A 260,361-nucleotide genomic window follows, 5' to 3' on the forward strand; every position below is an offset into this window, starting at 1 on the left:
AATGAGCTCTGTAATTTTTCTCGCTAATCTATAAAAAATTGTGTTACTTATTTTTAAATCCATCATCCCCCTCTTTTTTCTGCAGCACTTGGTCCTCTAATCATCTTCCTATAGGTCACCACAGGTCTGGTTTTCTCTTTATTCTTTGGCCACTCCTTTTGTCTTCTTTGACTCAGATTCCTCTTCCCTTCTAATCCCTCCTGAGATTGCCACCCTCCCCAAGTTTTAAGCCACAGGCTTTCTATCTCTATTCTGTCTCTCCCAGCCTTCATTCGTTCACTCCTTCTAGGTGACTCACAAATCCAGAGTTTATACTCTGGACCTCAGTCCTGACTTCCACCAATACATTCTCAATGGTCTGTACATAATGATGTCCAGTAACCTGCCTTTAGTTCATCATGTCTCAAACCAGCTCCCCCTCCTAACTTTCCCATTTTTGAATTCTTCTCTTATTCACATAAGTTGAACAACTATATTCTCCTTTATCATCACCGCCTGTAATCCCCACATCTTCGTCAAATCATTTTAATGCCATGTTCTCTAGTCCACTTCTCTCACTTCTATAAAACCCTCATTCACATCAGAGAGAACCTCTGAACTGCTCTGTTCAGTTTTTGATTCCCCTAATTTACCTTACACAACTTTAGCAGATTAATCTTCTAATGTATAACTACTTCACAACTCTCCTTTGTTCAAAAACCTTTAATAGAGTCCCCATATCCCCTCCCGCCCCCCCCCCCCCATTCTCTAATCAGGCCATGAGCTCTTTCCTACCCCATTTTCCTGTTTCACCTGTTTAACTCCTATTTCCAGCCAATGGGGCTCACTTTCTCCAGAACATTTTTCAAATCCCTGCTTTCTGGCCTTTGTTCTTGGAGCCTTCTGCCCAAAGTGACTTCCTCTATCCTAACTTATTCAGTAATACCTTCCTTCCAAGGCCCATTTAGGGTCTACCTCCTCCACGAAGCCTGTTTTTTGTGTCTCCCAGAAGGCCTGTCCTCTTAACCTCTCCAGGGGCTGCCAAGTTTGTCACTTAGCCTTTAATGAAGACTAGGTATGATTTATTGCAAATTTGTTTCTTCAATCTGATGTACACTTTTAGCGGCAGGGACTTTATTTTCCATTTCTTTACATGGTGTTCATGAGGTCTGGAACCATTAGTTATTTTTGTGCTCATGGGGTACAGATGTCTCTGATGACATCACGTGCATTGCCTGCACTCTGAATCTATCCTTCAGCTTGCGGCAGTGCCTCACACATAGTGGGCATTTATGTGGGTTAAAGGTAATTCCTCATTGCCAAACTTTGTTAGGTGTTGGCCTACGAATGAATGAAACAAAGTATGCAATGACAGAATTTGAAGAAAGACGCCAGAATGCAATAAAAAGGAAGCATTAGATCTATTCTCCCAGCAAATTCCTGTTTTGTTTCTCTAACAATATTCCGGCCACCACCCCTGCTCTGTTTCCAACCACTTTTCCACTCTGAGCTCTAGACCAGGGGTCCTCAAATTGCGGCCCACGGGCCACATGAAGCGGTGTGAATTGTATTTGTTCCCGTTTTGTTTTTTATTTCAAAATAAGATATGTGCAGTGTGCATAGGAATTTGTTCATAGTTTTTTTAAAAAAACTGTAGTCCGGCCCTCCAACGGTCTGAGAGACAGTGAATTGGCCCCCCATTTAAAAAGTTTGAGGACGCCTGCTCTAGACCTTCACTTCCCTGGAAAGTTTTTCTTGACCTACTTTGGCAGTTAGATGTAACTTTAGCACTTATTACACCACCGTTGTTTCTGTTTTGTCTTGATTCCACCTCTGCTAATGAACTTCAGGAGAAAGAACTGTGTCTTGTTCATGTACCACAACACGCCTGACCCAGTAAGTATTTAACAGATACCGGTGAATGAATGAAAACCAGTAGCAATAGCCAGCAACATCTGAACTGCATGCTACTAATCATGGTACTTAGCACCTTTCCTGCACTCTTACTTCAATCTTAGGACAACCTTATTAAATAGTTACATCATTACTTCCAGTTTACAGGTGAGGAAACCGAGACTCCGAGAGGCTAATTAATTTGCCCAAAGTCACAACTTAAGTGATAGCTTTGCTCCAGGCCTGTGTTTGTAGCCCCTTGAACAAATGAACAGCAGCCATCTTGCTACCACCTTTATGGAAAGGGGTTCTCCAGGTCCTTGTGTTACCTGAAATGACTTCATTGTGTTAAATCACCTGTGGGGCTTTTTAAAATGGGTGTCCAGACCAATAAAAATAGTTTTTCACAGGTAACTGGCATCAATATTTTTAAGAAAGCAGCCAGGTCATTTTAAAGTGAAGCTGAATTGAGAGTCACCAGCCTAGACTGACGTTAAAAGCCTTTGAAGTGCAAACCGTTCTATAATGGAACCTTCTGTAACGGAACTACCTTTTTCTGTGCCTGAAACACAAAATTCTGGGAAAGACTAATGGAGCAGTCCTGGGAATTTATTAATATTATGAACCATATATGGATAGAGGAACATCTGTTCACACAGATAGGGTAGGAGAAGATCTCAAGGAAGGACTGTATCATTGAAGAGTTGGCTGAAGATGCATAGTTTGAACCTTTATATAGTCAAAATGAAGCATTTTTTTTTTTAATGTGGTGGCCTAGGAATGAATGAAACAAAGTATACAATGACAGAATTTGGAGAAAGAGATCAAAATGCAGTTAAAAGGAAACACCAGAATATTGGAACTGGGTTTCAGTATGAGTCAAATGACATCACTGAATTCACACCTCACTTCCCTTCAAATTTCTAACGAGGATGTAAAAGTCAACCATCTGTCCTCCAAATTAGGATGTGTAAAAAGATACATCTATGCTGTTGCTGCAAATACCAAATAGAAAATATTAGTGAGAATGTTTTACATATTCCAATGCAACATAAAATATATGGTACCTTGATTTTCACACTGAAATAAAGATGACTTCTGTTTTAGCCACGACTGTTATATATGCATCTCATCATGATATACGAACAGCTCTGTGTTATTTCTATCCTGCCTAATAAACAAGTTCTTCTGTATTTAAGCAATTGGTTTATTTCATTCCTCCATGTAGGAGCTTTAGGCTTCATCCTCTTAATGTGGGCAGGCTTATAAAAATTCAGTATTCATCTTAAAATAAAAATATTTCCTCCAAATATGGGAACTGAAATTAAGGAGATACAAAATTCAGTGTTCAGTGTCCGCTCTTTGCAGACCCCTTAAGAAACATAATAGTTTTTTGAGAGAACTATTGGGGCCTTGACAAAATTACACTGGCTTTCCTTTATTCTCTTTTTTCTTCACACGCTTTCTTAAACCTCTGTTACCCCAAGGAACAACTTGGATGTCAGCTGTTCTGTGATCCCTTGAGTAGAAGACAAATCCTCCTTATAGCTGAAGAAATCTAGAAATCTAATCCAGAAATGTATCTAGTTTGTCAATACAAAATAAGAATTCTTTAGAATTTATCAAAACAGGGCAGCGCCTGTGGCTCAGTGAGTAGGGCGCCAGCCCCATATGCCGAGGGTGGCGGGTTCAAGCCCAGCCCCGGCCAAACTGCAACAACAACAACAACAAAAAAATAGCCGGGCGTTGTGGCGGGCGCCTGTAGTCCCAGCTGCTCGGGAGGCTGAGGCAAGAGAATCGCGTAAGCCCAAGAGTTAGAGGTTGCTGTGAGCCGTGTGACGCCATGGCACTCTACCGAGGGCGGTACAGTGAGACTCTGTCTCTACAAAAAAAAAAAAAGAATTTATCAAAACAGTCTGTTGAGAGTCTTTTTTAATTTTTAGAGTAAATATGACACAATAGATAGCTTTAGAACAAGCTAACATTACTATGATTCAGGCATGTGCAACTGGTACAGTTCAGTAGTACATAAACGACTCAAACAAATGTACTGGAGGCCAGAAACTTAAGTTACAAAATAGAGACAATATTACAATTAATACAGATAAGTAAAAACCATTGCTCTCAGATTCTGCACACTTAAAAAAAAAAACAATCTTTTTACAATAGTTAAAATTATGCATTTCTACTCAGATGATTACAGCATATTACAGATAAACATAAGCCTGTATGGTCACATTTTGGTTTTGTTCCAGTGGTACACAATCACGTGAAATGTTCTATCTGTTGTGTGTGAAATAAACATTTGGCTGAAGTGCAATAGCTGCTGAGTTAAAAATATTTCCGTAAAAACGTTTAGGTTAAAATAATCCTCAGCATCCTAAGGCTGAGGATTATTTTGAGAGTCCTTATGAATCATAGAAATAGAAGCAGTTAGGAAATTTCAGTGTGTTCTGATGTTTGTTTGTTTTTTTTTTTAACATGAGTAAACAAATACTGGATTTAAAGTGCAGCTCCTTTCTCCTCTCCCTGCGATTCTCCCTCCCCCAAGAAGATCAGTTCTGTATTAATTTTTAGAATCTCCACCGAAGATTAAATTAAGCGACAGTCAAGTCTTTTTCTCTCGAAAGTCAATGATGGCCTTCCACAGCATGCACAGCATCCCTCCCCTGTTTAAAGACACAAGAACATTGTGAAGAGAACATTTCATTTGAAAACTTGCCCTTGAAATATAGAAGTGACTTCTTAGCTTTCAGCTGCTCTGGTCAGAACACGAAGATCCCGAAGTCTTATCAGTCATTATGTTTTCTTTTTGTATATATTTTCTCATCATCCCTCCATTCCTACCCTTTGCACTCCCACAAACTGCCAGGTCCCAAAACATCAGTTTTCATTATTTTCAGCATTTTTGAAATGTGTTTCTTTATAGAGGTAGGGTTGATAGTTATGTACATGCTAGCCCTTAGTAATTATAAGAAATTTTATGAGATGATATCAAGTCTTGGGATGGCAAATCAATACCTCATCCTAATACTTCTAAATACGGCACAATCGTGAACTAAAGTAAAGCATTTGTTTAAGGCAGCTCTGGAGTATCTGCCGTGCAGTCTTAACCTGCATGTTATTTAAGAGAATTCTTCCAGTTGATTTTCATTTACTAATGTAGAAATATTGTTATAGTGCCCCCAAATTGCCTGGTCCAGCTAACTCAGTTTACTCAGAGAGCTCTGCCCAGAATTGCAGGGCTAGTTAGAGACCCAGCCTGGGCAGGGACCCAGACTTGTTGATCTTAGCCCAGTGCTCTTTCCATCATCACAGCTTAACAGAAAGTGGTACCTTAGTCTCAGGCATTTTAAATCATCACGTGTAACACAGTAGAGAACATCCGCTAGTGTGTAATCCTCAGCCAGAAACTGTAGAGAAAGTAAAACAGGCATGAAAGTGAAATGTTTTATGTACATTTAATTATAAATAACAAACTCTATCCACAATGTAGACATTGGCAATAATTAAAAATGAATCTAACAGGAAATCTACTAAAAATGTAATTTCCCAGAATTACTAGGGGAAAGGCTTCCTTATTACAAAATAATTATGAAGAAACATGCCGGGCTCGGTGGCTCACGTCTATAATCCTAGTACTGTGGGTCTCTTGAGCTCAGAAATTCAAGACCAGCCTGAGAAAGAGCAAGACCCCTGTCTCTCCTAAAAATAGAAAAAATTGCTGGGTATTGTGGTGGGCGCCTATAGTCTCAGCTACTCAGGAGGCTGAAGCAGGAAGATTGCTTGAACCTAAGAGTCTGAGGTTGCTGTGAGCTAGGCTGACTCCATGGCACTCTAGCCTGGGGAACACAGTGAGAACTCTGTCTCAAAACAAAAAAAAAAGAAAAAGAAAAAATGATACACATCTATATGGCTTCCAAATACATAAAGATTACAAATGACACAGAACTTCTGAATGGTCTTTGAAGGAACAAATAAGACTCACTTATAATTACATCTGCTGCTCATAAGCAAATGTTTGTATTTAAGAGATTTGGTCCCATGTAGTTTTGTTTTTCTCAAGTGGATAAAAAGCGTTCCTAGAAAGGTTGTTGCTTATACTTAATCTCTGAATTTATTTTTCCTGTAGCTAATAAAAGCTACTTTTCTGCAATTCACTGCAAAATCAGCATCCTGAATTTAAACTAAAGCTTTTATTTATATCATCAATCACTACTTAACTGAGATTTGAGTCGAAATTAGAAGAATGACTGTTTTGGATGGCTTCATCATCTTCTCTGAGAACCTTCACATCCTCTACTTTCCTCTTACAACACCTGATCCTTTTTCTTCACAGAATTTACCAGTATAGAATTATATTTTTATTTGCAGGATATCTGGTTATAGTCTTGTCAGCTTCAAGAAGACAAGGCTGGTTCTGATTGCTCATCAGCGTAACTCCCTATGCATATAATGTGCCCGGCACAGAGCAGGCCCTGGGCATTATGAAATAAAGTGAAAGAATAATTGTCCCACAGGTAGTTCTCTTTACCTGGCTTATAGTGTCTTCATCAGCTCCATTTTCTCTCAGCCAATCAGTAAGTTCGGAATCCTCAGTATTTGTTCCAGGAGAATTTAGGGGACACACAGGCAACCCACTGATTTCTAGAAGAGAATTATGGAGGGGATATTCTTAGCTTCAGCTAACAGAGGTCATCTGAGACCCTCAGACTCAACAGACATTTATTAACATATCCAAAGATTTTGCTCTATTAGAGAACAAACACATCCTGCTTATGTGTTTCTGCCCATGGAAACAATTGAGATTGGCAGTAGAAGTGATAATATAAATACAACTGAAGACAATTTACTAGTAAATGCAGAGGCAGAGCAATAATGTACTCCCATTTTACACTTTCATCTCCAGTTCATAGTTTCTTAGAATAAGCTCTGTGCGACAAAATTATACTTTGTGTTTGCCATTCAACAAAGATGAACACAATTAGCAGAGAATCATTTAACTATAATAATTTCTTTTTCCACTATGGGAGAGCCATATACCTGAACCAATAATTATGAATTCTATTTTCTTCTAAGTTGGCTGATACAAGATTCTCTAAAGATTTTCTCCCACTCCCAGTTTCTCATAGAATAGATTTCTTGGAAGTTCTATCCTTTTATTATGCCATCTTTATTTTATTTAAGCCTCTTCAAGTTACATACATCTAAGGGGAAAAAAGCTAGAATACATTGACTATGTAGCCCTATATATTTTTTTTTATTGCATTCATAAGAAATGGTAGTTCACTACAGTTAAGAATTTGATTTGTTTCCCCATTATGATCTGCCCCCCAAAACCCAAACAAACAAAAAAATCCAAATTTGATTTTCTAAGCAACCCTTGCTTCTAGCCATGGTCTGAGCGACAAATTCTGACTAAGCCATGAATAAAACTGCCTGTTGGCTTTCTTAGCTTTTTGTGGCAGCCTGATTTAAACAGAATAACTTTAAAATTTTCTGCTGTTCGGCGGCGCCTGTGGCTCAGTGAGTAGGGCGCCGGCCCCATATGCCAAGGGTGGCAGGTTCAAACCCAGCCCCGGCCAAACTGCAACAACAAAAAAAAATAGCCGGGCGTTGTGGTGGGCGCCTGTAGTCCCAGCTGCTCAGGAGGCTGAGGCAAGAGAATCGCGTAAGCCCAAGAGTTAGAGGTTGCTGTGAGCCGTGTGACGCCACGGCACTCTACCCGAGGGTGGTACAGTGAGACTCTGTCTCCACAAAAAAAAAAAAAAAAATTTCTGCTGTTCACCTATGGGTTGGGACTTAAGCTTCAGGTGTTTAATTTCTTGGTCTTTTTCTTCAATAGCTCGATGAAGGAGTGCTTGTAATTCTTTCTCTTTCCGAACCAATTCTTCCAGCAATCTGCAGAAGAAAAGTATGTGAGTTGGCAGGATAATAAAGCCGGAGCTGACACAGGTGATCTTCTGGACATGGGCTTTACAAGGCATCGTAAGCACAGACACTCCTGGGATTTTACTGAAATAAAGATTCTGGTCCAGAAGGTCTGGGGTGATGTCTGAGATCACATTTTTTCTTTTTTGGTTCCCTTTTTTTCTTTTTGTAACAGTTTAAAGCTGGAAATATTTTATTCCATTCATAATTTGGTATCCCCCCTTTCATAACCTCAGTCACTCACAGATGTCAATAGTTTCCTCTTGTGCTTTCAGTACGATTTCAAACTGCTCTGGTCTCCCGGTTCAGTGGCATCTGAGAGAACAACACTACACTCAAACCCAGTTTCTCACGGGCAGTGTGTGGCTCCTGATGCCGGAGCCAGACCCACCAGCTGACATTCACCCTTCTGAGGCTGCATTTCTAGTGAGCTCCCCAGGGACACTGACCAGGCACATCTGCAGACCCCTAGGTCCAGTAGCAAAGCTCTGGAAGACTCTGTGCTTTGAGATAGGAATTTAAAATATCTGTTCCAGATTGTCTGCTAACAGCGTCAGAGACATTGTTTTATTGTTTCTTTTTATGACCCTAAGTGTCTAAAATATCAATATGGGATAGCAATAGACCTATAGTTTATATGAATGGCCACTCATCCAAAAAAAAAAAGTCGGCAAACATGGATAATCAATGCAAAGCAGAAAGGCAATCACTTTTCTTAAACTTAGGAAATTTGAATATTTGAAAAATAGCTGTAGGTGAGGTGGCCTAGAATATGTGGTACATAAAAAGTGCTCAGTAAATGTGAACGGTTATCACTGCCACTGTGGTTATCACTATTATTTGTCTCATTTCTAAGGGGGCAATACCAACTGTATTAAAACACAGCTGTGTTGCTGATACACTCAGTTCCTAGTTGGTATCTGATGTCATCTCCCAAGAAACCAGAAGAAACTGTGATGGTCATACGATAGTTTTTACCCATGGAAAGGTCACCATGAACCTGAGAGCCAACTGGTAACCCACTCACTATTTCCCACACTGTTTCTCAGAGAAAAAATTCCAAGTCATGAAAAGACATGCTGTAATTTTTTAGAAAAGTATCTGAGTCATTTGGATTTGGAACTGTAATCATTTAAAATATACAATTATTAAATAAGATCAAGATAACTGTTGCATACCCTGCAGTTCTTAACAACCTGTGTTTGTTTCATTTTCTGAGTATTGATAGATTGAACTCAGGACCAGGTCCTATCCTAAAGCTTGTTTCTGCTGCAGCTGACATGCCCTGAAGACAGCATGGTGCAACTGACAGATGGACCTGGAGTTGTGTCCTGGTTCAGCCACATACTTCCTGTGTTAACCTTAGACAAATTACCTAATGCCTGTGGGTTTCAGTTTTCTCATTTGTAAAAAAGAATGAGAAAAGAAAAGTAAAGGCCTGGCATGGTGGGTCAGGCCTGCAATCCTAGCACTCTGGGAGCCTGAGGCAGAAGGCCTCAGAATTTCCAGACCGACCTTGAGCTTAGAATTTCTAGACCAATCTAAGTAAAAGTGAGATCCCATCTCTACAAAAATAGAAAAAAATTAGCCAGGGGGTTGGGAGCCCTTGTGGCAGGTGCCTGTAGTCCCAGCTACTCATGAGGCTGAGGCAGGAAAGATTGCTTGAACTCAGGAGTTTGAGGTTGCTCTGAGTGAGGCTGACTCCATGGCACTCTAGCCTGGGCAGCAGAGTGAGACTCTATCTCAAAAATAAAATAAAGTGAGGTAAAGCTTCTGGAAAGGATTATTAAAAGAGATGGCATAGGTAAGGTGCCAGGCGCAGTGCCTGGCCTTTAATAAGGGGTATTCTGTTCCCTGGTGCAGCTTCAGGCTCTGAAAAAGAGCCCTCTGAGGGCCAGAAGGAGTTCCCTCCTGGATCCCCAGGCTCTACTCCATTCCCACAGGACATGAAGATGAGGCCTGAGGTAGGAGAAGGGATTCCCAATAGAGTAGGAAGCACAGGTGGGATAAAAGCAAACACGATGACAGGCTGAGAAAGTGGTCTGAGGAAGGCAGGTAAACAGAGACAGCGGCAGAGTAAGCGTGGCACACCATCAGGTTGATGATGCGCCAGCGCTGAAAGCAACAAGGGGAAGCAGAGGGTTGCAGGGGATTTTTTATCTACTCCAACATGAACAATATTCAAAGAAGTAGATAGCAAGCTCTGTATGAATTTTTAAGTTGGTAATTTTTTGTCTGGTCTCTACATGTATGGAACAGTGATGGCTTATCTTACTGGTGACATTTCCTAGAATTTATCCCATCTTAGTCTAGACCAGGGGTCCTCAAACTGCAGCCCATGGGCCACATGCAGCGGTGTGATTGTATTTGTTCCCGTTTTGTTTTTTTACTTCAAAATAAGATATGTGCAGTGTGCATAGGAATTTGTTCATAGTTTTTTGTTTTTTTTTTAAACTATAGTCTGGCTTTCCAATGGTCTAAGGAACAGTGAATTGGCCCCCTGTTTAAAAAGTTTGAGGACGCCTGGCTAGAGTATGTAGTTCTTTCTTTTCTTTAAAAGCCAGACCTTTGGAGGCACCTGTGGCTCAGTGGGTAGGGTGCTGGCCCCATATACCGAGGGTGGCAGGTTCGAACCTGGCCCCAGCCAAACTGCACCACCACCAACAACAACAAAAAAGCCGGGCATTGTGGCAGGCACCTGTAGTCCCAGCTACTCAGGAGGCTGAGGCAAGAGAATCGCCTAAGCGCATGAGCTGGAGGTTGCTGTGAAATGTGACACCATGGCACTCTACAGAGGGCGACAAAAGTGAGACTCTGTCTCTATTTAAAAAAAGCCAGAGCTTTATGTTAAATCACAGTATTGATGGTCATCTCATTTGTCCCAAATCAGCTTTTAGAAGAATTTATCTTAAGGACATTTCTAGTCCATCAACTTTACTTTTCTGTTGTGTTCAGCTAGTAGAGAAATACAAGCTGGCCTAAAAGCCACCCACAAAGTCACCATACATAGCGAAGTCGAAAATCATAACTAAATTTACCTTTATTTACAAAATATTCATTACAAAATTTTACGAAATGTTTACAAAATATTCTCTCCATATTGGCCATCTTTTTGTTAAATTTTGTAATGAATATTTTGTAAAATAAAGGTACATTTAGCTAAAATTTCCCGTTTCCACTATATATGCAGTATGGTGACTTCATGGTGACTGACTTAGGACACACTGTACTTTGAAATCAAGGCAATTTTCTGCCTCTTGTTCCCAAAGGCTCTGCCATGGGGTCAATGGTTAACTCGGATGAGTGGGCATGCTGAGGTGGGTTGGTAATTCCAGAATTCCAGAATTGCAGGATAAGGAAACCAGATATCCAGTCAGCTCCTTTGCCATTAGATTTTAATAATGTCCCTGCATCTCCTTGTGTGAAGTGAATTTTCAGAACATTTTAAGGTAAGCATATACTTAAATAGAAGTAAAACATATTCTAAAGCTATTTTGTTACTTCTGCCATTCAGTTCTATTGATGTTCAAATAATCAAGAAGAACTGGATAAACCCAATTTACTTTCATCTGTGATTATCCCAAATAGTATAAGCTTAAGATTTTTAACACCAGAGTTACAGACTTTCCTAAAAACAACACATTAACATTGCCTTTGGATTTATTTTGCAATACATATACTTTTATATTTCAAGTAATGTTCAACTGAAAATCACAAGGACCAATGTACACAAGAGCAGCCCCTTATTTTAGCCACTTGGTGCTTGCCCTAAAGTAGATGCCTTTTCTGAAGCTCATGTGTGAGGGTGATAGAGGGTGATCGAGCATCTGTGGGAGATATGACTGAAAAAGAAAAAGGAGGCCACTTACCCCATAGATTTCACAGATTCAAATGCAAATATGTACAGAAAAAAACATAAACATGTGGGGTGTTGTGAAAAATGCAGCTATGTATCAAAATAAGAAATGTGCAAATCTTAGTCTTTTCCGCAGAAATGGGCAGATTTAAGGAGAAGCCTTCAGCTAACGACTGGGAGATCCTCAGGAGAGAAGGGTGAAGCTCTGAAGAAAGCGCCCGGTGGGAGCACAGCAGCCCTTGGGGACTGGAGATGGTGGTGCCAAGGTGGAAGGGAGCACAGGGCCAACCCAACAAGTAAAGGAGAGAGGGAAGGAGTGCATATCCAGGCTGCACTGCAGAGGCAGATCCTATTGACACAGCCAGGGTGTGTAGGCAGGAGGTTCCAGGGCCAGAAAAGCAGATATACCAGCTCTTTGGTAAACAAAGTAGCTTTACTGTGGGTGTAACTCTGACCAGAAGCCGTGGGTGGGGAGCGCTGGAGCAAAACAGTAATGAGTGAATTTCCTCTTCCAGAGATAAGGGCAGGGGTCCAAAAAACTCCACTAAGGACTACAGGATATATAGTTGATATATATATAGTTGAGTTGATATAGTTACTCAAAGAGAAATAGCTGCCATTAACACCTGCAATGGACATGAAGGACACTAGATTTTTTTTTTCTTTTTGGGACAGAGTCTTACTTTGTGCCCTGGGTTGAGTGCCATGGCATCATCATAGCTCACAGCAACCTCAAACTCCAGGGCTCAAGCAATCCTTCTGCCTTAGCCTCCGAAGTAACTAGGACTACAGGCGCTGGCCATAATGCCCCGCTAGTTACTTACTTACTTTCTTTTTTTTTTAGTAGAGATGGTGGTGGGGGGGGGGTGTCACTCTTGTTCAGGCTGGTCTTGAACTTGTGAGCTCAAACAATCCACCCACCTCGGCCTCCCAAAGTGCTAGGATTACAGGCGTGAGCCACTGCACCCTGCCTGTGACACCAGATTTAGATTAAGTCTCAGGAAAAAAAAAAGACCCAAGTTCTTTTCCACTAAGCAGGGGTCCTCAAACTGCGGCCCATGGGCCACATGAGGCAGTGTGATTGTATTTGTTCCCATTTTGTTTTTTTACTTCAAAGTAAGATATGTGCAGTGTGCATAGGAATTTGTTCATGTTCATAGTTTTGTTTTGTTTTTGTTTTTTTTTTTGTAGAGACAGAGTCTCACTGTACTGCCCTGATGTCACACGGCTCACAGCAACCTCTAACTCTTGGGCTTACGTGATTCTCTTGCCTCAGCCTCCCAAGCAGCTGGGACTACAGGCGCCTGCCACAACACCTGGCTGTTTTTTTGTTGCAGTTTGGCCGGGGCTGAGTTTGAACCTGCCACCCTCGGCATATGGGGCCGGTGCCCTACTCACTGAGCCACAGGCGCTGCCCCATAGTTGTTTTTTTTTTTTAACTATAGTCCGGCCCTCCAACGGTCTGAGGGACAGTGAATTGGCCCCCTGTTTAAAAAGTTTGAGGACCCCTGCAACAGTAGAGATGGCAAGTAAAGAGCTGAGTTTCAGTGGATGAGACTGGGATATGAAAGTCCACCAATTTTCCTCTGTAAAAACAGATTTCTCTATGCACATCATAGAGGACATGTGTATACAGATTTAGTTAATTATGCAAAAAAAAATGTGTTTCTGAAGATAGGAGGAGTTTTGTACTACTTGTACTAAGTTTGCTATTCCAGCTTACCTTTAAAAACCTCTACTTTATGACTAGAAACAAAATATGTTTTGTCTCCCTAGTGAATAACTAGAATTTTCAACTGAAGTTTCTAAATGTTTGAACAACTTTCATTGATACACTAAAAAAAAAAAAAAAAAAAAAAAAAACTGTTTTCACTGCAGAACCAAAGTAATAAAGTCAGTTTGCCACACATGTCAACTGTAGCCAGTACAGGAAGCCATAAATCACAAAGATTTAGATACTAAACTGTGCTGACAGCTGTGAAGAACAGGAAATATGTACTGTTCACTTAAGAACCTGATCTTCTGGGGGCTAGGCTACCTAATTCTCAATGACAAGTTAAGGCCCAGATCCGTCACAGCATATTGAAAATAAAATAGGATGTTGAATGTGGTCAATTATCCTCCTTTAAAGGTTTTAAAAGTCAAAGCTTTAGCACCATTAATTAGTTTCGTCCCCTCAAGCACAGAGATCGCCTTCTCCTATCAGAACTTGATACTCCAAATCTTGGGCTTTCATGACCGTGGGCTTTCTGTTCTGTCTTTCAGTTATCTTTCGGAAGGTACAGGCTGCTCTAAGTCTGTTTCCAAGATAGTCTTTGAGGTTACAGCTAAGTTGCTCTAAAAATCTCAGTGTAGTTGGAGATAAAACAGCAGTCAAAGAAATGATGCTGCAGAAGGCTTGAGTTGGGAAAGACAGAAAGTGGTATTTCACGGAAGAGATTAAAATAAACCTCTCTTGGCTAGGCGCAGTGGCGTATGCCTATGTCCTCGCACTCTGGCAGACCGAGGCTGGTGGATCCCCTGACCTCAAGAGATCCAGAGCAGCCTGAGCAAGAGGGAGGCCCCGTCTCTACTAAAAATAGAAAAAAACTAGCTGGGCATTGTGGCCGGTGCTTGTAGTCCCAGCTACTTTGGAGGCTGAGGCAAGACAATTGCTTGAGCCCAAGAGACTGAGGTTGCTGTGAGCTACAATGCCATAGCATTCTACTCGGGGTAACAATGAAACCCTATCTCAAAAAACCCAACCAAATAGAAAACCTCTCGTTTTTATAAAGAAAGGATTCAATCAAGTTTACATGAATGAGATAAAGGAATCATATTTTGTATTTCCTTCGGACCAACTAACTTATAAAGTAGACCAAAAACACATGCACTTTTATAAAAATAAAAAGAAACCAATGCTGTCAGTGTAGGACTTACCTGTTAGTTTCTATTTTCATCCTTCCAAGCTGTACGCTCAGTGATCGGTGAGCACTCTGGGAATCATGGGACACAGTAGAACTGAGAGTGCTCACCCCTGAGGTAGCCACAGCATCTTCAATGAGGGCCTGAGGTCTTCGGACAGTTTGATTAGAAGGCTGTTCCTCATGGTCGTCATCCAAGTCTTCTTGATCAGCGGTATCACTTTCAGATGCAAGGCTGAAATGTGGCCTCAGTTCTGTTTGGCATATCAACAGTAGTGTTAATTAGATGGGACTGATTACCTTGACTTCTTGAGCTATGAACGCCAAGCCCCCTACTATCAATAAGAGAATATTCTCATATCTGCTTTTCCAGAAGTGAAAATGGATTTCTACATGTTAATTCAGACTTGTTCTTCCACTGAATTTGCAAAATTCACAAGATATATTAACTCAGAATGATGTATTTTTTTTTTTTTTTGAGACAGAGCCTCAAGCTGTCATCCTGGGTTGAATGCCGTGGACTCACAGTTCATAGCAACCTCAAACTCCTAGGATTAAGTGATTCTCTTGCCTCAGCCTCCCAAGTAGGTGGGACTACAGGTGCCCACCACAATACCTGGTTATTTTTTGGTTGCAGTTGTCATTGTTGTTTGGCGGGTCCGGGCTGGATTCAAACCCGCCAGCTCAGGTGTATGTGGCTGGTGCCTTAGCCGCTTGAGCTACAGGCGCCACCCCAGAATGATCTAATTTAAACAGAAGGAAAATGTTCACATTGCACATTAAAGTATGTGGGGAAAAAAGCTAAAAATCTGAAAGAAAGGTAATGATGTAAAAACCTGTTAAGAATATAAAGAATTGTTTATACAAGTACATTTTTAGACTGTATAATATCTGGCAACTACTAACTTTCTTAGAGGTAAGGAAACTGAGATAAACAGATTATAGAAACAAAGGTGAGTGTGCAGAAGGTAAGAGGATGCAGGGCAGGTGCTGAAAATGCCCCCCGCAGGCTTATGTTCACTTTAGAAAGACTCCAATGACTGGGTTGATTTCTAGGTGCGTCCTCTTCTAATCTGTTCACTAACCATTGAAATTTAAAGTACCAACGTGACAAGCCTATACTGTATACCATGAGTTCATCTGCATGTCACTTCCGTACTTAGATGACATCTTCCCATAGGAAAAAATATAAATTGCGATGTGTTCCACAGAACTGGCCCACAAAAAGAATCGCACTCATAGTTTAGGTGAAATCGGGGCATAAGAAATGTTGGATCTTGACTCCATATGCCTTGGCATATGGAACTTCTTTTAACTGGATCACAGAACCCACAAGAATCTGATGAAAGCCACGGAAATGCTCCCCAGAAGAAAAACATATTCATACAACATCTTGGCTAGCTTTCCTGATTTTGCCTAGATTTCTTATGTTTGCAAAGACTCCCTGAAGCCTCTTCCAAGTGGAAGGTTAAGAGCCTCTGTGTGGAGAGTGGGTAGGGGGTCCAGTGGGAACAACAGAAGACCCCATCCCACCACTCTGATATGGCCACTACAGTAAAGTCACCAAAGGCCTGCCAGCCAATCCTCTGGGTAACTGTTCTGTTTTTACCTTATTTGACCCACATAGAGTATTTCCCTCTAAATCTTTGGCTTCTGTTTCTCTTCTTTAAAAAGCCTTTTTCTCCACTACTAGCCCCTTAAGAGCTGGTAGGTGGGACGCTATCCTTGACTGTCTTAAGTTTCTACTCATTCTCCACAGATGGGCTCATTCATCTCTATGAAGGTTAGGTCCTTCTACTGCGTGGATGGCAAACTCCAGCCCCAATCCTAGGACCTCCAGAACCTCCTGGGTATTCCTGCTGGGGAAGCACCTCAAATTCAACAATGTAAGGAGACCTTACCACTTTTGCTCATTAAAAAAAACCAAGAATGTCCTTCTTCAGGGCCAGGTTTACATAGCCTTGGCTCCCTTTATGTCTCTTTTAAAAATTTTTCATTGTGGGACCGCGCCTGTGGCTCAGTCGGTAAGGCGCCGGCCCCATATACTGAGGGTGACGGGTTCAAACCCAGCCCTGGCCAAACTGCAACAAAAAATAGCCGGGCGTTGTGGCGGGCGCCTGTAGTCCCAGCTACTCGGGAGGCTGAGGCAAGAGAATCACTTAAGCCCAGGAGTTGGAGGTTGCTGTGAGCTGTGTGAGGCCACAGCACTCTACCGAGGGCCATAAAGTGAGACTGTCTCTACAAAAAAAAAAAAAATTTTTCATTGTGGTTTAAAAAACATATGACATAAAATTTACCATCTTTAAGTGTACGGTTCAGTAGCAGTAAGTATATTCACATTCCTATGCCACCAATTTCCAGAACTTTTTCATCTTCAAAACTGGGACGATGTCCCTCAAACAACTCCCTGTTTCCTCCTCCTGCAGCTTCCAGAAGAACCATTCTGTTTCTGCCACATAGGGAATCACACAGCATTTGTCTTTTTGTGCCTGGCTCACTTCACTTAGCAGGGTGTCCTCAAGGTTCATCTAGTTGTAGCACGTGTCAGAATTTCTTTTCTTTTAAAGGCTGAATAGTATTTCACTGTATATGTAGGACAGATTTCCTATATCCCTTCATCTACTGATGGATAGCCGGGTTGCTTCCATCTCTTGGCAATTGTGAATAGTGCTGCTATGCACATGGATATATAAAGATCTCTTTGGGATCCTTCTTTTAGTTATTTTAATATATACCCAAAGAGAAACTGCTGGATCATATGGACTTCTAGTTTTAATTTTTGAAAAACCACCAAATTGCTCTCCATAGCAGCTAAACCATTTTATATACCATACCCACCGACCAGGCACAAGGGTTCCAATTTTTCCACATTTTCACCCTTTATCTCTTAAGACTAACTAAATGTCATCTCTGCTCTGCTTTCTGACCTATCTCTTCTCTTTTTCCAAAACCCATTCCTTCATTTCCTAATTTATCTATAAAAGGGTGACTCAAAATCAGGTGTTTCCACTTTTTTTTTTCTTGTGACAGTCTCACTTAGTTGCCCTGGGTAGAGTGTCATGGCGTCATAGCTCATGCAATCTCAAACTCCTGGCCTCAAGCAATCCTCTTGCCTCAGCCTCCCGAGTAGCTGTGACTACAGGTGCTCGCCACCCTGCCCAGCTAGTTTTTCTATTTTAGTACAGATGGGGTCTTGGTCTTGCTCAGGCTGGTCTTGAACTCCTGAGCTCAAGTGATCAACCAGCCTCAGCCTCCCACAGTGCTAGGATTAGAGGCGTGAGCCATTGTGCCTGGTAAGGTATTTTAGTTTTGTAAACCTAACATCTGGTATAGGGGCTAAACATTAGGCTCTCAAAAAATGTTGGCAGAATAGAAGACTTATGTTACTAGGATTATTTGTATTTAGAAGGGAATAAAACAATGAAAAATACCTTACTTTAAAAATAATTTAAGAAAGTGAAATTCTAGATTAAATTAGAGAATAAACAGACCTTTTAAAAACTTCTAAAATTAGTCTTCAATTTCTATTAGAAATTGCTAAATTTCTGATTTAGACTTTTGATCTCTAAGCTGAAAATTTTAAAACAATTTGAAGTTTTGTAGTCCTCTTGAGTATAAATCTCACTTTTCAAGAGGGAAAATTTTCACTTATTTACTATTATCCTTATGTATCCTCTGAACTCTGTACACTCTGAATGATCATATTACGTATATATAGATGCCAAAAACAATTCTCTCAAATAATGTGAAGGAAGTAGAAAGTTCCTTCAGTCAGGTAACCTGCTGTGCAGGTCTATATCGTAGGAGCAATGGGGTACACGATAGAGCCCATGTGTGTGATAGGCTGTACCACCTAGGTCTGTGTGAGCACTCCATGATGCTTACACAATGACAGAACCACGTAATGACGCATTTCTCAGAACTTATCCCTGGTGTTAAATGACACAAGACTGGACTAATGATGGTATATTTTTAAATCTGTCATCTTTTTGTCATGTCTTTTGAAATTTGCAAAGGTTCGTGTAGTAGTTTCTCATCTAAAGCTCCCTCTCTCTGCAGCACCCTCAGTGGGGTAGGGCACCAGCCAGATACGCCAAAGCTGGCGGGTTCAAACCCAGCCCCAGCCAGCTAAACAACAATGACAATTACAACAGAAAAATAGCCGGGCATTGTGGTGGCACCTGTAGTCCCAGCTACTTGGGAGGCTGAGGCAAGAGAATGGCTTGAGCCCTAGAGTTTGAGGTTGCTGTGAGCTATGATGCTACGGCACTCTACTGAGGGTGACAAAGTGAGACTCCGTCTCCAAAAAGAATAAAATAAATAAATAAAAAGGCTACCATAGTCTTATAAGCACTAAGGAGACATTAGAAATAATAGGTGAACAGTAATATTAAATATTCAAGCACCAGATATTTGTAGAGTAATTAAATATTTCTGACCTGGGACCAGAATGGTAATAGCTGTCTGTACTGCCTTTCGGATGATACTGTCTAAGGCAAACATCCAGTGTGGCTTGATGTTATGATTCCGAAGAACTTTATTAACCTGGAGAAAAAGAGTGACATTTAGCTTACTTTAATTTTTAATTGCAAATAACCTAGCTGATACAAGCACTTGGACAAAAACAGCTAAAAGGTTTCTTCCCATTGAATTACAAGAAATTTCTTTATGTCACTGGAAAACAAATTAAAATCTGCCACTTCAAATGAAAGTTTAGCAATCTCTATATAAACAAATACATTACTTAAGTGAAAGGTGTTCAGTTCAATGCGAATGTCACTTCTTTCAGACTCAAGAGGATGTGGCTTCCAGCTTTTATAACATCTGCAGAATGGGTGGGGGATGGGGAAAAGAGGAAGGGGGAGTCCAAAGAGCTTTTAAATAAAAATTCCTCATATTCTGGTGATCTGGAAGAATAGGTAAAGCAAAACATGAGCCTTTGCTGCTACCTATAGTTTGCGACGGCACAGGCCTAGTTTCCTTCACATGGCTGTTTGTGTTTGTCAAGAGGGGAGTGATATGCTAAAATACTCAGGAAGCCTGCTCACCTTTATTTGTTTATTTTATGCACAATGAAGACATGAGACCTGTTCACATTACATCTTTGTTCTAAGGATGTCTTTTTGTAGTGACTAGTAATGTTTCACATGTTTAAATAGACACTGAAATATTTATACCTATACAGATTTTTTTGTCTTTGTTTCTTCTTAAAAAATTGTAGTAAAATACACACAATTTACATCTTAAGTATACAGTTCAGTGGCACTAAGTACATTCGCCACTATCCAATTCCAGAACTCTTTCCATCTTGCAAAACTGAACTTCTACACCTTTCCTACCCCCAGTCCCTGCAAACACCTTCCTACTTTCTGTCTCTATAAATTTGACTACTCTAGGTACCTCTTATAAAAGAAATCACAGTATTTGGCCTTTTGTGATTGGCTTGTTTCACTCAGCACATCCCCATGGTTCATCCACATTGCAGCATGTGTCAGAATTTCCTTCCTTTTCAAGGCTGAATAATATTCCAATGTGCATGTATATGTGTGTGTGCGTGTGTGTGTATACACACATAAATCATGTGCATTACCTTTCTAAGACAACCTTTTATTATAAGGCTAACATAGGCTCATTTAAAGTTTGGATAAACTCCGCTACTTGCTGGTTAACACAGCTCTCTAAGAAAAGAGACTATTTTCCTAACAGGGCTCTGGTTAGAGATCTCAGAGGAAGCTGGAGAGATAAGCTACTGAGGACCCAGGCCAAGAGCTGGAGCTCCAGTTGCTCATTCCTGTGCCTGGTCCCTCCTCATCTAACTTCCTAGTTTAGAAGGGAGTCAGTTCGAGGACTTCCTCCTACTAGCTGCTCAGGAAATGAACCTGCTGGGTTCCTGCTTATTCTAGGAAATCCATTCAGACTGAGTTTGTCCTGGTACCTTAATTTCTTGAAAGGATTTACTTGCTTATTTGACTAATGAGCATAACAAACTAGAATATTTCTCTCAAAAGTCACACATAAGAGGTAGAAAAGGAATCTTTATAACCATGACCTGCTCCTCTTAGCCCTTCACTACAGTAAAGTATAAAGACGTTCCTAATGTGGACTTTGAGTGAGCAAGAGCAGGTGTATATGTGTGTGTGTGTGTGTACATGGGTGGGTATCCGACCTGGCCTGAGGCCCTGGATTACAACCAAATAGCTCTCAATCTTAATTCTACGCAAATTTGCTTTCCAGATCTAGGCTAGAAACCAGGTATGTGGGCAAGTACAAATTAGCTAAATTATTTCACTCTATTTACAGATGGCTGGGCCTCCCTAGCTGTAATGTAACCAACCATCCCTTCAGCATTTAATATTAGTGATAGGCTTTGCCAGTTGTTTTCATTTCCTATGACCTCAGTCAAGTTAGATGGGTTACACAGTATCTCAGAGAAAACCAGTGGCCATGGAAGGATTATATTGGATTTCTTTGGTTTTAAGGATTATATTTGCTTTTATTTTGACTTTCTTTTTTTTTTTTTTTTTTGAGATGGGGTCTTGCTATGTTGCCCAGGCTGGTCTTGAACTCCTGGGCTGAAAGGATGATCCTCCCACCTAAGCCTCCCAAGTAGTTGAGACTATATGACACCACGTCCAGCTAACCTGGTTTTAAATTGGGGATCTTTGATGCTCCAAATTTGCAATGCTAAGACACCTTCTGCACAGGAGCAATAAATACATTAGGGTTGAATTAACTTTTGCAATGTAAGTAAAATTATACTTCCATATTCACACCACCATCAGGCGCACTCTTATTTCAGTCTTCCATACCTTGTAAGGGTCTTTTGGAAGTGGCTTGAGGCTTTTTTGGTACAAAGTTCCACAGATAAGTCTTACCCAGGAATAAAACAGACACTTCTGAATCCGAATTTCAGAAGACTGGCTTTTAGGTATGTTGCATAGCAACTCAGTTTTAGAGAGAATTCTCAGCACTCTCTCATTAGATCATGTTGCTTAATTTTCAGTCAGTGATGCTCTGTACTCTTAACTATATTTCTGGCTAGAACATAGTGTATACTTATGAAACAAATACATTTAAAATGTTCTGTATGGAAACCAGAGAAAAACTAGGGAAAAAATATACTGGTTTTATTCAGCAATGACCATTCCGATCTGTACCGTTAAATTTCTTGCAGTGACCGCTAGATGGCATTTTTCATACAGCATTAGAAAATGCATGACTTAAGTGTGTTATGTTGCTAAAGTCATCAAAATAAATAGTGACCCAACATAATTTCATAAGAACAAAGTTCAGGCCATGGGAGATGTTTATAAATTTTGCAATTTTCCATGGTGATTCAGTTTTATGTGTATCTAAACTTTGGGGAAGGCAAATGCACCAAACAAATCTGATACTTATAAGCACCTACACAGGCAAATATCCCAATTTATCATCCAAAGAGAAGAGAGTTCATTGCAATTATCGAAGAAAGAAAAGATAAGAAGAATTATGTTTTATCCTATTTTTCTAACTAAATTTAGCTTGAGTTTGTGAGAAAACCTTGAGAAAATATCATACTTACAGCATCTTGAAAACCAAAGAGTACCACCTGGACTTGGCTAATGCCGTGGCTGTCGAAGTCTAGCTCCAGTTTCAGCTTTGACAACGTGGTGGCTATGATTTTTCGGTCCGTGGATCTCACGAACTCTCTGAGGCTTGCAATGAGGGTTGTGATGTGTTCCCACTTTAGTTTAGGTTCTTCAGCACCCTGTGAATAAAAGCCCACAATGCCTCAGTCAATGCAAGCTGGAAACCCCAGCCATGGGCATACACTCCCCACAGCCCTTTCTGAGAAGAGCTGGGTTTCCAAATGCCTCCTGCTAAGGGAAAACATCATATTTTGAACCATATGGCTACTCTTCACACACACACATACCCAACAAGAGATAATCAGACTTTGAGAGAAAGGGCACCTACCCCACACCCTTGTCCATAGTCATGATATAGTCAGACATGCCAAGCTTTGCCCAAACAGACTGAGGCGTAAGATTCTTAGTCTCAGACATTTTAATTGAAAACTTTTTTTTTTTTTTTTTTTTTTTTTGAGACAGAGCCTCAGGCTGTCACCCTGGGCAGAGTGCTATGGCATCACAGCTCACAGCAACCTGCAACTCCTGGGCTCAAGTGATTCTCCTGCTTCCGCCTCCCAAGTAGTTGGGACTACAGGCATCTGCCACAATGCCCGGCTATTTTTTGGTTGCAGCCGTCATTGTTGTTTGGAGGACCCGGGCTGGATTTGAACCCACCAGCTCAGGTGCATGTGGCTGGCGTCTTAGCCACTTGAGCCATAGGCACCAAGCCTTAATTGAAAACTTTTAAAGAGAGATTTGGGCAATAGTCACAGGATTCTCAATATCAAAGTCTGTACAGAGAGAGAACTCATAAAATATGGTCTTAAGTATGTCCAATTATGAGGAAGGAAGCAGAAGTGATGGAGTTGAGAAGCATCATAGTGGGGAGAGGAGAAGTGGAAAAAGCAGACGTGCACACCAAGACAGCCAACAGCACCAGATCCAGAAAAAAAGAGGGGCCATCTCCTGGAACTTGATGTCCCTGGGACTCACACTCTAGTTTTGGTCTCTGTGAAGCTCAGCTAGGCACCAGGGGGGCAATTCTGAGGCCACTTCCCTCACTACTGTCTGTGTGTACCTATAACATGTCCTTGGTGCTTCAAGTGCTCTTAGAGTGCACAGTTGCTGGCAACCAAAAGGGCCAAAGTCCATTCCTTACCCATCAATGACACAATTAGTTATAAGAATGGACCAGTGCATTATTTTACATGTTAAACAGAAGATGCAATATTTAAACAAATGGCCACTCTCAAATTGGATTTTTTTTTTTTTTGCTTATTTAAAGGAAACACAGTAGGAGGTTATTTATCCTCATTTAACTTTAAGAAACAACAGGATTTTTATTATTCTCATTTCTACCGCATTCTGTATGTTTTCTCACTGCATTGTTAAAATTAAAATTCCTCAACTGGGCTGTGAAAATTATCATTTCTAGGATTCCATTAAAAGAGAAAAGCACCAGCAAGTTGCTTCTGTCAATACATTTGCATTTGGAACTCAGTCTCACTCATATTTATGTTTTCATGAGAAAAGATTATATTAAAAAGTTTGAAAGCTGTTATTAAGGGAATATTTTAAAATCAGCCTTGGAACCATTATAAACTTTGTTGTTATTTGTTTTCTTTCTTACCACAAACCAAATTACACCCAAAGTAAAGATTCACAGGCAAATCATACCACCATATAAATATGTTCAGGAAGAAAAATGTGAGTTAATTCAGAAATTGGAAGCTTCTCTTAGTGAAAAATCAGTTCCGTGCTTGCCAACAGTTCAAATAGCAAACTTTTTTTTTTTTTTAACATTAGCTTTGTTTTCACAACAGAAAAACATGTTGCCTCTGGTTTTCTGATATGTATCACTGTCCTACAAAGGAACGATCCCTACTCTGGGAAATGTTTCCTGTGCAGGCTGTTTTATCCGCTTACATCATCATTTATTTCTGTTCTAATCCCTGTCTCTCCGTGTTAACTCATTCACGTGCCTTCACAAGCAGGCACTGTACATAGTACTGGGTGAGCCTGCCTCAGTACCAGAGGTAGCATCTGACAGTGTGCCCATTATCCTGAGCACTCCTCGTACCACTCACAGAGTCTTCTGGAAAGGTGCTCTCTAGTCATTATCCTTTCAACTTCCTTAAAAAACCAGGAATAGATTTTGGAAGGATGTTTTACAGATTAAAAGCCTTGTCATAATGTAGTGGTTTGAGGACCTGACCAACACCTACATTTTGATTTTGTTATAAAGTGTAGGCATAAATGTAAAGATGTATCTAGAAATATTAAATCAAATGTAAAACATCATTTTTCTCTGGTTGTAGAAAAATTAGAGATATTATGTAACTATCATTAGCCTGCTTGTCAGTGACAACAATAACGGTTAGCAGTGATGAAACTTTCTGATGGTCTAAATCACTCATGACCCCAGTGACTCCTCATAGCAACCTGATGAGGTACCTTCCTCTCTTTTCTAGATGAGAAAGCTAAGGCTCTGAGAAGTTAAATAACTTGCCCGAATCATACAGCCTTTGAGTGATGGAACCAGGCCCCAAACAATGATCCAAGCTGAGCCCAAGCTCCTAACCATTATATTCTGTTGCCCCAGTAGCTGAAGAGCCAACTGTGAGACTTGTTCAGGACCTGCTCTGCCACTGAATCACCATGTGATATCACAGTGTCCTTCATAGAGGGACTCTGTCACCTGACCATCTGGCTGAGCATGTGATTCTGCTCAGCAGTTTCTGGTACTCACTGATGGCTTCATGCCAATGCACCAAGGCATGCCTTCTGATAGTTGTTTTTAAAGTGTTCTTTGATTTCACCTTTTATAGAGAACATTCCAGCATGCTTTAAAAACTAGGAGGTGCCAAACAATTGAAAATGATTAACCAGCTCCAAAATTTAAGAATTTTAGCACAGTCGCGAAAGTGATCCCTTTGCCAGGCTCTGTGCTGAGGGTTGGGGCTACAGCAATGGCCAGCACATCCCTGCCCTGATGGAGGGAAGCAGGGAGGCAAAAAGAAAGCCCAAACAAGCTGACACTTTCTGTACTGAAAAAGCACACCCTTTGGGGATAATTATGAGATTTAGGCAATTCCTGGGCTCTAAGCATTTCTGACCTAAAATCAAACATCTTCAACTGGTGGCCATAGGAGAGGCCTTCACTCCACGGTGGTGAATGGCCACTTCCTTTTTCTCTCCCCTCCTCGGCACTTCCAAACCCTCCCCTACTATGTTCCTCTCAATACTTTCACCAGCTGGCATACCAGAGAGGCAGAACAGTGGCGGTGAAGAGCACAGACTCTGGAGCCAGACTTCCTGGGTCCAAATCCTGACGCCATCACGTAGGGCAGCGTGACCTTGGCATGCCACTCAAGTCCTCCGGGCCTTAGTTTCCTCATCTATTAAATGAGGACACTAATCATACAATTACTGTAGGATGACTGAGTATTAAATGAGCAAATACACATGAAATACTACGAACAGCATCTGGCCCATAGAGAACATTTGCTATTATTACTATATATTTAATTACACATTTACTAACTTTTTAAAATTCTGTCTCTTCCTCCATTAGAATATCAACTTCAGTGGGATGTGCACATTTGTGTTTTGCTCACTGTATATCCCCAGCACACAGAACAGCGCCTGGCATTAGTAGATGTTCAATAAGTATTTGCTAAATAAATGAATGAACTTCACATGCCACCCAGCAGCTCCCTCCGTCTAACTCCATTCCTCCTTCTAGGTCAATCCCGTCTCGTCTCAGTCCTTGAATGACCACAGAGAGTGTAAGAAAAGGCCACTGCTCCAGTCTCCTCCACGTCTCCCACCACCGCACACTGAATCCTTACCACTCACCCTCCCCGACATCAGAAGGTCCCCTCGCCCTCAGAGTAACTGCCTGAGACAACTTTCCTTTAGGACCTGAGTCAGGGTTTCCTTAGAAAGTGTAGAAAGTGCTCATTCCCACTCTCCTCAGACACGGAGAGGCCCTATTGTGTACATAAAACCTTTCAGCTCTTCTGGCAACAGGGGCTCAAGGAGAGTGGACATCAGAGAATTCTTAAAACAACAAGATGTTCAGGCTGGAAAGACAGGAGGGAGGCCACAGTGAGGGTCTCAAGACAAAAACAGGCTGAGGCTGTTCAGTAAGAACTAAGAAGGAGACAGCCCTGCTACATTTGCACCTCATAAAAGATGAGGTCGGGTAAACTGTTGAGCATAGAGATTAAGAACTTGGCCTGGACAACACCTCCAGGCCCATCCTCTGTGCAGCTGTTGCCAGGGGACACAGGGAAGGTGGAAGCATTGTGCAGTCTACAGTGATCCTGAAGGACAGGAGGTGGCCACTGGCCCGGGGCAGGGGAGCAGGTAGATGAGTCCCTGATGCCCACAGAACTAAAAAAGGGTGACCAATGTCAGGTCTGGGAGGGAGCATGTCTGTGGGAGGGTTGTATCCACAAGAGTCCTGACCTGCTTTTGCCCCCAGGTATTTGGGGCTACGGGAAATCTTGTTTCCCCGGTGCAGATTTGGGGAGGGAATTCTTCCTCCTATCTGTAAGCAGAATCTCCGCGAACACATTTTCCGAGCTATACCGACTGAATTGCACCTCCCAAATCCATGTGTTGAAGACCTAACTCCCAATGTGACTATTATTTGGAGACAGGGCTTTTAAGGGGATACTTAAGGTTTAGTGAGGTCCCTAATCCAGCTGTACTGGCATCCTCCGGTGTCCTCGTGAGACGAGGAGACCTCAGGGTGCTAGTGCACAGAGACAAGACCACATGAGGACAGAGAGACCGCCGCTATATGCAAGCCAACAAGAGAGTCCTCAGAAGAAACCAAACATGCCAACACCTTGATCATGGACTTCCAGCCTTCACGACTGTGGGGAGTAAGTTTCTGTTGCTGGAGCCACCAGTTTGTGGTATTGTGTTCTGGCAGTCTGCTATGATTTGGATGTGCTTTGTCCTGCCAAAACTCATGCTGAAATTTAACTGCCAGTGCAACAATGCTGAGAGGTGATGGGGCCTGTGAGAGGTACCTGGGTCCGGCAAGCCCTGCCCTCATGAATGGATGAAGGCAGTTCTCCTGGACTGGGTTAGCTCTCAAGAGAACAGGTTGTCACAAAGGTGGTTGGCTCCCTTTGTTCCTCTCTTTTTCCTTATGAGCCCCCTAGTTCTTCCAGTTTCCATGAGTTAAAGCAGCATGAGGCGTTTGCTGCCTGGGCTGCCCGATCTTAGACTTCCCAGGCTCCAGAACTGTGTGCCAAAGTAAACCTCTTTTCTTTAATTTTTTTCATGGTGATTGCCAAGAAACCTCTTTTCTTTGTGCGTCAGGTATTCCACTAGAGCAACAGAAAAGGACTAAGATGCAGACCTAGCAAACTAACAACACCAGGGAATAAGAGGCACTACAAGCTTTGTTTTTTCAAAATATACATTGCCTTCTAATATACACCTTCACACACACACACACACACACACACACACACACACACACACATATATACACACAAATATATTTAATTTTTTTTTTTTTTTTTGGCCAGGGCTGGGTTTGAACCCACCACCTCAGGCATATGGGACCGGCGCCCTACTCCTTCAACCACAGGCGCCGCCCCCCCACAAATATATATATATGACAGATCCTCGAATAACATTCCGTTCAATGTCTTTTCATTATAATGTTGATGAGAAAAAATATCATTGATTTCTAGCCAGCGCCACCGTCTGTGTGAAGTTTGCACATTCTCCCCATATCTGTGTGTGTCTCCAGTTTCCTCCTACATCCCCAAAGACATGCATGTTCGGTTCACTAGTGTATCTACATTCTTTCAGACTGAGTATGAGCGTACATGTGCCTGCGCCCTGTGATGGGCTTGGGCCCTGGCCAGGGTTGGTGCCTTTCTGGTGCCCTGAACTGCCAGGATGAGCTCCAGCCACCCACAAACATGAACTAGGACAAGGAGGTAAATAATCATCTTATTTATTTTCATTAATCTTTCATAAACATATGTAGAATTCATATTTATTTCATGTGTGTAAAGCTGTTAAGTGTTTTGGCCTTTATGTAGTAGTTTGGTGATGGTTTTATGACCAGAAATAGGCCATAGGAACTTAACTCTGGTATCAATTAGTCCATGGCGAAATTCATTCCATTATACATCCTTTTGCTTAAAGCCACAGTTTCCAAGAACCTATTGTTCCTGCTAAGTGAGGACTTACTGCAATATTCGTACCATTGCCTGTCACCCTCCGTCTAAACGTAGCCTCGCAGCTTGGGGTCTCTGTTGCATTTGCTGATGTTTCCCATATGCTCAGAGGGGCAACTGGCAGGTGGCTGCAGAATTTAGTGGTTCACGTGGCTCAACTCTGGTTTATTGACCAAATGGATAAACGAGTGAATGATAGGTGAAAGAGGCCTGTGTGGACCAGCTGGAACCTCATCAATGTGAAAAATTGGCTTCTTTTATTTGTTGTTGAGACAGAGTCTCAATTTGTCACCTACAGTAGAGTGCCGTAGGGTCACAGCTCACAGCAACCTCAAACTCTTGGGCTCAAGCGATTCTCTTGCCTCAGCCTCCCAAGTAGCTGGGACTGCAGGCACCTGCCACAACACCCGGCTATTTTTATTTTTAGAGGTGGGGTCTCACTCTTGCTCAGGTTGGTCTTGAACTCCTGAGCTCAAGCAATCCACCTGCCTCAGCCTCCCACAGTGCTAGGATTATAGGCGTGAGACAGCATGTCTGGCCCTAAAAATCGGCTTCTGAATTTAAAAAGTAGCTTATTTTCAAAATCACAGTTTCTACGTGAGGGATTTGCTTCCGTTTCCCCCAGGGGTAGGCCTGTTTTGCCATCGTGAGCATGACAGCTTCCTCGTGCCTCACATCACACCCCCATTCCAGATGGTTATGACACAGGTAAACACATTGATTCTGGTAAATAAAGTACCCGTGACAGGTTTTACCTGAGCTAAGGATTCCATTAAATTTCTCACGACTTTGTCTTGGTCTTCCGTCAGGATCCTGTGAAGCGTGGCCCGCCTCTCACTGTCCTTCCTCAACATAAAGAATCCGGAATCTTTTTCTTCAGGGGAAGGGGGTGCACTGTGATCTTCAAAATTTTCATCTGGAATGCTGAAATAATTTATGCAGCATAAATCACAATCTCCTTTATAAAGCGGCACATGTAACAACATACGTCTTTCACGTAAAGTCAGTCTGTTGTTTTACCCCAAAAAGAGCGTCCGGATTCCTTTCACGTCTTTTTCTCCACAGGACTTGGCTCTGGTTTTGAAGGAGAAGGGGTCCACCTTTAACTCTGTGTCAGGCGACACAGAGCCGTACTCACTGCTGCTGCTGGTGTCCTCCACCAGCACGGGCACCGGCAGGGATATGCTCCTGAGATACTCTGTGGTGACAAAGCAAGGGAACGAAACTTCATGCTTCTAAACACTTACGCATACTGAAATGCTGGTGGAAAGAGGCTTATATTCTTTATACAGTGTGTCACTGCAATCAGCAGCATAATGACACCACAATAAGGGGCTGGTCGTGTGACTGTGACTATCTCCCTTCTTCAATATAACCTGTGAAGGAGGTAACCCAGGAAGGGGCCTCCGGCACCCCAACAAGAATATCTCAGGGGGTGTAAAACAGCTGAGGAAGCACCAGGCTCATTGGGTTCTGAGTACCAACCTCCTCTAGTCAATTTCTATTGACTAATTATTTTTATTTTCAGATCTTAGTTTTCACATCTATAAAATACAGGACCAGGTTCATAATTTTTAAGTCATGTGCCTTAGATGCTTAAGGGTCCACTTTAGCATTTTGGAGATGCCTCAGACGGGATGAATGAACCATAGCTTCCAACTCTGTTTTATCTGGAACAAACATGCTCTGACCAGCACACATAATAATTCTGCTTAAGGACACATATATTTTTTTTTTTTTTTTTTTTTGGCCGGGGCTGGGTTTGAACCCACCACCTCCGGCATATGGGACCAGCGCCCTACTCCTTGAGCCACAGGCGCCACCCAAGGACACATATTTAAAAGATTTTTTGCTAAAAAAAAATTTTGGAAACCAATAGGCTTGATGATTGATCTCTTAGGCCTTTCCCGGTTCTCAGATATTAATGATTCTATAGCAAACATGGGCTTCTACTTTATTTGAATAGCAACTAAGGTGACATAATAGGAGTTGCCTACATGTCATCAAACACCAGTTTTAAAAATAGTAAATTTTTGCCAGGAATATTTTTACCAAACACATGTCCCAATGCTACAAAAGTCTTTTATTAAAGAGGCCAGTGTAGAATTAAAAGAAAGGAAATCCATTGTTGCCTGGAATCCCCTTGTTACTTAATTCCACTTAAGCTGGGCTGAATCAGCAACCGCCTCAAAAGACGTGGGATGACGCTCAGCAGGGGACTTCTGACTCTGTTCACTGTGACTGCAGATCAATGATCACTAATGGGGTGGGGGCTGTGGCAATGTGGCACTCAGACTCTGATCAGACAAGTGGACAGGTTTTTGTTTTTTTTTGTAGAGACAGAGTCTCACTTTACTGCCCTCGGTAGACTGCCGTGGCGTCACACGGCTCACAGCAACCTCCAGCTCTTGGGCTTACGTGATTCTCTTGCCTCAGCCTCTGGAGCAGCTGGGACTACAGGTGCCTGCCACAACGCCCGGCTATTTTTTTTGTTGTTGTTGCAGTTTGGCCGGGGCTGGGTTTGAACCCGCCACCCTCGGCATATGGGGCCGGCACCCTACTCACTGAGCCACAGGCACCGCCCAAGTGGACAGGTTTGAAAGACTCATCCCCTAACTCTGGTTTATGAAAATCTACAGCCAGATAGGCCTTCCTTTTTTCCTTTCCTTCCTCCAACTATTTTCAGACTCTGTACCTTAAGTTTTCAAGTATGCGTGCATGTTTTGTACACAACTGGAAGAAAATACTGTGACTAATATATGCCATAAAGCCTGAGCATCCATAATCTAAAAATCTGAAACCTGAAATGCTCCAAAACCTCAAACTATTTTTTTTTTTTTTGAGACAGCGTCTCATTCTGTTGCTCCTAGCTAGAGGACCGTGGCGTCAGCCTAGCTCCCAGCAATGTCACACTCCTAGGTTCAAGCAATCCTCCTATCTCCGCCTCCTGAGTAGCTGGGACTACAGGCACCTGCCATGATACCTGGCTAATTTTTTCTATTTTTAGTGGAAATGATGTATGCCTCTTGCTTAGGCTGATCTTGAACTCTTGAGCACAGGCTACCCTCCTGCCTCAACCTCCTAGAGTATTAAAACTATAGGCGTAGCCGGGCGCGGTGGCTCACGCCTGTAATCCCAGCACTGTGGGAGGCTGAGGAGGGAGGATTGCTTGAGCTCAGGAGTTCGAGGCTTGTCTGAGCAAGAGTGAGACCCCGACTCATGGAAAAAAATGGAAAAACCCAGCTGGGCGCCGCAGCGAGCGCCTGTAATCCCAGCGGCTTCGGAGGCTGAGGGAGCAGGATGCCCACAGCCGGAGTCTGAGGTTGCAGTGAGCTACGATGCCATTGCCCTCTGCTCAGGGCATAGGGTAGAACTCTGTCTCGACAAAAAAAAAAAAAAAACTATAGGCGTGAGTCACTATGCCTGGTGGGAAAATCTGAAACTTTCTGAGAACCACCATGAAATGCTCATTGGAGCAAGAGCCAACTTTAGAAAAGAAAAGTGCGATCACTTCTAACCAACTAAAAATAGAATGTCTGACCCCAAAGAGGGCAGAGGAAGGTATCTGGCATTGAAATCTTCCTTAAGTAATCCATCAGGTAGTCACTGGCTCCCAGATAAGACAGTACAGACTGCACTCAAATTGAAGATTTCAAAAATCCAGTCACCATCTTGCAGTGAGAGAGGAACAATTTAACCCTCCCTCATGACAAAGAAAGGTAAGGAGCTTCCTAAAGAATGAGCCCAACCAGGCTTGCAGCTGAGCACATCCTTAGTACAGGTAGTCCCCAGGTTGCAAAGAGACAGGTTCTGCAGATTTATTCTTATGTTGACTATGTATGTACGTTGGGACAGGTACATTTACCTGTTACCTGTAATAGCCTCTATTTGTAAATGCGAGTTGTATGCCAGCTGGATGTTTGTGTCTTGGGGACTTAACTCTAATTGCCTCTGTTCGTAAGTGTGAGTTGTACATAAGTCGGATATATGTAACTCGGAGACTCCTCTACCCAGAAGCTCCCCATGTAAGCAGGGATCAGAGGATGAGGACACATCAGGGGAATGCAAGAGTTCATGGCATGAGACTCCAGGCCTCAGCCCAGTGGGCAAAGGTAGAAACAAACTCACCATTTGATCCAACTGAAAGAGCTGTGGGAAGAAAAGCAAATAGCAATAAATAAGCACATGCTGGGTTTGCTGTTAAACTGAGAAATCACAGAAAGTGAATGCTTGAAATGGGATCAGTGTCCTTCCCAAACATTCAATCTGCCCATCTTCATCCAATATAAACACCAAAAAAAATGCCAGGAACCACTGAATCATTTACTTATTTTTCTTTCTAAAATGAGATACGGAAATTATTGCAAAAAGATTATTTATTTAGATTTTCACATTGCTGTTTTATTTACAGCTGGCAATCTTTTCCTTTCTTTTTTTGGGGGGAGTGATGATTATTCAGAAAAGCAATCTCTACAAGGAAGCAAGTACTTTCTACTGCCTAAAATTAAAAGAACATAAATGTATTATCTAGATGGCTTGGAAGTTCACAGCTGTGTAACAACCCGGTAGCCCTGTAGCAGTAATTGGTGGCTTCAGCTCTAAAAGGCAACATTTTCTCCCCCTTTTCACTTTATTTTTATTTATTTATTTTTTTTGAGACAGAGTCTCATTATGTCGCCCTCGGGAGAGTGCTGTGGTGTCACAGCTCACAGCAGCCTCAAACTCTTGGGCTTAAGCTACTTGCCTCAGCCTCCCAAGTAGCTGGGACTACAGGTGCCTGCCACAGCGCCGGGTTACTTTTTTTGTTGGTGACGTTGTCATTGTTGTTTAGTAGGCCCGAGCCAGGTTCCAACCCACCAGCCCTGGTGTATGTGGCTGGCACTCTAGCCGCTGAGCTACGAGCGCTGAGTCCCCCCTTTCCACTTTAACTTTAGTATTGGCAATGCTAGAATGAGATATATTAACTACTTACAAACTATATGATAGAAAACTATTATTGCAGTATTACTCAAAATAGTTAAGATATGGAGTCAACCTAAGTGTCTATCAAGATGAGTGGATAAAGAAAATGTGCTACATCCATACAACAGAGTATTATTCAGCCATAAAAAAGAATGAAATCTTGTCATTGGCAAAAACATGGATGAAACAGGAGCATGCATAATACATATTAAGCGAAATAAGCCAGGCACAGAAAGGCAAGTATCACATTTTCACTCATGTGGAAGCTAAAAGTAAAACATTGAACTTATGAAGAGAGATAGTGGAAAGATGGTCACCAGAGGCTGGGAAGGGTAGTGGAGGGGGTGGTTAATGGTGCAAAATTACAGTTAGAATGAATGAGATCTAGAGTTTGGTAGCACAATAGGATAACTATAGTTAATAATAATTTACTATTTATTTTTAAATAACTGAAAGATTAGAATTGGAATGTTCCTTCAAAGAGAAATGATAAATGTTTGAGATGATAGAAACTTCAAACTCCCTGCTATGATCATTACACATTGTATACTTATATCAAAATATCACATGCACCCCCATAAACATGTAAAACTATTATTATGCACAATAAAAAATAAAAAGAATTTCTTAAAAAGCTACTATGTATAAGGTCCCAGCATTTGTGTAATTGATGGTTACAGAGCTACCTGGTACCAGAACTGAATGCCGAGGGCACTGTGCTAATGTTTATACCAATTTCCAGCGATATTTGTATATAGATGAGTTTACTTCCGGAAAATGATACCATCTTAAAAGCTTCAGATTTAGTGACTCTGGCCTGTATCCTCTTCACTGCAACCACATACCTGAAAGCTTAGGTTGTATCTTTTTCTTTTTGCTTGAAACTTTCAAGAACTCATCAACAAGCAAGTCATTAGCACCGGCTCTCTTGTCAGGGTCTGGTTCAAAACATTTCAGTATGAATGCTTTGGCCTCTGCAGACATGGACTCTGGGATCTCAGGGTGGACTTTAAACATTCCCACCTAAGATATAAATATAAAAATACAGTGTGTCTTCTGAGTGACCATCCCATTACCTGAGCTCCAGGTCTCAAAACTTGGTCGCCTAGTGCAACAAGCTCCTTTCTCATATACCACAAAATCATGGTTTTTCTCAAAGTGAGATAAGATGCGTTTTCTGTGGGTTAGGGAAGGTCTGCAGAGTGCTTTCACAATTTTACTGGTGGCACACGCGGTGCCATTAGTTCAAGACAGCAGATAGCACTACGAAGTAATAATTGCGTCCTTCAAAGCCTTAGAGCACACTAGGACGCCAGCACTTAAAACGGGTCGTTTTAATTGAGACCACAGAGTTGTTCACAGTAGCTTTGTGCCAGGCACTGGACTGGGGTTTTTCCATCTATGAATCTCCTTGAATTCTTCCAACCCCTCTAGATTAAATATTATCCTCATTACATCAATGACGGAAATGAGGCTCAGGAGAGGTGAGGTTACATGGTTATGAAAAGACAGATCTGGGATTTGAAGCTTTGTTTGGATTAAAGCCTCTCTTTTTTCCTCTAATCCACGAATATTTTCCCTGTCTTAAATCACCTACATTAAAAGAGATATTTAAAGTTGCCTTAGAATTAAACAGTATTTTTGTAACAATCAGAATTTACTTCTTATTGCTGCTATTCCAAAATATTTCTCATTATTTTTACGTATTTAGCACTGAGAAAATTTCTAAGGAAATCTTTTTGTTATATAGCTTATATAAATTTGCTATGTAAGTAATAACACATAAGTATTTTTAGAAATTATATAACCTTTACTATGTGTGAGACACAGTTTTAAGGGCTTTGTATATATTAACTCATAGTCTCCTAAAAAACCTCCCATTACATAGGTAGGTACCACTTTTATAGGTAAGAAAACCAACATTCAAAGTGGTTAAAAAATTTGCCCAAAGTCTCAAATATCTTGACCATGTTGGCACCTGGATACAAACAGTGGCCAAGTTTATGTTATGTCATGTCTCTAACACAGTATCACTTCCTGGGCTGGCCTAACAGTGACAAGGGCAGGTGGCTTAATAGTTACTGTACTTGTGAGCAATACAGCAGCATTTTAGAATAAGTCCTCGATACCAGTGAAAACTTGAAAGACTGGCCAAGAAGAACATCCATCACAGCAAAAGAGGGAGCTCCCTCGGCACCTGTCATCACTCCTTCAGGCTTGGTCACACTACTTGTTTTTATACCAGCAGGGTCCTATCAAATCAACTTCAAGCTTAAAACAAGCCATATACCAGCAGGGTCCTATCAGATCAACTTCAAGCTTAAAACAAGCCGAGCTTTATACATAAGCAGAAAGTATGTATCACAGGCCTATTTGTATACCAGCTGCCTCCTACTTCGAGTGGTGGGGCTGCTTCCCACTCCCAAAAAGAGTTTCGAATAGCCAAATTCACGGGGTAGAAGAGCAGATGCATGAGAATAAGACTGATTTACTTAAAATGGAAATTATGCCCCTTTTAAATGGGCATAATGGAGACTTCAAAGTATATGGTAAAGGAAAATATTGATTTGATTTAATTCCTAACTGGGTAAAAAAAAAAGTTCTTCTACCTCTCTCCATGGAAAATGTTCAGACTGTTTCCCCAAGAGCTTAACTCATTTTCTATATAGTGATGTGTTATTTATTCTGCATTGTTAAAAAGAGGACCAAGGGAGTCACACAGAATCTCACTTTATCAATGAGCAAAACTAAAACTAAAGCAGAGAGAGACCCAGATGTGAGGCACAGACATGATGAGAGAGAACCTTGTTGAACTTCAAAGTCCTCTCGGTTCCTGCTCACTTTAGGCTCCTTTCCTTTTACCTAAGAAGATAAGACATACACACATAGAACATCCAGGAGCTATGAAAAGCCTTCTCCACTTGTTTATAAGATAAATGAAGTGTGACCTTGAACATAGCTGCTTGTGGTTCTCCCAGTTCGTAAAATGGTGGTTTTCCTGTGGCCATCTCAATGATGGTGCAGCCCAAAGACCAGATGTCGGCTGCTTTCCCGTAGCCTCTTGGTCCTTTATCTATTATTTCTGGTGCCATATATTGAAGGGTACCTGGAAATAATTCAAGCACATTTCCACTTTAAGAAAACAGGTATCTAAATGACATCTTCAACTTTTCCACATAAATAATAGACAACTTCACAAACACGATTCCAGTCTATCTCATCTCTTTTGAGTTTCAGTTTTCTCTGCTGTTAATAAAAATGGAAACAGCAGCTTTTATAATGGATTTTACTGGGGACATAAAAATAATTTATCACTACTATCTGGCTGTGAAGAGGTACGTTCTCATTCCCTAGACAGCAGGGTATGATCGAGGCACCATTCCAATGGCACCTCTTAGAAACTTCTAACAATTAGTCTTTTGAGAACAATGGAGAATACACAAACACACATTTTCTGTGTTCAATTCTCCAAATGCACGAAGACTGTTATAAAGCATACTTCTAACCTTCTGCAGGAAAAATATAGCTCATTCATCCATTTCTTTGGTTCTATCTATATGTCTCAATTCCTGGACTGAAAGCTTAGTTTTTCTCTTTTCCTTTCTATTTCTTAATCATGACAGCATGAAGATTCTGAAGCCATTGTGAAGAATAATGCAAGTAAGTTTCTGGTGTATCCTATTCTGTAAATTGAACATACCTGACCCGAGCTGTGGCTGGGGTCCTTGGAATAAACAGGTATAACAGATTGAAGGCAAGTCATGAGCCATCAAGACAGAAAAATCATCAGTATAGAAAAATCACACAGTGAACAAGAAAAAAATAGAAAAGAGCTGATTTAAGGTTTCATGAAATTAGAAAGCTGAAGAGGGTGCTACAACTGAAAGCTCTTAGCCTCTGGTTTTGCTTCTGACCTGGCACACCCCTGGCCATTGAAAATACCCCAGTGGCCCAAACGAGAGGCTGGATTTGGATTCCCAATACCCCTTAGAGTGGTTTCCCAAAGTCTAGCAATAGGTGAGGAGTGTGATCAGGAACGTATTATCACCATGGCTTCTGTTTCTGAGAGAGGAATGATATAATCAGCAAACAGGAACCCATCCAAGATGCCATGTTGAATAACTTCAAATCCTGAAGTGTTTGCCAAAAAAGCTGCTGTAGTATTTTCTGATTCATAACCAAAGTGACAATTTGATAAATACAGATTACACCTTTTGTGAATGGCTCATGCATGATTTACAGGTGAAAACTGTAAAATTCCTCCAAAACTGTTTCTACGAAAACCACTATCACAGGCTGGAAACTGTTGTTCATCACAATAAATAAAGGTACGTCATTTTTGTTGAGTATTGTCATTTTGCAGGTTCATCCTCCAGACCTCATCACTGCATGGCAGTAATTCAAGTTCATATTCACATACAATTGCACATGTCTGTTCTCAGAAAGCCTCTCAACCGGCCAAGGATAGGGCAACCATGCTCCCCAAAGACTCACCTATCCTTAGTACAAAATTGTTACCATTTATCTTCATTTGTAGCTCTCCTCCAAGTGACATTTTTATGATTTAAATAAAATCAAGCACTCTTTTAGAGAATATGTGCTGAAGTCTACCACCCTTCTCCTTTGTCACCTCTGGGTCGAGAACAGAATTAATAAAAGAATTTAAGTTGTACTAATATCTAAGTGGGGAATGATGACTAATTAAAAATATAATAAATTTTAAAAACTGGGTGATTCAAGTAACATCAACAATACAATTATGCAATATTTTACTCATCAGATAATTCAAAGAGGTCTATCTGCCAATTGTGTTTAATTATCCCCCACTGAGCAAGTGCCAAAAACCAAGTTGAGTCATGCATTCATATTTGCTCTTCTTTTTATTCCACAAACACATGACACACGATATGTTATAAAAAGAAATTTATAGAGCTGGATAATGAAGATGCAAGGCCAATCTGAACATCAGCTGAAGGAAAACAAGTGAGAGTATTAACTATAAAATCTATACTTCATGTATCTACATGCCAAAAAATTCTTAAATTATTTTGAAATATTTTAGGATTTCTTTGCCACTGCAACTACCCAAGGAAGTGGCATGAGTGGAAATCTCTATTCCTTAGTCGAGGTTCACTTATCCATTCATTCAACAGATCTATATTGATAGGGCCAGACACTATTCCAGGAATAAAGAGACAGAAATCCCTGGGCTTGTGGAGCTTAGATTTTTGCAATGGAAGGCAGATAATGAGCTATCGGCATGGTAAGTAAATTATATAGTTTGTTAGAAAGTGATGGGTTACGACAGAAAAAAAAAAAAAAAATAGACCAGAGTAAAGGGAATCAGAGTGCCCAGGGAGGCTGCTATGGTAAATAGGGTGTCTATGGTGGGTCTCACTGAGGAGGGGACATCTGAGTTAAGACTTGAAGGTGTTAGCTGTGCAGGTGGCTGGGAGAAGGGAGTGACTGGCAGAAGGAAAAGCATGTGTGATGGCCCTGCGCTAGGACCCTACCTGTGTCCCAGAGGAAAGGCAGGAAGGTCCGTGTTTCTGGTGCAGAGTAGGCAGGGGAGGAGAGCAGGACACGAGGTCTGCAAGGTAAGGGACTCCACATCCACTCAGAGCCTTGTCCACAATTTCTTTACTCTCAGAAACAGCCTTGGGGCTCTGAGAGACAGGACTTGGTTTAGGTTTTAAAAGGATCACTCCGGCTGCTGTGTTGCAAATAGACACGAGGTGGCAAAAGCGACTCAGGAGAACAGCTTGGAAGCAATAAAAGCAATGCAGGTGAATGATGGGGGTGGCAGCAGGGGAGGTGGGGAGAACAGGTCCAATTTCAGGCATATTTTGAAGGCGGAGCCAATAGACTTCCTTGGTGAACTGGGTTGCAGTGTGGGAATAGAAAGGTGCCCCAGGAAGTCTGGAGTGGCCACCAACTAAGACAGAAGAGTGTGGGTGGGACTGGGTTTGGGGGCAAGACAATTAATGTCATTTGGCCTGTGAAGTCTAGTTTGAAATCTCTATTCCTAACAAGCAGTTGCGACTGTGGGCAAGCTATTTAACCTCTTTGAACCTTGATTTTCTCATCATAAACTGGGATAATGACACCCAACAATCAGTGTTGATATATGAATTTCAGTGAAACCAGGCATGGAGAGAAAGATTCAGCCAGGTAGACTGTGAGCACTCCACTAACGGGTCGCTACCACCTTTCCCCTCACTACAATCACCAACAGAGGGAACAGGGCAATATCCTTTCCTCAAAAGCTGGGTAAACACCTGGGACTTGGCCGTGGTGTGGAGGCACCCAGACCTGCACACCCAGGCCTCAGGACGGGCGCTGGGGACAGACTCAAGCATGTTAGTCACACACATCACTTTCACGTGAGGCCAGTGGAAGAAGTACAAGCAAAGGGCCATGTAGGGACTGCTTTTCTACAACTCCTTTGGGGATTTTCCAAAAAATGCTTTCAAGATTTATCAAAACATATTGTATTAACATCCTGTCCCAAAACATGAGCAAAAAGTAGGGATTTTCCTTTTGGAAGTTACTGAGTCTTGGAAGCATCTAAAACGTCTCTTGCCCAGATGAAAAGTATCAGGAAAGAAATGTGAAGACATTCAAAGTTACTAACAGGTGGAAAATTATTTCATTCAAAAAGATGCACTTGAAATGTTGTGTCCTACTTATACTACACTCGGCCTTCTGGCTAAGGTCAAGTGTAGTATATGAAATGCATTTAATTCTGTGCCCTGTAATACCCATTGCCTTGAAGGTGGGACCCAAGCCTGATGTGTCACTGACTGAATATTCTGAGGAGAAATCTTATGACATTTCCCTCCTTCCTTCCCACCTCTCAGGCTACCAGAATAGGTACTACAGGAAGGCGGGGCCAAAGTGAAAGCAAAGCTTGAAGGAGAGATTAAAAGCAAGCTCTATCCTGTACTCACTGCCGGGACTTCTGACAGTTCATTTCCTCATCTGCAAACGGAAGTGCTACCACCTACCCTGCAGAATTCAGAAATGCGATGTCTCAGCCTTTTGTTTTATATGAGACCAAAGATTATTCGTTATCTTTTTTCTCTTTTTTTGCTAAATGTATCTTTCTCTAAATACTCCTAACAGAAGAACTTTACACTTCATGAGAATCAGTATCACCGAGTGATAAGAACTGGGACCAGAGACTAGGTTGAAGTCCCAGATAACTCTGACTGCTGAGCCGTCATTAATCTCCTGAGCCTCAGTTTCCTCTTGGCTGCTGTTACCTTTCGTTTTTTTCTCCTCCCTCCCAGGACTGCACCAGAGGCAGCTCAGTCACCCCATTGCCTAATTCCTCAGGAAAGCTCTTTCCCCACCCCTCTTCTGAGTCGCTGAGTCATTTCCTCTTTCTGAATTGAAATCCTACAGTTATTTATATTGTGGAATAGGGGAATAGACCACAGGGAGTAAACAGAGGAGGAGGGAAAATTCATAGTCCAAGGGGAAGTGATTAGGGTATGAGTAAGAATCACAGAAAGGTTCCGCTAAAGAAATGTTTCAAAAAAAAATAATCTTGCCAAATTGTAGGTCAACCAGGAGAGAAATTATGACCTAAAAAGAACAACAAACACCTACTTGAGAATTAAAAAAAAAAATCTTCAGTGGCATTAAACAAGCGTCTAAGCAAGTCATATAAATACAAGAAGAGAAAAGGGCCATTAAAATTTTGTACAAAATTTTTCAACGAGTGTCAAAAAATACCAACATTAATGTATATGAGAACACTGACTAAATTTCTCTCTCACGCTATGCTCAAACTCAGCAATTATTTTTTTAATTATACAAGATCTGTATCATCACTCTAAAAACATACCAGTAAATGTTTCAGTACATGGGTTTATGCCAGCAAGTCTCTTTGATGTCCCAAAGTCAGAGATCTTGAGAACGCCACTGTAGGTATTAATCAACACATTGTCACCCTAGAGAATAGAGGACTTTAATCACAAATGTTATCTTGCTTCAGATTCTCTGCTGTTGACCTAGTAAGTCCAACAAAATAAGGGGTCCTTAGAGTAAATAAAGACATTCTTTATTCTTCATTAATAGTTTCTCTCAATGGTGAATTCCTGATACCATTTTTTGTTTATATATTATCAGTTATTCGAAATCTGCTCCTAAGGTCACCAGGTCAAACATGATTCCTAATCAATTAAAGCTTGCTGCTGTTTACAGGTATGTAATGATACATGTACGTGAGTTAAATTGCGATATTCTTAACTTTCCAATCACTTTCCTTTTTTTTCTATGTTGCTTGATTCTTTTTGTGGGATATTTAAGGACATCACAGATCAATAGCCTCTTGGGTTGATTTTCGGGTAGTAATATTAATTCACTTTCAATAGCTTTCTGAAATTTATTATTTCTGAATCTTCTCTCTTTAAAGAGGATCTAAAGTTGTTATTCTAGTTATCTTAGAGAATCTGGGCAATAATTTTCATTCAATCCCTAAGTATGTGATACTTAAGAAAAAGGGGGACCTTTTTTCTAACCATTCACCCATTGATTCAGTAAGTATAAGAGTAGCCCTTACAGGTAAGGACACAAAAATTTACCAACTGGTAAACTCCTAAGGAGGAGGAGTTTTTCTTTCTTTTCTTTTCTTTTTTGCTTTCTTTTCTTTTCTTTTCTTTTTTTTTTTTTTTGTGAGACAGGGTCTACATTAGAAACTGGGCTGTGTTACCCAGGCTGTTCTGAAACTCCTAGCCTCAGCCATCCTCCCACCTCAGCCTCCTGAGCAGCTGGGACTCACAGAAGCACATCACCACGCCTGGCTCCCTGTTTAAACTTGATACTGCTGAACCCCCACCCAAGCTCCTCATAAACATCACAACCTTGTTGGCCGAACACAGTTAAGGAGTTCATTCCTTGAACAGAAGAGTTAAGACATGAACATAAATAACAAAGTCAGCATAGCAAGATATATTTCTGCTGTTTCTAAGATTTACTTTTTATTTTTCAAGGACTATTTATTTATTTAGTGACTGAGTCTAGCTCTGTTGCCCAGGCCAGAGTGCCATGGTGTCAGCCCAGCTCACAGCAACCTCAGCCTCCTGAGATCAAGTGATCCTATTGCCTCAGCCTCCCAAGTAGCTGAGACCTCTGGCACCCACCACAACACCCTCCTAGTTTTTCTATGTAGAGACAGGGTCTCACTCTTGCTAAGGGTGGTCTCTCACTCCTGAGCTCAAGGGATCCTCCTGCCTCGGCCTCTCAGAGTGCTGTGATTACAGGTATGAGCCACCACGCGCCGTGCTCTTGTTTCTAAGATTTACTTACTCCCCGTTCTAAATTAATACTTACAATACATCATGACTTTCAAAAACAAAATAATAATCCAGTAAGGAACTTATAAAAATCAGTCCTGGTGGAGCCTACCTTTATGTCCCGGTGAACAATCTGATTGTCATGGAGGTATTTTAGTCCTTCCAGTATTTGCTTTGTATAAAAGCCAATCGTTTGCTCATTGTCTTTTAATGGACCCCATTTGGAACGAAGGAGAGCAGAAAGACTTCCTGTAAAGCAAGGAGAAAGAAGGAATACAATCTTATCCAAATGAACTCCTTAAAGCATATTAATAATGTAACACTAATTTAAGCCAACATTCATTAGCTGTTCACAGCAGCCCTGGAACTGTATTAGATACCAGGCTAACACATGAATATAAAAATATCACTATCTGAAGACATTTGTTATCAAATACTGTCTAAGTAAAAGGCCAATGTCAAATCATCATGACTAATACTAAAATAGTTCTAGTATTTACTGTCTCTATGAAATTAAATAATTCAAATTGACAGCTGTTGGAACTTTAAATTATTTAAGATTTTTGCAGCTACAACCTCTGCTTCTTTGATTATAGATTAAATTTCCTTCTTATTTTTGTCCCATAGATGATTAGAAAAGACCAAATAGTCCCAGAGATAAGACCCCTTGAGACCATTATCTTTTCTTTTTGAGACAGAGTTTCATCGTGTCGCCCTCCCTAGAGTGCTGTGGCATCACAGGTCACGGCAACCTCAAACTCTTGGGCTTAAGTGATTCTCTTGCCTGGGACCATTATCTTTTCTTATAAGATGTTACAGTAGTCTTCCTTAGAATGTAACAAGCAATAACCAATCAAATTGCTGCAGGGTACCAAACTCACACTTTGCTTTTGAATAAACTCCATACTTAATCATGTTTTCTGAATCTCATTAAGGATGACATCCCCTAACAAACTGAAGGTAATGTCATATGTCTAATTTTTCTTTCAGCTTAGACAGAGGAAGGTCTGTACTCTAGTAAAGCTCATTCAATTTTACTCTTCTTCAAGGCCCTAAAAATTCTACTTTTTAACAAAAGAAAAACATCTCTTACCTCCAGGGACCTGTTCCATGAAGATTTTAATGAAACCATTCTCACTGAAGGAGCCCAGATACTGGACAATATTTTTGTGCTTCAAGTGCTTATGTAAGGCTATTTCTTCATGTAAGGGCTGAGAGTATCTAAAAGACATGCAAACATTAATGAGCTAATTATGGAGCCAGACTTTAGTGCATAATTTTTAGCAATACAAATTGAAAATGTCAGCTAAATAAATGCTATATATAAAATGAAAATGACCACCTAAGGCCTTTGTTTCTCATAAGATAAATTCTGTCAGGTTGAACGTGTGGTTAAGAGCTGAGGGAAAATATGTCAGGCACTGTACTAAGCCCTTTGTGCACATTAACTCATTTCTCATAACCAGTACTATGAAAATGCCCATTTTATAGATGAGAAAATTGATTCACAGAGAGTGAAACTGCCATAGGTAAAATTAATAAAGGGCCACAAGGTGAGGGCTGCGGCAGAGGCCTGAACTCTCCAAAGATATAGGCATAGTTTCGTACACACATTTTCATACAACCAGCCATTGTTCCCAAGTTTTCTTTCCTATAATTGCTACTCAAGAATCAGATAGCTGATGGTCATGAAGATTCTTAATTTTCTTAATTACTCCCACAGATAACATCATGCTTCCAAAACCCAAGGTTAACTTTTGTGATTATCTTCAGCCCCTGCATTCAGTGGATTGACTGACCCACTGAGGCCAATGGTCCACAGTACCAAGGAACTGGTTCTACTGGTCTCGCAGGACCCACATCCGAAAGCTGACTCAGCAGAAAAACACAATTTCTATACCCCTATGGCTCTATCCTCAACCTAGCCATTCGGCAGACCCAACTGATTAGCCCTTTGCCCACCAAACTATCTTTAAAAATCCTTCCTCGGCTCAGCACCCATAGCATAGTGGTTATGGTGCATATACCAAGCCTGGCGGGTTCGAACCTGGCATGGGCCAGCTAAACAACAACGACTGCAACAAAAAATAGCCAGGCATTGTGGTGGGCGCCTATAGTTCCAGCTACTTGGGAGGCTGAAGCAAGAGAATCACTTAAGCCCATAAGGTTGCTGTGAGCTGTGACACCACGGCCCTCTACCGAGGGTGACATAGTGAAACTCTGTCTCAAAAATAATAATAATAATAAAATAAAATAAAAATCCTTTCTCCAAAATCCTCGAGGAAATGGAATTAAGAACTTCTCATCTCTTCTCATGCTACTGCAATAATAAACTCTTTCTCTGGTAAAAACTAGTAAGTGACAGAGTTAAGATATAAAACCAGGAGATTATTCAGATCATCCACACAGTTTACTGTCTATATTAACATGACCTCCTGTTTCGGCCTCATCAACATAATTTTATTACCCAGGAGACACAAGCCCAGGAAGACCAAAATTGTAAATAATTTTAATGTTTATTCCAGAATTTCCTAAAAGCACTATTAACCTTTAATAAAAAACATAAAATCATATATATCCCAAGACTCTTTAAACTCCTTCCCTCAAAATCCTCACCTTACCATGTGTACCAATTCTGTTATGATTTCTACTAAATCCTAATCAAGCCTCCACATGGAAAGTGTGAGTTCAAAATCATATACTTGGTATATGCTGCCATATTAAATTATAAAAGTTACTTTGTATTTCTGGAACAGAATAACACTTTGATGGTTACTGGAAGTACTGGAAAGCTTACAGACTTAACAATCCTGATAATAATAATTATTATTATACACTGAAATCAGGATTTTTATATTATTGTATAATAATATTTAATTATTATAGCGTGTTAAAGAAAAAAGTTCAACAAATTGAGTTTTGAAGATCTAATTGGCTTTTCTAAAAATTTCAGAACATGACAGGGATGCAGAAGTTTTGCTTACATGGATTGCTTTTGTACTGCTTAAGACAAAGTTCTAAGTGTGCCCATCACCCAGACAGTGTATATTGAATGATTTACCCATCCTCTCTTCCTCCCGCCCATCTGCTTGATTGCCATGGAGTTTACTTCCATCTGTGCACATCAGTGCTGTTCACTTAGTTCCAATATCATAGTGAGTACATGCGGTGTGTTTTTCTATTAAATGCTAAGGAGAATGGTCTCTGATTCCATCTACATTGTTAGAAAAGGAATTAATCCATCTTTTTATGGCTAAGTAGAACTCCATGATATACATACATCACATTTTATTATCCACTCACAAATTGATGGGCACTTGTGTTGATCCCACATCTTTGCAATCATGAATTGTGCTACAAAAAACATTTGAGTGTAAGTGTCCCAGCAGTGGGATTGCTGGATCAAATGGCTGGTCTGTCTACTTTTATTTTCCACAGCGGGTGTATTAGTTTGCACCACCACAACAGTGTGTGTAAGCATCCTTTCTCTCTGCATTCATACCAGCATCTATTGTTTCAGGACTTTGTTTTGTTTTGTTTTATTGTTTGGGATTAACAAGCTGTAGTATACGTTTGGGGACTTTTGGATAAAAGCCATTCTCACTGGGGTTAGGTGGTATCTCAAGGTGGTTTTGCTTTGCATTTTCTTGATGATTAGCAAGGTTGAGCATTGTTTCCTGTGTTTGTTGGTCATTAGTTTTTCTTCTTTTGAAAAGCTTCTGTTCATGTTTTTTGCCCACTTTTTAATGGGGTTGTTTAATTTTTTCTTGCTGATTTGCTTGAATTCTTCGTAGATTCTGGTTTAAGCCCTTTATTGGATGGATAGCATGTGAACATTTTCTCCCATTTTGTAGGTTGTCTATTCTCTTGATTGGTTTTTGGCAGTGATTTGTGAACCAGGCAGCGTGCGATTTAAACCGCCAGGAGCTCCTCTGGGCTTGGCGGAATGGTTGGTTTTGTAAGGAAGCTTGAGCAGCAACAAGGAAACATAGCACACAAGTGGTTGGTTAACATTGGGTTACTCCCCTCATATGGGGTAAAGCAGAAGGGACTTGCTTATTTTTCCAGCTTTAGGTTGACTGGGGGCCTTTTGAATGGTTGCTGTGAGCTTTTTTTTTTCTTTTCTTTCTTTCTTTTTTTTTGTGTGTGTGGTTTTTGGCCGGGGCTAGGTTTGAACCTGCCACCTCCGGCATATGGGACTGGCGCCCTACTCCTTGAGCTGCCGCCCTTTTTTTTTTTCTTTGTTGTTTTCCTTTTTGGGAAATTGTTCTGTTTGAGAAGTTAGCTATCATCTCACTCCTAATTTCTCAGAAGGTCAGCTCTTACAAGTAAACGGCTTAGGTTTTGGTTTGGTGATGTGACACCTTAGCATGAGTGTCTCCATGTTGGGCTGGCATGTTGGGGCCTCCTGCAAGAGCTCACCAGCCATATGTTCTACTTAACAAGCTACATAGAGTAGGGTGTTAGCAATCGCAAACACAGACTCAAAGCCATTCCCTAACATTTTTCCTTTCTTTTTGCTTTTGTGTAATGGAGGTCACAGGTGTAAAAGGCATTAACTACTAAGCCATAGTAAATGAAAACCCGATGTCTCATACTTGCTTCAGTCCTACGTGCAGGAAATGTACAAATCTTACAATGACAAATCCATATAAGCAGAATAGATTTTTCTTGAAAGCCAACAACAAATATTAGGATTGGTTAGAATTGAATAATACCATTTTCAATAAGCTTTTAAGATAAGTACTAAAGCTAAAGCAATTGGCAGTTTATAAAAGTAAATTCCTTTAAAAAATGTTTTATAATCGGTGTAATATTACTCAGAAATCAGCCTATAACAACAACAACAAAAAAGACTTAGATCTACTGCTCTGTTTTTCCTTAGAATTGCTTTAGGAACTATGAAGAGCAGGCTTTAAAATGAACCCCTTATCAGTGCCTCAATTAGAGAAATCAACATTTTGCTTGGGGTTTTTTTTTTTGTGTGTGTGTGTGTGTGTGTGTGTGGTTTTTGGCCGGGGCTGGGTTTGAACCCGCCACCTCCGGCATATGGTACTGGTGCCCTACTCCTTGAGCCACAGGCACCGCCCAAGAAATCAACATTTTGATACTTGCTTGAAAGAGTTAATACAAGAATTCAAACACACAGTGTTATCAATCAGATGCCTAGGTAAAGACTCCCAACTATGAATACATTTACAAGTTATTTCTTCCCTGGGGGCTAAAAACACTTGCAACACTAGCTCGTAATTGCTCTAGCTTTGCATTAGTGGCAAATACTGTGCCTGTTTAGGAGATCAAGATAATTAAATAACCTCAAACAAGAAACTAACTCAGTTTATTATGAATTAAAGGGCTCCCACCTCCTGATCCTTTAATGAGAATCAACCCATGAACACTTAGATTTAAGATTTTAGAGAAGTAAATATTCCCACTTCATTATTTAAACCAAGGATAGTTCAACATTTGCAATACTAGTCACAATCTAACCTAGCTAAGAATAAGTATTTTTCTCCAATATGGAAAAAATGACAAACTGCCAGCAATTTTCACTAAGTGTAAGTGCCACACATTAAATAAGGAAGGAATCACAAATTGCTCACATCAATCAATTATGCTTATTTATGAGAATTACAAGAGCATCATTATTTTCTCTCAATTAGCTTTAACAATGGAAAGAAGACATGGCATCCAATAATCAGATACTCATACATATACATATATATATTTAGCTTTGAAAAAAATGATTCACCCACAGGTATTTCCAGAACTCTCCCTCTGAGTCAAATCCCCCCTGATAACCATCTAGAGTAGTGGTTCCCAGCCTTGACCCACATTTACATCTTCTGGACGGCTTCTTATCCTGTGTTCAGGACCTTCCCAGAATTTCTGGAGGGGGAACCTGAACGTCAGTATTTTAAAAAGCTCCTCTGTTGACTCTAATGTACAATTGGGGGAGAATAACTGATAGAAATAAACAGTTTAAGGGTGTGCAGACTATCAGAAAAGAAAACCAACCTGACATGAATAACCAGTTGGGGGTAGATTATAAGAGCATACTAAATCCACCACCCCTCTTTCACAACCACTCTGATTCTCTAACAGAGTTGCCTTGGAACATAAAGGAAGCAAAGGAGAAAGACGTGCTGCTATGCTCCTCCTTTGCAGATGGTATTTTAGTGTACCCTGGATCCTGCATCACTCACATCCCTCATCCTACTTTAGCAATTATCCTTTGTAACCGCTATCGTTTTTAATGGAATAGCCACAGCTCTCCAGGGAACACAGATGTATCTTCTCAATAACAATGATAGGCTTCTCTGTACTCTCTTTATTAACAAGAAGACGCCCCACACACCAGCTGTTCCTTGTCATGTACGATCCACATACATCCACCGCACTGTTACAAAACAGGAGCTGAAAACATTTCGTTGGTGTGGGTGTGCTTTGTGAGTGTATAGTGCCATTTGAATAAACTTAAGCTACAAGCTGATTTTAAAAGTGATTTTCTTCCAAGAGCCTACTTACATCCCTTGGAGGAGGAAGGAGATTGGTGGCGAAAAGTTAGTGAATTTATCTACAGCAATTGGATAGTGACGACCTCTTTAAATTTTATATTGTTTCACAGTCTACTTGTGCACAGCCTCCCCCATTACCAACACCTCCCACCAGCATGGTCCGTCTGTTCCAAATGATGAACCTGCATCGGTCATTATCACCATGTGATGTGATTTTAACTTCCGAAAGAACTGTATGGCTTCTCTGAGGAAAAATGGACGAGGAGTGAAGGGAACAGTGAAAGCAGAGAATAGTTAGAAGGTGGTTGCAGAGACCAAGTAGGAGCCGGGTAAGAGGCCTAAAGCCTTAGATTAGAGTTGGAGGGCGCCAGGGTGATGGGCAAGAGCAGATTGAGGACACAGAGGCTGAGAAGACACAAACTGGTGGGGTGGATGTCGTGTGCGAGAGAAAGAGAAGAATCCCAGTGAGTCCTGGGGGTCGGCCTAACAGCTGGATGGACAGGACAGCAGGAACCGACACAGAGAACACTCCAGGGAAAGTACATCTGGGAGTAAAAATCCAGGTTCAGTTGGGTCATGTTAACCCTGAGATGCCTTTTAGACTCAGAAGTGGAGATGTTTGGTAGACAAAGAGCTCAGGGGAGTGTCCTTGTTGACAAAACTCGAGTGTGGGACCCTACCACCATGGTCACAGGGAAGGGACTTGAGGGTGGTCACAACAAGCTCATGATGTAGCCCGGCATTACAGTCTGACCAAATAAGGATAATAATAATAAATTAAGTAATCCAATCCTCTTTCAGACTTTGAATATATGACACATAGAAAATGTACATGGATGATTTAAAACAACTCCACACCATCTTACAGAGACAAGACGTAAGGGAAGCCCAAGTCAGCAGAAACCATGAGGTGGAGAGAAGAGAGAATTATTAGTTGGGAAAACAAACCTTAAGGCAGAGCACCTGGGCAGGGAGACACAGACAATCCTATCCCCAGAGCTTTTCAGATCCCTGAAGAACATTTTTGTTCCTAAAAACTGTTTCCATTTCCCACAATGCCCCCATAATTTGTGGTTCAAACAAATTCTTCAAATATTTCTTCTTTTTTCTTTCTTTACTATGTTTTTTTTTTTTTTTTTTTGGTATTCCCTAAAGCATATGTCATACTTTTTGCAGTTGTGCCGTAGTTCTTGGATATTTTGCTCCATTTTTTTTTTCAGTCTTTTTTTTCTCTTTGCTTTTTCAATTCTGGAAGTTTCTGTTGATCTGTCATCAAACTCAGAGATTCTTTCTTTCACTGTGTCCAGGCTGCTAATGAATCTATCAAAGGCATTTTTCATTTCTATCAGTGTTTTTGATCCCCAGCTTTTCTTTTTGATTCTTTCTTAGAATTTCCATCTCTGAGTTCTTATTACCATCTGTTCTTTCATGGTGTCTACTTTTTCCATGAAAGCCTTCAGCATATTACTCATAGTTGTCTTAAATTCCTGGTCTGCTAACTCCAACATCCCTGCCATATGACACAGTTTCTTACTAAGGTGCTTGCTAAGTGCTTGCACAGGTGCTTGCTAAGTTTCTTTAGATTGTATTTTTTTTTTTGTAGAGACAGAGTCTCACTTTATGGCCCTCGGTAGAGTGCCATGGCCTCACACAGCTCATAGCAACCTCCAACTCCTGGGCTTAAGCGATTCTCCTGCCTCAGCCTCCCGAGTAGCTGGGACTACAGACGCCCGCCACAACGCCCGGCTATATTTTGGTTGCAGTTTGGCCAGGGCTGGGTTTGAACCCACCACCCTCGGTATATGGCGCCTTTCCACGGAGCCACAGGCGCCGCCCTAGATTGTGTTTTTTAACTTTTAGTATGCCTTGTAAGTTTCTATCGAAAGGCAGACATGATGCACTGGGTAAAAGGAGCTGTAGTAATAGGCCTTTACTGACGTGGTGGTAAGGCTGGTGGGGTGGGAGGAGAGTTCTGCAGTCCTGTGAGGAGTTCTCAGTCTTCAGTGAGCCTCTACTCCTGTGCTTCACAAGTTCTTCTTAGTTTTACCTTCTTAGGTGGAGCAGGATGGGTGCAGTGGGATGGAATTTGGTATTTTCCTTCCCCCAGTTTGGTTGGGCTCTGGTAGAAGAGATTCTGAGGGCCTTGCTAAGAACAGAATGCTCTGGCATGTTTCAAAGTGGTTCTTTTTCTTTCCCTCTCTGCCAGAAGCACAAGGGGATTTTTCATTGATATTCAGGATCTAGTAGAGCTCCATGAAGTATAAAATTCACAAAAGGGTGGGGGCCCCCAGTGGCTGGAGCTCCCTAAAGTTTTTGACTCAGATTTGTCCACACTAGCCCACAGCACTTTGTCAGCTACAGTTCAGGGTCTCCTACCCCAGACTGGTTCCTGGAGATTTCTGCTCCTGGGTCTCAGCTTTGGCAAATTTCTTTTCTTTCTGTTTCTTTTGTTGTTGTTGTTGTTGCAGTTTGGCTGGGACTGGGTTCGAACCTGCCACCCTCGGTATATGGGGCCGGTGTACTACCCACTGAGCCACAGGCACCGCCCAGCTTTGGCAAATTTCAACTCTCTGTATTTACCTATCTCTCCAATTCTGGAAGCAGCTGTCTCTCTTGTGACTTCATTTCATCAGAGGCTCCAAGAAGAGCCACTGATTTCTCAGTTTGTTCAGCTCCCTGCTTGTTAAGATGCAATGACATCCTCCAAGCTCCTGACATGCCAAAGGAACTGGAACTTCTGGTTCAAACCATTTCTTTTTTTTTGTTTTTTGAGACAGTCTCACCTAGTCAGCCTGGGGTTGAGTGCCGTGCATAGCTTACAGCAACCTCGAACTGTTGGGCTCCTCTTGTCTCAGCCTCCTGAGTAGATGGGACTACAGGTGCCTATCACAATGCCTGGCTAGCTTTTTCTATTTTTAGGAGACAGACTCTCACTTTGTTCAGGCTGGTCTCAAATTCCTGAGCTCAAGTGAACCAGCTGCCTCAGTCAGCCTTCCAGAGTACTAGGATCACAAGAGTGAATCACCACGCCTGGCCCAAACCATTTCTGATAATGCTTATTCCCTATCTAACCAAATAAACCCATCTTTATCCAACATAACCCAGCACACACAGGCCCATTCTCTTCTCTAGTATTTGAAAGTCCTGTGTCCTTCTTTACTGGAGTATTGCACTTGAACCAGTGAATAGTGCAGCAGCTATATGTCAAAGGGAGCTAATTAACATAATGGAGTTTTCAGAGTTTCATTAATTAGAGTACCACCAAGTATTCTCTAAAATGCTATGAACAACCCAAAGTATTTTGAGGAAAGCCTTTATTAGCCACATTACTGTACCTGCTATCTCTCTCTGGTATTTCCTTAATAGCAATTCTGACTTGGTTGCTCAAGTCCCGACCTGCGTAGACTATCCCATAAGTACCTTTTCCTAAAACCACTCTGTCACCATTTTCATCATATTCGTAGTCATACTATAAAAGGAGAAAAGGGGGAGAGAAGATTGAAACATTAATTGCATTCTACATTTCAAACATCAGTTTTTTTCAAGAGCATTTTTCCTTATTTTACTAGATGGCTTTAACAAGTGAAATAATAGCTAAATTTCTAAAAATCAGTTTAAAGAACCAAAAAATAGATACTCTCAACCGAAAGTAGATACTGTGCTCATGTTTTTACAACTGTTATGATACAGTGAAGACTATGCAGTTAAATCCATAAAAAATACTCTTCCAAAAGCCCCCTTGGATTTTTTTACCCACTCAGTCCCATTTTTCATCAATTCTGAAGATCAGTGAAACAATGTACAATCTATCATCATCTACCAATAATTGGTCACAGACAACTAATCTTTTTTTGGTTTTTTTGAGACACAGTCTCATTCCTTGGCCCTGGGTAGAGTGCCGTGGCATCATCATAGCTCACAGCAACCCCAAACTTTTAGGCACAGGTGATCCTCTTACCTCAACCTCTTATCTTAGGCAATTAATCTTTTGTTATTCAGCTTTTGATACCATTAAAGCATTTCACACTTCCAGGAGAATAAAACTACTGAAAGGATTGGGGTAAGAAGGAAATTTTGAGGTCTTATTAGTTGACAATGATCAAGACAAAGTCATTTTACCATAAGGACATTTGCACTGGAATGTTTATAGCAGCACCATTCACAATTGCAAAGTTGCAGAAACAACTCAGATGCCCTTCAACACATGAATGGATGATAAACCTCTGGCAAATGGGGCGGCGCCTGTGGCTCAAGGTGTAGGGCGCCGGTCCCATATGCCAGAGGTGGTGGGTTCAAACCCAGCCCCGGCCAAAAAAAAAAAAAAAAAATAATAATAATAATGGATAAACTGTGGTATGTGTATACCATGAAATACTATAACAGCCATTAAAATGATGGAGATTTCATGTCTTTTGTAACAACTTGGATGGATTTGGAAAACATTCTCCTAAGCAAAGTATCATAAGAATAGAAAAACAAGCACCACATATATCCAGTACTTAGTTAGAACCAGATTATCAACTACATGCTCACCTGAGAGAAAAACTCAGTTAAATTCAAGTAAGGGGGCGAGGAGGCAGGGTTTGGGTTAATTCTCACCCAACAGGTACATGCACACTTTCTGGGGGAAGGACACAACTACACCTGGGCTTTAACCTTATAAAAGCATACTATGTGACCTGATCACACGCACCCCCATATGAATCTAAGAAAAAGAAAGGATTATTTTTATTTCATCCCCAGTTCCCCCAAATCCAATAAAATTTAAGAAATTCAAAGTAGAGGAAAAATGTGATCTTAGCTGTAAAATGGAAATATCTATAACCTTAAACTCCAAATTGCCAGCCTTGTCACTCAAATAGAGAAAACTGGATCTACGCAAAGAATTTGGTAGAGACTGTCTCAGCTCTGGCTTCATCATCGAGAAAGGCTCACCTTTGTTTTGGACTCGAACTACAAGATGCAGGACCATCTAATAATCCAACCATGTCCCTGTGGAAACCCAGTGTGAAACTACAGACCAGCAGGAGAGAACATAAGATCAAGTTCTTTCTATATTTCACATTTTGTGGAGTATAAACCTGTCAGCTCATAGTAGGATTCGACCTACAGAAGGGTTTCAGTTGTCCATTTAAAAAATTGATTTCTAACCTTTATTAGATAATAAATTTAACATTAATACTGATGAGTATTCACAAAGAAGACAATTATCATGGATTTTAATGCCCGTGAACAACATAGCCTTGAAATATATAAAGCAGAGCTGATAAAAAAATTTTATAAAGAAAAATATAAACCACAGTAGGTTTTAACAGAAACCTTTTAGAAACAAATATATCTAGCAGATAAATTTAAAATAGAGACTCTGATAGTACAATGAACAACCTTGATATAACATAGAAGAAAACCCTGCACCCAGACAGAAATTTCTGTTTTTTTCTTTTTCTTTTTTTTTTTTAAGGAGACAGAGTCTCACTTTGTCACCCTCGGTAGAGTGCCGTGACGTCACAGATCACAGCAACCTCCAACTCCTGGGCTCAGGCAATTCTCTTGCCTCAGTCTTCCGAGTAGCTGGGACTACAGGTGCCCACCACAATGCCTGGCTACTTTTTTGTTGCAGTTTGGCTGGGCCAGGTTTGAACCTGCCACCCTCAGTATATGGGGCCAGTGCCCTACCACTGAGCTACAGGTGCCACCCCAGATATAAATTTCTTTCATGCATATATGACAAGTATAATTGATTGCATATTAGGCCACAAAGAAAATTTCAACAAATTCCAAAGAACTGATATCATAAATACCATGATCTGTGAACACAGGATATTAATAACAAGATAGCTAAAAAGTGTATTTACTTAAAAATTATCAATGGATTACAAAAAAATTTGTAAAACATTGTATATATCAAATACCACAGACATAGAGACGAAAAACTTCAGTCTTAAAAAAAATCCATTGGAAAATTTTAAAAATGTAAATGAATAAGTTTAATGTTCAAATCAGAGAACTATAAAAAACACATTATAACTCTCTGAAGATGGCAGAAGGCAGGCTCTGGTTTGGGCAATATGATGGGACTAGGTACCTGAAAACTTTCCTGCTAACAATACTTAGATACAATAAAATAGACATATTTTTAAATGTTTAGCTGAGCTTATAAAAAGAAGACTGCCAGGAACTAGAAATGAAAAGGAAAGGAACACCAAACAGCAATCAGAAGGACGGATGCTCCTGCAGCTCAAAGGGAGATGAAGGCAGGGTTTTCAAGTCCATGAAATCTAGGGCAAGAGTCTGCACATGTTCTTCGGAAAGGGCCAGAGAGTGAATATTTTCAGTTTTGCAGGCCACGTGGTCTTTGTAGCAAGTACTCAATTTTGCTACTGTGATGTGAAAACAGCCAGTCAATATAGAAACAAATGGATGTGGTTGTGTTCCAGTAAAACTTCATTTACCATGATAAGTGGTGAACTGGATTTGGCCCTTGGGCCATTGTTTACTGACCTCTTGTCTTAGGGTTTGGGTCTTACAGCCGGTAAAAGGTTAGGAAATGTGACTTACTGTCTACAAGGGGGGAAGAGCTGGAACACACAAAATCAGGGCCTTGTCAAGGACTATAACTTGGTGAAAGGGTAGATTAGAAAAGTCAGCCCCTACACTGGGAAACAAAAAGAAAGCTAGTCTGTTTTAGATTGAGCTCTGAATGTACAAAAACAAGTCTTCCCTGAATATGTTTAACCATAGCTGATCCTCATGTTGTTTAGAGTTCAAATTTATACTTATTCAAGTAACTGCTCCTGAGCCTTGGACATCACTGGAGCACCTGGCAGAAACAAAGCAAAACATTTTAAAGAGAGACCTCCTCCCTACTGCCTATGTAGGATTCTCACTGACAATGTGTTATTGAAATTGAGCTCATGATCCACAATATTTAAAATATATATGGAAACAATTTAACAGCAGTAAAAGATATGACAAACATCAATCCTCAAAACTTCCTAAAATAGAAACTGTAAAATAAGTTTACTCTAAAAAAAGAAGGGATTGTTTTTATTTCATTCCCAGTTCCCCCCAATCCAATAAAATCTAAGAAATTAAAAGTAGAAGAAAAATGTGATCTTAGAAAGATAGAAAATAACAGATTTTAATAATAGAAAGATAGAAAATAACAAATTTGTTAAATGAGAAAAGGATAAGACATTCTAAGAAAGACCTGCTGGGTACGGTGGTTCATGCCTCTACTCCCAACACCATGAGAGGCTGAGGCAGGAGGATTGCTTGAGGCCAGGAGTTTCAGACCAGTCTGGGAAATGCAGCGAGACCTTGTATCTACACAAAAAATTTTAAAAATTAGCCAGGTATGGTGGCCATGCCCATAGGTCTAGCCATTCAGGAAGCTGAAGTGAGAGGATTACTTGGGTTAGGAGTTTAAGGTTATAGTGAGCTGATTGTGTCACTATACTCAAACCTGTACAACAGAATGAGACCTTGTCTCTAAAAAAAAAAAAAGAAAAATTAAAAAAATATTAAGAAGTAAAAAAAGATAGACCAGGCAGCACAGTGGCTCATGCCTGTGACTCCAGAACATTGGGAGGCCAAGGTAGGAAGACTTCTTAAGGACAAGAATTTCACATTAGCCTGGGCAACATAGCAAGATACCCTATCTTTACAAAAAATAAAAAAATCATCCAGGCATGGTGGAGTCCACCCGTAGTCCCATCTACCTTGGAGGCTGAGGCAGGAGGATCGCTTGAGCCCAGGAGTGTAAGGTTGCAGTGAGCTATGATCTCGCAAGGGCACTATAGCCTGGGTGAAGAGTGAGAACCTGTCTCAAAAAAAAATTTTTTTTTAATTTAATTTAAAATTTTTTAAAATTAATTATATAGGCGGAGCAAGATGCCGGCCGAGTAACAGCTTCCTTGAATCTGGGCACCGTGAATCTGGGGAGATAGGACTCCAGGCATCTCTGGCGGGTGGGATCTGCCTATCATCACCCCTGTGAGGATACAGGGAGTCAGCGAGAGACTTCTGGACCCCAAGAGGAGGACTAAAACAGTGGAAAAACGGCAACTGGTGGCATGTGTTCAATCTGTCTAAACCCGCCCGCAACTGTAAGTTCAGTAGCAGCGAGACTGCAAACCAGAAAGGCCTTACCTGTGAACTGTTTTGGTGTCTTTGGACTTGGCACTCAGTTGAACTGCCTTGGGGAGAGCCTGAGCGGGAGTGAGGAGAACTGTGGCCGTTGTTTAGGGCCCAGTCTGAGCCGCTGAGCCAGACGGAGCTAATAGTGTTTGGCTGTGGGTCACAGGGAGTCATTGTGAGCGATCTGCCCCGGCAAGCTCCGCCCTCAGGGTCGCAGAGCTACAATCAGGTGGGAGCTGGTAACCCAGCGACGGAGTAGCCTAAAGGTGGGGTCTGAGCCACCTTGCAGCCCTAACCCTCAGGGGCAGAGTGAGACCGGTTTTGGCAAACTGGGTAAGTGGATAGCCACTCCAGCAGTGATTCCAGAGACAAGCGCTTTCCTGGGAAAGCTTCTGCTCAGCAAGTTTACAAGTTCAAAGTGCCTTTTAAATGGGCTGAAGAGAGATTTAGGGTGTCTACCTGCTGGGGTTTGAGAAATCAGCAGCCTCCAGTCGTATCAGAACTGTGATTAACATCTCATACCCCAGAAGACCACGTGTTGCCCAGACAATATTCAATAACAAATACATACTGCTTTGTTTTTGGTTGTGTTTTTTTGTTTGTTTTTTGTTGTTGTTTGTTTTTTTTTTTGTTTATTTTGACATTGTTGACGTTTTCTTTTTTAATTTCAACCTTTTCCACACAGATCCTTTTTCTTTCTCAATTTTTCTAGTTTAATTATAATTTCCCATTGCTGCCTTTTTCAATAACTGGAACTTCATTTTTGCTAGTGTTTCTACTGCTATTATTTGGTTTTTCACCCAATTTTATCCCGTAAAGTTTTCTGTTTGCTTGTTTTGGTTTGATTTATAGCATTTTTGTCTTTCTTCTCTACTTGGTGGAGGTGGGGTACTGTGTCTGATCAGGTTAGCAAAGAGCTGTGGACCTCAAGGGAACCACCCAACTGGGCACCCCCAGAAGGTGGGGTTTTTTTAAGGTTGTGTCAAAGTACCCTATTGTACACCTATATTGCTCTGTCTCCCTCTTTCTGTGCCTCTGTTCTTTTTGTCAATATTCCTTTTACCCACCCCCTCTCCTTTCTCTATTTTTCTTTTTTTTTTCTTATCACTCAGTCCTCCTTTCTTTCATCCCTTTTTTGCTCTTCAACATTCTCACCCTTCTGTCCTGTAAACCTTAGTCCACAGGCACAAGAACTTAAAGAGCAAGAGGAAGTGAAAGGAAAATTAGGGCAAGGGAACAGATAAAAGAAATCACTCATGAGGAAGAGTCAGCAGAAAACTCCAGGCAACATGAAGAACCAGTCCAGAACAACCCCGCCAAGGGACCATGAGATAGCTACTGCAGAGGATTCCACCTATACAGAAATGTTAGGAATGACAGAAAGGGAATTTAAAATACGCATGTTGAAAACAATGAAAGAAATGATGGAAACAATGAAGGAAACTGCTAATAAAGTGGAAAATAACCAAAAGGAAATCCAAAAACAGAATCAAATAACAGATGAACAATATGAAGAATATAAAAAGGATATAGCAGAACTGAAGGAACTGAAACAGTCAATTAGGGAACTTAAAGATGCAATGGAAAGTATCAGCAACAGGTTACACCATGCAGAAGAAAGAATTTCAGAGGTAGAAGACAAAGTTCTTGAGATAACACAGATAGTAAAAGAGGCAGAAAAGAAGAGAGAGAGAGCAGAAGGTTCACTGTCAGAATTATGGGACTTTAAGAAGCGTTTCAACATATGAGTTAAAGGAATTCCACAAAGGGAAGAAGAATGCCCCAGAGGAATGGAAGCCATACTAAAGAATATTATAAAAGAAAATTTCCCAAATATCACCAAAGATTCTGACACACTGCTTTCAGAGGGATATCGGACCCCAGGTCACCTCAACTCAAACCGAGCTTCTCCAAGACACATTGTGATGAACCTGTCCAAAGTTAAGACCAAAGAAAAGATTCTGCAAGTTGCCAGGAGTAAGCACCAATTGACCTACAGGGGCAAATCCATCAGAGTGACCGCAGACTTCTCTAATGAAACTTTCCAAGCAAGAAGACAATGGTCATCTACCTTTAATCTACTTAAACAGAACAATTTCCAGCCCAGAATTCTGTACCCTGCTAAGCTAAGCTTCAAAATTGACGGAGAAATCAAATCATTTACGGATATACAAACATTGAGGAAATTCGCCACAACAAGACCAGCTCTACAGGAAATATTTCAACCTGTTCTGCACACTGACCACCAAAATGGATCAGCTGCAAAGTAAGAACTCAGAAATCAAAGGACAGAACCTAACCTCCACACTGATGTAAAAGACAAAACTAAGCAATGGACTCTCACAAAATAAGATGAATAGAATACTACCACACTTATCAATTATCTCAATAAATGTTAATGGCTTGAATTCCCCACTGAAGAGACATAGATTGGCTGACTGGATTAAAAAACACAAGCCATCCATTCGCTGTCTGCAAGAAACAGACCTAGCTTCAAAAGACAAACTAGAGCTCCGAGTCAAGGGTTGGAAGACAATTTTACAGGCAAATGGAATTCAGAAGAAAAGAGGAGTTGCAATCTTACTGTCAGATACATGTGGATTTAAAGCAACTAAAGTCAAAAAAGACAAAGATGGTCACTTTATATTGGTCAAGGGAAAACTACAACAAGAAGACATTTCAATTCTAAATATTTATGCACCCAATTTAAATGCTCCCAGATTCTTGAAACAGACCATATGATATCTGATAATACCATCATAACAGGGGACTTTAACACTCCTCTTACAGAGCTGGACAGATCCTCTAAACAGAAATTAAACAAAGATATAAGAGATTTAAATGAGACCCTAGAACAACTGTGCTTGATAGCCGCATATAGAACACTCCACCCCAAAGATAAAGAATATACATTCTTCTCATCACCCCATGGAACATTCTCCTAAATTGATCATATCCTGGGACACAAAACAAATATCAACAGAATCAAAAGAATTGAAATTTTATCTTGTATCTTCTCAGTGCATAAGGCATTAAAGGTGGAACTCAACTCTAACAAAAACGCTCGACCCCACCCAAAGGCATGGAAATTAAACAATCTTCTGTTGAATAACAGATGGGTGGAAAGAAGAAATAAAACAGGAAATCATTAACTTCCTTGAGCATAACAACAATGAAGACACAAGCTACCAAAACCTGTGGGATACTGCAAAAGCAGTTTTGAGAGGAAAATTCATCGCTTTAGATGCCTACATTCGAAAAACAGAAAGAGAGCGCATCAACAATCTCACAAGAGATTTTATGGAATTGGAAAAAGAAGAACAATCTAAGCCTAAACTCAGTAGAAGAAAAGAAATATCCAAAATCAAATCAGAGATCAATGAAATTGAAAACAAAAGAATCATTCAGAAAATTAATGAAACAAGGAGTTGGTTTTTTGAAAAAATAAATAAAATAGATAAACCATTGGCCAGACTAACGAGGAATAGAAAAGTAAAATCTCTAGTAACCTCAATCAGAAATGATAAAGGGGAAATAACAACTGATCCCACAGAGATACAAGAGATCATCTCTGAATACTACCAGAAACTCTATGCCCAGAAATTTGACAATGTGAAGGAAATGGATCAATATTTGGAATCACACCATCTCCCTAGACTCAGCCAGGAAGACATAGAGCTCCTGAACAGATCAATTTCAAGCACTGAGATCAAAGAAACAATAAAAAATCTTCTAACCGGGCGGCGCCTGTGGCTCAGTGAGTAGGGCGCCGGCTCCATATGCCGAGGGTGGCGGGTTCAAACCTGGCCCCGGCCAAACTGCAACAAAAAAATAGCCGGGCGTTGTGGCGGGCACCTGTAGTCCCAGCTACTCGGGAGGCTGAGGCAAGAGAATCGCGTAAGCCTGAGAGTTAGAGCTTGCTGTGAGCCGTGTGACGCCACAGCACTCTACTGGAGGGCGGTACAGTGAGACTCTGTCTCTACAAAAAAAAAAAAATCTTCTAACCAAAAAATGCCCTGGTCCAGATGGCTTCACTCCAGAATTCTATCAAACCTTCAAGGAAGAGCTTATTCCTGTACTGCAGAAATTATTCCAAAAAAATGAGGAAGAAGGAATCTTCCCCAACACATTCTATGAAGCAAACATCAACCTGATATCAAAACCAGGAAAAGACCCAAACAAAAAGGAGAATTTCAGACCAATCTCACTCATGAATATAGATGCAAAAATTCTCAACAAAATCCTAGCCAATAGATTACAGCTTATCATCAAAAAAGTCATTCATCATGATCGAATAGGCTTCATCCCAGGGATGCAAGGCTGGTTTAACATACGCAAGTCCATAAACGTTATCCACCATATTAACAGAGGCAAAAATAAAGATCACATGATCCTCTCAATAGATGCAGAAAAAGCATTTGATAAAATCCAGCATCCTTTTCTAATTAGAACACTGAAGAGTATAGGCATAGGTGGCACATTTCTAAAACTGAGTGAAGCTATCTATGACAAACCCACAGCCAATATTTTACTGAATGGAGTAAAACTGAAAGCTTTTCCTCTTAGAACTGGAACCAGACAAGGTTGTCCTCTGTCACCTTTACTATTCAACATAGTGCTGGAAGTTCTAGCTAATACCATTAGGCAAGACAAGGAAATAAAGGGAATCCAAATGGGAGCAGAGGAGGTCAAACTCTCCCTCTTGGCTGATGACATGATTTTATACTTAGAGAACCCCAAAGACTCAACCACAAGACTCCTAGAAGTCATCAAAAAATACAGTAATGTTTCAGGATATAAAATCAATGTCCACAAGTCAGTAGCCTTTGTATACACCAATAACAGTCAAGATGAGAAGCTAATTAAGGACACAACTCCCTTCACCATAGTTTCAAAGAAAATGAAATACCTAGGAATATACCTAACGAAGGAGGTGAAGGACCTCTATCAAGAAAACTATGAAATCCTCAGAAAGGAAATAGCAGAGGATATTAACAAATGGAAGAACATACCATGCTCATGGATGGGAAGAATCAACATTGTTAAAATGTCTATACTTCCCTTAGGCGGTGCCTGTGGCTCAGTGAGTAGGGCGCCGGCCCCATATGCCGAGGGTGGCGGGTTCAAACCCAGCCCAGGCCAAACTGCAACAAAAACATAGCCAGGCGTTGTGGCGGGCGCCTGTAGTCCCAGCTGCTCCGGAGGCTGAGGCAAGAGAATCGCTGAAGCCCAAGAGCTAGAGGTCGCTGTGAGCCGTGTGATGCCATGGCACTCTACCCAAGGGCGGTACAGTGAGACTCTGTCTCTATAAAAAACAAACAAACAAAAACAAACAAACAAAAAAAAAATGTCTATACTTCCCAAAGCAATCTACCTATTCAATGCCATTCCTATCAAAATACCAACATCATACTTTCAAGATTTGGAAAAAATGATTCTGCGTTTTGAATGGAACCGGAAAAAACCCCGTATAGCTAAGGCAGGTCTTAGTAACAAAAATAAAGCTGGGGGCATCAGCATACCAGATTTTAGTCTGTACTACAAAGCCATAGTGGTCAAGACAGCATGGTTCTGGCACAAAAACAGAGACATAGACACTTAGAATCGAATTGAAAACCAAGAAATGAAACTAACATCTTACAACCACCTAATCTTCGATAAACCAAACAAGAACATACCTTGGGGGAAAGACTCCCTATTCAATAAATGATGTTGGGAGAACTGGATGTCTACATGTAAAAGACTGAAACTGGACCCACACCTTTCCCCACTCACAAAAATTGATTCAAGATGGATAAAAGACTTAAATTTAAGGCATGAAACAATAAAAATCCTCCAAGAAAGCATAGGAAAAACACTGGAAGATATTGGCCTGGGGAAAGACTTCATGAAGAAGACTGCCATGGCAATTGCAACAACAACAAAAATAAGCAAATGGGACTTCATTAAACTGAAAAGCTTCTGTACAGCTAAGGAGACAATAACCAAAGCAAAGAGACAACCTACACAATGGGAAAGGATATTTGCATATTTTCAATCAGACAAAAGCTTGATAACTAGGATCTATAGAGAACTCAAACTAATCCACATGAAAAAAAGCCAATAATCACATATATCAATGGGCAAGAGACATGAATAGAACGTTCTCTAAAGATGACAGATGAATGGCTAACAAACACATGAAAAAATGTTCATCATCTCTATATATTAGAGAAATGCAAATCAAAACAACCCTGAGATATCATCTAACCCCAGTGAGAATGGCCCACATCACAAACTCTCAAAACTGCACATGCTGGCGTGGATGTGGAGAGAAGGGAACACTTTTACACTGCTGGTGGGACTGCAAACTAGTACAACCTTTCTGGAAGGAAGTATGGAGAAACCTCAAAGCACTCAAGCTAGACCTCCCATTTGATCCTGCAATCCCATTACTGGGCATCTACCCAGAAGGAAAGAAATCCTTTTATCATAAGGACACTTGTACTAGACTGTTTATTGCAGCTCAATTTACAATCGCCAAAATGTGGAAACAGCCTAAATGCCCACCAACCCAGGAATGGATTAACAAGTTGTGGTGGAATACTATTCAGCTATTAAAAAAAATGGAGACTTTACATCCTTCGTATTAACCTGGATGGACGTGGAAGACATTATTCTTAGTAAAGCATCACAAGAATGGAGAAGCATGAATCCTATGTACTCAATTTTGATATGAGGACAATTAAGGTTATGGGGGGGAAGCAGAAAGAGGTACGGAGGGAGCGGCGTGGGGCCTTGGTGTGTGTCACACTTTATGGGGGCAAGACATGATTGCAAGAGGGACTTTACCTAACAATTGCAATCAGTGTAACCTGGCTTATTGTACCCTCAATGAATCCCCAACAATAAAAATAAAAAAATAAAAAAATAAATTATAGGCTTGACACCCATAGCTCAGTGATTACAGCCCCAGGCACATACACTCGGACTGGCGGGTTTGAGCCTGGCCATGGCCTGTTAAACAAGAATGACAACTGCAACAAAAAAAGAAAAAAAATAGCCAGGTTTAGTGGCAGGCACCTATAGTCCCAGTTACTTGGGACTGACAAGAGAATCGCTTAAGCCCTAGAGTTTGAGGTTGCTGTGAGCTGTGACGCCAAGGCACTCAACCCAGGGCAACATAGTGAGACTCTGTCTCAAAAAAAAAAAAAAAAAAAATTAATTATAAAAGAAAAAGACCAGACAGACTCGGTGCCTGTAGCTCAGCAGCTAGGGCACCAGCCATATACACTGGAGCTGGCGGTTCGAACCTAGCCTGGGCCTGCCAAACAACAATGACAACTACAACAAAAAAACAGCTGAGCATTGTGGTGGGCGCCTGTACTCCCCGCTGCTTGGGAGGCTGAGACGAGAGAATTGCTGAAGCCCAAGAGTTTGAGTTTGCTGTGAGCTGTGACTCCATGGTACTCTACCAAAGGCGACATAGTGAGACTCTGTCTCAAAATAAATAAATAAATAAATAATAATAATAACAAAACAGATTTGGGGACAAATACAACTTCCAGAAAGCAGGCCCTAAATAGGAAAAATAAAAAGAAATTCACACTCAGATATGATCTTGGGAAACTACAAATACAAAAGGCAAAGAGAAAAGGATAGAAGGAAGCAGTTTGCTATAAAGGTCGCTCATCAGATCACTCTGCAAACTCTCTAGGATAGGAGTGCTAGACTCGACTGGATGGGGGTAGCGTGGGGCATGATGTCCTTAGAGCTCCAGGTTATTGGTTTCCAACAGGTTTCCAACCCCAAATAGAAGGCAGTCAGGTGGTACTGCCCAGGGGAAATTATGCCCAGTACCAGGCCAGATCTGAGATGAGCATGCCCTCGCTGCCTTGCAGCCTTCTCTGGGTCAGGACAGAGGCCACATTCTCTCTGAAAGAAGGTACCTGCTTGCCTGGTACCAACAGTGGGTACCCACTGCCGGGGACCCAGTGGTACATCAGAGAATACTCCTATGCAGGTTGCTTAACAGAAGGCTGAACACTGACCTAGACCAGACTAGAGCACTGACACAGACGTTTACTGTGAAGGAACAGGCAGCAGGGATCATTTAGCAATTTGCTCTGACTCAGAAATAAAACCAGGCTACTGCAAGGAGGCAGGAAGCATAGTGCAAACGATGGCCCAGATTTCTGTAGTGCTGTGCCATGCACCTGAACTCTGCCAGCAAGGACCAGGCCAGCTGGAGGCAGAGCAGGGACCATCACTAAAGCCCAACGTGGTTCTCAAAGGAACCTAGTACCATCACCACCTTAGATTTGAACGCTTTTTCATTTAAAAGAAAAAACCCAACTTTCAACAATCTACCCCATTTGACTGTCATATTAAGCCTGTGTCATAGTAGAGAAGATCTCTGATTCCCTCCAATTCACAAATGATTAGAAATATTTTTTCCACCAAGAATATGTCAGAATTGTAGTTTAAAAGTAGGTCATAAGATTCCAGATTCTGTGTCTTTTCCACTACCAATGTTCAATATCCACTAAACATCCATTCACTTTTTCAAGCGGACATCTGGTAGCCATTGCCCTCTTAGAATTCACTTTTTACTTTCCCTTGCTTTCTTTATCAAATTGATTGCCAACTGCTACAGGTTTTCCTTCTTAAAATCTCACAAATCCTTTATCCCTCCTCACCCTCACTGCTATTGCTTCAGGTCAGGCTTTTCTTCTATACTAATTCTAAAGTCTTCCTTCCCAATCCCCTCCTCTCTTGTTGCCCCATTCCCTGATTTACTCTCCATTAAATTGGCAGCGAACTTTCTAAAGTCCAAAGTTACAAGTGAGCTTTTCATGTCTGTGCCACTGCCTCTGTTTCATTGGCTGCTCATGACTTTCAGGAGAAAATCCAAATTCCTCGGTACAGCATAAATGCCTACTAGGGTCTCAGGGACCCCCACCCCAAAAAACTTACATTGGAACCTAATCCTCAATGCAATAGTTTCAAGAGGTGGGGCCTTGGGGAGGTGATCAGGCCACAGAGACAGACTCAATGGGATTAGTGCCCTTGTAAAAGAGGCCTGAAGAGCCTGATCACCCCTTCCGCTCTCATGTGAACACATGAGAAAGGTGCCATCTAGGGGAATGAGTCCTCACCAGACACCGGATCTGCTGGCGCCTTGATCTTGGACTTCCCAGCCTCCAGGACTGTGAGCCTGGAATGCATTCTTACCATTTACACACTACCTGCTCTAAGGTGTTTTAGAGCAGCCTGAATTGACTGACACAATATACACCTCAAGATCTTATCACTGCTCTGTATCCAGCAACCTCTCATCAAACTCCACCTTCTGGGGACTCTCAGAGACGTTCCCAGACTTTGTGCTTTTACATATTCTGCTTTTTCTGCCTCAGTGATTCTGCCTCATGTTTTGAAACCAAGCTGCAGGAAGCTTTCCCGAACTGTTCACCTGGCCCTCAAAAACTGAGCGAGGCTCTGGTCTGATGGGCTTCCGAGGCCTCTCCTCACCATTATACATCTTCACTGCCATGAAGATGCCAGGCGTGCCCACTTTTCTGCATCCCCGTCTGGACACTGAACTCTTTGAGAATTGAAATGTCTTCCTTAATTGCTCTACCTCCAGTCTTAGCAACATCTGGGTATAGTAGATGCTCAGGAATTATTTGCTTAACTATTTAATTGGGTTATGGAGAAAATGTGATGAGAACTTTTTAAAAATCAGGTGCCAAAACAAAACATTTAAAGTCATTATCAGTTTATTTTTGGTTGAAAGCATTTTTACAATTGGTATGTTTATACAGCATAGTGAAGAATACAGAACCCTCCATGAGGCTGCTTAAGTTTCAGGATCTAAAGCGTCAAAAACAGTGGGGTTTTTTTGTTGTTTTTTTTTGTTTTTTTGAGACAGAGTCTCAAGCTGTCGCCTTGGGTAGAGTACTGTGGCGTCACAGCTCACAGCAACCTCCAACTCTTAGGCTTAAGCGATTCTCTTGCCTCAGCCTCCCAAGTAGCTGGGACTACTCCCACACACACCTACTCCCACCACAACTCCCGGCTATTTGTTGTTGTTGTTGTTGTTGCCATTGTTGCTTTAGCTGGCCCCGGCCGGGTTCGAACCCACCAGCTTCGGTGTATGAGGCCGAAGCCCTATCCATTGAGCTATGGGCACCACCCAAAAACAGTTTTTAAATAAAGATTGTTTATTAATGGCTTGGTGCCCATAGCACAGTGGTTACAGCACCAGCCAGGTACACCGAGGCTGGCAGGTTTGAACCCGGCCCGGGCCAGCTAAACAACAATGACAACTACAACAAAAAATAGCCAGGCATTGTGGTGGGTGCCTATAGTCCCAGCTACTCGGGAGGCTGAGGCAAGATAATCACTTAAGCCCAAGAGTATGAGGTTGCTGTGAGCTGTGACCTCACGGCACTCTACCAAGGGTGACATAGTGAAACTGTCTCAAAATAAATAAATAAATAAATAGATTGTTTATTAAGTATAGAAGTTGACGCGGGTTGAACAAAATGGTTATGGTAAAAACTGAAGGAACTTGTAATAAGACCGATGGGATTTAAGTAAAACCATCTCAATGAATAATTACTGTTTTTATCTCCTCTTTTATCTCCTCTTTCTATTCTTAAACAATGTAAAGATGTAAATTGAAAAGGCAGTTTTAAAGGGAAGTTGGAAGAGAGGGGTAGACTGATCCAGCCTGTAAGGACAGAGAATTATCTATGTGATGGCCAGAAATAGCAAAGCAGAGCTGGGACCACAGACCCAGGAAGGCAGGGTCTGTTATATGACAAATATGAAAAAAAAGAGGGAAGAAATAGGAAGGCTTTAAAAAATAAAAGGTAAATTTACATCGCTTATATATTTTGCATTCTATTTCTATGGCAATAGGTTAGCAACTCAGGTGGTTGCTAAGGGACACAACAATTTCATTTCACAGGGAAGATGGGAATATTTCTAGAACCATTCCTTTATGGTTGCCTGCCCAGACCAATCTAAACTGGTGCTGGGAAGAGAATTAGTATAGGAAGACAATATTGACAAAGCCAAAAAACAAAGTCGTCACTCGCTTAGTCTTATATTGTCAGGGAACCTAAAGCAAAACACTCAGCTTATAAACAGCTGTGCACTTCCTTCTGCTGGGGCTCAATTACATTAGGTGAGTAGTCACCTAAACGGCAGGGCAGCTGTTAATTCTCAGTTTGCACTGCCTTCTTAATATATAAATGCCAAAATATTAGTAACATTAATAAATGCCAAAAACACTGCAGGCACAAATACCTAGTGTCACAGACATCTCCTCCCTGAGATCTTTACTCAAATATCACCTTCTTACTGACACCCGCCCCACTTTCCTGTCTAAAATTGCACTTCCTGCTACACTGTAACTTCCTAAACTCGCCCCTGCTTTATTTTCTCCTTAATACTGATCACTGTACAACATACCATATATTTCACTTGTGCATGTTGATTATTGTCTGTCTTTCATTAAAATGTGACCTCAATAAGGGCAGAGACTTTTCTCTATTTCGTCCTCTGTTGTGTCCCCAGTGCCTAGAACAATGCCTACCACACAGTAGGTGTCCAGTAAATATTTGCTGAATGAATTAATGAGATCCACTTGGACCCACCAATGTGAATGAAGATTATTTCAGGCTAAAAACATCTGAACAAACAGCAGCAGCAGATAAAACCTTACCTAAACTTCTCTTGCAGACTTATGTAAAGTCTGAAGAGCCATAAATCCCCTCTTCCAGGAGGTTTACAGCCTAAAATGAGAAGCGCCACTTTGCACCTAGGTAAGAAAGTCCATAAACAAAACCTTACCTAAACTTTCTAAATCTTACTCTTCTATTTAGTTTCCTACCATCTGCTTCCCCTTGAAACTAATCCTCCTTCTTATTAAGATTATAAATAAACACTTAACTCTGCTGTTTAAGGAGCCACATCATTGTGTGCTAAGTCTCTTTCATTGACTTAACACTGATTAAATGAATAAATTATTCTCCTGTTATCTTGTCTTTTGCCAATTTGCAGGTCCCCGGCACTGAACGAAAGTTGGTAGAGGAAAAAGGCTTTCTCCCTCCCAACACAACGAATGAATGGATAACAAATCGATACACATATTATACAACACTGTAAGTAATATATTTTCTCAGACAGTTTGGTAACTGTGGGTGTTCAACTTCAGATCTATACAAAAATAGAAATAAGATGTTAAAACAAAGCAAACCAGTTTGCTACGCGATGATTCCAAATTCATTTAAATGAATTCTAAACCATAAATTGCTGCTTGCTAATGTGTGTGAGGCAAATAATCAGAAAAGGTAATAGTAAGGCCTTTCATCATCCCACAGATGTTTGAGTCAAATGAAAATGTGCCGTTCGGGTGGCGCCTGTGGCTCAAAGGGGTAGGGCGCTGGCCTCATATGCCGGACGTAGCAGGTTCAAACCCAGCCCTGGCCAAAAAAAAAAAAAGAAAATGTCCCTTTAATCACTCACAGAGGGTGGACTTTTTCCTTATGCACATTAGAAACTGTGAATAAACAGCCTCACAGAGCCAGCTGCTCTGACTGCTTCAGGCTTATGTCAGTCCACGCCCATCTTGATAAAAATATGAGGTACAGGTGCATATAAAAAGAGGAGGGACGGAAGGGAAAAAAGGAAGAAGGATGAACAGACAGAGAGGAGGGAAAATGCATACATGTTTGGGAGAGGGGTAAAAGAGACACAACATAGTTTATACTAAAAGAATCTCTGTAGTTTGTATCTCTTTTTTTTTTTCTACTGAGATAAAGAATGAGATGCCAAGAGGAAGGGTCACTACTGGCTTTGTTGTGACTTAAGCTTGATCATGGTTATTGACTTGACATTGATGAAACAACTTGCAAGTTAGTTTCCCCAGCTCATACTCTGCCCCCTCCAATCCATACCCATCTCTCCCACTTGGAGATATTGTTTAAACAACTCCAGTCTTTGTCATTCCCCAGTTTCAAATCCTTCAAAGCCTCTCAACTAAATTTCCTCTGCTTGGACACCTGCATCGTGTGGGCTTTCATGATTAAGTGGGGTCCTGGCTTAGGAAGTTAACAGTGCAGTGCAGGCCACTGAGTTACAATGCCGTAAGAAGAGCTCGGGCAAGGGAATGGAAGAAAATGGTATGAAAGTAGAGAAAAGTGAGATGGGGAGTTGAGAAATTATTCAAAGAGAAAATGACTTTTGATCTGGATCTCGAAAAATAAGGCTTCAGTCACCAAGCAGGACTAAGCAGAAAAGCTTGCGAGGTTGGGTATCCACATGTCAAGCCCAGAGGCAGGACGTCCTTGGCCATCTGGAAAGGAAAGCAGTTTGGCATTGCTGGATCATAGAGTTAAAAGGCCGGGGCAAGTTACAGGCAGAGAGTTAAGAACATTGGATGGTACAGAAACCTTGTACGAAGAGAGAGCATCAAAGGTTTTTAATTTGGGGCAGAGGGGGTTGGGGGGTCATAGGATAAATGTTGTGTGAGAAATTTCTCTGATGACATAGACAGAACAAGGGAAGCATCAAGCCACAGGAAAGATGGCAAAGACTTGAGATCAGGTGAGCAGCCAAGAGGACGAGAGAAGGGACTGGAGGAAAGACTGGGCCAGAGGGACTTTTAGTAACAGGCTTGGGCAGAGGGTTTTCTGAAGTGTCTTGTTGTGTTACGGGGAAATGCCCTTACTTACCAAGATATGGAAGGCTGAAAGAACAACAGAGTGTTAAAAACCTTAATGCTCAACTGTAATGAACTGTTCTATGATTTCAGTATAAATTTATCAACACTAAATTACTTATGAGTTCATAACCCTTCCATGACAGAATACATCCTTGAGTCAAAAAACATGGCCTTGAATCAAAAGAAATTGTTTTTTCTGTTTAAAAACAGAAATGCCCTTCGCTGAGAAGCAGGATTGAGATATATTTGAAATAACCTTGTACAATTTGTACTAATCTTGAAAATGATAAAAAAAAATAAATAAAAAATTAGAGGTAGGAAAGGACATTAAAAATCTTCTTGTTCAAGTCTAATTTTAGGAATGAACTCATCTTAGTCCAGCAGGAGCATGAACTTTGTCCAGAGTTATATAAAACTGACTGTTGGCAAAGTTACAAGAAGAACTCAGAGCTCCTGATCCCAGCACGGAGATCTCAGAGATGCAGATTTGCTCAATTGAAGGAAGGGTCTGATCATGATCAGAAGGAGGCTGAATCCTTTCTATCATCGTGCTGCTTCAAAGAAGGCTGATTGTTCAAATCAGAAAGGAAAGCAGATCTTTACTTCAGCTTCTAAGAAGCTTTTCAAATTCCAGGAAATTGAGGGATTAATTTCAAATTTGTGGTTTATAAAACTACATTAATAGATAATGTAGTTGTTGACTTTTGACACCACCCTAAGTGCAGTTAAAAAGATTAAAGAGCATTTCCTGATCATCTGACCTTTCCAACATTTTTATTTTGTTTGGGGTCAAGGTACCGAAAGGCATCAGGAAAATCCACACCTGTAAGGAAACAATTTGAGTTCTATAGCCAATGGAGGTAAAGATCAGAAAATAATTATTTTACATACAAATCACCATCACTGTGTATGGATGATTTTTAATGCGAGTCTTGTTTACAGTGTAATGAATGGGAAGTGGAGAAATTATTTTTGGCCCATCATTCATGGGCTAAAGTTTGAGCTCAGTATGTCAAGGTGCAATTAAAGAATTCATTTTAATCAAATATTTAGAATACTGATAAAATAATCTTACTGGGGAATGTTGAAAATATGAAATGTAATCAAATATATAATATAATGGGGCATTATAAATTATGCAAGAATGGAACTTAAGGCTTAATAATTTATATTGTAAAGTTGGTCTTGCTATGAAAGGTCATTCAGTGAGTGGGGAGAGCCAAGGAAGATCTCACCATCCTCCAGCCCAGAACATGTATTAACGTTATGTTAACATGACACTCATCTCTAGCTCTGGTGTAAATGGCAAACAAAGCCAAAACTCTTAAAACAAGTATGTTTGAATTCTTCATACAGGCTATAAAGTCCATTAGGAATACTGCAGGAGCCCTTCGTGTTAGAGATTTTAAATTATTCGAATGAAATGCAAAGGCTAAAAGTGTAAGAATGTTTTCTAATGTTAAAACAATACTTTCCCTGTACTTCCTGGAGAAGGGCAAATTAGGAGCACTTTGATGAATCAAAGCAATATTGCATGAGCTGGGTTTTGTGAGGTCAGCTGATCTATTAAAACCCTCTGGATATTACTAGAAGGAAACTTTATCATTTCCCTCCTTATTTAGTTGGAGACTGTTCACAGAGCTTGCCATAAGAATTTCCTAATCAGAAAAGGGTCTCTCACAAAGCCCACCCCACACACTACTGCATACAGGTTAGGGAATCTGGATGTGGGCCTCTTGGTAGTTCTTTGGAAAGCCAGCTACCTGCCTTCTCTTTACACCAAAGGAAGCTGAGACTTACAAAAATCAGCTGACCAAATTCATCACAAATTCTAATGCAGTTAAAGCTGTGGTAGGCTAGTCTTATGGTTAAAGCAGTGACCAGAGTAGGGGCCCCAAATGTTTGATTCAATCAATTATGAAGACCAATCTTGTCAAATAAGGCAACCATACCCTGGCTCACCTATACATATTTTTGGTGCACTGCATTTAGTTCCTTAAAAGAGAGTATGAAACAAAAGATAGATAAAAAAAAAGCCAGAGATTTACCACATTGCAGAAGACTTTATGGATTTTCCAGTCTATCCCATATGATTTTAGATTACTGAAAGAACTATTTTGTTCTCTTTAACTTTCACTCTAAAAATTGTTATGTATCAAATGATACTAAATCTAACACAAATAATGAGGTATAAACAAAAGAGCATAAATAGTAGGATTCAGAGATCTAATTCCTAACACAATCATTTGAGTAAGAAAATACAAAACAATTTTCTCTTTTATCCCTCTTACCTGACGTTCTACCCTCATACATGTGAACTTTATAATCTAATAACTATTTTTTTATTTGCCTTGTAGGATCCAGTGTTATTAATTATATTTCTAAAAGCTTAAAGGAGAATACTTCCACTAATCCAAATCACAAATCCATGAGTATTATGCTTGTGTATATAAGATTTTCTGGAACAGAATACATTTCATATCTTTTTAACCTTTTCTTAAAATTAAAGTTAAATAGTACTCTAGGAGGCCAAGGCAGGTAGATTGCAGGAGCTCACAGGTTCGAGACCAGCCTGAGCCAGAGCGAGACCACCATCTCTAAAAATAGCTAGACATTGTGGCAGTTGCCTGTATTCCCAGCTACTCGGGAGGGTGAGGCAAGAGAATCACTTGAGCCCAGGAGTTTGAGGTTGCTGTGAGCTGTGATGCCACAGCACTCTACTGGGGGCCATAAAGTGAGACTCTATTTCAGAAAAAAAAGTTAAATAAATGTATAATTGAATATTAAAAAAAGAAAGTACAAAACATATACAAAGAAGTATGTGTATTATCTACTAAATTGATAGACAGCAAGTTAGAGCATGGGAAAAAAACTTTTTTTTCCGCAGAAAGAGGGATGGAGGGAGGGGGGTGGGGCCTTGGTGTGTGTCACACTTTATGGGGGCAAGACATGATTGCAAGAGGGACTTTACCTAACAATTGCAATCAGTGTAACCTGGCTTATTGTACCCTCAATGAATCCCTAACAATAAAAAATTAAAAACAACTTTTTTTTCCAAATTAAGTCTATCCTCTTTTTATAACTTTAATGAAAAAGCCTTAGGCTTACCTAAGAATATACAAAGCTATATAACTGCTAAATAATTATAGAACTTACCTATAGACAGAGTTAACAATGGGTTATTAAATTTATTTTTCTCCTCAACTGTTAGCTGACTAATTCAATGATTTAACAAAAATTTGAGTGTATGAGATAACATTCCCAAAGTGATCTAATAAATAAGTATACCAGTTAGACTAGCAAGATACAATTTCTTCCATTGCACTTTAACACTGAAAACGTAATTTCCAGTATTTGCCTGGTTCCATGCATTCCTGAATATTTTATGAATTCCTATGTTGAAATCATAACCCCTGAGAGGATGATATTCGGAGGTGAGGCCTTTGGGAGGTGATGAGATCATGAGTATATGTAAACGAGACCACAAAGGACTAGCTGGCTGCTTCTCCCGGGTGAGGATGCAGCCAGAAGGCACCATCTACGAGGAACAGGCCCTCACCAAACTCTTCAGGTGCCTTGATCTTGGACTTCCCAGCCTCCAGAACTGTGAGAAATTTCTATTGTTTAGAAGACACTCAGTTTATGGTATTTTGTTATAGCAGCCCAATGGATGATGACACTCAGATTCAAAGTTCTGTTCCAAGTCAAACACTGGGAAGAACTTGGAGGAAACAGTGGCCCTCTCCTCTCTCTGCCTGGAGTCGTGTCATCCTTCAGACACTGAGAATGCTGGTGTGCCAGAGTCAGGGCTCTTGAAACACTCTAGCATCTGTCCTTGCAGTGGTGGAAGGGGCTTCTTCACACAGTAGACATGGCAGAGAAAATGCAAACGGAGAGGAAGTACCTATGGTGCACGGTGTCTGGGAGGCCTGAGTAAAAGGATACTGGCTGAGAGGAACAACAGTCAGGGTGACTGTTATTCTTTCCTCTATTTCATTAATCTTCCATGGTTTCAGGTTCTCTATGGAGCATATTAACGTGTAGACCACAAAGAGCTTTCTCATCCAGAATCTTCACTGAAATTTGGTTCATATGAATTGCACTTATCTCAGAGGAGAACAGAAAAGGCGTAAGGGCACTGAGGCCTATCCATTGAGAATAATCAAGAGTCACAGATAAAGTGTAGTCACTTGCTATCAGCTAAGTAAAATACCAAACCTTAGTACTGCTGAATGAGAGCGCTCAGAGGTTTGCTTTTTAGCCCTTTTTTTTTTTTAACCAAAGAAACTCCAGAAGTTGCTTTTAATGTTAAAGGAAAGCATATAGACCCCATTCCCCTACCACTCACACACCCATGAACCCACCCACTGCCTTCTTTTGGGTAAGGTTTTAAATTGTTTTAAAATGAACCCCAAACTTAAGTCATTACCTCCAGGGAGTCACCTTCACAATCTCCTTCCTCTGTGCCTCTCCCCTTCTCTTCGGTAATGGTGTTCACCATTTCAAAAAACCTACAAGGCAAGTTGACATGTGGGCATTCATAACACATACAATATTGAATACACTCAAGTATACACCAAAGGGATTTTGCAACAAAAAACTGAGAAGTACAAGAATCTCTAGAATCAGGCAATAAACAAACTATCAGGAACAGTGTGAAAAATATGATTCCTCAAAAATAAAACATAGGGGGCGGCGCCTGTGGCTCAGTCGGTAAGGCGCCGGCCCCATATACCGAGGGTGGCGGGTTCAAACCCAACCCCAGCCAAACTGCAACCAAAAAATAGCCGGGCGTTGTGGCGGGTGCCTGTAGTCCCAGCTACTCGGGAGGCTGAGGCAAGAGAATCACTTAAGCCCAGGAGTTGGAGGTTGCTGTGAGCTGTGTGAGGCCACGGCACTCTACAGAGGGCCATAAAGTGAGACTCTGTTTCTAGAAAAAAAAAAATAAATAAATAAAACATAGGTTGGTAGGATTTTCTAGAAATTTCAGATCTAATGCCCCACTTGAATGAATGAACTGGACCACGTCATAAAAATGGTAAGAATGTGGACCTAGATACAAGACCAAGATTGTCGCTATCCGTATGATGGTAGGCAAGCCCCTCCACTCCTCTGAGCCTCCTCCCTTCATTATACAAGTATCTATCTCATAGATAATTGGGAAGATAACTTCAGATAATAACTTGTAAAGTTAGCACAGAACACTCATTATTACTTAGTACTATTTTGCTGCTGTTAACATTATTATTTAAAGTGGAATATAAAAATATCCCACTATATTCTGGAATAGTGTCTCTAAATTCTGAAGTGACTGTTTGATACAGTGTTGGCCACTACAACATTTGATCTCAGTTATTGCATCTTGCCTGAGCACCTGGATATCATATGTGTAGGGTCCCATAAATACAGTCTGTGAAAGGTTTAAACAGCTGTACATCAGAATCCATGGGAGACTTTTTTTTTTTTTTTGAGACAGAGCCTCAAGCTGTTGCCCTGGGTAGAGTGCCGCGGCATCATAGCTCACAGCAACCTCAAACTCCTGGGCTCAAGCAAGTCTCCTGTCTCCGCCTCCCAAGTAGCTGGGACTATAGGCACCCGCCACAACGCCCGGCTATTTTTTTGTTGCAGCTGTCATTGTTGTTTGGCGGGCCCGGGCTGGATTCGAACATGCCAGCTCAGGTGTATGTGGCTGGCGCCTTAGCTGCTTGAGCCACAGGTGCTGAGCCGAGAGACTGATTCCACGGTCCACCCAGACACCAAAATCTGAGGATGCTCAAGTCCCATACATTAAATGACATCAAATTTGCATGTAACTTACACATGTCTTCTAGATTGATTACAATACCCAATAAGACGTATATGCTATGTATTTTTCAGTTGTTTATACTGTACAGTTTTTTATTTGTATTATTTTTATTGTTATATTTTGTTTTTATTTTCTGAATATTTGCGATCCATGGTTGGTTGAATCTCTGGATTTGGAACTCATGGATACAGAGAGCTGACTATATATATATATGTGTGTGTGTGTGTGTGTGTGTGTGTGTGTATATATATATATATAGGTGACGGAAGTTACTTCTCTTTATATGACAAAAGAGACATTTTTTCCAGAAACTCTTCTAGCAATATTATTTTCTGGAGACCACTTCAGAACTAAGCAAAATAATTACAATGAGAAGCAGATTTTCCCTTTCCCCACTGTGGCTAGTCCATTCAGAGGGGACATTGTTGGGCACAGACATAAAGTAGAAATACTATGAACGAGGGTTCACGATCTCACAGGCAGGTTGTGTTATACAATGGCACCCCAAGAAAGAGCAGGTTATGGTGTCACAAGAAAAGTAACATAATTCAGGTTCTTTCTTCCTGTTTTTGTACCTCATTTGTACCTTGTTATATCCAACCATCAATCCAGCCATCATTCCTCTATTCATCATTTATCCATCTAGTCATGCCTCTATCCACCCGTCCATCTATCTGTCCATCCAGTTATCCATCATCCGTCCATTCATCCATCTAGTCATGCCTCTATCCACCCATCCATCTGTCTGTCCATCCAGTTATCCATCATCCGTCCATTCATCCATCTAGTCATGCCTCTATCCACCCATCCATCTGTCTGTCCATCCAGTTATCCATCATCCGTCCATTCATCCATCTAGTCATGCCTCTATCCACCCATCCATCTGTCTGTCCATCCAGTTATCCATCATCCGTCCATTCATCCATCTAGTCATGCCTCTGTCCACCCGTCCATCTGTCTGTCCATCCAGTTATCCATCATCCGTCCATTCATCCCTCTAGTCATGCCTCTATCCACCCATCCGTCTGTCCATCCAGTTATCCATCTAGTCATGCCTCTATCCACCCATCCATCTGTCCGTCCATCCAGTTATCCATCATCCGTCCTTTCATCCATCTAGTCATGCCTCTATCCACCCGTCCATCTGTCTGTCCATCCAGTTATCCATCATCTGTCCAGTCATCCCTCTAGTCATGCCTCTATCCACCCATCCATCTGTCTGTCCATCCAGTTATCCATCATCCGTCCATTCATCCATCTAGTCATGCCTCTGTCCACCCGTCCATCTGTCTGTCCATCCAGTTATCCATCATCCGTCCATTCATCCCTCTAGTCATGCCTCTATCCACCCATCCGTCTGTCCATCCAGTTATCCATCTAGTCATGCCTCTATCCACCCATCCATCTGTCCGTCCATCCAGTTATCCATCATCCGTCCTTTCATCCATCTAGTCATGCCTCTATCCACCCGTCCATCTGTCTGTCCATCCAGTTATCCATCATCTGTCCAGTCATCCCTCTATCCACCCATCCATCTGTCTGTCCATCCAGTTATCCATCATCCGTCCATTCATCCATCTAGTCATGCCTCTATCCACCCATCCATCTGTCTGTCCATCCAGTTATCCATCATCCGTCCATTCATCCACCTAGTCATGCCTCTATCCACCCGTCCATCTGTCTGTCCATCCAGTTATCCATCATCCGTCCATTCATCCATCTAGTCATGCCTCTATCCACCCGTCCATCGTCTGTCCATCCAGTTATCCATCATCTGTCCAGTCATCCCTCTAGTCATGCCTCTATCCACCCATCCATCTATCTGTCCATCAGTTATCCATCATCCGTCCATTCATCCATCTATCTATCCACTCATCATCTATCCAGTTATCCATCCATCCATTCAACAAATACTCACTGAGTGGCCACTAAGGTCAAGAACTGTCTGGCCACTGGGCACAGGGGAATGAGCAAAGTCTATTTTGGAGTTTGGAGCCTATTTATGCAGTTCACTCACTGTGCCTGCTTCCTGTCTCTCTACACATTTCTTGGAGGTCCATTATAAGAAAAAAAAAATCCCGAGCCTGATTGGAATAGCAGTATGCTTTACTGAAGATTAAATAGCATTATGAGTTAGAGACAAAAGCAAGTTTAATCAAGAAAAAGGAAAAAGTAAAAGAGCTAAAAAAAAAAAAATACAGCTTTAAAGACAAGCTTTTAAGATTTGAGAGAAAGACTTACATCACCCATCCACGCAAAAATTTTCCATATGGACATTTTTTTTTTGTTTTTTGAGACAGAGTTTTATTATGTTGCCCTCGATAGAGTATCGTGGCGTCACAGCTCACAGCAACCTCCAACTCTTGGGCTTAAGCGATTCTCTTGCCTCAGCCTCCCAAGTAGCTAGGACTATAGGCACCCACCACAACACCTATTGTTTTGTTGTAGTTGTCATTATTGTTTTGGCAGGCCGGGCTGTGTTGGAACCCACCAGCTCTGGTGTATATGGCTGGCACCCTAGCGCAAGCCTCCATATGAACATTTCTAAACAGAATATAAAACTTACAGTAGAATGGGGGCACACTGTAATTTTTAGGAACTTGGATTCTGAAGTCACGTGTGCCTGGTTCAAATGCCAGAATTTTTTTTTTTTTTTTTGCAGTTTTTTTGGCCAGGGCTGGGTTTGAATCCGCCACCTTCAGTACATGGGACCGGTGCCCTACTCCCTGAGCCACAAGTGCTGCCCCCAAATGCCAGAATTTTATAGTTATTGACTATATGATTTAGTCTCTCCAAGACTATTTTTTACTCTTTTCAATGAAGATATTAATACTACTCATATAATATGGTTTCTCTGAAGATTAAAATAAATAATAGATCCAAGGGTGAGCATTTCATAAATCTTAGTTATAGTTATCATAGAAACAAATCAATAGTGATGAGAATTGAAGGGTAAGTAAAAAATTAGACCAAACATGAGCCAGGAATTCGTTCTTATTTCCAAGTTTTTTTTTTTAACCATATGTTTTGTGACAAGAAAGATAAAACTTCAGCAAAGTGGTTTCAACAAACACATCTATTTGCACAAAGATATGAATGAATGAATATATACTGTAGCTAGCATATCAGTCATTTATTGTGGGGTCAAATAGTAATCTTTTTTTTCAGAGACAGGGTCTTGCTCTTTCACCCAGGTCGGAGTGCAGTGGTGTGGTCACAGCTCACTACATCCTTGAATTGAGTAAGCACAACCCCTAGCAAAATTGTGAATCCAAACTGCCTTTCATCTACACTTTGATTTCTAGATTGTCACTCACTCCTCTACTTCCACAGTCAGTCAGAGTGTTTTAAAAATATATTAAATATTAAATTATTGGCTCAGTGCCTGTAGCTCAAGCGGCTAAGGTGCCAACCACATACACCAGAGCTGGCGGGTTCAAATCTGGCCAAACAACGACAACTACAGTCAAAAAACAGCCGGGCGTTGTGGCCGGTGCCTGTAGTCTTAGCTACTTGGGAGGCTGAGGCAAGAGTATCTTTTTTTTTTTTCTTTTTTTTTTTTTTGTAGAGACAGAGTCTCACTTTACCACCTTCAGTAGAGTGCCATGATGTCACAGGACTCACAGCAACCTCTAGCTCTTGGGCTTCAGTGGTTCTCCTGCCTCAGCCTCCTGAGCAGCTGGGACTACAGGCGCACACCACAACACCCAGCTATTTTTTGGTTGCAGTTCAGCCGGGGCTGGGTTTGAACCCGCCACCCTCAGTATATGGGGCCGGCGCCCTACTCACTGCGCCACAGGCGCCACCCCAACAAGAGTATCTTTTAAGTCCAGGATCTGGAGGGTGCTGTGAGCTGTGATGCTACGGCACTCTAGCCAGGGCAATAGCTTGAGTCTCTGTCTAAAACACACACACACACACACACACACGCCGGGCCCATATGCTGGAGGTGGTGGGTTCAAACCCAGCCTCAGCCAAAAACTGCACCAAAAAAAAAAAAAAATCTATCTATCTATCTATCTATCTCTACACACACATACACATTAAATTATTAACCCAAGAGAAACATAACTAGGAAAGTTAACACAAACATACAATGCAGTCCATGGATTTTTGGATTATCTTTTATAGATCAGATCGCTGGCTCTTAAACTCAGGCTTGCCCCAACCAGAATATCCAATATAATTACTCCAGCATGGAGCCCAGGTACTTTTTGAAAGCTCATCAAGGGTGTGGTGGGGGTCGGAGAGGATTGCTTGAGTTCAGGAGTTCAAGACCAGTCTGAGCAAGACTCCATCTCTAGAAAATAGCCAGATATTGTGGCACCTGCCTCCTACCTGGGAGGCAGCTACCTGGTAGGCTGAGGCAAGAGGACAGCTCAAGCCCAAGAGTTTGAGGTTGCTGTGAGCCATGATGCCAAGGCACCTTACCCAGGGTGACTGACACTCGGTCTCAAAAAACAAAAACAAACTAACGAAAACAGCTCATCAAGTAATTCCAGGGTTAACATGATCCAGGGCTAAGTGCCATTGTTGTAGGCAATTGTGAGGTTATTCAAAAGCAGGAGAATAAAGCGAGCACTTTTAAAATGAGGCATAATACTTAACAATTCACCACTAAGTCTTGGTTAACATTTTCTCTGCAAGAAATTATGACTACGAAAAGCCTTTATTTAAAGAAAATCCCCAAAATTCTGACTGTTGAACACACTACATAATTATAAAATATTAGCTCAAATAAAATATTTATATAACCAAATAGCCCTGAATTTTTCACAGGAGCTACCTGTTCCCTCATTAGTTGAAAATAACGATCATGTAAGAACAATCTTTTTCACACATAAATGACTAATACGTACTTTTTACAATGAAGTTCTGTACAGAAATAGATTTGGAAATCATCAGAATTGTGAAGCACATAAAGAAAACAGCATCGTTCTTCAAATTTAGAAATACTGGAATAAACCAAAAAAGCATTAGTCAGGGAAATATCAATTCTTCTATGGTTCTATTATGAAAATTAAATACTTTTTAAATTATCTTACTTATGGTGTAACTGTGGTTTATAAATAAGACTTTAAAAAGTAATATTCCCTATATATCACAAAACTAAAATTATTTACTTTTTTGAGAATTTTCTCTCTTGCTCATATCTGCAGAGTGGGGCTGCTCTGAGTGTTAGAGCCACAGATAAGCCACACGTCTCTTCAGCTCAGCATGGAAAGGCATCCTGCCCACGATAGCTGGGAGGGAAAGTAAAAATATCAACTAGCTGGCTTACCTTGGTGATTCTTGTTTTAGGGGATGTGGAGAAAAATGAAATGCTTCCAAAGCTAGGAAGGCAATTTGTGGAGGCAGTAAAAGCATGTCATTAGTTACAGAGATTTTAAAGGAGCAAAGAAATGGGGAATAGCACTTGGTTTAGACTCAGCAAATGGTTTACTTCAGAGCAATCTGAAACAATTTTGAGTTGATCAGCTAGATTGTGCTGTTTTATGCCAGGAGTCGGTAAACATTTTCAGTAATGGGCCAGATAGTAAAATATCTTAAGTTTTTTGGGCCAAATTACACAACTCTGCCATGGAACATGAAAGCAGCCTTCAATAACAAATAACTGAGTGAACATGGCTGTGTTCCAATAAAGCTTTATTTAAAAGAACAGGAAGTGGGTGGCTGGGCATCTGTACTCAGTGGTTAGGGTACTGGCCACATGCTCCAGGGCCGGTAGGTTCAAACCCAGCCTGGGCCTGCTAAACAAACAAACAAGAAAATAGCCAGGCGTTGTGGTGGGCGCCTATAGTCCCAGCTACTAGAGGGGCTGAGGCAAGAAAATGGCTTAAGCCCAGGAGTTTGAGGTTGCTGTGAGCTGTGATGTCATAGCACTCCATGGAGGGTGACAAAGTGAGACTCTGCCTCAATTAAAAAAAAAAAAAAAAAAGAACAAGCAGTGGGCCAGATTTGTTCCATGGATCATAGTTTGCTAACCCCAATTTTAAGCCTTTGTGGCTCCTATTCCTTCAATTTGGAATAAATGCCATTATTTTACTTAAAAAAAAATTCTTTTTCATCATTAAGACCCAGCTTAGACCTTATCCTTTCCCTCGCTACCCTACTCCTACCCTAAACAGAAAGCCTTCCTCCTGCACTTCTGTTGTCTGAATATACTTCTGTCATCACTCATCTTACTCTGCAGCATCACTCCTTGTTAAATGTCTGTTCTCCTACTGCGGTATGAGTACTTCAAGAGAGGAGTTCACGTCTTAGTCATTTTTACATATTTAGTAGAACAGGACTCAACATTTGACACATAGCTGTGCTCAACAAATGCCCACTGACTTGAGCTGAGCACGTTCTGAGGTGATGCAAGACAAACTGCTAACCTAGTTGGATTGTATCCCATAGTCTGTCATCTCTCCTTTATGGAGGGGGAAGCCAGGAAAAATGAGCTCTTTTTGAAGTCACAGACTAGAACTCAAGTTTCCTAACATACAAACCAGCCACCGCCAGATGGAGGCATTCTCTGTATACGCTATAAATCCCAACACCTGGTATGCAGGCCTAATCAAAGAAAATGAATTCATTGGAAAACAGATGTGACAAAGGAAAATTTACATTTACCACACTTTCCTGAATTGATTGCTTAGCAATGCAGCAGTAATTAATGAGTGCTTTGCTAATGACTGGTTTTAAAATTTAAATATTTAGAGAGCAAAACCTTTTGAGAAAGCATCGATGGGAAAGACACATAATGAGTCAGTCACTACCCCTGCTGTTTCTGTTCAGCTCACTGCTGAGGTCACAGGTAGTTTTACCAGGCAAACTCTAATTATTAGTGACTCAGACGGCACTACCAGCCATGCTCCAACACAACCAATTACTACTATTCCAAAAGCAACAGGATATTGCATAACCGGCCTGCAGAAGTTTATTGTCTCTCCTTCCTATTATGTGGGGACAAATAGTAGTAAACACAACTAATTTGGTTTGAAATTTGTGAGAATTGGTGTAGCATGAGCTTTTTTTCCCCCTCACTCTTATATACCAGAGCACAAGTTTCCACAGAGCAAGTACTTAAACACTTAATCACTGACTCAATTCTGAAAAATCATCTTATTTCTGAATTCCAAGAAATGGCATTTTCTGAGCCACTGGCATTATGACACCCATTGAACTGAATGGAAGTTTAATACTGTAATCTCAAGAACACTCTAAGAAAAGTGACCTTAGGAAAAGTTTTTAAAAATGGGCTGTTTATAACCTCACGTGATTACTATTAGCTGCAGGACATAAGCTGGTAGGTGTAGCACATGTGCCTTGGATCCTTTCAAGGGGTAAAAGATTAGTTCCTGGTATATTAAAAGGACCGAAAACCATTTAAATAAAACAACAGCTCAGACAGCAAGGGTGGATCTCCACATAGCTAGGTTTTATCTACATTCTGATTCCAGTCCACAGTACACAGTCACCCCATTCTTTTAAGTAGGTGACAAGTACAGATCATAGGTGACAAGTACAGATCAGTTGGACCAACAGTGAACACCTGCTGCAAACCTTTTCATAATGGAAAAAGACTGAACCAACTGAAGAAAGTTGCATGTTTACATCAATAGGTACATTCTTCAACTTCTTTGCATTTTAAAAGATAATCATTAAAAGTCGATCCAGGTCATGAATATTCCTGAAAAATGCCTTTCAAGTAAACAAAACATACCGAAGAAACTTACCTCACTCCCCTGATAGAAGCAGCACTAAAATTCCACTCATGGATGCCTTTCTAGAACACAGGAGAACAGCGACAACAAAAAAATATTGAGTCATCCAAATGAAAAATAATGTAATAATAATTTTCTTTTATTATTTTTAAAATAATACGCAGAGTCGTTTTTCCTAGGGTATTGTTCTTCATGAAAAAATTATCTGGATGGAAACTGCAATTCATTCTCAAGTCACAAGGGTGAAGTTTACTCTACTTAATAATTCCTGTACTTCAAGAGAACAGCTTCCAGAAGAGCCTAAGAAAATTAGCGTCATTAAATTCTAAAACTTGATACTTAATAATAATTGTTGTACATGAAGTTTTAAAGTAATATACTCAATAATCAAGGTAATTCTATTATTACAGTGAAGCAATATTTTTTTCTGAGAAAGAAAGACATTAATTTGAATAAAATCTCTGCAAAGTGTAAAAACAATTACTTCTGAATTATCTTTGGTTAAAATTTTCCAACTAAGGGGGGGGGGTCTGTTTCTTAAAAAAATAGTAGATATGTGTGCACACACGTGTCCATCATAGCTATAAGGTGTCATTTGTTAATTTATGCCAAGTTCAATGTGCTAATCAAGTACGAACATTAAACATTTGAACATCACTCATAAACAGGGGTGATGTGCAGGTCAAGATGAAAAATAAAAGTAGAAATTTATATCTTGAGTTAATTTCTAAAACTAACTTCAAATTATTATCAAATTGATGTCTTTAATTTAAATAAATTACAAAATGCACCACATTCCCTATCAATGTATGACAACAATATAAACATGACTGCATAAATAGTTCCACACAAATAAAGTAGTTGATATATGTGTCCAAGTTTAGCAAGTACCGTAAAGTAATAAATTCACACTGAAATTCAATTCTGTAAATGTTAAACCATCAGGAAATTCAGCTCTAGCACACTCACTGCCAGGAGGCTGAGGTATTATCTGTGTTGGTGAAATGGGTCACGAAGCCTGTGGGCTCTGAGCAAGCCCAGCACTCTTTTCTTAGCCACTCAAAAAAAGCAACTTAAAAAGCCACAATTTATATCCAACAGCCCTTATTTCTTTGCTAGGGTCATGCAGCTTACAATAAAAATAGGTCCTCTCAAGTCTGATGTGGATTTATTTAAAAACGAGTTTCAATGCTCATCTTTCAGGTCATGGGGATGTGACCTGAATTAAACTTTGTTGTGTATGAAGTCCAGGGAGAGAAGACATCATAACAACGTGCTCATGGCATGTGGCTCTCTTAACCAGACTACAGAAGGAGTACATTGAAATAGCAGCCAGCAGCCTCAGCTGGTAATTTGGAAAGTTGCTTCTAAATCCTGTTGGCCTCAGGTGAACTTCTAAATATATACGTGACCCAGGAGCTGCAGCTGTTACCTGCACACTACTCGCGTACAATGCAGCCTTATTCCCACAGCCCATCACTGAGCTGCCTTCCAAGATCATGTCCAGGATCAGGAGGTGAAGAGTTGAGGATGGAGTTGGTAGAGTGGTGTGTAAACCCGCTACTGAACACAGCAAGTGGTAAACACCATAAACACCAACAAAACAGAACTGGTAAAATCCATCTTCCATCTGTTCTGGGAGCCGCCAAGGAATGATTTTCCCGATAGATTGAGCTGGTTTTGTAGGAAAGGGGTGGAGCATTTCCAGAAAGCTAGCTTCCTGAAAGGTTGCCAGTGCTGCTAGAGAACGTTCCATTTCAATGATGTAAAGCCCAGGACACGAGATGGAGTGATTGAAAGACTTGCCTCCCCAACCACCTTGCTAACGGGACCCACCACACGGAGGCGCTGGTGAGCTACAAAGCCAACAGGTACTTTAAAAGCTCCCTGGGACCAGTTTGGAAACCAGGAAAAAAGGAAGGGCCAGAGACATCGCTGGAATGATAATTAGCCCAGCAGGCCCCAAAACAACACTCAACCTTATTTAGTCAGCACAAACACCATTCTCTAGGAACTACTCAGCCTCAGATCCTTGCCCCACTTAGGGCTCGGAGAAGAACTGGGAGTTAATACTGTACTGACCTCAATGGGCAAGAATCATCCTGGATAGGCACTGTTGGCTTCCTAGGCCACAGTCATTCCCTCCTTTCCCTTTGTTAACACAAAATGAATTTTGTCCAGGTCCAGGTGGCCATGTGTAGGGATGGTAAACTGATGAGTCTAAACTGACCAGAGTAAGTCCATTTCCCTTGCTGGTGATTGGTTTAGGTGTGGTCCAGTGATACAACTCTCGGCAAGAAGGAGAGGACCCGACCCTGCCCTGCGGATGTTTCTGTGAGAGGCGATGCTTAAAACAGCTATTTAAGACCACGAGAGGAAAACCAAGCGTGTACAGGGAAGTCAACTCAGAATGCTGACACTAAATCACCCTCAGAATGACCCCACTTGGGAATTTCTTGTAATATGAAATAACATTTCCATATTAATTTAAGCTTTCAGTTGGGAATTTTGTAGCTGAAGGCATCCTTAGTGGATAAGAGCATCATATCCTCATAATCTAGAATCTAGGGTAAATGTGTACACCTCATGAATTCCATGGGTCTTCTCTGAGTGGCCATTGGCTGGAGCTGGAGGGAGAGGCAGACAGCCTGGGTCCTTGCCTGGGCCCCCGCCACCTCTGTAACCTTCCCTTATAAGCCAGCAGATAGGCCAAGGGTGCCTAAACTTCAACCCCTAGCAAGGGGAAATTCTAAGTAACCATTTAAAATACCTTGCAAATACCTTCTCTTGCTCAGTCACTGTACACATGCAGACTTTCTCCAAGTATTAACTTACTTTAATCAGCAGCCATCGATTAAAAGAGGGGATTTCAAACTAATTTTGCCCCCAAGTATGGAGTAGCTAAGAATCTCTGAGAATTGGGAATCAATATATAATGTGCTTAAAGTTTTAAAAATTATAGCATAACTTATACTAGCTTATAGAATGACTCATTCCACATGTCAGAGTGCAAATACAGAGAGAAGGGGTGAGTAAAGAAGGAAATATTTTAAATGAAAAGCAACCATCTCTGTTCTACTTTTAGGAAAAAAAATTAAACATTCCATAACAAAAATAATTCATTTCCTGTTTATCATGACACCTGTTAAACTGGTGGCTTATCTGTTATATAATTATAGTTTTTGAGTTGTTTTAAACTAACATGATAATAATACAGTTTTCTTATTTTTATTTTTTATTCTCCTTCTAATTTTACTACTTCTATTTTGATGCTGTGGATAGAACAAGGTTTGCAAAGAAATCAACCAAGATGGAAAGTGATAGAATAAAGCTTCGACTTTTAAACGAAGAGAATTTTTAACGCTAGAAGTTATAGGGAATTGGGGCAATGCAAATGGAGTTCTTGATCAAAAGATGGTGAAAACAGAAGCCATCTCACCATGTTCACATGGACAGTTCACGGGCTAAATCTGTAACCCTTCTTAATGCCCTTGTTTATATCCTAATACAGGGTGTCTATAAACACTATTTTAAATTGCACATGAACTCTATGGATACCCTGTGTATTTGTTTATTAGCATAATATAAAAATGGTCTCTACAATTGTCCTAAGATATAAGAGAATCAATACAAGGCTCTTTTTATCGAGTGAAGAACCTACAGGAAGAAGAAAACAAGAACAAATAGCTGGAAATAGTACTCATTTTCGAAAAAATCTGTGGCTCACTTTCTGTTCTTTTCCTGCCTTCCAAATTCTTCTGGCTCTCCACTTATTCTCTGGGCCTTGCTAATCACTAATTCCTTTAGCCCCATTCTGTTTCCAAGTGTCCTTGGATGACCTTGTTCTTTCCAATCAAGCCTGTAGTCTGCTCTCCTAGTCCTGCTCTGCTCTGCATCATGCCGTGTCTCCTGACTTTGCTACATTGCTGTAGCTTCCACTGGGTGATCACTACACTTCAGCCTGAAAACAATGTAAATAATCCACTGTAGTTTAAAAAGAAAAAAAACATGAACAAAAACATCTACAGTTGTATGGATTATTTTCAATGTTGTTGATAGACATTTCCACTAAACAAGTCCAAAATGAAACTCCTGATGATTCCTATCCAACTCAGGTTTTCCTTTTAACTATTCTACCACTCCTATCGATGCAATCAAAATTTGAGTCACCTAATACTTATTCCTTCTTCTGAGTTCCTCTTCCTAATTAGTGATTAAGTCATACATTTTTCTTTTCAAATGATCTGTCACTTTATAGTCACAATCACCTGATCCCATTATAAGGATTACCTATCTCCTATTTAGGTAGTCTTCCTTTTTTTTGGAGACAGAGTCTCACTCTGTCATCCTGGGTTGAGCGCCATGGTGTCATAGGTCACAGCAACCTCAAACTCTTGAGTTTGAGCAATCCTCTTGCCTCAGCCTCCTGAGTAGCTGAGTCTAAAGGTACCCACCACAATACCTGGATGGTTTTTCTATTTTTAGTAGAGATGGGGTCTAGGCTGATCTTGAACTCCTAAGCTCAAGTAACCCACTCACCTGGGCCTCCCCGAGTGCTAGAATTATAGGCTTGAGGCACCGAGCCTGGCCTCTTTCAACAGTCTTCTCTATAACCCTCCATAGTCTACGACTTCAGAGCTCTGATATCAAGGCCAGGTAAATCTTACAGCTATAACAGCAAGCACTGTAGAGTGCTTCTTCCACGCCATTTAGCATCATGCTAAATGATTTCCATTAATTATCTCATTTGATCTTCAAAACAATTCTATGAGGTACTATTATTTTCATTTTATATATATGGAAACGAAAGCGTGAGGAGTGTAAGGGGATTACAAGGTCAGAGAGCACCGAGAGACAGCGTCACCCTTCACCACTATGCAGTTTGACCCTGACCCTGGGTTCCTAACTACCCTGTTTCCCCGAAAATAAGACAGTGTCTTATTTTAAGGTGTGCTCCCAAAGATGCGCTAGGTCTTATTTTCAGGGGACGTCTTATCTTTCCTGTGAGTAGGTCTTATTTTTGGGGAAACAGGGTAATACTTTGTTCTTTCTTCATGCTAGCTCTCAGATTTTAAGACACTTCAGTGATGCCTTGTTTCCTACCAACACATGTCTAAATTCATCTTCCTAACTCAGAGAGCACCCTATAATTTTACTTCATGCTGCCCTCCCACGACCCTCCACACGTCTCCCCTCCTGCATCAAGTCAGGCTCCTCACAGCCCCTGAACTTTCCACGTTCACTTTGGTGCCTTCAGAGGAATTCTGCCTTATTCATCTGGCCTGGTTTTTCTTTCCCTGCCCCTTTACCTCTTCCTACCCTACGGCCAAAGTTCAGGGTCTACTTCCTTCAGAAAGCCTTCACTGAGGGCACCCTGGTCTCCCTCCTCATGCCACCTTAGAGTTCTGACCAAGAGTCCATATAGTCCTCCCCTTAACGAGCACAATCCCAAAGTCCACGGAACTCAAAAAATGCTTTTGGAATGATTTGCTCTACTATGATCTAAGCGGTGCTTTCCTCGGGGGAGGTCTCTTTAACTTCCACGTTAGAAATATTCTTGGTAGGACGGAGACTTCTTTCAAAGTCTTTCCTCTATCACTTCACCACAAAAGGGGAGTATAATGAACAGCTACATCTTAGCTGAGAGGCTGGCATAAAAGTCTGTTATCAAGGGAGTTTTCCGTTATGAAGAAGCTAGCATCCTAAGTGACTTTTTCAAGTGTTAATTCATGTAACTGGAACTCCTAATAATGAAAAACGGTTTCTGACATAGTGACAAATATTGGTGTGTGAAACCTGTGCCTTGTTGGGTGAAGATCCTTAGTGACCTCAGCCTATTCGCAGACCACCTCTAAAATTCTGGGGCTGCACCCCAGGATTGTATTCTAAAAGAGATAGCCAGGGCAGTGCTTCATAAACAGGCATCTGCGAAAGAACCACAGTTCAGAAAAAGGCTATGAGGCATTTCTCAGCGCTACTCCAGAGACACATCTGGTACTGAGGCCGGATGGTTTTCTCCACGCTTATTATGTAATTTCATGTTACCAACATTTCGTGTGCTTGCTAAAACATGCTTACCAGATTTAACATGACCAACTTTATCCAAACACATAACAACTTAAAATGTAAATATTAATGCATTGAGGGTACTGCTCAGTCTCTTTCTACTTATTTTAAATACAAGACAGTGTGTTTTCTAGAAACCACAGCACTAGGACAGGTGACTTCTTGCCATGTTGATAAGAGGTCATGGGGCCTAACATGATTGACATCTGAGAAGGATCTGTCCCAGAAGGCTTGGACACATCAGAGCTTGGGACAGTTGTCTTGTTAGATTATAGACATGCTGTGCTAATGTTCCCATTGAATATCCGAAGGTGGTGAATCACATACATGAATTCTGAGCCTCTCCCTTAGTAGGTCTGCCACACAGACTAGCAATCTGCATTTTCTTTTTTCTTTTCCTTTCTTTTTTTTTTGAGACAAGAGTCTCACTTTGTTGCCCTTAGTAGAGAGCCATGGCATCAGAGTTCACAGCAACCTCAAACGTCCAGGCTCAAGCAATCCTTTTGTCTCAGCCTTCCTAGCAGCTGGGACTATAGGCGCCACCACAATGCCCAGCTACTTTTTAGAGATCAGGTCTTGCTCTTGCTCAGGCTGGTCTTAAACGCCTGAGCTCAAGCAATCCACTGGCTTCTCCCTCCTAGAGTGCTGAGATTACTTGCATCCTAGAGTGCTGAGATTACTCGCATGAGCCACCATGCCCAGAGTAGGAATCCACATTTTCAACCTATTCCTTGGGTGACTCTAATGCTGGGTATTCCAGGAAACCACGCTTTGAAAAGCACCACCACTGGAAACCAGCTTAGACATAAAGTCAAAGATATAATGATTCCTCTTCCGCTATCATAATTGAGCAACACGGTATACCTACATCCCCTGTGAAAGTTCTCAACCATGGCTACACATTAGAATCACAGACAGATCTTCACAGAAATGAAGTATAGTGTAAGTCTAAAAATTTCCAACTCAGTAGGTCTCTTGGTGTCCAGGGTACTGCAGATATTCTGATGCACAGGTGGGTTTGTGCCCTAAAAGAACGCCAACAACCTCCCAAATGATTGCTCCCATTTCATTTATAGAACAAAGCAGGATTAAATTCTAGGCTTTCAAAGTTAGGGTTTGGTCTGTGTAATATGTACACTGCAGTGATTTTATTGTTATCATTGTTACTGTTTAAATATGCTGAACATTTACTATATGCCAGGCGTGGTGAAATGCACTCTACCTACATCACTTCATTTAACCTTCACAACAGCCTTTAAGGTGAATATTATTACTATCATCTCATTCTATAGACGAGGATATCACAGCTTGCAGAAACCAGTCTGCCCAGGGGCAATGATAGAATTTAAACCCAGGTCTATTGACGCAAAGCCCACATTTTAAAAATTCTATACTCCCAAATAGACTTCTTGATTCCATTTCCTGATTTATTTTCCCCTTATCACTATTGAGTATCTAAACACTTCTCAATATATGTACATACTATATAGTTTATCTATATAATTTTATTTATTGGTTTACTGCCTCCCTGAGTAGAAAGTAACTGAGCACCATGGGAGCAGGAATTTCACTTATTTTGAATACAGCTGTTTTCCTAGGGTCTAACGTAGTGCCTGGCAGTGCCTGGAAGAAAGTAAGTATTCAGTAAACATTTGCTAAATGAATAAGTGAATGAATGTAGTTTAAAGAAAAGTATAAGAGCATTTTGGAAAACAATGACAAGGAAAAATAAACTATTTTTTTTTTCACAAGACTTCTCTCATTTCTGTGGTTTATTCTCTGGACTCGTGTCAGTGCTGAAAAGTTTCTATTTTTCAAAAACAATAGGATGATTCCTATAAGTATTAAAACTGATGAATACACAAATGGAAAGGCTTATCCACAAGTGCCATGAGCGGGAATGAGTGTTTAAGATACTTCTGAAAACAAATGGTAGCACATGCCACCTCATTTTGTGCACAGCACATTAAGTCAGAGATTTAGCTGCTAATCTGAGATTTAGCAGCTACTCAGATATCCACACAGCTGGATGTAATGAAATATAGAATGGTACCAGTATTAGACTACAAGTGGCATTATTCCATCATACTAAAGTTAAGGTATGCATCTTTTACATCATATATTTTAAGTATTATCTTTTTGGAACATAATTTAATTTATAGCATAGATTTACAAAACAGATATTCCAATTTTGATTTCACTTTTGATGGTTCTGCCATCTATCTATAATAAAAATCCAAATAGTTCGATCATTTCTTATTGAATAAAATTTATAATTGAAATTTAACAAATTTTACAATACAGAATATATTAATGCCAAGATAAATATACAGTAATATACTACCCTTCTAGTAGTTACATAGTCCCGCAAGTGTCTGCATGAGTTGAGAAGAAATGTTGACTGTATATTTATCACATTTGTCACAATGGTGACATTCCTCATGCCCTCAAGGGTTAACAATTGCACAATTTACCTTGTCATCAGGAAGCACGTGCCAGATAGATATTGTTTTTTCCTCAACTTCATTGTTGATAGACAAATAAGAAGGTTGATAGATTTTGGTTGGTTCTAATATTAATACCTTGAAAAGATAAGGCAAAGAAACTAATATTAGTTATTTAAGGTTTAAACCACTTACAGCTATTATAACACCCAAGCACCAACTTGGGAGATTATCAGATGAGGCTGTGAATCTGTTGCTGGAGTAAACCCTTTTAACTTCTGATTGTTATTACTCCTGAAGTCCTTTGAGCGTTTTTTGGCACTATACTGTTATCATAAGTTTCAATAATACATTATCTTTTATTGTTAACAAACTGGGAAATAAATTTTTGAAGTCCATATATTAGTTCAGCTATCCGCAGAGAATCTACTAGTGGTACATTTTTTAAAAAAAGCTTATATTTTATCATGTACTACATAAGCCATGTCCATAAATATAAATGTGTCAAAGAAAGGCAGAAACGTGATAAAACAAATAATTCTGTACACAGAAAGGAAAAAAATCCATATATAGAATGTCACCCACTTATTTTAGGTTTCCAGTTGTCATTCTTATCGTAAAGACATAGCAATATAGTTTTCATGCCCATGCAAATGGATTTAGAAATGATTTGGGATATTCAAATACTTTTGTATATAAACCAAAGAAACAGAATTAGCTGTATAACATAATAAAAATGTCTTTGCCTTCAAGATGAAGTTGGCAACTTTGATAATGATATATTTAACCTTGTGAGAGAAAAAAGAGCAATAAAATTTGCTCCTATTCTGGAGATGTATGAAGGGTGTGGGATAAGTGAGCTAGAATCTCCATCAAATGACTGCATGATGTATCAATATTATCACTGACACCTCACATTAGGAGCATATAGCATTAAAATACCACACAAGCCCAGATTTCAAAGGTACTATAATTTGCACAGATGCTTAAAGGCACCACCTAGCCCAGATTTTCTATATAGACTTCAGTGAGAATGTTTGCAAAAAAGAAAAGAGAAGAAAGGAGAAAAACTGATACTTAACCTTCAGAGCCAGTGAAACAGTTCTTTCTACTCTGCTGCTTAAAACACAAGAAAGTTATCTTTAGAACAACTCTTCTTTTTATTTTTAGATACAAAGATTTGCTCTGCTGCCCAGGCTAGAGACCAGTGGTGCAATCCTAACTCACTGTGACCCCAAGCTCCTGGGTTCAAACAATCCTCTCGCCTCAGCCTCCTAAGTAGCTGAGACTACAGGCATACGCCATCACACTTGGCAAATATTTTTTTTAGGGATGGGGTTTCACTATGCTGCCCAGGGTGGCCTCAAACCATTCAAGTAATTCTCCTGCCTCAGCATCCCAAGGTTCTGGGATTACAGGAGTGATCCTTTGCACCTGAAGGAGGAGACCTGGAAAAAATAAAATTTAAAATAAAACAAAGGCTTCTCAGAGAAGCCCAAGGGCACTCTTAAAGGTCCTCCCCATGGTAACCCAGCCCTTAAGAATTTGTAAAACTTAGCTGCCTAGGACCTTGAAACTTATGCTTCTGCTTCTATAAACCCTGCACACGATTTGACACCTCCAATGAGAGGTAATATGATAATTCCTTTGTCTATCTACTTGTGAGTCCAATGAAAGGACAGGGACAGAGCTGATGGGGAGCTCGGCCATTCTGGAGTCTAATCTGCCATGGCTCCACCAGCTAAAATAAAATTCCTTCCCCTATAATCTTTGGTGAGAATCTATTGGTCTCAATTTGCAGGTCCTGCAACATACCCAGCCTAGATCTAATCCCAAGCAAATTTACCAAATAAAAGCAGAAGAAGACTTCCAGAAGGCTCTATCATTAGGAATTACAGATCTACAATACATTAAAAAGCAAAAGGTAGCCTGAGCAAGAAGACACAAGAATCTAGGTGTAGTTATTTTACTCTTAATTTATCTTAACACTACATTTACTATTTAAGTTAAGGTATAGGGAACTGGAAAAAAAGAACCAATTTTTTTTTTTTTACTCTTTGAGTAAAAAATGAACTTAAGAGCTCAAATTCTTGGTCAAGCTCTAGCTATGAAAATAAGATAGCACATGTAGCACAGTGAAAGCTCACGAGGGAACATATCCAGACTCAGGAACAAACTCACTCACCGGGTCAAAGTCCAAACTCCAATTAACAAAGTTAAGTGATTAATTATGAGAATCACCTTTCAAAATAAACCTTGTAGAAATGGTACTGAGTATCCCAGTGTTTATAATTAAAATAAGTAGCACAGAATAAAAGGTGGGTTTTCCAAAACATTATCCAAGCATCATCACTGATAAGTAAGAATGTGTCTTGTTCCCTAATTATATAGACAAACTACTTAATAGTAGAAAAACACAGCACCAGATTCAGTCCTCTCTTGCTAAATTACATCTTTATTTTCATCACAACTATTTCTATTTTTTTTAAAAGACAGGGTCTGTCTGTCAGTCACCGAGGCTGGAGTACAGTGGCTCGAGTATCGCTCACTGCAGGCTTTGAACTCCTGGGCTCACATGACCTTCCTGCCTCAGCCCCAGAGTAGCTAAGACTACAGGCATGTGCCATCACATCTGGTTAATTTTTTTTTTGTTATTTGTAAAGACAGGATCTCACTATGTGGCCCAGGCTGGTCTCAGACTCCTGGCCTCAAGTGATCCTCCTGCCCAGGCCTCCCAGCGTGCTGGGATTACGGGCGTGAACCAACGTGGCCTGTCTCAAATATTTCTAATAGAGAAAATCTGAACAATGTGTTCCTAACTTGGGACAGGAAATTAAAACAAGGTTGTAACTATCATTCTCTAAGGTTTGCCCAGCTCTTTGCTCTGCCCTTGAAATGACAAAATGTGAGGAATTTGTAGCACACAGTACAGAGGTCACAGAAAGGCTATTCAGAGACAAAGAAAAGAAGGCAATTTGATAAAGCCATGATGGTAGATACAACTCCCTTAAGGGTAGATATATTTTTTCATTTAGTTTCTAATCATTCACACTGGTTAACATTACAATTAACTGCTGACTTCATGCAAATGAAGCAAAAAGGAATACAGCAAAGCCTCAAACTACAACAATGAGATATTAACCAGGGTTATAGAACAAAGTGTTTTCAGAGTCTTCAAAAGCACCACACTTCTCCTCTTTCTCTCTTCTGACATTAGGCAATGAGTTCAGGATCTTGAAACTTTTCAATGTAAAAAGAAAAGAAAATATACTAAGAAAAGAGGTAAGGAAAAAGGATAAATCCAGCCTAACCCAAATAAAAATGAACAACAGTACATTTGAATCATTTCCCAAAGAAACTTTCAACTTTCTTTTGCCCAGGGTCACAGTTATTTCTTGGAAAATAAGAATGAGTATGGTAGTGGAAACAATCAAAGTAAATATTTTATAATACAGGCCATCCTGGATTTTATTTAGATTCACTTCAAAAGAAGGATAATATTATCCTGATCAAGACCTATTGTAGCCCTTCTAAGTGTGAGCCACAGAAGATGCTATGCATAGGACAGGTTGCAGCAACATAGAGAGCACACGGGGACTACAATGCTGCCTTTCTTTCCTTTTTTTTTTCTTTTTTTGAAACAGTCTCACTTTGTTGCCCTGGCTAGAGTGCCATGGTGGCATACAGAGCTCATAACAATCTCAAACTCCTGGGCTCAAGCGATCCTCCTGCCTCAGCCTCTTAAGTAGCTGGGACTACAGGTGCCTGCCACAAGACCCAGCTAGTTTTTTTTTTTCTATTTTTAGTAGAGACAGTGTCCCGCTCTTGCTCAGGCTGCTCTTGAACTCCTGAGCTCAGGTGATCCCCCTATCTTGGCTTCCCAGAGTGCCAGGATTACAGGCAGTGAGCTACGGCTCCTGAACGCTGCCCTTTTTTAAGGTGGAGCACAGACGGCACATTTCAGAAGGGGCCACAATTTATTATCCAAATATTGGTCTTGTTTTTCTTCTATACTATCAGATTTTTAAAATTCTCCATATCATTTTCATTATTTTTTTAAGCAGCATCTTTGCAGCTTTTTCAGTCCTTGATCAGACACGTAAACACAGGAAAACAATCAAGGGGTTAATCCTATAGCAACTTCCATTGTGTCTGGAGCTTCTTGGAAGATTTATATTGTCTGGAATTCACAAAAAGTGAAGTAACTATAAGAAAGCTCAACTTGAGAAAAACTGGAAAACTGTACAGTCATGCATTCTGTTAGATAACCAATTGCGGGAAAGAAGTTTTGAGTACCCAAGTGATGAATGCTGAATGGAGGAGCCGTCTTCAGAGATGAGTAGGAAAATTCTGTATGTTAGAGTCTTTTCACAAAAAGTCCCCTCAAATAAGTCAAAGTTCTAAGGAAGGAAATGAATTGCTGAAAAAAATCAAATCAAATGCCATAAGTATATCAGCAAGATAATACAACAAACAACTATACACCAACTACCTACAGATAATCCTGTCATCCTTCCTCCTAGAGGATTTCCCAGAATATTTAGTAATTCTTATACCCACCAGGAATCTCTAAAAATGCCCATGTCCCCATACCTTCGCCAACTGTTGTAAAACTTTTTAATTCTTTCAGTCTAATGGGCAAAAAAAAAAAATGGTGCCTCATTTTAATTTGCATTTTCTTGACTACCCAGTGAGGTTAATTACCTTTTCATATGATTCACTCATTTTTCCTCTACTGTTTTTTGTTTATCAGTTGGTAGGAGTTTTGTTTTTTTCTTTTTTTTCTTCTTTTTTGAGACAGAGTCTCAAGCTATTGCCCTGGGTAGATGCCGTGGCATCACAGCTCACAGCAAGCTCCAACTCTTGGGCTTAAGCATTTCCCTTGCCTCAGCCTCCCAAGTAGCTGGAATTGTAGGTACCTGCCACAATGCCCAGCTATTTTTTGGTTGTAGTTGTCATTGTTGTTTGGAAGGCCTGGGCAGGATTTGAACTCGCCAGCTCCAGTGTACGTGGCTGGCCGCTTGAGCTACAGGCACCCAGCCAGGAGTTTTTTTCTGTATTAGGCAAATTAGCCATTTAGCAACATTAGTTTTTGTTTTTGGTTTTTTTTTTTTAGCTCACACCAACCACCTTCACCTCTTGGGCTCAAGCGACTCTCTTGCCTCAGTTTTTCTATTTTTAGTAGAGACAGGGTCTCACTCTTGCTTAGGCTAGTTTTGAACTTGTGAGCTCAGGCAATCCGCCTGCCTCGGCCTCCCAGAGTGCTAGGATTGCAGGTGTGAGCCACCACACCCGTCACATTTAGTAACATTTGTATTAACTATCTTCTCCCAGTCCAGTAGTGTCCTATTTGGCATGTTTATGATGCCTCTTAGTGAACAAAAATTTCAATGTTTTAATGAAATCAAACTGGGTTAATACTTCCCTTTAGGGTTAGGATGTCTCTCTCACCTATATTCTCCTAAGTTCTCACTTAATATTTTGTGGTTTTACTTTTTTACATGCACCCATTTATATCATGACAAATTCAAATTAAAACAATTTAAATTAGCTCAAAGGGGGCGGCACCAGTGGCTCAAGGAGTAGGGCGCCGGTCCTATGCCGGAGATGGCGGGTTCAAACCCAGCCCTGGCCAAAAGAGACAAAAAAATAAATAAATAAATTAGCTCAAAGGAGCAAATATGAATGGTTTCCTTTTATAGCCAATTTTAATCTCTTTAAGTCAACAATCAATTAAATACTTGAGTCCCAAGCTCCCTTCTTTCACCACCGTACTATTACTCAGAGCACCAGCTAAAAGCAAGCTGCCAGGTCACCCCACGATAAGTACTTGCCTCAGCTGCACACTATTGAAGCTAGAAGGTAAAATGAAGCGTTTTCATTTGAAAGGCGTGTGCCCTGGCGCCCATAGCACAGTGGTTACGGCTCCAGCCACATACACTGAAGCTGGTTGGTTTGAACCCAGCCCAGGCCTGCTAAACAATAATGACAACTGTAACAGAAAATAGCCAGGCATTGTGGCGGGCACCTGTAGTCCCAGCTACTTGGGAGGCTGGGGCAAGAGAATCCCTTAGGCCCAAGAGTTGGAGGTTACTGTGAGCTGTGATGTCAACACACTCTACAGAGGGTGACAAAGTGAGACTCTCTCTCAAAATAAAATAAATAAAAATAAGAAAGGGTTTTGATTAAAGATACTGCCAAGCTTAATGCTTCATCTGGAAGGAAGAGCAAAGCATATTGATGGAAGTGATGGATTTAATTAAATGAAGCCAATGATCCTATCAACAAGAACTAGAAATAAGAGTTTAGAATTAAGAGCTGTCATCACCAATGAGTATGAAATAAATGAGAGAGCTCTAACAGATAGATTTTTGACTCTGATGTGGGAAGAAGTTTGTACACACAGTCAGTTGCCAGTTATTCTTGAATTGGATACCAAAGGTATACAGCTTTGAATGGTATCCTAAGAACTACCAGGAGGGTAGGGGACCAGCTGAGCATATCATCAAAATATTTTAAAAAGTGTGTGTGTGTGTGTGTGTGTGTGTGTGTGTGTGAGATATACACACCCTTCAAGTCTGGTAGAGATCAGCCAAAATAAGTTGCAGATGAGAAATAAGTCATCATCTCCTATGATCTAAAGCAGCGGTTCTCAACCTGTGGGTCGCGACTCCTTTTTAACAATGAAAATACACTGCAGCTTTAGGAAGGTTGAGAACCAAGGATCTAAAGCATTATAAATAATGATTTGGGATATTACATAGAACTCTGACTTACACAGGTGATGGCTACTAGAGACGGGATAACAACACAGGTGAGTCCAATACCAAGATCATGGCAATAAAACCATGATATTAATGAAAGGCGTCTATCTGTCTGGTCTGAAGAAGACATCTAGACTTACAGAGCTAAACTGAGAGGCGATGTTTTCCTTGCTTGGGGAGAAGACTTTATTTACCGTGTAACAAAAGAAACTCTTCAAACTCCATGGCAAAAACATAAAAATATATCTCATCAAAGTAAACTACAGCAAATAAATTTGGAGAAAATATATTATCTAGATGACGGCAGTCTGGTATGAAAATCAGCTCATGAGTACTATTACAATCACAGTGCAAGACGTTCTTTAAATAAAAGAAACTGTATAGAAATGTGTTTAGATTTGGAAGGAGAGTGCTCACCGGAAACCGAACCACAGTCACGTCGGTCTTCGTGGCCTCCACTAGGAAATCCATCCAGAAGTCCACAAGTTCTTGCCTGGCCACAGGCTGTTCTATGGGCAGTTTCACAAAATGCTTATATATCAAAATTGTCTCCACAATAGATCTGAGGTACCTGAGAATTAAAAGATAAAAAAACACATAACAGACCAATTTAGGAGCATCTATTCCCATGTTACCCCAGTTTTAGTCTTTAAATGTAATTTATATATGGTATTAATAACTGTACATCCAGAGTCACCAAACATTTTCATTAATTTTATATACCATGTACTTTCATATATTATCCCATTTATATCTCACAAAAACTCAAAAACACAGGCTGTTTTACTCCCATTTTAGAGATGAGGAAAGTGAGGATAAGAAGGCTTAAGTAACTTGGGGCCATACATCTATTTAAAGCATCAATTTTAAAATACTTACCTTCTATTCAAGGAAGAGTATTTGTTTATAAATATACTTCTTTGAGGAAGCTTTCCTAAACAGACCCATGCTAAGAGATCATTAGTTTGCTCTGAATCAACTCAGCTTACGTATGGATTATATAGATATGCTCAAATCTAGTAATATAGATGGTGCCTCAAAGGAAAAAGTTAGGGAAAATGGGGAAGATAATTACATAAGATAATGGCTATGGAGACACTTTGTAGATTATAAACATGGAAGTTAAAAATTAACTTAATTAAAAATTAAGTTAGTGGAAACTTAAGGTGCAGTTTTGCAGCTGTTAGTACCAATGCAGAAGACAGAGTCTGCTTCCTTGTCAACAGAACCAAGACACTTAAAACTCTGCCATCGGAACAGTCATCATAAAGAAATAGCAATTCGGCTGAAAGTAATGCATGCATTCACTGGTTGGTTTACTTCCTATGATTTGCTGAGTGCCTACTGTGGCTGTGGCACCGTCAGTATAACGCCTGTTCTCAGGTTGCACAGAGCGCCATGGAGACAAATGTAAAAAAGTATTATAACACCATGAATAAACAGCAAGGGAGATAGAATTAGAGATACAACTAGAAAAGCCACCTAACCAGTATCGGCAGAGGCAAAACTGAAGAAGAACAAAACAGGAAAGAGGGACTTGGGTGTGAGGAAGGCTTTTAGGTCAGGGTCTGCTTCCTGGGCACCTGTGCTAGATGAGCGCTCCCAGGATGAGCACTCCCAGTGGCACTCTCAGCAGGTGTTGTGACACCCACCCGCGAAACCACAGTGTGGCACTCTCTGCATGAAGAGATACAGGGTAAAATGGTAACGTGACAAGACTGAGGTTGGAACAGCTAAGGGCAAACCTTGTTTGCCAAGCCAAGGAGAGGGACTTTACACCCCCCACCCCCGCCCCGGCCGTAAGGAACAATTAAACTATACTGATTTAAGGATTTCATTAGAAGGGAAGGGTCAGACATACATTTTAGAAAAATCACTGTGATCCCCTGGATTAAATTTTCAGATGCAAAACAACACGGCCCCTGTATGATTCACACGGGCATCACTGGCCACCCTGGGCTGGTCAATGGACAGGGAAGCGTAAGTCAGTGAGTGGCTGATGCCACCTAAATCTAAAATCATCAGAGCCTACATTCATCACATTTTCTTCATGAATAGCACATTTTCCTCTAGAGTCTGCATTTTATTCTAGGAGCAAATAAAACAATCTAATTTTCAGTTCAAAACCACATAAACATACGTATCAACACATAACAACTATTACCATGCTGGCGTTTTCAGTTTAAAAAGCTTTTCAGATGCTTGAATGACTCTCATGTGGTCATTGGCCAGGACACTGGCCCCCAGGAAAAATCCAACTTCCCAGTAGCTCTGCAGTTTTTCCAAATTTCCCTTTTTACCAAGAAGACTACTTAGCTTGACCCCTAGAAGATGAACAGAAAGTGGAATGTTAACACACTGTAGACAGACATTACCTTTTCATTAAAAAGCAAAGTTAAGCTTTCTCTTTTTTTTGCAGTTTTTGGCCTGGGCTGGGTTTGAACCTGCCACCTCCGGCATATGGGGCCGGCGCCCTACTCCTTTGAGCCACAGGCACCGCCCTAAAAGTTAAGCTTTCATTCCTCCTTTCAGATTAAAATAGCTTTACATTTGTGACTATTAAAGTCATTTACTATGTTTACTTTTCTTTTTTAAATAGTAAGTTAGATTAATCAGAGAGGTACACAGAAGAAAGTGAAAATTACCCTTGAATTTGAAAGCTCAAGGATAACTGTCACGGTCACTCTGATGTACATAAATCTAGAATTTTTATATGTGTCTCTATATGCATAAATTAAGAGGTAATAACACTATACCCCCAAATACTCTGAAATTAGAAACGTTAAATTTAAAAGAAACAGGTAATAATACAAAACTTACTGTGTCACCTTTCTTTCTTATCAGAACATGGATTCTTAAGTAACTTGAAGAGCAATCTCATTTTAGATGCTGAAACTCAATCAGTTGAAGTATAAATATATATCATGTATATATATATTTTATAAGAGTAAAATGCCACAGTACTTAATAATTTCATATACAAAACAGTTATACACTTAGATAAAGAAATAAGGAAACAGACTAATATATGGACAGTTAACAGTTACTCTCACTTTATTTTTTTAGGAATACTACTACCACTTTCTAACAAGTCTTGAAATCAGGTAACGTAAATCCTCCAACTTTCGTCTTTTTCAACATTATTTTGACACTTCTAGGTTCTTTACATTTCATTATAAGCTTTTATCTCCACCGTGTCTTGTATTACTTATGCATTTTATAAGTATTTTTTTGCTTAACAAGAAATATGCTTGTAGAATTATTTAGGGCCACTACCATCCATAATATTAAACTGTCAGGAAAATTATCTAAGGTTTAGGAATAAGGCAAAAAGGTAGGACATATCATTTCACTGTCATTTACGGACATAAGGTCACACAAGGCCTAGGGAAAGTATGGCTACTTCATTTTACTACCTACCATTTGTTAAAGGTAAAGAAGTTAACTTGGAGTTTTTTGTCCAGTAAAGATGCAAATACTTTCTGTTTAGTAGAATAGATGTTCCCTCAGACTTATGACTTGTTGGACAGATGCCAGCTTTTTATAATAATCAAGCTCAGAAATCCTATGCTAACATGTCTTTGTTAAGTTACCTATGAATACTTTATCTTCTTAAGCACTCTTTCAACTAGACATATCCTCTGACTGGTTTCCACATTAACTGATTTAAATAAACTCTTTTCGTGTGTTCATTTTATATTTCCAGGGTCATGATTTTATCTTTTTGAAAATTATACTTACACAAAACCACCTTTGAAAATTGTCATGTTACTTTTTATTATATAACTTGAACTGTAAGTATTTTAGGAAAAAAGTCCATTTGGGAACATTTCACATTTTGGGAGGACAAATTAAAAAGAGAACAGCTATGCCACTTCAAAATTTCTTAAGTTGAAAAAAATTACAGAAATGTATAAAACAACATCCAAGACCTTCTATATGAACATAATAAAAAGTTACAAGAATGAAGGGGAAAGGAAGGTATGTGGGGAAAATGAGATACTAAAAAAATGTATCTATCAACCTCAGATAAAATTAGCGCCTCTGTATTACGTCATATTTGAAGAACAGTGAACCCAAGACAAATTTAGCAGCAAACCATAATATCAACCTTTTAGATAGGAACTGTACAAATGTTTAATAATAAAATTACAAAAATAGTTTTAATATAAAATTTCAGATTTATTCTTGTACCCCATAAGTTCATCCTATGATGATGATATTTGGCTTTGGTTTGGCATACATTTGTCATGTGACCGTTATACCCAACTAGCATTTGAACGAAATGTTCATTTTTTTTTTTTATTGTTAAATCATACCTGTGTACATTTGTGCAATCAAGGGGTACAATGTGCTGGTTTCATACACAATCTGAAATATTCTCATCAAACTGTTCAACGAAGCCTTCATGGCATTTTCTTAGTTATTGTATGTAGACATTTGTATTCTGCATTTAGTAGGTTTCGCCTGTACCCATTCTAAGATGCACCATAGGTGTGGCCCCACCCATTACCCTCCCTCCACCCTGACTTCCCCCCTCCCTTCCCCTCCCTTAGCCCTTCCCCCATATTTTTGTGCTACAGTTGGGTTATAGCCTTCATATGAAAGCTATAAATTAGCTTCATAGTGGGGCTGAGTACATTGGATACATTTTCTTCCATTCTTGAGATACTTTGCTAAGAAGAATATGTTCCAGCTCCATCCATGTAAGCATGAAAAAGGTAAAGTCAACATCTTTCTTTAAGGCTGCATAATGTTCCATGGTATACATGTACCACAATTTGTTAGTCCATTCGTGGGTCGATGGACAATTGGGCTTCTTACATGACTTAGCAATTATAAATTGGGCTGCAATAAACATTCTGGTACAGATGTCTTTATTATATTATGATTTTTTGTCTTCCGGGAATATATCTAGTAAAGGAATTATAGGATCGAATGGCAGGTATATTTGTAGATCTCTAAGTATTCTCCAAACATCCTTCCACAAGGAATGTATTAGTGTGCATTCCCACCAGCCGTGTAGAAGTGTGCCCTATCCGCCGCATCCATGCCAACATCTCTGGCTTTGGGATTTTTGTTATGTGGTCTACTCTTACTGGGGTTAGTTGATATCTCAAAGTAGTTTTGATTTGCATTTCTCTGATGATTAAGGACGATGAGCTTTTTTTCATGTGTCAGATCATGCGTCTGTCTTTTTTAGACAAGTTTCTCTTCAAGTCCTTTGCCCACCCTGAGATGGGACCACTTGTTCTTTTCTTGCTAATAGGTTTGAGCTCTCTTGGATTCTGGTTATTAGACCTTTATCAGAGGTATAACCTGCAAATATTTTCTCCCATTCTGAGGGCTGTCTGCTTGCTTTACTTACTATGTTCTTGGCTGTGCAGAAGCTTTTTAGTTTGATCAGGTCCCAGTAATGTATTTTTGATACTGCTTCAATTACTCAATTTTATGAGTCCTCCTCATAAAATATTCACCCAGGCCGATTCCTTCAAGAGTTTTCCTTGCACTTTCTTCAAGTATTTTTATAGTTTCATGTCTTAAGTTTAAATCTTTTATCCAGTGAGAGTCTATCTTAGTTAATGGTGAAAGGTGTGGGTCCAGTTTCAGTCTTTTAAAGATCGCCAGCCAGTTCACCCAGCACCATTTGTTAAATAGGAAATCTTTTCCCCACTGAATGTTTTTAATTGGCTTGTCAAAGATCAAATAATGGTAAGTAGCTGAATTCATCTCTTGGTTCTCTGTTCTGTTCCAGACATCTACTTCTCTGTTTTTGTGCCGGTACCATGCAGTTTTGATCACTATCGATTTATAGTACAGTCTCAGGTCTGGTAGCATGATTCCTCCTGTTTTGTTTTTATTTCTGAGTAATTTTTGGCTATTCGAGGCTTTTTCTCATTCCATATAAAATGAAGTATTATTTTTTCAGGATCTTTAAAATATGACAATGGAGCTTTGATAGGAATTGCATTAAAACTATATATTACTTTGGGGTATAGACATTTTAATGATGTTGATTCTTCCCAGCCATAAGCATGGTATGTTTTTCCATTTGTTAACATCTTCAGCTATTTCTTTTCTTAAAGTTTCATAGTTCTCTTTATAGAGATCTTTCACGTCCTTTGTTAGATAAATTCCCAAACATTTCATCTTCTTTGGCACTGCTGTGAAAGGAATGGAGTCCTTGACTGTTTTTCCGGCTTGGCTATTGTTGGTATGTATAAAGGCTACAGATTTATGGGTGTTGATTTTGTAGCCTGAGACGTGGCTGTATTCCTTGATCACTTCTAAAAGTTTTGTAGTAGAATCCCTAGTGTTTTCTAGATATATGATCATGTAATCTGCGAAGAGTGAAAGTTTGATCTCTTCTGACCCTATGTGGATACCCTCGATCACCTTTTCTTCCCTAATTGCAATGGCTAAAACTTCCATTACAATGTTAAAGAGCAATGGAGACAATAGGCAACCTTGCCTGGTTCCTGATCTAAGTGGAAATGATTTCAATTTAACCCCATTCAATACGATATTGGCTGTGGGTTTGCTGTAGGTGGCCTCTATTAGTTTAAGAAATGTCCCTTCTATACCAATTTTCTAAAGTGTTCTGATCATGAAGGGATGCTGGATATTATCAAAAAGCTTTTTCTGCATCAATTGAGAGAATCATATGATCTTTATTTTTAAGTTTGTTTATGTGCTGAATTACATTTATAGATTTACATATATTGAACCAGCCTTGAGACCCTGGGATAAATCCCACTTGGTCGTAGTGTATAATGTTTTTGATGTGTTGTTGGATTCTGTTCGTTAGGATCATATTGAGTATTTTTGCATCAATATACATTAGTGATATTGGTCTATAATTTTCTTTTCTTGTTGGGTCTTTCCCTGGTTTGGGGATCAAGGTGATGTTTGCTTCTTAAAATGTGTTGGGTAATATTCCTTCTTTTTCTAAATTTTGGAAGAGGTTTAGTAATATAGGTACTAGTTCTTCTTTAAAGGTTTGGTAGAATTCTGACATGAAGCCATCTGGTCTTGGGCTTCTCTTTTTAGGGAGATTTTGTATAGTTGATGCTATTTCAGAACTTGATATAGGCCTGTTCAACATTTCCACTTCATCCTGGCTAAGTCTTGGTAGGTGGCGTACTTCCAGGTATTGGTCGATTTCTTTCAGATTTTCATATTTCTGAGAGTAGAGTTTCTTGTAGTATTCATTAAGGATTTTTTGAATTTCTGAGGGGTCTGCTGTTACTTCATCATTACCATTTCTGATTGATAAAATTAGAGATTTTACTCTTTTTTTCCTGGTTAGGTTGGCCAAAGGTTTATCTATTTTATTGACCTTTTCAAAAAACCAACTTTTGGATTTATTGATCTGTTGTGTAATTCTTTTGTTTTCAATTTCATTTAATTCTGCTCTGATTTTGGTTATTTCTTTTCTTCTGCTGGGTTTGGGGTTGGAGTGTTCTTCCTTCTCCAGTTGCTTGAGATGTCCCATTAAGTTATTAACTTCCTCTCTTTCCATTTTCTTGTGGAAGGCTTGCAGTGCTATAAATTTCCCTCTTAAGACTGCCTTTGCAGTATCCCAGAAGTTCTGATAATTCACGTCTTCATTGTTGTTTTGTTCCAAAAATTTGGTGATTTCCTTCTTAGTCTCATCTATAACCCTTCTATCCTTCAGCATAAGGTTATTTAGCTTCTATTGTTGTTGTATGGGTATGCAGATTCCTGTTGTTACTGAGTTCAACTTTTATTCCATGATGATCTGAGAAGATGCAAGGAATAATTTCTATTTTTTAAATTTGCTGAGGTTAGATTTGTGGTCCAGGATGTGGTCAATTTTGGAGTATGTTCCGTGGGCTGATGAGAAGAATGTGTATTCAGTTTTGTTGGGATGAAATGTTCTGTAGATGTCTGTTATGTCCAGATGTTGAATGGTTAAGTTTAAATTTAAAATTTCTTTGCTTAGCTTCTTTTTGGAGGATCTATCCAGGACTGCTAAAGGGGTGTTAAAATCTCCAACTACTACGGAGGAAATCAAGTTGCTCATGTCTGTTACAGTTTCTCTTATAAATTGAGGTGTGTTCTGGTTGGGTGCATAAATATTAATAATTGAAATCTCATCATATTGAGTATTACCTTTAACAAATATGAAATGTCCATCCTTATCCTTCTTATTTTGGTTGGTTTGAAGCCTATTGCGTCTGCAAATAGGATTGCAACGCCTGCTTTTTTCTGCTTTCCATTTGCCTGGAGTATAGATGACTATCCCTTCACCTTGAGTCTAAATTTGTTTTTTAATTTAAGATGCAATTCTTGTATGCAGCCGATATCTGGCTTCAGTTTTTGTGTCCAGTCAGCCAACCTCTTTGACCAATCCAGTCAGTCAACTGCCTCTTTAGAGGACAGTTTAAACCATTCACATTAATTGAGAATATTGATAAGCCTTTCGAGAGTCCAGTGGACATTTTTAATACTTTTGCAACTGTGGAAGTTGGAATTTGATCAAAATTTTCTGGGTGGGTTTACTTTTGTGGTGGAGGATTATGCTGGTCTTTATGGAGGATAGGTCTGAGAATATCCTGGAGAGCTGGTTTAGTTATGGCAAATTTCTTCAACATGTGAATGTCATTAAAGTATTTAATTTCTCCGTCATAAATGAAACTCAGTTTAGCTGGGTACAGGATCCTGGGTTAAAAGTTATTTTGTTTTAGGAGATTAAAGTTGATGACCATCCTCTTCTAGCTTCAAAGGTTTCAGCAGAGAGATCTGAAGTTATTCTAATATTCTTCCCCTTGTAGGTAATGGTTTTCTTTCGTCTGACTACTTTCAGAATTTTCTCCTTCATATTAACTTTAGTGAAATTGATTCTGATGTGTCTGGGGGATGTCTTATTTGGGTTGAGTAGTGATGGAGTTCTGAAACTGTCAGCTATCTGAAATTCAGAATCTCTTGGCATGTCTGGAAAGTTCTCTTTCATAATCTCATGGAGAAGAGACTCTGTGCCTTGTGAAGCCACTTCATCGCTTTCAGGGATCCCTATAAGACGAATATTAGTTTTCTTAGAATTATCCCAGAGCTCTCTGAGAGAGTGATCTGTTTTTGCCCTCCATTTCTCTTCCTCTCTGAGAGTTTGGAAGTGTTCAAAAGCTTTGTCTTCAATGTCAGAAATCCTTTCTTCTGCTTGCTTCATTCTGTTACAGAGGAATTCTACTGTGTTTCTGAGATCTTTGAGGGCTGCAACTTCTTGTCTCAATGTGTCAAAAAATCTTTGGTCATTTGGTCTTTGAATTCGTTGAATTCTTGAGACATCTTTTGGGTTACTGCTTGGAATTCTAATTCAATCTTATTTGCTATCCAGATTCTGAATTCGATTTCTGACATGTCAGCTATTTGTTTGTGCATGGGATGTTGTGCTGTGTCTGCCCCATTGTTCCTTGGGGGAGTTGATCTACTCTGATTATTCATATTGCCAGAGTATTTCCTTTGATTTTTGTCTCATGATAGTTTTTCACAGTTGCCTCTGGCCGTCCTCAGAGTTGGGGTGGTATCTCTCCAAGATTAAACCCCAGGGGGATCACTCTATTGTTGCCGGATCTTTGTAGGGCGTGATCCTGTATAGCTCTTCTGGGGCTGCCAGAAGAGTTCTGGTTGTGGGAGCAGTTCCAGAGTGTGACACCCCCAGATCCAGCAACAGGGCAGGGGGTGGTGCACACGGTTCTGGGAGTGCCTAGTGCCCAGTGACTTTGGCACAGAGGGCCCAAGGCTCCAGCAGTCTCTGGCCAGGAGAAGGGCTCCCTGCAGAGGCAGGGAGGGCTCCAGAGGACACGTGGCTACCAGAGTCCCTGGCCAGACGAACTGGAGGTGTGGAGGCTGGGAGGGTACAGGAGGGAGGACGTGGGGTTGCACGGCTCCCAGAGTTCCTGGGCAGGGCGTGGGCAGTCCTGGCAGGCATGGTAGCTGGTCCCAGCGCAGATCTTACCAGAGTCCTATCGGCCGCAGCTCTTCCCGAGGTCCAGGAGGGTGCCGATCACGGGTCACGGGGCAGCTCTTACAGAGGTCTGGGAGGGTGCAGATCAAGGGTTGCAGCACAGCTCTTCTGGAAGTCCGGGAGGGTTCCGATTGCGGGTGGCGGGGCAGCTCTTTCGGAGGTCCGGGAGGGTGCTGATCATGGGTCCTGGCATAGCTCTTCTGGTGGTCTGGGAGGGTGCCAATCGCGGGTCCTGGTGCAGCTCTTCCGGAGGTTTGGGAGGGTGCCGATCACCCAAAATGTTCATTTTTTATGGCAATTAGTATTTTAGCATATGGATGTGCCATGATTAATTTGCCCAAATGCAGATGGATGAGCATTTTTTATTACTATAGACATTCTTATACACATAGCTTTGTGTACTTGTTTAATTATTTGCTTATAATAAAGTACTAAATGTAGATTTGTTGGGGACAGGAGATATGCCTATTTTTAGCATTGATGCATTCTGTCAAATTGCTCGTTAGAAAATTCTGTACCAATTTACACTCTCACTAGAGACATCTGATACTCACTTCTTATCCACACCCTTGCTAATGATAGGGAATATCATGTCCATTCATCTTTACCAAAATGACAGAGGGGGGAAAGGAACATTGTCATTTTTAACCACTGAGCTTTTTTTTTTAGATGTTTGTATTTCTTTTGTGAATAAGCAAGCTTTCATGCTCTTTGTACATGATGTATGAAACCTGTTTCTACATGAAGATATCAGTCTTTTGAGTTAAGAACATGGTTCTGATTTTATTTTATTTAGGAATTCTCTCTCTCCCTGACATACATACACAAAATACAGAAATAAGTAGTATGTAGTACATATATTTATTATATATTTAGGATTTTTCCATAGGATAGAATTTCAAGAGTAGTGTTGTACTTGGTTCAAGCTTAATCCACATAGCCAAACTGATAAAGCAAAATTGCTGATGTATGAGTACACCTTTTTACCAAATCTTTCTCAGCTCAGTATTTTTCTCTATTTAAAAACATTTTGGCGGGCGCCGGCCCCATATACTGAGGGTGGCGGTTTCAAACCCGGCCCCGGCTGAACTGCAAGCAAAAAATAGCTGGGTGTTGTGGCAGGCGCCTGTAGTCCCAGCTACTTGGGAGGTTAAGGCAAGAGAATCACTTAAGCCCAGGAGTTGGAGGTTGCTGTGAGTTGTGTGATGCCATGGCACTCTACCGAGGGCCATAAAGTGAGACTCTGTCTCTACAAAAAAAAAAAAAAACATTTTGGCCCTGTAGTCCCAGCTACTTGGGAGGCTGAGGCAAGAGAATTGCCTAAGCCCAAGAGTTTGAGGTTGCTGTGAGCTGTGACACCACAGCATTCTATCCAGGGCAACATAGTGAGACTCTGTCTCAAAATAAATAAATATATAAATAAATACATAAATAAATAAACATTTTGACTAAATTTATAAGCAATAGTATGTCATTGCTATTTTAACTATATTACTATATACCATTTTAGCATTTCTTTGATTAAATTACCTAATTATGCAATTTAAATTTTGCCAATGTTCTTATAGAGCTGGTTGACTTCTAAGTATTGAGGATTTTTTAACAGTTTAATTTTTATCATAATTTTACCACCTTGAAACTGTTATTGATTCAAGGGTGTTTCAGTGGAAAAAGGCAAGAAATGGAGATTTTTACTGAACACTCATTGTATGCCTAGCACTGTACACACTGAAAATGTTAACTCTTGATTTATGTAACACCATAATGAGTTAAAGATTATCTCCCTTTTGCAATAAAGAAAACAAAACCCAGAGAGGCTGAGCAACTTGTCTGAAGTCATACAGCTCATAAGTGGAGGAGATTAGATTCTTTTTATTTTGACCTTCCACTGTGAAGTATTTCAACCACACATGAAAGTAGAAAAAATAGTACAACAAATGTCCATATTTTCAACCATTGTTAACATTTTGCTATTATTCCACCTTCCTGAATATTTTTGCTGAAACATTTTAAATTAAATTGTAGATATCATGCCCTTTTACTTTAAAATAGTGCATTGTATGTCTAAAAAATTCTCCTACAGACACATCCTTCCTATTCCATTAAAATCCTTCCTATTTCACTAAAATCCTTCCTATTCCAACAAAAATAACAACCCCCTACTATTATCTAACATCCAGTACTGATTCAAATACCTGAATTGTTCCCCCAATGTCTCCTAGTTTTTTTCATTTTCCAAACCAGAATCCAACCAATGATAATTAATTGCAGTTGGTTTTTTATGTCTTTAAATTTATTTTAATCTAACCGATCCATCTGTACATTTTTTTCATGACACTGACTTTTTGAGAAAACCAGAGTGCTGTCTTATGCTGCACCCGTGTTCTAGATCTGGGTGGTACTGTTTACTTATTTCTCTAAATGTCATGATTTCTATTAAGTGAACATTAGATCTTAAGATCAGAGCATAAATAAATTGGCTAAATAAATTTTGGTGAGAAAATTTTATAAGAGATGTTATGTATGTCATAGTCATCACCTCAGGAGGTACATGTCTGGCCATCCCACTGTCAGTGATGTGAGGTTGGCTCACGGACAGCCAGAACCCACCACTGGACAGGTGCATTTTTTCCTTGGGGACTATTGAGCAACCTGTGAGTTAGCTTTGGTACCATGTAAATATGGTAAAATGTAAAATTTTAAATTAGCATTTTAACTTAATGGTTTTAGTTCTGATATCCTTATCAGAATCAATTATTTCAATATCACTGTCTTAGCTTCATCATTTCTTCTACTTTACTAACTAGAATAGTTTTGAAGAATACATTCTCTTGAAGAGAGATATACTATGTAGGATACTTAAAAAGAACAATATTTCATCTACTGGATGAACTCTAGCATCTCCTAAAAAGGAGGGGAAAGTACTTAATTTTTTTCCCACAATTTCCAATTATCTGAAAAGTCGGTCACTTCCATAGGTGAAAAAGGAGTTGTTTCATAGTTGGTGGTAGATTTTGGTTTTGTTTTTATTACTTTTTCCTGATTATCTTGATAGACACCTGGATTTTCATATTCAGTAACAAATTTTATATTCAATAATTTTTAATGTTCACCAAAAATTGTACTGAAATTGTGGTCTCTCTCAATTCCAAAGTGTTCTTTTACTGTGTCATCATTACTGCTGAACAAACCTGTGACTCTGACCCTCTCCCATAAACTGTCGCATAGTTGGAAAATTCCAGAGGAGATGGAAGAATCATCTTGCATTTAGCTAAAGTTTGAATGTTATTTTAAGGCTTGTGAAGCTAAAAATAAGAAGATGTATATAGGATGTGGTGCTGTGTTTTTAAATCCTACACCTGAATAGTTTAAGTATCAACGACTCTTCAAAAACTGGAAAAGTGGGTGGCGCCTGTGGCTCGAGTAGGGCGCTGGCCCCAAATACCAGGGGTAGCAGGCTCAAGACCAACCCTGGCCAAAACTGAAAAAAAAAAAAAAAAAAAACTGGAAAAGTAAAATACAGGTCCCTGAAGCATGTAGTCATAACTTCAAACAAACACACAACCAGAATTAGGAGTCTTTGGGTAATGTATCATTACAATTAAGGATCATTTCTTACATGAAGGATCTTAAACTTAGTATGTTTAGGATGCTTCAGATTTAGTGATAAGATTAAATGGATTTTCAATGAAAGACAGGTTGGCTAAATAAATTAAGAGGCTAATGGTGATTTTTTTTTTAAAAATAAAAAAAGAAACAACAACACCAGAGAAACCTCTGCTATTTCCTTTTTCTGTTTCTCAAGCACACCTGCCTCTATGATTTCACTGGTGTTGGAGGCAAAGACTCAGATCCAAAGCAAGAGGTCAAGCAGATGGAGGCCTTTCTAGTCACTGGTCTCCTCAGACCGGCGCTGAAATTCAGGCATTGATAGGATGTACGTCTGTCACTTGTATTTATAGACATCGTCCATTGTCTCACCTACTAACTCTTCTTTGTAATTTAAAGAAATTGGGGAACCTTGATGAACAAATTTTGTGGGATTTTCTTGGTTTTGGTTTTGAACCTTTTTTTTTTTTTTTAAGAGTCTAAATACTGGAGTATTGTGTACAATAATCAGATTTTGCTCTCTTAATTATCTAACCAGCTCCTTTCAGAGAACTTTCCCAACTTTTGTAGGAGTTATTAGTACAGACACAAAAGTATTTGATTTTATTTTTCATAGGGGGAAGAACCCGACATCAGTCTTAGCTAATCTATGAATTTTAGAAGAAACTTTTTCTTTAAGATTTTTGACTCAAGAGTGTCTTGGTTAATTTTCCTTAAAGAAAAATCAAATGAACCATGGTTTTTTGAAAAACATTATTTGGGAAGAGCTTATGAGATATCCATATGTAATGTTTTAGAAAATCTGTGAAGATAAAGTCTGAATATTAAGTGCATTTTTAAAGGCCCAGACTAAAAGAATGGTAAAATATTTATCATTGCTGACGGCAATGGTATTAAAGGAACAAAGGTCTATTTGAAATAATTTATTTTTTGGCTGGTAAATGAAATCAGAGAAAGTACATTGCAACTTATGCTTTTCAGAAATTATGATTATAAAGCAATTTTTCAAATAAGACTAATTTAAAAACTCTACACTAGCCAAAACTACATCATATGATCTAAAAATAATTATTATCCTCTTTTTCGTTGTTTTTATTGATACAAACTCGATTTAAAAAAGAGAGCAATAGATATATGAATAGATAAAAATCATTGCAGGAATGTCAATTGCTCTATGTAGAACAACAACAGTGGTTTGAAAATGTACTAAATCTCATTTTTAAGTTAAACATGCATTAAGATGGTCAGAACTTCAGATTTGAGGAACTGTGATTAATATAACTTTGTAAAGGAAAGTTACTTTAATTTTTATCAAGAACTCACTCATGATATATGTCAAACAAACATTTGAAAACATGAAGTTGAGTTTAAAATTTTAGAAATTATGTAACATTGCACAGACTTAAAATTTGGCTCAACAATGAATTTTCAACTCTGGTAAAAGCTAAGTTTTAGAATTCTAAAATACTGTGATATACTTGGTAAATTATATGTCCTTTAGTACTAAAAGAGTAGTTAAAACTCACAAACTTAGATTTTATTCCGTCATAAATTATGCTCATCAGAACAGGTTGACCAGTGACTACAAAGGCCTCCATCTGCTTGACCTCTTGCTTCTGGATCTGAGGCTTTGCCTCCAACACCAGTGAGATCATAGAGGCAGGTGTGCTTAAGAAACAGAAAAAGGAAATAGCAGAGGTTTTTCTGGTGGTGTTGTTTCTTTTTTTGTTTTTTAAAAAAATCACCAGAAAAGCACAATCTAAAATAGGAAACATTCCTCATGTTCTACGAAACACTAACCTTATTTAGGAGTGTATAGAGCCCATGTCTTCAATATTAGTTTGAGCTGGAACAATAAATATTAACCAATGGTCTTTTAAAACACACAAAATAAATAAAAAACTAAATGATACCCTAATGTCGAGATTCTGCACAATAGTATGAAACACCAAAAAAGCTCTTTTTATTGTTGTTCCAGGAAGTCTGATGAGGCAGAAAGCCAAAGGATCTATTTAGTTAATGACTCTTTTTCTTTGTACCAAGTTGGGTCAAGTTCCTTGAGTTCCCATGTAAAACATCAAGTTGTAGTTACCAACTTTCCGGAGCTCAAAAGAAGATTCAAACTGGTGCCCAGCTGCCAGGAGGAGGACCGCATAATTAATTCCTGACTGTAGTGTTGGCTCAGATTCAAATGCCTTTTTGAACCTATAAAAAAAAAATATGCAAGTTAACTTTCTCAGTCACGACACCCCGGCTGTGCAGTACGTTCTGTTTGCATAACTCCAATGCCTGAGCAAGTAAAAATATTCCACTGGCCTTCACCCCAGAATCTGGTGTGCTATTAGGATTTAATGCTCAAGTAACTACAGATCTCTGTCTTCAGCTTTGTTGCATTTCCCCACTTAACTCATCCTCAGCCTAGCAGCCCAGACTTCTAAAAAATTTTATCTTTGACCATCTGCCAAATATGGATGAATGCAAAAATTTAGTTACAAGATGAAAAATTACCCTAAATTTCTAATAATATTATTAAGTGGAATATAAATTAACATTCCAAATGCCAGAAAGTTATGTAGCCATTAATAGTGTAGAAGAATATTAAATGTCAGGGGGGAAATTAGTGTTTCCCAGTAAAATGGAGTATTATTACTTGGAAGCCATCACTCCAAGACAGAGTGTGGGTGTGTGTGCACAATAAAAACTAAAAAATGAGAACCCTCCACATTAAAAAGTAGATTTTAAAAATGCTTAAAAATATACAAAGCATTGAGAAAAATCTAATGGACAACATACTGAAAGAATCAATTACATATGTATGATACAGAAATTTTAAAAAGAATGTCAATTACATGGAGAATTAAGAAAAGTAGTGATTGTGCCTCTGCACACTAATATTGGTTCAAAGAGAATAAAAACCTTTTTTTTGAATATACATGAAACTGAATATCAACCTTTGTAAAACACTTCAACATTTGAAAGGACCTCAGTATTTGAATATTCACTATATTTTTCAAGGTAACGCTTTCTGTTAAACCTTCAACAGTTCTCTTACATACATCATTAAATAGGTGACAATAGTCAATATTATTTTATTTGGGAGCATGGGGAAGAAGAAAATTTTTAAAAATGTACTAGTGACTATGGTAATCTGTCTGAAACAAACCCAGAAAAAATAAAATCTTTATTTTTAAAAATTCAAATTGAAGAACATATAAGGACTAAATAACTAATGAACATTTAGTGATACCACAAAAAAAGGTCATAAATAAAAGTCATTGGAATTCAGGTGGAGTGGGGGAAGGAAGGAAAGGGCAAAAACTCACCTAACAGGTACAATGAACACTATTTAGGTGACAGGTACACTTACAGCCTGAATTCAAGCCATGTACCAAAAACACATGTATCCCCTTAATATTTTGAAATAAAAAAGGTTACTTAGGAAAAAGCACATTATAATTCCAAGATAGAAGCATTCCTATTTAAATTGGAAGTATGTAAAAAAGATAGGAATAGTAAAAGAGGTGGTAGACACAACAGTGTATATTATATTATATCCCAGGAATGATAGGTGTATATTCTTGGCTTTTGCATATACTTGAAATTTTCCACAATTTAAAATAAAATAAAATAAAAATCAAACAAAAAGAAAAGTACAGATGAATGGCTAACAAACATATGAAAAAATGTTCATCATCTCTATATATTAGAGAAATGCAAATCAAAACCACCTTGAGATACCATCTAACCCAGTGGGAATGGCCCACATGACAAAATCTCAAAACTGCAGATGCTGGCGTGGATGTGGAGAGAAGGGAACACTTCTACACTGCTGGTGGGACTGCAAACTAGTACAACCTTTCTGGAAGGAAGTATGGAGAAACCTCAAAGCACTCAAGCTAGACCTCCCATTTGATTCGGCAATCCCATTACTGGGCATCTGCGCAGAAGGAAAAAAAGCCTTTTATCATAAGGACACTTGTACTAGACTGTTTATTGCAGCTCAATTTACAATCGCCAAAATGTGGAAACAGCCTAAATGCCCACCAACCCAGGAATGGATTAACAAGCTCTGGTATATGTATACCATGGAATACTATTCAGCTATTAAAAAAAATGGAGACTTTACATCCTTCGTATTAACCTGGATGGAAGTGGAAGACATTATTCTTAGTAAAGCATCACAAGAATGGAGAAGCATGAATCCTATGTACTCAATTTTGATATGAGGACAATTAATGACAATTAAGGTTATGGGGGGGAGGAAAAGCAGAAAGAGGGACGGAGGGAGGGGGGTGGGGCCTTGGTGTGTGTCACACTTTATGGGAGCAAGACATGATTGCAAGAGGGACTTTGCCTAACAATTGCAATCAGTGTAAACTGGCTTATTGTACCCTCAATGAATCCCCAACAATAAAAAAAAAAAAAGAAAAGTACATTGTTATGAGTATTGAGGACCACATGTCCTTTTTAAAGGTGTTACTTTTAAGTAGAATACTCATCTCTGAATGAAAACAAAAGTCAAATAAGAATTAACCTTAACTAATTGGCTCTGATAGTTATGGACCCATGAAATGATGAAAAAAAAAATTTCCAACTGCCTCACTGGGGATGATTAAAAAGAATTTTTATCTCTCCAAAAGTATAGTTACTTATATTCTAAAACAGAAAAAAGTATACATCCAGGCTACAGAAAGTCATAAAGTTAAGTCATAGCTCATAAGCCTTAGACTCATCATTTAAGCTCCAAAGGTTTTTGTCTTTGTTCAAAAGCAAGTATGGAGTCCCAATAAAAAAGGGTTTAGGAGAAGGAAGAAGTTACACACTTTCCTTTTTTTTTTTTTTTAAGAGACAAAGTCTCACTTTATTGCCCTCAGTATGGTGTCACAGCTCACAGCAACCTCCAACTCCTGGGCTTACGCGATTCCTTTTCCTCAGCCTCCCGAGTAGCTGGGACTACAGGTGCCCGCCACAACGCCCGGCTATTTTTTTGCTGCAGTTTGACCGAGGCTGGGTTTGAATCTGCCACCCTCGGTATATAGGGCTGGCACCCTACTCACTGAGCCACAGACGCCGCCCCCACACTTTCCTTTTTATCAAAGATATGCAATATTTCCCGATGAATAAATTCTTCAAATCCTTATAATTCAAGGAATATAAATATCTCTCTTAAAGATACAAAAAAGAAGAATCAAAAAGCAGGACATGCCCAAAGCAATCAACATATATTGATTATTTCATATGTGCCAAAACCAACCCAAATGAATACTGAGGCTTATATTTGTTTTTCTGTTATGATAGGCAATCATATCTTTGTTTTTTAAACCAAAATATTTATCTAATGGTTGTGTAACTATCAATAAAATTAATAATTTGTATTTTTCTTGGGCTTAAGCGATTCTCTTGCCTCAGCCTCCAAGTAACTGGGACTACAGGTGCCTGCCACAATGCCCAGCTATTTTTTGTTGGGCATTTTTGTAGTTATTGTTGTTTGGCAGGCCTGGGCTGGGTTTGAACATACCAGCCCCAGTATATATGGCCGATGCCCTAGCTGCTGAGCTACAGGCACTGAGCGAATAATCTGTATTTTTTTAGGGCTCACAAAACACCATCACATGTAGTCTGAAGCAGGGGGTTGCTTGAGAATAGGAGTCTGAGGTTGCAGTGAGCTGGGATGACAGCCCCAGCAACAGAGCCTGAGATCTGTCTCAAAAAAACCAAACAATAAAGTAAAAGGATAAAGGGTCTTTGGAACAACTTTATGCTAATAAACATGACACAATGTGGATAAAATGAAAATACTTCTTGAGAATTATATTGGCATGGCACAAGAAAAAATGGAAACTCTGAATTGTTCTCTATTACAGAATGTGTAACAATCTGAAATTTTTCTTGTTATCATATCTACCCAATAGAATGTAAGCTCCGTGACAGCAGGGACCTTGTCAGTCATGCTGACCAATGAATCTCCAGTACTCGAATCATCAGAAGGCCTGACACATTGCAGGGGATTATAAAATACTGTGGAATGAAGAAAGAATGCATCCATTTTCTACCAAAGACTAGACTGAGATAAATGATTAACAGAGAAGTTCATATGAGATACAAATAATCTCTTAACTTCCTTTAGTGATCTAAACCCTGATCTTACTAAAATCACACAACCAGAAACTACATCCTTGGACCACAGTTAAATTAGTGAATTGCAAATCCCATTCACTGTGTTCCATTTTAATGTTACTGGAGCTCAATACTTCAATAAACATACTGACACTGTAAATGTTTAATTAATTAATTGTTAACAATGGTTAACTGTTGGTCTACATAAGGTCTAACATGAGAAATTCCTTTAATTTATTCCTAGGAAAAGTTTACATTTCCTCTGAGGAAGTGCTAATGATTTTTTCATCCTATTACTAAAAAGCTCATTGACGTAAGGCTCAGTCATAGCAAGTACGCTGATCCTCATTTCTGCCTTATTTAGTCTCTAGTTCCTTGGTGTTAATTTTCTATTTTATCAAGTCAAACTTGATAAAAATACATGGGATATCAAAATAATGAAATTATCTATGTTAGTCAAAGACTATGTCTCAGCCATTTCAGGTCAAGTGTACCACAGTATCAAACAACTCGCACATCTCAGTGTCTTGCAGCTCCTGCTCACGCCATGTGTCTATGTCATAGACTCTGTGTCATGTTCAGCTCTGCTCCATGCTGTCTTCCTTCCAGGATCCAGGCTGAAGGGGTAGGCGTCTCATGCAAATGGCCCAGAAAAAAGTATGTATGTCACGATCACAGAATTACTCTCAAAGCCTCTCCTTAGAAAGCAGATCCGTCAAAACACTCAACCAAGCCCCATGTCATGGGGTAGGAACACATAATCTTCCTATGAAGCGTGACAGAATACTTCTAACAGTAATACCATATAACACAGATGATGTTCTCTACCAAATAAAGCTGTAATTAACATCAAATGGTACAGAGAGACAATTAATAGTATCTGCCTCTGATGACTGAGCACCCACCAGGTACAAGGCACTGAAGGAGACATTAACATTTCAGACATAATATTTCTAATCCTGACAACTCTTCGAGGAAGGGGGAATTCCTTACCAATAAGGAAGCTGAAGCACAGAAATACTAAGTCATGTGTAGAAGTGGTTAAGCAGGAACTCTACCCGGTTCTACTGGAATCCAGAGCCAGAGTCCTCTTCTCCTTATCACTCTGTCTACCCGTTGGTTCTTGTTTAAAAAGTTTCTTTGGCTCTTTTTCATTACTTTCTGGGTTTTTTGATTTGTTTTTATTTATTTTTAGAAAAAGGGAATTGAGTGAAACAATAAAAACAAAACTGAGGGAAAAAAGCCAAGAGAACTGTTTTTGTAGTAAGAATAGTTTGTATTCCGTCTGCAACAGAAACCGATGTTGACACATTCTAAGAAAAAAAAATGTTGACTGGGCTGGGAGCTGTGGCTCACACCTGTAATCCTAGCACTCTGGGAGGCCAAGGCAGGTGGATTGCCTGAGCTCAGGAGTTTGAGACTAGCCTGAGCAGAAGTGAAACCCCATTCCTACTAAAAATGGAAAAGTTAGCTAAGTGTCATATTGGACACCTGTAGTCCTAGCTGCTGAGGAGGCTGAGGCAGGAGGGTCACTTGAACTCCTAGGAGGGCGAGGTTGCTGTGAGTTGTGATGATGCCATAGCACTAGCCTGGGGCAAGAGAGAGAGACTTTGTCTCAAAAAGAAAAAAAAATTTAAAAAAGAAAGAAAAGAAAAACATGGTGTTTTCCACAAAATAGATCTTATCAGTCTCATTACACAAAAAACTAATACTTCAGAAGTATTAGTGGCAGAAGCTGAAATGTGCCCATAAAAATGCGCCAAAGCTGAGTTTTACATTGCTGAATACATCACATTTATGCTTTAGCAAGAGCATGAATAAACATGAACATTATATACATCTATACACAAAGAAACCTATAAACAATGATTAATAGTGTGACATTATCTATAGATAGAGAAATAAAATAATTAGATGTAAGTGAAATTAAATTAGGGAAGACTTCATGAAAGAAAGAAATCTTAGGGAGGGAACTAGATAGGTGCATCTTAAGACAATTATTAATGGCTGTAATGGAGTAACAGTACGAAGCTATTCTCATTCCTGTTGACTTTTTCTATGTTAGTATTAAATATCTGTTCAAAGGGGGTTAAATAATTTGCATTCTTCAATTCAGTATTACATTTAAACAATGTAAACTTTACTTGCAAACTTTCAAAGCAATAGATAATTTTTCAAGGATCGCCTTATTATTGGCACTGCTCTTGTCACCTGATTTTTTTTTTTTTTTAGACAATCTCACTTGTCACCCTTGGTTGAGTGCCCTGGTGTCACAGCTCAGAGCAACCTCAAACCCTTAGGCTCAAGCAATTCTCTTGAGAGAACTCAGCCTCCCGAGTAGCTTGGACTCCAAGTACCTGCTACAACACCTGCCTATTTTTTTTTTTTAGAGACAGGGGTCTTACTCTTTCTTGCTCAGGCTGGTCTCGAACCTGTGAGCTCAGGAAATCCACCTGCCTCGGCCTCCCAGAGTGCTAGGATTACAGGTGTGAGCCACTGTACCCGGCCTCATCACCTGATTGTCAACTAGCTTACAAGTACAAAGATGTGCACTTTTGATGTACATAAAGCAAGACGCATTTTAAGAAAGGAAAAAACTGTATTAAAATTGTAATACTCTATATACCAATAATTTTTTTCTTTGTATATACATTCTTTTTGCACCCTCTGTATTTAATCACCAAAAAAATCCCTCCGTAATTTTGAATGGATAATATTCCATCATATGAGAATGTTATACTTTTATTTAACCATGTATCTATTTTCGACCATTTAGATTTCTTCCAATTTTTTGGTACCATAAAATTCAATGTAGTGAACATAGCTGTACAAAGATGAATTGCTCATCTTTGTTTCAGTATCTGCTATTTCTTTAGGATAGTTTCCCACTGACAGAAGTGGATCAAAAAACACAAACTATTTCAAAGCTCTTGATGCATAATGCCAAGCAGCTTGCCAGAAAGGTGTTATCAATTCACACTTCCAGGAACACTGTAGGAGAGTGACTTTTACATTGCACTCATGACAAAATAAAGTATTCTCATCTCTTTTCATCTTTGCCAATTGATTACAACAACAACAAAAAGAATAGCTGGGTATTTTAACTTGCCCTAATTTGATCTCTCTTGAAGGTGAGTAGTTTTCATATGTTTATGACCAGTCTACACTAATCCTTCCCATAACTACTGCAATTCTTTCCAATTAAAATGCAAACTCATATTCTAAGAAGGCTGGAAAGCTGGGAGGAGACTCACTGGGTAGAACTCTGAAGGGGAGACAGGGTAGGGGCGAAGGGTTTAGATTTAATCTTTGAAGAACAACAAAGATTGAGGAGGAAAAGAATAACAGCAAATATGGGGAAAATCTGAACATTTAATAAAAGGAGAATAGTTATATTAATCAATTATTATTAACCTATTTGTTAAGATTTATCTTCTAAAGCAGAATGTCCAGGAACAAAGAATTTCCCATTGCTGAAATACTCCCTAAATGATTCTCATGTTCAGCAGGTTTAGAAACAATCGCTTTGGTTCACTGAGTGAAATCCCTCCTATTCTGACATATTCTCCATCCCTTTCAGCATAATGCCTGGCAAATATTTAGTTCTCTTACTCATTCCTCTGATAACTGAGGAAGTACATAAAGCAAGACTTAGTCACTCTCTGTAGGTGCTCCAGATTTGGTAGTCACAATTAGGAAACCTTCACAGTGACACATTAAATACTATCATTTGTAGACTTCAACTTGGTCATGCTATAACACAATCCAATCCATCATCCACTCTGTCATCTGATGGACATGGTGTTAAATCAAGGTCAAAGCATGAGACCAATGTCCCAGGGGCACTTGGTTTACAAAGCAACCGCGGGCACACTGTGTGCCTTACCCAAGTTCCCAGGTCCTCCTAGAATTGTTGGTACCTTGGCAACCACCTACATCTGCTCACCAACGAGATGAGTGTCATGCTACATTTCTGAGAACTCTTTAACCTCCATGTTCTAAACATAAAAATAGTCAAACATTTGGAAACTCATGTAATATACACAATGAAGGACCAAGAAAAAAGGATGTTAATGGATTGATGGTGAGATAAAACCCTAGAGGTGGTGAGAAAGGGGAAAGGAGGGTGGTGGAAATGCAGATAACATGGAAAAAGATACTTTGAAGCCAACACAAAGCAAGATAAAGGCTAATCTGGTCGATGGAAAAACAGACATTCGTCTTTATTTGTATGTTGATTAATTTATTACATAACTCTTCCAAAGTAAACCCAACTTCATTAATAATGTAAAAACTAAATCCTTATTAGGCACACATTACTGTTTGAATAGGACCGTCATTGACGTAAAAGAAAATTAGTTGATAAGGCAAGGCTCTCTATTCTTTCCCAAGTTACTATGGAAAAAGGAACATATTAATGATAAAAACAGACTTAATGCTTTTAATTTCCTGGTTATGGATCTTTTTTGGCATTACAATATGAGAAACATGATTATTAGGAACAGGCATCTTATTTCCTTTTAAAGTTGTCAAAATGACTTTCTATCTCTCCCTAAGAATGAAAAAACCATCTTCTCCAGAACCAAATGTGACTTCAAGCAAGCACCTTGAGACCCCCTGATGGACCCGCTGCAGGAAATTCAGACAAGGCCTGTGTAAAAATTATACAGACTCTACAAATTGTCCCTCATTAGCTAAAATGTTTAGCTAGATTCAGTAAGAAGAGAAAAAGGATTCTTGGAAATATTTTTTAAAGAAAAAATTTTTTTATTATTAAATCATAGAAAATTTAATGTAGTCAAATGTCCATTTTGAGCATGGATAATTATAACACATAGGTAAAGAAATACAAAATAGTTTTGCATATTATTCACTAAAACTGTAACACTAAATGTCTACTAAATTCTAGGACTTTAACATACGTTGTTTCATCTAATCCTCACAAAAAAGCACTTATCCCTCCTGAAGAGATTAGTCCAAAGCAGTTTCAATAATGCCATCTTCCTTGCTAGTGATTTGTGTAGTTTTGAACTGATAATAAAATATTAGAAACATAAAGAGGTGAGGAAAGTCTGGGGTAGGTTTTTCTGAGCATGTTTTCTCAGTCTTAAGATAAAGATATAGTTTCCCCTTGACATTGGTGTAGCTAAGCTCGTTGATCCAGGAGTGGCCCCAGCCACCTTGCAACACTAAGTAGGCAGCTGAGGGCAGAGCCACCCAGGGCAATAGTGAGGGAGCTGACACTCTTAAACTGCTGACTTAACTTAGCCTAGAACCAGCCCTACTTCTGAAGTTCATGTTTTAGAAGATACATTTTCTTTTTCTTTTTTTGCAGTTTTTGGCCAGGGCTGGGTTTGAACCCGCCACCTCTGGCATATGGGGCCAGCACACTACTCCTTTGAGCCACAGGCACCACCCAGAAGATACATTTTCTTATGTTTAAGCCCACTGGAATGAGATGTTCTGCCACTTGTGGGATTCCAAGAGAATTCTAACTCATAAGGCAGGTCTTACTCTTATTTTTTAAATAAGAAAATGGAATTTCCTAAAAGTTAAGTAATTTGCATAAGATTATAGTATTTACAAGGACTGAGTCAACACTGATCCCTTGTCAGTCTCCCAATGGTCCATACGGCTTTAAAAAAAATGAACAGACATTTTTGTCCCAGAAAGACAGCTGAGGATAGGCCAGGTGCTGTGGTTCACGCCTGCAATCCTAACACTTTGGGAGGCAAAAGCCGTTGGATCACCTGAGCTCAAGAGTTTGAGACCAGCTTGAGCAAGAGCAAGATCCCGTCTCTACTAAAAATAGAAAAGAAAAAAAAAAATAAAAACTAGCTAGGCATTGTGGCAGGAACCTTTAGTACCAGCTATTTGGGAGACAGAGGCAAGAGGATCACTTGAACCCTGGAGTTTATTAGATTTGAAATTTTATTAATCACAGAACAACATGAAATTGAATTTCAATTTCTTCAGTTGTAAAATGGGAAGGAAAATGTCAGCTTTGCCTACTTCACAAGGTTCGTGGACGCACGTAAGCCCCCCCAGTTAATAATGTATAAAAAACCCGCGTGAACTGTAAGGTTTGATTATTATTTCTACCTATGTGAACAAATACTACATACAACAAAATTGTGTAAATAAATCAAGCTCTATAGGGAATTCTGCATGGCAATTTTATGGTTATTTCTTATTATTTTAGGTTAAAAAAGAAATTGTGGAGATAATCTTGGAAATTAGAACTTCCATGGCCCTCTAAGTCACAGTGATTTGTCCATAATAATTTCTCGAACCACCTCCAGTTGTTATATCTGTTGCTCAGAAACTCGGTGGCCATTATTTTTAGTAAGACTAGGCTCTTGGGTCACAACTTCTCATACTTTGAAGTTGGCTTCCCTTCCACTTTCCCACACTCTCCTCTCTCATCTTTGTTCCTTCTGTAGTCCAATCATCCCTAACCAGTACATGTCCTAGCCTTGGCTTATTTAAAACTTTATATTTAACAGCTATGACAAAAGGTACAACCTTTTATTAAACTACAACTAAGGGCACTGGCCCCATATGCCAGGGGTAGCGGGTTCAAGCCCGGCCCCAGCCAAAAACTGCAAAAAACAAACAAAACAAAACAAAAACCAAAATAACCACAACTAAGCTACAGCTTAATTACCTGAAGATTAAAAAGACATTTTTCATACTTTAACTTGAATTGCAGAAATTTAAATATAGGAAAAAAAAACAACATTATTTCAGGCACACTCAAGAATGTCAACGAACAAAAATAACGAAGGAAATGACAATGCAAAACATCAGACGTCAGAGAACTACTCTTTTTTGTAATGCTTAAATTAGCAGGGTGTATTCATCCTCTGTCACAGATAAGAGTCAACAACAGAAGTTTGTTCTATGCAAACCTAAAAAACTCTAAACCACTTTAATACAGTTCCTGGGGGTCGCAACCCACAGGTTGAGAACCGCTGCTCTAAACCATAAAATTGTTTTCTCTTTTTCTGTCTTCACACATTCTGAAATCCCCAACTAAAGCTTTCAGAAAATAGATCTGTATTCAAGGACTTCTATAGAAATAAAAGGCTGCTATGCACAATACCTGAATCATATTCTAGGCTCAGAGGAGTGTAAAACTTCCTCCCTCTATCATGGGGCAGGAACATTTAAGTCGTTAACAATATTAAAAGGGGGGCTCGGCGCCTGTGGTTCAAGCGGCTAAGGCGCCAGCCACATACACCTGAGCTGGCAGGTTCGAATCCAGCCTGGGCCCACCAAACAACAATGACAGCTGCAATCAAAAAATACCCAGGCGTTATGGCAGACACCTGTAGTCCCAGCTACTTGGGAGGCTAAGGCAGAAGAATCGCTTGAGCCCAGGAGTTGGAGGTTGCTGTGAGCTGTGATGCCACAGCATTCTACCCACCAGGGTGACAGCTTGAGGCTCTGTCTCCAAAAACAAAAACAAAACATATTAAAAAGGAAAATCACAAGAAGGTGTTTGATGAGCCACTGGAATCATAACCACTTGAGGTTCTTCTTCTAGTAAGTTGAAGCTTTTATCCTTAAACTTTCCATGGTCACGTGTTTATTCAAACCAACAGAAAATGATTCAGTCCATAGAGAGAAGCCCAAGGGACTGACTATCTGCCATGACACCTCACTCCTTATCCCAGCACCTGCATTGGACAAGTGAAAACTCAGAGGATCATGACTCAAAATGAAAGGTCAATTGAAATAGCCCTCTAGGACCCACAACTCAGAGAAGTAGTGATCCCGGCTACATCTGGCCAGATGCTGACCCTGAGCACCTCCACACAGCAGTTTCCCGCTCAGTTCTAACAACAGAGGGGGAGGTCAGGGAAAATGCCAACAGAAATGAGTGTGTGTTTGTACTACTGTGGAAGTTGGTCAAGACACTAAGAAACACTGAAACTGCTTTATAAGGATAAGGGCATTAAAAAAGCATCCAGTTTTTAAAACTGGGGAAAGGGAACCTCTCTTAGCGTCTTTTTAGGATAAATGGATACAGTGACAATAATGGTACGTTGTAGGCAGGTACTGTACACTACAGTGAAAGTGACGTTCTTACATTACCAAATCAATCAGGGACACACACAAGATCAGCTGTTAGATTAGAAATCTTCGAACTCTAACAGCTGTCCCCGTTCTTACCAGAAAATTAATGGACAGCTTAACATGACATCATAAAAATCCTGACATCTTCAACTTGACCTGAAGACCCTGAACACAGAGCTCTTTTGAGAAAGTTAATGTTCCTATGTTAAATGGAAATCATAAAAAAGAAACTAGGATCTGTTAAGCATACATGTAGAAGGTTAAAAACACACTAGATAAAAATTCTACTCATTAACTGAACTTTCTATAACCTTGAAAGCACTCGGTAGTCTAAATTGTTTTGTTTTTAAATGAGAAAACATTTCTGTTTATTCCTGTACACGATGCACACTAAATTCATAGAATTCACTGACCTTGGAATACCAGGCTGTTTAGGGATGCTTATGCATTTCATTATCATTGCTACTTCAAAGCTTTTATACTAGGCATCGTGTTTCCTAAATATCAGATTCTAATTCTCCTATGATCAAAAATTTTCCTAAAGTATAAATCTTATAACAAAAAGCCTTTATAGTATATTCCTCTTCTGTAACAGCAGAAAAAAAAAACTTGGTTAAAAGAAACTATAAAACTCTTCGCCTTGAAGTAAAAATTTATACTACAAATTTAAAAGTCCAAAGCAAGGCTTCCCGCGAAGGATCTAGAAAATCACTGTCCTTGAGTTTTCCTCTCATTATTCTACTTTTAGCCCTTAGGAAGGTTTGAATGCGTCCTCCCAAAAGCATGTTGGAAATGTAACCCCCAGTGCAAGAGTGTTGGGAAGAGGGGCCTAATGAGAGGTGATTAGGCCATGAGGGTTCTGCTTCACGAAAGGGATTGATGCTGTTATCTTCAGAGCTGGTTCATTATACAGGGAGTGGACTTCTTATAAAAGGACAAGTTCCTTTTGCCCTTCTGCTACAAGCCGATGCAACAAGAAGCCCCTTGCCAGACGCTGGCCCCTTAATCTTGGACTTCCCAGCTTCCAATACTGTGAGAAATAAATTTATTTTCCTTATAAATTACCCAGTCTCAGGTATTCTACAATAGCAGTGCAAAAAAGAACTATGACAGTCTTTCTAAACTACTAAAATGATAAAAGATTTGTTTCACAAATACAAAAAATTTTATGGCTATCACAAAGTAATTCCTGAACTCAAATGGCCTCCTTTAAAGGAATATTTTAGGAATACTAGAAGTACAAAAGAATAATATAAGCAACACTCCCTCATACTATCCCCTCCACCAGCTTAAGAAATAAACCTTTGCGGTATACTTGAAACTGCATGTGAATCTCTCCTAGGTGTCATTCTATTTCTTCCTACCCACTGGTCACCAAGATGCTGAATTTGGAGTTTAGGACACCCATCCAGGCATCTAAACTTATACTAGATCTCGATGACTATTTTTAAACATTATATAAATGATACTATACTCTATGTATCCTTCTGCCCACTTCCTTATTTTGCTCAACTTCTTTTAAAGATTTTTTTTAATGTAGGATCTTTTATGTAGAGAAACTTCTAGAATTTCTCTAGGGTATAAATCTGCCAAACCCTAGGGTATGTAAGTTGTGAACTTTTCTCAATAATGCCAGAAATCTTTAAATGCTTATAAAAATTATACTACAACCAGCAAGGGATTAGGACTCCTATTTCCCTAATATCCTTGTCAACCACTGACTTGACAGTTTTATAAATTTTTATTAATCTGACCAGTATAAAATTGTATATCATTGTTTTAGCTAAAAATAATCTGTTTCTATGTTTTTAGGACACGTTAGCTGAGCATGGTAGATCACATCTATAATCTCAACACTTCGAGAGCCTGAGGCAGTAGGATAGTTTGAGGCCAGGAGTTCAAGACTGGCCTGGACAACATAGTGAGACCCCGTCTCTACAAAAAAAAAAAATGTTAAAAAGTTAGCCAGGCATAATGGCAGGTGTTTGTAGTCCTAGCTATTCAAGAGGCTGGGGCAGGAAGACTGCTTGAGCCCAGGAATTCGAGGCTACAGTGAGCTAGGATCATACCACTGCACTCTAGCCTGCGTGAAAGCCTGTCTGGGGAAAAAAAAAAAATCATCAGCCATTTGTGATTCTTCTTTGGTGAATGACCTATACATATCCTATGCCCATGTTTTTTCTCTTTTTCTTAATTTTTTAAAAGAAATTATTTATGTATACTGAGTACAGATCCTATATTGGTTACATGCAATAATCTCTATCTGTAATTATTTTTGTTTTAGAGATGGGTCTCACATGTTGCCCAGGCTGGCCTTGAACTCCTGGGCCCCAGTGATCTTCTGCCTCAGCCTCCTGAGCAGCTGGGACTATAGATATGTGCCACTGCACCTGGTTGATGAATTATTTGTTTTACTTGTCGATGGTATCTTTTATATTTATTGACATATTTACCATTTCTAGTATCCTACATCCCTTCCTATACATCCAAGTTTCCATTTGATGTCATTCCCCTCTACCCTAAAGATCTTCCTTTAGCATTTCTTGTAGTGAAGGTCTGCTGGCAACAAATTATTTCAGTTTTTATTTATTTAGACTTGTCCTGATTTCAGCCTCATTTTTGAAAGGCATTATCATTAGACACAGAGTTCTTTACGGATTGTTTTTTTCTTTCAGCATTTTATCCACGTTACTCCATTGTCTTCTGGCTTCATTCTGATGAGAAGTCAGCATTCACTCTCCTGGTGTGATTTATCTTTTTACTTAGGATGCATTTATACCACTTTCTTGTATTTTCTATTTTTCAGCAATTTTACTATGATATGCCAAGGAATGATTTTCTTTGAATTTGCCCTGCTTGGATTTTGCTGAGCTTCCTTTATCTGTGAGCTTTTGGGGTTATTGTTATTGTTGTATTTTGTCAGATTTAGATAATATTTGTTCACTAATTCTCCAAATATTTTCCTGCTACCTTATATCTCTCCTCCCCTTTTGGGACTCCAGTTAAAAGTATTTAAACCACTCAATGCTAACCCAGAGGTGACTGAAACTATTCATTCTCTTCTCAATGTTTTTTCTTTCCTATCCTTCAACTTCAGTGATTTCTAATTTATTGATTGCAAATACATTTATAAATTTATTGGCTTTTTAATTATATTGTATCCTATTTGCTATTAATTCCAACTGGTGATATTTTGATTTCACATACTGTATTTTTCAGTTCTAGAATTTCCATTTGGAAATTTCTCAGTTTCTCCTATAATTCTTTCTTTTTTCACCCATTATATTCATCTATTCAAGTAGATTCATTAATATATTTATCATTATTATTTTTATGTCCTTGTCTGATTAATTCCAAAATCTGTATTGTCTATAGGTCTATTTCTATGACTGTTTTTTTTTTTTCCTTAATTATGGATACTTTCCTATTTCTTTATATCTTTACTAGTTTTTTGTGGCATATTAGTATTTTGGATGATATGTTGTAGAAAGTTTGGATTCTGTTATCTTTCTCTTATGAGTACCGAGTTTTGTTCTAACAGGCAAATAAATGATTGGTGGTTCACCTTGATCATGTGGAGGCTTGGTTTTAGGTTTGATTATGGTGACTCAATTTTGATTTTGCCTTAATTTTAGGGCACTCCCCAATAAAAATTGCTATGTAGTTTTTATTCCTAAGGTTTGGTCCTTTTAGAGTTTCAGTGGAAAGGTCAAGTTGTTTACCAAGTCCTTCTTACTTGGTGAGGTTCAAATTCCAAAGCGACTCCCCTGCAGTTGGCAGCTGCTGAAATCTCTGTTCAGGTTTCCTAACCTTCCAGCTTGTTATTTTCCCCCCAGGCTCCTTTGAGTTCACTCTGTAGATACACACTTCAGGAGTTAGTCAAGAACTGAAGAGGAGTGGATTTTGCAGATTTTGGGGCTCCCCCCACAGTGGCTGCTTCATTTAGGGGTTATCTAAGACTGTAATCTGCCAGCCTTAAACTGATTCCTCAGGCCAATAAAACTGATCATCTTCTTCTGGGGTTCTGCCTGCCCTGAGCTCAGCAGAACAGGGAGTGCCCCAAGGGAAAAGCCATTTAAATGTAGATTTTATTTACTGTGTTGCCCTTTATCCAAAGATCAAAACCTCTCCAGTTTCTCAAAGCACTCTTTGGTGCTTTCCAACTTTTATTTTTAAAAAGCATTTTCTATTTATTTACTTATTTTTAAGTTTATTATTTTTTAATTTTTTTGTTGTTGCAGTTTGGCTGGGGCCAGGTTTAGACTCACCACCCTTGGTATATGGGGCTGGCACCCTACTCACTGAGCCACATGCACCACCCTCTTTCCAACGTTTAAAAAAAGTGTTTTCCCAACATTTATAATTGTTATCAGCAGAAAGACCAATGAGTACAACAAAACCTATTCTGCCATTTCCAAAAGCCAGAAGCAGGTTCAATGCAATCCATTTTCCCAATCTTTACTTTTATGACTTAATCACAAAAGTATATATTTTTTTCTTTTCTTTTCTTTTTTTTTTTTTAAGACAGAATCTCACTATTTCGCCCTGAGTAGAGTGCCATGGTGTCACAGCTTACAGCAACCTAAAACTCTTGGGCTTAAGCAATTCTCTTGCCTCAGCTTCCCAAGTAGCTGGGACTACAGGCACTCGCCACAATGCCTGGCTATTTTTTTGTTGTAGTTGTCATTGTTGTTTACGTGGCCCAGGCCGGTTTCTAACCTGCCAGCCTGGGTGTATGTGGCTGGTGCTATAACCACTGTGCTATGGATGCCAAGCCTGATTTAATTATATTTTTAAGCCTTCTTTAAGAAATCCTTTCCTATCCCACAGTCTAAATATGGTTTTTATATTTTATTCTAAAAGTATTTTTTCTAACATATTTTTTCATATTTTGGTCTCTCGTTCACCTCAATTTCATTTTTTTGTGCATGGTTTAAGATGCAGACATATTTTATTTTATTTTATTTTTCCAAGCAGATAAATTTTTGTAAAATCATTAGTGAAGAGTCTATTCTTTCCCCTCTGGCTCATGAAGGCTACTCTGTCATAAATATAGTCTGACTTGCCTCGCAGTCTGTTCCAGGCTTTCTCTTCTATTCCAGCATGTTATTTGTCTAAGCCTACAGCCATACTGCCATGTTTTAATTATTACAGCTTTATAACAAGTCCTGTTATCCTGGAGAGCAAGGCTCTTCACCTTGTTCTCCAAAATCACTTAGTCTGAATATTCTTGGCCCTTTATTTGTCCAAAGACATTTTGGAATCAGTTTGTCAAATCTCACAAAAAGCCCTGCTGGGGGAAATTAACATCTTTAAAATATCACACCTTCTCATCTACACACTTGGTATATTTTTCTATTTATTTGGAGCTTCTTTAATAAGGTCTTCCTATAAATGTTCATAAATTTTCCCACAAAATTATATGTTGTTATTTATAGTATATACAGTATTTAAAGCATCTTTTAAAAACTACATTTCTTAAATTATCTCTGTCTAGTTTATCACAATTTAATCTGTCATGTTAAAAAAATGTCATCAAGTTATTTACTCAACTTACAAAATCTATGATTTAGTTCATAATACATAATCTAATGGATAGTAATACTTTAATTGTTTTTTCTATCATGGACTTATTAATTAAGTGGCTTACTTATACTTACCAAGACGCTCCATGGTCTCTACTTTCAGTGTCTGCGAAATTAGAGTCCAAGAACATATCTTTGTAGATTCGACCAACGAGGCAATACAGATCTGAAGCGACTTGCCCTTCGCTCTGCACCATGGGAATCATAATATCAAGAGCTTTTGCTCTGTCTCCAGGGAGATTTCTCCTAAAATAGAAAACACTGTTGTTTCAATGTAGATTACAGAAGCATTAGAGGCTGATTGTTTTTTAAAAACTCTATTTGATCTATTGATTTACATTAATGAAATTCGGCAAAATAAAAACAATAATTAAATTTTAAACGTCCTCTGTAAAACTGTCCTAAGCCTAATTTGTATCCTGATGTATGTCTACTGAGTCCTACAAGGATCTCTTTTGAGTTTCTTTTCTAATAAAGGTGATGGATTTGTACTTACCCATCCACAGTCCTTCCAATTTCCTGGGAGGGAGGTTCAAGTTGGTGCAATGAGATCAGGAGTATAGTTTTGTGGTCTTCAATGGGGCACAGTAAATTATTCCAAATAAGGACAAAATCCTGACCTTAAGTTTCAATGTCTTTGGTTCAAAACACTGTGCAAATGCATTCACAGACAATACCAAAACCCAAATCTAATCCAAGAGTTGCCTAAATTCTACTTGTAACCAAGGGATTTTTCTAAGAAGCTGCTTTACATATTTTGTTTTTAAATAGCAAATATGTATAAGCAGTTCTTAAAACCATGTAAAAATTCTCTGAAGGTTACCATTTGGGGGGCCTTGAAAACCATTATGCTAAGTGAAGGAAGCCAGTCACAAAAGAATCGTGTTCTGTGTGATTCTATTTATATGAAATGTCCAGAATAGGCAAAGTTAGAGACAGAAAGTAGATAAGTGGTTGCCTACGACTCAGGTGTTCAGAGGGCAATGGGAGGGTGATTGCTAACATATAGGGTTTCTATTTGGAATAATGAAAATGTTACAAAATGTGTAGTGTTGATGGTCACACAGCTCCATTAATCCATTAAAAATGGTTGAGTTGTACTCTTTAAATGGGTAAATTGTATGGTATATAAATGATATTTCAATAAAACTGTTTTTAAAAATGGCATCATTGGGGTAGGGCGCCTGTGGCTCAAAGGGGTAGGGTGCGGGCCCCATATGCCGGAGGTGGCAGGTTCAAACCCAGCCCCAGCCAAAAACTGCAAAAAACAAAACAAACAAACAAAAAAAGGGCATCATTTTTGTCCTTCACTACCACTTCAAATCTTCTGTCCATGAAATTACATTTTACCCTTTGTACTAAATACCTTAATTTTAGAATACTGCTTCATATAAATATGCTTATCGTTTCAGTTCATTTTAGGAAAGAAAGACAAAAGACAAAGGAATATTATGATAGGCTCTTATGAAGTTCATTTCAAAATATAAAATATTCCATGCCACCTTTCAAAAAAAACTTACTTGAGAACAGCAGGATGTCCCAAAAGTCGTCCCTAACGTCACCATACATAAGGAAAATGGGACATTGTTGCTAAATGTGCCTTTATTTACAAAATCATCATTACAAACTTTTATAAAGAGGTAGCCAACACGTAGAGAATACTTTGTAAATATTTCATAAAATTTTGTAATGAATATTTTGTAAATAAAAGTACATTTAGCTACAATTTCACATTTTTCCCTATTTATGAAAGCTTCCCTATTTATGCACAGTAAGAGCAGATAATCTCTGGAGGTTTCATCTAAATTGGTCAATTCTAAAAAAAAAGATGTTTAATATATGAGAAGATAAAATATACTTTTGTTATACATTTATTTTATTTTACTTTTTTACAGACAGGGTCTTGCTCTGTCATCCAGACTAGAGTACAGTGACACAATCACAGCTCACTGTGACCTCCAAATCCCAGGTTCAAACTGTCCTCCTGCCTCAGCCTCCCAAGCAGCCTGGCCTCCATGACCAGCTAATCTTTTCAATTTTTTGTAGGATGGGATCTGGCTGGGTTAACTAGGCTGGTCTCAAACTCCTGCTTCAAGTAATCTTCCTACCTCACCCTTCTGAAGTGCTGGGTTCACAGGCATGAGCCACCATGCCTGGGCCCCATTATACATTTATTGATAAGGTTAGTGGATGGATAAGAAGGAAATAAACAATCTACAATAAACAATATGCTGACAAATATTTTCTTCTAGATCAGCGGTTCTGAACCTGTGGGTCACAACCCACAGGAACTGTATTCAAGGGCCGTGACATTAGGAAGGTTGAGAACCACTGTTCTAGATAGAGGCAGTGGAGTACAGTGGTAATAGCATACATAGACCCCAGCATCAGGTGGATCTGGGTTTGAGCCTCAGTGGTATGGCACATTAATTATGAGCCTCGAAGAATAGTTATCTAACCTTTCCAAGCTTCAATTGCCCCATCTGTAAAAATAAGGACAAAGAGGCTTATCTGATATATAGCAAACACTCAATAAATTTGGCAGAGGCTGAGCACAGTGGCTCATGCCTATAATTCCAGCAGTTTGGGAGGCCAAGGCAGAAGGATGACTTGAGTCCAGGAGTCCCAGACCAGCCTAAGCAACAGAGCAAGACCCCATCTCTACGAAAAATTAAAATATCAGCCAGGCACAAAAACAGAGACATAGACACTTGGAATCGAATTGAAAACCAAGAAATGAAACTAACATCTTACAACCACCTAATCTTTGATAAACCAAACAAGAACATACCTTGGGGGAAAGACTCCCTATTCAATAAATGGTGTTGGGAGAACTGGATGTCTACATGTAAAAGACTGAAACTGGACCCACACCTTTCCCCACTCACAAAAATTGATTCAAGATGGATAAAGGACTTAAATTTAAGGCATGAAACAATAAAAATCCTCCAAGAAAGCATAGGAAAAACATTGGAAGATATTGGCCTGGGGAAAGACTTCATGAAGAAGACTGCCATGGCAATTGCAACAACAACAGAAATAAACAAATGGGACTTCATTAAACTGAAAAGCTTCTGTACAGCTAAGGACACAATAACCAAAGCAAAGAGACAACCTACACAATGGGAAAGGATATTTGCATATTTTCAATCAGACAAAAGCTTGATAACTAGGATCTATAGAGAACTCAAATTAATTCACATGAAAAAAGCCAACAATCCCATATATCAATGGGCAAGAGACATGAATAGAACTTTCTCTAAAGATGACAGATGAATGGCTAACAAACACATGAAAAAATGTTCATCATCTCTATATATTACAGAAATGCAAATCAAAACAACCCTGAGATATCATCTAACCCCAGTGAGAATGGCCCACATCACAAAATCTCAAAACTGCAGATGCTGGCGTGGATGTGGAGAGAAGGGAACACTTTTACACTGCTGGTGGGACTGCAAACTAGTACAACCTTTCTGGAAGGAAGTATGGAGAAACCTCAAAGCACTCAAGCTAGACCTCCCATTTGATCCTGCAATCCCATTACTGGGCATCTACCCAGAAGGAAAAAAATCCTTTTATCATAAGGACACTTGTACTAGACTGTTTATTGCAGCTCAATTTACAATCGCCAAAATGTGGAAACAGCCTAAATGCCCACCAACCCAGGCATTTGGAAACAATGGGAAAGGATATTTGCATATTTTCAATCAGACAAAAGCTTGATAACTAGGATCTATTTGTGAATTAATTTGAGTTCCCAAAATGTGGAAACAGCCTAAATGCCCACCAAACTGTGGTATATGTATACCATGGAATACTATTCAGCCATTAAAAAAAAATGGAGACTCGGGCGGCGCCTGTGGCTCAGTGAGTAGGGCACCGGCCCCAAATGCCGAGGGTGGCGGGTTCAAACCCAGCCCCGGCCAAACTGCAACAACAACAACAAAAATAGCCGGGTGCTGTGGCGGGCGCCAGTAGTCCCAGCTGCTCGGGAGGCTGAGGCAAGAGAATCGCTTAAGCCCAGGAGCTGCAGGTTGCTATGAGCTGTGTGATGCCACGGCACTCTACCAAGGGCTATAAAGTGAGACTCTGTCTCTACAAAAAAAAAAAAAAAACAAAAAACATGGAGACTTTACATCCTTCGTATTAACCTGGATGGATGTGGAAGACATTATTCTTAGTAAAGCATCACAAGAATGGAGAAGCATGAATCCTATGTACTCAATTTTGATATGAGGACAATTAATGACAATTATGGTTATGGGGGGGAAACAGAAAGAGGGAAGGAGGGAGGTGGGTGGGGCCTTGGTATGTGTCACACTTTATGGGGGCAAGACATGATTGCAAGAGGGCCTTTACCTAACAATTGCAATCAGTGTAACCTGGCTTATTGTACCCTCAATGAATCCCCAACAATTAAAAAAAAAAAAAATATCAGCCAGGTGCAGTGGCTTACATCTATAATCCTAGCACTCTGGGAGGTGGCTCGCCTGAGCTCAGGAGTTTAAGATCAGCCTGAGCAAGAGTGAGGCCCCATCTCTATTAAAAATAGAAAAATGAACCAGGCATTGTGGTGGGCACCTGTCATCCCAGCTACTTGGGAGGCTGAGGCAAGAAAATCACTTGAGCCCAAAAGTTTGAGGTTGCTGTGAGCTATGATGCTACAGCACTCTACAGAAGGCAACAAAATGAGATTCTGTCTCAAAAAAATTACAAAAAATATAAATAGCAAATACAAACTTTGACAGAGAAGAAAAGAATTTTAAGAATTCAAATGCACAAATAGTGTGAGACCTTTTTTACTGACAAAAGAAATCAGAAAAAAAATCAGAATGTAAGCTTCCTATATTTCACGTAGTTAAGGTAGATATATTAATATTCCATTCTAACTGGTACTCATTGCAATGTTTTAGTAAATGCCCTGTAAGAAATCTGCTGGTTCAACAATAATATGTTAGTGTATTAGAGAAAGAAACTTTTTCTTCTTACCTATTCAGGGCAAATGCATAATGAAACTTCACGTGGTGGTGGGAGGCCAAGTCAAAGGTCGGCAGTTTTTCTAAAGCCTCTACCAGCTTCACAATAGAATCATAGTCCTTTCAAATAAGAGGAGAATAGCAAAGAATTAAACCCTCAGGAGAAGAGGTCTGACAATGAAATGTCTTTTGAGAACCAGATATCTGAATCTGAGAAGGGCATTAAAAAGAGAAGTTACAATCTGTAGAGTACTTTGGAGAACCTATAAGAAACTAAACTTGTTCTTCTTCAAAGATGTTTGGATTGTACAGATAAAAACATTAGAAATACAGAGATACCATGTTTGACAAAAAGCGAAAAAACAAACAAAAAATACCCCACATGAGAATGCTGTAGATATGGGTACTTTACTTCTCCACAGAGCCAGACCCCTGAGATGCAGTGTTCTAACTCATACTTTCAGGGCAAAAACAAATTACAAGAACATGGAGCATTTGATTCCATTTCGATTATAAATAGCAAAATGCTTTCACTGCACAGAAGTAAGCGACTCTGGCCATGGGATACTAAGCGCCACATGCACCTTAAAGGCTGGATGTGGGAGTAAAACACCAGAAGTCATTTAAATTTTCCTATAAAAACCTCATAGCAAATTCCCAGCTCAGAAAGGATTCCATTCTACTTGCTGTATTTTAAAAATTTTATGATCTGTCAATAAAAATGATATAGCATGTTAATGTGTTTTATATTATATATTTCAAAAGCTATTTTTGTAAGTAATCAATTACATACGTATCCCTTCTGGCTCAATAGAGACAGCACTGTCAATTTCAAGTAACACAAGTTTTAGGAGTAAAAGACATGCTCAGAAAGTTCTTGAATGTCTGCTATTTGCCAAAACAAACTTTTCCTTTATTGACCGACAGGTGTGCCCAAGTCTACTTGTGGTTGGTACAGCAGACTCTCCCTGGGCTAGCTCTACCAGCAGATTTTTTTTTTGTTCTTTTGGAAGAAATATTCAGACCTTTACCATACAAGTCATGGTTAACTCACGTGAGTCTTTTTCATTCATCGTAAAAATCACAGGATGGAAAGCTTTAGGAAAAAGCTCCATAAAAACTTACCTATAGGAGCATGTATTACGTATGGGCCAAATGAAATTTGAAGTTAACACTCCCTTATTCCTCTAACACACGACATGACAAAGATTCTGCTGTCAGCATCTTCTCACCTGGATGTCTCTGTAGGAAAGTAACAGATTTATGACAATATCTGCTGTCAAGACTTCAATATTGTCTACTCGCTGCCGAATCCTTGCCAATTCCACTGCCAGTTCTTTACCAGTGTATAAATTACGAGCTTTCCTGATATCATTAAGTATAGATTCCCGGAAATATTGGCTGGTAAAAAACAAACAAATAAACAAACGCATTTCAGAGTTGACATTAGGAAGGATTTTAATGAAAAGCAATAATTTAATAAAGAATGAATGTCATTTGTAGCATTAGTGGCTTTCAATTCATTCAGATGTATAGAAGGGACATCTCAAATAGTTGCATCATTAAGAAATTTAAGAGTCCAAGTATTTCTTTTAATACTCTATCTTCAGGGGAGGGAGCCTGCGGGCGTGTGTAGGCTGGAGGGCTGGTGGGATGGCGGATGAGGAGGAAGACCCCGCTTTTGAGGAAGAAAATGAAGAAATTGGAGGAGGTACAGAAGGTGGACAGGGTAAAAGAAAGAGACTTTTTTCTAAAGAATTGAGATGTATGATGTATGGTTTTGGAGATGACCAGAATCCTTATACTGAGTCAGTAGATATTCTTGAAGACCTTGTCATAGAATTCATTACTGAAATGACTCACAAGGCAATGTCAATTGGAAGACAAGGTCGAGTACAAGTTGAAGATATCGTCTTCTTGATTCGAAAGGACCCCAGGAAGTTTGCTAGGGTTAAAGACTTGCTTACTATGAATGAAGAATTGAAACGGGCTAGAAAAGCATTTGATGAAGCCAACTATGGATCTTGACATCTTTTGTAGTTCCTGAAACTCCATTATATTCTAGTGAAACCATATGTAATAATTGTTATATTTTCTGCAGTGAGGTTCTGATATTTACCTAGGTGAATGAAAGATAGAGAAACAGTTTTTTTGTCTTTATTTTCATGCCTTTGGTTTTATAGTGATGTTGGATTAATTGCCTGCCTTTATATGACCATGCTTGAATTACTTACTGAGTTTTAATGACCACACATAAGTTAAAGTATCTTTCCAACCAGGCAATTCTTTCTATTAACAAAGGTTGAAATATTAATAGTTGGGTTAGATGTATTTGTGCTATTGTAAGCTATACTGTAGCTGTTTAATATGTGAAATCTAAATGGCATCTTTGACTATGATAGGTGAAATGTGCTTTATGTATTCTGAAGTTTTTATATAAAACTAGTCTGAGATTATTGTAGTGAACTTTTTTATCTTTTGTTTATATTTGTATCTTTATGTTTATTTTTATTTTTTTGAGACAGAGCTTCACTTTGTTGCCCTGGCATCGTAGCTCTCAGAACCTTAGACTCCAGGGCTCAAGTGATTTTCTTGCCTCAGCCTCCACAGTAGCTGTGTCTACAGGCACCTGCCACAAGGCCTTGCTATTTTTAGAGGCGGGGTCTTGCTCTGGCTCAGGCTGGTCTCGAACCTGTGAGTTCTGTGGGATTATAAGCATGAACCACTGCACCTGGCCTATCTTTAAAGAGATGATATAGAAAAATACTGGGTTTTTGTTAAAGATGTTTATCTGTTTTAAAAGCTAATTTCTTTTAACATTATTTTCTTCAGATAACAAGATTTTTTTTTTTTTTTTTTTTTGGAGAAACAAAGTTTCATGTGAATGCTCCTATGTTGGAAGGCTTTTTTGATTTAAAACCTTTTGGGGATTATAATATACCATTTGTTAAGTTTGGAAGAACTCATTTTCTCAGATCAGATTAAAGCTTCTAAAAATAAATGTTTTCAGTAGCAAGAATGACGTTGCTTAAAAATTGAAGGGCATCGGGCGGCGCCTGTAGCTCAGTGAGTAGGGCGCCGGTCCCATATGCCGGAGGTGGCAGGTTCATAGCCAGCCCCGGCCAAAAACCACAAAAAAAAAAAAAAAAAAAAAAAATTGAAGGGCATCGATGGTAAGATAAGCATTTAGGGTAGTTTTTTATTCACATATTTGTAAGTACTTGTTCATTGTGGAAACAAAACCTTGTATGTCTATGGAAATCACCTTTTTTTTTTAGTTGCACAAAGTTTATGTCTATATTATAGTTGCATTCAATATAAATCAAAATGAAACAAAACGTAGGTTTAATTGGCTCAGAAAATGACAATGAAAAGAAAAACACTGGCTAAAATTTTACCAATAGAGAATTACCATTTAGAGGATCGGATATGAGTTACAGTACCATGGAAAGTGCTTTTGTATTTCAGGATATATGGGTTTTGTGTGTATATACCTTATCAAGTTATTATTACATTTAGCTTAAAGTGACGATTACAATTGCATTTAAATCACTGAGTGTTAATTCTTTGCGAAACTGAACTTTTGTGCCACTTATAAATGTTACCTATAAATCAGTATTTGGGAAATTTTACTTTCTTAACCTATTAATACAAGGAATAAAGTACGAAATATTAAACAGGTTACTGCTTGAACTTAAAAAAAAAAATACTCTATCTTCAGAAATAATTAAAAGTAAAGGTACTCCATATTAATAGTTTTCCTGCAATAGGCCACTTAAAATGCCAAACCAAAAGGTATCACTTAAAATGCTAAAACTTTATTTTTCATTTTACTGTTTTTTTCTTAAGATTTTGTTTTGACATAACATTTTTAATGTTTTGATTAAAAACTGTTTTAAATAAATCAGATGTACTGTGATTTGAACAAATATAACCTTAACTTTCTGATCCACCATCATATTTATTAAAATAAATAATTGCTTAACCAAAATATAATAATGCTTTTAGCAACTGCTGCAGAGTTCTCGCCTTTAAAAGCCGCTAGACATTTATCTGATGATATTTCTTTACTTGTTTTGTATATATTGTTAGCTCTGACATTATTATGGGTCATTACGAAAGTTTTGAGATATATAAAACTCAAGAAACGTAAAATCCACACAGACAGAAACAAACAAAGCCCTTCCAGCCACACTGATAAGCTGAGCAAGTTGAAACTTGCACGGGTGAATTAGACAGGACGCAGTTGACAGTGTGTCTTGAAAGTAAAATAATGGACCATAACACAGTCTGCCTCAAAACTTTCGTAGTGACCTACATAAAGCTGTGAGTAATCTTATTTTGCTTTTGTTTTTCCTGCTACCAAGTTGTTGTTCTGTAAAAAAGTGAATAAGACACACTATGTGGCATCTATTTTATCAACTTTGAGGATAACACACAATTTTTTCTTATTTCTTAGCTGTACGTGGATAGCTAAAGAACATCATCTGATAATTGCACAAGTGGAGGAGGGGCGATCAGACTTCCCTGTCATCCCCAAATGGCACTATTAAATTTCACCTGGAACTTGCTTGTGCCACCTTCAGAAGTTGGACAAAACGATCCACAAGAGGTAAGCAGATGGGTCCCAGGAGCAGCTCGAAGTTGGGCTGCATGAGCTCCGTCAAGCCCTTCATGAAGCTGCTGTCACAGCAGTAGACCTTGTTGTGTGGAGTGATCATGTAAGGAACAAAGGTGTAGTTCCCAGTACACATCTGTGGAGAGAGGAGACAGGAGCTGGGAGCCAGCCCGGAGACGCCACACCCACCCCACCTTGCTTCTGTGACCCATTTGAAAGAATAATTCCAAATTTGAGGGGAAACAGAAAAATCTCATTTCTTACTTATGATTTATAAATATGGAAACTTCCCCCAATTTCTTTAATTAGTTACTTCAAATAATTAGGACTTACAGGTGATACCAAAAATGTGTGGAACAGTTTCTATCAATCAATTAAATATTTATCCACTATATTTCGAAGCTCCAGGACTAGGATTTATGCCGTGGGAAAAACACAGTGGTTGAAGGTCCAGCCTTCAGATTCAGGGAACTACGATGCAGTCAGAGAGAGGCAGCATAAACATGTGGAAATACAAGCCGCGAGCACTCAGAGGGCTTCCTGTGGGTGAGGCAACGCTGTGAATGGCCAGCTCAAAGCTGCCCCATTCAGGGCTGCTCTCCCAGCCAGTGGCCCCACCGCCTCCCAGAAATCAACCGTGACACTTCCACACCTTCCCCTCCTATATGCTATCCCATCTCTTCTGCCCCAAACTCTATCAGCTGTCTCATCCCCGTCCATTTCTCCATTTCCTTCCATCTTCTCCACCAGCACTTTAGTCCATGTACCAATGCACCTGGTCTGAGCCACTGTCATCAGTTTTGACCAGTCCCCTAGCTCCACCACTGGACTTACCATCTACTCTCTACCCTTCCTCCTCTTGGAGGAAGAAACTCTGCGACATAGTCATCAGAGCCTGGCTGCGCAATCCTGTCCCTCTTAACCTCAGCCCTGCCACTCTCCCCTCATGCACTGTGACCTGGGCTCAGTGACCTCTTGGTGCCTACATGATGCCAAGTGAGATGATGCTGTCGCATATAAAAGCAAAGTGGGAAGAAGAAAGGGGAAAGTGGCTTGGACATCCCTGAGTAAGAAAATCTAACTAGAACTTGGGATGCAAAGCTGACCGGAAACTGAATGCAAAGCTAAGGATAGTAAACCATGTATTCTGGACAATGGGGAATCACAGAAAGAATTCACAGTGGGAAAGAAAATACAATCAATGCATTTTGGGAGATAACAGGATGGAACGAAAGAGAGCATTAAGATCTGAGATTAGGCAGGAAACTACAAAGCATGACCAGATCGGCAACAGTGCCAAAAGAGAAACAGACACATGTACTTCATGGTAGGAGGAAAGAATCTGGCTGTGCACTGTGGCTCATGCCTGGAATCCCAGCACTTTGAGAGGCCAAAGCAGGAGGATCACTTGAGGCCAGGGGTTTGAGACCAGCCTGGGCAACATAGCAAGACCCCATATCTAAAAATTTTTTTTTAAATCAGCCAGGCATACAAGGTGGCATATGACTGTAGACCCAGCTACTCGAGAGGCTGAGGCTGAGGTTGGAGGATCGTTCAAGGCTGCAATGAGCTGTGATCATGCCACTATCCAGCCTAGGCAACAGAGTGAGATCCTGTCCCTAAGAAAAGAAGAATCAGCTATACCTGGTAACTGGTTCCACATATTAAGGAAGAGGCAGTCTTGAATGAGGCTGCCTATGAAGAGTGGTATCATTAACAGAAAGCAAGAATTCAGAAAGCAAAACCAGACGAAGTTATTTACACAAAGACATTGCATTTTGAGACACTTGACATATTTCAGGTAATGAATCACAAACAGAATCTGACTTCCAGCTAAAACATGAGAAGAACTTCAAAAGTTCAATTGATTTGGGATGGGATAGGGTAAAATGTTCACTTTCAGACAAGCTTGGATTTAAGGGGGACAGGAGTAACAGCTAGAGTAAAAAATATCAAAAAGTTGGAACTAAGTGGCTGGAAAGTACAAGATTTCAAGCCAAAATATGGACCTGGGAATTATTTGATACAGTTGAATCAAAGGAGATGGGAGAGATCTGTAAAAGAAAAACCATAGAGAAAGAAAAAAAGCAGAGGGCTGAGAACCAGAATGAGACGAGTATGAAACCCTCTCTGTCACTGTTACAGATCATCTGTCCCCAGCCCTACCAGCACATGGAGAACAGTCAGCACTTCTCTTAGCCTTGCCACTAAACTAAGAAGGACAAACGTGAATTCACCATGTGCCTGTGCCAAGGTAGAAACAGTCACGTCTCTGGGTAACAACCCACTGTTGTCTCCATCTCACAGATGAGGAGACAGGCAAGGCAGTCACGCAGCTGGTGTGTGACATGTTTGGCACTCCAGCCCCTGGACTCTTTCTCTAGCAGCCGTGTCATGACCACAGGGGGTTATGCACCCTCCCGAGTGGCCTTTCGAAGCTTGCACACCAGCTCTCTAACCTTCTGTCACTTTCCAGGCAGCCCTGTGTGAGCCAAGTGACGGCGCATGGCAAACAGGCGAGAAGTGCCAAATGCCGTTCCAGCCAGGCTCGATTATTTACGAACGTAACATGCTTTGAGGCGACCAGTGGTACACAAAGCAATAAAGCAGAAACTAAGCCCGACTTTCAGGTAAAGTATAAAAGGTGCATCTAGAGGTTGAGATTTTATTTTTAAATCAAGTACACGAAATTGTCCCTTTCTCAAGTTCTCCTTCCTGAAGCATTAACTGGAAGACTAATTGGGAAGAAGGAACATGAACATGTCCTGTTCCTATAATAAAATGGTACCGAGATCCCATAGCGTGTCCACCCAATTTCATCCTTTCACCCAAGCCACTGCCTAAGGGTACCAAAGAGGTCACTTTCCAAAGCTTCTAGACAGCTTACACTATGAGTGTTCTAGAAGAACAGAATCAAATACTTCTGTTTTAGATAAGCACCATAACTAAAAATTACAAAGAAACTGCTCCGAATCTTTTAAGTCACAAATGAGAACCAATAGACAAAAAGCCAGTAAGCCAGAAAAGTGCTGCTGGAGTTTTGAAATATTATTCTTTTGTTGTTGGATAAAGTTTCGAATCCTCAGAAGCCTTCACATCATGTGTACTTGTGTATAAGACACAAAATACACATTCTTCTTAAAATACTGGGTACTGGGGGGATAATATATCTATGTAAAATAATTCTGAGAGAGAATGACAATCTGGTATCTGGGTGTGCACTGGGGGTTCAGGGGAGAGAAAAATGAGAGCTGAGTCATACAAAGATCATAGAAAAGCAGCTCTGGAGACAACCCCCCTGGTATTCAGCTTCAGAATCCCTGTTGAAAATACCCAGGCATGGGCTTGGCGCCCGTAGCACAGTGGTTATGGCACCAGCCACATACACCGAGGCTGGCAGGTTTGAACCCAGCCTGGGCCAGCTAAACAACAATGACAACTGCAACAAAAAATAGGCGGGCGTCATGGTGGGCACCTGTAGTCCCCACTACGTGGGAGGCTGAGGCAAGAGAATCGCTTGAGCCCAAGAATTTGAGGTTGCTGTGAGCTGTGACACCATAGCACTCTACCAAGGGTGACGTAGTGAGACTCTGTTCTCCCCCCCCAAAAAAAGAAAAGAAAATACCCAGGCATGTTAAAGGTTTTCCCAAGTTCCTCGCTTCATTGAGCTCTTTAGAGTCTCTTCTTAATTTTTTTTTTCACTTTCCCTTGTCAATGCAAAAAAATAAAAAATAAAAATAAAAAAAGGAAGAAAGGGAGGGTGGTGAGCCACAGGAATCACATGGAAACAGCTGGGCCTGAGCTAAGAGACAGCCAGAGAGTGTGCGGTGGGGAAAAGTGCAAGGGTTGGTTATGTGACACTGTGTTTTTCTTAAAAGACACCAACTGTTGAGAAGAGTACTTTTTCAAAATGATGAAAACTAAGAATTAGGGATTATTTATTTCCCCAGTTGGCTTAGAAATGTTATTATTGCAATTCCTCTTTGCACAGTGGCACCAAATCCATAATTTGAAACAGCTGATGATCCAAAGTAAATAAAAACAATCACTGTATGATCAAGAACAAAACCTCAAACACAACTGCCTTTTACTAATAAGATACAAATTCAAAGATATTTACACCTGCTTCAAAGATCACATTTCCTTACACTGCAAAAAAAGAAAAAAAAAAAAACACAAAGTGTGCTCATAAATAACAACACTGATCTCTCTAGCTTGTTTTTTTTTTTTCATGGCTATAAAATCCCACAGCTCAAAATCTAATCTTATGCTAACTGTTTTCACTGTTTAAAAAAATAATAATAATGCCATTTCTGTTTTTTGATTTTTAAAAACCACATAAAGGTGACCATCAGTGCATGTGTAAACTGAATTAAGCTTCTGGAAAGAAAAACTCTCAGTATTCAAATATATTGAAAAAGATGGTCAAATCAGCCTTTTATTAGGATATCCAGCACCCAAAACATAGCAGCTTTCTCAAGTCAGCCGGCAACTTATTCATGATGTGCAGTATTGGGTCCCTGTATTAGCTGCTTGTCTCTAGGTCCACGCTGGGCTGGGCAGGACTGGCTGCTTCTTCCTACCTTCGGGTCTCAGGTAATGCCACCTCCCCTGAAGGACCTTCACAGAATGCCCACCCCACTCTTTAGCACGTCACCTTGTTAGTTTCCTAATTTGTCTGTTGGCTTATTTGTTCACTGACCTTCTCCCAACTAGACTCTGGCCCTTCTCATCTGTAGTCTATGCAACAATTACAAATATGGTTCTTTCCATTTCCAGCCTCCATAGTGAGAGCCCTGTGCAGCAACCCCAAAGCCTGGCACACAGTATGTGCTCAATCAATATTTGTTTTATAAAATTTGTTAAACAAATTCAACAGTTGAACACCTTTAACAAATTAAATAGTGTTGAAAAAAACAGTGACTGGAAGCATGAAGCAATAATTGCCCATTTCCTGTTGAGGTGGAAAGGATAGGAGTTTATAATGGCAACACTATGTATGCTGCCCTGAGTCTCCATCCTGGTGAAACCTTACGCTTTTAAGTTTTTAAACGTCTAATCTAAAGAAAAACCACCAATTGTACTGTTAATCCTATCATCTTGAATCATGTGCAGACTTTATGTGATATACTATCTTCACTCTAAATTGCAGAGGGACATTCTTTAAGGTTTTATAAATACTGGCTTACTGTCCAAAATGAAATACACGCTATATTGGCTTAACAAGGCTGTTTCCACTGTATAATTTTTCTTCTTGAGGCAATTTTTAAAATCTAAAATTTATTTTTCTCCTTCTTTCACATTTGTTTAACTGTGTGGAAGGTAGGAATTCAAAGGAAGACTAAAATACTGAGGCATTAAAATCAATCTCTAAAAAGAAGACAGATGACAGACACATATATACTTCTCCGTAGGTGCTTATGTAAATTTACATATGCTGTACACATACACATATATACATGTGTGTATCTGTGTAAAGAAATGCTGCTTTAGTGCCACTTACAATCCTACAACATTAACACTACTATAGAAATTTTTCTGAAACACACATAGGAAGAGCCAGGTGTTGATGTCACCTCTAAAGTTTTACTGTAAGGTCAGACAATTAAGTCCACGAACTTGTCCTGGAAGAAGTGCTACATTCCTCATTGTTGAATATCACCACAGTCACCTTTGAAGTATCCCCTTGGGAAGCTATGCCCCCATGCCAGTGCCCAGCTCACCCTTCAAAGAACTTTTTCTAGGATGAGTTTGTGAACTTGTCAGACCTTGTACCACAAAAGCTCTGGTGGTCATTCCAGAAAAGGAGTTCCAAAATTAAAAAGTAAGCAATTTCTGGAATGGCGCATTTAGACAGGATAACCATATCGATACATCAGAAACCCGAAAGAGGAATGATAAAGATAGAAATCTGGGGAGACTTAAAAAAATATCAGAGATTAGGGTGGTGCCTGTGGCTCAAAGGGTTAGGGCACTGGCCCCATATGCCGGAGGTGGCGGGTTCAAACCCAGCCCCGGCTAAAAACTAAAAAAAAAAAAATATATATATATATATATCAGAGATTAGCTGATGGAAAAGAAAAGATAAACAATTTCTAGAAGATTAAGTAAAATACTTACAGTATTCTTCTGGCAAATGATTTCCTGAAAAACAAAAAATACACCAGAAGTTAATAAGAACATCAATTAATCCAATGAACTATGCTAGGTGGGAGACTTTGTCTTAAAAATTGCATTAGTTGGCAGTTAGACATTTCAGGAAGTGAAGACTGAGTTCCTACATCTGAGAATTTTACAATCTGATGGAGGAAACAGAAGAACATAAAAGCACTTACTGTCTGCGGTTTAAGGAAAGCAGCATAAACATGTACAACCCTCAAACCAAATCACCTAAAATCATTTCTGCAGCACAGGATGTGCAGAATCACCTGATTAGCCAGGAGCTCTTTAGGCAGAGGTTAAAACAAGTTTGCCTTCCCTAAGTAGAACCCCGCTCACAGCCTGGGAGGGGAGCGAGCAGCATGCTACCTTCTGGGCACCTGGAAATAAAGGATCTTGGCCCCTGGCAAGTCTACACAAAGATGATTAGGACATCTGACAGCAAACTGTAATGATGGGTGCTCTTCAATAAGAAGTGGAACAGGATAAACACACCGTGCAGCCAGCGTCCCTGTCCTCTATTGGGATCTCTGAGTGAGATAATGGAAATAATATAGCCATGCAGAGTCTGGGACATAAAAAGGTTTCAATGTAAACTTTCCCATTGTTATCGTCATCACCATTACTCCTAGACGTTAAATGACTGGAGACGTTAGACAGAAGATCTAGAAAAGCCCCTGGATAAAGGTTCCACTGAGGTTGGGGAAAACAGGATTTAGAAAAGAGAAAATGGGACAATGTTTTGGGGAAAGTGGCACATATGTTGTCATGGCAATAGGAAGATATAAAGCATTTGTGGACCCTCAAGGGTGAGTCCATCTGGCCAAGGCGAGGAGCCAGATCTGGTGAGGTGAGAGAGTGGCCACATATGGCCCACTTGCCTGTCATTATCCTTCAGCCAGAGTAGGATGCTTAATCACATAGGGACGACGAGGAACCAAGAGGGCTTTGGCATAGAGCAGCATGTGAGATTTTTGAATGTTTAAGGACAGCAGATGACAAAACAAAAATCAATAGAGGAAGGAACTGTGCTGGGTAGTTTTGAGCAGCATACAGACATACATAAAATACTAAAATGCTGGGCATGGTGGCTCACACCTATAATCCCAACACTTTGGGAGGCCAAGGCTGGAAGATCACTTGAGGCCAGAAGTCAGAGATCAGTATGAACAACACAGAGTGATCTCATCTCTACAAAAAATAACTTTAAAAAATAGCCAGGTGGAGTGGTGTGCACCTGTAGTTCCAACTACTTGGGAGGCTGAGGGAGGAAGATGGCTTGGGCCCAGGAATTTGAGGTTACAGTGAGCTATGACTGTATCACTGCACTCAAGCCCGGGCAGCACAGCAAAATCTTGTGTCTTAAAAAATAATAATAATAAAATGCTAAACGGTATGTTTTGATACCTCACAAATTTGTTAATAGAAAAAGAACATGCACACATTTAAAAGGAAACATTATATAAGTCTGGAAGGATGTGCATGCGTGCACAGTGATACAGACAGCAAGGGCTACGCTTTACCAGAGAAAGACGTTCCTGCAGATGGAGGAAGTCTGGGAAGATTAAAAAAAAGGTGGGACACAAGCTGAGCTGTCAAGGTCAGACTCAACTTCCAAAGGCACAGCCGGGAGGTGGGGATCCAGGCTAGAGAGCTAGGAAGAGCAAAGGCCCATGTAAGGAACATGCTGTCACGGGGAGGTAAAGAAGACAGTTCATCTGGGGATGTACAGAAGAGGGGATTAAAGAGGTATTTGGAAAAGATCTTGAATTTTCCCATTAGGCTAAACTAGAGAGTTCATTTTTAACACAAACAAATAGTAAGATTAGAAAGTTATTTGGGCCCTTATTGAAGAAAGCTTTGAATGCTAAAACAAAATACTTTGTTCTGTGAGCATTTAAGAGTCAGAGTGTTTTTTAAGATGAGTCATATGTACCACAAAGAACCAGCACTGACTGGGACGCTGTTTGCAACAGCAAAGGCCAGGAATGACATAAAAGTCCATCGCCTAAACCTGGTTGAATAAACTATGGTTCCTGCCTACAATGGAACACACTGCAGCCAAACAACGAAAAAGTTCTTTTTGAAGTGATCTGAAAAGATCTCTAGGATGTACTGCTAGGTGAAAAAAGCAAAGTACAGAATAGTTTTTATCCTGTACTCCTATTTATGTATAAAAGAGAAAATAGAAATTCTAATTTATAAATTCATAAACTCTCTCTGGCAGGATATAAAAGAAACTATTAATAACAATAGTGGTGGTCGATGGAGCCGGCTGGCTGACTAGGGAATAAAGGTGACAGACCAGTTGTCACGATACAGCCTCTTGTACTTGTAAACGTCTGCAGCAGGTGGATGTGCTACCTAAGAAACACGAAGACAATGTAAGCCTTGTTAAAGTCTTAGAAATACTCATTTCACTGAGGTATTTAGTACTATGAATTTGAGAGGGAAAAGCACGTAGGTGGGTATTACAAAAGTCCAAGGATATCCTAATGAGAGCTTGGACAATGGGGGTTTCACAGGAATGGAAAGTGACATTGTGAAGGAAGGCTGAAGGTGGCTTTTCCACGGGGGTTCACAGGTAGTGAACGCCTATTACACATTGTACACACACATATAAATGGTTCATGAGCAAATAAGCAGGAAAATCTTGGATAATCTCAACACCAGAAGCACACATGCAGAATTTTCCAAACTCAGTTTCTGCAGCCCCTCTCTGGAGCAGAAAGCCACCCCCCTGCAGATTCGGCTCTCACTGGATAGGAGTATTCTTCTCTCTTCTCTGTGTAATGAGGAATTGCCCTTCTCTCCACCCTCTACTGTGTAGCATCCTCTGTGCAGAGCACCAGAAATCTGTGCCTCCTCTCCTCTCCATGGGAGTAGATTATGTCCTTATTTCTGCCCCATGATTAATCCTCCCACAGACCCCTGTGACAGCACTTCATACATTACACAGCCCATTTTTCTTCCTGTGATTCTGTCCTCCTACATCATGAGCTCCTTGGGGTACAAAGACCACATGTTCTGTTCATATTTGTATCCCTGCTGATTGTCTATCAAATTCCATAGCATAGAATGGATACTTGGTAAAAGCATGAAGAAACGAACAGATGAATAAATGTATAAAATATTGAGTGCTGAATTAGAGTGTGTGTAAGGTCTGGTTCTGCTCCCTCCTAGCCTTGTATCCCTTCACTTTCTCTCACGTAAAACACTTGAAGGTTGAATGATTGATTGCTGGTTTCTTCTAACTCTGCTTTTGCTCTTGGCTAATGGGCTTTAGTGGCATTATCTTTGTGCTGCTGGGAGAAGAGCACCCTCGTGCCCCACAGCATGGGAACTACTCTGCTCTCCCAGGCACAGAAATGGAAGCGGCAGGGGAGGGGTCAGTGGAGAAGATGGACAGCGCCTAAAGTTCTATAAAAAAACCACCATGGCCCCTCCCGGCTTATGGCTGTGAGTGGTTAGGCTTATGGGCTTAGCGTGTGCTATGTCTTCCTGAGGAATTGCTGTTTGGAATAATAGCCTTCCATGTCTCCTCTGCTTTCAGTTCAGATTACGCATGCATTATATAACAAATTATGAAGCTGTATTAAAATAATTCCTATAGCAAGCTGAATTCTTATTAACTACTGCCTATGTTTTGTAGAAGCTAAATGGATACACATTGTTCTTTTGAAAGAGACAGTTTACTCACAGCTGGAACCATAAATGAGGCATCAACTTTTAAGAAAAGCATACATCTAACTGTCCAAATAAATAGCAAGCAACATCTCAAAAGCTATCTCAGTACAGAAGAACAGGGAATGTTTAATTTGTACTAAATTCATTAAAGGGGGACAGAAAAGTAAAGAGAATAATTTAAGACATAACTGCCATATTTCACATCAGATCATGGAAATTTCTCATCATAAGGGGCTATCAATAAAAAATTAAATCAACATAAACTCTAGCCCCTTATCAGTGACACGTTTCTAAAGATGTATCATCCCACTTGTCTGAAGGCTTTAGGGGGGTTGGTCTGTGCACCTGCTGGCTATACCAGAAACTTCAAAAAATATATATATTCTTTTTCTGGTAATCTTTGAACACCAAATAAGAAAGCAAGACAAAAAAGACAATCTAGTCTATCTAGGTCTCATTCCAGAAAGACAAAGACTATTATTTTTATGTTTTTATTTTTCTTATTTTTTTTTTTTTTAAGCTAGGGTCTTTATTTATTGCCCAGGTTGGAGTGCAGTGGTGCAATCATAGCTCACTGCAGCTTGGAACTCCTGGGCTCAAGCGATCCTCCTGCCTCAGCCTTTGAGTAGTAGTAGGACTATAAGCGTACACCACCACACCTAGCCAATTTCTTTTTCTTTCTTTCTTTTTTTTTTTTCTTGTAGAGATAAGGCCTCGCTTTGTTGACCAGACTCGTCTAAAACTCTTAGCCTCAAACAATCTTCCAGTGTTGGTCTCCCAAAAGTGCTGGGGTTACAGGTGTGAGCTACCACACCGCCCAAAGTCTGTTTTTTTGATAGCTGTTTGGGACAATATAAGTTTGGAGAAGTCGTTTTACGGATAAATAAACAAACTGCCTCCATCATTGGAAAGTTTTTGTGCCTAAAATTTAGGTAATTACAGCCAGAGGAAGAAGTGGGAACAGCAGATGTGGGGTGGCCAAGGCAAATCAGAGTCAGGGTGGAAGAAACAGGAACAGGAACCAGGATTTCAGCTTCCTAGAAGAAGGGAAGGGAGCAGACTATGAGTTCTTGTCCAGAGCCAGCCAGTGACCTTCTGAGTCTTTTGATTCCTCTTTCAATCTTAGTAATTTGGCAAGCTTCTCATTAAAGTTAGAATAAAGCAGAATTATTTCTTGTATTCCCCCAGCTCCATTCTTTTACCTAATTTCAATGCATCAGAGTTAAACAAGGAACTATCAGATGGGCTATTGTGAATGTCCAGGGCTGCGATGAGAAGCTGGGACACCACATTACCCCTTCTGCACACGGCTAAAGCAAAACTGAGCAGACTAGGGAACAACAGTGCAACACAGGTGTCACAGAAGCATGACACAGCACCTTTAAAGATTCCTAAGTACCTTTGTGTTTACATGTTACGCTGACATAAAAGCTTAAGTTTTTAAAAAACAAAACTTTAATAATCTAACAAAAACCTGGAGAACTTTTTGCAACACGTATGAATCTGTGGACAGACTTAGAGCAAAAGGTACCAGACGATGCGTTAAAAAATAAGGGGGCCTATCTCTGCCGTGACATTTATTGGCTACATGTGCCCCTAACATGTCACTATGTCTGCTTGGACTTATTTCTCTTCTGTGAAGAAAGTATCTTCTATCTATCCAATCCAGACAGTGAGAATCTAACTTGTCTGTCTCATTGGGTATGTAAAGACCAAAAGAAATAAGTTTATGAAACCACTTTAAGTAATTTAAAGCCATTTACAGTATGAGGTGTTAATAAAACCAAAGCAAACAGATCCCCAATTCCTGCATTGCCAAGTCTAGAGACATTTTGCACCTGTATTTTTTAAAGATGTGTGGTAAGAACACATCCTTCTCTTAAATTTGAGCAACTGTCAATTACAACAACCTGTACCAAAAATCAGGTTAAATTATACCAAAGCTGGAAATTAATCTTAAAAGAAATTCTAGACTCTTTCCTTTTCTTTCCCCATTAATTCTGTTCCATGTTTAAATAAATATATCTTATCTCTACTGTAAGTAGATAACTGTCTTTGACCTGGGTTGGAATGCTGATGGGTGACATATTACAAACACAGCATTTGACACAGCTTCTTAACACAATCTTGGCTTTTATACCACATTGCTATATTATAATTACCTTCCTCTTTTCTGTCACCAGCTGTGTCTTTCAGCAATACCTAATTGGACCGTGTTATTCAAATGCCTCCTAAAACAAGGAATACTAACATCATCATTACATCTCAGGATACGCTGCATCACCACCACCTGCAATGCGCATCAATCTCTACAGAAACATTTCTTCTGCAAAGGATAAAATGGTAATAAAGCCGATTTAAGTGCAAAAAAGAAACAGATTTGAATATATCTAGGGCTTTCTAACCACAGCCAGAACATGAGGAAAAAGAAACTAAAAATATTTTGGGATTCCAAGGCCCAAAATGTGGGTCAGCCCGATGAATACAGAAAATGATAAAAAATATAGCAACTTTTTAAAAGACGTGTTAATGATTACATATTTCAAAAATATAAAAAGTATAAAAATGAGCAAATACCCATGTATCTACCATCCAGATTTAGAAGCATGACATTATAGACACAGTTGAAGACTCCTGTCTTCCCCTTCCAATTTTATTCCATTCTGATCCCTGAAAGAGGTAACTATTTTGAATGTTGCTTATAATTCTCATGTACATTCTTTCTATAACATAAATGTGCATAAAAATATTGTCTCGTGTGTGATTGGATTTTGCGTAAATAATACATCTGTACACGTGTAATTTGTTTTTTCCTCAACACATTTTGAGACAGATGGATATACTGATGGGCAAAGCTATAGCTGATTCAAGTACTCTATAATATTCCATTAAATAACCATAGCAGAAGGCATTTATTCATTCTCCTGTTATTCATTCTCATTTACCTTTTCCTTTGAGGGGAGGAGCTATTACAAACAATGTTAACATAAACATTCTTGATTACGTATCCTCAAGCATGCAAGTGATGGTTTTATAGCACATACGTAGGGTAGGAAGTATGAGACCTAGTGTTATGCATGCTCATTTGACATTATTAGATATTGCCAAATTGCTTTCCAAAAGTATTAACCAATATGCTTTCCTACCAGCAGTGTGTAAATGCCCCACTCTTCACAGCCTTGCCATCAGGGATATCCTAAGAGCTTTTCTATGAGATTATCCAATGATGTGCTGTGGTACTTCACTGTTTTATTTTGTTTTGTTTTATAAATGGCATTATTTAAGGAGAGTAGGGAGTGGCCTAGAATGAAGAGAAGAAGCTGAGAGCTGTTATCAAGGAATTTCTGATAAAAGAAGAAATAGTTCATTACAACGACTCCCTCCCTCTACACAATAGTCATTCGCTTCTCCAACCTAAGCCCTTTCTGACATCAGACGTGTTTCACGTATTTGCACCCTAGCTCCTTGGCCAGTAGTGTCCGGACTTATCTCTACTGAGGGAACCCAAGAAGTTGGATCATTGTATAATGCATGAAATAAATCAGAAAAGAATTGCTACTGAGCACAGAGTTTCCCTCAATAAACATCATGGACACATGACAAATTCTCATGCTTTTTTTTAATTGTGAAAAATACATTGTTACAATGGTAAGAGGAAAAAAGAATCAAACTTCCCTCTCTCAAAATGCACTGATAATCTTTTTCTGATAAAAAATTAAAATATTTCATTCTTACTATAATAAAATGGTACCTGTGCTTTAAAACAAAGAACATAAATCTTATTACAAGTAAATGCTATGATTAGAGTCTAAATATCCTTTCAAATAACACCACAGATACAGATTTTTAACTGCTTTTATAGTTCCCATCTATTATCGTTCAAAGAGCTTAAACTTAAAAACATTTTTTCTATGATTTCTTTCTGAGAATTTGCCGACAAAGGAAAACTTCTATCTTTAGCAAGGAGCAATAGATGAAAATCAAATGGGTATAGTTGTACCTTTCAGATGTCCAAAAGAATCATCCTAGGTGAAGCTAAATATATGATAGGAATAGCATTCTAATTCTGTCTTTGTCCTGTGAAAACAGGGAGGTACTTCATTTTTATTTGGCTAATTCTTACATGACACGTTATTTTAAATATCTCCTGTTCTGCCTTATTTCACTCAGATTTTCCTTTCTTTCTTTTTCTTTTTTCCTTTGAGACAGAGTCTTACTTTGTCACCCTGGGTGGAGTGCTATGGTGTCATAGCTCACAACAACCTCAAACTCTTGAGTTCAAGGGATCCTCTTGCCTCAGCCTCCCAAGTAGCTAGGACTATAGGTGCCTGCCACAGTGCCCGGCTATTTTTAGAGACGGAGTCTTGCTCTTGCTCAGGCAATTCACCCACCTCAGCCTCCCAGAGTGCTAGGATTACAGATGTGAGTCACTGTGCCCAGCCTAGGTTTTCCTTTCTGGTGGTAGATGGCAAAGATTAACAGAGTGACACTTTAACTAACTGCAATAGAAACAAATAAAATTAAAAACATCCCCCCCCCCCCAAAAAAAAAAAAACTTTTCTCAGTGACAGAGGACCTAAGGACCTTTTAGGACTCAGAGAAGATTGTTAAGATTGCCAAAAATACTTCCTATCCCAGAAGTTATGTCCTCCGCAACCAAACATATGGACTAGCAGGCTAGAACAGTCTAATCAAGAAAATGGCAAAAGCTTACGTTATTGGAGGAGGGGCAGAGGAAAGAAAGAAAAGATGAACAGTTGATGGGATTTTTCTAAATGAACACCCTGAGCAGGAATGTCTGATATACATCTAGCTGGGAATAAGGACAACAAAGCTTAGTAATTAAGGAGAAAAGGCTTTGGAGTGAGGCAACTCTTCCCAAATCTTCCTAGCTGTGTCACCTTAGGCAAATGATTGAGTTTGTTTGAGCTTCAATTTATGATTCTATAAATGGTGATAGAATGAATAGGGCTATTTTAAGAATTAAATGTGAAAATGTATGTGGGTAAATCACTTAGTACCTAGCACACAGTAAGTGCTCAAAAGACAAGCAGGTAATGTCGCAACCGCATGAAAGAATCAGTCAGGACACGGATTGAGAGTACAAGCTCCAAGAGGTGAGGCTCCCCAAAGGTGCAGGAGAGCCCCGAACAACTTTTGCCTCAATCTGTGTCCCGACTGATTCTTTCACGTGGTCGTGACAAGGTAATATGTGCAAGATAAATGAGCATAGTTCAGATACAGCTGGCCTTTTTAAAGAATTACTTTATTCAAATACCAACAACACTCCTATACAAAGGCTGGCTGAAAACAAGCCAGTTTATTTATCCCATACAAATTTCTGATAAGGTTAGCTTTATCTTTTTCTCTCAAATGTAATTTTAATTCATTTAAAAAATATCCTAGGGCGGTGCCTGTGGCTCAGTGAGTAGGGCACTGGCCCCATATTCCTATTCCGACGGTGGCAGGCTCAAACCCGGCCACGGCCAAACTGCAACAAAAAATAGCCTGGCATTGTGGCAGGTGCCTGTGGTCCCAGCTACTCAGGAGGCTGAGGCAAGAGAATCACCTAAGCCTAAGAGCTGGAGGTTGCTGTGAGCTGTGATGCCACAGCACTTTACCAAGGGTGACAAAGTGAGATTCTGTCTCTTCAAAAAAAAAAAAATCCTAAAGAATGCCCATAAAACGAAATCAATCGCCAGATACTGGTATGGGCAAGAGCAAAAATTGTTGAGTAAAAAAAATCTCCAACCCAACACTGCCTACTTAAACTTAATCCAAAGAAAAATGAAAAAGGCCCAGTGAGCTGCGCACAGTTGTCTCATGCCTATAGTTCTAGCACACTGGGAGGCTGAAGCTGGAGGACTGCTAGAGCCCAGGAGTTTAAGACCAGTCTGAGCAACATAGTGAGACCCTGTTTCTATGAAATATAGAAAAATTAACTGGGCATAGTGGCACACAACTACAGTCCCAGCTATTCAGGAGGTTGTGGCAGGAGGATTACCGGAGCCCGAAAGTTTGAGGTTGCAGTGAGCTGTGATGACGCAGCTCACACTCTAAGTCAGGCAACAGAACAAGATTCTGTCTCAGTAAAAGAAAGGGCCAAATGAAATAACCTACTATCAACTGCTAATATATACATGTTATAAATAGTTGCAAATGAAAATTTTAATTAAAAATACAGTAGAACCTCCATAGGTGACCACCTCCCTACACCCACAACCTCCTTAACTTGACCTAATTTTCATAGACCAGACATGCACCACATGTACTTATCAGGACAGTAGGCCTAGTTCCTCTTGATGACCACCTCTATGTGTTGACCAGTTTGTTATAGTCCCTTAGGCAGTCAACTTACAGAGGTTCTACTGTATAGTTATAGGCCAGGAGTGGTGGCTTATGCCTATAATCTTGACTCTCTGAGAGGTTAAGGAAAGGATCACTGGAGGTCAAGACTTTAAGAACAGCCTTAACAATAGTGAGACTCAGTCTCTACAACAAATAGAAAAATTTGCTGTGTGTGCTGGGAGGCTAAGGCAGGAGGATGGCTTGAGCCAGGGAGTTTGAGGTCGTGGTAAGCCATGATGATGCCACTGTACTCTAGCTAGGGTGACAGAGAGAGACACTGTCTCAGGAAAAAAAATATTTCTCTCTCTCTCTCTCTTTCTCTCTCTATATATATATATACACACATACACACACACACATATATATAGAAATGAAATTTTATGATGAATTAAAAGGGTAAACCTGGACAAAATTTAGTAGAGTTTCTTAAGAATTCCCTACTTAAGGACTGCTCCAGACAAAGGACCTCTAGGTAAAAAACAGATTTGGGGCAAGTAGGAACAAATCTCTTGGGACTTTTTCAGAGTCCCTGGAAAGGAACGCACCTATCAATTCCCAGCACAATGCTTGGCATGCAGTAAATATAGTTGCTCAAGGAAGCTCTGCAGGTTTTTCAGAAAAGCCACACATGCTTTAGATATATTCAGATAAAAGCAAAATACTACTAGCATTTTTTGCATGAATTTTAGGTTAGAGATATTCACATAAGAATTGCTAAGCCATTAGAAATATGGTTCTAAATTCTAGGACTCCATGTCCAAAGATTGGTTTTGACTTGGGAGCAGGAACATAAAGCTGAGAAAAAGCCACATGAAGCCAGCTGGAAGCTTCACAAAGGAAATAGGTGCTATCAGGCTCAGCATGAGTCTCCCTGAACTAGGAGATGCTTTTCAAAGAATCACACAGGGTAAAATCACTTAGCCGGGCCAAAGGATTTTAGGCAATGTTTTTGGATGGAAGAAAGGCTTTCACATCAGTAAGTTCCTATAAAGGGACATAACTGTAGAATTTTGTAGACAGAGCAAATTTTTACTCACCTTCTCCTGTCTCAATTTACATCACACCCCAGTGACAGAAAATGGCGATTTTTTCAGTATACTCAGAATTTCTACTCTGAGCACTTTCAAGTAGTAAGTGTACTTGTCAGAGGCAGAAACAGGTGAGCACAAAGAAGCCCCCAATGGTGACACGGCTTGAGTCCTGACTGTACCTTATGCAACCTTCTTTTTTCTCTCCAAGTGTGTACTGACGATTTCCATTAACTCAGTCTCTCTGGCTGCAACTCTTAACTGAAACTCAGAACTCAATATGAAGTCTTTTCCTACCTATGTCATCAAATTTCTACACGGAAATCTACAATAGATAAACCTCACAACTTAACTAGAAACTGGTGCATTAATGATCACAGTGACAAAAACATCCTTTTACAGACATCGACTACTTAAAATGTCCTGGATGGCAGAGAGGTATCCCTGAAATGCTGGTGCTAAAATGACACATTCAGTAAACAAGGGAGGTACCTTCAGTGACTGCAGAGAGTCTGAGTTAGTGTCACAGTAGAGGATGATGTTGTTGGCCATACTGAAACTTTCTCTCACCCCAAGGTGATAGAACAAGGACGGCTGTCGGAAGGCATCGCTCATCTCCACCACCGCGATATCTGCGAACAGAAAACACAGTCCCCCAAACGATGACACCTAAGTAATGCCCAGCAAACACATTTGGGTTTCAATAACTTATTACTCAAAAGAGGAAATGAGGAAATCATAGGGATTTTCCCTCTTCAGTAATCACTGAATTTTGAATTTGCAGTTCTACCCAGAAGTGGTTTTCTGAAATGTAACAAACCTGCATTTTTCAAACTAGAAGGAGAACATATAATTACGGCAAACTAAGGAGAGTCTGCCATGGTGGGAAACAGGGGGACATGCTCCCTGTTAAATGTCAACACTAAAAACAAGTTCACTAAGGTCTCAAAAAAATGTTTCAAAAGCAGATTCATAAGAAACGGCAATAAGTAATAAAGGTAAAAGCGATTTTAAAAAATAGGTAAATATATTACCTGGAAGAGCTGGGTTCTAGAATTAATTAATTAATATCTAGTAAGTCTCTGGCAAATATAATTTTAAAAAAGTGAGAAAGCAGAGGTATAGAAAAATTATGCCTAAGGAAAATATAACCATAGATGCAAATTTTTCCAAAGTTCAAAGATGACCAACACCAAGATAGAAGAAACCTGATATCAAAATTTGACAATGATGTCACCAAAATGAAATTTTGATTAGTCTCAAACTTATTTATAAATTAGACAAAAATATAAAAGTAACAAAATGCATAGTACCTGTAATATACCTGTAGTATATACCTATACTATACTATAGGTATAGCATAAGAACCCTAAATCATGACTTTAAAGTTTATTTGGAAATGCAAGGATGGCTTAATGGAAAAAAAATCACCAGCCCCTCTGCAGGGGCTCCAAGTACATTAATGAAAATTCAAAATCCACTTCTCATTTTAAATAATAGCTGAGTTTGGGGTAATGACACACACCTGTAGTCCCAGCTACTCAGGAAGCTGAGGCAGGAGGATCACTTGAGCCCAGGATTTAAAGGTCAGACTGGGCAACATAGGGAGACCCTCACTTCTAAAACACATAAAATCTTCTTTTAAATTGAAATGATAAGGGCACTTCCTTAACATGAAGAATAATATAAATTTCATAACAACTGCCAGTTCTTATTTCCCATGAAAATCAGGAACAAAAGGCTATTAACAAGTCCCACTATTATGTCATGGCTTTCTGAAAATTCCAGCCATACAATGAGACTTGTAGAAAGTAAGGAGGGGGCGGCGCCTGTGGCTCAAGGAGTAGGGCCCCGGTCCCATATGGCGGAGGTGGCAGGTTCAAACCTAGCCCTGGCAAAAACCAAAAAAAAAAAAGAAAGTAAGGAGGTATAATTCTAGAAAACAAAAATACACAATTAACTCTACTTGCAGATGTTATACAAAATACACAATTAACTCTACTTGCAGATGTCACTCAAATACCCAAAAGAATTAGCTGAATAACTATTAGAATAACGCGATTTAGTAAGGTGTCAAGATGCAAAGTTATTGTAAAAAACCAGCCGGGTGTGGTGGCTCACTTTGGGAGGCTGAGGTGGGTGGATTGTTTCAGCTTAGGAGTTGGAGACCAGCCTGAGCAAGAGTAAGATCCCGTCTCTACTAAAAATAGAAAAGAAAAAAAATACTAGTCATGTGTTCTGGTGGGCACCTGTGATCCAGTTACTCTGGAGGTTGAGGCCAGAAGATCACTTTAACCCAAAAGCCTGAGGTTGCTGTGAGCTTTAATGAAGCTACGGCACTCTATTCAGGGTGACAAGGTGGGACTGTCTCAAAAAAAAAAAAAAATCAGTTATTCTCCATCTCATATCTAATAAACACAAATTAAACCAACCACAAAGTGCCAGTTTTTCTGCCTGACAAGTAGGCAAAGATATTTTAAAATAGCCAATAAAAATGTAGAGAAATGATACTCTTTTGTGCTATGGGGAAGTATAAACGTTCTAGATTTCATTTAAGTCCTTAAAATTATGTATACTCTTTGACCTGATAATTCTATTCCTTGGGATTTACTCTGAAAAATTCTTATACATCTTAACACATTTATCTTATGTCCACTGAAAATATTTTTACAACAAAATAATGAAACATGTCTAAATATCTATCGCTAGGAAAATGGTTGTATTTATGTGTATATTTATGTATAATATATGACATATATGCCCCTATAATGATAATTTCAAATAATGGCATAATGTAACCATGGAAAACTATAAGGTAGAAGAATATTTAGCAACAGAGGGTAAATCCAAGCTATATTATGTATGAAATATAATATATACATTGCAATGTATAGCATATACATTAAAATATAATTATACATTATGAATGCATTAAAATGGTTACATTTATGGGTATATGCATGTGAATAAAAGAAAATCTGAAAAGTTGCACACCAACTAATAGCTGGGTGATGGAATTATGGATTATTTTAATTTTCTTCTTGTCTTCTGTATTTCCCACCATTTCTATCGTGAACATCGATTGCTTTTACGATGTAGAAACCCATCAAAAATGAAAAGAACAACATTCAAGACCTGTGACTGATGTGAAACCAAAGTGCAGCACATAAAAGCACTGCAGACCCTCAAAAGCTAGTTGGTGCAGAGTCTGCTTAACGAGCATGAAATTGGAATTCACATTCGGAGAAGGAGAATTCGATCAGATGAAATGGAGGTGAAGGACACGGGCGATTCTATTAAAGTTATGAACAGGCTTAGCAGTTGGTTTTTCAAGAGTAAAAATGACTTAAGAACTCTTTAATATAAATATAAGTTTTCTTTGGGGGTCCTTAACATTTCTACATCAAAAATCAACACAGGAAAAAAGTGAATCATTGCTTCCTACCCCCACAGCCCAGCTGCCTCTTGCACCCACAGAGCTTCCTCCTCCCAGAGGTGCCGGCCACTCAGCAGTCAATCACTGTTTTAAAATCAAGAGACAGGTGGTGCCTGTGGCTCAAAGGGGTAGGACACCAGCCCCATATGCTGGAGGTGGTGAGTTCAAACCAAGCCCCAGCCAAAAACTGCAAAAAAAAAAAAATCAAGAGACAGTGCAAGTGGGGCTGGAAGAAACCAAATAAAACACTTGCTAATGTAAAATAAAACACATAAAAGGAAAAATACTAGCTAAGTTAAAGTAATGATAGGAAGGAGAGAAATTTTTCCCAAGAATTGACTAGTGAAATTTTTTTTTTTTTTTTTTTTTTTTGAGACACAGTCTCACTATGTCACCCTCAGTACAGTGCCATGGTGTAAAGCGATTCTCTTGCCTCAGCCTCCCAAGTAGCTGGGACTACAGGCACCTGCCACCACTCCCAGCTATTTTTGTTGCTGTTGTTGCAGGCCCCAGCTGGGTTCGAACCCGCCACCCTCGGTGCCTGTGACTGGCACCATAACCACGGTGCTACAGACACTGAGCCAGACTCGTGGAATTTGATGCTAAAATAAAATAAAAACACTGCAGAAGGTTTTCAGATTAAGATAGAAACTAGACATTTAAAATAAATGGTGTAAGCGAGTAAGATATTTTCATTACATATGAATGTCTAAACAGGAATAGATCCATTTTGGGATGCTATCTAGAACATTAAAAAGTGCTTATTGGTGTAATTTTAAAATACAGAAATACGGTATGGTAACACAGAAAAGGATTCATTTTTTTTTCTATTTTAGATTCAGAAGGCTGATTTGATCTAAGACATTCTATTCTTTTCTAAATTTATTTTTTAATTGCCACACATCAAAATCCATTCTCTGTCTCTGAAATAGTCTAATGGGTTTTGAAAATGCATATCCATCACCACTATCATGATACAAAATAGTTCCTTCACTCCAAAAACTTCTCTCATGCTGTCCTTTTGCAGTTAATCCCCACTCCAAACCCCAGCTCCTGACAACCACTGATCTGTTTACTGTCTGTACAATCTTACCTTTCCTGGAGTATCATATAAATAGAATCACAAAGCATCTAGGTTTGGCTTTTTTCGCTTAGCAAAATGCATTTGAGATTTACCCATAGATGTTCATTCACAGGTGAAAGGACATTTGGGGTGTCTCTAGGATAGGCAATTTTGAATGAAGTTGCTATATAAGTCTTCATATGGACATATGCTTCCATTTGTCTTGAGTAAATACTTAAGATTGGGATTACTAGGTCATATGGTAAGTGTACATTTAACTTAATAGAAAATGTCAAACGCTTTCCAAAGTCACTATACTACTTTGCATTCCTACCAGCGATGTCTGATTGTTTCAGGGGTCTGACATCCTTGTCAGCACTTGGTGTTGTCAGTTTTTCTTTTAAAGCCGGTCTAACAGTATATAGTTGTATCTCATCATGATTTTAATTTATATTTCCCTAATGACTAGTGATATTAAGCATCTTTTCACATGTCTGTTTGCCATCTGGATATCTTCTTTGACAAAGTGTGTAAATATCTGCTTTTTTTTACCATTGAGTTTGTTTTCTTATTTTGGAAGTTTGTGTGTTCTTTGTATTTTCTGGATACTGTCCCTCTGTCGGATATAAGATTTGAAATACTTTCTCCCAGTTTGGGACTTGTCTTTTTCATTCTCTTAATGATGTCTTCAGAAGTTTCACAGCTTTACATTCTACATATGTCTATGACCTTACTTTGAGTTGATTTTTGTATATGGTGTAAATTAGGGGTCAAGGTTTATATTTGCTGCAAAGACTCTCCATTGAATTGCCTCTGTGCCTTTGTCAAACATTAACTGGCTACATTTGGGGGTTTTATTTCTGACTTCTCTGTTCTACTCCATTGATCTATGTGGCTATGTGTCTTCATTTGCCAACATAGACTGTTTTGACTGCTGGAGCTTTATGGGAGGAACAAGAATCAGGTAGATTAAGTCCTTCAACTATTTGGCTTAAAAATCTTTTCTTTCCTTGGCTACTTTAGTTTCCTATTTGCTTTTCTATGGAAGTTTTAGTATCAGCTGGTAGTTGATAGCTATCAGTTGACAGCTACAAAAAAAATCCTCCTAGGAGTTTGGTTGGGATTGTGTTGAATCTATAAATCATTTTGGGGAGACTTGACCTTTTTTGGGGGGGACACACTCTCACTATGTCCTGTGTCACCCTTGGTAGAGGGCTATGGCGTTACGGCTCACACCAACCTCAAACTCCTGGGCTCAAGTGATTCTCCTGCCTTAGCCTCCCAAGTAGCTGGGACTACAGGCACCGGCCAGCCCTGATATATGTGGCCGGTGCCCCAACCACTGAACTACGGGCGCCAAGCTGAGAACTGCCATTTTAACAATATTAAGTCTTTCAATCCATGAATATGGATTATCTTGCCACTTACTTAAATCTTCTTGATTTCTTTCATCAGTATTTTGTAACTATCAATACACGAATCCTGCACACAGTTTGCTAAATTTATATCTGTTTTATTTTTTATTTTATTTTTCAGGGTGCTATCGTAGATGGTACTCTTTTTAAAATTTTGAATCCCAAATTTTTCATTATTAGGACAGCATATATAAAAATTTGAAATCCCAATTATATATGGGATTCAAATATAATTATGACAGAATATAAAAATTAATTTTTGTATATTGACCTACATCCTGAGACTGAACTTACTTTTAAGTTATAGAAGGTTTTATGAAATACATATTCTTTGGGATTTTCTACACAGAAAATTATATAATGTACAAATACAAGTGATTTTATTTCTTTCTTTTTTTTTTGAGACAGTTTCACTTTGTCACTGCTGGTAGAGTGCTGTGGCATCATAGTTTACAGCAACCTCAAACTCTTGGGCTCAAGTGATCCTCTTGCCTCAGCCTCCCAAGTAGCTGGGACCACAAGCACATGCCACAATGCCAGGCTAGTTTTTAGAGACAGGGTCTCACTCTTTGCTCAGGCTGGCCTCAAACTCCTAAGTTCAAGCAATCCACCCATCTCGGCTTCTCAGAGTAATAGGACTATGGGTGTGAGCCACCACATCTGGCCCAATTATTCCTTTTATGGTTTTTGCAAACGGTATGCCTTTTATGGTTTTTGTTTGTTTGTTTACTTTTACCTTGGTATACTGGCTAGGACTTTTTATGCAATAATATTTCATTAACTAACAAAAGAAAATATTACCTAATGGCTACCTTCTGACTGACGGGTACCTTCTCAGAAGAAGCAAATAGGTAAAAATAGTCTTCCTTGTGAAATGATCCTAAGACATATTAAAAATACAAAAGGTGATGTAATAAATTAAACACCTGATATTCGCAATTCTTGAACCTCACTTACAGAAGGTACAGTTTATCCACTTTATTTTACAATTACAGATTCAGTACTTACTATGAATCAAACACTACACACTTTTCAAATATTAACTCAATCTTCCTAAAACTACATTTGTGATATGCAATATTTTTATTTCAGGACTTTGAAGCAGAGAAGGTGTTTGCAAAGATCAGCCTACAAGTGCTGCCATCAGGATTCAAACCCAAGCAGTCCAGCTCTGGAGTCCATGCTCTCTATCTTAACTGAGCCAGAGGCTACACTTACAGGAACTGGAAATTCATGAGCTCAGAACACAAATGAGATACAAAAATAAATTTGGGGACCTCGGCATCTATTCCTGTCATGTACTTGATGAGTAAATACACATCATAAATGTCTAACTGGGTTTGTTGTGGTAATACTGTGAGTAAAACCACCATACTTAGAAATTACAGAAAGTCATTTATAAACAAAGACACAAAAATCACCTACATTTTTATCGAAAGTATAGTTTGTTTCCTTTTCCCAACTGAGTTAACGTTAAAGTAGAGCATAAAATGAGGTGTACCAGAGATTTATTGAAGCATGATAAAAATTTTAGGACTAATGGCATTTTGGTCATCAAATGGCTTATGGTCTGTGGATTTTTTTAATTGAATTTTCCCTTTATAATCCAGTCTCTGTTGGTTAAACATTTCACTTGGGTTGCTGCTGCTTGTGCAAAGCAGAGGTAAAGGAAGATGTTAATCAGTAGTTACTTTTTACCTACTCTATTGTTTTTTTAGGCATCAGCTCACAGATAACAAAGCCAGAGCCCCACAGACCGTGTGGCTTTTGCTACAGTCTACAAGGGAAAGTCCCTCCAAAAGTCCACAATCCATGAATACCTTCTAAGCTGCCACACACAATACTCTATCCAGTCACAATGGGCCCATCTCAAGGAAACCCATCAGTGCCAATTTAACTTGACAAACATCCCAGGCACCCATGACATAAAAAGGCTATCTGTTACCTACGGTTGGTAATGAAAGTTAAAAGGAAAACTAAATGAGATATGATTTTTGCCTTCTCTTATGGGTCAGAAATACGCATTGCCAAGTACCAAAATAGGGCAGAATGCTGTGGGCGCCCTGGAAGAACAAGTGGGGATGCTCAGAGGCCAGTCAGGTCAGTGCCGGGTAGGTAGAGGAAGGACAGCTGTACGGGCAGGGCTCCAGCTGGCTGCGGAGTCTGTGGAGTCGAAGAGCGAACACCACAAAAGCTGAGAAAAACCAGCAGCCCCAGTGTGTCAGAGGAGCTGCAGAAGGAGCCGAGGAAAAGAAATGCACCTGGAGCCTGGTTAGAGACAAATGCAGAAAACCACAGCTGGAACTAAAGAGGTGATTTCCCATGGGGGAACCAAGACAGATCCCTAAAGAGCAGACATGAACCTCCAAGTGCTCCCCTTTCTTAGATTCTTAAGCAAAATATAAACTGCATCCCATTTGCTTTTCTATTTCATGAATGATTAAATGTTATTTACAACTAAATATGAAAATTACTGAAACCTTATTCATGACTTAAAAGTTGTATCCTAATAGTGCCTTAAAGACTCTAAGAAGGTTTTCCAAAGTCTGGTAAGTGTACAACGCCAGGAAACTGCAAACCCCCTATTGTACGGCTAGGATTGTTGAAATTTTCGGGAAGGACAGAATAATCATCTATCATCATTGTCTTGAAATGGTCATGGTTTAGCAATTTCTGCTATAAATTACTCCTCGTTTAGCTTCACCAGCATCACTTCATTGTTCTGTATGTTATTTGGTTAATTCCACCATGGAAAATGATATATAGTTGTATCAACAGTTTATTTGGGCCCACTATTTCTTCATTGTGAAACACTAATAAATGTATGTATAGTGATTCAAACATGAATCATTCTTACATTGCTAACACAAATTACAACTAATGTCCCCAACCCAGCCCTAATTTGCTTCTTTGATAACATTTTATTACACTGTATTTGTTGATTTTAATCTGGTAAAGCAGGCCTAGGAGGAAGGTGATGGGGGTAGATTGCACTTCCTGAGGTTGGCCTTAGAAAGGGTTAAGAGCTACTGCACTTACAAGAGAAGGAACAGAGGAAAAGGGAGAAGTCTAGAGGGGAGGGAGAGACCAGAGAGAAAGAAGAGGGAAAGGAGGTGGGCAGAAACAGAGACAGGGAGGGAGCAAAACCAAGATGGGTGTTACAAGAACTGAAGTCCCCACGCACGTCCAGGCAGTAGCTGTCAGAGCTCAGCTCGTGACACTACAGCTTTAGAGATCGTGAGGGAAAGAAGACACATCCGTCACAGGTCCCCAGAACGCCGGGGACACAGCTCTGTCAGAGAGATGCAGTCTCAGCAAAGCGCACAGCAGAGCTGAAAAGCTGAAAAGGAAACCTTCCTACCTCCAGAGGAGTGATGAATATGCAGACGTCAGACAAACTGTTTTTGGATTTCCAGCATTTGATTCCTAGTTAAGTTTCTAGATAGAGGACCTTGGGCAATATCTTAAATTCTCTGCACTTTGGTTTCTTCAACTGTATTTCTTCAGAAATAATAACATAGGCATTTACCACACCAAACTATTGTAAGGATTACTTGAATGTGGGGTACAGTGGTACAATAAAGTCATAAAGAATGGTAAATCAGGCTCGGCGCCTATGGCTCAAACGGCTAAGCACCAGCCACATACACCTGAGCTGGCGGGTTTGAATCCAGCCCGGGACCGCCAAACAACAATGACAGCTGCAAACAAAAAATAGCCGGGATTGTGGTGGGCGCCTGTAGTCCCAGCCTCTTAGGAGGCAGAGGCAGGAGACTTGCTTGAGCCCAGGAGTTGGAGATTGCTGTGAGCTGTGATGCTATGGCACTGTACCCAGGGTGACAGCTTGAGGCTCTGTCTCAAAAAAAAAAAAAAAAAAAGAATGGTAAATCATGGGCAGCCATGACAAGAAATGCTCAGAGGAGGCCGTTGGAGCAGTTTATCATAAAAATGTTATTGAAGACAATGCTATTATATAGTTCGAGACCTCCTGGTAAATCCACATATGAACAATTTCTGACAGAAATGATGCTGAAGTCAAATCTATGGAAGCACAGAAAGCTAACATGAAGAATTTTGACTTGATTCTATAATCAATGGATGTATCTATCAATGTCACTGAGTTTTGAGAAGGGGTGTGGCAGGATGGAAATTTTGCTTTGGAAAGACCATCTAGAATTTGTGGATGGATGACATAGTACACCGACTGGAGGCATGGCCTCCTTCAGTAGTTCCCCAAAAGAGAATAGACACTGTGCCCAGAAATCAACACAGAGACAGCCCTGGGGCCAGGGGAGTGTCAATATGCTTAAGGGACTTGGCAGGTGCAAGTGAAGAAAGAATCAGAGATGATTCTGATTTGAGCATGGACGATTAAGGACGATGATTTGCCATGAATACAATAAGGACACAGAGGAGAAATTATTTTTTCCTGGTAGGCACTTGAATTTGGATTGGGATACACTAACCATTACAAGGGTATGTGTATGAATATATAACTGACAGCTGTCCTTTGGAATCTCAGCAGAAAGATCAGAAACAGACAAATTTAAGAGTCACAGTGATGGGTGATCCACTGAAGTTGTGAATGTTGATGAGATTATCAAGTTAGAAAATACAGAAAGAAAAGAGACTCTAGGACTCCAGAATCCCACTAGCAACTCAGATATAAGTTCACCAAAAAACAATGAATAAATGTCCCTAACTGCACTATTTGTAAACCATCAACAGCAGAAGAAATCAAAAAGTTAGCTCTATAGAGACAACGGAAACTATACAGCAATGAGAATGAAAAATCTACAACCACAGGTGACAATGTGGATGAAAGTCACAAACATACTGTTGAGATAAAGAATCCAGATACAAAAGGGTGGGTACTGTAGGAGTCTGTGAAGTTGAAAGTCACAATAGCAGATACTTTGGGGAGACTAGTTAGTGGCTAAAAGGGAACATAAAGAGACCTTCTAGGGTACTATAAGGGTCTGCTTCTTGCTTTAGGTGCTGGTTACTCAAGCCTGTTAATTTTGTGAAAAGTAACTCATTTCTGGTCAATAATTTTCCCAGAATGTTAAAAGAGGGCTGTATTAATGTCCTGTGCCATTTTAACAAATTGCCACAAACAATGCCTTAAAATAACAGAAATTTATGCTCTCACAATTCTGGAGGCCAAAAATCTGAAATGAAGCGTAGGCAAGGCCAGCGCTATGCTACCTCCAGAGGCTCTAGGAGAGCCTTGCCTCTTCGAGATCCCCTGCAGTTTTCAGCATTCCTTAGCCTGTATCTGCCTGTGGTGTCAAATTCCCCTTGAACTGTCTTTTTTTTGAGACACAGCCTCACTTTATCACCCTCAGTGGAGTTCTCTGGCATCATAGCTCACAGCAACCTCAAACTCTTGGGCACAAGTGATTCTCCTGCTTCAGCCTCCCGCAACGCCCAGCTATTTTTAGAGATGGGGGTCTTGCTCTCACTCAGGCTGGTACTGAAATCCTGCACTCAATCCATCTATCTACCAGCTTCAGCTTCCCAGCGTCCTAGGATGACAGGCGTGAGCCACCACTTGAACTATCTTAAAGAATATTTGTGATGGCATTTACGGCCTGCCCAGATAATCCAGGATTATCTCATCTCAAGATCCTTAACTTGATGTGCAAAGACTCTATATCACCATTGCAAATTATTTTTATCCGTGAAACTATTATTTCCTAAAGGTATAATGGGTTTGAGACTACAGGAATTTAGATCTCTGTAAACTCATTTCATATGATAGATTTCAGCCCTTAATTAATCAATCTATTTTCACTAGATACTGAAAGAGCTATTCATGAATATTTGAAAAGTCTTTCTTTTAGCTTATTATAGTTTGTATTGTGGTTGAGGTCCATGTCATTTGTTTTTTCAGTCTCTCATACTTACTTTTAATTAAATCACCAAAGCTTCATGCTTCTTTCATGCTTCAGTGAAGTTCCCAAGCGCACAGAATGGCCCTTTGTCACTGCAAGAATCTTATACAAGCATCCTCTTTCTTGACCCAAACCAATAATCTGCCCCATTTAATTGGCACTTGGTAAGTTATGTAAGATTTTAGGAGCTGGTCTGTGATCAGTTTTTTTTTTTTTTTCTTTGCAGTTTTTGCCTGGGGCTGGGTTTGAACCCGCCACCTCCAGCATATGAGGCCGGCACCCTACTCCTTTGAGCCACAGGCGCTGTCCATCTGTGATCAGTTTTGATGAGGATCTAATTGTTCCTCATAGATGTGGATCCTGAGGGACATAGCCTCACCTAACACCTATCCTATGCCTTCACAACTTCTTCACAGAGAAACAGCAGAAAGTGACCAGGGAGAACCTTTACATGACCCACAGGCGTTCTCTAGCAAAAACAGCTGTGGCCATTTCTTTCATGTTTCAGGTTGTTATTATTAAGAGAAGATTTTTTTTATCACTCTAGCTAAGGAAGTAACTATAGTTTATGTGTATTATGTCTACATAAACATTAATAGTTACTGAAGCAATATATGAAACATAAGCAGCAAAACTCAGACTCTAGAAAATTCTACAGGAAAAAATGACCTGGTTTCCTTAACGAAAACATCCGGGGCTGGGGGGAATGCAGAGAGACTTACAATTGCAACAATTGCGAGGTATGAACCTAATTCAGATTCCACAACAACAAACTTTAAAAAAAATCATGGCATTTACAAGACAATTCAAATTTTGAAAAGTGATATGATATTTGATGATATTAAGAAATGAATTATTTTAAGTGTGATAAGATACTGTGGTAGAAGCCCTTACCTTTCAGAAAAAAAGATATAGCATAGTAATTTAATCCTACAACAACGACAAAAAAATGAGTGATAGTGTCAGGCACCACACAGTAAATGTATTCTTTATCAAAAAGAGTGTTATTTCTCATGCAATAGAAATTTAATTATAAGAAGTAAATACTACAAACCTATACCATTCCTGTGGCAGAAAGAAAATAGGGAGTAAAATAAACGCAACCCAGCCACACACTACTTATTTGCCAGAAACTGTTGCTCAGCCCAGTGAGGGGGCCAGTTTGGAAGGTTTTCTCCATGCCTTCATTGCTGTCATCTCTTGTGCTCATAAACCCACCTAGATCTAAGAAGTGTGGGTGAGTGCCCGGAGTCACCATGCTCCAGGATTCTTAATGTGTCAACAATGGAAACCTTCCCCAGAGTCAGAATCATCAACGTCTCTAAGAGATGCTATATGCCGTGCCTTTCCTTTCTTTCTACTCTGTCAAACTCCCTTTCAACACCTGGTAAATAATTGCATTTATTCAACATGTTCTAACTTACACGTCTTCTTCTCCCAGCATCTGTAATTCTACTGATACAACAGATGTACAAATACGACTCTGCCAGTGATGATTTCATTCCTAACTTACATGTTGACATTCATTTGAGTCCAACAATTCATTTAAAACTCTTTTCTTGAAGATGATCTATTAGAGGCAATTGGTAGGATTGAAACCATTCTTTTTATTGCTGATAGATTTAGGTGGCTGGCCTTAACTGACTGTAACAAGAGAGTCTGGTTCTTCTTTTATTTCTTTCTACCAACGAAAATATTATCAGTCTTAAGGAGTTTACTTACTCCCTAGGAAAGTTAATACTGTTGTTTCTCAATGTGACAAATCAATTATGTACGTATATCACTTAAACACGATTATACAAATGTCACTTTTAAAAGGTGCTGTCTTTTTTTTTTTTTTTGTAGAAACAGAGTCTCACTTTTTGGCCCTGGGTAGAGTGCCGTGGCCTCAAACGGCTCACAGCAACCTCCAACTCCTGGGCTTAAGCGATTCTCTTGCCTCAGCCTCCCGAGTAACTGGGACTACAGGCGCCTGCCAGAACGACCGGCTATTTTTTTGTTGCAGTTTGGCTGGGGCCGGGTTTGAACCTGCCACCCTCGGTATATGGGGCCGGCACCTTACCAACTGAGCTACAGGCACCACCCTAAAAGGTGCTGTCTTTCATTTAAAAGACCAGCCACACAAAAATGAAGACAGGGAAGAAAGAAAGGGCCCTCACCAGCACCCCAGTGGGGAAAATGGGATCAGCCTGCCCACAGACACAAGAGACCAGGGAGGAAATGACAGGGCAGCCCCTTCCATGTATTACACACTAAGTTACATCTCCACGGAGCCCTTCAGGAGTTTCTCACCACACTACAGAGCAAGCTGCTCAGGTTTCTTAACCTTGGCTTCAGTCCCATTCATCACAGCACTGCAGAACCATTCCCTTTACTCTGTTTTCACACGTGTTTAACACACATTTATTAGCTATTCTGTGCAAAGTAGTGTGAAGAGGTTGAAGAAATCACCCAACCTTTCATGGCCTATAATCGTTCATTGCTACAACTGGACACATAAGCTGCGAAGTGCAAAGTCAATGAAATATATGCAAACCTTCCATGGGAGCAGAGAACAAGGAGTGACTCATTTTGAAGGGGTATCAGGGAAGGCCCTGCAGGGGCAACGGTTGCAAAGCAAACCTTGAGAAACACTGCAGTATGCAGAGACCTTGAGGGAAGGGCATTGCTAGCTGCTCTGCGATTGCTTCATACAGGAGTTTCTTTCTGCCACAGAAACTGCCCTGCCACTGAGAGTGGACATGTATACCACCACCCACTGAAGGAGGAAAGGCGTGTCACCCTGTCCGGTTGGTCTTCGTACAAAAAAAACATATAAATTGCACAACCATTTTTGGGAAACTCTTTTCAGTACAAACTTTTTTCCCCCTATTACAAGGACAGCTATTTTAATTCTGCCTTTAAACATTCTCACTTGCACTACTGAGGGCATCCTCTTCCTCTGCCTATCACTTGGCTCCCCTGCTTCCTTGGTCCCAGGGGAGTTTCAGTTGCTCTTCCTGGCCAACCTCCCTCTACTCAAGATGCTGTAGCTGTGGACCCACTTGGCTGCACATGCAGAGTAACTCGAAGTTGAACCGAAACGCCCTGCAGAGGAGGCATTTGATGGTATGAAGACAACTTTTAATTCACTCGCTAAAAGCAGAAAGACAAACAAAAAACAAAACAGATAGGAAAGGCCTCTGAATAATAGCAGAAGAGTCTTCCAGCTGGCATTTAGCTTACAAGGTAAGTCCACAGATCATCACCACAGCAACAGAGCATTCAGAGGCACTAAGGACACGAACGCAGATCTGCCAAAGGCATTAACAAAATTAATTCATTTCAAGGAAGGCAATCTAGCTCCTGAATTTTCAGCATTTGTTTTTGTATGTTTATTCACCATCAGAAACAAAAAGAGCTAACGAACTTCAATGGTGCGGACAGCTAAGGCACCATGAGTATCTGTACTCCGGGCCAACTGCTGGCAGACTGAGGGAACCTGTAGCGACACCAGTTCCAACACACCAGTGACCAGTTCAGTCACCAGTTAAACAAGGGTGCATGAAATCCCTACTAAGCTCTAGGCCAGGGGCTGATCAAAGTAGCCAACTAACCAGACAAAAAACAAATGCAAACAGCGGTAAACAGGATAAGGCTAACATGTGGAGCATTTTGTAGTTGGTGGGGCTCCCTGGACATAGGGACAAGGAGGTGAACATGGCCTGTCGGTAGTCAGCATTGACCAGGCATCACGAACAGCCACCGTGCACCTCTGCCTGGTGGGGTGTGCAGAGCCCAGTACTGAGGACCCGGGCACCTACTTCCTCTTCTGTCAACTCAGAGTAATGTCCTGTCACAGAAAGGACATAACAACACTGCACCCAGCTGAACAGTAGCCATGACCAGAGAGGGGGCGATGAGTTGGACGGGCCCCTCACCCTTCATTCCCACCATAGGACGCTGTCAATGACTTGTAGACTCAGCTTCCTGTACTCTTATTTGATAAACAGGAAGCATAAAATCAGTCGAATGATTTTCATTCTTCTCAACAGATCCTTTTGGTTGCCTTGACAAAATCTCTACTTAAAGAGCATCTTCAAGAGAGATCCTAGACCCTATGGACACAACCCACATTTGTAGTAACTAAGTGGAGGTGTTTGAGGGGGGCAGACCAGGGCAACTAATAGCAAGCCCTCAGAAGGCACAGGAGTGGCCAGCTGAATACTTACCACATTTGCTTCCACCAGTGCTAGATGCCCATTCTCACAGTCTGTCTAGGATTTCACCACCATTTCTGGTACATCTCCCTTTCATGCTCAAGTGTCCTGGCCGGCCCCTGAACAAGGCGCAGTTCCCGCACCACTAGATCCCTTCCCTGAGCAGCAGGGCCTGCAGCGGCCGAGAAACTCGCAGGAACCACCTTATGCTGCTGTCCCAGGAGGCTCAGTCCTGGAGCTTTCACAAGATGAAGACCTCAGCCCTGTAATTTTCTTCAAATTACTCTCAGACATGAGCTGCTTCTTCCAAATCTCCCAGGCGAGGTCATGAGAATTTTATAAATGGCATGGAGTAGAATCAGGAAGCTTTTGATCTCCATTCAGCCCTTACCTCTGCCAGGAAAATTGCATTTAATTTTGCTAGAATTTTTCATCTTTTCTTTGGTCCTTTTCTTTGTGTGAGTGTTTGGGAGGTGGAGATGGAGGATTTTTCCATCTTTTTACTTTCTCACTCTTACCAGAAAATACTGGTTTTCTGTTTTCAAAGTCTACCTCTTCCTTGAAGTCTTATCTTTTTTGTCTTCTCGGGTTTCTGCTGTTTACATACCATTTCTTACTAAAAATACTCATGCCAAGTCACATTTTCTTTTAGACATGAGGAAGTCAGAGCTGGTTTTATAATACACACCACATGAGCTCTGAATCCTGGACTAAAGTCCCAAATGCTCTTTGGGGGCTGGTTTAAACCAGGTGGCCAAATCTGAAAGGCTATGTTCTTCTCAGCTTTCTATTCTCTTGTGATTTATTTAAGAGCAGGATTGAGACAATAAAAAAAAGATTATTTGAAACTCCACCATCCATAATCCTGCTGTTGGCCAGATGATATCTTTCCTAGGATTCCTGAGTAAGCGTTTATGTTACTTTGCGTTTAGAAAAAGTACTACGCACGTTATTTTCTTACACTGCTCCTCACCTTCCCTTTGTGCCATTGTCACAAACCAACCAGGGTTCCCAGAAGCAGCTTGAGTGCTGAACAACTAAGGAGAAATGTTCTGCCATGTGCTTGGATCCTATTACTCTACACAAGTGCTACATTTTTCTTTCTTTTTTTTTTTTACTTTTCTTGAAAATGAGAATTAAATTAAGATGGTAGACTTTTTTTCACTCCTGGAGCCACTATTTACTTCCTTGTGTTGAATTCCCACTAACTCTTACTGCATCATGTTATGACATATGCTCTTGCTTTTCTATCAGTAAGCTATCTTGGTTATCAATATGGACTATGAACGTGATCCTAGCAATGTGTCTTAGTTAAATTTATGAAATAGTTAAACTACGTCCAACAAAGAAATATTCATGTTAAAATGAGCTATTGTTATTAATACTAGCACATGGTGATATGAAGTGTTTTCCTTTCTTTCTTTCTTTTTTCATGTACTACTATTATACACACACAAAAACATCCATATGTTATGGTAGAAAAATTGCAGTTATTCTATACAGAACGTATCAATAATCACCACTTCCAATTGCTAACTTTCTAACTAGGGAAGACTGAATAAGATGTTCAGAATTTGCTGTTGTGTCAAAATATTATTAGAAAGGTGTTCAAACATCAACAAAAACCCTACAGTTAATATCATACTTAATAGTAAGAAACTAGCTTTTCTACTAAGGTCAGGAAAAAGGCAAAATTGTCCCTTCTCACCACTGCTTTTCAACATCCTACTGAAAGCCCAAGCTAAAAAAATGAAAAGGAAAGGAGGGAGGGAATGCTGATTGGGAAGGCAGGAATAAAAAAACTTGCCTTTTGGATGGTGTCTATGGCTCAAAGGGGTAGGACACCAGCCCCATATGCCGGAGGTGGCAGGTTCAAACCTAGCCCTTGCCAAAAACTGCAAAAAAAAAAAACTTGCCTTTGTTCACAGAAGACATGATTGTCTCTGTAGAAAATCCCCCCCCCCCCCAAAAAAAAACAATCAACAACAAAAAAACCCTCCTGGAACTATTAATATTAATAATAAACAATTATAGCAGGGTTTCAGGATTCAGGGTTAACATACAAAAGTCAACTGCTTTCCTATATAACTGGAATAAACAAGTAGAATTTGCAACTAAAAACACAAAACCATTTTCATTAGCACCCCTAAAACTGAAATACGTAGGTATAAATCTAGTAAAATATATACAAGAACCATATGAGGAAAACTATGAAATTTTAACAAAAGAAATCAAAGAACTAAACTAATGAAGAGTTATTCCATGTCCATGGATGGGAAGACTCAATACTATCAAGACATCGATCCCAATCAAAATCCCATGCAAAATCCCAGCAAGTTATTTCATGGATAACGACAAACTGATTCTAACGTTTGTATGGAGAGGCAAAAGGCACAAAATAGCCAACACAATACTGAAGAACAACAAACTGGAAGACTAACACTACTCAACGTCAAAACTTTCTAGAAAGCTGCAGTAATCCACCCAGTGTGGTATTATCAAAGGAATAAATAAAAATAACAACAGAATAGAAAAGAGAACCCAGAAATGGAGCCACATAAATACAGTCAACTAATCTTGACAAAGGGGCAGAGGAAATAGAATGGAGCAAAAATAGTCTTTCAATAAATGGTGTTAGAACAACTGGACATCCACATGCACCAAAAAAAAAAAAAAGAAGAAGAAGAAGAAGAAGGCCTTACACCTTTCACAAAAATTAACTCAAAATGGATCACAAACCTAAATGTAAAATGCAAAACTACAAACCTTCTAGAAAGTAACAGGGGATAGCCGGGTGTTGTGGCGGGCGCCTGTAGTCCCAGCTACTCGGGAGGCTGAGGCAAGAGAATCGCTTAAGCCCAGGAGTTGGAGGTTGCTGTGAGCTGTGTGAGGCCACGGCACTCTACTGAGGGCCATAAAGTGAGACTCTGTCTCTACAAAAAAAAAAAAAAAAAAGAAAGTAACAGGGGAAAACCTAGGGCTTGGTGATGTCTTGTTAGATGCAACACCAAAGGCATGATCCGTGAAAGAATCAACAGACCGACTTCCCTGAAACTAAAAACTTTTGTCCTGTGAAGGGACATCGTCTAGAGCAGTGGTTCCCAACCTGTGGGTCGCGAGCCACAGGAACTGTATTAAAGGGTCGTGGCGTCAGGAAGATTGAGAACCACTGGTCTAGAGAATGAGAGGACAAGCCATGGACTGAGGGAATATATTTGCAAAAGATATATTCTAATAAAGGACTGCTATCCAAATTATACAAGGAACCCTTAAAACTCAAAAGTAACTAGATTTAAAGAATGGCTCAAAGACCTGAACATATACTCACCAACGGAGATATAGAGATGGCAAGTAAGCATATGAAAACATGTTCCACATCATCTGTCATTAGGAAATTTCAAGTTAAAACAACAACGAGATATCACCACGTGCCTATCAGAATGGCTAAAATCCAAAACATTGAACTCTCATTCATTCCTGGTGGGACTGAAAATGATACAGCCACTTGGGAAGACAGGCAGTTTCCTACAAAACGAAACATACCTTCCATTGTTCTCCTTGGTATTTACCTAAATAAATTTAAAACATGTTCAAAAATATCTCTACACAGATGTTTAGAGCAACTTCATTCATGACTGCCAAAACTCGGAAGCAACTAAAATGGTCTTCAGTAGCTTAGGGAATAAATAACTGTGATACATACAGACAATGGAATATTTTTTAGGACTAAAAACAAATGAGCTATTAAGCCATGAAAAGATGTGGAGAAAATTTAAGTGCAATTACTAAGGGAAAAAAGCCAATATGAACGGCTGTATGCTGTATGGTTCCAACTATAGGACAAAAAATGGCACACTATGGAGATAGCATAAAAAAGAATCAAGGGTTGCGAGGGTTGGGGAGAGGGATGAACAGGCAAGGGACAGTAGGGCAGTGGACCTACACTGTACAGAATAATACTACACTTGTGGATACACGTCATTATACATTTGTCCAAACCAATGGGATCTGCAGCACCAAGAGCGAACCCTAAAGCAAACTATGAACTTTGGGTGCTCATAACAAGCCCATGGAATTTACCTATTGTACCAGGTGTACTACCCTGGTGGGGAGGGTGGTAATGGGGGACGGTATGTGGGGTAAGGTATTTATGGGTACTCTCTATGCCTTCTGTTCTGTTTTGCTGTGAACCCAAAACTGCTCTTAAAAAATAAGTTACTTGAAAAAAAAAATCTTTTTTACTATTCCCTACCCAAAAAAGTCTTTGTTCCTGGTGTCAGGGTTATACAGAAGACTTCTGACACTGGCAGAAGCCAAAGAGCTCCCACAGCTATCCTGAGGTTGTCCATGCTACCACAGCTAGGCACACAGCAGCTCCCAATAGCAGAGCAGAAAGCAGGTACCTTATCCCAACATGCACAGGTATCCCCCCCTGCACTCCCCTCCTGAGCCCCACACCTGGGAGTCCTGGGGAGAGAACGTGCAGCTGCAAGGCCCAGTCATTTAAAGAATGACTCACAGCTGTACGCTGTAATCACCTGGGTGCTCTGAAGAGCCCAAGTCCTCAACAAGAGATCCTGATTGATGTGCTCTGGGGTGTGGCGTGGGCATCAGGATTTTGAGAACTAGGTGATTCTAATTTCCAAGAAGACTGAGAAGCACGAACTTGAAAGCTGATTTAAAGATGCCCTCTTATCCATCAACCATGTAGCAATGCACGGAATGCTTATTTCAGCATTTTGATCCATTATCGTGCTCCTTAGAAATTTTGGCAGCAAATATTCAATTTTCACATTAACGGAAATAAATTGCTCTTATAATGAAGACCAGTGTAAGCAGTCTTTGGCTGGAACACAGTCTTTTCCTGTTCAGAATGCTGACAGGGCAATAGCAGGCCATACGCTTGGCAGTTATTAAAGATCTTTTTTGTTTTCTTCAGCAATTTAATTGGAGCTTCTGCATCTACTGTGTATCTTATTTAGAAGAGTTCCTTTCAATTGGTTGAAGAGATGACTATTTTTCCCTTTCCTATATCAAGATTGCTAAAAATGGGATAAATATAATTCTAATAACATATTTCACCAATACACAAATGGTCAGGAAGAAAGTGGTTGTCCCTAGATTTGCAACTCCCAACACATGAACACGCTTTTTGATAATAACACTGATGTGACCTAGAAAAGAGGTTTTGTCAGGATGTTCTAAGAGTTAAGAGAATGGCCAGCCAACTCGTAGCCAGAGCGGTGGGAGGGATGGAGGATGCTGGAAATTCTCTCCGTCAATGGCTCTTTCTCCCCCTTCTTTGAGCTGGGAGTACAGGAACGCAGTGACTCCTAGCACACCTACAACCCTGCCCATGAAAATCACAAAACCCTGTTCACAAGACATTGAAAATAACATTCCTTGTGCCTTTGCCTCAATTTTTTTCTGCAGGTATTCTGCATACTGCTTGTTCACTCAATGCTTTCCAGCTACACAGAGAGAAAAAAGGCCTGTGCGTGAAAGCGTTCAAACCTGCATGTGCTATTTGACAATACTCTCAAAAAAGGCATATATTATTGGTCCTTTTTTGAAGCAAGTAATTTAATCTAGGTAATTTCAAGGAGAGTCAGTATGATCCAGAGATTTTGTAGTCACATTCCAAATTTCTTCCTCAAACCCAGATCGATTATGTGGCATTTGTTTGCAGGACACCAGTCGGTGAAGGATCACGCTGGCTGCTGTTCAGAACACAGCCTGGAAGTAGAGGGAAGGTGGGAAGCAGGAAAACAGGTCAGGAGACAGTAGCATGGGGGTAAAGATGAGATGCTGACATCTGAACTAGGATGGCAACAGTTTTGGAGGATCATCAGATACTTAAAATGATTTAGTATCTTAATCCTTGACTTCTTCAACAGAACAAATTTCAATCATGGTAAATACAGCAGGTGTATGGCTTAACATTCAACTTAAATTTTCTTTAGGTTTATGGAAAAAGAAAACTAGGGATAAAGGAAGCAAATACAAGAAACCTCATGAAATATTGAGTGGGCAGGAAAATACAAATATGTTCATTTGGAAGTCTATGAAATGACACATGTTGGAGAAGCTGTTCTAAACTATAATAACAAGAGATCTGACTATGAGCTATTAATTACAACTTAATTAGAGATCTAGGAGTTTCTCTAAGTCAGGAGTCCTCAAACTATAGCCCACAGGCCACATAAGGCGGTGTAATTGTATTTGTTCCCGTTTTGTTTTGTTACTTCAAAATAAGATACGTGCAGTGTGCATAGGAATTTGTTCACAGTTTGTTTTTTTTTTAAACTATAGTCCGGCCCTCCCACGGTCTGAGGGACAGTGAACTGGCTCCCTGTTTAAAAAGCTTGAGGACTTCTGCTCTAAGTACTGGCCCACAGAGATATTTGCCCAAAGGTCTCCTTAGATTAAAAGAACTAGCAACGCACTAACTATCATGGACAGGTGTGAGTGGACTGCATCCTGGTAACCACCCTAACAGAAGCCACGGCCCACCCACACTGAGAAAACCATGCGGGGCTCTAATACCCAAGATAGAGAAAAATCTATATATAATAGTGGTTTATGGGGCGGGGGAGCCAATTTGAGTATGCACAACAATATTCTCTCGCTTTTTGCAACAATGAAAATTAGGAAGGATTACTGCGAAATCTGTCTCTCCCTAACTTCTACTCATTCATTGTTTCTATTTTTGCTTTCCTAATGTTATACTGAAAAAAGTCAAATTCCTCTTCCTCCAGAAACCTTCAGACATTTAACAACAACCATCTTGGCATCCCTGACATTTTCTACCCCAGGTTACAACATCCCTAGTTTCGTCACGGGGTGGCAGGACTTCTAATCCTATTAACTTGGTGACTCTCCATATATACTCTGGCCAAGGAAGCCAATGACCAATAAAAGGACTTTTCTGGGGTGAAACAAAGTAGAATTTCTTTTCAAAGTGCAACTCCTAATGGAACCTACAGAACTCATTAACCATCAAGATGGTACATGCTGGAAATGCGCAACGAAGGCTGAGAAGCACTGTGCACGTTTAGCTATTAATAGGTCATTAGTGTCTTTCGCAAGATTGCTGCAGATTAAAAGCAACGAATTGAAGAATAAGTGGGAGGTTATGAGGTAAAAATAGCGAGTTCAGACCAGTGTCCTCAAATTTAATGTGTACATGAATCAACAGGGTATCTTGTTAAGAAACAAATTCTGGTTGAGTTGCGGGAGGCAGGTGAGATGAGTCTCTGCCTTTTTCATAAGCAGCAAGGTTATGGCGGTGCTGCTGTGTAGGGATCATTCTTTGAGCAGCAAGGATGCAGATAGGATCAAGCAAGCTCCAAGTAGCAGCCAAACTGCAAATCCGTAGACAGAACAGAGGAATATTTCATGCATACAATGAAGCAAACTTTAGACAACATGGCAAATACTGCTATGTATCACACACAAAAAACCTAGGGCTATCAGAGATATGACGGCTCTTTGAAGGCCATTCGTCTATTCCCATCATCTAAAAGAGAGATTTCAAAATGTCAACAAATCTTTGAAAAAGGCACATTTCCATTTTCTGCCCCAAAGTGAGAAATCCAACATAAAGCAGGCTTTCTTGAGTCATTTGTACAGCTGTGAGTGTGTACATGGGGCACAGAGTATTATCCATCATATTATCCATTTCACATCCTTACCCAGTTGTCTTTCTCTCTCCTTTCCACATCAGGTGTGGAGCTCCTGGCTGATAAGTTTCTTAAATGTACACAGATGAAGGAGGCACTTAAAAAAATGTTAGTAGTTGTCACTATAAACCAACATTTGGACCTTGTAACTGTCCACATTAAAATCTCCAAAAATGACTCATGTGTATTCACATAAATATACATTTATTCCAAAAGAAACTGAAAAGATTTTTTTGAAAACAAAATCAGAAGTGTTCTTTATAAAACATATAGACATAGGGCAAACAAAATCCATGAAAACATACACATGTGAAAGACTACATGGTTATCAATAAGGTTAGTTTTGTAAGAAAGAATGATGTGAAGATGCAATTAAATTATGTAATTGAACATTGGAATGGTACAATAAATAACAGCTTAAAGATTAAGAATTAAAAGGTGAAGGGAAATATAAAGAGCTGGAAGTTGAAGTGTTTAGAAAAAACTGGTCAAAAGTGATAGAACTACTTCAAAGAAATGGGTGTAGATTACTTTACTAGATTCATACTTATTAAGGCTCTTGGACACCTTCATATGCATATACTTTTTATAATTAAGAAGGAAAAAAAAATCAGTCATTTAAAAAGGTTTTCCTTAGTATCCTTCAGATACAGTTACAGACGAATTACCAATCTTATTTGAGAAATAAAGGTGGAACAATAAAGAAAATTACATAATATGGTCAAAAAGTTGTAAATAATATTGAGTGGGGAAAAAACACAAGACCAGGATTCCCACTTTCACCACTGTTATTCAGCATAGTACTGCAAGACCTAGCTATAGCACTCAGACAAGATAAAGAAAGAGCATCCAAGTTGGAAAGGAAGAAATCAAATTATCCTTCCTTATAGACTATATAATTTTATATCCAGAGAAATGTAAAGACTCCACAAAAAGATTATGAGGCCTGATAAACAAATTCAGTAAAGTTATAAGATATAAAATTAATATACAAAACTCAGTAGCATTTCTATATGCCAACAATCTGAAAAAGAAACCAAAAAATAATGCAATTTACAATAGTTACAAATAACACCAAATACCTAGGATTAAACTTAACCAAAGAAGTGAAAGATCTCTATAATGAAAACCATAAAATATTGATAAAAGAAACTGAAAAGGACACAAAATAAGGAAAGATATTCCATGCTCATAGAGAAGAATCAACATTATTAAAATGGCCATACTATCCAAAGCAATTTACAGATTCAAAGCAATTCCTATCAAAATATCAATCACATTCTTCACAGAAACAGAAAAAATAATGCTAAAATTTCAATACAACCACAAAAGACCCAGAATAGCCAAAGCCATCCTGAACAAAAAGAACAAAACTAGAGAAATCACATTACCTAACTTCAAATTATACTCAGAGCTATAGTAGCCAAAATAGCATGTCACTGGCATAAAAACAGACACAAAGTCCATTGGAGAATAGAGAATAAAGAATTCAGAAATATATATATATATAAATTTATCTTTGAATTTACTATAGGTAAATTTATCTTTGAATTTATTGTAGGTAAATTTACTATAGGTAAATTCAAAGATAAAGGTACCAAGAACATACAGTGGTATCTTTTCAATAAATTGTGCTGGGAAAACTGCATACCCACATGCAGAAAAATGAAACTAGACCTTTATCTCTGGCCACATACAAAGATAAAATCAAAATGGATTAAAGACTTAAATTTAAGACCTGAAACTATGAAATTACTAAAAGAAAACATTGGCCTGGGCAAAGACTTCTTGAATGATACCTTCAAAGCACAGGCAACCAAAGCAAAATTGGACAAATGGGATCATATCAAGCTAAAAGCTTCTTCTCAGCAAAGGGAACAATCAACAAAGGAAAGAGACAACCTACAGAAGGGGAAAAAATACAGTAGAACCTCCAGAGTCACCATCTCCTTAAATTGACTGAATTTTCATAAACCAGACATCCACCACATCTACATATCAGTAGAGTAGGCCTAGTTCTTGACGTTGGCCACCTCCGTATGTTGGCCAGTTTGTTAGAGTCCCTTGGGTGGTCAACTTACAGAGCTTCTACTATATAAGGAGGTCAAACTACTCAACAAGAAAAAAGTCAAATACTCCAATTTAAAAATGGACAAAGGATGTGAACAGACATTTCTCAAATGAAGACATACAAATAGTCAAACAGCATGAGAAAAAACCCTCAAAATCATTAGTCGTTAGAAAAATACAAATCCAACTACAGTGAGATATCATCTCACCCCAGTTAAAATGCAAATTAGTACAATTCCCATAGAAAACAGTATACAGATTTCTCAAAGAACTAAAAGTAGACCTACCATTTGATCTAGCAATCCCACTACTCACCCAAAGGAAAAGAAGTCATTTTATCAAAAAGACATTTGCACTTAAATGTTTTTTACAGCATGAGTCACAATTGCAAAAATGTGGAATCAACCCAAGGGCTCATCAATTCATGAGTGAATTAACAAAATGTTGTAAATGTATACCATGGAGTACTAGTCAGCCATAAAAAGGATGAATTAATATCTTTTGCAGCAATTTGGAAATAAGTATTTCAAGAATGGAGAAACAAAAACCACATGTACTCACTAATAAAGTGGAACTAACCGATGGGCACACAGTATGCGGAGGAAAGTAAAAGTCATTGGAAATCAAGCAGAGTGGAAAGAAGAAGGGTAAAAACCCACCTCACGGGTACAATGCACACTATTTGGGGGATGGGCACATTTATAGCACTGATTTCAAGCCATGTATCAAAAATATCGGCACCCCCTTAATATTTTCAAAATTTTAAAAAAGGGCAATGACCAATGCTGGCAAGGATATGGAGAAAGGGGAATCCTTACACCCTGTTGATGGGAATGTAAATAGGTACAACCACTATGGAGAACAGTAAGGAGGTTCCTCAAAAAATTAAGAATAGAACTACCACATTACAGCAATTCCACTGCCAGGTACATATCCAAAAGAAGGGAATTTAGTATATCAAAAAGATACCTGGACTCCCATTTCACAGAAGCACTCTTCACGATAGTCAAGATGTGGCAACCACCTAATGAATGACTGGATAAAGAAACTGCAGGGCGGGCAGTGCCTGTGGCTCAGGGAGTAGGGTGCCAGCCCCATGTACCAGAGGTAGCGGGTTCAAGCCCAGCCCCAGCCAAAAACTGCAAAGAAAAAAGAAACTGCAGTGCATATACACAAGGTACTATTATATTGCCATAAAAGAATAAAATCCTACCATCTGCAAGAATGTGGATGGAACTAGAGAACGTTGAGTCAAGTGAAATAAGCCAAGCATGGAAAGACACAGTCTCCCATGTTCTCATTAATATGTGGGAACTAAATATTAAAAACAATCAATCTCATGATGACAGAGTAAAATGATATGGTCACCATAGGCTGGGAATGGTAGTAGGCAGTAGGGGAGAAAGTGAGGATGGTTAATGGGGATAAAAAATATAGTTAGACAGAACAAATAATATTTAGTAGCACAAGAAACTGACTATAATCAACAAGGAGTTAGGGTATACTAAAAATAACTAAAAGAGTAGAAATGGAATGTTCCTAACACAAAGAAATGTTAAATGCCTGATTTGATTAATTCACATTGTGTGCTTGTCTCAAAACATCACATTTATCTTATAAACACATCAACTATTATGTACCCCTAGTCATTAAAAATAAAAATGTTTCAGCTGGATGCAATGATGCACCCCTGTAATTTCAGCACTCTGGGAGGCTGAGGCAAGTGGATTGCTTGAGCTCAGTACTTTGAGACCAGCCTGAGGAAAATCCAGACCCCGTCTCTACTAAAAATAGAAAAACTAGCTGGGTGTTATGGCAGGTGCCTGTAGTCCCAGCTACTTGTGAGGCTGAGGCAAAAAGATCACTCGAGCCCAAGAGTTTGAGGTTGCTGTGAGCTAAGATATTATGGCACTCTAACAGAGTTAGACACTCTGTTTCAAAAGAAAAAAAACATTTTCTTCTTAAAAAAGCTATAAACAGTCAAGTTGCCTCAATAACTACTGGTGTTCCATTAAGGAACATGTTAAGGTCACTCCATAATATGCTGCCCAATATGACCTTCTAGACCACTCTTAGGCCTGCAGCTAGATGACCTTCTTCAAGATGAAATGTTCTTCAGCACCTAGAGAATGCTCCTTCCTCTTTCAAAGGGGTGAGCTCACACATTCCTTTGAGATCTTCTGCCACCCATAGAACCACATCTGGTTGCAATTACCATGAACTTAGAATCTGTCATTTATTTATCACTTTTGTCCAGTAGAATGTAAACTTTCAGGGAGGGAACGAATCTAATTCATTTGGCACCATATAAGCCTGCATGGATGTTGACTGAGAGGCTAAAGGACAGGATGAATAAGGCTGGAAGGCAGAGGCCAGAGGAGGAGGCACGTGGAGGAACCCGAGGCAGGCTGTGCTCTGCAGAATTCTCCACTTAGCATTAGGGAGAAGCCTGATGCAGCTCACTGCCCACAGCTACACTGTTAATCCACCTACTCATGCTCCTCATCTTAGGAACCTGCAAACAACCAGTCATTAGACAAACACCCCTGCCCCCAACATACGCATCAACATACGAATTAGAGACAAAAGTACAGTCACTGTCCCTCCACACCCCATCCCCCTGGGGAAGGTCTCAGCCTGCTGCCTTTCCAGTTTTTCATAAGTTAAGACAGAATAGATCAAAAAATATCCTACAGACCTCTGAGAGAATGAACACCTTTTCTCATGCTAGTTAGGTGTTTTTGCAGGACTGATGAGGACAGATAGTTCTCAATGAAGGGGAAGAATTGGTAGAGTTCCTGCTGCCCTGCAGAATTTTTATTGTTAAAAATAATTTGTCGGAGGCAGGGCATGGTGGTTGATGCCTGTAATCCAAGCACTTTGGGAGGCTCCAGGTGGGTGTATTGTTTGAGTTCAGGAGTTCTAGACCAGCCTGAGCAAGAGTGAGACCCCATCGCTACTAAAAAAAAAAAAAAAAAAAAAAAATAGAAAAAACTAGCCAGGCAAAGTGGCACATGCCTATAGTCCCAGATACTTAGGAGGCTGAGGCAAGAGGATTGCTTGAACCCAGAAGTTTGAGGCTACTGTGAGCTACAATGACACCATGGGTACTCTACCCAGTGCTACAGAGTGAGACTCTGTCCCCACAAATAATAATAATTTGTCGATTTATCGCTTTGACAAGATCACGTGATATCTTAGACAGATTTGGAACATGTTGCTTTTTTTTTTTTTTTTTTTTTTAAGTATTTCTGGGTCTAAACTAAAAAGTTAGTGGCTGAGCATGGTAGTTCATGTCTGTAATTCCAGCCAGACTATAATTCCAGTCTGTAATTCCTTTGGGAGGCCAAGCTGGGAGGATCACTTGAGGCCAGAAGTTCAAAACAAGCCTAAGCAACACAGCAAGACCCCGTATCTACAAAAAAATTAAAAATTGCTGGGCGCAGTGGCTCACGCCTGTAATCCCAGCACTGTGGGAGGCTGAGGAGGGACAATCGCTTGAGCTCAGGAGTTCGAGACTTGTCTGAGCGACAGTGAGACCCGGACTCATGAAAAAAGTGGAAAAACCCAGCCGGGTGCCGCGGCGAGGGTCTGTAATCCCAGCGGCTTCTGGAGGCTGAGGCAGCGGGATGTCCGCAGCCCGAGTCTGAGGTTGTGGTGAGCTACCACGCCCACTGCACTCTGCTCAGGGGCATAGGGTGGGACCCTGTCTCAACAACAACAACAACAACAAAAAGTAAAGAAATAAAAAATAAGCAACGAAATAAAATAAAAAAGCCAAATAAAATAAAACAAAAAAGAAATTAAAAATTAGCTTCGTGGGCTCAAACTGCGGCGGTTGCGGCGGCACAGGTTGTGGTGGAGGCGGAGGCTCAGGTGTGAGTCCAGCCCTCCAACGGTCTGAGGAACAGTGAATTGGCCCCCTGTTTAAAAAGTTTGAGGACGGGCGGCTGCGAGGGAGACCGGGAAAGCGGGAGTAACTACAGGAGGACCACTTTGTTGTCAGGACACTGTCTGATGGACCTCCTGGAAATACTGGCGAGAGATTTGGAACCCCAGTCCTGTGAGGACTGAATTCTGACAAAGTGACCAGACCCAGATTGAATCCAAAAAAGTCAGGAAGTCCACAGGCACGAGACCTTAAAGAGCAAGAGGAAGTGAAAGGAAAATTAGGGCAAGGAAACAGATAAAAGAAATCACTCATGAGGAAGAATCAGCAGAAAACTCCAGGCAACATGAAGAACTAGTCCAGAACAACCCCGCCAAGGGACCATGAGGTAGCTACTGCAGAGGATTCGACCTACACAGAAATGTTAGGAATGACAGAAAGGGAATTTAGAATACACATGTTGAAAACAATGAAAGAAATGATGGAAACAATGAAGGAAACTGCTAATAAAGTGGAAAATAACCAAAAGGAAATCCAAAAACAGAATCAAATCAGAGATGAACGATATGAAGAATATAAAAAGGATATAGCAGAGCTGAAGGAAATGAAACAGTCAATCAGGGAACTTAAAGATGCAATGGAAAGTATCAGCAACAGGTTAGACCATGCAGAAGAAAGAATTTCAGAAGTAGAAGACAAAGTTCTTGAGATAACTCAGATAGTAAAAGAGGCAGAAAAGAAGAGAGAGAAAGCAGAACGTTCACTGTCAGAATTATGGGACTTTATGAAGCGTTCCAACATACGAGTTATAGGAATTCCACAAAGGGAAGAAGAATGCCCCAGAGGAATGGAAGCCATACTAGAGAATATTATAAAAGAAAATTTCCCAAATATCACCAAAGATTCTGACACACTGCTTACAGAGGAATATCGGACCCCAGGTCGCCTCAACTCAAACAGAGATTCTCCAAGACACATTGTGATGAACCTGTCCAAAGTAAAGACAAAAGAAAAGATTCTACAAGCTGCCAAGAGTAAGCGCCAGTTGACCTACAGGGGCAAATCCATCAGAGTGACCGCAGACTTCTCTAATGAAACTTTCCAAGCAAGAAGACAATGGTCATCTACCTTTAATCTACTTAAACAGAACAATTTCCAGCCCAGAATTCTGTACCCTGCTAAGCTAAGCTTCAAAATTGACGGAGAAATCAAATCATTTGCGGATATACAAACATTGAGGAAATTCGCCACAACAAAACTAGCTCTACAGGAAATACTTCAACCTGTTCTGCACACTGACCACCACAATGGATCAGCAGCAAAGTAAGAACTCAGAAATTAAAGGACAGAACCGAACCTCCACACTGATGCAAAAGATAAAACTAAGCAATGGACTCTCACAAAATAAGACGAATAGAATACTACCACACTTATCAATTATCTCAATAAATATTAATGGCTTGAATTCCCCACTGAAGAGAAATAGATTGCCTGCCTGGATTAAAAAACACAAGCCATCCATTTCCTGTCTGCAAGAAACACACCTGGCTTCAAAAGACAAATTAGAGCTCCGAGTCAAGGGTTGGAAGACAATTTTTCAGGCAAATGGAATTCAGAAGAAAAGAGGAGTTGCAATCTTATTTTCAGATACATGTGGATTTAAAGCAACTAAAGTCAAAAAAGACAAAGATGGTCACTTTATATTGGTCAAGGGAAAAATACAACAAGAAGACATTTCAATTCTAAATATTTATGCACCCAATTTAAATGCTCCCAGATTCTTGAAACAGACCTTACTCAGTCTGAGCAATATGATATCTGATAATACCATAATAACAGGGGACCTTAACACTCCTCTTACAGAGCTGGACAGATCCTCTAAACAGAAATTAAACAAGGATATAAGAGACTTAAATGAGAACCTAGAACAACTGTGCTTGATAGACGCATATAGAACACTCCATCCCAAAGATAAAGAATATACATTCTTCTCATCACCCCATGGAACATTCTCCAAAATTGATCATATCCTGGGACACAAAACAAATATCAACAGAATCAAAAGAATTGAAATTTTACCTTGTATCTTCTCAGACCATAAGGCATTAAAGGTGGAACTCAACTCTAACAAAAATGCTCGACCCCACCCAAAGGCATGGAAACTAAACAATCTTCTGTTGAATAACAGATGGGTGAAGGAAGAAATAAAACAGGAAATCATTAACTTCCTTGAGCATAACAACAATGAAGACACAAGCTACCAAAACCTGTGGGATACTGCAAAAGCAGTTTTGAGAGGAAAATTCATCACTTTAGATACCTACATTCGAAAAACAGAAAGCGAGCACATCAACAATCTCACAAGAGATCTTATGGAATTAGAAAAAGAAGAACAATCTAAGCCGAAACTCAGTAGAAGAAAAGAAATATCCAAAATCAAATCAGAGATCAATGAAATTGAAAACAAAAGAATCATTCAGAAAATTAATGAAATAAGGAGTTGGTTTTTTGAAAAAATAAATAAAATAGATAAACCATTGGCCAGACTAACGAGGAATAGAAAAGTAAAATCTCTAGTAACCTCAATCAGAAATGATAAAGGGGGAAATAACAACTGATCCCACAGAGATACAAGAGATCATCTCTGAATACTACCAGAAACTCTATGCCCAGAAATTTGACAATGTGAAAGAAATGGATCAATATTTGGAATCACACCCTCTCCCTAGACTCAGCCAGGAAGAAATAGAGCTCCTGAACAGACCAATTTCAAGCACTGAGATCAAGGAAACAATAAAAAATCTTCCAACCAAAAAATGCCCTGGTCCAGATGGCTTCACTCCAGAATTCTATCAAACCTTCAAGGAAGAGCTTATTCCTGTACTGCAGAAATTATTCCAAAAAATTGAGGAAGAAGGAATCTTCCCCAACACATTCTATGAAGCAAACATCACCCTGATACCAAAACCAGGAAAAGACCCAAAGAAAAAGGAGAATTTCAGACCAATCTCACTCATGAACATAGACGCAAAAATTCTCAACAAAATCCTAGCCAATAGATTACAGCTTATCATCAAAAAAGTCATTCATCATGATCAAGTAGGCTTCATCCCAGGGATGCAAGGCTGGTTTAACATACGCAAGTCCATAAACGTTATCCACCATATTAACAGAGGCAAAAATAAAGATCACATGATCCTCTCAATAGATGCAGAAAAAGCATTTGATAAAATCCAGCATCCTTTTCTAATTAGAACACTGAAGAGTATAGGCATAGGTGGCACATTTCTAAAACTGATTGAAGCTATCTATGACAAACCCACAGCCAATATTTTACTGAATGGAGTAAAACTCAAAGCTTTTCCTCTTACAACTGGAACCAGACAAGGTTGTCCTCTGTCACCTTTACTATTCAACATAGTGCTGGAAGTTCTAGCCAATACAATTAGGCAAGACAAGGAAATAAAGGGAATCCAAATGGGAGCAGAGGAGGTCAAACTCTCCCTCTTTGCTGACGACATGATCTTATACTTAGAGAACCCCAAAGACTCAACCACAAGACTCCTAGAAGTTATCAAAAAATACAGTAATGTTTCAGGATATAAAATCAATGTCCACAAGTCAGTAGCCTTTGTGTACACCAATAACAGTCAAGATGAGAAGCTAATTAAGGACACAACTCCCTTCACCATAGTCTCAAAGAAAATGAAATACCTAGGAATATACCTAACCAAGGAGGTGAAGGACCTCTATAAAGAAAACTATGAAATCCTCAGAAAGGAAATAGCAGAGGATATTAACAAATGGAAGAACATACCATGCTCATGGATGGGAAGAATCAACATTGTTAAAATGTCTATACTTCCCAAAGCAATCTACCTATTCAATGCCATTCCTATCAAAATACCAGTATCATACTTTCAAGATTTGGAAAAAATGATTCTGCGTTTTGTATGGAACCGGAAAAAACCCTGTATAGCTAAGGCAGTTCTCTGTAACAAAAATAAAGCTGGGGGCATCAGCATACCAGATTTTAGTCTGTACTACAAAGCCATAGTGCTCAAGACAGCATGGTACTGGTACAAAAACAGAGACATAGACACTTGGAATCGAATTGAACACCAAGAAATGAAACTAACATCTTACAACCACCTAATCTTTGATAAACCAAACAAGAACATACCTTGGGGGAAAGACTCCCTATTCAATAAATGGTGTTGGGAGAACTGGATGTCTACATGTAAAAGACTGAAACTGGACCCACACCTTTCCCCACTCACAAAAATTGATTCAAGATGGATAAAGGACTTACATTTAAGGCATGAAACAATAAAAATCCTCCAAGAAAGCATAGGAAAAACACTGGAAGATATTGGCCTGGGGAAAGACTTCATGAAGAAGACTGCCATGGCAATTGCAACAACAACAAAAATAAACAAATGGGACCTCATTAAACTGAAAAGCTTCTGTACAGCTAAGGAGACAATAACCAAAGGGACAACTTACACAATGGGAAAGGATATTTGCGTATTTTCAATCAGACAAAAGCTTGATAACTAGGATCTATAGAGAACTCAAATTAATCCACATGAAAAAAGCCAACAATCCCTTATATCAATGGGCAAGAGACATGAATAGAACTTTCTCTAAAGATGACAGACGAATGGCTAACAAACACATGAAAAAATGTTCATCATCTCTATATATTAGAGAAATGCAAATCAAAACAACCCTGAGATATCATCTAACCCCAGTGAGAATGGCCCACATCACAAAATCTCAAAACTGCAGATGCTGGCGTGGATGTGGAGAGAAGGGAACACTTTTACACTGCTGGTGGGACTGCAAACTAGTACAACCTTTCTGGAAGGAAGTATGGAGAAACCTCAAAGCACTCAAGCTAGACCTCCCATTTGATCCTGCAATCCCATTACTGGGCATCTACCCAGAAGGAAAGAAATCCTTTTATCATAAGGACACTTGTACTAGACTGTTTATTGCAGCTCAATTTACAATCGCCAAAACGTGGAAACAGCCTAAGTGCCCACCAACCCAGGAATGGATTAACAAGCTGTGGTATATGTATACCATGGAATACTATTCAGCCATTAAAAAAAATGGAGACTTTACATCCTTCGTATTAACCTGGATGGACGTGGAAGACATTATTCTTAGTAAAGCATCACAAGAATGGAGAAGCATGAATCCTATGTACTCAATTTTGATATGAGGACAATTAATGACAATTAAGGTTATGGGGGGGGACAGAAAGAGGGAAGGAGGGAGGTGGGTGGGGCCTTGGTGCGTGTCACACTTTATGGGGGCAAGACATGATTGCAAGAGGGACTTTGCCTAACAATTGCAATCAGTGTAACCTGGCTTATTGTACCCTCAATGAATCCCCAACAATTAAAAAAAAAAAAAATTAGCTTGGTGTGGTGACACATACCTACAATCATAGCTACTAGGGAGGCTGAGGCAGGAAGATCACTGGAGCCCAGGAGTTTGAGCTTGCAGTGAGCTATAATGACACCACTGCACTCCAGCCAGGGTAACAGAGAGAGATTCTGTCTCAAAAAGGAAAAAAAAAATAGACTCCACCCCCCTCACCACAATTTGTCTTTGGTTTCAATTGATACACTTTTATGCATAATTTTTCCTTTGAGGAAAGGTCTTAAACATGAAAATTTGCCATCCTCACAAATTTCATTTGCTTCCTCCATCTAAAGAAAACCATTCTAAGTCCTAGTCCCACAGTGTGTTTACAAAATAGTCATCTTCTTTAAGGGTCAACTACAAAATTAAAAATTTTCCAATAATGTTCTTACTTAGTATTTCAGGGATGTTAAAAATTCTGAATGTTTTTTAAAAAACTTTCTGAAGTAACTTTTCAACTCCGTTTGTCAGAATGACTAACCAAAGAATATGTTCCTCTCTTTCGGGACCCTGATTAAGTCAAATTTTCTCATGACCTCTAACCTCAGAGTGTTGTTTTTTCCCCATTTTTGATTGCTTCGTCCAGAAGAGCATTCTTTTGCTCTAATGTAGATTTCTCTGCTGAAATCTGCTGATAATCTTTGCTTTCCCATAGGCTCTGGCTGCTTTTTTGGCTTATGATTTTATCACCTTCATTTTTGATGAGGTCATCAAAAAGGCCTATCTTCTTGAATCTTCCCACACATGTTAAGTGTTTATTTTGGGATTACAGCAATATCTTTCTGAAATTTAAATCACAGATTACTAAAAGGAACTGGATTCCAGATGGCATTGCCACACCCATGGGAATTGATGAGTTGGAATTTACAAGCATTAAAGAAACACTCTAGAAAGCACTAACAGACTGATAAAAATAGTTATGAGGACTTTGGTCAAATCCAGTAATGATTTTTACAAAAGAACACACTGGTAGATAAAGACCTACTTATTTCTTCCTTCTGTCTAGTAAACATGAAATTACCAAAATGCCTCTGAATGAAGAAATCTGCTGGCCCTTATCACCTGCAGGTGCTTAATTAAACACTCCCTTCCCATTCCACTAAACAATCAGGCAGTAATGTTTTATGAAGTTTAAAGTCATGACCTCAGCCTAGAAAAATTATGAACACTGCTTAAGAAAAAGATGGCACATTGTTATGTTCTTGTTTTCTGGCCCAGAGTATTATTTCCCATCGCTGGCTGCTAAAGAAGGGATGTGGTTATACAGAAAGTAGATTTAGGCTTGCGTTCTTGTAATCTCAGCCACCAAACATGTAAAATATCAAAAACACACTGACTTAAAAGAACAAAGCCACACCACTCCTACATTCAGATTACCACCCTAGAAATAATAGGTGAACTTTCATTTTGATTATGGCTTGGACAGAGTCCCAAGGACCATAGTAATCACTTGGGTTCTGGGTAAATTTATGGAAACATCTCTGCTATTATTTTAAAGTCATCATAATTTACTTTGAGGTCTAGGATCTTTTTCTCAAGTGTGCTTCACACCTTCAAAGAAAGACTTTTACACTCGTTCTCTGCCTCCCTTCATTCCTACTTTCATCCCTCCTTCCTCCCTTCCCTCTCCCCCTCATTCAGCTGAGCATGCTGTCCCAGGTAATGTTCTCGGCACTGCTACAGCAGAGATGATCAAGCCACAGTCCCCGTTCTCAAAGACTTACAATTAGAAGGGGAGGAGAATTTTATACAAACCACCTACAATTCAAAGCAATAGGGGCTGTTACCACAAATAGGAATGGTGCAGAGGAAGCAATAAAGGGAGAGAGACCAGCTCTTCTTGAGGAGGCACAGGGCTGGGTTCTAGGTGGACAGGTGGCTCATGTTTGACATTTCAGTTGGGTTCCTCAGTGTGATCGCACTCAAGGAAGAAGAGGAAGGACACTCTAGATCAGCAATTCTCAGCCTATGGGTTTCGACCCCTTTGGGGATCAAATGACCCTTTCACAGGGCTCACCTAAGAACACCCTGCATATATTTACATTATGATTCATAACAGTAGCAAAATTACAGTTATGAAGTAGCAACAAAAATAATTTTATGGTCGGGGGTCACCACAACATGAGGAACTGTATTAAAGGGTCACGGCATTCGGAAGGTTGAGAACCACTGCTCTAGATAAAGGTAGTAACGAAAAAGCAGAAGTTCAGTGTGGCAGGAACAATGGCTGAAGGGGGGGCCAGGCTGGGAAGGGTCTGGGATTCCAGTGCAAAGGTCAGGTTTTAGAAGGCCAATTCTGTTCCCTCTGCCTGGAACACATCCCTCTCAGCAACCTGTGTGGCTCCTTCCCATTGCTCTGGTCACGGGCAACAACACTACCCCCTCGTTTGTGCCACGCCACCTGTAATCCCTGGCTCTAGCCTATCTCTGTGCCCCATGGTGATTTATTTTTCTCTCATAGCACTTATCCCAGTAAGAAGTCATTATTAATTTACTTGTTCACCTATTTTATTATTATTTTTTTTGAGACAGTGTCTCACTCTGTCACCCTGGGTAGAATGTCATGGTATCATAAACCCACAGCAACTTCAAACTCCTGGGTTTGAGAGTATCTGGGATTATAGGTGCCCACCACAGCTCCCAGCTGATTTTTCTATTTTTTAGTAGAGACGGTCTCACTCTGGCTCAGGCTGGTCTTGAACTTCTGAGCTCAGGAGATCCACCCACCTCGACCTCCTAGAGTGCTAGGATTACAGGTGTGAGCCACCACGCCCAGCCTATCTGCCTGTTTACTTAGTGACATTTCTCTAAGACACGCTGCAGGACCCGTAAATGCTATACAAAAGAATGTCTACAGTTCAAGTATTTTTTTTTCCTTCAACTTAAATACATTTGAGTTGTCAGTCTGTTAGAACAATAATAGAATCCGTCCTTGCTTTCTTGCTGTGAACCCTGAAACTCCCTACTTTCTCTTTCCATGAAATTACATGAACTTAGTACTAAGCCGCAGTAGCGTGGACCCTACAGTGTTGGTGAAAACACTCTGGGCACAGCATGCAGAAGGGTAAGGGTGGAGCAGGGAGCTTTCTTGGCCTTGCCGGGTTATAAATTATGAAAAGGGAAATTGTATGGCAGAAGGGGGACATCACAGATAAATGTTTTCCCTTAATCTAAAAGGATTATAGAGCTTTTTGATAATCTTATTAAAAATATTATACAAAGAAAAGTGTGGTATTAAATACTGATGTACGGAATATGCCTGAAAATCGGTTCTTTTTGGATCACGTGAGAAAGTATTCACAGCATCCTTGCTTATTCATTTTTCCACAAATATTCTTACCACGTTTCATTCAGCCATTTGTGCTCAGTCTGAGTGAAATAAAAACAATGCATCAGACCTCAAGTAGCTTATAACCATAAATAATGCCAAGGCCTGTCTGAAGGTCCCAAATGCCATACGACAGGCAAGAAGATGACACTGAAAATAGATGGCTCTTCAGCATAAGCAGATCAGCAGTGGCAGGCTGGGCTTTGAAATACAGGAGAATGTGGCCCTGCTGTCGGGGAAAACAGTGTTTCAGGCAAAGAAGCAGCAAAGTGGAAGGTGCTTTAAGAAGCAACAAGGAGGTCAGTTTGATGAAAGAGAAGGAATATTAGCAAATTCTATGTGAGGGTGAATCTTAGGGCTCCCCCACCCCACAAACTATCTGTAAAACAGGAGAGGGATCTCGCAAAGGTTTTGCCTGGCCCTGCAAGAAATCCAGAGGAATGCTTCAGAAAGAGCATCTAGCCAGGCGTCCTCAAACTTTTTAAACAGGGGGCCAGTTCACTGTCCCTCAGACTGTTGGAGGGCCGGACTATAGTTTAAAAAAAAAAAACTATGAACAAATTCCGATGCACACTGCACATATCTTATTTTGAAGTAAAAAAAAACAAAACGGGAACAAATACAATCACACCGCCTCATGTGGCCCCCAGGCCGCAGTTTGAGGACCCCTGAATTTGTAGCCTGGGCTGGAGGGGAGCAAACCCGGAAGAGATTCCTTCAGGAAGATCTTCAGCAGCTTAAGGAAGAAGGATCAATGATGGCGGTGCACAAGGAAAGGAGGAGCCAGGCTGAGACACATTCCTGAGGTCCATTTATGCGACTTGAGGGCTCTGCATGTTGCGAAAACTCTTATTCTATTTGCTTGGCTGCTCATGCCCAACCCATGAGCCACCTTCGCCTCCTTGATCCACCCAATCACCAAGTGCTGTCAGTTCCACTCCCCGTTGAGTCTGCTTAGGTCTCCCCATCTATACTTCCCCACTGGTCTCTTAATGCTTTCCTCTCTGCTCCATTTGCCCTAATATTCATGTTGATCTTTTTTAAAAGCTAGGCTGATAATGGCATTCTCTTGCATGAAAAAAACCTTTAATGGCTTAGAAAGAGCTTGTAAACCCTTCACTTGAGTCTCTAATGCCCTGCTTAACTCAGTTCCTGCCTCCCTCTCTAGCTTCAGCCAGCTCCTCTTTGTCCCTGATTCCTCCTAGGTCCCCCGTGCACAACTCTGCTCCACCTGACCTCTACCGGACAGATGCCCCTTCACCCTTCACCTAGGCCCCCAGACAGAGCAACCCCTCCCGCAGCCCTCTAAGCTCTTCTCTGAGCACATAGTTTGTAATTACACAGTTAAAAAGGTATTTTTTAATGACTATCTCCCTGGATAAGTACCCCCCCACCCCAGGCTGGGACTCTATGCCTTATTATATCCGTAGAAGCTATAATAGTATCTTGTGTACAGAAGTACTTATTAGATAAATGGATTAATAAGGAGCAAAGAGTCAAAGATGACATTGAGGTTTCTCGATTGGGTCACTGGGAAGAAAACCCTGCCACTGATAAGCAAAGGGATACAGGTTTTAGAGGGAAAATGATGGCATTAAAATTGAGGTTGAAAAAGCCATTTGGGGGAAGCGCCTGTGGCTCAGTTAGTAGGGCGCCGGCCCCATATGCCAAGGGTGGCGGGTTCAAACCCAGCCCCGGCCAAACTGCAACAAAACAGAAATAGCCGGGCGTTGTGGCGGGCGCCTGTAGTCACAGCTGCTCGGGAGGCTGAGGCAGGAGAATCACGTAAGCCCAAGAGCTGGAGGCTGCTGTGAGCTGTGTGACACCACGGCACTCTACCGAGGGCAGTAAAGTGAGACTCTGTCTCTACAAAAAAAAAAAAAAAAAGAAGAAAAAGCCATTTGGCAGACCAATGGATAGGGTAGAAACAGCACTAAAGGAGAGAGAAATGAGCTGCAAACATGTCTTCAAAAGTTGTTTTCATGGATCTGGATGGTATGGCTGAGTAACAGTGCATTGAAATGAACTCTTTAAATATCTGTCTTTCCAACTACACTAGAAACTCCGTAGGGACACTACCCATGTGGCACCCGTCCTTCTAACCCAAGCTCCCTAAATAATGAGAGAACAGAAAGAACTTCAAGAAAAGAGGATTGGTCAGACTCGTCACTCTCCTCACCAGGAGAGTGAAGCCCAAAGGCACACTATGTGACTCTTGAAGTCCCCGCCAATTCATAGAAGACAGTTTCTCGGAAGTGATGGGGTGAAAGACACCTGTGAGAGTGAGGTGGGAAACATGAGTCAGAGAATGGAGACTATTATTTTAGGAACTTAGAAGAGAGGTGTCAGCATCAAGGGTGCTAATGGTCCAGTGCCCGAGAAGAAGGTCTCTTTTTCCCCTTCCCCCTTGTGAGGAAGAGTTGTTACCTCAAGAATCCTCGAAGAGACTCTCAAGTGTACACAGGCTTCCCCTTCAGAACCTTCAAGTTCAGGACCTGAAGGAAAACTCATTTTGGCTTTTCCTGCATCTTGATGGTCTTCATTTTAATCAGTGTTCAAACCTGAGGAATTTCAGGTTTCAGTGCTGCAGTAGGAACTGGAAGGAAGACTGCAGCCTGCTCAAGCCCCACCGCCCTGAGAGGATCTGTAAGGGTTCCAGCCTGGCTGACTAGGGTTTTACACTGGGACCTGGAGACAGAGCTCCATCATACCTACTGCTAGAAAAATCCCAAGAAAGTAAGTTCCAGGGAAAGATTGTGGTATCCCTTAGCAACCAGCAAAATGCAACTATAACAGCATCTCAATTTCAACCCAAGTTACAGGAAGAAAAGAGTCAGGGCTGGGTCTCTAGAGAAATATGGTCAAAGGAGCAGTTTTCGTGCCAGGAAGCAAGAATTTATATGACTTGTCTATCTATTCAGATAATGCCACAGATTTGTGAATAAGATTCATATATTAACAAAACTAATTTTCAATGATTAACAAGATTCTTTTTTTGCTACTGTTTACCTGTTAGAAATATTGGAAGTTCAGTACACATATTAATCAAAGAACGCATTTTATAGATCTTAAAGATTTGTTTTCATACCCACAATATCTGAATATATTTAAGATATAAAATAAGAAACATAAAAATGAAACCATTTAAAGGGGTAAAGTGGTAATGGGAGCAATATGTAAACGTATCAGAACTGAAGAAATAGTCTCTCTGTAAATAATTAATGCCTATTTTGATACCGGCAACAAATGTAAGGCTTTTGTTAAGATATCTTGGGTACGTTAGATTCTTTTGTAATTTAGGAACAAATACCATTTTGATTTTACTTTCTCTTAAACACGCTGCAAATTAATGTCACTATATTATACTAAAATTTAAGGTTCAATAATCTTCATGCATTTTTAAAAGTAATCTTTGCCCCTGCAAAGTTTGTTATGTAATATTTTAGAGCACTACAAAAAAGGGTTACATAACCAAAGCCTTACAATTTTTCATTTTTGTTACTTCGACAATTTTTATCCTTTATGATGTTCCTATATGTGATTAAAAGTATCATAACTTTACATATGATAAAAATGGAATCAAAAAAAATAGTCTCTGAATTTGCATCTCATATATAGCTCTCTGAGACCTTATTCCAGGACTCTAAACTAATAATAATCTTTCTATTTTACATTTTTTACAAGCCATAGGCTTTGCCCGCCCTCTCAACCACTTTCAACAGTATACCACATAATTTTTGTAGTCTGCGTGATCAATCCAGATCTGTAGATTTTAGAAGCAAATCATTTTTACCCCTCCCTTACCCATGCATTATAAAAAGAAATAAAGAGATACTACGAGAAAGAAATTGGCATATTCACAAATTAAGGTTTTGTTTATACTTTAATAAATTAGAAATAATCAATTATTAGGTTTCAGTATACTCTGCCTTCATTAAAACTATTAGTTTCTCCGAAAAAATAAAAAGGTATTTTGAGTTTTGCATATCAAACATTCATAATAGGAATCTTGTATCTTCCATGTGCCAATCCTTTATTAAGTGTAGACTTCTAAAATCACATTGTTAACTCTGGTTAGCCTTACTTTCTCATTCAGTAAATATTTACTGATTAAGTATTATGTGCTGGGCACTAGGCTGAACAACAGGGACCAAGATGAGCAAGAAGCCACTTCCAGAATGTGCCCTATTTCCCACTGCAGATAACTGGCAGGGATCAGTAACAAAAGCCCACATTGTAACCTAAGAATAACACGATCCTGAGAAAATCTTGAAAGAAGAAACTTTCCTAAAAGAGTGTGTATATATATATATATATATTTTTTTTTTTTTTTTGACACAGAGTCCTTCTCTGCCTTCCCTGTAGGTAGCGTGCCATAGCATCATAGCTCACAGCAACCTCAAACTCTTAGGCTTAAGCGATCCTCTTGCCTCAGCCTCCTGAGTAGCTGGGACTACAGGTGCCTGCCTCAACGCCCAGCTTTTTCTATTTTTAGTAGACGCGAGGCCTCCCTCTTGCTCAGGCAATCTACCCACTTTGGCCTCCCAGAGTATGAGGATTACATTTATTCTAAAACTATCCATGAAGTAGGTTAAATTTTAGGGGTAGTAAAAAAACTATCTATACACAAATTATCCATTTTCAAAGAATATGTCCTATCTATTCTTCTGATAAAAGTCTATAGAAGCTTAAGGGAGAAATGAAAATAAGCTAAATAACATTTTGCATTAAGTTTCTGAGACAGGAAATGGGTTTTTTATGTAAATTTCTATATATCTAAAAGTGCCAAACAAATGCAACAAACCAGGAGCAGGGGCTACAAACTTTGCTTAACTTCTGAATCCTGTGGTTACAGCCAAAGGAGCAGGATGGAATGCACAGGAGGCGACTCAACTAATCCACTAGTTCTCTGTCACCTTGAGGAAGAGTGATACAGTATTTGTGTAATTTATCCAATTAGGATATTCCAATTGCAATAAGGTGGCACAAACATGCCATCTCATGCCTAAATTAATAATAGATATAATTGTCATCAGCCTAGTTTTTTTTCTTCCCGGAACAATAAAGGCAGTTAAGACTAGACTGTATCATAAATTTCAAGGCACAGTGTCATTTTACGGATTAATTAGCTTTCTTTTTTAGCCACAAGCAACAACTAGAACAAAAGGCAAAAGATTTTCTGAATAAAGCTCTTACATGAGGTATTGTTGATGATCACATCTCTAACTCACATGTGTTTAATGACTTTAATTAATGGCCTTATTTGTTTATTTACACAACAAGTACTACTATGGTCTGAATTTCTGTGTTCCCCCCAAATTCATATATTGAAATCCTCACCTCCAAGGTGATGGTGTTAAGGGGCTTAGGAAGGTAATTAGGGCAGGAGGGTACTGGCCTCACGAATAGGGTTAGTACCCTTATAAAAGAGATGTCAGAGAGATCTCTTGACCTTTTAACCACGTGAGGTTACAGAGATTAGACAGCTGTCTATGAGGGGGTGATTCCTCATCAGACACCAAATCTGCTGGCACCTTGATCTTGGACTTCTCATCCCCCAGAATTGGTGAGAAAATAAATTTCTGGTGTTTATACGCCACCCAGTCCATGATAGTTCATTAGAGCAGCACAGACAGACTAAGACAAATACGTAGGAGCACCTGTCAGAGGTGAACACAAGGGACACAAAAATGAAGAAAACAGACCCTAAGAAAACTAATAGTCTCGGCGGGGAGGCCAGCCATGGGGGTGGGGGCTGGCACTGCAATAAGACAAGGGGAGCCCCTAAGTGTCTGGGTGGGGCTGCTGTGGACAGTCGGTTCCCAGAGCCATCCTGCAGGACCCCAAGGCACCCAGGAAGGAGAAAGAGCCTTGGAGAACCCTGCTTGTGTCCCAGATTGTTGAGTCCAGGAACTATTACAACAGTAAAACTGCAGAACTGGAAGGGGAAAATGGAAAAATAAACACAGAAGGACAGATGCCAGTGCACAGGGATATGGAGCTCCAGAACTTGTTTCATTAGGGAAAAGGCCAGCAGCCCTGGGCTGGGGCCCATCAGAGACAAGGGCTGGTAAGAGGGGCTGCCTCGTTAGCAGGGCAGCCTAACTTCCAACAGCAGCTTTGAGGCAACGCTAGCAAGTTGTTTCCTCCTGCAGCTGGTCAGGAGCTCAATGAATTCTAAGCAGGAAATGGCACAGCACCGATGAGAAACTGTCACTACACAGCAACTACTCAGCACAAAGAGAAGCCACGGAGAAGGGAAGTGGGAAGGGTGAGTTCCGAATGGCCCACTTGACAGCAGAAAAGGCCTCAAGTGTAAGGCAGACAGAACGCCTGTGGGGAGGACGGGGCAGTCTCCTCACCAGCCCGCACTTCTACTGAAAATTAAAGATGATCACAGTGTCTTTGTGCACCAAGACATTAGAAAAAGCCAACAAAATAATTTTTAGATAAACTCTTCAGCCTTTTAAAGTTAAAAATCAATGATCTTTTAAGAAAGTCATGCAAATATTTTTTGTTTGTTTCTAATTTTAGCAGAGAACAACCCTGTCAGTTTACAGCAAGTGATAAGAATAAGAAAGGAAAATCTATTCTGACAGCCAGCCAGAGAAAAGTTGGAAGAAAGAGACAGAGAAGCAAACGGGGAAGGGAGCGGGCCTGGGAATGAGCAAACCGAAAAACAGTGCTCCTGGCTTTGCATGGGTAAAGCTGCAAATACTGTGTTCTCCGGGTAGAAGAACCAAAGCTTTTTCCAAATATAAACAGTACATTTGATAGGATACGCGGCCAAGAACCGGCTGCAGATGTTTGCACATGACTCTCAGGTGTTATCCACACACACAGATCAGGGAGAGAGCTGCTCAGAGCAGGCGCCTCATTGGTTCAGCCACAGATAACGTCAGGGATAAGACAGTGCATGTGAGGGTAAGAGGGGAGAAGAGCTTAGACCAGGAAAGGTACAAAAAGAGAAATATATTCTGGCCGAATTTCTAAAGCCAAGGGGAATTAAACGAGGGAAAAGACTGAGGGAAATTATCCAAGCCAAAGTAATCTGTCTTTATTATGCTGGCAGCAAACTCCTCTAGGGATAGGCAGATTGTCTGCAGATTACATCAGCCCATGAACCACATGCTCATGCCTGCACTTGACCACTGGGGAAGGCCTCTCCTCCAGGCTCTGCCCAGCTTCCTGGGGTTTCTTCCACCACTGCTACCTTTCACTCTCCATGAAACCATCCCTTCACTGCCTTGCCCTCTCCATTCCTGGAGGATCAAAATGACTAATTCTGTCCATTGCCAAGGCTAGGATGAAGAAATATATCCTAGATGCGTATTAGCTTTGTGTAGCTTTTAATAAAGGCAACAATCCTCACTTTTTTTGCATGACTAGTCAGCTAAGAGGAAGTCTTGGATGTATGAACAGGTTTTTCACAAAATTCTTCATGCCTTCTTCACTTCAAACTTCAGCCAGGTAAATCTTTAACTGTCCAGTCTCATTTCACGCATCTAATCCCAGTACACTCACATACGTGGGAAACAAGTCATTTCATAGGCATATGCTCTTCTGACTCGACACCAAAACATCTCAGGTTCAGTATTTTGATAGTACGTTTTCTACCAGCCCTACCTCTAGAAACAGAAAATTAATTGGAGAATAAAAATTTTCACGTAAAGCTTATTTTTGTTGAATCTAGTCAGGTATCTTCCGTTTTGAATTTTCATTGTTGCTTTCTCAAAATCTGACGACTATACTCAAGGTATAGGCCTCAGCTTTTCTCCAAGATTTGGAAGCAAAACAGAGAGAAAGCTACTGGTTTGGTATGAATACTTGTCCCCTTCAAAACTCATATTGAAATTTAACCCTCACTGAGGCAGTATTGAGAGGTGGGGCCTTTTAAGAGGTGACTGGGTCAGGAGGGCACATCTCTCATGAATGCGTTTGTCCATTCATGGATTCATGGATTAATGGATTAAAGGGTTATCAAAGAAGTGAGACTGGTGGCTTTATAAAAAGAGGAAGAGAGGCCTGAGCTAGCACATTCAGCTCCCTTGATGCCTTGCACCCCCCTGGAACTCTGCAGAGGCCTCACCAGATGTGGCCCCTCTACCTTGGACTTCCCAGTCTCTGGAACTGTTAGAAATAAATTTTGTTGCTCATAAATTATCTAGTTCCAGGCATCCTGCCATAAGTAACACCAGACTTAGATAGCTACTGACCTGATCAGCCACCTGTACATGTACACATGCAGATGACATATTCAATAACGTTCACACTGGCATAGATATTTCCAAAGATGGTCACCATCAAGTCCCAGGCCCTCTGTACGTACATGCCTACTCTCTCATTGAGTTATCCCCTTCCCTTGAGCCTGAGTTGGTGCTGTGGTTGCTTTGATCAGTACAATGCAGCAAAGAAATACTCTGAGAGTTTTAAGACCAAACCACAAGAGAGATTGGACAAGGTGGCTTGCACCTGTATATAACACTCTGGGAGGCCAAGGTGGAAGGGGAGACCAATCTGAGCAATAGCGAGACCTTATCTCTACAAAAAAAAATTTTTGCGTACATCAGTACAAGCAGTCCCCCAGTTACAAACATCTGACTTATTATACATCTTGCACTTACGAACAGGGGCTATTACAGATAATAGGCAAATACAAATACAACTGAAGAACAAACCTACAGAATCTATCTCGTTTATAACCCATGGCCTACTTGTATTCCTAGCTACTTGGGAAGCTGAAGCAGGAGGATTGCTTGAGCCCAGGAATTTGAGGCTGCAATAAGCTATGATGACACTTGTGAATAGCCATCGTACTCCAGCCTGGACAACAGAGCAAAACTGTCTCAAAAAAATATTTTTTTAAGATAAGTGACAGCTTCCACCTCCTTCTTGGAAGGCTCCCTCTCAGAACACAGACACCATGAGAGAAATCCAACCTGGTCTGGTGAAGAGGCCACCTAGAGAAGAACTGATGCCTTACGGGCAGCCCACATCAACTTCCAGTCCTGGGAATGAGTCTTCTTCAACATTCCATCCCAGCCAACCTCCCAGGTGACAAGTGAACTGCTGGACCTACTCAACTCACCGTGTTGTGAAAGATAACAAGTTGCTATTTAAAGCCACTAAATTTTGTGTGGTTGGTTACACAGCAACCAAAAAATGAAACACAGACCTCTCAAAATAATAAATTAACACTGTGAATATATAAATGTTGACCAAGAACCCATGATGTGCTTGCTCCTTTCATACACATTTTATCACTTAATCCTCAAAACTATGCTAAAATATAGACTTTCTTATGATAGAGAGAATGTGTAAGAGGCAGAAGTGAAACCTCAGAGCAAGTTTCCTGACCCTAAATGATGTGTCCTTCCCACTGCATCTCAAAAGCAGGGACAAGTGACTCTGAGGTCATCTCTCAGCTCTAAGTCTATGTGCCTTGGGGACCAGGATCATCATGTGTATTTTCAGGATCACATCCCTCGGCACTCCATCCACTCATGCCCAGGCAGTGGAGAACTTTATATACAGGAAGTCTGGGTAGATGCCTAGCAGTGGGATTATAGGGTCAAATGGAAGATCTTTGAGGATTTGAGGAGAAACTTGAGTTCTTTAAGGATTCCTCATACCCAGAAGAAAAAAACATCATTTTATCATAAGGACATTCGCACTAGATTGTTTACTGCAGCTCAATTTACAATCGCCAAGACATGGAAACAACCACATCTAAAAGCCTCTTGGTAGATTCATGCATTAGATAAGGCCGTGGACCATATGACCTCTGAAGTCCTTTTTCTTCCAACAGTCCAGGACCTGCTGAGCACTGCACAAAACTCCTTGCAGGCAGGATCTCATTTAACTTTCTCAAAAAGTTTATAACGCACTAACTGCTTTTATCTCCATCTTATAGATGAGAAAACTAAGGCTTAGAAAACCAAGAACACAGAAGTAGTAAGTGGCAGAGCCAAGATTCAGAAAAACAGAGGTCTGCCAGACCCACAGTCTAACTTTATCTAATCATTAGAACATGGGGCTTCTACTTCTTCACTAGAAAGACATGATTTTTTTTTTTCTAGTCCTCTGATCACTGGAAATATAAACCCCTAATGTGGACATGCTTCGAGTGTAAACATTTCAAGAGTGTACATTTCAAGGCCCCACAGAGCCACCCCAGCTGCACCACAGGTCATGAGGTGAGCAAGAATCTATCTGGTACAACATAACACCATGGAAGCTCCAGGACTCCAGCCAACCTCCACTCTCCACCCCAGGGAGCAATCAGAGACTGACTACAGGAACACTCTCCTGCAAATCTGCACCAACTGTTATACAAAGTAAGTTTCTGAATTGAAGCTCTAGTTTCTCTTTCAGAACAAGGCCAAGCAATAACTCAGTGAAGAAATGCCCACAGGGATGACTTCTGTGAATGCGTCATCATTTAAAAACTAAAACAGCTGGGCACTACTGATCTCACAGCCAAGTAGGTCAATGCCGTGGCCCCTGCTGGTCCTAAACTTCCACACCGGCTTTACCTCGATTCACCCAGCATCATGAATACACTGGTAGATTATCTGAAGTTTTGACTTATTCCCTTCATTACCAGACATACCAACCAACCACTGGGTTGTAGTGTACCAGGTACTAAGATACACGGCTCAACAAAACTGGACATGTCGGGTGGCTGAGGCAAGAGAATCACGTAAGCCCAAGAGCTGGAAGTTGCTGTGAGCCTGTGACGCCACAGCACTCTACCGAGGGCAGTAAAGTGAGACTCTGTCTCTACAAAAAAAAAAAAAAAAAAAAACTGGACATGTCACAATTTGTGGTTAAGAACCAAAGTCATTAAAAGACTTAGAAAGCAAAGAATATGTTGATTGGCTCTCCCAAGTTTAAGCAACATTTCAGAGGTTTTGGACTATAACAACATATGACTAATTTAAATCTATAATAAATTCTCTTTCTTCCTCTTAGAGCTTAATGCTAAAATGGAGTCTCCAAAGCACAGGTCACTAAACCACTCATCCTGAAAATATTATAGATAGTGATTACTTTCAGAAACATCATGAACTACAATAATAATTATGTTATGAGAAAATTTTTCAATAAGTTTTTTCTTACAAAAATCAGATTTTCTATATTTTAGATTAAGAAGCCAAATCACAAGGAACAAGTTCATCACTGTAATAATCCTTTCAAAATGTCTTTTGAAAGGCTCAGCGCCTGTAGCTCAAGCAACTAAGGTGCCAGCCACATACACTGGAGCTGGCAAGTTCAAATCCCGCCCAGGCCCACCAATCAATGACAACTATAACCAAAAAACAGCCGGGTGTTGTGGTGGGCGCCTGTAGTCCCAGCTACTTGGGAGGCTGAGGCAAGAGGATCTCTTAAGCCCAAGAGTTTGAGGTTGCTGTGAGCTGTGATGCTACAGCACTCTAACCAGGGTGACAGCTTGGGACTCCATCTCAAAAACAAACAAACGATAAGCAAACAAAATGTCTTTTGAATTTCTGCATGTAAATGTTTAAGTTTTAGGAAAAAATTATTTTATTATAAGGACGTTTGCACTAGATTGTTTATTGCACCTCGATTACAATTGCCAAGATATGGGAACAACCTAAATTCCCATTAACCCAGGAATGGATTAACAAACTGTAGTATATGTGTACCATGGAATACTATTCAGTCATAAAAAGATGGAGACTTTACATCTTTTATATTAACCTGGACAGAGTTGGAACATATTCTTCTTAGTAAAGTATCACAAGAATGGAAAACCAAGTATCCAATGTACTCAGCATTAATACAAAGCCAGTAGATAATCTAATACACACTCACATAGAAGGAAAACCCAATTCAATTTGAGATGAAGGAGCGGGAAAGAGGTGAAGCGACAGAGGAGGAGGGGTGGGGACTGATGTGCTCCTATTTAATGGGCCCAGTGTAGGGTCTATGGCACACCTTCTGGGGGTGGGACATAACTACAACAGGGACTCTTTGCATACATAAAACAGACTTCATCAAAATTAAAACCTTTTGTGCTTCAAAGGACGCTATCAAGAAAATAAAAAAGAATCAACAAAATGGCAGAAAATATTTGCAAACCATGTATCCAATAAGAGACTTGTATCCGGAATATGCAAAGACTATGTACCATATGTTGACTATGTAACTCAATAAAAAGACAAATTTTAAAATGGGCATAGAATATGAGTAGACAGTTCTCCAAAGAAGATATACAAATGGCCAAAAAGCATGCCACATGAACAGCTGCTCAACATCATTAGTCACTAGGGAACATCGTTAGCCACAAGGGAAATGCAAACCAAAACCAGGTTAAGGTACGAATTTATACCCACTAGGATGGCTATGATCCAAAAAGATAACCCATGAAAAAAAGAAAAAAAGACAACCTATGGTCATGCCTGTAATCTTACCACTCTGGGAGGCCGAAGCAGGTGGACTGCTTGACTCAGGAGTTCAAGACCAGCCTGAGGAAGAACAAGACTCCATCTCTACTTAACATATAAAAACTAGCCAGGCATGGTGGTGCACGCCTATAGTCCCAGCTACTCAGGAGAGGCTGAAGCAAGAGAATCACTTAAGCCCAAGAGTTTGAGGTTGCTCTGAGCTGTGACAGGACAGCACTCTACACAAGGCAACACAGTGAGACTCTGTCTCAAAAAAAAAAAGAAGTCAAGCATAGAGTTCCCATATGACCCAGCGACTTCACTCCTAAGTATATACAAAGCAAACTGAAATCATATGTCCACCCAAAAAATTGCAATGGATATTCACAGCTACTTTATTCATTCTAGCCAAAAATTGGAAACAACCCAAAGGTCCCTCAGTTGATGAACAGATAAACAAAATGTGTTACCGATCCACACAGTGGGACATTACTCAGCCAGGAAAAGGAACATAGTGCTGATTCCTGCTACAAGAGTGAAGTTTAAAAGCATTATGCTCAGGGCAAGAAGGCAGCCACAAAATGCCTTGTAGATGGCATGATTCCAATAATATGAAATATCTAGAACATTCAGATTCATGGAGACAAGATTAGTGGTGGCCAGAGCCTAGGGGGAGGGAGACAGGGGAGTCACCATTCACAGTACAGGGGTGATTTTTGAGGTGCTAACCATGTTTTGGGATTAGATGTTGATGATGGTTACACACTTTGTGAATCTATGGAAAACTGCCAAACTGTACACAGTGCTTTACAATGGGAAATGTTATGGTATGGGAATTATATCTCAACTTTTTAATTAAATTGTAAAATAAAAGGAAGAGAAAAGTATGCAGAAGTGGAATGGGGGTAATAGTAAACAGAAAAACGAATAGTGAGGAGACGGAAGAGTGAAGCCCCCCACTGGGTATTCTGTGGGCAGGGCCATTGGCAGCCTAAATGTTCTTATTTCATTTTATCCCCAGCTTCCCAGAAGATGACGCACACCCCGCATATGTCTACTGAAAAGGAGAGGAGGGGTCTGGAGAGGGAAGAAGGAAGGGAAGGAAGGAAGTCATTTGATACCCCAGAGCATTCTGTTCATTTCACATGAATGAAAGGAATGAAATCTACCTGATTCTCCTATTGCAGCTAAAAAAAAGTATACAATTAACACTCATTATCCTAATCTTTTTCTTACTATTATCATCATCATCAAAACATTTTAACAACCCGATATTTAAAAATGCTATTTTTTTTTTTTTTTTTTGAGACAGGGCCTTACTTTGTCACCCTTGGTAGAGTGCTATGGCATCATAGCTCACAGCAACCTCAAACTTTTGGGCTCAAGCAATCCTCCTGTCTCTGCTTCCTGAGTAGCTGGGACTACGGATGCCCACCACAATACCCAGCTATTTTTTTAGACAGGGGGTCTTCCTCTAGCTCAGGCTGGGCTCGAACTCTTGAGCCTAGGCAATCCGCCCATCTAGGCCTCCCAGAGTGCTAGGATTACCACCTAAAAGGCGTGCCCAGACTAAAAATATATATTTTTTGGAAAATTCAAGTTTGCAACTTGAGAGCTGATTCCCTTTATTTAGTAAAGCAACCCTCATATGTGTGTGAAATGTTTCCATGCTGTGGTTCTCCTTTCCTCTCCTACTGTGAGTATGGTGCAGAAGACTTCCTAAGGGGGCATCTTCGGAAGCAGCAATTGGTATACTGCACACCTCTCTGTACACAGCGGATATAAGATAAGGCTGAAGGGAGCTCATTCCAAGATGTGCCAGTAAAACAAGAGCAACTATCCAGAAAAGGATTTGGGGGTGGTGGCAGAGTTTCTTTCTGCAACAGATAGTGAAGACGAATGCACACAGGTGGCAGTGGGAGTGTCTTCAGGTTAAACCAGGGTTTATTTCAGTGACTTGTTGGAGCAGCCCTCCACTCAGGATTGGTTAGAAGGCGAAAATGAGGAAAGCCTAAAAAGTAAGCAGGATTTTGAAAAAATGTTAAGTATTTTCACTGCAAGTTTACAAGGTAGGCGGCAAACAGAGAAAAAAGATCTGATTTTAAAAAATGAATCACTGTCAATGCTCTAAGTAGCCAGTAGTATGAGCAATGAAGTGTTTCAAGCGGCTGAGAAAACAATAAGAGCATTTGGGCTGCCAATTCTTACTCATTAGCTTTCAAAAGCCTGTGAAATCCAGCCATTGGGGACAGATGAATGAAAACCTTAACCTAGCCTGAGATACCCAATGTCCTCAATGGGCACTTTCACTTCCTAAACAAGTCCTACAATTTTGTAAACTGAGTCCTACTAGTGAAGAACCCTCAACTTAAGCTGTTTAGCTGTGAATTTGAATTTATCCAAGCCACAGACTCTCAGAAGGAAAAGCAACTCTATTTTCAGCCGATTAAAATTAGGACACAAGGACATTTCCAAAGGGTCATGCTCCAGAAGTAAGAAAGGGGTTGAGAACTTGTCTTCTATGTTCCCACAGAAACAATGTCAAATCCCACTGCAGCCCACAGAGGCCTACTGACCTCAGCCCAGTTTCCGAGGCACAAATACCTGCAGGACTCAGCAACACGCCTCACCTTGAGGGTGATGTGTACTGTTCCAGCAACTGCCTTCTCTTTCTGCTTCTTTCATGAGCACATTTCTTTAAATAACATTGTTATATGCCTTCTGTTGTTCATCAGAAATCAGTCAAGCTACTGTAGCTGACATCTACCACCACCTATGTTCCTGAAGCCTTCCTGGCAAAAGTTATCAGGGGCTTCTAATCTCCAAGTTCATCCACTTACTCCTCTGAAACATTCAACTTCACCAACTTGACAAGCCTTAGTTGTGACAGTTTTCTCCTTCCCTCACTCACGCTTTCTCCGCTTTCTCCTTCCCTCTCCCTCTCCTCCTGAACATTCCCCCATCCAAGTACTATCTTACTGACCACCTGCTCTCTCTCACTAGTTGATACCCTTCTCTGGCCATCTCTGATTGCTGGTGTTTTCTGAGTTCTATCATAAGCCCTCTTTTTAGTCTCCTCCCTTATGAGAAGACATATATTCCCGTGATTTAAAATGCCTGGCACATAACAAGTGCTCAATAAATGTTGACTTTACCATTATCCTTCAACACCCAATTCAAATGCCACCTCCCGTCCACAGTCTTAGCCAACCTCCTCCACACTCCCTTCTCTCCCTTCTCCCCCAGATGACGCCTCCATCATTTGCATCTCTAGGTAAACCTCCAGTGTAAGTTACCACAATATATTATAAGTTGATCTCCCGTAGCAGAAGACTCTAAGCCCCTTAAGGGAAGGGATAATGTCAGTGAATTCTATTTTATAAGCATCATTGTCATCTAAAGATCACCCCCTGACATAGAAAATCTGGGGAATGTCAAAATCTATAAAATGTGATCTTTGTCATTAATTCACAGGATATCCTACGTAAGCAGGATAAGCAACATCAAAACAAATAACACTAGTAGGGGAAAGTGCAATATTCATGCACTGAATCAATCAATATATGTCAAGTACCCATTACGTGTCAAGCATTCTGCCTGCTACTAGAGAGATGGGGTTAATAAGACAGAAAAGGAAAAGAGACGTGGAATTATATTTTAATGATCCTTTAAAGTGCACCTGAAACTGCTCTTTCTTTGTCAGAACTTTATAACAAAGGATTTCTCATTACTTTGTAACATTGGACTTGGCCTTTGCAGTTGTTCCTTCTTAGTCATATCCCCTATGATGCAAGACTTATGGAGCAACCGCTTTTTTCTATCTCCCAAAGAATCAAGTACACTTTGAATACTGAATCCTTAAAGCAAATCAAAATGTATGTAACAGTTTTAAAAGATTATTTTAAGAGGGAAGAGATAGGGGCCACTAAAATAAACATGCAAATAAACATTATACCAATCTTAAAGAGACAACAAAAGTAGAAAGATAAATAGTTCCATGATGATTCTTAAACAAAAAAAGATTGCTAAGGTCAAGCTCATAAATAACTATGCAACGTGCTGGATTCAGAGAGAAATTTCCCTGCAGACAGCATATTGGTATGTATTAATATTTAGGCTCAAAAGTTGGGTAATACTTTCTTCTGTGGCAAAATGGAACAACTGTTAAGTCTTGAAAAGGTAATTCTCACAGACTAAACATAAAGCCATCAGAAGCTTGAAACTTAGTTCAAGTCTCAAATTAAGTCTACAGTATGTAGACCAGGTAAATAAAAAATGAGAGCGGATTAGGGCCTTGCATTCACCAATCATAGCCTTTTTCTTCTTTTCTGCTCCCACAAAACCCTCTCAAACTAAATGTCACTTATCTTCTGGCACAGAACTCTCTTGAGGTGACATGCTCATTACTCCCCTGACAAACCAAGAACAAACAAAAGAACATGAAGTTGGAAAACAAAAAATCATGATGGCTTCATACATCTGCCCCTGCAAACTTACTCCCAAACAAAGTACAAACCTATTAAACAGTACGGCTGGCGAAAATTAAGGCATGGCAATACACAAATACCACAGTGCAATTCTGCTTCAAGATTCCCAAGCAGTGTCACAACACAGTGGCAGTGGCTTTTGTATGAACAACTTATTCCCTTCTGGGACCACCAGAAGATGACATCTGGCCCTTCTTGGTCTACTTAAAATTAGAAATGATCTGGCAACCTGCAACAGATCCAATTCTGAATAATCAAGAGATTATCACCAAGAAGGATGTTCACTATTTATTTAATAAGATAAAACCTACTGTTTTCATAAAATCCACACTAGGTAGAGAGTTCTACCTAGGCTTGGATGAGGCCTAGAAATTGTGGGGCTACATGTTTTCCTTATGTATTTATATTTCACCAAGCAGGGAAAATAGGTGTTTTAATGTTGCAGCAAACCAGGGAGATACAGCAATATCTTAATGTTAGTTCCAAGCAGATAGGAGATGGGGCTGAAGCAGAATAATGTCACTCATATGATCTTAAAGTTTAACCTTTGCAAAGATTTCATAAATGTGCACCAAATGCACCGTGGGTGATGACAGTTACAACTATAACCACAGCATTCCAGGAAGGGTCCTTAAGCGCAAACATCTACAAATTCTTCAGCTTGGAGTTGTCTGCCTTTAGCCAGCCCCCTATTGCCTTAAATATGGTTTTAAGGAACTGATTCAAAGATTGTCTCTAAACTTCTAAATTTCCCATAAGTCCAGGCAAGCAATTTCCTAACCCTGTCATAATGCACATTAGCAGCTTTTAAATGTTTCTGCAATTCGCCTTCTTAATTAGTATGTTTTTGCATCTAATTTATTTCTTCAAAGGAACTGGTTAAAAAATGAACTCTGTAAACACACTGTGTTCCTAGCTATGAATTTCTATGACTTATAATAACTGGATCAGACATCAGTCAATCAAAATTAACAGTGAAGACACAGATGTTCCACTCATTTGAACATATGCTGAATGGACCAGTAAATACTAACAAAATCGTCCTATAAATTAACTGTTAATCAAGTCAAAAGCACAAGTGACTTTGCAAAGATTTCATAATGCTGACAACCCTTAATTTCAGACTTTGCAAATAGCGCAGCAGATCTGCAAAACGACATTCTAATAATCACAGCAGGATCAGCTCTTAGCTAACCCACTCATGTGTCATATTAACACTTAATGAGTCTTCTACACTACTGATTTTATAGGGAAAGAAGAGTCTGGAACTCTATGAAGAATCTATGCTAGCATTTCCTTTCCAATTTCATTTCAGATTTACCAACTGCCAAGTATACTTTAAGCTCATAAAATATTGGCAGCACTGAGTTGCTTGGCAAGAAAAGCCTAGCCAACTATTCTCTTCTAACTCAAAGCTACGACCTTGTTCCCTCACTAAGTCAAGCCAAGCAATTTGTATCCCCAACGTTGCTTTGCAACTAACAATATACACATACACACACTAAAAGGTACATTAAGTTTTACGGCCAGACTTCTGCTCCTCTGGATTGTCTATAAATCTTTCCTTACTCTAATTCTATGTGAACAATAAACACTGAGCCAGTATATCTGGGAAAATGATCAGGAGTTGTATTTGAAAAATTAAGATCCTACTGGCCAGGCCAGGTGCTATATATGGCTCACACTTGTAATTCCAGCACTCTAGGAGGCCGAAGCAGGAAGATGGCTTGAGCTCAGGAGTTCGAGATCAGCCTGAGCAAGAGGAACACCCTGTCTCTACTAAAAATAGAAAAATTAGCTGGGTCATGTCAGGTGCCTGTAGCTCCAGCTCCTCGAGAGGCTGAGGCAGGAGGATCACTTCAACTCAGGAGTTTGAAGTTGCTGCAAGTTACCCCAAGGCCATTGCTTTCTAGCCTAGGCAACAGAGAGAGACTGTCTCAAAAAAAAAAAAAAAGATCCTATTGTCCAGTTCCAAAGATGTGAATTTTCCCTGGATCAACCAAAGCTAGCTTCCCAAGACCAATTCCGAAACTCCAGAAACTGTTTTGGTAGAGCTAATATTCATCAAGCTCCTGAGCAGGAGGACTGCTTGAGCTCAGGAGCTTGAGGCTGTAGTGAACTATGATCACACTATTGCACTCTGGTGCCTGGGCTACTGAACAAAACTCTGTCTCAAAACAAGAAAAAAATTTCCCTTGGAATTTTTTACTTATTCACTACATCATCATGCAATGGTAGGCTCCCAATAATTATTTATAAAATAGTTGGATGTAACTGGTGAACTATAAGATCATAAAAGACCAAAAATATACTTTTTTTGTTTTGAGACTGGTCTCCCTCTGTCACCCAGACTAGAGTGCAAGGGTGTCATCATAGCTCAGTGCAACCTCAAACCCTTGGGCTCAAGTGACCCTTCTGCCTCAGCCTCTCTTGTAGTTTCGACTACAGGCACATGCTAGGATACCTGGCTAATTTTGCTACTTTTCATAGAGACAGGGTCTCACTCTTGCTTAGGTTGGTCTTGAATTTCTGACTTGAAGCAATCCTCCCACCTCAGCATCTCAAAGTGCTAGGATCACAGCATGTCCTACTGTGTCCAGCCAGAAATTATACTAAAACATAATTTTGTACAGACCTAAGAAAGAACTCTTACAGATTTTAAGTAGTGAACAAATGTCTACTGATAACTGTAATGGTGGTATTAATAATTTCAATGTTTTCAAATAATTTCAATGTTCTTCTGGGAGACAGAAGAACATACTTATAAATGAATAGACTGAAATCAAACTATTTTAGGTTCAAAACTGGGCTCTGCCCCTTAGTAGCACTTGGAAAGTTGATAACACTTGGAAAGTTGATAACACTTCAAGGGGTTACTCAGTTTCACCATAGGTAAAATAGACCAACTGATGCTATCTGCCTCATACAGCTGTTTTAAAGATTGGATAAGGTCATGTCCATAGCGTGACTGGCATGGCACCTAGCACACAGAATGTTTTCTATTTGTGCATGGTCTGCCTTAAATTAGAAGACCAAAGTGATATAGTCAACATGTGCAATTTTATAGTAGTTTGCCAGCCCTCTAAAATAAGAACTAATAAGAATTTTTTTCTCGGGTGGCGCCTGTGGCTCAGTCGGTAGGGTGCCGGCCCCATATACCGAGGGTGGCGGGTTCAAACCTGGCCCTGGCCAAACTGCAACCAAAAAATAGCCGGGCGTTGTGGCGGGCGCCTGTAGTCCCAGCTACTCAGGAGGCTGAGGCAAGAGAATCGCTTGAGCCCAGGAGTTGGAGGTTGTTGTGAGCTGTGTGAGGCCACGGCACTCTACCGAGGGCCATAAAGTAAGACTCTGTCTCTACAAAAAAAAAAAAAAGAATTTTTTTCTCCAAAAATAAGTCTATTTGGAGCAGTCTAGACTACTGACATTCCCATTAATAACAATGATGATTTCCTAGAGTAAGAATGAAGTTTGGTTTCCGAGCACTGCAGCCATCACAATGGCATATTCTTGACTTAGTTCTGGCCTCATGGTTATACCCCACACCTAAGTGACTTAACATCCTACTACGTAATTGATACATTTCCTGACCTGAAACAACCATGATTAGGAACTCTGGTTAAAGCATGGTATTCTAGGGTCCTCTCCGTGGCAGAGAAGCAGAGAAGAATGAACAACAGGTCAAGTTGAATTGGGTCCAGAGCACTCAGAGAGACAGGCCTGGAGCCTGCTTAGAATGACCAACCTTGTACCAAGAAAAGTTGTCAAAGAGTTGGAAAAGGTCAAAAGAAAGTACTGGGTGTCCTTTTAGTGGAGGGCTGGGCTTTATGTACCACACTCCAAAGGCATTACCTGATTTGAAAGGGCGTGCACCTTTGATTGCCCTTCTGGTGATTAGACCATTTTGTAATGTTGCTGGGGTAAACATTAAGTTGTGCAAACAGATAGTAATAATGCACAAGTGTCTTGTCCACAGAATTACAAATGAATATTGTTTGGTAGAGACAGAATTGATTTCCACCCGAAAGAAAAGATGAGTCCAACATTCATTTATACTTACAGAACTGCCTTACATAATAGTAGCCAGTTTTTCATCTATTAGCAAATTCATTTTGGCATTCCTGATTTTGTGTGTGTGTATAATAACCATGCTTTAAATCCTCCTTTAAACTAGTTTTAATATGTTTCTGGTTTTCTCATTACATAATGAGTCAAATAAATATTTGGCATAGGTTTATATTTGTAGAGTCATGATTTTAGATTTTTGAAAATTATAGTTTATAAAATTACCATGGAGCATTTCCCATGCAGGAAGCACTTTCCCAGACAGGGAACTGAGGAGATAGAAAGGGAAGTCCTTCTATCTAGAAAGACTTATTTCTCTAAAAAAAAGAAAAGTGAAAGAAATAATGTCAAAAAGTTTAACAGCTAATATATTTAGGTAGTGGTGCATGAATGTTCGTTATACTGTTTTATGTTCCTTATGACTAAAATGTTTCATAACTTAAATTTTTTTAAAATGTTTCTCCTAAAATTACATAGGGAATCTAGGTAGTTACCCCAATTCTTCCTCAGTATCAGTTTGTTTTTCCCTTAAAAACACATATATATCATAAACTTTCCTCGTCCTGAAGATCCATGCTTTCTGCTTTGCATGCCACAGGCAATTAATAAATACTTACAGAATTGAATTGTTGGGAATATGCTACCATATTAGAGGAAAATAAATCAGATTTAGGAGCCAGAACTTATCTCAAGGAACCAAGGAGAAAACAAGCAAGCCCCAGGCTGAGTTGTAAACCCAGCTCCCAAGGTCATTCTCGAGAAAGGCTTCTTTTGATCTAACACTTGGTGGTAGAAAATAGCCCAAGATTTGCCTGGAGAAGCCAAGTTTGTAGCTTGAGATCAAGCAACAGGCAACTACCTATTCAGCCTGGGCTCTGAGCTCCCTTGTACTGACAAAAAAAAAATGTCAGAGTCAGCTTTCTGATTATTTGATAAGATTTCTAGAAAACATCACTAAAATTTGTTAGCAGGAGGGGACCGGAAGTATCACTACCGAGACTCTTGCACATCGTAACGTTACCGTCAAGGACTAAGATGTTGGAACTGATCCTCTTAAATAGGAGCATACGCACTTTGACATGTTATTTATTCACTACAAGGGGAAACTGGTGCAGTGGAAAAAACACCTGGATTATCTGGAAGTCAGAAGGCCTGAGCTTGAATCCTTTTCAACCACTTGATTTATTCTGGCTTGCTGAGATTGCATTTCCAACTGTAAAACAGAGTTAATTACACTATCACTTACTTCTCTTCTTTCTATGGAGTCAATAAGATGATCAGAAGAGGAGGACTCCATAGCATGGAACAACTGAGACACAGATTACCATTCTCACCTAGCCATGGAAAGTCACCTGAGCCCCAATGGCATCAAATCATAAATTGGGAAATATCTATCTGAAGCAAAAGCTATGGCTCTGTACAGCAGGAACAGCTCTAAGCTGATAGTTATCACAATAAACATATTAGAAAACTTGAATGTGACATTAAGCAGCATTTGACATGTAATAGCCTTACATGATTTTTTTAAAAAATAAGAAATAGGGATAATCAAATATTATATAGGAAAGGCAGACACAGTGGCTCAGGCCTGTAATCCTAGCAATCTGGGAGGCCGAGGCAAGTGGATTGCTTGAGCTCAGGAGTTTGCGATCAGTCTGAGCAAGAGTTAAGACCCCTTCCCTACTAAAAATAGGGAAAATTAGCCAGCCATGGTAGTGCACACCAGTAGTCCCAGCTACTGGGGAGACTGAGGCAGGAGGATCGCTTGAGCCCAAGAGTTTGAGGTTGCTATGAGCTATGATGATGCCATGGCATTCTGCCCAGGGCAACAGAGTGAAACTGTCTAAAAAAACAAAAGTAAATTAAAATAAAAATACATTTGTTAAAGGAGAAAGAATTCTCTGGCTTTGGTAAATACTTGGTTTTATACAGTTAAAGGCCAGTAGAGAGATGACCCCATGTTCATGGACAATCCCTAAAGCAATTCTCCACCCATGCTTCTCCTAACAGTACACAGGTCCAAAGGAGGCTGAAAGTATTGGAAAGTACTGATATAACCAGTTACAACCACTTTTAGACATTTCCTGTACAAAGGAATATAACTTCCTTCTCGGTATGATTCATGTACCAAAGGCAACTGCTTTCCTCAGTGTTGACAACTATTGGAACAGAAAGGTCTGCTAGGAATGGAATGTTACAGTTACCTCGTGCAATTTCTGCAGGATAAGTTACAGGTACCTTCCCTATGATTTTATTAACTAGAAGATGCTCTTTAACATTTAAATTTTCTCTCCTCTCTCCCGTGTCCCCTAAGAAAATTACCATACTTGGTTACGTGTCTTTTCATTTTTATATTTTCTTTTGGAAAAAAAACTACAAAATAAAATTTACCTAAGATGTTAAAGTACTCACTTACTTAAATTTTTAGGTCAATTAGGCAAGACTTTAAAAACCAGCCTTGGCCTTGGTGTGTGTCACACTTTATGGGGGCAAGACATGATTGCAAGAGGGACTTTACCTAACAATTGCAATCAGTATAACCTGGCTTATTGTACCCTCAACGAATCCCCAACAATAAAAAAAATAAAGAAAGAAAAAAAAAATCAGCCTTGGCTCATTTATTCTTCCTCCTTTTCCACTAATCCGGCATACATTTTGATTGATTTCTCTAATTCACATCTCTAGCCAGAGAGAAAAACGAATACGTTAAAACAACTCAAGAAAGCAATGTGTAAGAGTCACCAATGGTTTTTAAATAATTTATCATTTTTTTCTTTCTTTTTTTTCTTTTATGCCACTAATAAAATTTTGCACGCTTAATTTTACTCCCTGAAAATGAGGATATTTTGCTTAAATGTAGCCAATTTCCCCCACATACCCATACTAAACAAATCATAGGAAGATGAGCCTGTCTTCAAGATAGACCTTTTCCAAAGCTGTGGGTTCCCTTTCTTCCTGATACCCACATAGCTGTGGGTTCCTGCAATGCTGCCCACCCTCACCATATTTCCTACATATCCAACTATCTCACCCAAGGTGAAGTAGCTGGCATGTTCTACAGCCAGCGCGGGCTCCACGGATGATGGAAAGGAAAGCATATGATAAAATGCCCTCCAGTGGCCTCCTGGGAGTGGCCATGATTTCATAGCACACTATCAGCCCTGGAGTCACTGGCCAATAATGCATTTTCCTATGTTCTCTCCTTTCCTGTTATGTGGTGGTGTCCAAAAAGAACACTTGGGGGAACTCCTTGGAAATTAGATAGTTGGTACCTTGCGCTAGAAAGACTTGTCAATCTCCCACTCCACAAAAAAAACTGTGAGCCAATTTCAGCCTGCAAACCAGAAATAGGCCTCTAACCGGGCCTCAGAAACAAGAAGCAGGGACGGTCCCTGTAGCCACCAGAGGGGAAGTGGCGTATAGCAGAGAACTCTGAGAAGGCTGCGCCAGCCAAGGCCATTGGTAAGACAGGCCGGTATTTTACACGTGTGAGTAGACTTCTCCTACAGATGGAACCAGCTTGAGTGTCTCAGGGAGACCAAAGGTGACCAATTTGTGGAAAGAAACCAGGACCCCAGGATACTGCAAAGCAAGGTCAGAAACAACAATCTGCGCTTGAGGGGTACTGTAAAGACCAACTACACTTGAGGGGTACTCTAAAGACCAATCTATTTTTGTGCCTTGATGTCTTCTTCTTAGTTTTGCTCTTTTCAGATTTTCTTTTTCTTTTTTTGAAACAGAGTCTCACTATGTCGCCCTGGGTAGAGTGCCATGACGTCACAGCTCCCAGCAACCTCAAACTCTTGGGCTTAAGCAATTCTCTTGTCTCAGCCTCCCAAGTAGCTGGGACCACACGCGTCCACCACAACACCTGGCAATTTTTTCGTTGCAGTTGTCATTGTTTGTCAGGCTCGGGCTGGATTCAAACCCACCAGCTCCAGTGTATGTGGCTTGGCCCCCTAGCTGCTGAGCTACAGGTGCTCAGCCTCTTTTCAGATTTTCTACTAGAGCTCTTTTTGAAAGTTTATAATTTTGCCTCAATTGACCCATTATCTGAGAAAGCAAGAGGAAGTTTGGGTTTGTGTGGGGTGGGCAGCAGCTGCCACAAATACTGCTACCCACCCCACAAATACTCTGGGTTTGTGTGGGGTGGGCAGCAGCTGCCACAAAGGCGTGCCAGGAAAAGTGAAAAACTCAGAGAAAGGGTGGCGCCTATGGCTCAAAGGAGTAGGGCACCGTCCCCATATGCCGGAGGTGGTGAGTTCAAACCCAGCCTAGGCCAAAAACTGCAAAAAACCAAAAAAACTCAGAGACACACAAGGGACACCACTGGGATCTTTTTGAAATATCTTTCTAACCAGAGTTTTTTCTTTAGGAGTTTATGTGTACTCTCTTGATAAAATTTCACTAAGGCTCATGTCTTGGGTGAGGAAGCAGTGACTGAAAGGTGGGAAGGAACTGTAAGGCAGCTCAGATGTGAAGTTCTCAGACACAACTCAGTTGACGGGCATGAGGTCATTTCCACTCATCCACAGTGAAATGGGTAAAATGCATTATAAATAATGAGTTTTTCCATATATTTAATGTATGCAAAGAGCTCCCCTTCTTCCTACACAGAAATGTCTTTCCTTTTTAAGAAATCATGGCAGAAAGTGGCTGGTTGTTGAGTTTTCTCTTTTCTAATTTATAGTATCCTCAATTGGAACAATTAAAATATTGGCAAATATGTATCAGTCCTCTGATTTTTCTTTTTAACTGGTTTATGGGAACTACTATTTAGAAAATACAGACATCACCCTCCCTCGCAAGATAGATGAGACGATACACTTTGAAGCACTGTATATTGAAAGTAGAAATGCAGAAGTCGGCTGGAAAACTTTCGACAACTTCTCCGTCTAGGATAGACATGTATAAGGGTTACATTTTGTTTTTTTTTGTTTTGTTTTGTTTTGTTTACCAAGTAAGACCAGAAATCCTAAAAGAGCTTTGCTCCAAGCATGTGGCATCAAAGCCCAGAGAGGTCACATACTTCTCCAACCAAATGGCATAGGGCAACTATTGTCACCAGTCAAGTAAAGTGGAAACGTGATATCGATGAAAATAGAAAAGCTAAGTTCTTTTTTTTTTTTTTTTTTTTGGTTGCAGTTCAGCCGGGGCTGGGCTTGAACCCACCACCCTCGGTATATGGGGCCGGCGCCTTACCAACTGAGCCACAGGCGCCGCCCCTAAAGCTAAGTTCTTAACGTGTTAGCCTGCAAGTGCTTCCTTCCCATTGCCCACCGCTGCTATAGGGAGAAAGGCTGAGTAAGAGACTGCAGTGTGTAGTGAGCAGGGCTGAGGAAGGGCCCAGGCAGGTGTGAGGGCTGTATGAGGCAAAGGCCAAGCGGGGCAGCCAACAGGATCCAGTACCCGCCCAGAGGAAGGGAGGGAGGGAGGCGGCCTTGAGCTTGGCAGTGTCCCTGGGTCTTAGATGAGCAGAAGTAGGAGGGAAGGAAAGGGAAAGAAGACCGAAGGAGGTGAAAGTGCTCCTGGATCCCTGCTGGCACCGCCACCTCCTCACACAGCATCCTTCCTCCTACAGCCCTAGACTCACCCTTTGTACATCTCCCCTCCACCCCCAACCAATCCAAGTTGACGCTCCTCCTTTAATCTGGCCTAAAGACCAAAAGCTAGATCAAAGGAAAAGTCACAGGGAAAAATTCTCACTTTTAAGGTTTCAGAAGCAAAATTTTCCTGAATGTTTAAAACGGCGAATGGGTTCCAAACACAGAGTTAACAAGGGTTATCTAACCACCATCTGCAATGCTGTTCTAAAGAGAAGAGTGCTCCTGGTTCCAAGCAGGAACCTTCAAACTTTAACCTGGATGAACAAATACAATCTCTTTACAGTTAACCATTTCCACAAGCAAAATAAGAGAGTAACAGAATTGATGTTTATTTAAAAACATTTTCTGGACCAAGCACAGTGGCTCACACCTGTAATCCTAGAACTCTGGGAGGCCAAGGCAGGACAATTGCTTGAGGCCAGGGGTTCGAGACCAGCCTGAGCAAGAGGGAGACCCCCCCCATCTCTGTAAAAAGTAGAAAAATTAGCCCAGCACCTGCCAGTAGACCCAGCTATTCATGAGACCGAGGAAAGAGGTTCACTTGAGCCCAGGCATTTAGGATTGCATTGAGCTGTGATGATGCCACTGCACTCTAACCTAGGAGACAGAGCAAGCCTCTGTGTCCAAAAAAAAAAAAAGACGTTCTATAATGAATGTCTATAGAATTTATAAAATTCTATAAAAGCTAAGAGATGTCAGAGACATGGAGACCTTGCTTCCAATTGGGATTTGTCCAACCTTGTATCCCTGACAGCTCTTAGCTTTCATAGAATTTTATTGCCTACAATGCAGAGGGCTGGGAAGGGGTGTTGTACACTTGGTGTTTGTTATCTGAGCGATAGTCTCTGGTATACATAATTTCATAAAAGCATTAATAGAGCATTAGTTTCATCTCAAAAAAGGGAATAAAAGAAAAGAATGACAAGTTAAAAAACAAACTAGAATGTAGTCAAGTAATAACCAAGGGAAAATCAGTGAAAACTTTTTAAGTGCAACCTATTCTTTAAATAGACACTAACCCACAAAGATAGAAGTTTATAAAAATGTCACCAAGCTTTAAGGCCTTATTTATTCCATTAAGTTGAGCTATTTATTTCCCATTGTTTCCCACTTAAATGCTGAGCCCTTCCCAGGCCATCCCTGCTTACCCTTCTAAGCTCCCCCAGAATCCACCCCAATTCCAGCTGACAGCTGTTTTCTGAGAACCACAGCCATCAGGCATGACCCCTCATGGAGGCCCTGCTGTAGCCAAGGCCCTCTGAGCTCCTTGATCAGGGAAGCATGATCTATACAATCAATTCACCAATCTCTGTGGACTGAAATGATTCATTTGTCGCAATAATGTTATAATTTTAAAGCACAGAATTTGAAGGCCAGAGGGAATCTCAGATACCAATCATTCTAACCCTCCACTCTTTTCTGAGATTTTAAATGACTCACTCCAAATTAAAAGAAGAACCAAGACCAAAATCCAGACCTTGAAACTCCTGTTCCGAAATTTTGTCCCAGCACACCATGCCACCTTGCCTTTGCAAATTCACAAGATTAAATGAGGGAATCTTAGACAGTTTGCTCAATTCTCTTTACACTTCTACCCTGGTCAATTTTACTGGAGAAAAAATGCCATTGGAGGAGATAAGGGCCTTTCTCACAATTACAGGATTCATAGTGTAGGTGACAAAAGCTAAAATCTAACTTGAGGGAACAGTGCTCTTCCCACTATCTCGTAAGGATTCAACTTTCAAAGCGGGTAAATCAGTGTAGAGAAAAGGTCAGTACAGCCCAGGGCCCAAAAACCCTGAGGGCCACCTGCTTTTGCATAGCTCTCAAACTAAGAACATTCTTTACCTTTTAAAACCGTTGGGGGGGGAAGGTAAAAACTGTGAACTATATGAAATCCAAATTTCAGTTTCCATTAATACAGTTTTGTTGGAACACAGCCATGATCATTTGTTTAGATATTGTTAATGGCGACTCTCAAGTTAACCAGGGCAGAGCTGAGTAGCTGTGATAGAGACCTCATGAACTGCAAATACTTACTATCTGGCTCTTCACAGAAAAATCTTTCCAACCCCTGGTGCAGGAAGACCAAGCCTTGTCTTAGAAGTCAGAAAAAAATAAGTTCTACTACCATCAACCTTGCTGCCCTTAGTTTAGAAAAACAAGAGTCTGGAGGAAACTGACATAGCACCTTCATTCTGTTACATCTGCATGCTGAATGACAAGGCACTCACCCTCAGGGTTCATGTCACCCAGATGGGGAGCGGTTAAACTGAGGTCTGCCTGGGTTGGAAGAATGGGACACAGCTGGGGCCCAGGAACAAGGGTCTCCTCAGAGCATGCCCTCCCCACTATCACACATACACCTAAATGCCTCATAAGATGGCAAAGGCCAGCTCTCTGTCATATGATTCCAAGATGGGGGGCCTCCCTTGATTCTGCGAGTAAATCAGCCAACCTAAATGGAGGCAGCAAGGGCCAAGCATAATCTTTTAGGGTCAGCCACCTGAAGGGGAACTCGGCACTGAATCCTGGGGCCAGCTAGGGATCCCTTGGTTTTCTCACTCAGTAAGGTAAGAAGTACTTCCTGCACTGGCTCCTTTGAAGGAGTAAACGAGTTGCACTTCAAATATCGGTGCCCTTCTAATCTTTCTCTCCCTTTCCCAGGGACAAAACTCAGAGAATTACAGAAAGTGAAACTTGTTAGGAAAGTTTCTTTCAACTTAGCTTAGAGTTTAAGATTTTTTTTTTGTAACAGAGCTATAGGGGGAAAAAATGCCCAATCTATCAGAGCAATAAAAATAGGCTCAAGTATTTAGTCGGGTATTTTCCTCTCATATTTTTCAGTTCTTAGAAGCCTCTTCCAAATTATCATCCAGAAATAAGAGTGCTATAATTTTTAGAAAAGTTATGTTTATATAATTTTTATAGCAAGCCACCCAAAGAACCAAGCTATAATCTATTACACTCATGCTCAGTTATGAAGACCAACACTATTAAAAAAGAAACACCAGAACCAGAAAGTCCTAGTTTATTTAGTCTGGCTTCCTTAACATGAAGTTCTTGTTCTTAAAACATTCAGCTTCAGCTGCATTCCAAAACTGGAATGAGCCTACTTCAGGTGTTTTGAAGAGGCTGAGGAGAATCAGAACTGAAAACAAGGTAGGAATATAAAAGCTTTTATGTGATCACAAATCCAAAAAGCTTATTCTTTCGAAAACATTAAACCAAGTTTTCCATCCACAATTATAAAAAATAAATATGTATACTGTGGGAAGTCTAAGCAGGAGGATTGCTTGAGGCCAAGAGTTGGAGACCAGCCTGTGCTATATGGTGAGACTACCTACCACCCCTCATCTCTGCAAAAAAAATTTTTTTTAATTAGCCAAGTATGACTGACGGTAGATAACCTTAGTCCCAGCTATTGGGGAAGCTAACCCCAGAGGATGGCTTGAGCCCATGTGTTTGGGGTTGCAGTGAGCTAAGATCCCACCACTGCACTCTAGCCCTGGCAACAGAGTAAGACCCTGTCTAAAAAATAAAAATAAAATAACTTAAATAAATAAATTCAGGTTGGTTTTCTGGATTTACAGTTTAATAATGGTTAATTTCAATCATACTTATTATCCCTAACATTTGCTAACAGATAACTAATTGCTCCAGTAACCAGAACAGCATAACGCTTTCTGAAATCTAGAATAGGTTGAAAAGATACTTTTTCCCCCAAGGTAAAAGGATATGCAGTCATTTTAATGGCTAAGCTAATCTTAGTTATTAAGATAGCATATCAGCATTTTAAACAATCTTAAGTTCCTGCCCACCGCGGGGTGATATTTTTAAAAAGCATTGATTCTTTCATCAAAATCCTTACAAAGGTATCACACAAGTTTAGCGTCTAAATTACGGCGCTGGTGTTTGCTAAAGCACTGTAATTACTTGAAAGTTAAAACTGGTAAGAGGTGGGAAATTCAAGCCACTGAAACTTGTTAAAAGGCAAAATGAGGTGGGAAGATCATGGCATGACGTGCAAATTCATATGGAGACCCTCTGCACGCAGCCGGCTGCATGGCAGTCATCGCTTCTGTACTCCCAAAACTATGCAGATAGGAGAACGTCATCTGAAAAACCGCCACAGGTATATGGAGAAGGAAAACAACTGCAAGATCTGCGAGAGCAAAACCAGACACTGAATGAAGACAGGACTTTAAGTCCACCACCTGGACCTCAGAGCTCAAGCGCGGGGCCGTGGGTGGGCCAGTGGGGCTCTGCACACATGCACACAGGCCCTTGCACAAGCACACACTCTATCCCAGGAGCGGAGAGCGTCAGGACAGTCACGCAGCTCCCCTCCCTGCCCACCAAGTGGGCCAAGAAGTAAATGTTTCACTCCAAGAAAACAACAAAATTTCCCCCGGGCCGGGAAAAACGTGGTCCCGGCAGCGCAGGGGAAGGGTTTCACGCACCTGCATTGTAAAAACGGTCCAGCACGGTGGTCTCTCCAAAGTCCAGTTTACCAAAATGCAGCGTCTCCAGGGTGGCGCCCACCGCCTCGCACGCCTCCCGCAGGCTCTGCAGGGCCTCACTCTCGGCCACTACCAGCTGCCCCTGGCTCGCTTCGTTGATCACATATGCCACAGTGGTCCGTCGGCTACCCCCGCCACCAGAGTTGCCCCGACACCGGGTAGCACTGCTCCCGGGGGTGGCAGTGGGACACCCAGTGCCAGGGGCGGCTGTACTCTCCACATCCCAGAAGCTGCCCGGTGGTGGCGGCCGTAGCTGACTCTCCTCGCCCTCGGCCGCCGCTCCGCCTCTCCCGCAAATGCCGCCCTCGGGGATGGTGCAGAAGCCCGAGGGGGCAAAGGGTGGCACCGAGAAAGTGATGCCCTCGCCAGGCTCCGCGCTCATCTCTCCTGCCCGGGCTGCAGCAGCAGCAGCGGCGTCCCCCGTCCAGCCGTACCGTCTGGGCAGCCACAGCTCGGGGCTGCTCCGCGCCCTCCGGGCTAAGCAGCTGCCATCGCGCGCCGCGCCTTCGCCACCGCGCCGCCGCCTTCTCTCCGGCGCCCTCTCGCCCGGTGGCACGCCGCTGGCCGGCGGCGGCTCGCCCCTCCTCGGCGCCTCCGTGGCCGAGCCGCACGCCCGCTGCAGGGTTTAGAGTACAAGGGGTGGGGAAGCCGGGTGAGCGGGAAGGGACAGCGCTTCCTTCTCTTGGCGGGCGGACAAGTCGGCTCGCAAACCTTCGCCGCCGCGGTGCAGCTCAAGGGCGCCGCGCTCAGGGTGCCCTGCGCCCTCGCCACCTGCAGCGGCGGCTCTTTCCGTCCTGGGCGCTTTGGGTGGGGCGGCAAGGGTGCCCTCTGAGCGCAGAGCTACCTGGCGCTCACCTTACGGGCGGTGTAGCGAAACAGCTGCGGCCGTAGCTGAAAGGATCCGCCTCTCTCCTGGGCGGCAGCTCCACTTCATCCGCTGTATTTCCTCCTCCTCCCCTGGCCTCGTTTCTTTCCCGATCGTCGCCGCCGCTTCGTACCGGCCCCAGCTTCGCAGCGGGACGCGGGAGTCTCGCGGCTCTTTACAGCCGCTCGCTCTCTCCGCCACCAGCTTCTGGCCACCCACTCGTCGCGGCACTGAGAATCAGGGCCCGCCTTGGGGGAGGGCGCTGCTGGGAAGCTCGAGCCGGGACGGAACCCGCAGCGTAGCAGCTCCCAGACCTCAGCCCTTCCCTGAGTGCCGCGCGTACCCAACGGTCCCCGCCGTCTCCCACCCGACACCCATCTAAGAGGACCTAGAGTCAGAAACACACACACACACACACACACAAACCCCAGAGTACGCGACCACAGGATGGCGCAAAAAAGTCTCTCCAGCGAGTACTCAGTCTTCAGAGTCAGCCCACGAGGCATTGCCAGTGTTCCCCGCGCCTACAGCGCCCCCCTCCGGCCCCTTCTGGCTTCGCCAGCAGCAGGTACAGGGGCCGCGTGGGGCGCTTGGAAGTACAGGGGCAGCCCCCGGAGGCCCACGTTATGCGAGGCGGGAGAGTTTTGACTAGCGCCCTGGAGCTAGGGCCTAAGGTAGAGGGTGGTTGATAGTGATAATGGCGCTCCGGAAGTGGCGGACTAAATTTATCATGTGGTCTCCTTGTATTTTAAAACACCATTTGAAAATTTGTAAATTTCCAATGGCTTGTCCTATTATTGAGTAATTGATTAGCTGCAACTGCTGAACTGTTTAGCATTTTCATTTAGGAATCCCTCATATGTGCCAGATACTTAAGCTGAAAGTCTGGGTCTTCACCCAACTCTGCAAATTACCATCAGCAAGATGAAAGAAGGAAATTAAGGGACCTTTTTCTATTTAAAAAATTACACCATAGGAGAAAAAATGCCTAGATTGCTTAAGAGCAATCAAAAAGTACTTGCTTATTTGGGGAGCAAGAAAAGCAGATGTTTAAACTCCCAGGGAACTTCTATACAATGCTGCAATTGTTAGAAAAGCCAGAGCATGTTACATAAAGTAAAAGGTTTTGGACTTTCCATCTGCAGGAATGACATTAGTGAGTCCTATGAAAAAAGTGGAAGAAAAAAGTAACTTACATTTTACTCCTCCAGGCTTGGGGTGATGAGTTGGGGGGAGGTTAGGGGAGGATAAAACAGTTGAGCAGTAAAATTTATACTAAGGAAATTTTACACTCTTCATGTAAACTGGAATCTGTGTAACCCACATCGGCTTTTGGAATTGTATCCATACTTAAGTAGGCATTTAGTGAATCCATAATAATACTGAAACAAAATGCTGGTGGTCTACTCATTGATATATTTTAATATTATTATATTAATATTGATATATTTGATATATCATTGATTATATTTTAATATTGATATATTGATATATTATAGTTACATATTTATATTTATTATTACTGTTATATTTTAATATTTTTAACAGTTTGTTAAACCTCCAAACCCATGTAGGAGTAGATAACCCTCCACCCCATCCTGGAAATCCGTGAGAACAATGTCTGGAAAACGAAAATGCCTAAAATCTCAAGTAACATTTTAAGCATTTTACTATATAAATACAAGTCTGAGATTATACATAAAAACCATAACTTTTTACACCATTTCATCTTTGCTTCCCGATCAGATCTTTTCAGAGCCATTGTTCATATACAATTTTTATTTTTGTTTTATTTCTGGCTTTGTTTTAGTCTTTTTTTTTATTGTTGGGGATTCATTGAGGGTACAATAAGCCAGGTTACACTGATAGCAATTGTTAGGTCAACTGGCGCTTACTCCTGGCAGCTTGCAGAATCTTTTCTTTTGTCTTGACTTTGGACAGGTTCATCACAATGTGTCTTGGAGAAGCTCGGTTAGAGTTGAGGCGACCTGGGGTCCAATATCCCTCTGAAAGCAGTGTGTCAGAATCTTTGGTGATATTTTGGAAATTTTCTTTTATAATATTCTCTAGTATGGCTTCCATTCCTCTGGGGCATTCTTCTTCCCCTTCTGGAATTCCTATAATTCGTATGTTGGAACGCTTCATAAAGTCCCATAATTCTGACAGTGAACGTTCTGCTTTCTCTCTCTTCTTTTCTGCCTCTTTTACTATCTGAGTTATCTCAAGAACCTTGTCTTCTACCTCTGAAATTCTTTCTTCTGCATGGTCTAACCTGTTGCTGATACTTTCCATTGCATCTTTAAGTTCCCTGATTGACTGTTTCAGTTCCTTCAGCTCTGCTATATCCTTTTTATATTCTTCGTATCGTTCATCTCTTATTTGATTCTGTTTTTGGATTTCCTTTTGGTTATTTTCCACTTTATTAGCAGTTTCTTTCATTGTTTCCATCATTTCTTTCATTGTTTTCAACATGTGTATTCTAAATTCCCTTTCTGTCATTCCTAACATTTCTGTATAAGTGGAATCCTCTGCAGTAGCTACCTCATGGTCCCTTGGCAGGGTTGTTCTGGACTGGTTCTTCATGTTGCCTGGAGTTTTCTGCTGATTCTTCCTCATGAGTGATTTCTTTTATCTGTTTCCTTGCCCTAATTTTTTTTTCACTTCTTCTTGCTCTTTAAGTTCTCGTGCCTGTGGACTAAGGGTTACAGGACCAGGAGGGTGAGAAGGTTGAAGAGCAAAAAAGGGATGAAAGAAAGGAGGACCGAGTGATAAGAAAAAAAAAAATAGAGGAAGGAGAGGGGGTGGGTAAAAAGAATATTGATGAAAAGAAGAGAGGCACAGAAAGAGGGAGACAGAGCAATATAGGTGTACAGTAGGGTACTTTGACACAACCTTAAAAAAACCCCACCTTCTGGGGGTGCCCAGTTGGGTGGTTCCCTTGAGGTCAGCAGCTCTTTGCTAACCTGATCAGACACAGTACCCCACCTCCACCAAGTAGAGAGGAAAGACAAAAATGGTATAAATCAAACCAAAACAAGCAAACAGAAAACTTTACGGGATAAAATTGGGTGAAAAACCAAATAATAGCAGTAGAAACACTAGCAAAAATGAAGTTCCAGTTATTGAAAAAGGCAGCAATGGGAAATTATAATTAAACTAGAAAAATTGAGAAAGAAAAAGGATCTGTATGGAAAAGGTTGAAATTAAAAAACAAAACAACATCAACAACATCAAAATAAAAAAAACAACACAACCAAAAACAAAGCAGTATGTATATGTTATTGAATATTGTCTGGGCAACACGTGGTCTTCTGGGGTATGAGATGTTAATCACAGTTCTGATACGACTGGAGGCTCCTGATTTCTCAAACCCCAGCAGGTAGACACCCTAAATCTCTCTTCAGCCCACTTAAAAGGCACTTTGAACTTGTAAACTTGCTGAGCAGAAGCTTTCCTAGGAAAGTGCTTGTCGCTGGAATCACTGCTGAAGTGGCTATGCACTTACCCAGTGTGCCAAAACCAGTCTCACTCTGCCCCTGAGGGTTAGGGCTGCAAGGCGCCTCAGACCCCACCCTTAGGCTACTCGGTCACTGGGTTACCAGCACCCACCCGATTCTAGCTCTGCGACCCTGAGGGCGGAGCTTGCTGGGGCAGATCGCTCACTATGGCTCCCTGTGACCCACAGCCAAACACTATTAGCTCCGTCTGGCTCAGCGGCTCAGACTGGGGCCCTAGACAATGGCCAAAGTTCTCCACACTCCCACTCAGGCTCTCCCCAAGGCAGTTCAACTGAGTGCCAAGTCCAAAGACACCAAAACAGATCACAGGTAAGTCCTTTCCAGTTTGCAGTCTCACTGCTACTGAACTTACAGTTGCGGGCGGGTTTAGACGGATTGAACACATGCCACCACTTGCCATTTTTCCACTGTTTTAGTCCTCCTCTTGGGGTCCAGAAGTCTCTCGCTGACTCCCTGTATCCTCACAGGGGTGATGATAGGCAGATCCCACCAGCCAGAAATGCCTAGAGTCCTATCTCCCCAGACTCACGGTGCCCAGATGCAAGGAAGCTGTTACTCGGCTGCCATCTTTCTCCGCCCTGTTTTAGTCTTAATTGATTTACTCACCACTGTAACTAATGCTGAATTCATTTTCTGGTAATGATATGGTCAACTGTGTCTTAGGGCTGTTTGCAGTTTAAAAATGGTAAGTGCCCACCACTATATCTCAAGTCTCCTCCTATCTTTACACTTGAGGAGTCTGGGTGTGACAGGTTACCCAATGTCGCACAAAGAATCAGTAACAATATCAGCGTTGGAATTCAAAGCTTATGCTGTTATCCATTGCTCCATATCGTAATGATGAAAATAGCAAACAGCCTGCTTTTTTATTCCAGTGTGACAGCATGCACCCAGTTCTTCTATCAACTGTGTAAAGTTTAAAAGAAGAGTCGTGAAACCCAGACATTTGCTAAATCTGGAATTAAAATGTCAGATCAAAAGACCATTCTTTTTTTTTTTTTGTAGAGACAGAGTTTCACTTTATAGCCCTTGGTAGAGTGCCGTGGCATCACACAGCTCACAGCAACCTAACTCCTGGGCTTCAGCGATTCTCTTGCCTCAGCCTCCCAAGTAGCTGGGATTACAGGCACCCGCCACAACCCCCGGCTATTTTTTGGTTGCAGTTCAGCCGGGGCTGGGTTTGAACCTGCCACCCTCGGTATATGGGGCCGGGTTTGAACCCGCCACCCTGGGTATATGGGGCCGGTGCCGCCCCAAAATACCATTCTTAATTCTTCATCTGGAAGCTGTGAACAGTAGCTGTCTTTCCAGACTCTTCTATTAGAAGCTAGGGAGAGCAAAGGCCTACCAGAATAAACTGAAACTACACTTGACAAAGGTGAATGTTGTTTATACTTGTTTGGTATTTCTTTTGGTCATTAATTTTGTCATTAATTTGTTTTAATACAAAACCATGTTTGAGATTTCTTAATCCTCCAAGAAAAATCTGTACTCCTGAAAGACCTGGTTGCTTTTTATATCGAGTAGCTTCAAATTCCTCTTCTCACCTTGCCTCATTTCAGAAAAACTTCAGGGGCATAGTTCTTAACCACTAGTATAGATCGAAGTCATGTGAGAAGTTTTATACAGAGAACTACCTCCCTCAGTCCCAATCCCAGAGATGTGATTTAAATAAACTTAAGAATGGAACTCCTCTCATCTACTTATAGGATTTAATATAAAGTGATTTTATTATGTAGAGATCTTGTTGCTGGCATTCTTTTAATCATTAACTGATTCAATGAATGCTTTAAAATGAGTACGAGATACCAGAGCTTATCTACAAACATACTAGCATCATCAATGCAAAAAAGATTGTCATAAACTCTAAAGTTGAGTAACATTATCCTCCTCGGGCAAGCATAGAAATCTGTCCTACAGGTTTTCTTGCAGAACCCATATAAGTGGATGATGATATTTGAAATTTTGTAGGATAAAAGCTCACCTCGAATGCTATTATAAATCATTTTAAAATAATGCATTACTTATAAAATACTTAAAATACCAATACATAAGTGATCATATTGAATTAAGTATATGTTGTATTGTATCACCCCTATAAAAGCTCTAAAAATTACAATTTATTAAAATATTTGAACAAAAAATATTTTTACCTGAGGTTTTCACTACAAAATTATCATAAACCTTCTTCTTTTGAATCACCTTTATCTATCTAGCAAATACTTAAACCTAAGTATAAATAACAAGGGGTTCCAAAAAATGGTTGAAGTAAAAGTAAAAAGAAAAGGAAAAATTTTGGATATTTCTTTTCTTCTGCTGGGTTTCGACTTAGATTGTTCTTCTTTTTCCAATTCCATAAGATGGCTTGTACGTTTGTTAATGTGCTCTCTTTCTGTTTTTCGAATGTAGGCTTCTAAAGCGATGAATTTTCCTCTCAGGACTTCTTTTGCTGACTCCCACAGGTTTTGGTAGCTTGTATCTTCATTGTTGTTATATTCAAGGAAATTAATGATTTTGTATACACCAGTAACAGCCAAGACAAGAGGCTAATTAGGACACAACTCTCTTCACCATAGCCCCAAAGAAAATGAAATACATAGGAATATACCTAACAAAAAAGGTGAAGGACCTCTATAAAGAAAATTATGAAACCCTCAGAAAGGAACTAGCAGAGGACTTTAACAAATGGAAGAACATACCATGCTCATGGCTGGGAAGAGTCAACATTGTTAAAATGTCTATACTTCCCAGAGCAATCTACCGATTCAACGCTGTTCCTATTAAAATACCAACATTCTATTTTCAAGACTTGGAAAAAATGATTCTGCATTTTTTATGGAACCAGAAAAGAACCCGTATAGCTAAGTAAGTTCTTAGTAATAAAAACAAAGCTGGGGGCATCACCATACCAGATTTTAAGCTGTACTTCAAGACCATAGTGGTCAAGCCAGCATGGTATAAAAATAGAGACATAGACATTTGGAATCAAATAGAAAATCAGGAAATGAAACCAACAACTTATAACCACCTAATCTTCAATAAACCAAACAAGAATGTATGCTGGGGGAAAGACTCCCTATTCGATAAATGGTGCTGGGAGAACTAGATATCCACATGTAAAAGACTGAAACTGGACCTGCACCTTTCTCCACTCACAAAAATTGATTCAAGATGGATAAAGGACCTAAATTTAAGGCATGAAATGATAAAAATCCTCAAAGAAAGCATAGGAAAAGCACTGGAAGATATCGGCCTAGGGAAAGATTTTATGAAGAAGACTGCCATGGCAATTGCAACAACAAAAATAAACAAATGGGATTTAATTAAACTGAAAAGCTTCTGTACAGCCAAGGAGACAACAACCAAAGCAAAGAGACAACCTACACAATGGGAAAGGATATTTGCATATTTTGAGTCCCTCAAAAGCTTAGTAGCTAAGATCTATACAGAATGTAAATTAATCCATATGAAAAAAGCCAACAATCCCATACATCAATGGGGAAGAGAGATGAACAGAACCTTTTCTTTTTTTTTTTTTTTTGTAGAGACAGAGTCTCACTTTATGGCCCTCGGTAGAGTGCTGTGGCATCACACAGCTCACAGCAACCTCCAACTCCTGGGCTTAAGCGATTCTCTTGCCTCAGCCTCCCAAGTAGCTGGGACTACAGGCGCCCGCCACAACCCCTGGCTATTTTTTGGTTGCAGTTCAGCCGGGGCCGGGTTTGCTGGGGTCGGATTTGAACCCGCCACCCTCGGTATATGAGGTCGGTGCCTTACCGACTGAGCCACAGGCGCCGCCCCGACAGAACCTTTTCTAAAGAAGACAGACAAATGGCTAGCAAACATGGGGAAATGCTCATCATCCCTAATTATTAGAGAAATGCAAATTAAAACCACCCTGAGATATCTAACCCCAGCGAGAATGGCCCACATCACAAAATCTCAAAACTGCAGATGCTGGCCCGGATGTGGAGAGAAGGGAACACTTTTACACTGCTGGTGGGACTGCAAACTAATACAACCTTTTGGAAGGAAGTATGGAGAAACCTCAAAGAACTCAACCTACACGTACACGTTTGATCCTGCAATCCCATTACTGGGCATATATCCAGAAGGAAAAGACACTTGTACTAGACTGTTTATCGCAGCTCACTTTACAATCGCTAAAATGTGCAAACAGCCTAAATGCCCCTCAACCCAGGAATGGATTGGCAAGCTGTAGTATATGTATACCATAGAATACTATTCAGCCATTTAAAAAATGGAGATTTTGCAGCATTTGTATTAACCTGGATGGAGGTGGAACACATTATTCTTAGTGAAGCATCACAGGAATGGAAAAGTATGAATTCTATGTATTCAACTTTGATATGAGGACAATTAATGACAATTAATGACACAGTGGAGGGTGGGGGAAGGGGAGAGCAGACAGAGAGAAGGAGGAAGGGTTGAGGGAAAGGAAAAAAAAAGAAAAGAAAATAGTGACTAATTCTCACATCAATTAGATTTAATCTTGACCGAAGTACATTATTTGAACAATAATTTTTAATTCAACTTGTTAATATGTTGTTTAGGATATTGCATCCTCATTTATAAGTGAAATATGTTTATAATTTCTCTTTATAATAATATATTTTTTCCAATTTAAATATCAGGTATATCCTGATGAAGTAGAATGATTTTGAAGTATTTCTTGTTTTCTATTGTCTATAAGATTTGGCATGATCTGTTTTTTGAAATTATCTTCTATTTGTATTTATAAAAATAAATATTCTCTATTTTTTGAGTCTTTGAAAAAAAAAAGAAGTTAACTGATGACTCCATACTGGACTAATGCTTTTCTCAGAGTCAAAGCATTCTATGATAGACATAATTTTATTTGACAATGTGAATGTTACTTTTTTTTGGCAGTTTTTTTTTTTTTTTTGGCTGGGGCTGAGTTTGAACCTGCCACCTCCGGTTCATGGGGCTGGCACCCTACTCCTTTGAGCCACAGGTGCTGCCCAAATGTTACTTTTTTTGCATGATTATTATTATTATTATTGGTCAATATTTCGTTTCAGCAATCATCTGATTTCTTTTCCGACTGTATTTATCTTCGTTCCTTCTTTACGAGGTTTTTGTTTCTAGTCCTTATCTTAAACATTGTCATTGTTATTAAATTTTAAGCCTCTTTAAATTTTAAAGTAGAAACCAAAAAAAACATGTACACGTATAGAGAAAAGAAAAAGAAAAAAAATGTGGCAATTTAAATTAATTACAATTAAGTACAATTTAAAATTTAATTTCTCAGTAGCTACAGACAGCCAGTGGCTACGCTATATTGAACAATGCAGGTACAGAACGTTTCTATCATGGCATAAAATTCTACTGGACAGTATTGTTACAGAAAGATACTCGCATAAAACTTCAGAAGGTTTGTCTTCATTTATTTAGCACTATAGTAAGCTTTAGATATTAAATAATTAATAGGGTATGATATCAGTTGAGCTCGCATCTGGAGAGACTGATTCATGAAGAGATTGACCTGCAATAGAATATATACAGTAAGAGTGGAAATCAGGAAAAACAGAAAGAGTGGAAATGAGAGCTATGCCTGTACGGGGAATGAGAAGACATTCCAGGCCCTTGCTAAAGCGTGCAAAATGTGCAAACATGCCACGGGATGTTAAATTCTAGAAAACTACAAGTAGTTCAAGTGCTAACAGTACTAATACTAGTAAAGACTAGTAGTAATAGTTTCATAGTCATACTACCACTCTACTGCTAGTCTATTATCACTATAAAACTACTATTGCTGCTATGACAATTACAGTGCCCATTTGATACGGCGGTTGTTTGGAAACCAAGGCTGAGGTCAGATTTTGAAGTGTTTTGAAGAAAGATAAATTTTCTTATCCTGTATGAAAAAGCAACATCTGAAGATTTTAAGCAGGTGAGTAATATGATCTGATCTATATTTGAGAAGGCTGGCTCAGTATAGAAGGGTAGGTCTGGCACTAAGCCTAAGAGGAAGTTAAGAGGCTTCCACGATATTCCAAGTGGGGCCTGAGGAAGTAATCTCTTTGCATTTCAAGTATCATCAAATCAGGATAATTTTTGATGTAATCTTTGATATTCTTTTTCTAAAAGTATCACTGCCAACATTTTAATTTCTCCTTCCGTCTGAACAAGTTAAAGTAATTTTAATAGAAATGATTTCTCTTCACATTTTGCAAAAGACAAAAGCTTTATCTGCTTGATCTTGCCCCATGTTGCCGAGATCCCACCCACATGCCAGACTGTCACCCACAGTCTGAGATCCCACCCACATACCATCTCCCAGACTGTCAGTGTCCCCTTCTTCTTCCTTCACTTTGACTAAAATGTTTACTATAAAAGGCATTCCTTTAAACTAGATAAATAAATCATGAAAAACATGCATAAGTCCACAATAATAGTTCTGTGTACATGGCAGAAGCCAAATCCAACTATTATCACCAAAAGATCCAAATATTTGCAAAAATATTTGGGCTCACAGCATCAATTCAAAGCTGAGGTTCAGGCTGAGAAAATGGGCAGAACCCCGAGAGCCACAGAGGCCATGAGCTGAAGCTGAGGTCATGTCACAGAAAATAGTACCTGTGACTTCATACCAACTAGCAGTCATAGTTACTTTGCATTATAGTCATTAAAAGATAAGTCCTCTATAATTAATGATGCTGGTTCATGAATAAATGGATCAGTGAGACAGAAAAATTCAGAAATAGATCCTATTGCATATGAAAACTTAGTATAAGATAAAAAATAGCTTTGTAGGAAAAGATGACATTTTTTAAAGTGGTGTTGGAATAACGGAATAGCTACATGGATAAGATAAAATTAGATTTATTCCCCACACCATGTACCAGAAAAAATTCCAAATGAATAAGAGATTTTGCTGTACAAAACTGAGATAAAATTAGACTTATTCCCCACACCATATACCAGAAAAAATTCCAAATGAATAAGAGACTTTGCTGTACAAAATTAAACTACATGAACAGTTAATAAATATAACTGCATGAGAAGTTATATGAGTAGTTAATAAATAAACTACATGAGTAGTTAATAAATACATGGGCAAACTCTTCTCAACTTAGGAATATAGAAAACATTCAGGAGTGTAACTCAAAATCCAAAGGCAGAAAAGGAAAAATTAGATAGATTTGATAACATAAAAAGTCTTTACATGAGAAAACACAATATAAACAAACTAGACAGATAAATAAGATACCATCTGCAACTGAGATCACCCTTCATGAGTTTCTAAAAACAAGGAAATAAAGAGACCAAAGCTCATATAGAAAAACAACTATAGAAAGCCATAGGTAATTCATAAACAGGAAATGCAGGTGGTTCTCACCCACATAAAAAAAATTCAACCTCACTTACAATTACTTAAGTGCAAATTAAAATTACATTAGTATTCCACTTTCCAAAAACTATATTGGAAAAAATCCAAAAGTTTGACAATGTATCTTATTTAAGAGACTGGCTGCAAGAAAATTGACATTCATTTCTGGTGGAATAAAAGGCGATAAAAACATCTGTAGAGGGAAATTTATTAATCTCTAGAACAGTGGTTCTCAACCTTCCTAACACCGCAATGTATTTTCATTGTTAAAAAGGGTCGCAACCCACAGGTTGAGGACTGATGTTCTAGCAAAATCACATATACAATTTACTCTTTGGCTCAAAGATCCCGTTGTTGTTGTTGTTGTTGCAGTTTTGGCTGGGGCAGAGTTCGAACCTGCCACCCTTGGTATATGGGACCCTATTCCCTGAGCCACAGGTGCCGCCCCAAAGATCCCACTTTTATAAATTTATTCCAAAGACACACTGGTAAATTTATGAAAAACATATTTTAATACCTATCCATTTCAGCACTATGTACAGTGGCAGAAGATTTAAAATCACCCAAATGTTCATCAAGTAAGCATTGTGCTTAATTGTGAAAGATTAAACGTCTTTTCCCTAATAACAGAAATGAGAAGAATGCCCACTTTCACCATTTACTTGTATTTAAAATTTATCAAAGGTCCTAGCTAGTGCAATAAGGCAAGGAAAAGTAATAAAATGAATAGAACTACAAAATTAAAACTGCCTTTATTTGTAGACATGATTATGTAGAATATCCTAGAGAATCTACAAAAAAAAAATACTAGAACTAATAAGAAGCCTCAATTTAGATCTCCCAAATTTAATCTAAATATTCAACACTATGTCTAATAAAAGTGGTGCAGGCTTATTTTTTGTAGAAATTGATAAGCAGGTCTAGGTGTGGTGGCTCAAACCTGTAAACCCAGCACTCTGGAAGGATGACTCAGGAGGATCAGTTGAAACCAGGAGTTCAAGCCCAGCCTGGGCAACATAGTGAGATCTCATCTCCCCCCCCCAAAAATAATAAATAAATAACTAAATAAAAATTAGCCATGCATGGGGCATGCACCTATAGTCCCAGCTGAAGTGGGAAGATCACTTGAGCATAGGAGTTTGAGGCTGCATTGAGCTATGTTGATGCCACTGCACTGTAGTCTGGGCAATAGAGCCAGACCCTGTCAAAAAAAAAAAAAAAAAAAAATAGAGCCTGACCCTTAAGAAAGAAAGAGAGAGAGAGAAATTGATGATCTACATCTAAAATATACATAAAATACATATGAACATATAGAAAAATATATGAAAAGGAAAGGGACATGTGTAGCTAAACAATGTTGAAAAGAGGTCTTATACTATTTGATTTCAAGACATATATAGCTCTGCTAATCTGACAATGTGAAAAAAATGTAAGGACAGACATATAAAACAAAAGTAATAAAAATAAATTCTACAAATAGGCTCACATAGGTGTGTTCAATTTGTTCTCAATAAGGGTATCTAAGTAATCTAATAAGAAAATGACAGTCTTTTCAAAAATAGTGATTGAACAACCAGATACACATATAGAAAAAAATAAACCTCAATCCTTACTCAATGACACACACAAAAATAACTCAAAGTGGGTCATGGTTTTTAAAGCACAAACTAAAAATCTACTAGAACAAAATAATGGAGAAAATGTTGTGAACTTTGGTTAGGCAAAGAAGTCTTAGATATTACCTTAAAAATTAATTAATTACTTGCCTTAATTAAATAAAATTGTATACATTAGACTTAATCACAATTAAAATGTATACAGTTCCCAGCTACGTAAAAAACCCAGATGTATACTAGGAGAAAATATTTTTAAAGCACACATATGGAAAAAACAAACAGCAAAACTACATATCTGATAAAGGGCTTATAACCATAACATTAAAAAAAAATCTGTTTAGCTCAATGATAAGAAATAGGCAAAGCCAGGCTCTGTGGCAGGTGCCTGTTGTCCCAGGTACTAGGGAGGCTGAGGCAAGAGGATCACTTGAACTCAGGAGTTCCAGGCCAATAGAGGAGAACGCATCTCTCTTTTTTTTTTTTGTTTTTTTGTAGAGACTGAGTCTCACTGTACCGCCCTCGGGTAGAGTGCCGTGGCGTCACACGGCTCACAGCAACCTCTAACTCTTGGGCTTACGCGATTCTCTTGCCTCAGCCTCCCGAGCAGCTGGGACTACAGGCGCCCGCCACAACGCCCCGCTATTTTTTGGTTGCAGTTTGGCCGGGGCTGGGTTTGAACTCGCCACCCTCGGCATATGGGGCTGGCGCCCTACTCACTGAGCCACAGGCGCCTCCCGAGAACTCATCTCTTAAAAAAAAAAAGAGAGAGAAAATAGAGATTTGATCAGACACTCAAACACTTTACAAGAGAAGAAGATAAATAGAGTCATACAAATGGCCAATAAACTCATGAAAAGATCATCATCATAGTCAGCTCTCGAAAAATGCAAATTGTAACCACAGTGAGATAGTACTAAGTATGTTCAGGCTAAATCTGACAAAAGATGCAGAAAACTACATTTCTTGCAGAAATTAAAGAAGACTTAAATAAATGGAAATAGATACTATGTTCTTGGGGTTAAAGACTTACTTAATATTGTTAAGATGCCAATTCTCCTGAATTTGAATTATATATTTGGAATAATCCCAATCAAAATATTAGCAGAGTTTTTGTAGAAATTGAAAATATGATTCTAAAAAAATCATGTGGATATGAAAAGGACCTAGAATAGATAAAACAGCTGTGAAAAATATGAATAAAGTTGGAGGACAGACATTACTTAAGACTTACTAACAAGCTACAATAATCATGACAGTGTGATATTGCCATCAAGACAGAGAAATAGATCAATGAAACTAAATAGAGTCAAGAAATAGATATATAGCACATGTCTATGGATGGCTGGCTTTGAAGAAAGGTTCAAAGGCAATTCAGCAGAGAAAAGGTAATCTTTGTGTATGGATATATGATTGTGCCAGATATCCCTACGAAAAACAATCAGATGGGTTATTCATATATAAAAATATGACTTCAATCCATACGTCTCACATTATATAAAATTAACTGAAAATTATAATAGACATAAATGTAAAATTTTAAACCACAAAAGCACAAGAAGAAAATACAGCAGAAAACCTCTGCAACTTTGAATTAGGCAAAGACTTCTTAGATAAGACACCAGAAACATGATCATAAAAGAACAAACTGATAAACAAGAGTTAATTTAAATTGAAAGTGTCTGTTCTTTGGAAGACACTATTAAAAACCGAAAAAATAAATCACAAACTGGAAGAAAATATTTGCAAATTACATATCTGACAAAATATTTATATCCAGACTATAGAGAGAATTAACAAAAGTACAATAAGAAAACAATCCAATAAATGATGGGCAAAAGAATTTAACGCTAGTGACAAATAAGCACATGCCCCATATCAGCAGTCATTAGGGAAATACAAATTAAAAACTGCAATGAGATACCCTAACAAACCTATTAGCATGACTAAAATTAAACACCATACCAAGTGTTAGGGAGGCTATGGAGAAACTGGAGCTCGCTTACACTGCTGGTAAGAGTGCAAAATGGTGCAACTTCTTCAGAAATAGTTGGACAATACCTTATAAACTTGAGTGCATACCTTTATTATGATTGCACATACCACTCTTATGTATTTACCCAAGAGAAATGAAAGCATATATTCCTAAAAAGATTTGTACATGAATATTCATCACAGTTTTGTCATAGGCAAAGTCTGGGACCAACCCAAGTGCCCACCACCAGATGACTGAATGGACAAATTGTGGTATATACACATAACAAAAAGGAATATACAATGAAAAGGATGGACTGCTGATACATATAAACTGAAAGAATACAGACAAAAAAGAAAGTATGGATTGTATGATTCCAAATGTGTAAAATTCTTTCAAAATGCAAACTAACTTATACTGAAGCAGATTAGTGGTTACTTGAGGGAGAGGGAGGGGAATTCAGGAAGGAAAGATGACAAAGGAGCATGAGGAAACTTTGGGATAATAGATATGCTCATTATCTTGATTGGTACCCCATAAATATGTACAACTATTATGTCAATTAAAATAATAAAAGCAAGAAACAATTAAAAAAATAAATATAACTATATAAAAATAATGCTGATCAAAAGAGGCTAAGAACAGGGTGATGCCTGTGGCTCAGTGAGTGGGGTGCTTGCCACTCGGGGTGGCAAGTTCGAACCCGGCCCCGGCCAAAACTGCAACAACAAAAAAATAAAAAAATAAAAAAAATTTTAAAAAGAGGCTAATAACAGAAGTGTACCTATCCATATGCATGTCAATGAATAATTCCACATGAATGTCAATGGCTACCAATATCACAAAAAGACAAAAATAGACAATCTATCTCTTGATGGAAGGACATACAACCACCTATGAAGTACTCTTTCCAAAAATAAAACAAAATAAAATAAAATCCATCTTGAACCTGAAGAAACTACTAGATCCAATTAAATTTAACAAATGACAAAGAAATATGGTAGACCATACCATGGGAATGCAATCTACTTTCTCCAACAAAAAGAAATATATCTTAGTCTGTTCTGTCTGCTATAACAAAATATATAACTTAGGCAGCTTATAAATCAGTGGTTCTCAACCTTCCTAATGCCGCGGCCCTTTAATACAGTCCCTGTGGGTCGCGACCCACAGGTTGAGAACCTCTGTTATAAATAGACAGTTATTTCTCATAGTACTGGAGGCTTTACTCCTAAGGAAGGAGAATCAACTATGTTCCTTATTCTGAAATGCCCTTATGTCAGAAAATATCTTTTAACTGATGTATTTAATATTTAGTATTTGTGCATGTTTTCTCAATAATATACATTAGACTGATATGGGTATGAACAATGCCAACATTCTCCTCTATTGGATGATTTTCTCTTTTAGCACGTCATTAAGGACTTACAACCTTTCATAGATTTGATATGTTTTAATTAACTACAGCCATTGTTATCTCTATCTCTCTCTTTTTAAAGACAGAGTCTCACTCACATCCTGGGTAGAATGCCATGGCTGTCATAGTTCATAATAACCTCAAACTCCTGGGCTGAAGCAATCCTCTTGCCTCAGCTTCCTGAGTAGCGGGGACTATAGGCACCCTCCACAATGCCCAGCTAGTTTTTCTATTTTTAGTAGAGAAGGGATTTTGCTCTTGCTCAGGCTAGTCTGGAACTTGAACTCCTAAATTGAAGCAATCCACCCTCCTTGGCCTCTTAGAGTGCTGAGATTACAGGAGTGAGCCATTGCACCTGGCCATAGTTTTTCTATTTTTAGTAAAGAAGGGATTTTGCTCTTGCTCAGGCTAGTCTGGAACTCAAACTCCTGAGATCAAGCAATCCACTTGCCTTGGCTTTCCAGAGTGGTAGGCACTGCTCCCAGCCAACCACTATTTTATTTTCTCTGTCCCTATGAATTTGCCTATTCTAGTTACCTCATAAAGGAATCGTACAGTATTTTCCTTTTTGTGCCTAATTTATGTCACTTAGCATAATATCTTCAAAGCTTATCCATGTCAAATTATCCTTTTTAGGACAGATTAATATTCCATTGTATGAATATATATGAGGACCACATTTTGTTTATGCATTCATCTATCGTTTTAGGTGGTTCACTTTGCTGTAACAAAATACCAGAAACACTGGGTGGCTTACAAAAAGTAGAAATTTACTTTTCACTGTTCACTCTTTCACTTCCATGATCAAGGCACCAGAAGGTTCGTGTCTCAAGGATCCCACTTTCTGGATTGTAAATGGGACCTTCTTGCTATGTCTTCACATGGTGGAAGGGGACAGGGGTCTCTCTCAGGCCTCATTCGTGAATGGCACAAATCCCATTCATGACTTACTCATCTCCTAAAGGCCTCATCTTCTAACACCATGACATTGATGATTAGATTTAAACATGACTTGTGGGGGGGACCAAAACATTCAGACCATAGCATCTGTCCCTGAATATTTGGGAGCTTTCCCCTTTTGGCTATTGTGAATAATATTGTTATGAATGGGGGTGTACAAATAACTGTTTGGGTTCCTGCTTTGAATTCTTTTAGATATATACTAAATAGTAGAGTTTCTGGATTATATAGTAATTCTATGTTTTGTTTTTTATTTTTGAGGAATTACTGTATTACTTTCCACATTGGCTGTACCATTTTATAATACCATAGATTGTGAAAGTTTTAATGTGGACAGTTAACCTACAATTATGGACTCCTCAGAGCTTGAAAGTTCTCTCAAGTGCATCAGTGCAAGTATCTATTATATATCTGAAGATGATGCTTAAAGTTTGGGAGTCATGATTACATTACCCTCTAGCAAATATCAATTAAAGGCTTACTGTGTGCTGTGTAGAACTAAAAGGAAAAAGGAAATTACCCATCTTTTATGAAATACTTTCCCATAACTATCATATGTAGTCTTAAACATAGCAACACATTGATTTACCTAGGATAATGATTCACCTGGGTGGAAACAGCACGTATTTCAATTATTTTACTTCCTATCTGCATGGGAAAGATAAACTAGTTTTAAAAATGATGTGGTTGGTAAATATTTACAATTAGAGTCTTTATGAGGTCACCATAGCAGTTATAAAAACAAAACACTCTAAATATAATTGGGGACCCTTACAGAAACTTGACATCTAGCCATGCCGCCTACATTACTGTTGTTAAATGGTCTCCCAGGGAGTTAGCCAAGTTTAGAAGTTACACAACTCTGAGATGCAATGAATGTGTATATAAAAACGTTTCCATCTCAGATGAGAAATATCAAGTACCTCCAAATGATGACAAGGATAGACAGTAAACAACTAAGGGAGCCCTTTCTGGGTGTGGCTGAGGGTTTGGAGCTGAGGAGAGAGCTTCTGGGCCATAGTGAATGCCCCAGCACTTTCTCTTCTTCAAGACTTCTGCTATAGATGTGCATGATATACACACTAAGATGTGCATAACAGTGGCTCTACTCCTTAGTCCTCTAAGTTTGCAAAACTCAGGGATCAATCTAATATCTAGACATCCTTTCCAATGGTTTTCCCTCCGTGAGCCTCCAAAATGTCATAATTTCATAAGAGCCAATCAGAAGTCAGCATCAGCACCAGAGAACAAGTATAACCATACTGCATCCATCTAATTTCAGTCTAAAAACAAAGAAAACTTAAACTGTAGGCTGGCCTGTGCAGTAAAAATGTATAGCTCCTGTTTGGCTTTTAAAAAAATTTGAAATAGTTTATTTAATCTTGCTGTAATCTTCAAGGCCTTCTAGCTAGAAATGATTGGTCTGGTTAAAACCTTTCCTTTTACATAAAAGAAACAAAAGTCTAGGGAATGTTTAGAACTGAGCAATCAAGGGCATATTGAGATTAAAACTCAGTATTTTTTGGAAGGAAGTATGGAGAGCCATCAAAGAACACAAATTAGATTTCCCGTTGGATCCTGCGATTCCATTACTAGGCATCTACCCAGAAAAAAAAAAATCATTTTATCATAAGGACATTTGCACTAGACTGTTTATAACAGCTAAATTTACAAATGACAGAATATAGAAACAACCTAAATGCTCACCAAATCAAGAATGGATTAACAAGCTGTGGTATATGTATGCCATGGAATGCTATTCAGCCATCAAAAGTTGGAGACGTTACATCTTTTTTATTAACCTGGATTGAGCTGGAACACATTCTTCTTGCATCACAAGAATGTAGAAGCAAGAATCCAAGGTACTTAGTTCTAACATGAAGGCTGTAGATGAGCTAAAACAAGGTGGAGGGTAGGGGAATGAGGGAGTAGGGAGAGAGGAGCAGGTAATGGGGGGAGTCACAGTGTACGGCACACCTCTTGGGGATGGGACACAATTATAAGAGGGACTTTACCTAACAAATGCAATCAGTGTAACCTAGTTCTTTGTACCATCAATGAATCTCAAACAATAAAAATAAAACAAACACCTCAATATTCTTTGTTCTATAGTCCACTTGAATTTAAAAGGGGAATCTTCAAGTAGTCAATTTTTTACATCTACAGAAAATAAATTTCAAGTGATGGAATTTCAGGCAACCCTTAACTCTACTTCCATTGATACCCCTAGCAAATCTGGTCTTCACTTGGAATGTGCAGATGGAGGGAGGGACAATTCATGTCCCTTATTACTTAATTTTCCAGTTCCACTCAAGCTGTTGTATTTATATTGGACATTCGTGAAGGTGCTAGAGACACAAACAAATTAGACCTGGACTTAACTTCATGATGATTTAAATGAGGTATAGGAGTATGGTTTATTTGTTTGTAGGTTTAGTTGTCTGTATTTCAGAAAACCTCATGGGTGGGATGAAATATTTTATAATACTATAATCATGTATGGTTAGGTAAAGAGAAGTTAGTATCTCAGAGGGTCTTTTTTTTTTCCATTTTTGTTCTTTGTCACGGCCAGAGTCACTGTAAACAGTTTGCCCCAGATGGAACTAGCTTCTGTCCTTCCCAGAGACACCACACTATTTTTAGCTTAAATTGGATAAATCTCCTTGTACCACTCTTTGCCAAGGTCCCAGCTGCTTCATGTTTGCTTACTTTGATACTTTATTATCGCCTATTTAGCATTTCAATAAATCCCATGATTTCCCCAATTTCCTCTTTGCAGCGTTAGAAAAAATACAGCTATAGTTTAGGCATTGTATTAAGCTGTATTCACTCAACATCTCCTTAGTGCCTAAGGGCCATGTCCTTGGAATAGAACAGTGACTGTAACAAGCAAAGATTTCTGCCCTCGTGGAGCATATATTCCAGGGAATATAGGAATCCAAAATAACCGAGGCTCACAAAAGATACGTGAAATAAGTTCAGATTTAGTTAGCCCAGGGCTCCACTGATGGCTCCATTTGGATCAAGCATCTCAACTCCCTCCTTAAATCTCCTTTCTCAACCCTAAATCATAGTTTCTATCCTCAGGGCCACCTCATGATCAGAGAATGGCTGGTGTAGTCCAGTCATCATGTCCATATTCCAGGCAGCAGGAAAGAGGGAAGCAGAGGCAGGAGGCACACCTGCCTGCTGAGTCAGCTCCTTTAACAGAGCTTTCCTGGGCTGGCAGTGCTGGTTCATAGCTGTAGTCCCAGCCACTCAGGAGGATCACTTGAGCTCAGAAGTTTGAGGCTGCAGTGAGCTATGGCAATGCCACTGCATTCTATCCTGGGCAACAGAGCAAGACCTTGTTTCAGAAAAAAAAAGCTTTACTGGAAGCCTCACTCAACTATTTCTGCAAGTCGGGATATCTACTAAGTGGGCAAGGAACTATAGCTTTAAACCTGGGCACATCTAGTCAACACTGCATGAATTTTGTTATCCGGGAAGAATGGGAGAATGCATATTGCATAGGCAATAGTCATTGTCAAGGAATTGTTTTTTTAATTTTTTGACACAGAATTTTGCTCTGTTGCCCCAGCTAGAGCACAGTGGTGTCATCATAGTTCACAGCAACCTCAAACTTCTGGACTCAAGCAATCTTCCTGCCTCAGTCTCCTGAGTAGCTGAGCCTAAAGGAGCCTGCCACAATGCCCAGCTATTTTTTTTTTTTTTTTTTTTTGTAGGGACAGAGTCTCACTGTACCGCCCTCGGGTAGAGTGCCGTGGCGTCACACGGCTCACAGCAATCTCTAACTCTTGGGCTTACACGATTCTCTTGCCTTAGCCTCCCGAGCAGCTGGGACTACAGGCGCCCACCACAAAGCCCAGCTATTTTTTTGTTGTTGTTGTTGTTGCAGTTTGGCAGGGGCTGGGTTCAAACCCGCCACCCTGTACATGGGGCTGGCTCCCTACTCACTGAGACACAGGCGCCGCCCAACCCAGCTATTTTTTTAACGAGTCTGTATCTGTGGCCCTTGGTAGAGTTCTGTGGTGTCACAGCTCACAGCAACCTCAAACTCTTGCGCTTAAGCGATTCTCTTGCCCCAGCCTCCCAGGTAGCTGAGACTATAGGCGCCTGCCACAACGCCCAGCTATTTTTTGGTTGTAGTTGTCATGTTGTTTGGCAGGCCTGGGTCTGGATTCAAACCTGCCAGCTCCGGTGTATGTGGTTGGCATCCTAGCCACTATGCGACAGGTGCCGAGCCTCACCAGACTTTTTATTTATTTATTTATTTATTTTTTATTGTTAAATCATAGCTGTGTACATTAGTGTAATCCAGGGGTACAATGTGCTGGTTTCATAACAATCTGAAATATTCTTATCAAACTGTTCAACATAGCCTTCATGGCATTTTCTTAGTTATTATACGTAGACATTTGTATTCTGCATTGTCTTAGTTATTATACGTAGACATTTGTATTCTACACTGTAAGTTTCGCCTGTACCCATTCTAAGATGCACCATAGGTGTTTTTAAAAAATATTTTTTATCTTAAATAACTACATACTTATGGAAAAGTTGCAAAAATAGTTCAGAGAAGTCCCCTAAACCCTTCATTCAGATTCCCCAATGTTATTTGCTCTATCTACATATCTATTTATTTAGCTATAATTATTTTATTTATCTAATTTTTTTGTTGTTCAGGTTCATTGAGGGTACAAAGAATTAGGTTACACTGATTGCATTTGTTAGGCAAAGTCCCTCTTATAATTGTGTCCTGCTCCCAAGAGGTGTGCCATACACCGTGACCCCCATCCCTCCTCTTCCCCTCTCCTTCATTTCCCTACCCCTACCTTGTATTAGCTAATCTATTGCCTTCATATTGGAATCGAGTACATTGGATTCTTGCTTCTCTGTTCTTGTGATACTTTACTAAGAAGAATGTATTTCAACTCCACCCAGGTAAATACAAAAGATGTAAAGTCTCCATTTTTTTAATGGCTGAATAGTATTCCATGGTATACATATACCACAGCTTGTTAATCCATTCCTGGGTTGGGTGGGCATTTAGGTTGTTTCTACATTTTGGCAATTGTAAATTGAGCTGTGATAAACAGTCTAGTGCAAATGTCCTTATGTTAAAATGATTTTTTTTTCTTCTGGGTAGATGTAATGGGATTGCAGGATCAAATGGGAAGTCCAATTTGAGTTCTTTTAGGATTCTCCATACTTCCTTCCATATTTGTCTAATTTTTAGAGACAGAGTCTCTCTCTGTTCCCAGCCTCAATCTCCTGTATTCAAGCGATCCCCCTGCCTCGGCCTCCCTAATAGCTACAGGTGTCCACCAATCTATCTATTACTTTAAAATGCTTAAGAGTAAATTGCAGGCATGGTGTGTATTTCCTAAAAGTAAGTATACCGCCTTACATAAACACAACACAATGATCAAAAGCAGGAAATTAACCTGGCTACAAACAATTAATCTACATACCACTTTTAACTTCTGCCAATGTCCTTTAAGGCAAAAGAAACACATCTTTTCTTCCAGGATCTATCTCAGAATCACATGTTGCATTAGTTGTAATGTCTCTTTATCAGACTTTAATTGACAACAGTTCTTCAGTCCTAATTTGGCTTTCATTATGTTGGTATTTTTGAAGGGTACAAGCCAGTTATTTTGTAGAATGTGCCTCAATTGGGGTTTGTGTGGTATTTCTTCACGACCTACATTGCTTAGGTTATGTGGTTTTGGTGGAAACTTAACAGAAGTTGTGTTTTTGCCTGTGCATCACATCGGCAAGCGCAGTATGTTGGTTTGTTCCTTTATTGCTGATGTTTCATTCCTTGGTGAAGGTGGCATTTGACAATTTTCTTCACTCTGAAGTTACTGTTTTCCCCTTTGTAACTAGTAAGAATCTTGTGGGCAGTCTTAGAGACTATGTAAACTTCCTCCCACTAGTTGCCTTCTTCTTTCTTCTTCCTCTTTTCTTCTTCCCCTTCTCCTTTTTTCTACTTCTTAGGCAGTGTCTTGTTCTGTTACCCAGGCTGGAGTGCAGTGGCATGATCACAACTCACTCTAGCCCCAAACTCCTGGGCTCAAGAGATCCTCCTGCCTTAGCCTCCTGACTAGCTAGAACAGTGTTTTTCAATCTTTTTTATGTCACAGCACTTGAACCTATAGTTAAACTTTGTGGCACACTTAAATTAAGTTGTTAAAAAAAAAAGAATAAAAAGAAGAAGAATATACTTACTGATCTTGGACTTTTTTCAAAAATAATTGAATGATCTTTAAAAAATTTTGCAACACACCACTATGCCATAGCACATAAGTGGAAAATCATTTAGCTAGAACCACAGACATGCACCACCACGAATGTTTTTAATTTTTGCTATATTGCCTAGGCTGAACTCTTGAACTCCTGGGCTAAGTGATTCTCCTACCTCATTCTCCCATGGTGCTGGGATTATAGGCATGAGTGACCACACTGGGCCCCTCCCACTAGTTTTTTTTTTTTTTTTTTTTTTGTAGAGACAGAGTCTCACTTTATGCCCCTCGGGTAGAGTGCCATGGCATCACACAGCTCACAGCAACCTCCAACTCCTGGGCTCAAGCGATTCTCCTGCCTTAGCCTCCCGAGTAGCTGGGACTACAGGCGCCTGCCACAACGCCCAGCTATTCTTTGGTTGCAGTTCAGCCAGGGCTGGGTTTGAACCCGCCACCCTCGGTATATGGGGCCAGCGCCCTACCGACTGAGCCACAGGCGCCCCCCCCACTAGTTTTAACAACTTACTGATGATTTTTGCCTCACACAGTTATCACTATGGTGATTGCCAAATGATCATGTTGTAATTTCATCATTTCTTCTGCCTTTATTAGCAGGAATTCTTTTGCAAGAAAAAGTTTGCCTTCTTTCTCATTATTTATTCATTTCAGTATGGTCTCACAGATTCATACTATATTCAATGGGTTATAATCTGTAACTATCAATGCCTGGATTTTCCTGCAGACAGTCCCCTCCAACTGGTTCCTTTTGATGGTCTCTCATTTTTTGGTGCACTTCCTTACCTTTTTGCATGGTCTGTTATTCTGGGCTCTGCCAGTTTGTGTTAACATCTTTAAATGAAATGAGAACTTTTTTTTGCAGTTTTTGACCGGGGCAGGGTTTGAACCTGCCACCTTCGGTATATGGGGCCAGTGCCCTACTCCCTTGAGCCACAGGTGCCGCCCCTGAAATGAGACCTTTTATTAAGCTTATAAAATCAGTATTTATTTAACTCTGATGTTGGAGATTTCATTGTGATTTCAACATCTAAAAAATAGTAAAGTATCACAAGAATGGAAAAGCAAGCATCCAGTGTACTCAATACTAACACGAAGCCAGTAGATGAACAGGTACATGCCCTCACAAGAGAAAAACTCAATTAAATCCAAGATAGGGAAAGCACGGAAAAGGAAGAGGGGAAAGCCGTTGGTGTGCTCTCACCTAACAGGCACAAGGTAGGGGTGCATGCACACCTCCTGGGTGAGGGGCGCCACTGAAACAGGCACTTTACTTAACAAAGACAAACAACATAACCTGATTGTTTGTACCCTCATATTAATATGAAATTTAAAAATTAAATAAATATCAAAAAGAAGTGGCCACACCTTTGGGAGGTGGATCCTCCCTGAGCCTTTCCCTGTGTAGTGAGTACACCTGGAGGCACAGTTTGGGGATCAGTTCATTAGGTTCCTTTTCATTTGCAGGTGTAGCCACTTGGCTGTTTGCCTCTCTGGTCTTGCTCTCATACTGGGAGTTCAAAGGATGCTCCTGCTCTGCCTTTATTTAGTCAGGATAATGTAGTTTAAATTGGAATTTGACTTGCTTGTATCTGCAAAACTGAGTGACTGCAGTCTTTGTGCTGACACTGATTGAGGAGCTCATAAGCCATTTTGTGTTATCTTTGAAAATATAACACACAGGGGATGCAAGTGAAGTGGTATCAAGTGCGGTGGGACCTCAAGTGCAAGTGCAAAGGATCTGAAGGAAAACAAAAATAAAAAAGCAAACATACCTACAAACTGTCTCCTTTGAATAAAAACTCCTAGGATGGCTGAAGTGAGTCTTACCTTAATATTTATAGGCTAATGGAAATGGAATGTATAGCTGAAATGCAATTGTCAGCCTTACTCTAGAGCAGACGTCCTCCAACTTTTTAAACAGGGGGCCAGTTCACTGTCCCTCAGACCGTTGGAGGGCCGGACTATAGTTTAAAAAAAAACAAACTATGAACAAATTCCTATGCACACTGCACATATCTTATTTTGAAGTAAAAAAACAAAATGGGAATAAGTACAATCACACCGCCGCATGTGGCCCGCGGGCCATAGTTTGAAGACCCTTGCTGTACAGCATTGATGGTGAGAACCTAAGCCTGGTTCCAGAGCCTGCACTCAGGACCACATTGCCACACAGTTCAGTTCTGGTAGTCTCCTCTGGGCTCAGGAGGAAGATGTCATTCATTCTTAGGTCTTCAGATAAGGTGTCAATATTGCACAAGTGATACCCCTCTGTGATATCTTGAGGATCTCAGCTTGCTTTGCTTAGAGCATATGCACGTATTCTCCCTTTAACTGCCAGTGTTCATTGTTTGCTTCTTAGTCCCTGTCCATGCTGAGCACTGTTCTCCGAGTGTTTTTCTTCTCTGTACTTTGGCCAGCATGGGAGAATCACCCAGAGGAGCTTGTCAAAATTCAGATCCCAGGCACCCCCCCCACCAAAGATTTTGAATGAATATGTCTATGACATGCCCTAAGTATCTTTATTATTTATTTATTTACTTAGAGACAGAGTCTCACTCTGTTGCCCGAGGCTAGAGTGTTGTGGGGTAAGCCTAGCTCACAGCAACCTCAAACTCCAGGGTTTAAGCCATCCTGCTACCTCAGCCTTTCAAGCAGCTGGGATAATAGGTGCCTGCCACAACACCCAGCATTATTTCTATTTTTAGTAGGGGGGGGTCTCTCTCTCCTGCTCAGGTTGATCTTGAACTCCTGAGCTCAAGTGATCCTCTCACCTCAGCCTCCCGGAGAAAATCTGTATTATTAAAAAAATCACCCAGCAAGATTCTGAGGTAGGTTCTAAAATATAAGGAATGCTGCCTGGGTGATGAGACATATAGGTACTATCTCAGGGTCACAGGGGAGGGTAAGAATTTGGGGTTTGTATGGTTTGGGGGCCAGGGCCATATTTAATAGCACATGTACTATTTTGTCTGTTTCTACATGTTGATGTGGTTACTGCCAATTGTTACTAATTAATGATTGGTGCCATTTATTTTTGTTCATTAACAGTATGTCAGGATAATTTATTAAGTATTAATTTTTGTTTTGCTGAAGTGTTTTTCTTTTTCCCATTCCAATAGGTAGCCAGACCCTTTGTGATCCCTGGCCTTAGAGCACTTAAAGCACTGCCATAGAAGCTACTCACCATCTTTGATGAAAGCTTAAACTCACTGAAAAGAGCTGTGACATGTCCTTCAGGAGGGTGAGGCAAGAGATGACGATGTGGTGGCAGTGGGGGAGCAGAGGTGGAGAGAGGACATTCTGAAGTATGGAGAAGTCATAGGGATGTGGCCCTGCTACCTGGCAGGAATGGCTTCACGAGTCCCTCAGCAAAGTGGGAGCCCATCTCTGCCTTGAAGCTTGGGCCCTACACATGGCATGGAAATGCACCTTCACATGCCGATTCAGATTTGCACAGGGAGGTATGTAAAGGTTAGAGACTCTTCACCATTTGCCAGGTACTGTGTTTAGGCGCTGGTGATACATAAGTGAATAAAATAATGATCCTGCCTTTGTGAACTTTCATTCTAGTGTCATATCCTACTGTGGCCCTACGGAGTGCCAGGGAGCCTTAAACATGATGGGATTAAATTTTCTAACAGCTTGGGAAGATGGGGTTTTAAATTAGCTGAAGAAATATAGAGAAGCTCCCTTTCCTGTATGTTTGAATTTCTGCTAGCAAATTCTTGCCTGCTACCCTTGTAATGGTTGCTCCCTCCATCCCCTCATGTTTACTGTGTGCCAGGCACTGTCATAGAAGTTTTATGTCCTTCAATACTCTTTAAGAACGGTGCTGAGTCATTTTGCCCATAAAGTATCCACCTACTAACCTGTCCACCTAAGTATGCATCAGAGGACGTATGTATGCAAATCTGCCCAATTTGAATTATATTCTTAAACCGTTTAATTAATGAATTAATAGGATCCATTTGGTAGGACTCCCTAGCTCCTCTTCCTCTTCCGAGCCTTGTATCCTAAAGTTTTCTTTGGCCTTCTCTTTTTATAGGTCTCTCTTCCTGAGCGAAGGCAATCATTCCCATGGTTTAAATATTATCTACATGCAAACAAGAACAATTGCCTGAGTCCCAACCGGTGTGTCCAACAGTGCATAAGTAATTCACACTTCTTGCCAAATCCACTCTTCCTCCTATATCCCCCATTACAGTAGATGGCCCCTGCATCCATCCAGGCACCTAAGTCAGAACGTGGAAGTCATTTTGACTCCTCCTTTTTCTTTATGTACCAGATATTATGAGTTATTACCTGTTGCGTGACCAGAGACGCGAAAGAACAGCAGCTTTGCCATGGGTATAAGCTCGCTCCTGTATTAAGGGTAAACAAGAAACAGACTACATCACGTGGGATGGCGTGTAGCGAAACATCTTTATTCTTGACCACCTTATATACACTGGTGGTCATGTACACACTTAATCTATGATTTCTAACTCTTTCTATCTAACCTTAACTTGTGAGGAGACATCAAGTCTACAAATCAGCACAATTTCTTCTGCTTTTTCGTTCTTCTCAGACATATGTTAATTCTTGAGCAAGGTATCCAAATAAAAATTACAAAGAACTTCTGAGGAAGAAGGGGAAACAAAATCCCTCAAGTACACACTTAGTTTGCCTCATAATGGAGTAATGACTTTGTTCTTCCACAAGGCAGAGACCTTTAGGCTCCAAAGACAATATGTTTTTAACACCTGGCAACCTCTGGCCTGTATCTCCAGTGGAGAGATTGTTAGTCTCTGACCACATGGGCTTAACAGGAGCATAACATCAGAGAAACTGTTTTGAAACAGGCTCTGAGTATGCCTTAGAGGGGAGTCCAGTTCCCTTTTTGCCTTTGTGTTAGCAAAAGCCATTTTTAACCCATTACAGACTTGCCTTGTGTGGCTTATGTGGGACAGTTTAACCCACATTACCTTAAAATTTTATCCGACCCTTAATCTCCATTCCCATTACCAGAATCTTGGCTCAAATTCTTATCTATCTTATGCTCAAACTATCGCTAAATTCTTTTAACTGCCCTCCCTATCTCTAATCTCTATTCTCAAAATTAGTGTTGCCAGATCTTTTAATATGAAAATTTGGTCATATACATCTTCACATTAGAAAACTGCTATCCTTTAATATTGTTTAAACTACTGTAGGATCCCAATTCCTTTGGTATGGCATACAAGACTCTTCATAACCTAGCCAACACTCAGTTCACATATTATTCTCTTCGTATCCACACAATATTCTCTTCACCATATGCCTTTCATCTGGCCAGGCTGGAAGTCACAGTCCCCTATAGATCATGCTAGTTTATATCTCCTGAGTTGCTCATGTTATTCTTGCTCCTGCAGTGACTTCATCTCTTTGTCTACTTAAAGACTATCTACTCATCTGTGAGCACTCACCACAAAGACTACCTCCTTTTTGAAAACTTACCTACCATCCCTTCATTTCCAGCACTGACAAACTCTTCTTCAAAATATTTCTCATTACTCATAGCCTTACAGCTGCAGTCCCCAACCCTGGCCTCAGACCAATACCAGTCTGTGGCCTGTTAGGATCCAGGTGACATAGCAGGAAGTGAATGGTGGGCAGAGGAGCCAAGGAAGCTTCCTCTATATTTATAGCCACTCTCCATCACTTGCATCACTGCATGACCTCTGCCTCCTGTCAGAGAAGCAGATTCAACTCTTATAGGGGCACAAACCTACTGTGAACTGTGCATGGGAAGGCTCTAGGTTGCACACTCCTTATGAGAATCTAATGCCTGGTGGAGATGTAATGCACTTGAATCATCCTGAAACAGTTCCTCCCATCACCACCACCACCACTACCACCACCACCCCCATCTGTGGAAAAATAGTCTTCCATGAAAGACTTCCTGCCTGGTGCCAAAAAGGCAGTATTTTGATTGCATTCAACTTTACATGTCTTCTTTTGACTAGATTGTAACACCTTGAGGCCATGGACTCTGTCTTGCTGCTTTGAATCCCAAGTGCTTAGCACTGTACTTGGTGTACAGTTAAGGTGATCATATGAGTAGATTTGTGCCTGTTGACCTACTTAGTTATTAGCTGCACTTTTAATTCTCTTTCATTCTCAAATGAAAGTGTCTCGGTTTGGCAAATAAATTATGGCCATCCTCTACAGTACATGCTTGGCAAATGCTTGAATAAATAAGCCTTAGTTTTACTTAATTAGCCCTGGCATCAGAGAACTTATTACCATACAACATGTACAGCGATTAAAGAAAAAAATAAAGTCCAGGATGTGGTGGGTCACACCCGTAATCATAGTACTTTGGGCGGCAGAGGCCAGAGCATCACTTTCAAGTAATGGATCACTTTCAAGCCAAGTTCAAAACCAGCCTGCGCAACATAGAGAGATCTTATCTCTAAAAAAAAAAAAAAAAATAGCCAAGAGTCTCAGTTACTCAGAAGATGGAGTATCATTTGAACCCAGGAGATCTAGGATGCAGTGACCTATGATGGCATCACTGCACTCTAGCCTGGGCAACAGAGCAAGATCTCAACCCTTTAAAAAGAAAAAAAAAGTTTTAGTTGCTTATGATGGTATCTTTTTTTCTTAGCTTCACTAGAACTAGCCAGCTCCCTTTTCCTCCTTTGCCAAGTGTGAGGAGTTGGTCTGGAGACGATGTTTCACCGTTTCCAGTTACAGTGTTTAACTAGACTAACAGCCCACGCCTTTGCTCGAGACCGCATAGACTTACATTATTTCTTCAAGTTACTTTGTGCAAAACATCAATCGACTTTCCAACTCTGCATGGTTTCAGAGTTGGAAACTTGTCTCATTTTG

General features: G+C 39.9%; 2 protein-coding genes across 3 annotated transcripts; one reads left to right on the plus strand and one right to left on the minus strand.

Moving 5' to 3' along the window:
- Nucleotides 1-3,789: 3,789 nt before the first annotated feature.
- Nucleotides 3,790-230,780, minus strand: MAP3K5 (mitogen-activated protein kinase kinase kinase 5). 2 transcript variants are annotated; one of them, XM_053590832.1, is made up of 30 exons: nucleotides 229,458-230,780; nucleotides 160,507-160,646; nucleotides 148,913-148,936; nucleotides 142,735-142,928; nucleotides 139,407-139,575; nucleotides 138,188-138,294; nucleotides 133,271-133,441; nucleotides 115,504-115,616; nucleotides 101,979-102,138; nucleotides 100,232-100,385; nucleotides 93,081-93,188; nucleotides 84,553-84,602; nucleotides 81,688-81,783; nucleotides 75,452-75,533; nucleotides 52,505-52,638; nucleotides 43,745-43,872; nucleotides 42,764-42,900; nucleotides 41,202-41,307; nucleotides 36,298-36,455; nucleotides 34,195-34,372; nucleotides 32,516-32,536; nucleotides 29,408-29,585; nucleotides 29,143-29,311; nucleotides 22,124-22,309; nucleotides 19,002-19,107; nucleotides 14,579-14,816; nucleotides 7,661-7,773; nucleotides 6,407-6,519; nucleotides 5,209-5,285; nucleotides 3,790-4,541 (listed from the first exon to the last, which is right to left on the minus strand). In XM_053590832.1, the coding sequence occupies exons 1-30, from the start codon at nucleotides 229,897-229,899 to the stop codon at nucleotides 4,481-4,483; spliced, it is 4,113 nt and encodes a 1,370-aa protein (XP_053446807.1). In that variant the 5' UTR covers nucleotides 229,900-230,780; the 3' UTR covers nucleotides 3,790-4,480. The 2 variants fall into 2 exon arrangements, with proteins under 2 accessions (XP_053446807.1, XP_053446808.1); XM_053590833.1 differs by lacking the exon at nucleotides 160,507-160,646 and having other exon boundaries at nucleotides 229,458-229,552.
- LOC128585685 (transcription initiation factor TFIID subunit 13-like) lies at nucleotides 139,790-140,810 on the plus strand. The gene has a single exon (XM_053590834.1). The coding sequence runs from the start codon at nucleotides 139,828-139,830 to the stop codon at nucleotides 140,200-140,202; it is 375 nt and encodes a 124-aa protein (XP_053446809.1). The 5' UTR covers nucleotides 139,790-139,827; the 3' UTR covers nucleotides 140,203-140,810.
- Nucleotides 230,781-260,361: the final 29,581 nt, after the last annotated feature.

This window comes from Nycticebus coucang, chromosome 5 (assembly GCF_027406575.1).
Source record: "Nycticebus coucang isolate mNycCou1 chromosome 5, mNycCou1.pri, whole genome shotgun sequence".
NCBI lineage: Eukaryota > Metazoa > Chordata > Mammalia > Primates > Lorisidae > Nycticebus > Nycticebus coucang.

What these genes read in the sequence shown, in the direction of transcription:
- LOC128585685 (XM_053590834.1), top strand. Translation starts at nt 139,828, where the DNA reads ATGGCGGATGAGGAGGAAGACCCCGCTTTTGAGGAAGAAAATGAAGAA.
- MAP3K5 (XM_053590832.1), bottom strand. Translation starts at nt 229,899, where the DNA reads ATGAGCGCGGAGCCTGGCGAGGGCATCACTTTCTCGGTGCCACCCTTT. An exon ending in TATGCATTTGCCCTGAATAG is followed by an intron (nt 133,442 to 138,187) that starts GTAAGAAGAAAA and finishes TTTCTATTTTAG; the next exon opens with GAGAAATCTCCCTGGAGACA. An exon ending in ATGTACTGAAACATTTACTG is followed by an intron (nt 36,456 to 41,201) that starts GTATGTTTTTAG and finishes AATTATTTCCAG; the next exon opens with GTACCCTTCAATATATGGCA.